The sequence below is a fragment of the Gymnogyps californianus genome, chromosome 12 (genome assembly GCF_018139145.2).
Source record: "Gymnogyps californianus isolate 813 chromosome 12, ASM1813914v2, whole genome shotgun sequence".
NCBI lineage: Eukaryota > Metazoa > Chordata > Aves > Accipitriformes > Cathartidae > Gymnogyps > Gymnogyps californianus.
The window spans coordinates 745,647-1,034,004 of NC_059482.1; the positions used below are offsets into that span (position 1 = coordinate 745,647).

Consider the following 288,358-nt stretch of genomic DNA (forward strand, 5'->3'; position numbering starts at 1 on the left):
TGAAGTTCCTATGGCACCTTTCTTGGAACTGCTGACACGAATCAAATCACATCTAGGGAATCACTTCATACAGAAGAGCCAAATTTCTCCATGATAAAGTAATATCAGATTTGTATACCAAGTGGATAGAGCAAGATCAGTTTTACAGTGTTTCCTCTAACTGGTGTTTTTCTCTTTCCCGGTGGAGGTTTGGACTAACTCTGAAAGCCAGGAGGCAACCCCAGAAGGTCTGTAGTTCTGAGATATGTCAAAAAAAAAGTCCATGCCCTAATACTGGGCCTTTTCCTACAGACCTTGCCAATAGTAATGATATGAAGTAGCACTGAATAACGAGATTCCCCCCTTCCCCGTTCCATCACAGCAGTGTCAGTCCTTTATAGAAGTGGATGTAGCACCCTCAGACAAATAGCACAGCACCCGCTATGCTTGGTTTAGATGTCATTGCATCTCTTGCAGCATTGTCCAGCTGAGTTTCATCCCAACTACCTAAAAGTTTCCCATACTGGGGAAACCGCCAGCACCGTGGGCCAATCCGCAGCAATTGTGACAACGAGGATGTGTTTGTAGTACAGGTACTCATCTCAGCACAGATGTAAAAATGAACTTGCTTTATAACCGCCACTAAACAGAAATTACGTGCACGGGACTTTCCAGTGTTGCTGACCTCCTGCCCTGGCAATGCAGCGCTCCATACGCCGCCGGATGGGGACTGAAGAACCGCCATGCTGGGTCCATCTGAAAGCCAGGGTCCTCTCTCCAGCCGCGGCCAGAAAACACGGGAACACGGGCAGGGCAGCACGACACAGCAGGCAGCTGCTCAGGGACTTCCCCAGCTAGATATTTCATTTGGGCTACTGTGTTCAATACCCACCAATGAACCTCTTCTCCATGAATTTGTCTAATCTATTTTGAACTCATTTATTCTTTTGTCCTCCACAATGTCCTGTGCAATAAATTCCCTGCGTTAATTATGTGCTCTGAGAAAAGGTACTGGCTTTTCTTTGTTTTAAACTTTCCCCATTTGGTGAATACCCCTTACTTCTTGTAATTATTCCCTAATCATTTTTCCTCTGCCACTCACAATTTACAAGCTGCTACTGCATTTCTCCATCATGTTTATTATCACAGATCATGAATTTTAGCCTTTTTAGTCCCTCTGCTTGTGGAAGGTGGCCCATATCTGTAAACAGTCTAACTATCTGATCAACTCAGTTCCCCATTTTGACATTTTCAAGTAAGGCCTAGCATCCTGATTATCCTTCCAAGGCTGCAACGCTTATTAATACAGAACCCACTCCTCATATCTCCACTGAAGAGTGCCAAAAAATGTTATACACCCTCAGCTTTTCACAAAGCCCCTATTTCATCCGTGGTGCTAAAAATTACTTGGCAAACTGAAGTTCCACCAAGACAAAGCTGCCTGATTGATTTTGTATTGAGAGAATTAGTGCGGCTGCAAGCTGCTTCGGAGCTCACCAGCCCAAAGTTGCAAGCGAGCAGACAGCAATCATTCCTAGACAGAGCATCTACCTGAATAATGGATTCACTGCAATACGATTTTGTGCTGGTTACATCTCTGTTTCCTCCAGTCAGTCAGATGCTGCTTTAACTGTACTCTGCTCTCCCCGTTGCAGTTGCAGAAAGCCATCTGTCAGATTCTCAGCCTTATTTCCCTTTTCCTGTCTTTCCCCAAAGTAGGAGCAAATGGGGCCAGATTCCAGCTGTATTTTTCATCCTCCAATTAGCAGGCTCCAATTCATCACTCTGAATATCTCCTGGCATCAGTGCTGAGATTCCCTCCTCACGCCTGGTAAATCGGTCTTCATTTAAAACCCTCTCTCTTAGCCCTAAATGGAAATCAATTCTGCAAGTTTAGCAAATAGTTAATTACTCCACAAAGAGGATTGATTGGCCTTTGATCACCAGAAAGCTCTGTAGTGCTATTAGTCTCTTTCATCTGTGATTAAACCACAGAGAAAAAGAAACAAAAACTAAATTAGGCTTCTTCTGTTATCCTACAAATATTTAATGACGGGATAATCTCCTAAAGGTGCGATCAGGGGATATACATTCTGCCAGGAAACGTCTCCAGCTCAACCTTGAACCCAAATTCTCTCCCTGCAAAGAGCCTGGCAACGAACTTTAGAGAGGAACGGAGCTGAGCTCAAAGGGACGCTTTGTAGTACACACTCCTCTTGGCCTTTTCTTCTTTTCTCTTCTTATGTACGTTCTAATGCAGATAAAGATTTTCCCAACGGAGTCCTGACATGAATAATAATAATAATAAAGGCTTTCTTTAAATTCAGTTTTGGCTCTGCTGACTTTCTCAGCAGGACAAGACTGTGTCCCGTTGATTTGCAGCATTGTACAGAGCTGTTTCCCCAAATGATGGGATCCTCCCACTTCAGACAAATTTCAAATATCGCAGTCTCCCACTGCTAACCCACTCAAAAATTCAGTCCCAAAGTAAAGCATAAAGCTTTCTACACAGCCACCTATCCGCACTGCAGCAGAAGCCACGACAGGAAGGTCAGAGGATGGAGAGCAAGGATCGAGTTGCATTTCTCACGTTCCGGGCAAATTTAAGGTCTAGGAATCTTCCTTTTGTGACATTAATGCAAACCTCATTAGAGGGTGGCTGGCGGATCCCAAGCGGCTAGCACAGTCTGTGTGTGCTCCTCACCATTACTCACTACAGCAGCAGCCACGGTAACGGTTATCAGATGCATTACAAGCCTCTCCAGAGGTCTCGGCAGCCAGGGCTGGGGCCCACGTTGTTAGGTGCTTTATCAACACGTACTCAGGAATTGCTCCTTCCCCAACACCGCCAGAATTTTAGGAGAACTGTGGAAACACACCTGCTCTTCTCTAGCAAATTTTCATCAGCTGCAAACGGTGCTCTTCCCAGCATACGCTCCCGGATGCAGCGAGGAAGGGCGAACCCGGCACCAGGCAAGGAGAGCTGCCCGAATTTCTGCAGCCTTTGCCTCTCTGGCCGGAGAGGGTAACCACCACGGCATTTGGCCACCCGCCAGCTGGGGAAAGTCCCTCAAAAGTCAGTGCACGATACCGATACAGCTGATGGGTGCGAACGGCCAACGTGAAATGATCGTTTCTGCCATCAAGCACGGTATGCAGAGACTCTGTTGTGTGGGTCCATAGGAAAGAAAAGCATACACACATATATCCAGGAGAAGGTTAGATTTCAGGAGGTGTATCTTGCCAGGTAGAAGGTGACCTGATTAGATACAAGACTGGGAAGCAAGGAATGGAGCTGGTAAGGCTGAACTTCAAGAAGTTTCACAACTTGCTATGAAAACTGAGAAAGTTATCATAACTTTTTTTAGCACTAAAATGTCATAATGTTCTTCATGCAAGAGAAAAGAGGAGCCTCCTGACATGTTTTCAACTCTCGAATGGCAAAGAGTCCTTGAGGGGCCATGCCACGCATCAGGCAACAGCAGGCGTTAATTAGCCTAGATTTTCTATTGAATTGTTTTGTGTGTGTGTGCGCGCGCGCGCGCATGTGTGTTTTTCTTTCCCTGGGTGTCTCATTTGCAGAATGTTCAATCACCCCCTCTCTCTTTCTGATTCTGCAGTCGTGTGTACTTCTGTGCGACTGTCGAGTCCTGACACCTGTCAAACAGTGCCACAGTAAATTGGACGTGTCAGCCCCAGTGTGCTGGTGCCAAGGTGTGAATTAGATAGAGTCTCTCACTGCTGTTCTTCTGACCTCTTTACTCCATCACTAGGACATCCCGAGACACACCAAGCCTCAGGGTATCAAAAAACAAAACACAACAAAAAGAACCCCACAAACCCATTGCAACCATAGCCGGGTGCTTAAGGATTTAAAGCAACACTTTCTTCTCTCTATGAAGTGAAGAATTTAAACAAACAGAATTTGTAAACATGCTGATTGCATTTGCACAACTGCTAGGAAATGGGCTTCACATTTTTGTTTCATGCCATACCAGGAGGCTCTAGGAGGCCAGAAAGAAAAGGGAAAGTGAGTGAGTAGTTAGCGGAGCTTTCAGATGAAAAGATGCATAAGTCATTCTGCACAAAGAAAAATATTTGTTTATATTGTGCCCATCACTGTAGAGGTGGTTACCAGAAAACTCTGCGCAAACAAAAAACCCCAAAACAATGCATATGACTGAAATCACCCCGATTCCAGTTCCTTACCTTGCACGGAGGTTGGGGGGGTCATTTTGTTTTTTAAAACAACAGCTCCAGAACAAAAGGCTGATTTGTGCAGCAGGCAGTTCTGGGGACCACCTATTGCACAGGGCTGTAGACACATATGGTGCTGCACAATAACAAATAAGAACAACAATAAAGAAAGCTGCACCCACTTTGCTCAGTACGGTGTTCTCAAAGTTACACAGTAAGAAGCAATTATCCCAAAGTGGCAATTTTATTTGAAAATAACATTTAAATTAAAATGGGCATTTCAGGGCCTCCTGCTGAAGAGTGACATGGGCTGTTCAGGGGCCCACTGTCACTTTGTCAGCTGTCACATGCTGCCTTCTGCTAAATGGGCGCAGTTTGCCTTTACCCTTTATCCAGACTCTTAAAAATGCCGCACGCATTTTATGAAGACCAACTAAGTGGGATTGCATCTCTGACAGCTGTTCCAGCTTGGATTCTGTGAAAGTGCTTTGCATACATCTATCTTTTCTGCTAACAATTTGGATAGATAACAAAAGCTGAGGGGAGAGCGGTGAGTGGGCTGGGGACAGGGATGGAACAAAGAGCTTTCGCACCCCAGTCACCTGTTAGCATCCAACTGAAGTGGATGTTTCAAGAGAAGTCAGCTCGGTGGCTTCTGTTAAATGAATTCTAGGTCTCAAGATTCCTTGCAGTAGGTTGCTGTACCTCTTGCAAAACCCCACCACAGTCAAGCATCCTTGTAGAGCTGGGGGGAAGAAGAGATGCTGTTCTGGTCTCCGGCACCAAGAACTATTGACCATCAGTACAAAGCTGACAGTGTGAGAGGGATGCAGGACTCCACTGGATTCCTTTACATTTGGTAGATTCTGAGCTGCTCCTTAGAATTTGGTGATTTTCCTTATTCTCTCCCCTCCTCTTTTTAACCAACACATTTGATTATTAAAAATTGCCATCTAACAAAACCTGTCCTTCAATCAATACATAGCCATGCTGAACCTTTAATGCTGTAAGTTACCAGTTTAACAGCTCTCACAACAACCTTCTCTTGAGTTCAGTGCTCCCCACAACCTAAAATACATTTTAAGTTTCAGATATTCACCGGTGCTCCTATGTACGCAGACATACATTCTTCAATATAGGCAGACATATTCAACAGCAGACCCACGTTTTCTCTAGTCTTCCTTTTGCTGCTGATATACCTGTAGAAACCCTTTTGGTTGTCCTTCACATCCCTTACTAGGTTCACCTCCAGGTGGGCTTTGGCTTTCCTAACCCTGTACTTGCATGCTTGGATAGTACCTCTGTAATCCTCCTGGGTCTCCTGTCTAGGAGGAGGCGATCCCTAAAACTAACATAGCTCTCCTGAACCCCTCTTCTCTCCAGGACCATATCCCATGGGATAAGGAAAAAAATGTTCTGATGAAACTGGCAATTCCTATTGTCACAGCAGAAGCAAGGTATAAATTCAACCTAATGCCAATACTGTCTGAATTGATTCACTAGAATCACTAGATACATGTACTGAGGACTTTGTAATTATAGAGTTAAATTGCTAAATATTTGAATATATAAATATTTTAAAAATAAAACCTTGTTCATAAAAAAATCCCAACGGATCAAATAGCTGAATGCTTTGACAAGAACATTACAATATGATGTATACAGTTATTATCACTCATTATTTGATTTCAACAGTGCTGGCGAACAACAGAAGCAGGGTCCCTTTGTGCTAGCAAGGCACCATCTGCAAAAAACCTCAAACCAAACATACCAAAATGAAATGAAAGACCAAGTGCGTATGAGAGAAGCACTGCTTTTCTACAGGGATTAGCAGAAGCCTTGGGGTAGCTACCCATCCCTTTTCCTTTCCAAGTGGTAGTGGTCCATTTTCTGCACCTCCTACACAATGTAGCTGAAGCAACTGGTGGTCACCAAAACTCTTTTTTTTTTGGAGGCTCAAGAAGAAGAAGGGTTTCCCACTAAGGCGGCCAGTGTCTTGGGTCAAAAGTTCTCCTGCTCCATTAGTCTCTCTGTGCCTTGATTCCCTTCTGCAACATGAGTGTATTTTCATGCTAGATTACATTACAGAGATTTACAGAGATTTTCAGAGCTGTGAGATTTTCACATCTATGGTAATGAGGACCACTTCAATACTTAGAGTAGATGGAACGTGTGCAGGAGATCTACTGATGGGAAGTAAATTCTAATTTCTTCCTGCTTTTATTGCTGATTAAAGTCAAGAAATGTCTGTAGTTTGCTCCACTCTGTGTTGTGAGATCTCACATAATCACTGACAATAGTTTAAAGTATTATCTGATCTGTGAAAGCACATGTATTTAAAAAGAGGTAAAAGTCTTAAACCCAACATATTAAACATGAAAGGGGTGTCTGGTTTACTTGTTCAAAGTAAGGGATTTGCTCCCAGGAGTGACACATCTATTACTAATTAAACAATTAATTTATTATGCAGCACTTGCAGAAAACAACATATTTGAAGTCTGAAAACGTCTGCTAAAGAATGGAAAATAATTTGGATACAAATAATTATCTTCAGGATTTTTCTTTACACTGGAATATGCTTAACACAATTCAAATGTTGTTTTCCCAAAGCTAAATAATAGTCACTGTGTCACTGGTAATGCATAGGCAAAGCAGAGCAATAACAGGTAGTCATTTTTCCTAAGCACGCCCGTTTCTGAGTCATTTTAGAGCATGTGTAGAAAGAGAGACAGACAGACATTTATCTACAGCTTTAACTTGTTAAGTCTGCGGGATTGGCCTTAACATAAGAGATTCTTTGTCAGAAAGTCATACAACAAACTGTCACTTGGCTCCCCAAGATCTTTGTACTGGGCGGGAAGGCGAGCTTCTCCATCCTTTCCCAGTGACCAAACATCAAGAGTGAAATCTTAGGCACATTAAAGTTAGACGAGGAATTGTCAAGATTTTAACCAAATGTTGCATAGAAGAGCTTATTGTACTGAATACAAAGGTTAAGTTTATTTCTATATACAATCAATAGCTGCGCTGAGAGCTAGAAGTCCAATTATTTCCTCAAAGTATTAAGTGCAACGTTGTTGAGTTTCATCTTCTGACATAGATTATGCAACACCCCATGCACAGCACAGTCCTTAGTAGCTCCCCGTTCAGCTTCAGCACCGAGGAAAGCTTGTCTATTGTGGTTTTCTCTGCCAAATCACCCAAATGCTGGAATTGGGTCAGTTTTTCTTTTCTCCATGATCCAAAATTCCTTGCAAGAAAACCCACTGCATATCATATATATGTATGTATCTCTGTTATTGAACAGGAGGAAATGGATATTCTCAACCACAAATAGAAACTCAGTTACCTCTGTGTTGAGGATTCAAAGGTCTCTCCCTCTATCTAAAGGTATAATTCAAAATGGCATGCAATATCTTGTCTATCACATCAAGAACTCCACTTAGCTAGAGCAGAGGTCCTAATCTGCCCTGCAAAGTCTCTTTCGCTACCAGCTTTCTCAAATATTTTAACACTGAAGTCCCTATCTCAGACATCATCTTTTACTCCAGCTTTTCTCTGTCATCATATTCAGATTTTTGTCTGTTTGGATTTCTTTCTCCATAACACCTCTAAAAATCTTTTACTAAACATCTTCATTGCTAAAATACTTGTCTAGACACCCATTGTTTGTCACATACAAAATGGAAACATCCTTTCTTTAGTCTTAACACCTTCATATTCCTCTGAGAGCTGGGACGAAGATAATCTTCCACGTTTATCACTGTGACATTGCAACCGTCTACAGGTACTTCCTTTTTTAGTGCATACATAATATATTTATCTCCCTCCTTTATAGCTCCTTATGATCTGTTCTCTACTACTTCTCTTTTGGTATCTAGAGGCTAATTCTGCCTTTGTACTTTCCTTTCTATCAGCCTCCATTACCATTTTTTTTAAAGTGTCTTCAAATTTTCTCCCGTGCTGCTTTTATAATTAGGCCTTCTCTAATAATTCATAAAATGAACACGCTATTTTAAAGTTGTTTATTAAAGCTCTCCTTTCCCGTGTTGGCTGCAGTTATGCTGATTGTGTATGGAGACCACTGCTGATCATGCCATCCAATATCACCACAATTTTTGTGTGTATCTCCTCTTGATTTCTGGAACACTTATCACTTATCTCAGACTTTACAAGAAAACCCCTTAGGCAGAGATTGGTTTTATCCCATTTGTACAGCACCAAGTGCAAAGAAGAGTCCTACTCAGGGGCAGGGATCTAACTACCAGAGCAGAAAGGAACAAATTATTAATGAAAACAGCCATACAGCTCCCTTGCTCTTGGCGACTTCTGATCAGCTGCCCCGCTGTACCTTCCTCTGGGCTTCCGAGTGCACGAGCGTAGTCACAGCTGGTAGCCCTGGGACCGGCTGGAGCAGACTTCACCCCAGCCTTCCCTTGGCACACCAGACGGGATCGTGCCGCTTCTCTGCCTCAAGCCAACACTTCGGGACTCCCCGGTCTCCAAGAGCTCCCCTCAGCCATGGGCGCTTGGAATAATGTGTCCAGAGAGCGCAAAACAAAGGTAGAGAAGAAGGACTTTCATCACAGTCCCTTTACTCTTTAAATGAGAGAAAGTTGCAGATCTTTGTGGAACAAAAAGTCCTGGAATACATTGCTTTACTCCTCAGTCTCACCTCCTCCGTCCGCCACCGCAGGGTTTGTTGTCAGCTCTGCTGGCCACCTCTCCTGGGGCAGCTAGACGGGGCGATGAACACACTCCCATCTCCAAAACAACCTTCCCTCTGAACTACAGCCTCTCTTCCTCCCGCAGCACATCTAGACTGAGAAACAGCAAATCCACGAGGGCTGGGGAGGGCACCAACAGGAGGAGACAGTCAGATGGCCAAGTAGGTTCGTCAGGAAAACGATCAGTGTAACAGAATCTGTGTTAATGTCTGAGATGTGCAGCACCAGACAGAAAACGGAGATACTGACGCAAAATGGAGTTCTCCTTTTGACCCAGTAGCATCCCATCCCATCTCAAATGATATTACTTACACAGTAAATTAAGCTGTGTGAGGTTTAACGAGCAAACATGACAGTTGTCAGGAGCTTATGGCACTGCAACACATCTTGCAAGAAAGGGGGCTAGAGAAGGAAAATATGATCGAGCAATGAAATTAACTCTTAATTCATCACATTTCTTCCAGCTTCGAAAGATTTGGTATATGTTTTATGAGAAATCAAACTGAGGGTATGACAATGGCCAAAAGCAGCAGGCTTAAAGATAAACACGTTGCAGCTTATTGAGCACATCAGAGCTCATTGAAGATGTAGGACAAAGCATGGCAAAAATACCACGCAGAATGTAGTGAAAACATGATGGAAATCAAGTAATAGATAAATAAATCTCAGCAACTGAGAGGAGGGGATGAAGCATGGGTAGAAGCAGAGCTACATAAACCCACAGAGGTGTTCACAGAGCATGCAAGTCCAATGAGCACATTCATGAGGAAGAAAACATAACTGTCAAGTGATTTGAGGAGGGAAGCAAAATGGACAGAATGCCATAAAATTAAGATACGTTTAGGAGAAGGAAGGAGAACAACAAAACTTTTTTCCCCCTGAAGATATTTACCCTATTAATAACTTGATAGCAGTAGCATATTGTTGACGGTTTGATCCCAGACAGCTCTGCACAGAACGGCATCAGCAGAGCTCAGCCCGTGGATGGTTGGACACACAATTATGCCAGAAGTCCAGAGGTGCTTGAGATCTGGAAACTATTGTGGCATAGCGGACCCTGAGAAGGGACGGGACGTGTGGGCACTCGCCTGGTTTCATACATAGGCTTCATGCGTACGGCAAAGCCGCTTTATTGCAGCTGTATCGCAGGAGGTAGCTTCAGTACTTTTGAATGTGATTAGAAAAGAGATTGGAAAATGGAATCCTCATGTTCATTATGAGAAAAGTAGTGCTTGAAATAAAGTCCCAAATATGTTTTGTAGCTGCCTTAGATATAACCATTATTAGCGGCCTTAAGAGGTGCAAGAAATTTCTATAACTGAAAATGTAACAAAGGAACAGAGTACTTGGGGAGAACAGTAGAAAAATCAAGCCTTTTTTTTTTAATATATTTTAAAGGTATACATTTCTTGCGATTTAAATTTACCACCAAACCTCCCAGCTTCTCCCCCAGTGTACCAATTCAGAGCTACTTAGAAGGAAAAAAAGAAGAGAAAAAGGAAAATCATTAAACAACCCCCCAAAAAGAGGGCTCAATGAGGTCTCATTTCGTCGTAATGAGCTCCAATTTAACATGATCATTATTTCTGACATTAAAGGCCTGTGAATAGTGTCACATGCCCAGAAGCTATTTTTTTTTACCCTCTAATGCCAGAAATAACAAGCTGCAGTTAAGGGACAGTGAATCAGGGTCTGTAAAATTACATTAAAATAGGAATTTCACTACTGATAGAATGACTCTTATCTAGGCAGCCCTTTCTGAAGGAGGTTTCTGAAGCGTATGGTTATTGGATATTGGGCTGGTACCTGCCATACCTTGCACAGCAAAGCACTGTTTCTGCAAAAAGAAGAAGAAAAACAGCAGAAGTCCTCCTGCCTTGGTGCAGAGCTGCCTTGAAGTGTCGCAATGCACGTGCAGAGGAACAGCCACATTAGGTTAGACCAAAGGCCCATCTAGCTCAGAAACCTCTCTGAAGGCTGACAGTAGTAGATGCTTAGGAAAATAATTGTAAGAACAAAAGAAACACCAGGTAATCCCTTTTTTTGGCTAAGAAGCATCTAGTTCCCAGCAACCTGAAAGTTATGGATTCCTAATCTGCAGTGAATACTTTATCAAGCTGTGAATTTATCAGGACAAAACAATTCAAGTCCAAAAGACTGAAAGAGCTCCCAAATTCTTGAGTTTGTTGACCTTCACTGTATTTTTTAAATTTCTACCATATCATTATTGAAACGAGTAACAAGAACCTGAAGGAGCAACAGAGATGTGGCCATCCTATGGCTATATACGATGGTGTGAAAATATTTCTGTATTGGTCTTTCTTCCCTGATAATTCCTAATGTTTTCAGCAATTTGTTCCTCGAACTTCTTTTTTTTGGTTTGTGTTATTATGAATTTATGTTTAATTGCCAAAGCTTATGCTTTTTCCTTTCCTTTAAATATGACTCTCACATTTTCTTTTTTTTTTTCCCCCCAAACTTTTTTGGGGGAATCTAATACATTCTGTCACTCAATCACTTCACACCCACGAGCTTATCAATTCCTTTAAACTAGTGCAATAGGTTTGTGATTATTAACTTCCATTTACAAAAGCTGTGCTGATTCTTTTCCATCATGTCAAACTTATTTGTGTGTCTGCAAATTCCATTTGTGATATCCCTATTTTACTGCTAAGTTATCCCTAAGTTTACTGCTCTGAAATTCCTTACATCACCCTAGAGCCTTTTTAAAGAACTGTAATCACAATCAATTCCTCCAGTGCTGGGCCAATTTAAACTACAGGTTACACAATACAGTAATTCGGCTATTTTGAATTTTAGTTCATTAACTCTCGGCATCTTGTCCTGACAATTTGTTGCAGTTGTTTTTATTGATTTGTTTTAAAGCCTTCTCCTGACATTTTAATTTGTGACAGTTTTTCATACCTATTCCCACTAAAAATAAAAGCTTCTAATGTGGTAACCTCTCAAAGCTCTTCCACGACACACACCAGTGTGGAGATCATAGTTAGCTTCTCTGCTATCGCTTTATTTTTTATAACTGCTCATTTTATAATTCAGTCTTCAGTCATCTAGCACCCTTCAGACTTGCTGGCAACCTTTGTAATGCTGATGTACTTCAGCAAGTATTTAGTGTTACCTTCAATGTTTTCAGCAATTTGTTCCTCACACATGTTGTTTTGGGGAGGACATGACAACACTTGTGTTACTATCATTTCATGTTTAATTGCCAAAGCTTATGTTTTTTCCTTTCTTTCCTTTTCTTTAAATATGACTCTCACTTTTGGGATTTTTTTTTAACAATTTCCTTTACTCTGATATTGTGCATTTGAATTGCCACCATTCCACTTAAAACATTTTAACCTTCTGGATGCTTTCTTTTCTAAAACAAAAGATAAAATAACCCCCCCTCATTTTCATGTAGTTCTCTTTTCAAAGTTAGACTTCACTGCAGTCAGTTTTTCGTGGCTTTTTTCTTACAAAATTGCTGTGCAATAGTTACCACCTGTACCGTGTCCTCTGCACTGCAAGAAAATAAAAATAATCAGAAATGGTCTCTCCTTTCTGGGTTTCTCTCTAAGATGTTGTGTCAAATGAAAGTCATTTAGAGTATCTAAAAAATTTAGCCTCTGCAATAGTCTGTTTCACAGCTTTTACATATGCAGTCATCTCCTTTACATCATAGGTCTAGAACTCAAGTACCGCTAGTTTGGCATGAATTGCTACCCGCAGGGACTCTCGTTAACTGTACTTACTGATAGTTACATTTTTACCTTAATTAATTCTACTATTTCATCTACGTATAGCTTTACACTTTATCAGCATGCCTTAATCCATCATTCCTATGTAATTTACACCCTTGGAAAAAACCCATGTGTTTACTGGTTATCTTCCTCCTATTCAGTTTCTGAGATCTGTTCTGACAATGATTTGAAGGCAATATTGCAGAATACTCGCCTCCACGTTTAGGTGTCCAGCATTCGTGTAATTATTTTATTACTTTTAAAAGGAGTTGGGAAAGATTCTGCAGAGTACGTCTCATCTCCTCAGAGCCCTTTTAAATCTGAGTTATACAGGGTGAGAAATGAAGGCTCTCTTGGCTGTTGGTCTTGTTGGGGGTAGCAACGCCACCCGCCAAGAGTCAGTTCCAGCAGCACAAACTTCACCGTCGCCCGCCGGCGCTGGGAGCTCCTGGGTGAGTCAGTAAGGTCCTCACAGAGAAGCCCTACGGTCAGCGGTGGAAGTGAGGGATGAACCAGCACGGCAGTCCAAAAGAATCTTTTCTCAAAGGAACGGACATGGTCTTAGAAAACACAGGTTGCCTAAGCGTAGGAACGATCTCCTTCTAAAGGGGGTGAGAGGCCTCAGGCTGGAGCGCAGCCCTGGGGAGCGAGGGGATGAGAGATGCCAGTGCCCGAGGAGCACTTCAAGCACATGCTACAAGGTCAGGGTTGGAAAAACATTGCTCTCAAACATTCGATACCTTGACAAAACACTGCAAATTTTAAAGCCTTTTCTTTTAGCTTTTTGTTTTCAGGAGGTTATTGGTGTGCTACAAGTAACCTCCCACTTTCTGCCATCTAATGCTTTCCAAGCTGATTTCATAGACTCATAGGCTTTTCATAAAGGTGCCAAGGGGTTGGTTAGTTTATTTAGGTGTATGGACAAGCTGTAATGCACTGAGGCGGTCAGCGCGATGTAAAGGGAAGCTCACCTACAGGTGCACTTTGGGAAGATTTGATCAATTTTACTTCCTTATATCAAATATACATGATGCTAAATTTCCACACACAAAGTATAGATCCAAATATTAGGGCATGGTTCCAGAATTGGACAAAGACTCCAGCTGATCACAGCTGTCATCTCACACTCCGCGTGAAATATTTAGTGTTACAAGAAGACGCTTTTTTTTTTAAGAAGACAAAGACACATATGCATCCTCAGAAAACTTACTTGCTTGCATGTGCCACATATAAATCAGCTGTGTTCAGTGGTATTAATTTCATTTTATGATCTCTGGTACATGAAGGCCTTGCTTATGTAAACTGGAGATGAACAGATTATTTTGGGGAGTATTTTTGTCCAAGACACATGCAGGTAAGGTGACCTCCAACTGAAACAAAGAAATTCTCAAATTAATGAATGACCCCAGCTCTCTTTCATGTTATAAGAGCACATGCACACAAGCACGTGCATGCGGATACTGATTTTTTTTGTGCAAGTCAATACCAGGTTTGGATACGAAGGTGTATGCTTAATTGTGAATCCGTAATTCGGCATGTGCACGACAGAGACAGAGTGGGAAGAGGCAGAAAGAAGTGCAGGTTGATGTGTGTCTGTGAAACCCGGGATAAGTGCAAGGCTGAAGGAGCTTTCAAGGAAAAAGGACCCAATTTGTATCTTCATCGATAATTGGTTTGTTTGTGTGGAGCGAGCAGGCGGCTCAGGCGGAAAAGGCAGTGGAAGAAAGTGATGGAGTGAAACAGCAAGGGCTGCGATTCCCTGCCTGATGAGTTGGAGAGAAATTGTTAGTAACTGAGGTAGGTCCCAGAGGGGTTCATTAAGTGACTGGCCCTTCACAGTACCCTGCCACATCTGACCTGGAAACATTAACATGAGGCCAGCGTTACAACACACAAGCATGAGTGTGTGCGGGAAGCAAGGAGCACACGCCAGTGAGCAAGTGTGCGCCTGCAAGCGTGCACCTGCATGCCTGTGAGCGCGTGTAAGAGCTGAAGTCCTGCGACACGTTACATGTGTCTGTCCTGCGTGTGAAAATACCCCCCTTCCGCTCGCAGGTGGCTGCACTCCAAGCATTTGTTGGCAAACCTGTCCCCGCTGCTGCGGGAGGAATCGTTTTGGCACGTACGACAGCACTGCGCAGCCGAGACAGGAGAACTGAGACGGGACATTAAACCATGGGAGGACAAAGTCAGAGCCCCAAAGTAAAGGACAGTGATGACTGAAGACAACAGGCAACAGAAAACTACCTTCTGCAAGAGATAATGAATATTTACCAGGAAACTAGGTGACCACTGGGACCAAGACGGGCAGGTAAAGGGGGAGCAGGGAAAACCAAAAGAAAGAAAGAAGGGAAACTTAGTGAAATGCCCCATTTTTTTTGTCATTTAAAATCTGAGTATTTAAAAAACATCTAGCAGGCTTCAATCTTGAGCTATACCTGGAATACAGAGTTTAGAAATATAGCTAAAAAGGGTCATTTCATCCCTCTAACAGAGTTATCCAGAAGAAACAAATGTTCAAGTCTGTGTCGATGATCTGAGTTTGTAGTGAGCGGCATTTGCACTGGCCGGTGGGAGAAGTGACAGTGGGAAGAGCATCAGGGGAATACAACATACCTGCCTCAATCACAGGTCACATTATACATGAGAAGGGAACAAAGAGACATCCCCAGAGCACTCAGTTTAACCTGTATTAACAAAATGATTCCTACAAATAAGACCAAGTCACCTCTCCAAAACTATGTTCACATTCTCCTTATACATATGACTACCTCAGTCCTTCTAAAATCCAAGTCTTTTCACATCCTTCATGTGCCTCCACTGGAATATAATCACAGGATTTTAAGCATTACCATTCAATCAAAAAGTATTTTAAAAGGCTTAACAGAAACTTAAAAGACAAAAGTAAAAAAAACCACAAACCAACCAGCTAAAGATACTCAAAGGCTGAGTGGCTAAAGGAAAATCTACTGGCAAGTTAGAAGCAAAGTATTCTAGGGAAGAGATGAAGCAAAAAGATACGGAATATAGTTTAAAAGCTGCAGAGGAGAATTCTCTCACATTAAATGTTACAAGACCGTCTAGGAGGGACAGCACTGGCGCTCAGATACTCCACAACCAGACTTCTGAAAGCTGAAGGGGTGAGAATATGGGAGCTAAACAAATTATATGAGGGAAGGGAAGCAGTGACTTTCATGTTACGAAACAGCAGAACAGAGTCAACAACATTAAAAAGCGAACTGAAATAAGGCACAAAAATTGCATGAAGGGAACATATCTGGACTTCTCCAATGGTACTTATCAGGATGTAGTCAATTACTCATAGCCAGGCCAAAGAAAATATTGGGGTCTAAATATAGGCAGGTCGAGTACGCAGTCGCAAAGTTTTGAGAACTTGTGAACAAGTATGTAGCTAAAAGCACTTACCTTTGCCTTGCTGTAGCTTTTTCAAATTTTCTCTTCAGGGCATGATTCATGGCTAACCTCTGCCTTTGCACAAGACATGAACAACATGGCCCTCTGCATCTGGCAAGTCCTACAGGCACTATAGGGTCTGCTGCCATCCCCAAACATCGTTTGAGAACAACTTAACTGGAGAACTCTGTGCTGTTTTATTGTTCATTTATTGGTTCACAACATCGCATTCATATAGGAAGATTTTGTCTTCAGCAGGGTCTTTCAAATGTGTTTTGGTTTTTTTCAGAAATAAAAAAAAAAGCCAGTACCCATACAGTAGATTTTTCCATGAGCCCACGGATAAATGGCCCCAACCTGCACAAACTGAAATCAATACAAGCGACATTCACCCTCCTCAGTACGCAGCGGTGTCTGTAAATACAGAGGTCCTAGCAACAACGCACCTTGTAACTCTTATTTTGTCTGTGGGAGCAAAAAATTCCCATGGGGCAGAACCATCTATTCTGGTCTCAGTCCAATAGTCTTCTAATTTAAGCATGTGCCAGGTCTAATATTATTTTCCTGAATTAACTTGCTTTTATGTTGCAAAAATCAAAAAGAAGCAAACTCTGCTTCAGGAAAATGCTCCTAACAAACAGCTTTTATTGTTTATGTATGACCTCTCTTCATCTACTCAGAGCTAAGCTTTCTGTAAGCATTGTCAATGGACTGCTCTATACCAGCACACAATTTACTAAAAGATACAGATCAGGAGAAGTAGGACTTGGTAATCATATATTAGTATTTTTTAAAATAAAAACTGACTCCAAGTTTTTTAGTCAATTAAACGCATCCGGCACATCATGTATGTGATGTAATGACAGCTCAAGACTAGAAATGCTTTTGATGCATTATTAACCATAAAAAAGGCATTAAATACCAAGCTTGAATGCCATAGGGATGCATATTTCAATAGAAATTATTTTTCAATATATGCTTAAAGTTTATTTTGGTAAACAGATGACTGTGGGCTGTCACAGATGGAGACAGATTTATGTTTAGTTGGAGTCTTTTTGAAATGAAGGGAAATAGCTGGACTTGTTGAACACACAGAAGGAACATAATTCTTTCTCCCAGCTAAGAGAAGGTTGAGTGGTAGCTTGAAAGCTGCCCCAGTTTGGAATATTAATTTCAGGGTGACAGTTGGGAATACCACCAAGTAAATAAAATCGGAAAAGGAAAAGGAAAAGGAAAAGGAAAAGGAAAAGGGTCTCTAAGCAGGAAGCAATGGTAGTGAAACATGAAATTTCACTACCTGATCTAAAGGTGTTATAGCCATGCATTTGTTTTCTGAATCTGCAAACAGAAGCCAGGCCCAAGTTCAGAAGTACAGCAAGTGAAACTAATCCTGTTGCTCGAACATCCAATAATCCCTGGCAGAAACGTGGAGTTTTTCATCCAGTATTGTATTACCAACATTATAACCTCCTATCAGCATGTATTAAAAAAACCAAAGCAAACCAAATCCAACCACTCTTCCACCCCTCACACCCCGAAAAAAGACAACCCACAGAAGAAGTCTGACAGTAAATTTCTGCTCTTGGTTCATGCGGATTCTTGACTCTGATTTGCAGAACCAGAGTGGCTAAAGAAAGAAGAACCTGATGGAGCAAACCCATGCTGTCCCTCTCCTGTTGTGTATCACTCTTTCCTCATTGTCCAGCATGCTCTTCAGATTAAACGTCCAGGCTGAAGGATTTGATATCTCCCATTTTAGGAGAATTCTAAAATTTCAGTATATCGGTGTTAGAAATTTCTTGCTGATATTCAGATTACTTCACCTGCTTCCCTATATATATGTATATATAAATATATATATTATCACAACCAATTTTAGTTTGGTGTTGGGGTTCAGTCCTGCAAACTTTATATCCATTGCCTACTGATTTTGCAGGGACATTATGAAAGTGAGGTCTGCAGGCTCAACCCCTTTATGTTTAGATCTTCAAACATTTGTAGGCCGTTATCAAGCCTTCTTGTACTCATCTCCTTGCCAAACTACACATATTTAGCTCTTTTAATCTTTTCTCATAAATCAATCCCCTCAGCCCCTTAATCCTTTTTGTTGCTCTTCTCTAATCTCCTTCTGGTTTGTCAATATCTTTCAGTACTGCGATGTCCAGCATGGAACTTGATACTCCAAGGTGCCGCTGCACCGCACGAGCACGGGGAGCCTGATGCTCCTAGCCCTGTGGTGGGAGGATGCTCTAAACCATTTGCTTTTGCTGATGTCTCACATGGCAAATACAAGCATGGGATTCCCACGCTGCAATCTGCTGCCTGGCTCCAAGGGAAGATTTGGCCTCAGCGATTCTCCGTTCCAGACAGCAGCTTCTGCTTCGGCATACTCCACCTCTTCTTGAGCTGTACTACTACCTGAAGACGCACCGTTCCATCTAGCACGACGACTGCCAGCCGGCGATGCTGCCTGCTCATTTTATACTTTCCTACTGCACCCAGCTTCCAATTCACACAAAACAAGCCTCAACGGCTAAATCGTCTAAATAGCTTTAACTTTTACCCTACCTTTACCTCACTCTGCCTCTGCCTTCTCCTATTGCGCTCGGCAAGATTCAAAATAAACAAAAGAAAAGAAATATTTTACCATTTCAGTACTCACTCTACAGTCAATGGAAAGGTATCGGAGAAGCTTCCAGAGCAAATTCTTCCACTGCGAAGCAATTTCCCCCTTAATGACACGCTGACTCCATTGCTTTGCAGCCATAGTGGAAACGGGGGTATTTCTCACCGCACCTCAAGAAGGGTGCCTCTACTTTCATTTCTCACCTGTGGAAGTGGCAGAACACAGGCAGCCACTCCCAAACACTGATTTTTAACGCGTAATGTGACTATGTATTTAGGTGCACAGGGCACCTGATCTGTCCCAGGAGAGAGTCAAAGCCGCACCGCCCCGCAGCACGCTTCCCTGGTGCAGCCGCGTGCTCTGCCCGACACCGATCTCCCCACGTGCAAAGCACTGAGAATCATAAACCAGCGTTAGATCCATGAGAAAAAGAGCCCCGTATAAATGCTAATAATTATTTTAGGCCTGCAAGGCCTTTTCCCATTGTACAGACATGGTGAGATGGCAGCTCTGATCTGGGAGGTGTGTCAACTGTCGGGTGTTTTCCCTACACGCTCACACCCACCCACCCCTTTTTTGATCAGCAATGCCGCTTCACCATTTCACTACCAAAGAATGCTGCAAAAAAAGAAAAATACAGGTTAAGTTGCCTTTAATCTTTAATTCATATACAAGAACATATTGCACATGGTAAAGTATAAAGGAAGATCCAAAGTCAGCGGGTTATGCAGACTCTGCCAGACCTTCACTTTCAAAGAGACACAGCCTGGGGAATTACACAAATGGCCTTCCATTGCCCTCTTAGTTTCTTTTTATGGCAAAATGCTTTGCTTTTATCAATTTCCCCCCCTTCTATGAGTCCCAGAGGCGTAGGCAAAACAAAAGGCAGATGCGCAAAATGCACCCTTCTCCTCTGAATGGAGTGGGAGACTCACTCCGCAGGAAAGGAACGGATGGATGGAAAATGCTCTCTCGAAAAGTAAAAGCCAGTAAGCACGGACAATCTTTCTGCCTGGGTGAAGGAATTTGGCCTTGGCCAAAAAAAAAAAGGGGGGGGGGAAAAAAGGAGGCTGCTCTTTTCAAGCCCCTGTAGGCACTGCTGCATTAAACTGTGTCAGGCTGGAACAGACAGAGGAGGAACACGAGTCTATTGTTGGAGATAACCGTCAAAAATAGAAGCAAAGAGAAAACGATCCTGCAGCAGGATTCTTACAGGGAAAGGACACTAAACCAAGTGCCAGCTTCAGTTGTGGGAAACGGCGCGTTTACAGCGGGGTTCACACCAGGTCCGACGAAGGACGGGGAGTAACCTCATCGGCAGCTTCCGAACGACGGCGGCAGAAGCAACGATCCCAGCCGCACACGTGTAAATAAAGGGAAGGAGCCGCAGCCCTGCAGCAGACCCCGCCTGGCAGGGCACAGGCCAGCGCGAAGCACCCGAGGGCAGGGGCCCTGCGCCACGCTCGGCATCCCGGGAAGCGGGAAGGAGACAGTGGGACAAACCCATACTGAGCGTATTCCCTGCCCTGGAGTAACTACTGTCTCAGATCCAGGAACCGCTGCCCAGCGTACAGCCATCGCGATGGACTAAGCAATCCAGCGGGATGCTGCGGGGAGGCGATTCGAAAGCTTTGGCAAAACAACTTTCCTTCTGAAAACAGAATTTTTCCATTTGAGAAATCTTACAAAAACTGCATTTTGGGGAAAAAATGCACACCAAAAAAAGAGGTCTCAATATAGAAACAAAATTTTCAACACTTTCTAGAGCAAGTATTTCAGTTTTAAATTTCAAAATTCTTTTTCCCTTTAAGTCCTTTCAGTAGAAAACATTACAATCTAAATTAAATACGTTAACTTGTTTTCCAACAACGGAAGCTTTTATTTATAGTGAAATAACATTTGTTTTGTGCCAATCTGAAATAAAGACAAATTTTTAACAGCCATTTTCACCTGATTAATTCTAGTGCTAAATATCCATGTTCCGATTAAACTTAAAGATTCTTGCACTGTTTTTAAAAGTTGAGACCAAGCTGAATGTTGGGGGGGGTGGGCAGAAATCCTTTGGCTGTATTTATTGTACATTTCTAGTTCAGGTTTGTATTTTTTTTTATTTAGATTTGAAGAAACACTGTGACTGCTCTTAGACTGAAAACTGAAGGAATGAAAATAGGTAGGATTTTCATACCTGAAGTATTTATTTCAAAATAAAATGGCTACATTTTGCCAGTGCTGACTAGCAGAGGTTAGCCACTTGGCTTTCTTCAAAATGATGTTGGATTATTTCTCAGAACAGCGGCAACCAAGGACACAGAAAGCACACAAGTGAGATTAGCCAGCATCTCAGTCTGGAAACTCAATTTTTGTTCACTGAGCCACGTTTTAGATAGTACACTAACTTACATTTTCCTAGTACTGGGAAAAAATAATAAATCCAGAAATTACTTAATTACCAAACAACAGCACCGAAACAAAATCAAAGCAATGACAACAACTCACACAAGCAGCAAGTCCAGAATCTGGGGAGCACGTGCCGTGCAGCCCCTGCTCCCGGGGACGTGCCCCCAGCTGCTGGCTCGTGCTTTCTAAACCCTGGGATTCCATATGCTGTAATTATTCCGGTGAAAATTTCAGTGGTATCATTAATTCCAGAGTATATCTGTAGAAGCCTCAAAACAGATTATCAAAAAGGCTCTGTGTCGCACTCTACATTAGGAGTGTTTATCTCCATGAGCAACTGGGGGTGAAAAAACAACAGAAAAATGGCTCTTGTGGGTCAGACCAGAGGTCAGCGGAGCCCTGTGTCTTGTCGGCTGACAAATAAGTTGTCATTTTCCCCCATATGTTTTCCTCTCTTTGTTACGCAGCTTTCACAAATACCACTCTGTTTCAGAGCTTAAAGAAAATTTTGCTGTGAAAATCTGTGGCTCCGAATCCTGCCGCTGTAAACGGAAAGCCCCGTTTGCTCAGCGACCTCCGGATCAGGCCACGGTGAGCTCTCTCGCAGGCTAACCACGCCGAGCGGTGCGAGCTGAGGCGTGTCAAGACGGTCATGTCCACCCGAGCAGAAACAAAGGACTGGCGCTGGCTGGGGGGCCGGTGCCACCTCCGAGGCGTGACACAGCCCGGGTGCCCGGGCCGGATGGGAGCATCGCCCTCAGCGGCCCGTTAGCAGAGGACACAATTAAACTCCTTTTGCAGTGCACGATGCCAGTGAAGTGGGAAGAGGGGCCGCTATCGTTAGACCAATTTCAGGTGAAGTTCTTTTAGAATCAAAGAAAATTGAACTGTTGCAAAATGAAATTAAGTAAGATTTTAGGAATGCCCATTTTCTTTTTTAGATCGCTAGATGCTCTTACTCATATAATTTTTGACAGCAGAGAATGAAAAATCTGTAATTGGCAGAGAAAGACATACAAACCGATTAAGAAACAACCAAAATTTTCCTGCCTGCCACCTTTCAATCTTAACATGTCACTGACTCACACACAAAGACCTGAATAAAGATTAAATCTGTAATAATTTACTCAAAATCAGATGCTTGCACGCTATGACTGAAGTACTACCTACATGCCTACATGCTAATTCAGCTTGAAACAACTAAAACCACAGCGTTAGCTCATGGTAACAACTAACATGTTGAGTTTTCTGCAAGGAGGAATGTTTAAACACTGGATTAAATTTGCACACAAAACCTGAAAGCCTCGTCGGTAGAAGTTCATATACAACGCATCAATCTATTGTGTAGACTCAGTTTAAATTGGAAATCTTCTCAGCTGCCATTAATCATCATGTTAGATTGTCACTCCTTGAAAGCCTCCTTTTACCAATACATGATGCTTGCAATCCTGGAGTAGCAAGCCTGGCTATCACCTACGAGGAGGCTGCCTAAAGCAAGGAGAAGCACTTGGCATCCTCGCTGCCAGCTACTTCACATGAAGTAATTTGCTAAACTGTGGGAAAAGTCTATTTTAAATTTTGGTTTCTGCTTTTTACAAACATAACCCATGGTCGTAGGTCAGCACATAATCTTCCCATTAAAATCTATTTATACTCTGGACTTAGTCTGTTTACAAGTTATATTGGTGAGACGTACATATGGAGTAATTCATCACGCTTCTGGTCTAATACTTATCATTCAGGGCCCAGTACAGGAAAGCAGTTGAACAAATGTTTAAGGACGTGCTGAACTTTGCACATATACTAAAGCCTTCTTGATCAGTCCAAAGGTAAGCACATACTTAAGTGCCTTCTTGAACGTGAATGTTTTCCTGAGCTGGTCCCGCTTTACAATCAGCTCCTGAGCCTGCTGGCACTCCCGTGCACGGGGGAACTTCGCCCAAGTCTGTGACACGACACAAGCGATGTAACGTAACGCCTGGGCGCGAGCGCTGGCGGAACAGGGCCTCGCGTGAATTGCCAAAGGCATCCGAGAATTAATGGTAACTCAGGACAAGTACCACTCTCTTCAGATTTTCAGTCCCACCGTACGACTCTCAGGCTGTACTCCTACCATTTCCTTCAAATAACTTAGAAAAACAAGTCAATACAAAAGTGGGATTTCTAACAAGTCATGTCTAGAAAATAGGGGTGGGAAAAAACCCCACCAAACCAACATGCCAAAACCCAAACCCTGCCCCCACCTTTAGGTGGCAAACATTGCCAGGATAAGGAACGGGCAGAAAATGCCATAGCCTCCAGCAGCGCTCCGAGGGCATTCCCAGGTCACGGCGTGCTCCGTCCGCTCCTACCGGCCCCTGAGCAGGCACAGCCCTGCTCAGCGTCTGCCTGTGCTCGCCGCTCTCACCCGCGCTCAGTACTTCATTTTTGTTTGGTTTGGACAACAGAAGGTAACTTAAGCCACAAATAAAAGCCCAGATTTATCACAGCTAGTGTAACATTTTGCTCAGCTCCACTGTCTTTCTACATTGCCGTTTTGCTCATAAGCATCATTCTGACACAAACTCGTCAGAGCAAACCATTAAGAACAAGCCAGCACATACACATGTCATTAATTTAGCTAATGAAACAGTAATGTAAACATTTTTCATTTAAAAAAGTATCTGTGGTAACAGTGCAAGATTGAATGGAGCAGAGAACAGCTTCTACCCAGAACGCAAGCGCAGAACACTAATGATACTGGAAAGCATCACTCTCGTTACCACACCGTGACCTGTTCCTGAAGTCAGTTTTGTATAGCAAATTGGTATTTTGACATGCTTTCTTTTAAAAGACATTTTAAACTGCTACTTGTATTTGCAAACATAAGATATTGACAGTTTTCATAGGCACGTATGATTAATAAAATGGAAGATGCTGCCTCTATCTTTAAATGTTTACATTTCTGAAAGTCTGGAGAACAGCTAGTTTAAACAACGTATGTATTCTGGATAACATTTCTTTGCAAATGTTCCCTCTTTCACTGCGATACCCATTGAAAAGTGTAAAACATTCCATGCTAATAAGAATCAACAGGGAAAAAAAATTCTAAGCACAAGAGCTTAAATAAATTATCATCTTTGTAACTCTGCCATAAATCCCCCAGTTGGGATATGATGATTTAGCGTTTGCTGCTCTGGCAGAAATCCAAATGCCTTGGGTTTCTTAATGGATAAAATATTGCCTTTTCACCTTTCTGACCTTACTTCAACTTCTGTCTGAGGTGACATGAGTCTCCTGGTCTCTGCTCAGTCCTTGATGGACAGTAGTGGACAAAATGCAAGAGCGTTTCTCACATTACTGCAGGCCTTCGAGTGCGACGGGGATGGCTGGGCACAAGAAGCGCGATGCCTTCTGCCAGCATCTGGGCCCCGAAGGAGGAACACTTGCATGCATTTTCTCATCTACTGAGCAAGACTTCAGCTCCCAGAACAGGCAAATAGGAAAGCTGCAAACAAATCCCCTGCAATCTATAAGGAGAACACCCTAAATCCAGAATGAAGAAAAACAAAAAATCCCCCCCCAAACAACACCCCAAAACCCAAACAGGAAGGGTCACATATGAATTAGCGCTTGGTTTTTCTTGTTGGAAAGAAGCACTTGCTACTCGCTTCGGAGAGAACAGTGCTCCCATTCTAGGTGAACACTGACACAGGTTATTCTTCTTCAAAATGTAAACATTTGCTTTATTCATTCAGGGCTAATGCCATGGGGGAAGAGAAAGAGGAGTGAAGGAGCAGGGGAGGAGAAGCTCCCAGGACCAAGCCTGCAGTGCTTCAGCTAACGAACCAGATCAGCATCACCTCTTCGGTCCCACTTCTGTGGCAGAATCCTAAAAACCACCTCAGGACCCGGGCTTTCTTCTTTGGTGTTACAAACAGAGTTTCCTCCAGTCATTAAATATTGAAACGTGCATTGTCTAGGACAACACTTCCCTGCAAGAGTTTACTAAGTTGCTTTTCAGGAATACTGCTCCAGATACATAAAAGCCTTGTCCACTCACTGCTTTTTCTTCAACATTTTAAATACCGCCTGGCTTTTCAAAAGGTGATTTCAAGGCCATTTAATTGAGGAAGTCAATTCCTCAGCTAAACCATTTTTATTAGAACATTTAAGGAGTAAATCCTGCAGCGCTTACATTTATCTGGTTTATCTAGCTTCCAGGGACCCAGGGAAATCTCATTTTAGGGGTTTGGTTGACTTCTCTCCCAGCTAAAATGACAAGTCTCAATGTCTTTACAAACCGTACGACTAACTTGAGACCCCTTTTACCAGGCATCATTCAGTTTCTACTTGCCAACAGAATCAGGAACTGCAAATTAAGTAAAGCTTCTACATTTCTCCTGAGCGTAGCGTGAGGTACCTACTTCACGGCTTCTGAAGGAAAATGGACAGCAAGCACCAGCTGGCTGTCGCTGTGGTGCCCATCGGTCCGGGGCAACCTGTTTTGGGGGGGTAAGAGCAAGCACGTGACGAATTGTACAACTCTGCCTGCAATCTGCCTGCTTCGATGAATCATATTTCAGCCTCTGCTCTGAATATGCATGTCGGGGGAGGTCATTGCTAACCTCTTCACACGACTAATGTACATAAACTTGCTTTGAACGCTTATGTTTTGAATACATGTTTAGAAAGGCAAGTTGTTAGAAGTTTATGGGTATATAACACACCAAAAAGATCACTGAGGTATAAATATTCTGAATAAAATGTGTTTTACACCAAGACGGAGAACTAGCACAGTACCTTCCAGGCTCAGCACCGCAGTCCTGAACAGACAAAATCCCTATCGACACTGAAGCGCAGGGCTGCCAAGCCAGTCGCAAAGGGAGTATGAATGCAACTATTAAGAGATATTTCTTTGTGTTATTGCCTTCTCTCCATTGTAACTCCACCCGCAAATAACATGTCCTTGCTCACATCTCCCTCACTCTCTTAATTCTGGTTATACATTGAGCTACAACTGAACACAGTGCTGGAATAACATACAAGCACACACATCTTTGCGGCACTGGTCAACGTGACCACACAGAGGTTTTGCTCGCCCTCGGTCTGCCTGCGGCACCTTCTCCACGGTGCTGCGTGGTGCCCCGCGGAGACTTTGAATTTCCAGGTGGGAAGACGGAAGTACCGCTTTCCTCTGGTCTCGGCTTTGCTGACATGACCCGACGGGTGCTGGCAGCAGCCGACACGTGCCAGGAGAGAATTGACCCCGAGGCCATGCTGAGAGGTGCGATGGAAGTTGCTCATTAGAACACAAAAGTGCCTAAATTGGGGGTTGGAAAGGCTGGTCACGCTAAGGCAGGGGAAGGACCGCCGCTGCTGGAGGTGCGGAGCTGGGCAGGGAGGCTGAGGGACACCGAGGGACACCGCTGGCGCTTCGTCCATCCCACGGGGACGGGCTTTGTCTCCCATGGCCAACGGACACCCGGTGCCTCTGCCCGCCGCCCCCCCCCCCACTGACCTGGGGTCGGAGGCACACATGCTGGCCTTGAACTCTCCGTCTGTCTCTCTGCTGTCTCCCTGCCATATTAATTACCATTCCCCTCTGCCAGGGCCAGAAAACAACCTTCACTGCATTAGTGCTAATTAAGAAGAGTGAGCTTCCTATTCTGGCTGCTTAAATCACACTCCTCTACTCATTCAGAGCAGAAAGGAGTGCTGACAATCTTATTAAAAGCAGAAGGAAACACCTCGGTCATGCTTCGAGCTGGCAAACGAGGCTGGCAAGCTTCTGTCCTTCTGCAGGGACAGCAAAGCTGCAAGTGTCAGGGGAGGAACAGAAGGGGAGGGCGAGAAAAACGACACATTTCCTAGGACTTGGAGATCTGTATCGCAGGGAGAGAGGGGAAGAGCACCCCCTTTGAAAATGTTTATATTTGAAAGCAGAACACCCAAAATGAGTATATTGAAAACACAGCCCTGTTTGCAGAGCGGCAGGGTAACTCTCCATTAAAACGTGAACCCAGAGCAGCCCCGGATGATGGCTTTCCAGAGATGACAGTATTTGGAAAACACTGATTCTGATTCTCTGATTCTCTCAGTATTGAGCAAGATTTTGATTTGCTTGAGCCATGTAAACAGATAATAAAGTCAATAACAAGGTACCATCACTTCCCACTGAGCTGCAGCCTGTGAAGGAAAGTCTTCCTCTTGGACATGGTGCCGATTACCCCGCTCATGCCCTTTAACCTATACAAACTCATTTGTGCATTTTTCAGTCTAACACACAAAGACTTTCCTGTCTTTAAAAGTGATCTTCTCGGTTACTGTGCTTGCCAATTTTAATTAGAGTGTAATAACAGACGGGGGGGGGATCATGAAGATAAGAGTCCAATACTGCAGATAAATTGATTTTTAATATATTAAATATAATTCTTCAGAATACCATTAGCTATCCATTTGGATACATAACATCCAATGGAACACAGAAATTTTTCTAAACCATCCAGGCTTGAGGGCTGGAAACTATCATGACTTCATGCAGCCAGGATGAGAGAGAAGTCTCATTCAGTCCTCCTGAAAGAGCTACGGAGTCCCGTACTGTCTCTCTCCCAAAAAATTCTTGACCAACCAAAATTCCCAAGACTTAGTCTTCTTTTACTGTCAGAAAATACAGAGAGATCCAGCAGAATAATATGTCTTGTTCTTCTCTAGTGGCTTGTCCATGAAGTGGGTGATCATTAACTAGTTCTATCATGTATTCTGTTAGTGCAAGCAGAAGCAGCTTAGGCTGTGAAGTGACAGGTTCCCACTCTGCTAGAATATGTACTATGAAATTCCTGGATTTGTTTGTTTATGTTTCTAAAAAGCTAGGAAAATTCACAGAGAAAAATATTTATTAAAAGAACATTATTCATATTGTAAAGCGAGGAAAAAAAAGAAAGTCTCATTGTTGCATATGCATTAAGACACCATCTCTTATTATCTCATGACGTTATTTTTCCATAGGACCCAAATCCCACTTGGTGCACAGGACAGACTACCCGCGAGCTGTTGCAGCTGCTGTTGCCCCGTCGTGCAAGGACACAAAGAGCAGCGTGGCTGTGCCTGCAGCCCCTGCAGCCCCAGCCCATGTTGCCAGCAGTCCTGAAAAGCAGACCCGGAGAGCAGACCTGACATCCACACTGACTATTACTTTTCAAGGAACAACAGTTTCTGCAAGACATGTGATTGTCCCTGCTTCGAGTACGCACCATACATGACTGGAGAAGACCTGGAGAGCGATCAGGAATTTCAGTTGTCTGAGTTCAGCAATATGTGAGCCTTCAGCATTTGGTTTATAGTCCTCTGGGAATGGTAGATGTGTGTTAATCACATGTTATTATTTTAATTTTTATTGCTGAACAACTTTCAGAATCAATAGAAGGCAATGTCCTGCTCTGAAAAGGATGCAGGTTAAGAGACAAGAGCAAACACTCCAAAGCGGTGGAAAGCCCAAGGTGCACAAAGCCAGACTGGTTCTGCCGAGAGCACGCGCTGGGAGCCGGCACCCAGTACTAGACGAGGCTGATTTCTCCTTGCACCAGAGGGCTAAATCACATTAAATCATCCACAGAAGCATTAAATAGTTTCCTGACATTACATTTCTATGTAAGCAGTTAAAGCTGTTGCCATAGGAACATTAACAAATATAGTGATGTGTATAATTGTGAATAAAATGGACTGGAAAAAAGAAAGAAGATGGCCTACACTATCAAAAAAGTTCAGACTCTCTACACTGCACCGCTTGTCTGAGTACCGAGACCTGGCAACACCCGCAGCACCCCGCAGCCCGTGGAGGAGCGGGCTCCGGGCGCGTCCTCTCGCCGGCCCTCGCACGAGGGCAGATCCTGCAGCGGCAGCCGTTTGCCGATGCAAGGCCGGACCCAGAATAACCGCGGCCCAGGAGAGCGGCCCCCGCCCGGGCCGGCAGCCGTCCCGCCGTGTTTCTGCCGACCGACTCTGCAGACAGAAAAAGACCCCGGGAAAGAGAGGCTACGTTTTAATCCCGATAGCTCAGGCCCTCCTTCCCCTTATTCCCCCAGCTTTATAAAAATAGAAAGAACACATGTTCCCATTAGTCACTTGCTAGAGGGAAGCTGTGGGGTACGTGCTGACAGTCTGAACGCTGAGATCTAATCTGAATACTATTTGCATATTCCAGGTAGACAAAGTGCAACTGTATTAGAAAGGCGCGCGCGTGAGGATGTACAAAGTGAGACAGCGGTCTGATGACATTTACCAGAAATCAAGCCTTTTTCCCAGCATGTTTCCTAGCACACTTGCTAGGGCCCCTCACGGCTACTCATGCCCAGCCTGGCTGGTTTCAGGGAGGCTCTTAATTAAACTTCCACTTGCCAAGAATGGTTTGTATTTGCAGGAGTGAGGACACAGCCGTCCTCATGGGAACATTAGACAGAGGGTTTTTCCCTCTGGATAATACCATTTGCTAGCCCCAGCAAGCAGGAGACATTTCAAGGTAATCCGAATGCAATAAATGTCTTTCACTGCTGTTGACTAAGCTGAAATTCTGCACGTTATTTTCAGGCATTCAGTTAGGACTAATGAGTGTCTAAAGCTTATCATAGGTCTGAATGCGAGCCATCCCTCCTCCCTGACAGCCTCTTGATCTTTAAAAGCTCAGTGATCTTTGGCTTGAGCATAACCCCTGGGAGTTCAGAGGTTAAGTTTTGGGGATGCAATCAGTGTCTGAGCGAGGCAGGACAGAACTGCACTGAGGTTATGTCAAGGCACCGCCGGGGGAGGAACAAAGCCCCGACTCGTACAGGTGTCTGGGTTATTTACGCACCAATTCACACGACAGGGAAGATGTTGCCTCAAGAGCAGGGCATCTCACCAGTGCTTCACCAAACCTTTGCAACTCTATCGAGACCAAAGGTCAACAAATATCAACTATCTGTATGCAGGAAAATATCGTATGTGTGGCATTTCTGTCTACCTGTTGGTCCACTATGAATTTTCACCACAAGAAAACAAAAAATTTATCATATCATCAGCATATCAACACTGTTGCATACATGAGGGCAAAAATAATGATCTAGCTATTATTTTCCCCATATAGTTAATGAAATATAGGGGAAAGAGGCTTTTTGTCTTCTTACATTCCCAAGTAAAGAGCTCAGAATATGATTTTTTTCCCCTTTAAATATCTATTCATTTACAGTTACTTAATAGACAGTACTATGGCTAGATTAGACTATAATCTATACATAAAATGATGGAACCTAGAAACAAAATACGGTAAGTTGCTAGCATTTTATCAAAATTGATCTAAAAATGGATACAATTTGAAAGAAAGGATCTGGAACTTTAACTCGTCAAGTCAGTTCTGGAAAAAGATTATAATTCAGCATTAATTCCTACAGAATGGCTCAAAAATACCCATGTTGGTTTGTAATACTTTATCAGATCCTAAAGGATAGCCATTATCTATAACATTAGGCCATACGCTTTTGCAATACAAGCATGCCAAATCTTGTATTTAATTCCTATTCCTGTTCAACTATGTGCAGAAGACATCCTCTTCTATTCCACTCTATTTAAATCAAACTCTGTCCACCAGCAGGATACCTGCGTGCTTTCTAGATGTTCATTAAGCAGGGTGACTTGCAGATGCCTTGTGTAGCTCCTACCTTCTTCCCCTTTCTGGGTAGGAAACTGTTTATAGATCGATTTTTTTTGTTAGAAATTTATTATGTGCCACCTCTGTCCATGTGGCTGCAGTGGGGACAAGGTGAACGCATGCCATGCCTTCCTGCTGGGGTGAAGCTCGGCGAGGTGTGGCACGGCTGAACTGCACAGGACGAATCCTTCTTCCTCTGAAGCTCAGCAGGTCGCGCATCCCAGAGCATATTAAAAACTTTTGCAACCTTCCCAAAAATGTTTTAGCTGCCGTTGCTGAAACTACACCCTGAATTGTATGGTATAAGTACACTGACGCAGAAGGATACATTCATCTGAATGGAAAAGCTTGTGACCTGGCAATATCTATTTAGAATTATCTTTCAAAGGATGTTTTTAGCAGAATTTGTCAAAAACTGTGTTTCTGCAAGTCACAGCAACTAACACGTGATGGCTTTGGCTTTAATTTTTTTTTTATAAGTGGTTTGCCAACCACAACAAAGAAAAAGAAAAAGAAAAGGATGCACACACAGTCATACAAAAAGCAACGGACACACAGGAAGCAAAACAGTTGGGAAGATCCTTCAAGCAAGCAGAAAAGTAAATCTCTGTCATTCTGTAACAGACCTTAGTGCTCTGAGATAAAGCTTATGAACTTCTGGCTTGGAATTACAGCATCATCAGCTAGAGATCAATTTATCACCGAGGAATAGGGGTAGGGATGTTTGCACTGGAAAACCAGCTGATCAATTGTAACAAAAGTAAGAACATTTGATACTGCTACGTTATTAAGAAAGTGTAAGGGGCTAGATGGACATTTGACCCTGTAGGGTTTGAGCCTTCTCCCATTCTCCCAGTAAGAAGGAGTTTCCTCCCTTTGTGGCTTTGTTCTACATCCATCCTCAAAGATAATATATGACATTTTTCCCACCCTAAGGATTTTTCCCTGTATCAGTTTCATTGAACACCATTCTTCCACTCCTGTTCAGTGACCCACTGGGAGCTCCAGGGAGAGCCAGTGCAGGAGTTCAGGCAGCCTGTGTTTTCAGTGTACTGATTACAATATATATAAAATAATATTTTGTACAAGTTCAGAGGGAGTAATTAAACATTGCTCTCAGCTCTTGGCAGTGACTTTTACAACACTGTGTAATGAGTTATCACATTTTGACCTTTACGTCTAACTCACCTTCTGCAATTTGCTGAAAAAACTTTGAACGCTATATAAGCAAAAATAACACGGAGAGTACCAGAAGATAGGCATGGGTTACGCTGTCGGGTACTGCAGATAAATGAACGCAAACATCAGGTATCCGTACAGGAAGCAACGGAACTACTTCCTAGTGTTGGATTTAATAGCAAATTACCAAAGAGACACTACACATTACTACAATCTGCACATCAAACCAGGCAGAAAGCAACCTGCAATTATACAATTAGATTGATACACAAGCTTCCCGCTAGTGTTTATTTCTGCTGCCAATCATGCTGCTTACTGGAAAACAAGGGCTCTTAACATCCATCGTGCCTCACACTTTTTCTCCTCTATGCTTTTCCATTTTGAGGGGCTTTACTGATCACATCTCATTCTTTTAACATCCTGATGAATCTGTCTTTAAGATTACACCTTGCCCAGGTATCTTTTGGCTGTACTGAAATCCATCTTTATGCGTGGTGCATAATCTACCCCAGCAGCAACTAGCTGTGTGGAACATGAGAATAAGAAAGAAGAGACAAATAAATGTTTATTATTAGCTGATGAAAGCAGCTGATTGAAACCTAACAAACCCCTTGATTTCAAATGAAAATTATTAAGTGAAAATCATTTAACTATGCCGTGCCCTGACAAAAACCATGAAAGGTGAATGCAACTAGGAGAAGTCTTTGTATTTGAGCTTGGTCTCCTCACAATATAGTGCCTCTAAATGACTAAATGTTGAGCACATCTCAGATACTTCAAATAGGTCTACTACCTCAGGTTCAATGCATGTGTGATCTCTCAGGTCCCTGTGATAATTTATTTTTCCCACCCTATCTTTAACCACCCCTGTTCAAACGGTTATACTTTCTGTGTCTCTTGAGCATCGTTCACTTACACGTACCTATTACAGCCTAAATGCTGTGAGCTGTACGCCTTTTCGTAAAGTAAGTCTGTGCACCAAATTGATTAGGTAAGTCTGTACAGCAGATGCTATTTATACAGTATAGCCAGTCAGCAGAGCTCACATACACAAACATACATTGATCTGCCTGGGTACAGGGTCATCTTGAAGAGCCATTGTATCACACTGCATCTGTGTGAGAAAGAAGTTTCTCATAGCCATCCAGCCTATCGGAACAGCGGCAAGAAAGTAAGCGAGGGTGCACACCCAGTTGCGAGAACACCGTTTCAAGTGGTGAAGGCAGAGGATGCAGAACCTCACAACAAACCTGGACACACACAGTCTGCCCCACGTGCTCGCAGCAAGGTAGCGGGCTAACTGGATATCGCGGAGTCAGTTCCATCAGTCAGAAATGCACGTGCCACAGCGATAGTTTTACATATTTCGTAAATATATCCAAATCAAATTTCTGACAATAATTATCTTTTCACAAACTATTTTGTTTAGATTTCTGGATTTCATTCAGTTTTCCTATGAAATCTTACCACAAAAGAGAGTCCTTCATTTCCGAATGAATGTTGAGAGATTTCTCTCAAAAACGTTTGCAGCATTTAGCAGCTCAAATCTCAGTGACTCATGCACACATTTTCTGGAGCCCACATTTCATGCTGGTGGTAAATGATTCAGATATGTGGAGGCACGATAGCTTAGAGACATGGAGTGGCATCTGCAAGAACTCATGTGGCATCGCCCCGGCGGCACAGACTGTGAGAACTGAAGGGACAAATCAAAGCATGAGTTACAAAATCTGTAACTCATCTACTTGCTCGGGTAGCCAATGCCATGGCTGTGAGATTCAGTTTGCCCCGATTCGCTCCCTCCCATCTCATGGGATCAGCTTTCTAACTCTTCCCTCTCGCACGTTGTAAACCCGAAGGTTACCTCGCTGGGCTGCGGGATCACCAGCTCCTGCAGACGCTCGCGGATCAGCAGACCTACTATTAGCAAATTGGAAATTTCTTCTGCTCCCTCTCCTCTGAGGAATGCATGCTTACTTTTACAGAGGAACTGGTCTTCCTTTCATACATGTGTCAGGATGCCATTTTTGACTGGTTTTTATGACAATTAAAACATTTTAAATTGTCACACAGTACTATAACTTTAGAAAAGCGTATTCATGGATTTCAATGAAACGGTTAAAAAGAGAATACAAGTCCCCAGATTCCCTTACTTGGAAGAGCTAGTCCATGTAAGAAAAGCCAAGTATCTGCTCGCAACAATGCACAAATGCAGCGTTCCTATCAGCCTCAAATCGGAGTTCAAATAACACACGTGCAGCCAGATTCAGACAGCACTGAGATACCCAGCAGTCATTTACAGGGCTTATGGACCAGCTTGGGGGGGAGTGGTTTTTTATTTCATTGAGATGAAAAATTAATGTTTGACTTACATCACAGAAAAAATTGTACAAAGTTATCAAAATAGAGGATCTTGGCACCAATGAGCAGTTGTTTCAGGAAAGATGACTTGGCACACAAAATTATTCAGCTTTATGCACTGATCTGAGCAGATTTGTTACCTAACAACTAAGAAGTCCTTAGTCTATAACCCACTTAGAAGTGGCAAACAGGCAATCTTCTCCTAATGAATAAAAGCCTTCTATAAACTTGTGTGAGAAGACACCGACTCTTTGCTGCTGATACCTGGTTTTGAGCTGTGCCACACAAGGCACTTCAGAATTTTTCTTTGGACTTGAGCTCGAGAGCTTTTCTCCAAAGTAAGGAGAACAGGAGGAATGTACCATGTCACCATTTCAGTATCAAAAAAAATTGTCTAGCTGCCATTGTACAAGGTTTAAGAAAAATTCAAATTCAAACCCAATCTAACAGGCAACGCTTTACAGCATTTTAGAGTCAAGATGGTAATTTGCAATGACACCTAACTTACTGACTCAGGAAACACTTCAATAAACAGAATAGGATTAGAGCAATATCCAGAGTCTCAAAACTTGGAGCACCTGCACAGTAAACGTTCACTTTTCTTTCCTGCTTTCCCAGAAACTCCACAAAGTTATAGGTAAAATGTAAAACATGTATTTTTCACTATGTGGACCTTTTACCTGAAACACCACAACAAAACTGTTCAAACAAGATTTTTCTTTTTTTGGCATTGCTGGTGAGACCGAGAGTCCTGATGGTCTCTCAGGACTATCCCCACAATGATCCCCAGAGAGCACATTAAGCATTTCTTGCACTCTGCATCTCGGCAGAAATTCTTTTATAATGCGATGCAACGTTTGGATTTACAAAGGAAGCTACGTTATATACCAGCTTGGTATTAAAATGAAGCCTTTTTCCTCAGGGCTCAGGAGGCCAGCAAGACCTCCATCTAAATTTTCAAAGTACGTGGGGATTCAGCTGTGCCTTTTGCTTGTCAAAATAAATACAGGATTAAAACTGAATGCAGTGTCCTGGAAATGCACGTAGCACTACGGTAACTCAAACACCAGGTCGCACAGTGGACAGGCTGCCAGGGTACCGCCACCAGCACGACCGGCATCCCTCCTTCCCAGGGTCCTGACCAGGGCCCGCACAGCTTCACGCTTCGAATCACAGCTCCTGCATTTTGAACCCTTCAAATGGTATTGCATCTTCTCACTGGGCAAAGACAATCTTCTGTATTTAAGAGACATTTAGGAGGCTGCAAACAAATGGATCAAATTGTGCTCTTCCATTTTTAACATAATCTAAGTAGAAAGCACTTACCATCAGTGCACAAAGAGCTCAGCCATGCTGGAGAAGAACAGCACAGCAATAAGAGCAAAGGTAGAAAATGGAGGACGCAGATTATAAAATTCAATCACATTTTAAAATTTTCTGCTACAATAATTCACTTTATGTAGAATTAATGTGGCTGATTGAACGTTTGTGCTGTAATTTACTTATAATTAACATTTTATGGTGAACAGATTTCACCATCTCCTTCATGCTGTGAACTCCAAGCCATAGGTCAAAAATAGAGATGAAACAGATAAGCACAAAATATTCTCACTGAAATATTAATGAGATTTTAATTTACTACTTTAAAAATACATCTTTCATCAATGCCTGTATATCAAATCATTATTTTAATTTTTTTACATTGTATTAAAAATATAATGAACTTTCCTAACTGGTTGAAAGACCCTGAAATATCTATTGTGAAGAGACAGCTCAGGGGAACAAAAAGGTCCAAACATTCTCAGTTATCAAAAATCTCACGCGGGGACTGGATGAGAGTCAGCTTAAAGTGAACATAATACCTTTACCATTAACCAACTAAAACTGTGGATCTCTAGTCTCACAGACCCTGCGGTCCAGCAAAGAGATGCTGTTTTTCCGCTACGATCTTGTTTAAAAGCATAAGGTTAGTCTCTAAAAAAATTCAACAGCCACAAACTTCTTAACGTGTTTCAACAGAAGTTGTTGCATTCACTGTTGAGATATAATATATACAAGGTGGCGCTTTGATCAGGCATTCTTATCATTTAAGCTAGTTCTGGCTAAATCTGAAACCCTCCAGACCAAGGCTCTGCCATTAAGAAAGACACCATGAGTCAGAGGAAAAATACGCTTCTTCATGGTCTAGGAAGAAAGCCAGAAGAAAACTTGTATAAAATCTCAAATCCACTCACAACGTGTATTTAAAGCTGTCTTTCCTATTACCTAAAGATGACAGACCACATCTGAATAAATTATCAAGTCATCTGCAATTCATACAGTTTCCTGTATTCCAATGTGCTATCAAACAGGCAACTGAGGACATTCCCGGAATGGTCTGGTGACAGAGAATGAAGATATGGGATGATAATGAAAAAGTCAGCAGAAAATCATAAGTCAATGGAACTATTTTATGCTCTTTACTTCCTAGCCTGCACCAGTCCATTCAAAAGGCTCATTGGAATTTCAAATGAAAAGCTGAATAATACAAGCATTATAAATCTGTTACAAACAAACCTAAAACGCATCAAGAAAAATATACATGGAATTTTCCTTCTTCAATTGCACTGTTTTTTCCTACAGGTTTGTTTGCTGGGAATCAGCAACTATTTGGTTTTAGGGTAAGGCTGTCTTTTTGTTTCTTTTTTAATTTACTTTACTTATTTAAATTGAAGGCCAGTGCCTGCCTGTCTCCTTGGTCCCTCTACAGCTTGAAGAATGGAATCCAGACACCTTTCAGGTTTCTCTACGCAGCCATAGGCTTTTTCTTTTTTTTCTTTAAAGACATTACGAGTCAAAAAATAAGTTATTTACCTGCGGGAGAAATCTCAAGAGAAATCAGAGCCTGAGCTTACTGCGGCATCCCACCACAGAATGACTCCTAATAGGAAGTTAAGTTCTTATCTGCAGAAAGTAAGACCTCTTGGTAGAATAGCAACAGGAGGGTGATTTCTGACGGGTGCTGATACCTCCACCCCTCCTGTGACATGGTGGCAGCACGTGGGTCTCTTTCCAAAGTTGTTCTGTAAGACCAGGGGCCTCGTTCATACAAACTTCTCTGCTGATGATTAGAACTATTCATTAGAAGTCCTTTAAAAAGAAAATAAACCCTTAATGTTTCCTTTGAAGTAAAGCAATTCAGACCATTTTTAGTAATAACAGAACAAAAAAATGTAACATACAAACTGCCACCAAAATCTGAGTGGGGTGAATGTTTTGCTTCTGAGAATAGCAAGAAAAAACCCAAACTTAGGAGAAAATACATAATATTATATTAATGGATAAGACTTACATAGCATTTTTGTTGTTTTTTGGGTTTTTTAACATTTTTCATTGTCAGAATGAAAAAAAAACCAAAACAAAACCAAACTCCAAACGACATGGCAGGAAAAAACCCCTGAAACACAGCAACTGAATACTGAACCAAGGATTCCAAGATAAAACGTTATAGCATATCAAACACAGAAATCCCGGTAAAACTTCTGGACTTCTCAGACACTGCCAGACAACAGGACCACGTACGTTAAGCCAGAACACTACGCTATGCTTTGGGAAGCCAAAGCGGTGGCAGCAAGAGGAAGGGATGACTGCCATGAGCTGTCCACATGGCCCGACCGAGCGCAGAGCGGCTCCGTACGCTGGCCGGGTGCACTGCAGGGGGACGGGGAGTCTCAGCAACAGAGCACGACAACACAGCTGCCTTGAGGCTGGAGAAAGAGCTGCCGAAGCGGACAAAGTCAATCAGTTCCTTAAAAAATAAAATTAAAAGATTGCGATGTGGTAGAGGTCTTCATCCCTTTGATCTCTTACCTAGTGCTGATACGCCACTGAAGCTATATGGACTCATCTTTAAGTGAAGTATTAATGAGGAGAAGCTATTCCAACAGATGTTACCTCTGTACTTTCTCATTCCCAGGACCTCTGTTACCATTTTCTAACACGTAAGATGTTTTTCCAGAACATCAACTAGGCTTCTACTCAAATATGGGGCTAAACCTTGAGAGACCAGCTTCCACAGGATCTGCTTGAAGAAAATCTTAATGCAACATCTGAATGAGAATCTTAAATTCTAACCACCAAATCCCAGAAACATTATTTACTAAGCACCAAGTTCACCTGGAAGAGATGTTAATTATGGCTGAAACCCTGGGACTCCCCCATAAAAAGGGCCAGCCAAAGCATACGCTGAGAAATTCAGACACAGTATATGATGCAACAACATCGCCTGTTCAGCTAGCGTGTGTCGTCCTCAGACGGGGTACACAGCATTCCTGCTCTTGGCTCAGTTGGGGAGCGGGGGAAGACATCCTATATATGTATTAAAAGAGCTTTCTGCGTCTCAAGGAAACAGAAATTACATAAATATACAAATAAACAAACACTTCAAAGATAACAATGAAATCTCACCAGTTGCAGCACATGTCCACTCAGTCTCTTTTTTTTTCCTAAGTGCCTTTCCTTAGTAAAAGCCATCAAATATCATTCTGAATTAGTAATAATTTTTTTAGCAGCATCGAAGAATTAAAGCAAGAGAGAAAGGGAAGGCATGCAAGAGAGAAAAGGAGGGAGAGAAAGAGAGAGGTTAAACTCAAAGGCAGAGAGAGCGAAATGGACCAGATTATACAAAATTAAAAAGCAAATACGCGCAGACAATTTGTGCCGAGTGATTGCAAGCAATTACAGTCCGGCTTTTCTGGAGGGAAAATTGGGGAGGGGGGGAAGGTTATTTCAGCTTAAAAGGAGACTTTATTCATTCCTGATCAGCTTCTCCTACTATTCTCTCTTTTATTCTTGGATATCAATTTAAAAAAAAATCACCCTTCAGATGTTACATGTCTAACCCTGGGAATCCCACCCCTGGGCAGAGAGGGAGGATTTCAGCTTCCAATCGGCTCTTTCTATAGCCCTGAAAAAGCAATTTGCTCATAAAGGATAAAAAAAAAAGGGGGGGGGGAGAGAAAGAAAGAAAAGGAGGGCAAAAAAGGAAAACCACAACAAGGGCACGTGTTTCTCTTGGAGGAGAGCTTCAATTTTACTGTAATTGTCTGAAGAAGAGCTGCTTTGATCTGCAGAATTATTATTATGCTTCAAATGCCTGCCTGCTAATGTCACAGCTGTGCTTTGGCACGAGCACACCGAGGGGGACCAGAGGCTAACCTGGGCCTTGCCCCGGCCGCGGGTCCCGCTCCCCCCTCTCCTTTGTGTCTCTGAACTTTATTTCAGGAGCACCTAAGGCAGCCACCCGGCACCGCGACTCTGCTCCCCGGGGACAGGGGCTCTGCGCTCTCGTGGGGCGGCTGCACGGCTCCTGCTCAACCCCCTTGGCCTGGGAGAGAGAGATTAAAATGCTGAGATCGCCTCCCTGTAAGGATCAGGAGAGAGGGTTTAAAGCAATATATTTTCTTGCTTTTTGGTCTCACTCAATCACTAGCTGAAGCAATGGGAAGAAGGCTTGAAGGCCTTGATTATCCTTCTTATGTCACTACTTGCTATTGTTGTGAAATTCTTTTATTTTTTTTAAATTACAACTAAATAATCTACACTGTTTGAAATGCATCTCCCTCCCCCACGCCCCGAAGTTGGACAAATTCTGCTGATAGCAGATAGAAAGAACCAGCCTCAGCTCACGCATCAGCCGGTGGCAGGAGGCCACGCCACGCGGGCGTCCCAGCACAAACCCAGGAGGCGCAGAAGCGCGGGGAGCAAAGAGGATCCTGGAATTTTCTATTCTGCAGCAAGATACAGACCCATGTTAGAAGGAATGCCGCCTCCTTCACATTCATTGTGGAAGTACAGGGAAGCTCCAGGTCTTCTGACTAAGTTTTAATGCGGTTCCCTGAAAATCAAAGAAGTCCCACTAATGCAGCAGAAGCATTTGCCACTGTGGACCCCCTTACTTCTGGGGACCTGCAGTCTGAAGTTGTTTGACTTTGTAAAGTCCAAATTGTTCTACAAAACACAGAGCAGCTTGGCTGCTTTCCTGTTTTCTTGCTCTTATGCACCATCTCTGTACTTGTATGAAAATACTTTCCATGAATACAGGTAGTCTATGATTTTTTTTTTTTTCCCATTTTTATAAGTCAGAGTTTAGGGTGACTAAAATATTCTGCACATCAGGGCAATGGCATCTTTTTTTTCAGTTCTTTCATGACTGGGGCCAGAACCTTAATACCATACCATACTGGTATCTGTTTCTCGTGAGCTACTTATATTCAGATAAAAACTTTTAGAAAATATGTCTATTTAAGAATATTCTCAGAAATTATTATTTCTAATCATTATTTGAAAATAACCATATTTAATGATGAAGTTTTTCAAATTCCTCATTATGCAAAGCCCTCTTCTAAAGTCTGTATTTGACTACCACCGCGTTGGGGAGGTCAGCTTCGAATACCCTGAGACTGACTCGGAGAAGCGCCTGTAACTCTGCGTGAGCCCACAGGAGCACAGGACTTCTGACAGACCGACCCAACACAACGCAGGCTGCACACAGAAGAGCGAAGCAAAGACTGATGCAGCTTTCAAACTTAGGCCGCACTCCTTCAGCTATACAAGATTCTTGAAGGACGTGGAAGCAAGTAACATCAAAAATACCTTTCCACGCATCCGAGTGTCAGCTATTTAAAGTTCAACTCTTTATGAACTATGCAGTCTAAAAGCAAGGTCAGTACCCCAGAAATTTAGGATTTTCTCTCATCAACTAATGTATAACTCTTCTTTCCAAAACTGCTGACACTAACGGGATGCTTTCTATGCCACCGATTGAGTCCTGAGTACCACTTATTGTCATCAGAGGGATCTGGTGTCCAGGGGGTCCCGCTGTGGAGAAAGCCTCCTTTGCACCCTCATCCTTCTCTATCCAGTTTCCTTCAAACGTCCCAAACTTCTGCTCTGTGAAGAGCTGGCATTTGTGTTTGAAGAAGGAATATTTTTTTTTAATCAAATAGTCAGAGGAGTTTTGCTTCAAATGTAAAATTTCTTTTCCACAAAGCACAATTTTGAGGTGTAGTACAGAACAGCATTCAGTCACTGGTGATGAGATATTGGTGACCAAGTATTTTTGCGACTCACTAAAAACAGAATAAGAATTTTGAGATTTTACAGCTTTCCCATGAATAAAGCACTCTACACCTAGGAAGTTTCCAAGATACATATGATCTTAAAATCTTCCCATTATTATATACAAAAATAATACTTTGTGTAAGTAAATGTTTCCAAAATTATATTTGTACAATTTTTCTCTGCTTGTATACACTGAGTCCTGGTAACTGGCAGTCTGCCTTCACATGAGGAAGTCTATGAAAAATGGTGCAAATAATTTCTTAAAAAGTCTCTAACATCTTTCTGAAATAGTTTGCCTGTAAAATATGTAGCATGCACAAAATACACCGAGACGTGGTGTGACACAAACAATTTATTGGCATTAGTCTGGGATGAGCCACATAAGTCTTGCATGGCTTCACTACTCGTAAGTATTGCCGTCATCTCAAACTCATCAATAACACCTTTACTCTATTGCATCCTAGCATGAACTGTGTATCTATCTAAACTATAAACATATACAATTTTTCAGTCAAAAGAGTAATAGGCAAATAGCTGGATTTCACTCATTTTGTGTTCTCCAGGTAGTAAAATAGACGCATATTTAATGTACATACCAAAAAGTGCAGTGCCAATAAGTAGAGAGAGTCATATTTCCGAGTTAGTTTATAGATGACTATATTTTATGGCTGTACTGCTAAAACCATATATGCATGCATATAAATATAGATAAATATCTGTAAAGTCAGAATCTGCACACATAAAATAGAGGACTGGATAAAAGCAAGACAAAGTACATGATAAAAATAATCCTAATTTCTATATCCAATTATGTACTCTTGACTAAAATTACTACTTAGAAATGAGATCTTGAGGTTATACAGTGTCCTCTCATACCGATCCTAGAGGTTGCTATTGGAGCTATTGCTCTTTTGCTTTAGAATTTTGCTAATTGATCATTAAGAAGTCTATAATTCTAATTCTGCCTTTGCTGGCAACACACTGTGGGTCAGCAAGTAAATTAATCTACCTCTACACCTCAGTTTCTCCAACTGCAATACAGGGAAACACATATCCATCACTAGGTCCTGTAGGAGTTAATCTGTTAATGTTTGTATCAATCAAGTTGTCAAGTGCTATTTAAGTGCTTATTATTACTCATACAATAATTCCCTCCTTCAGGGCTCCGTAGGTTTGTAAATGCCTCTTTCATCACATACGTGAAGTTCTTTTGGGGCAAGCGAGATGACCTGGATTACGGGCTGATCAAACACATCTCTTTGTAGGTGGCTTCAGAACACCAAGTGCTCCGGAGCAAGGCAGACCAAGTATTCCTGGTGTTTTGCTCCCATGCTGCAGAACACTTTGCCCTTTTTGTTTCACCACAACACTTTTGTCAGCTGCACTCTGCACTGGATCAGGGAACTGATGTGGCTTAAAGATATATTTGTATCTTATGACCAAGTACCGCCACACGCATAACCTCACGTGAGCATCTTTCCCACGAGACAAGTGTTAGGCAAGGGTCTTTGCCTCCCTTCGGTCTGTTCTTCCTGTGCGTGCACCCCTTTTTGGCCTGGAGATCATTAGGCACAAACTCTGAGGAGATGTTCAGTTTATCCAGAGCATCACTTGCTCTGACTGTTCCAGAGAGAAACTCTGTTTATTCAGGATGCCTGGCTCTGAAGCATCTTGGTGAGAGGTCCCACTCTGTAGCACATGTGCTCTACCCAGCTTCTGCATTGGGGCAGGAGGAGGGACAACCCTTTAGTCCACAGCTACGATACCCTCAGAAGCCCAGTGATTGCCCTCACAGGCACACTGTGACACCAGAACACGTAACGCGCTCAAAAATTTCCTGGAAACCTCAGACTCAGAGTCTGCACAGTCACGTTGTGCACATGCCATCCGCCTGACGCTTGCAGAGTCCTGCAGTTATTCCACAAAAGTTATACAGTTGCCCTACACAGCTACAAGAGCTTTTAGATTTCTCTTCAACTTATGGCCATGACACACTGCTGTTGTTAGAGTATGCCAATATAAATCAGTGTATCAACTCTTACACAATGAGTTAGTGCTCTCTATCTATACAACTCTTGTCGATACAAAAGGCGTGCAGCATTCAAGGCACATGTTAGCCGGGATTCCTGGAGCCTGCATGCACTGGGAGCTTCTTTAGAAAATATAGTAGCTACTCATCGAGTCTTCTCACAAAATGAATTCTCTCTACTGGCACCAGTGAAGCTAAATACAACTTATAAAAGATTGAGCAGATCTTCATAAGGAATGCAACTAAAAAAAGTGACTCTTTCATTATTATCTTTATGCTCTAGAAATATCCCATCAATATGAACAGATAATTCACAATACTGTTTCAACCACTCTGCAGCATCAGGAGATCCTGGTGCATCATCTATACCAGGCGTGCAAACATTAGTGCTATGTATCTATGTACATAGCCTGTAGTTATTTATCAATTGTTTATGCATGCACTTATTTATGAATTTAATTTATAAACATTTATATCGTAGAGCATGAGATGATAAATTCAGAAGCAAAATACCGACTCGTAGAGTATGACCCTCCTGCCTCGTTTATCTGAGAACTCCCTCCCTCGTAGAGGTGGCCTGACCTGGACCTTCCTGCCAGCCAGCGGCTGGTAGCAGCAGTCCAAAGAATTGAGACTTTGGGAAGAGAAGAGTTTTAAGCAAACCAGTTCTCCCTCCACAGGGGTCTTGAGCAAACCAGTTCTCCCAGCCTCTAGTTTAACGAGTCTTTTGCCCACAATTGATCCTTGGGAAATCAGTGAGAGTCTGTAGCTACTAATATGTCAGCAAATTATGTAACTTCCAAACTATTTTTGTATTTTCAAAATAAGCTGTGCCATGTGCAAAATTGCAAATCTCTCAGTAAATCGCATAATAAACAAATAAATGTCTCTGCATAATCACGTGTTAAATAGCTCCTTTTCCCACTGTTCCAGCATTGACAGTCAGCCGCCTAAACGCAAAGTCCATCAGTTTCAAATCAAGACATTTAGCAGGATTTTTTTTACCCTAGATTTCTTTTTGTCCTTACCCTTGAGTCTGTTTTCCCATAAGATTTTAAGTAAAACTCTGTTTTTCCTTTAAATATATATTTTAAAATGTTTTCTCAATGCACCAAGCATGAGAGAGGCAAATGGCATTAATTAAACACATGGCTGGACATGCTGACTATATATATTACTGACATTTCACTCTCTTACTATCTTCAAGTACCTCTTGCTATGTGCTACATGGGTAAAATAGCAGAACAAATGATACAGTATATTCTGCTGGGTCCAAATATATGTGTGAGCAAGTTGATATGGAAAGTAGCGTGGTAAGCGGCTCTAGAACGTCAGTGATTCATTGACAGGCATCTGTTAACGAAGAAGCAGAGAGGCTGTTTCATCCTTTGCGATATACTCCACTTTCCAAAGACTCCTGCCATTTGTAGGATGGTTTGTGTGTCAAAAGACACGACTTGGGAGCAATCCTCCAGTTAAACCTATGCAGAGGTTGTCCCTGGCTGACGGCGGCACGGGCGAGGAGGGTGGGCGCCGCAGGGATGGACGCAGCCTGGCGAGCAGCGCGCGTGCGGGTCCTCCTCCGGAGCCTGGCAGTGCAGACCGAGCCACGGATGAGCAACCTTCTCTGTCATTTATTTTCCTTATCTTTCCTTAAGACTAAGTACGCATTTTAAATAGCATCCTGACTACATTTGAAATCAACATTTGTAATAATTTTGATCTCTTTTTCATCCTCTGGAACAGTCTAGACCTGAAGCACCCCTTAGTTTGAGTCTGAGAGTTCTGCCCTCAACTTTCCAAAATTATTCAAGTTATTTCTTCTCTGCTAGAAGCTCTGCCAGCTCAGTGTTTGTTCTTCACTTTCAAGGGTATTTTATTTATTTTCTTCACTTTTAGCTATTGAAATCGGCAAGAACAAATTTATATAATGAGCCTTAATAACCGTTTCTCCCATAAAGTTACCTATTTATCTCCTATTGTAGTGGTTTAGAAAGCACGAAAATGATGGAAAAATATAGGTGTAGTGATAAATCTCTGGGACTGATAGTGAATAATTTAAAATAGTCTTTATCCATGGGGGTGATGCTTGGAACCCACCCACTCTGTGTGAACCTTTCCCAGTCACTCAGACTCCTCCTTTCATAATACTCACAGTAGTATCCTCTCCACACAGACAAATAAAACCCTGTTTATCTAAACCTTTTAATCCAAATCTGTTCTATCTCTCAGCCTGTATCACTTACCCAATAGCTACCACCTTTATCTGAATGTTTTTGATGTCCGGGATCATTCTGGATAAGCCAAGCTGCTGAAGGAGCACACGCACGACACACGCTGCCAGCCACGTTTCAGAAAAGCTCACTTACCCCACAGGAAAAAGGTTTTAAAGTTATCAGCAGCAAAGATTTTTCTGTCGGTATTTCCCTCGTAAACATTATGTAAGCAAATTAGAGACAGCGGAAGAGCAGACTAGGGTTTTTTTTTTTCTAACCAGCAGGAACGACACTGTTTTGAGACCTACCCTTAATTCTGCACACCGTGCTGTCAACAACAGTACTCCCCCCTTCCCCTCCAATGCAAACACAAAATGGGATACAACACTTCAAGCATAGCAAGACTCACCCTTAAAGCAAGCTCCTTGGGAAACAGCTAGAGATTGATTTTGTGTTTTGTACAGCACCAGGTACAGTCTCAACACCAACAAAAGCGATGTCAGCATTTTGTTCTTAATTATTTATCCATTTTTAATGGCGGTAAGCAACAAATATCACAAGTGCTTTCTTTGCTCAGAAGACCCTGATGCAGAAAAGGATGAAACCCACCCTTTATTTCCCCCTGGTTCTTTATTTACAGAACCATCTGCGTGCAGTTGCAGAGTCCAGTTGAGCCCTGCCTATATCCCCGTTTCCCTCCAGCACTAATTAGTAATGCAATCCCACAAAGAGTGAAGTTGCCCGAAACCTCCCCTCACTCACAATGATTTATGTTCAATTTGTACAAATGGAGAAAATGAGATTTCAAATTTCAATGCCATTTCTGCAATGAGGTGATTAAAAGAGAGAGAGGTATTGCGTTCTACTGTATAGAATATTGATCCCAGTGCTATTTTCTTTAGCAATAACCATTAGCTCAGTATTATTTGCAAACCTCTAATGTGAACCTGGAGATGTAATTTACATTTGTGCTTTACTTATTTGCTTTAACAAAACAACACAAAAGCTTTGGGTCTTTCAATCTATCCTTATTGTCAATAAAATTAGCAGTTCATAAAAAAATTAATGTATATGCAAAACCATCACTTCCTTGTAAACTACACAGAGACTGTAAATGTTGCTCAGAACAAAAGGGAGATAAACTATTAAAAGGCTCTGGCCATTTAACAAATTGAATACCAAACGAATTAAGATAGAGTTCCTTTTTGTCCCCTTCTTTAATTTCTGGGCCCCTGGGAGCCCGCAAAAGTTTCAGAAGTATCGGGAGGTTTCCCCCGAGGAGCATGGTGTTGACAGGGGGTGTCTGATGGGAACATAATGGGCACGGGGAAGCACATGCTTCTGCTCACAACCGGTGCCGCGGCTGTTGCCATCGCAGGAGTCACCCACTGCAGCCCTTACAGCAGAAAGCACAAAGCGCACACGCGTGCACAGGCACACACGTGCACGGGCACACGCGTCCTGCATGCAAATGCTTCTGGGGCGGACGCCAAGAAAGAAAAAATGAGAAGAAAGAGCGTAATCGTGGAATAAAGGAGGACGGCGCTCACGCCGCTCGGGCGGCTGTTTGTCAGCCCCCGACCCTTGAATAAGACAGGGCAGTTCCTCCCGTCGTGCTGCTGCTCCCTGCAAAAACATCAGCTGCTTCTGCTGCCTGGCAGAGTTTAGAAGATGAGAACAAGGAAAGAAGAGGAAGAAAGGGGGGAAAAAAGAAAAAGCTAATGACCCATAATTGCCATGATAGTGGAATAGGGCCCAGGCAGCTGTTTTACATTCCCGGTATGTATAGTATGCAAATATCTACAAAGGGCCGACACAGTTTCTCTATTGTGGATCCTGAGGGTAACCAAATTAGCCTTTGGCAACCATGGTAATTGGGAGGTGCTGTTCCCATTAGGAGTCCTGCAAATTATGAAGAAAAATGGACCAAAGGCTTTGTCACAAATAATAATACCGAGAAGAAAAGAGCAGGCGGCTGTCTTTGCTTTGCTTTGCTTTCTTTTTTTTATTTCTACATTGTGTTGTTAATATCTCTCTGTTTAGTAATAAGAAAACAGTCCTCGGTGCCCTGCTGGACCCTCCTGGGCTTTCCACAGCAATATTGAGTTCTGGGGAATACTAAATATGGGACAGCAACATCAGTTGCAAATTCCCCAAGCAGAAGCCTCACGACCAGACACCGTATTCAGTTAGACAATGCTGCCTCTGCTCTACGCTGGTTTTAGCTGCGTGAATCGGAATTAGGAAGAAAAAAAACCTTAGCTAGTACTTTTATTTGCATAGGACAGAATAGGACGTAGAGTGCCAGCTAAGTTTTTTCTCCCTAACTTTGATTCACGCAACTAAATAGAGATTTGTTCTATGAGTCACCCAACTTTGCTGCACAAGAGGCTACATTTTCCACTAATGATTGAATTTGTCTTTCACTCTTCCCACCTTCTTTGATCATCCCATATTTCTCAATTCCAGCATGCAGAATCCTGTTTGATTGTTATGATCTACTAAAAAATTCACAACTGCCAACTTTTTGAGCGGAGCTCTCAGCTGTGACATCATAAGTCAATGCCAAAACCATTAAATGCTTTTGCCTTTGACTCCCCCTAAGAACAGAGCTCGCCGTCTCCATGAACTCTCCTGGCTGAGATCACGGGTGAGCTTGCAACACCTAGTGACATGGCAATGAGACCAGACCTACGTGCGCTGGCAGTCAGGTTCAGGTAACTGTCCTGGGAACAGCCCTGCAAAAACCAAGTTTTTTTGAAAAAAACCACACTGACAAAAAAAATGAGGAAATGGTCTCATCTGCTTTTGTATTTCTTCCTGTAAACTTTGCGATTACATCTCCTGAATAAGACAAAAAAATCTTTCTTGGGTTCTTTTTGGTTCAGTACAAAAAGTAAAGCAAAGTGCCATCACAAGGGCTGAACAGTGCAACCTACAAAAGCTCATTACTACTGTTTCCCCAGTGCTAATTTTAGGCGAGACTCTTGTTTTAAATTTTATCTAGCTTTTTCCTGATATCATGATTTAGGAAAGGACAGCAATTACAGAGAGAAAAGAATGAATTAAATTTCTGATTTACAATCCAGGGGACAGAATAAACAGAAGCAGAGACAGAAAAAAATCAAAGTGTTTCACTACAATGGAAAAAATATAGAAGGAAAAAATAGATGAAGCAGGATGGCTGGTAAAGGAAGCCCTCCGTGGTACAGCAGGCCTTCTATAGATTTACCAAAGCAATTACTCTCATTCCTAGATACTGCTTCAAAGGACAAAACTAAACAAAACACAAAGGTAAGCAAACAACACTATTTTCGAGATTTATTTGAATTTTAGAAAATGGCATTTATCAGTGGAGAAGTTCACACTGTATAATGCACACAGACATGATGACCACGAAGGTAGGCAATGGGACCCCTATCAGGCCTTAAGGATCTGACCTGAGGCTGTGAAGTGCCTTTGTCTGTCATAAAAGTGAACATTTCTCAGAATTAAACTTTTTTTATTTTTTTAAATATAAATCTGAGTCAAGGCATGCACCTCTTCTAATAAAAGGAAGAGCTGAGAATACCCTCCTCTTTTAAATAACAGTCTAATTTTTATATACACAAAAAAGTCTCTGTGGCCCAGAAGAAAATCCAACTCTCACAACGCCCACGCTTAGCTCCTAGCCCACCTTTACGCAAAATGCTACGACTTCAGCAGCAGAGCTGGAAAGGCTCCCTGCCCGCAGCCTGGTTGCAAAGCACTCTTCCAGGAGAAGGAATGAAGGAACGGCCGGGCCGGGCAGGCAGGGACATCTCCAGGTGGGGCTCCAGCCTGCAGAGACGGTATCGCCCCCAACGCCTCTGCTCCCACATTTGGATAAAAGAGGCAACATCTGTTCGGTTAGTGCACTGGGCGATCCCGCGCCATGTGGCGGAGACATGCGGGATCTTTTGGAATGCAAATAGGGAACATCTACGTTGAGGACCCTGACCCGGCTTTTTGTGAAACAGATACTAATTTACTTGGCACTAGCACAATTAATACACTTTTAATACCAAAAGCAATACTTCAGGCACCTTCAGAATTTTTCTGGCAGGAAATGAAGCGCCTAAGGGATTAACCGGCGATTTTAAAAGACACATTTTAGATTGAATTAACTATTTCTGTATAAATCTTACTTTAAGAATCCTTTATTTCTTTATGTGCATCCAAACTACCCCGATGAGGCTTGCACAATCCTGATTTCCACACTGTCCGTTTTGGGCAGCTGTTCAGAGGTGCGCTCCCGGTACAGTCTGTACACCCGAATTTCCTTCCCATGGAAACTGGGATGCAAAGGGGGGGCTGGCGGGGGCTGAGCTGGTTCTGCTGCTGCGGTGAAGTTGTGATGCACACATGGAACCGGGGAACTGAAAGTCCTCCCGATTCAGTAAGGTGGAAGAAAGCTTTCTGGCTGCAACCTTGATTCTAATAAAAAGCAATACTTAAGGACTTAGTATTTGTACATAAAACAGTCTAATACCATTGCAACATGACACACAAACTTTCCAAATCATCGAAAAATATCTCCTAGAACAGGAAGTTCAAAAATCCACCACAGGAAAAGTTCTTATTGCATTGGTACTAATTAATGTAAAAGATTTTTCTGTTGGTGGGGGACACCTTGTTCTCAGTAACACACCTAGTCCGATTTTTTTTGCCCAACTGCTCCAGGCTGGCAGTGTAAACAGTCACTTTAAAGTGACTGCAAATGCCAGGAGAGCATCCAGGCCTTTTAATATAATTAAGATTCAGAACAACAACTTCAGGAATCTACAGTCATTGTAAAACCTGAATCAGTGAGTTTTATTAAAAAAAAAAAAAAAAGAATTATAAACCAAGTCTTACAAAGAACAGTCGTGTTTTAATTTTTCATGCTCAGACTAACTCTTCATCTTAAAACCACTATAGCAAAAGTCTTAACCCCAGATCTTTATTTTTTCATGGTTTCCCCTCAGGGCCTCTTTAAATAGCCGGCAGAAGAGTCACTTCCCCATCGGTGCAGTTGGCACGCCTGCAAGTGTACTTAAAGTTTGCGTCTGATCAAGTTATGTGTATTGGATCTGAAACCAGTTAGTCAATTCTTTCAGGTCCCTAAGTGGCGATTTGTGGTAATGTCTACATCAATACTAACAGAGCGGTTTGCTAGCTGGTTTACGTAAAGCAAATGTCTGAAGGATGGAGGGGCTGCCTCCAAGGGTTCTCTCAGTTAATGGAGATGTGGCTGGAAAAAGAAACACGCAGAGACAAAAGAAGTGCTGCTTTGAAAAGGACCAGCCTTCACCGAAACACACAGCCCAGAGGAGGTGACGGGCGGGCATCGCCCAGGCACGTGCGCCCTATTCCCGGCTGTCTTCTGGACAGGCTTCTGCCACGGAGCCTTCAGATCTCTGCCGTCCAGCCTGACTTGGCTCCCTCAGTCTTAGCACCAATAAGACAACTCTGCTGCATTCGTTAAAATGTGAGGGTTTTTTATTACTATTTTCTTTTCTTTTAAGCAACAATCCTGGTCCTTCCCTCCTGCATTATCTTACTCCCTGGGCTCCAAATGGTGGATACAGGCCACAAATTAGAAAAAGCAAAAGGTCAAGAAAACAAAACAACCAACAAATCAACCAAAAAACCCCACACTAAAGTAAAGTGCAACTAAAAATTAGAAAAAGGTAAAAGATGTTATATAAAACAAAATTATGATTAATGAAAAAAGCAGGAAGTGGCTACTGTTAAACAAAAGTTGCTGGTTCAAACTACAAATAATAGAGGGCAACTATAAGCAATAAACAATATTGCATTAAGCTTCTCCTTTCCAATAACAGCTTTTCTTTCTTTAATATTTTTCTTTTTAGTCCCAAATAGAACACAAACTTCTCAGAGCAAGAATTACCTTTTTGTTTGTGTTTGTAAAGTGCACAGCAAAACGGGCTGATCTCCGTAATGCCTTGGAGTGCCACTGAACTGCAAACAAACATATTATGGGCATGTTGCATCCAGTGTAGAACTTCTTTACACGTGTAATTTCTCTGTAAGATCTCATGCAGGCCTATTGCACTATGCAGAAAATATGATCCAGCTCTTGTCATATACCGCATCTCCTCCTCATACGTGATTTTTCTGTTTTCGTTCTAAGGTGGAACCTTTGAGCAAAGATGATGCATTTGTCTATATGGAGCTCTGGGGTTTTTAGGATTGTAACAGAATTAGCAGCTTACAGAAATAAAATAATCTAGAGAAAAAAATTGTCGTGTGTTCCCTGGAACAAAAGCGGCCAGGTTAGGTCTTAGAGAGGCTGGACTGTGCAGGACAGCTGTACGCACGTCGGGCTGGCCGACTGTTTCCTTACCCTTACAGCCCACTCCAGCCCTGTTACAACATACGCGGGCTGTAGCCGAGACCCTGCGGGAAGTCCCCGGGAATTCTGGTCATTGACTTAACCATTAGTCCTCACTGGATTTGGTACGCCACCCTCTGAAAACCAGAATACATGAATACACGAATACACTTGTTCTCTGAAGATTTTTGTGAACGTGCGTGATATTTAGCTTCTGCTATACGGCGAACAGAAGCTATGTAGTAAAGCAGTCATGTGAAAGCCCAACTTCTGCAGCCAGTGCCTACAGGCATGCCTCTTGTCCCCGGACGGGACCTCTCACCAGCCTCTTCTCCTCGGGTGGCGGAACTGCCGAGCCCTTGCAGCGGGTATTATTCAGAAAACCATGGAGTTAATTCCCATCGCTCGAGTGTGAAAACTGCCAAAGGTTTAATGAACCAGAATGCAAAAGGCAGGGAATACCTACACTGATGTGGTATTCAGGAATGCGTCACCTTCTAGGAAAGGATCCTGAACGGCAGAGGGGCAAACGGAGGCAGAAAGTATTCGTAAGTAAAGATGCAATTTGTAATTGATTAAAAAATTTTTGAATACTGTTTCTCTAAGTATGCTGTGAGAATGTTTTCCTTCCTAGATTTGTCATCACTTGTTAATTGGTCGTTTTGTAATTATTCATCGCTATCTCTGCAAGCATTTAGAATAAAACTTTTGGGAAATTCCCAGATATGATGCTACATGTTAGCTGAGGATTTGCAGACCATCAGGCAGCGAGCACACATCACTGATTTATGCAACTCCCGCAACCTGTAAATGCTAAGGTACAGTGCTGCACTCAAACGACAGACAAGCGGGAACAAGGGGCCTACACTCATGGCCTCTATCCGCACACTAACCAGAACACAAAAGCACCATTCCTCTCAAAGTTTCATCCCGTTGTTGCTGACGTTATTACCTGGTATAGCTGGGTACTTGCTGCCCGCAGAGGAGAGCGTAGCATGAATCTGCAATACCCAAACTCCGCTAACCCCGACCCTCCCGAGCGCCCTTCTGAGCTGCCTTTGGGTAGAAAGTACTTAAATGAGGGAACAGACCACAGATTGCACCACAGCTTAAAGACCTCAAGTTAACTAATACGACAGAGGAATTCACTGGACCAAATTCATGGTGAGGGATGAATAAAGTTTATATGGGGATTGTGAACACACGTACATGTGTACGTTACGCCCGTGGGAAAGTGAGCAACGTCAAAACCTGCACGTGGCTGGGAATGGGATACCAACGGAATAAAGGATCTATGCAGTCAGACGGAAGCTGAGGGGAGGCGAGACCATCCCTGGTTTGTCGTTGTCAGCCCCACAGACGGCACGCATGTGCAGGGATGAAGTGATACCCCGGTGGAACACACAGATGAGGAGAGCAGGTGAGAGGGGAGCAATCCATATGGGCGAGATATATGTAGAAGCGTAAGCAAATAGGACAGGAATCACAAGGTAAAAACACACACGTGGGCAATGCACACGAGCACGTGTTACAGCATGTAGCCCGTTAGTTTGATTTAGGACCACAATCCGCCCCTGTAAAAGTACATCCCAGAACTGGAATGACAATCTTCATAAAAGTGGAGGTGTCACTTCTGCGCCATTTGCCTCCAGCATAGCCAAGAATTTCAGAGATCATCAGTGATTTTGGAGATTATCCTATTATTTGGGATTATTATCCCAAATCTGCTAGGGTCATAGAGTGGAGTGTCCCTCGGCACAACGTTTCCTGGGGAAGATCTGTTGCATCCTGACCTATCTGCAACGGTAAAGTGTCCACAAAGGGTGACTTGGCTCCTGTCCCTGATGCTGCGCAGGGAAAAGATGGACTCGGTAGAATTGCTCCGTGCCCTTGGGCACACCACTGCTTCTGTGCTCTGCTTCAAACAGAGCAAAAAATCCACTATTTCCACAGCAGCTATGCACCAATTTACACTTTGTTAAGTCATTTAAATATACTGCCTGAAGTGTAAAATCCATGAATTGTCAGCAAACTTCAACTTTGCAAAAATTGTTGCTATTTATTATAATAAAGTGCTATATGTATACCAAGAGATGGCGTTGATAGAATAGATCGTATCTCAGACAAAAATATGGAATAAATGATCTCCCAAGGTTTCCTTCAACCCTGTTTTCCATGACTTTACAAAGAAAAAGAGCAGAGCACAAACCCTATGGACCAGCTCTTCTGCAGATACATAATTCCCAGCACTGCCATTCAAGGGCATCCACCCCTTTGGAAGCTGGCGTGCGCAGGCAGCTGGAGCACGTGAACCCCTCCTCTGCTCGAGCACTGCAACAAGCTCAGATACTGCAAGTTTTCAAGCTGCTGCCAGTGATGAAGATGCTTTTTCAGACCCTTATTCATACCATCTAAGACCTAATGATTTCAAATTAACAATAAAAAGCAGCAGAAAAAAGCCCAAACTTGTGTTGCCAAAGTGCAGCAAAGAAAACATGCCCAAATCTATCAAATCTCTGCAACCTCCGTTCTTCCACAGAAGGCAAAGAGGGTTTTAGCAGCGTTGTTCAAGGGATTTTCAAACTACAATTTCGTTTTCTCTTACTAACAGAGAGATCCTGCCCAACAACTGCAGGCAGAAGAATAAGTTATTTTGTGGGGAAAAGGAAGGCTAGAACAATTATTTATTTATTCAAATAGTTTTCCTTAAATAGGAAGACAGATTTTTTTCTTTTGCTTATAATTTGAATTTTTAATTTTAAAGCTTCAGTATACATACGAACATCGTAAACACCACCTTCCAATAAATTTTTGCTGTTGCTTTCAAACTTCATCAGGACTAGCACTGACACCCAGCCCTACACCCACGCCGTGCAGAGCAAGCCCTTGGGTGGGTGGGCTTAGCACCTCACAAGCACGAACGAGAAAAAGTCTCTTCCATAAACAGTTTACTGACCTTGTTTCTTTTGAAACTCCCATTGATTTCAGTGAGAGGGCAAGTCAGACTTAATAAGACTAGACTATAAGGAAGGATCTTAGAAGAGAAAGGGGCAAGAAGGAAAGAGATGTTTATTCAAGAGAAGGTAGTGAGAGTATTTGTTTATGGTAAATACATTTTAAAAACTATCAGTAGTTTTTTGCAGGCATTGTAACATGTAGTATGCATTATGTTTGTTATTGCTTTTGGGGTTAGTTATTATTTTTATATTCATTTTTGTTGTTCTTTTTAGATCAAATAGCAAATGATTGGCAGGAATCCCGTAAATCTGAGAGAACGCTCATTTATTTTCCACATTTTTCTCCTATATTTTCAGAGATTAGTGCATGTAATATTTTAATGCTATGGCATAAATATGCATGAGAGTGAGAGCTCTTATATTTATACACTTGTAGCGTATGTGATAGCAATATCCATGTGATCAGATACAAGGACATGTGGTAAAATGCATTTAACGTGCAAGCTTGTTTAGGGTGCAGGGCTGGCAGAGTGAGCTTCACACCAGTGAGACTGAACAGTCAAGTCTCTGTCACGGTGGCTGAGAGCTGAAGTTTTGACCAGTAAAGAGCGAAAGTCTATATTACCAACAGATGTGGTATTTTCTCTGCGTTATTGATGTCCCTGAGAAATAACATTAAGATTGAGGACTTTTTAGAATCAAAATATATTAATTTGTTTTAGAGATATTTTAAAATAAAAAAATTCAAATTTTTTTATCTGAGTTGGATTTATGGCAGGTTATGTAGTAGATTTATGGGACAAAAAGTTACTTTATAAAACACTTTAAATGTTTATTAAAAGAAGAAAAATCATTGAACTATAATATTCGAAAATGTGAAATCAAATCTAAAGACCCATCTCAATAATTATCTTCATAAAGACTATGCAGACATCTGTATTTCTGCTAATGACACGTATGCAGTTTAAAAAAAGACAAAAGATGGAAGCAAAAGTGGAATATATGGAATATTCTGGAAGAAAGGAAACAGAGATGTAGTTACTGCAAAAATTAATATATATTAATTCAATCAAGCCTGGAGTCCATCATTATGAAACACTGAACTAACTTAAAGACTCTCTGGGTCCAAGACAACCCTGCGGTCTCTCCCTGCCCAAAGGGGCGAGTTGTGCAGCAGATCCTCACCAGCGCTGGAGTTGAACAGACCTCCAGGACACGCAGCTACCGAATGGAAAAGCTCTTTTACTCCTGAACCAACAGAAGCATCTGCAAATATCGCGCTCCGAGTGCATGGCTCTGAATGCTTCCTCAGTTTGCTGGTTTGAACTCTTGAAAATGTGTCTAGTCTCAGGCACAGACAAATGCAATTTTTACTATCTGCTCATGACTGCAATCCAAGCGCACGCATGTGTGAATACAAGTGATCAAACCCATGTTAGCGTGCCTACCCACTCTGCCCCTGGTACCCCGGGAGCAGTCCCCAAGAGCCGGATTTCCCCGCTCCCCAGGGGACGTCAGTCTTATGGGTGCCACACACCATCCTGCCTCCCCATTCCCTCTTGCAGAAGGATGCATCAGTTTTCCTAATTCAGGCCTTCTATCCGTTCAAAAACACGGGCACGATTTATTTCAAGAGAGGAAATGACTGAAGATTATCCTAAGAGGAACAATAAAACATGCTATATACAAAAGTTAAAGGAAATGTGCTACCCAACAAAATAGTTCAGTACTTTAGACAACCATGAGAGAGGACTGATCAATTTTTTGTTTGTTTTTTTTACGTATATAGGCAACTGAATCAATTTGGGCCATTTCTTAGTGAAATTCTTGGGTTTTGCTACTGACAGGTTTACATCTGTTTACAGCAGTGTGCTTTTACCATGGTCATGATACTGTGCCTAAAGAAAAGTGATGGGCATGCTTCAGAAATGGGAAGGAGTTTAATGTCATCACAGTAATTACTGCCTGGGACCAAATATTTTGACAAATCAGTGGCTCAGATCTGGGCTGATGGGATGAACTTCAGTTCCTTCAAAATTTTAGCCCTTCCAGCCATCACTCAACACCTGGGCAAGAACCGAGTCAAAACAATGCGTCTGACAGGCTCTGACAAACGGCAGTGAGCAAGATCAGAGTAAAAACTCTGTTGAGACCTTGACGGCTTCTCTCTGTCCTTCTGCGTGAAGGAACGGTGTTGGAGGCAATGAACAAACACACAAGCTCATTCCCACGGACTGGGGAAAGGAAAAAGTCACTCATTTACCCATTCTGTGGTCAAAATCATTCTGTCTCCCAAATACCTCATTAGCAAAGAGGAAAAAAAAACCCCATAAGTATTCTTCAATTAAATTCAGGGATGGGTTAAAATGTAAACTGACAAACAAAAAAAAAAAAACAGGAAGAATTTTGGTTATGGAGATTTCAAGGGTCTCTTCCTCCTGATGTCCTTTCCTTCTCTGGAATAATGATTCCCTAATCCCTGATAACGTTCCTCTCTTTTCACTAGAGATGTGGACACTGGGGCAGCTGGGAAGAGGAGAGCACCAGCCTGACTTGCACCAGGTTAGTCCCATTAGTCACAGGACAATTCAAAAAAGTCTTTGAGCAAGGAAATGCCCTTTTTTTTTTTTAATAGTATGGCTAAGTCTGTCTGGGAGCATGTATACAGGTCATCTCCTTCCCCAAAACCAACCCAAAAGTGAAGGTGGTGTTGTGAAAAAAGGCAGCTATGATTAAAAAAAAAAAAACAACCCTAAAAAAAAAAATCAAGCCGAAAGCGCAAAATTAAATAGCTGAACAGGGGACCTGGGCCAAACGAAGACAAAGCAATGCACTTAACCCACCTGGAGAGCAAAACAGGCCGTCCAGCCCCGCCGGCCAATCGCCTGGGCTCGCGGCGGGAGGAAAATCCGCTCGGGCACGTGTGGCTGGAGAGCGTCTGGCGGCCGCGCCGGTGCCGCGCCAAGCGCTCCGAGTCTTCCCACGTCCCCGTCACGCGGTGGAGATTGGCTGCCGGAGCGCGGTGGGGAGGGGGGACGAACTGGTAGGTGGTGGGGGAATCTGGCTGGCTGGGGAGGGTGGCTCCGAATTTTTTTTATTTTTTTTTTTTTAAGCTACATACATCGAATGAAAAAACCCTCCGTTTATTCCTTTTGGGTCATATGAGGGAGCCACTGGCAAAGATAATATATGAAGCAAGAGAATGAGAGGGAGAAAGGGAGGGAGGGAGGGAGGGGAGGGAAGGAGGGAGGAAGGGAGAGAGAAGCAAAAGGCTTTCTATTATTCGGGACACTGGTGATGCACACTGAGGCAGTTGGAAGATTAAATTAAGTATTATATCTGCTGACCCCATTGCCATGGTTACCGGACAGCGGAAAATATTAATCAAGCCAAGCCCTTTCAGCTGAACATACCAGAAAAAAATGCTAAATATAAATATATATGTACATATTTGCTGCTCTGCCATGCTAATGTGGAGTGCCAGCAACCAAACCACCTGATATCATCAAGATAAACAAATTTAAAATATCCTTGCCGCACGAGAAGGCTGACGTCACCGTGGTGAGCGCAGCATGGGGAACGGGGGCTGCAGTGTGCTCGCTCTCCCTTCAGCCGATTAAAAAAGGAATTTGAATAAGGAATGGTAACGTCTTGCTGGGTGCCTGAGCTGAAGGGGTATTTAGGGCTCTCTTCCCTAAGGAACTAAAGCACCACCTCCCAGCCAGGGCAGCACCATCCAAAGGAAGGCAGAAGGGATCGGAAACCCTGCAAGGGTGACTCGGATGAGGTGCCAGTCTGTCGTTCAGCGCGAGTCCCAGCAACGCCGGCCCAGGAGCCGGCTCTCCCGCGCGGAGCCGACCTCGCCGCAGAGCTGCGACGCCACGTCCAGACAGCGCGCCTCCCGCGGGAAATTAAAACAATTCCCACCGACTTCGTCTTCACCTTCAAACTAGAATTAGTGCTCAGAGGAAACCTAGCTGAAGTCTTGATCTGTACATCAGGAAGTAGTCTTTGTTTGTAAATTCTGTATACGTGACTCTGCCTTCCTGTAAGTGTGCTACAGACCCTGTTTGCTGGGTACGTACACAACATACTCACACTAAAGGACAATATTCAGGTATCTAAGGCGATAGAGAACGAACACTGCTAAGCTGGAAAGAGAATATGACCATATTATTACAGAGTGTATCACAATGCCTAATAAACATCCGAGTAAGTCTGCATCTGCAGCCCTCGTCCACCACTGGCGCCCGGGTCTCACCTGGGACAGGTCTGGGACAGGAGATTTGCAAGGAATCTCTTAAGCTTTCGGAAAGGGAAAAATGCAACCAAAACAAAAACATGTCAATAATAATTATAATGCTGACATTAAACTTTTATCATTTTTTTAACGCTAAGCTTAAACCCAGAAATGGGAATAACAACACAAATTAATCTGTCCCTTTCCATGCAGTAAATCATTGGCATAACTAAAAAGGGAATCTAAACCCCTCATTCTCTGCGTTAACCACATATTAAAAAGGAGACATCCATATGAAAAGAGTATTTTCTCCCAGTCAGAATGTCCACTTCTGCTTTGTTGCCTGTTTTTGCCTTTGTTTTACAGGTAAGTTTGATGCAGCTGCTGCTGACTTGTGTCATTTTCCCTAAAGTATTCAAAATATGCAGAACACCGAGGTGACAACTGCACATCCTGTGCTGTGACCTATCCACATATTGAGGTGCTAGAGAAGAGATATTGGAACAAATTGAAAAATAAAGGAATAATAAGTCACTAGACTCAATGAAAAAGCCAAGCATTTTAAAGGAATTTGAGATGGAAGCAATTAATACATTAATAAACATGCTTTATAACAGCTTCTTATGGAGCAGTATACGTGGTATCTAGTAGATCAGCTCAAATGACAATTAAACTTGAATGATGAAACATTTGGGTAGGTCTGATGCAGCAGTACAAATCAGCCACTTAACAGGAAAATTGTGCATCTTGAGTCTGCCAATGTTTTTGGGTACATCAACAATTAAAAAAAAAAAGGTGGTCTGACAAGAGTAGTTTATAACAGGCAACTGTTACAGCCTTGTTTGTCCGCCTTGGTACTATACGTAAAACAAAATTAAGAAAAAGATATTCCATACAGTAAACAAAACGCACACAGCTGAAACTGAGAAAAACGCTTCGAGTGATGTGACCTGCCATTTGGAGGATGGGGAAGCCCTGCCTCCAGCGCAGGGCAGAGAGTGGCACGAAGAAACAGACGTTTCTGTAGCAGCATGCACGAGGAATTCCGGACAGAAATACAACCGCTCACTGCAATTGCCCCGGTTCACACCAAGAAAGGCACTCTGGATTTCCCGATACCTGTACACCGTTCAGCACGGACAGGAGCACAGGCCGGACCGCAAGGGCCGGGGCGAGTCCATCGGAGAGCCAAAGCCCCTCTCCCACGTGCGTACGCTCAAGCAATCCCAGCAGCCACGCTTCACATACAGACACACGCAGCCATACATAACCTCATGCTAGCGTTCTCAAAATACAGCAGATTGAGATCACAAATATAAATATGCATATAAAATATTTTAGAGATTATACAAAACAAATGTTCTGGTTCATTTACAGTTCTGTAAAAACAGAGCCAAATTTACTGAAGGCATAAACAAGTACATCTATTTCATTTTCAAAATGTTAATGAAGAATGAGATTGTTATTTGTTCTTGGTCTATTTTGTGATTTTAGCCAATAGTTCTAGTGATAATTATCAACTGTTTATATTTAGATAAAAGCAGTCCATATGGCAATAGCAGAACAATCTGATGTTTAGATCCTCAGCTACATGTTTTCTATAAATAATATGATTGAATAACTGTAACAAATTATTTCATCAGTCTAAAAGCAGATACCAATATATAACAACTAAGAAAGCCATTTACTCATTATCTGCAAATAATAAATACCTTCCCACGTACATTTAACACTTAGGAAAATACAAAAATATAAAAATACAGATATTAACCCATAAATGTTTACATGAACGTATCTTAAAATTTACTTCTTAATTTCCCCTGAACACACACAAAGTATCAGATGAGTTCTTATGATAATTAAAGGATCTGCCTAATTTTGCACACATAAATGCTTACTCTTATTTGATACATTTGTATCCAAATCTCACCCAAATATCATCCCTATTCAAACTGTCCTACCAATTTTGCAGATTCCAAACCTTACGAATGCCCCCCCTAAAAGGGACCTCGATTCTCGACTCGGGGACCCTCCTCAGTTTTGAAAATATTCGCAACAATCAAATTAATGCCATTCCCAACATTACGGCAACGTTGCATGCACCCGGAGAGAAAGGCTTCAGCAAAGCCTTCCCGGGATTTTCGGTCTCAGTACCCTTAAGCAGGATTTCCAGGTTGCACAGCCCTCCTCCTCACACAAAGGAACAAGCCCAAAACCAAACCAGGATGGGCGGCAGCGTGGGCAGCGTGGGCAGCCACCCCTTCCCGGCGGGGAAAATGATTGCGGCACAATGGCCGGCACGGACAGCTTAGGGCAGCTGTGTCATATAAATTGTCAGCAATGACCATAAGCACTCAGAGAAACAATTTAATTCCTCACTCCCGCCATCATGGGCTGATATATTCTTTCAAGGTCATTACCCAAGGCTAGGAGGGTCGCATGATTAACGAGTGACATGTCCAATGAGGGCGGCTGTGCCTGAGCAGGCCTTATATTAATTAGACAGAAGCGCTGAAAAATAAACGGTGCCTGGCAAGGAGGGGCCAAACTCAAACCTCGATGGCTGCTGCACCTCCCCAAACTCCAGAATCACCATTCTGCTCCTCCCCCTTAATAGTAAACTGCCACTTCATTACAGAAATTCACAAGTAAGATACACAAAAGATGCTTCTTTCCTGGTTTAAATGACTTGGGCTCTTGCCCCAAGTTTCCCTTGAGTCTGTGTTTTATGCTTTTCTTCCTCCTTGCCATAATTCATTGACTTAAACCGCATGGAAGCAGAAGAGACTACTATTCACAATTAATTGTGCAACTCAAGAGCAAATTTAAAAAAAAAAAAAGTCCCAATGCTTACAGGTTTGGGCCAGGCACTTTGAGAAACCTAGAGCAAACACTAGAACATATGCTGGCCCATCACTGAAACCTTTAGCAATCTAATCCCGTCCCCTGTCCCCCCAAATCCTTCATAACAGTTTTGCAAGTTGAATATTTTTCTAAAAACTAAAAGCCACTCTTCTGCCCTAGGTGCCAGGTGAGCAGTCCTGACCACATCTCTTGCCTCTCCACAAAGAAAAAAAAATTAAAAATCCCATCGATGAAACCTAGTTGATTTTCAGATACTTTCATCAATCAGAGAGGACACTCCTTGTGATCAGCCAGCAGAACGGACTATCGCCTTTAAATAGCAAAGACAACCAAAAAAAGCCTCAAACCCTGAAACTAGGGCTGCTGCTGCTGCTAACAATGCTAGAGATGAGATTCAGTTATCGCAAAACACTTGTTCAGGTCATCAGCAGATGAAATGCACCCATCTCTCTTCGTCATTGCCTCTCTAAAGGGATACAGAGAGAATAACCATGTATTGTGATTCTAGCAAAGGCTAAAAGTGTCAATACGCATTTTTAGAGCATTTCGAACGGTGAGCATGTGTGCAAATGTGTGAGGCATGGTAATCAAATACAAATAAGAATCCCTTCAAAAATTCAGTTCAGCTATTTTTTCTGCATCCATGATGTTCAGCGTTAATAGCGACCTTCAGGTGAATACACCTTGGCATAGCTCTCACCAGCTCAGCTAGAGCAACCCAAAAGCTGTCTTCCATCCCACACCTCAGCGCCAGTGGCAGAGAGCTGCACGCACCGCCCTGCATCTTCTGTTGCGGCCAGCGAACGCACGGGGTGGCTCAGAGGAAGCTGCAGACGTGGTTTAAGCCCTGCCTGAACACACATCTCAAGCCCGGGTCAGCTGTGCCTTCCAGGAGTCCTCCCAGAAAGGGTCAGAGAAGTCCAGGAGCAACTGCTAATTACAGCAGCTATCACAGCCTTCGTTAGGCAGCACACTGCTGCCAAGCAGCGGGCGTGCAAGAACCCACCCCAATGCCAAACGCCTGGTAACTCGCTACGCAGCACGGCTCTGCCGGCCGAACGCCGCTGGAAGGAACCTCTTGGCATGCGGCTTCCAGGCACGTCACCGGTAGGACTGTGTCGTCTGGGCCCACCACAGAGTGCCAGACCAGACAGGAGCGGGAAGCACTCATTCTCAGCCCAGCCGAGCCATCCCCAAAACACACGGGAGAGTCTGAGCACCCCAGGCCGTTCCGGTTTCAGGGATGATTGGGGGTTTTTTGAGTAAAACAACAGCTGCCCATGGAGGGACCCTAGACCTTCTCCATCTGCCTGTGCTACCAAGCTCTTTTTGAATGCCATCTCTCCCTTAGCTCTGCTGTTGGATGCTTACGTCCCCTTCCAGCTGCAAGTACCAAAGTGCGGGTGAGCCCTCACCCCGTCTCGTGAAGGAGCGTGCCACCCGGAATTCAAGAAGAGCATACTGTAGTACTATGCAACCTCGCTTCTTGGCACTTATGTGTTTTCTATAATAAAGGAAATAAAACCATTTTGAACATTTATCACACTTCTCTCGGGTTTTTAGACGTTCCATAAAGACAGACAAATATTATGCCATATTACAGAAGGAGAAATAGCCAACTGAAGATTAACTGACTTGCAAGGATAAGCAAAGAACAAACAATGCTAACAACAATAAATTAAGGCCACACAGCTAACCAGCTATATAAACTTTATATTTAAGAAATAAAGGCCCCTCTGACGGCTGCAGCTGTGACCTAACTGCTCTACCACGATGCCCCTCCGAGGAAACGCTGTAAATAGTACAGCTACCCACACAGCCTGCAATCCTCCCAATACCGTTTCTTCAGTTACCCGCCACATTTTATAATCCTGCTTATTCTCATAGCAAACTAGATGAATTTCTGCCATTTTGCTTCCCTGGTGGTGTGTCCTGCCAGCTCCTTTCCCATCTACCATTTCACAGGGTTTCATTGCTCCCCAACCATGCACTTGCACTTTTGCATGTTTATAGTGCTCCTGCCTCTGCCTCTCTTGTTTGTGAGCAATAACTGGGCTCCCAAGGACCTGCAAGAAGGTCGGACTTTCTAAAGCAGTAATCCACCCTCTGATTAATGCACCCACGACACACAGCTCCGTACACACCGGTCTCGATTGGTCTGGGGATATCAAGCCTGCTGTGCCATGCTGAACTGATTTGATGCTATTAAACCAAGAGAGATGCACTGTCAGCAAAGATGCAGCTCAGGACTATCTATACTTATTATTTAGAGAAAATGTCTTTGGACACCACCTCAATCTCAGATTTCCCCACAAAACCCTGGAAATCAGTCTGCTCACTTGAGACTACAGCACATTAAACTATGCTTGGTTTATCTGTTCAAACAGAAAGAGGGACAACTGCTTAATTTTCACTGTATTCAGGTGCTGCTAATAGGTCTATCTGATGTTTATGAGTTAGTATAAAAGTACTTTAAACAAAGACAATGTACTCAGGATCTGCCTGAGCAAGAAGGACCTAATTTTCCAAGATTCTCAGCACTCACAGCTTCACATGACCTAAATGAAGTCACCTCAACAGTTTTGCAAAATTACATTCAAGTGTTCTTGATATTCAACTGTGTCCAGCCCACAATATAGCGATGCCTTCCAACTGCTCAGGTGAAGTACTAGAAACCACGACACTCTCCTGTATTTTACCTTACAGTGTTTACTGGACAGCATCTTCTTCTCAGTCACAGCCAAATTCTTGGTGACGCAAACCACCCATCTACCTTACAGCAGAACTTGGGACCGCAGACAGTATGCAGCTGAAGAGGTCCACATGCTATGAGGAGCTCAGATCTCTGTGACACCCACCTACATACTCCAGACTGGAGTGGCTGCCCCCCCATATGCATCGGATAAGATCTTCACCCAGCAGACTACTCACGCCGTTCCTGAGGCAGAGGCACCTTTCTGGCTTCACTCCTTGTGCCGGCAGGTCCTTGGAGCCGAGCTGGAAGCTCTGCCTGGCGTGGGAGAGCAGCCAGCCCTCACGGCTACAGGCACAGGCGAGCGCGCTCTGAACTATCACTGGGAATGAACAATCCTTATTAACCCTCTGCAATTTGACTTGCTAATTTTTGCAGAACCCCCGTTTTCTACTTTCAATACGTATGACAAAAAGTAATCATAAAGAAGAGTAAAAGTGAAACCTGAGCAGCAGCTTTTTTAGGGTGTCACTGGCATAATTACGCTCATTAGCTTTCCTTTATTCTCACTACACAGACTAAAAAGGACAGCAGAAAACAAGCAAAGCTCTTTGCCCTAACCATAAACTTTTTATCCATTACCTGCTTCTTATAATCTACCATCAACAGTTCCAAGACAATTTTAAAATTCCCCCAGAACGTCCCAAAAAGCACCAAAAACTGGAAGATGGAATTTAGCCAAACAGCCAAATATAGTGGCTGGGATGTTAATTAGACTCAGAAATAATTTATTTTTTAATCCAAACCAAAGTTTCAACTTATTTTCTAGCGACATAATACAGACTAATTTTCTTCTTCCTTCTTAAAAAAACCGTGAACAAGAAATTTAAAAATTTAGCTCAAAAGGAAGGTTTGTCGGAAGTGGTGAGTAGGTTACAACAGCCCTAGTAGCATGTTCTCACCAACAGAGAAATCTGTGCCATCATTACACTTCTATTCTTCCATGCTAATTCTCTTCACTGATACTTCTAGGCTGCTTGCAGGCTAAAGGGAGTATTTTCCAGGTTGCCTCATCACAACACTCGTGCTGTCAATCCATACGCAACACGGCTAAGTGAGAGTCTCCCTGGCTTCCCAGATCACCTGTAAAAATCAAACCAAATTTATCCTTGGCCCAGACCACGGCATGATTACACAGCCCAACATCAGCATCGGCAAACAGGCTACCCATTCAAAAGCAGGCAGAAGAACAGGCGTATACTTTTAGGAAGACACAAAAGATTAGAGCATGTGGGAGGGTGAACAGGAGCTCGGTTCTTAGGGCACCTCTGAAACAAGAGGAGGAACAAAGGTGAACACCAGCCAATATTATTGTAAGCGAATGTCATTGAGAGAGTGTAATACCAGGAGAGAAAAACATAGGTACGTAAGCATGTACGCAGGGGTCGGGGCGGGAGGGAAATACGTCCAAAGAGCGAAATACGAATACTTATGGCAAGCCTGCATAACAGTAAAGAAGTGTGCACCCATCTTCAGAAATGCGTATGTTGTCACCACATGTACCTGGCTATGCACAGACAGGTCTCGGTTAAAAAGTCTATTTTAACTGTAAATAATTACTACTGTATAGTGATAAATAAGTAAAATACATAATCTATCATGCATAATAAATATATAGAATATCTATCAGGAATAAATAATAACTATCGATAAACCCATTTTATTACAAAAATAAAAACTGTGAACATTTCCCACTCCCCCCCTTCTTCCACTCCTACGGCCTCTGGCTCTACACTGCTGTTCATCACCTAAGGCAAACGCTCTCTCCCTTTCCCTCTCTGTTTCTTTAAAACTCTAAACCACAAGGCAGCATGCGAGCAACGCCACAGGTCACGATATCAAAAGCGGGAGCTTTTACAGGTGTCCTCGATAACACAGGCAATAAAAGGCGGCAGCGGCAGAAGCAGAATCACTGACCTTGTTTGATGCCGCACAGTAAAGGGAGACACAGGCACTGCCATGAGGAGCGAGATGCACCACGTAAACAGGCTGGGCTTTTCTGCTTTCTTATGCTGAATCTTTCAAAAGTCATTTCTGCAGTTAATACACGCAAAAAAATGATGTGGCTACTAACAACGTGAAACTTGGCCAAGCGAGACGCTTCTCAGCAACACTGATGATCGCCAAACCCCACTCATGACCCATATTCCTCCGTGAAAGCAGAGCACGTGCAGCACAAAGGGCGCACAAACACCAACCCTTCGCCATGGAACCCAGACAGCGCTGGCTGGCTGTGTGAGTGCAGGTGACCGTGTATCTCCAGGGCAGCAGCTCCAGCACGGGGGTACGGCTCCTGTGCAACAGCTGCCTCACGCAGAGGTGTGTGCATGCCCGTACACATGCACACACACGTGCACAGGCACACGTGCACGCACACATGCACACTCTCCACATGGCAACCAAGATCCCTTTGCGCACACAAACAACAGCCAAAATACACATTACCCACTGGACAGGGCAGCCTTTACTGATTTAATGGGTAACCGCGATTTTGACAGGTACGAAGGCACGCTCCGGCCCTTCACGATGGTCTTTTTCTCTTCCCCAAGAGTGACCATTAGGAATTTTCCTTTAAAAATTCTTGGTATTTCCTTTAAATAATTTTGGTTTACCCAGAAACATGAAAACTTTTCCATCATCTCATTCTCCAGTCCTGTATCTCTATGGTTACTGTCCCTGTGAAAATGTCTATCATGTATGAATGCTACATTAGCCCTAAACCCTTTTCATGAGGTTTTATGACTTTGAGCTGGTAATACTGTTTGATGCTTCTCTAGTCTGAAATTACTGCATTTTTGGCCCTTCCTAGGAAGACTCCTCTTCACGTCCATAAATTGCACCGCCTTGGAAATCCAGTGGGAAGAAGTGGGATTAAATCCCACTTGTTTTAGGTAGGTGCGTGTGTGAATAATGAGAGGGTAGAAAAGAGACTTCTGTCGCAGGGCTCAGTCTCACGCAGCGGGACAGACCTCTGGTAACCATGGGACAGGCGTCCTCGTACTGACGGCAGGCTGTTGGGGGAACTCTGGGTGTCTCTTCTTGCCTCTTGTTCTTTCCCCTAATCAAAGACTTTCATCATTGCTTTATTTTCTGGGACAATTTCTACCATCCTCAGGGAGGCCACATTTCCAAGGGTACTTAATTTTTCCCTCTCTGTCACCCAATCCATACGTAAGGCTTCAAGGCAAGCTCTTCTGTGTTAGCACTGCCTCTGTCCTGCCGGAACATTGCTGTCACATCTAGTCCTATTCTTTTAGAATTTCTCCCCTCAAACACTGAGATCAGCTTGGATCTAGAATGAGTTATGGTGAAAGCAGAGCAGTTTGCACTATTTTAAAGATCTACATATACTAAGTAACGTGTGTGCTACATGTGGGTGCACATACGTGATCCACAGATGCGATGCAGAGACCACATGCCTGCTGTACAGTCCCAACGCACACTGCAAACAGGCAGAGCTCACCCACGCACGGAGCAATTCCACGCGCACGCACACAGTATTTCTGTATCTGAATGCATCCGAATTGGTTTGGATTAATTTATCAGGTGCCTGTATGCTGAAGATCTGCAGATGCATTCTCTGCAAAGCCCTGCAAGCGAAGGTGGGATAGCCATTTGAACGGTGGCTTTTCAGCAGAAGCAGCAGCATCACAAGCAATATTCTCTGGCGTGACACGAAGCAAAGGCCAACATGAATTAGAGATGCCAGAAACGAAAGATCCCTCCCCTCCCGTTCCAGTCTTTCCCTCCCAGTAATATCCAGTTCCTGTACATTTAGGAAGGGTGGAAATATCACAGGGCACTGCCAGGGAGGCAGTTCACGTGAAAAGCTGACTCTCATGCTATTGTGTCCCCCATGTATTAGAGGACTATTTAAGTTACATCTATTTAAGTGCGTGTGAGTTTATGTGTTAATGCCTGCTCACATACAGGATAAAAAATACACAGCACAGTTAGTCAAATACATGTAAATACAGACAGAATCCTATTTATTTGGCAGACCACACAAAGGCTAAGAAATGAAAAATGCACTCACGCCCTCTGACACCCTGGCCGAGTGTATGCACGAGAGCTCTCGTGGTAGGGACTGAAGACTGGCTTCTGGCTCCCTCTCTCTCCCTTTCCCTTTTCTGTTAAGAAGGTACTTTGAGCGCAGGGATTGCTCACAATCTGGCTGTGTGATCCACATGCAGGACTTGTAATATGCCTGCTATTTCCCTCTCTCTCCCTCTCCCCCCCCATCAAGCCTCCCCCCACCCCATCCCTCTTGTTCTCCTGTTCAGTGGTTATTTTAGCTTAACGTGGTGACATCACAGCTCTCTTAGTGAGATAAAGCCCTCGCCGTGAATACAGAATACGGCTCCACTGATCACTTCCAAATGATGGGATTTAGCGAGGTCTGATATTTAGTGCTCATCCCTACAGCAGAAGACGCTGTGTTCTGGTGCAGCTCAGCGCAGGTTTCACTGCGAGTTTGCACAGCCCTGCTGCAGCGTGTGGGTGACGGCGTAGTGTCTTACTCTGTAAATGGGGAGTGAGACCTGGGAGAGACGCTTTTAATAAGTTCACTCATTTTTGAATAGCAGAGGAGAACAGCTAGACACCTGTCCGTTGCTATCACTTGAATTTGGTGGGGTTTGTATGCAAAGACTGGAAGGAGACGGTTCTTAGCTGAGGAGAGAGATGGAGTGCTGGAAGACATCTCATTTTTCAGCATCATAGAGTAGCCAAAACCCCGCTTTGTATTAAAATGAAAATACTCTGTGAATTTTTAAAGTTGCCCAAGAACACCTCTACAACTTTTCATTTCTCTGTAATTCCTCCACCCTTTTATATCAGATCTGCAATAGCCTCAACAGTTTTCATGATTTTGTTCTGCGTTCTTCTAAAATGGGAAACAAAGAAATAGCACATGATATTATAAAAACTTAACAGCGGACCAGATAAGAAATGCAGGAGGAGAATAATGCAGTCAAATAAGCTTTCCATTATTAACAACTGTGCCCTGAGGTCTACGGGCATAGTCCCAAAACCTAAATTATCTTAAATCATGAGGTTACCAATAAAGACAGCTTGGGACAGCAGAAGGGGTCTGTGATTTCAAGGGGTTTGTAGACCACATATAAATGATTAACATTTCCGTGCTAAGGTTTATTACTTCATTATAATATTTTCCATCATAAATGAATAGGTAAAACACCTGGCTATTAAATATAAACCTATCCCTCAGGATGATCAGATTATCACTTGAATTTAAAATCTTTCTGAATTTTTAATAATGCATAACAAATAAGATTATTTATGCACTTTCTTCGCTCCGCTTGCAGGGCCCACGATTACGCATAGCCTCCCCTCCTGAATCGCAAGGGCTGCAGGAGGGTGCACTGACTGCGCCCCCTCTCTGCTCTTTCTCCGCCCGGCTCTGCCCGACATCCCCGCGCGTTTTTGCGCGGAGGGGACGAGGGACCCGTCTGGGCAGCTCAGCCCCGCGGCAGGCACCGCCAGGCCTCGGCCGCTCCGTGTCGGAGCGCGGGGTAATGAGCACCGCGCGGGAGTCGTCAGCCGCGGCGGCGCGGAGGAAGCGGCTGAGGAATCAGGGGCTGGCTGATGGGAAAGTCAAGTGGAGGCCTGGCTGTCTGAAACCTCTTCAATAGATCTGTAGTCTTGGACTTGAACCCTGCCCTCTCACCTCGGGGTCCCATATTTCTTCCCCCCGCTCCCCCCCCCCCGCCGCCCGCTCCCTCCCGCGTCTCCATCGGCGGCGACGCGCGGGCTGGCGGCGAAGGGCCGCGAGTGACCCCCGTCCTCCCGCCCGCTCCCCCGGCCGCCGCAGCGAGAGGCAGGGGGAGGAAAGCCGTGAGGGAGAGGTGAGCGGGGGGGAGAAGGGTCCCCGACTTCCTCACAGGTAATTAAAGGGGCTGTTTTCAAGGTTGCATGGGCAAAAGACAATTCGGCCTAATGAAGCATCGATCGGCCGGCACTAGGGTAGACAGGAGCTGACATTCACTCAGAGGTACCTCCAGCCGATGTAAAACACTGCACCGGGAATCATCCTCACTGTTCGTCATTGCCCGTGACCTGCCTTGGGAAAGACGGAGTTTGCTTTAAATGGATATTCATTCCATCATTACGCAAACTTGTATGCTGAACGGTATAAAATTATTAATTAGAGAGGCAAATTATTTGGCGGGGGGCGGGGGGGGTTGTTTGTTTTTCTTTCTTGGGATAAATGTTCTTCGTCGTTCACATTATAACCCCGCCAATCAGCGCTGACGGTGCTGAATGCATGAGGTCAGTTATGGAGATGCAGGAAATTACTGGGGATTGGCAGGGACGTTTTTGTCAATTTGTAAGCAAAACCCTGTGTTATTGCCAGGTTTTCATCTTTTCATCACTGTCAGCCTGTGCCGGCACTAGATATCTAAAAGCAAAATCTTCTCAGAGGCTGCTGGAAAATTAACGGGGGAAGATTAAAAATATATTAAAAATATTTTCGTGTAAAATAGAAATAGGAAACAGGTACTTACATTAAAAAAATTAAGCCAATTAAGCCCCCTGGAAGTGCTGACATATAAAGCTCGCCGCTCACCCTAACCAGGCATCTGCTCTCTCGCTCGGAAGCCGAGCAGCTCGACAGCATCGCGCTCCCTGGGCTCCCAAACCTGCCCTCGCCTCACCCAGCCCCTTTCTTCTGTCCCAAATGTTTGCATTTGTAGGACGTCTGAATGGTAATAAAAGGGCCAGGAAATGATAGTTGTGCCAAGTAAATTGGGGTGAAAGCTGGGGGAGGGGAGCGCGGATCGATTGTGAAACAACTTGCGCATTATCTGGGAAGGATTTGCTCACGGTCCTGCGCTGCTCCGTGTTACAAGAGGCCCCGCACTCAACAATAGCGTGTCCCCTCGGAGCAGGAAACACAAAGGGAATTTGCTCTGATTCAATCCACACAGTGAGGCCCCTCTGGGGCTAAAGAGGGTCACTTTTACCCTGGCTAAAAATAAAGAAAAAAGATTTTTTTTTTCCCCTCACACACACACACACACACACGCATGCACACACACACACAATCTAGTTGGAGAAAGCAGCCCGCCTCCACTCGACGAGATGCTTAAAAATCACGAGCCTTCTCTCTCATTTTTTCCATTCAGACTTTAGAATTTATCAGAATTTACTTGGAAAAAAAAAAAAGTAGAACGTGATCAAAGAACAGCAAAACGGCCTCTTCTTTTTATTCCATTTACTTGTATAACAAGTGCCTTTACTAGGGGACTGCTGCAACGCTGGCCCCTAATAACAAAGGAGGTGACAGTTAGGGCACACAACTGTAAACTGAATTTTAAAGACACGCGAGAGCCTAGATATCAGGGTTCTGCTGTATTCAGATATATTTGTTTTCTAATACTTTGCCTTTTTTGTTCAAAACAGCAGTTAGCATTCTGCTTCTAATCCCAAATTCTTTCATCGAGAACAGGTCAGTAAAGAAAGGCAGTAATTGTGTGCAACACCTGCTGAAATAAAAAAAAAAAAAAAGTTTTTCCTAAAAATCGCTAAAATGTAGCTCAGCAGATTCTATCTGCATTAATTTGGCTGAACAACAAGATATTGCTGGGGACAAACTCTGAATAAAGCGGTCCCGAGTTCCCAGAATTGGCACAGCTCAGCCTAAACAATGGCTGCTTCCTATTCACCTTAACCCAGCTTTTCAAAAGAACATCCCCAGAAACACAAAGCATCAGCGGGAAATGGCAATTTTATGAATCCTAATCAATCAAAGGGCTTATTAACTCAATGTGAAGCCAGATTAAAATCTTTAATTATAAATCGTGCTAAAAGGAAAAACAAAATGTACTTATGGTACATTGAAAATTCCGGATATTAACATAGTTGCCATTATCTCTCTCAATATTAAATTTCCCCTCCCTGCCCTGCAACATGCTCACCTTTTTCTGTTCCTAAAGAACAGAACTGTAGAGCAAACTCATTTTTCTCCTTCCCAGGCTTATTAAAATGTATTCTTTCTCCCCGCACACTCGGGTTTGCAGGGGAGCGGGGTGGGGGGCGCGGGAAGCCCCATTCCAGCCGCGCAGGCGGCGGCGAGGGGGAGCGGTTGTTTATTAAGTGGGCCGAGTCGGAGTTACAGATTATTTTTTTTGGGCCACAATCAAATGTGAAGCATTTCTGCTAATGAAAACGGCATGCATGTCTGTGCAAGCGCGGGTGATTGGCAGGGCTGCAGATTGCTAGCCACAGGAAGGGCCCTCGCTGCAAGCGCCGGTGTGAGAGGGGCCATGGGTGCTTTTTTATCAGGCAGACATTTGGGAAATGACCACGGCAAATGTAATCACAGTTGGACGGGAGGGTGGGGGCGGGGGTGAGGGACAGCAGAGAATGAGATTCGCATGTTTTATTTATTTGTTCAAAGTCACGGTCATCCCATTGTGTGTCCCTCTCCGTGCCTGTCATCTCCGGCCCCTCCAGCCCACCCCCTGCCCCAGCCCCATTGTCAGCACCCGAGGCAGAATGCAGCTCGGGTTTATCACGGAACACACCTAACTTCTCCAAAGCACAGCGTTTGCCCAGAAAAGGGCTTATTTTCTGTTTGGAATATTAGCATTGTCAAAACAGGCTCTAACTATGTTGTTAAGAGAGATGTTTCCTGCGCAATCGCTGCGCTGCCTCCTTAGCAGGTTACTTGCCACACGTCCCTGGCCTCACACGCTTTCCCCTCCGTGGTATATTGGGTTTGCATTTGAAATTAAAGGTCTCTTTTTTTTGCACAAAATTAATTTTTCAAAGGCGAGTGAAATTTCCTTTGGAAAAAGATACTACAGGACACGCTCAGGTTGTGATTCTAGGTCGTTTCATTTTTTATACAGAATTCCTATTTTCCTTTCTACTCCTTTTCTCTTAATGCATTGCTTCCCTGGGATTTATTTCTTCAGCACTCCCAAAATGAAGAGCACCTTTTCTGATATGGGATTTTTCAGATTTGCTGCCAGTTTTGCGACTGCAATTGAAATCCTGAAACGTGTTTCCCTTCTGTAAAACTTAAGGAAAACACAGCTGGTTAATTTGAAATATAGTTTTAATTTTAAAAAATGGGAACTTAATTTTATATTTTACAAACGACTGGTTGGCTCCAAAATGCTCGCAAAAGCGAATTTCACACCTTAGAGAAGGGAATCACCTTCTCCGCTCTCTAATTGCCATCTGACAGTTCTGCACTCTGTCCTGAATTTCCACTGCCGTCCACAGACACCAGAGATTCCCTGCCCGGCTATTTTCAAACCCGCTCTGGAACGGGCAGGGACCGTGCCTGCGTGTGCTCACCGAGGTCCTCGCGTTCCTCGGGCAGGGTAAATAATTCGTAACACTGCTTTCCAAAACACAAACACCACCTGTCTGTAAATCGTGCCCAGCAACACATAAATGGAAGAGCTTGGGAACATGGAAAAAAGAATTTTAAAAATATAATCCATCTGGCACGGAATCTTTCTGTGCTGAATATGCGTTTCTCAGATTTTGGAGCTTTTCCCCACAAATACACCCTTGCACATACACTTTGCATATCTGTTCTTGAACTGAATATTTATGCTATATACTGTATACGCAGAATATAGAGTACCGGACTATTTTTTGCAGATAAATACTACATATGCTTCTTGGCTGAAAACACCAACGCACGAACATTTATAGAACTCCTTTAAAACCTTAAATGCCGCGTAACAGCGATATTCCTTTGAAGATGATCATTAGACCTAATAAACAGGATACTGGAGGCACAGATCCTGTCCTCTTCAGCTCTTGCAACTGCCTTTCAGTAAATTCAGAAAAGATCCTTTGTGCCTAACTCGGTTTTCATTTCATTGCTTTTAAATTTGTTCAGCTTGACTTTTGACACTTTAGAGGCTTAGCCTTTTTTAAGTACAATAATATAATAAATATTTGTGTTGCCAAAGAAAAAGTGAATCTGTTGTTAGTGTTATATAAAGCAGGATCTCTTTTTCATTCGTTTGTTATAAATAATTCACACAACTATGTGCATTTTATAAACATAATCTTTAGGAAACTGATACTATCAAACATTTTTGAGACAACACTCAGAAACATATACATATGCACAAAGTATTTACTACAGTGTATTTGAAGCTGTAAACAAAAAAATTGTTAATGAAAGCAGAAAAATAAAGATGTTTTATGTAAATAATTATGTTAATACAAAGTGTTTTCAGACTTATTTATACAAATTAGTCATCTGAATGACAAAAAGCTTTGACAAACTACAAACACCTACCAAAAATCATATTATTTGGCTCATTTTCCCTTGCAATTTCCATCTTTAGCTTGCCTTGGAAAAAGACAGATTCAGAAACTCCCCTGCTATCTGTCAATACAGTAGGAACAAGCCTACTCAAATGCATTTTTCTTTACTTATATGTTAAAAAGTACTTTTTCATGTTTTTTCTATAAAATATTTGAAGAAATTGGTTTTTTAAAAAGTTTAAAAATTAAACAAGATAAATCTATTTTAATCCAAAATTATTTTCCCTAAAATATTAGTGTGCAGCAAGTTTGGCTCGATTAGAAAAAAAATCGTATTTTCAAGTAACAATTTAATATGCAGAAAATATCTTCTTGTTTTCCAACAGAAAACACTTTAAAATCATTCAGCAAAGAAACGATATGTTTAAGATGAATATGAAAAACACTGTGCAGGAACTCCCTAAAGCTCCCCATCTGCATTTTTTGTCCTTTTCGCTATCGATCTAATTTCAGGATGTTAAGTATTCCTATTTTGTTACTGCTAATGAAACGAGATTTTCTTGCATTGTTAGAAATTACGATTTGGAAACACTTCACATTATTTATAAATTCAAACCACAAAATTTCAAACAAACTATTTTTACTATTTTAAATGCTCTTTTAAGTGTTTGGGACTTCCGTGCTGTTCAGCTTTGCAGTCCCACGGTGACTGTACGAATTCCATTATTCCCAAGAACAACACAACCCCATTTATATTAACAGATGCTTCTACACGCAGTAGCGTGGTCGGAGATAAAAAGGTGCCGCGGCGTAAGTAGTTCCAAATCATTTAATCTGGATTAATCTCGCTCTGCGTTTGCCCCGTAAACCTGACTTTTCAGGAGCGCGGCAGGCAAGGAGCGGCGTCCTAGGGCTCTCCAGATGCCCAATTAGACTCGTCTCCGGACCCCGGTTCAGCCTCAGCCTCTCTGTTGGGGTAAAACCATTTATCTTCCTCATTCCCAGGGCGGGCAGGCGGGAGGGGCTGGGGGGAGGCCCTCGTTTCGCCGGCTGTCAGCGGGCATTGATCAGCCCTTCCTGGCTGGTGGCGGAGGTGAGGGCAGCTCCCCCAGGAGCCCTTCGGGGCTGGGCCATGTCAGGGGAAGCTGTATTGAGTCATGATCCGAATGACGGCTCATTGAGGGAAACGGGTATTGGCGTCCCCATCAGCCGGAGACACCCTGGGTAACGCTTAAACAAGTCCACTCTGTTAATGTCAGGCCGCCGGGGACACGTTTAGCCTCTCTGCTGACCATTAGACCCTTTGATGGAGTGGACAATAAACTTGACGGGACAGGCTGGACACTGCGCCTGAGCGCGCCTGTGCTGACAGCGCGCCACGGCCTGCCCGCGGCCTGCCCGCGCGGGCAGCTCTCCTCGGGCCCGCGGCGGGCAGCTGCCTGTACCTGCGGCAGGCGAAAATAGGAAACCAGAGCCGCCCCAACCACCATCAGAGTAAGAGCAGCAGGGGCAACGTTTTCCTAAAAACACCTCAGCCATCGAGCCAAACCCAGGACGGGGAAGGGAAATTCTGTAATTTTCAGGTTTTGCTTTAATTTCCTTCCTCTAAGTGTCTTTGCTCCTGGCTGGACATTTTGGAACCCGTTTCTTAACTGCCTTCTACGAGAAAAAATTTGTTATTGCTCTAGAAAGAAGGGAATTTATGTAATTAACGACACTTTGGTTACAACACTTTGGAGGCAGTTTCTATGAGCGGTTTATTTCAGGCCACGTTCTTAGAAAAGAAAATAATCAAAATGGGAAACCAGTAAAATCAACTGCCCTTCTCCATCCAGAGAAGAATTCTTGGGGGGGAAAAATCAAGTTTCAAAGTATTGATTCTGTATTCATCAATCAAAAATAAAAAGTTAATAGGAAATTCAACCTTAGCTGTTTTCAGAGAAAGTGTTGATAATTGCATTTATATTATTTAAAGAAATTATATTTAAATTTTTTGTTACATATGAGCTTACTAGTATTTACTTTCTTAAGTTTCTGCCAGTAAAAAGGACCCTGGGTTTGACAGAGCAAATTTTCCAGCATTTGGAAGCTTTATCCCAGTTTTAACACCTTATCTCTTTTCCTCTAGAGAATTAACTGATATTGCATTAAAACAGAAAATGATATAGAATTTTAAAGAGTCCACACAACTGGAAAACTGGCAGGTCATTAAAAAGCTCTACTGGAAAGAAACTTCGTCCTAAAAATTTAGGGGTTTATGTATAATATATGCTCATATACACAGCAATTTTACAATAGCTAAATAATTTGTCTAAAATTAATTTAAAATAAAACCTATCTTTTAATATTAAGTACTTCATCAATAAAAAACATTAAAACCACTGAGATTTTCTTTTAACCTAATAGTCAACAAAAAGCAACACAGCTAAAGAATATGTAAGTATAATCCAGATTATTCAGATATGATTTGTATTTTCAGTCAAACCTTAAAAGCTCTTAACAAAAGAAATATTCGTTTTGTCACTAATGCATTTTCTAATCTGTATAACTTGCTGAAATTTAAAGATATTTTTAAAAAGCCATTTAAAAAGACACAGCAGTTTTGTGACACGTTTCTTACTAACTTAGGTAATGTTGCATTGATATGAATCTGAAAACAAAAGGATTTTTTCCTGCCACCCATGTGATGGTATTTGCTAAATGATTTCTGCGTTTGTTCAGACTGAGCCTGTCTCACACCTACAATCTGAAAGCTGCGTTCTTAGGAACACAGGTGACAATATTTCTGGATTATTATTTTTTTAATTTTTCATTGTGATTAAAATAATGTATAAAATTAAGGAGAATGCCAACTATTATTTTTCCCTGTAGGACCTGTTACTTTAAGATAATATAAATTGTCCGGTATTCTCCATGAGTGCATGCTCTCAGGGCACGAGGGCACACAGACTCTAGATAAGTAATAATTTAGTATATCAGAAGGTGAAAAGAAAAAGCAGAGCTTAAAAGAAAAAAAGTCCTATTTTTGCAGAAAGCCTTCTCCACCAATTAAATGTAACGGCTCTTGTTTATCATGGCTGGAACGCCGTGTTTTTCCCTGGGCCTGCGGATGCAGAATGCCAGTGTCAAAGGGGAGCCGGCATCATTGCTCGGAGCCTCACCTATAGCTCCTCTTTGTGCTCCGCTTCTCTCACATCTTTTCTCTCTGCATTTCCATTTCAAGCAACTGCACAGGGACAGCAGCACGGATCAATTTCGACATCGAATATTTAGTAATACAACCTATGTATAGGTTATATAAATATTTTCATTTAGTAGGAGCAGAACACAGCCTCTCTAAATGAGAAACAGAAAAGCTCCTCAATATCTGACTCACAGCCAGTCACCTTACCCTTTGGTTCACAAAGTTTCCCCAAAGCTTTTGTGAAAATTTCTGACTATGCATTATTCACGTAGTTCATTGCCTTCTTCATAAAGTAGTTCTTGACCTGCCAGTCATCCGTGGGCACCGAAAGGTGTCACAGTGCACGAAATTATTGCTTTCTGGACAGCTTACAACACTGAGCAGGGCCCTGTTCTTCCACCTGGTCCAATATTGCAGATATTGCCCCGTGCAAAGTCTCACTGAACTTACAGAGCGCTGATTAGCAGAGGTGTCTGGAAAACTTGCAGAAAAAAGTCTGAACCCAGCACTGATTGCCAATCATGAATTTTATGAAAGAATTTTGTGTAATTAGGAAAATGTCTGGGGCAGAATCATCCCCTTTGTGGGCACGCATGGATTACGCAGCCACTGAATTCTTTGGAAAAACGCCTGGGTTCCCGTTGCCCGCCCAGCACTCGGCACAATGGGGCCCCAGTTTCGGAGCAGAGCCCGTCCCTGCTACGTAACACAAACTGCAATATTTACACGCTTTCAGAGCTTAGTGACCACAGATATCTGCCTCAAAGGGTCTGAAATGCTGCAGAGTCAAAATCCAATTTTGTATTTGAATAAACACTAGCCCTAAATGATCTCCATTATACCTACCACAAAATGATGAAGATAAAATTTGCAAATTTAACTTCACATAACTGAACTTTCACCTTTGAATCTACACAGAAATTATATTACAACAATCATTTAGGTCTCCCTGTGATAGTCATTTTATTTATTATAAAATATCTACAACCTTGGAAAAAGAGATACTGTGAAAAAAGCAGGAATTAAAAAAAAACTCTAACCACTTCATTTAGAAGGAGCACAAAGGAAAAATGTTTTTAAATACATAATAAAATCCTAAAAGTTGCATCAACATCATCACTATTTTTATGTCCACCTGATTATTATGCATCTTCCAGAGGAAAACCTTTCCTCGCACACTGCAAAGCTACTTGTCACGTCCAGAAGCAGGACTCATAAGAAATAAACCTTAAAGGATGAAACATTTGATGATGGCTAAGGGGCACAACTTCCCAACCTCCCACCACGCCACTCGGATCCAGAGGAGCTCGCAGCACAGCAAAGTTCAGCACTCATAAAACACCCTCCGACCAGTTCTGCTCCATGCACCAGTCCCACATACGTATCACCCGTATATCGCATCTCGTGTGAATCTCACCATGACTCTGTACTAAAATGGGAATTTCCCTAAGTTGCTAATGCCTCAAAGTATTCTTTTTCCCCCCTTTCCTATCTTTTCACATGGCGTCTAAAATCATATATAACCACTCCATTGTTTTTAATTGCAAATTTCCTTAAACATTCTGAACTTGCCCATTTCTTTTTCATTTTATCTTTTGCAAATCACCTGCATGGTCATCTGTTATCGTTTTTGCCAGACACTTTCATGCTAACCAGCAAGGTCATTGCAAAACCTGTATTGATTTTCTTCCTAAATATCCAACTGTACAAATACATATTTTACCAACGGTTCTGAAGTCGTCCCTGAGAGCTAATGTAAACACAAACCAATACAGCTGCGAAAGCCTTTGGAACATGGAGTCATAAATGGACTTCTACAGATTCCCGTTGGAAAAAACATGGCTGGTTAACCCTTTTTTCGCTGAGTGGGGAGGTCAATTTTGCAACGAAGCAGCTGTGGCTATGAACTGGGCACCAAACGCTCTCATACTCGGGGTAAGAGACTGGCCACCCGGGAGAGCGGTCACCGCAGCCCGAGCAGCAGTATGACATTTATCTCACAAGCATGTTCAAATACAGTGTATTTTGCTTGGTTGATTGATTTTAGCATTCAAACGTACCTGCCACTATTTCAACCCAGAGATATTCAATATCCTTACTTTGAAATATATCAAATGTAAATTTTCCAAACTTATCACCCAAAACTAGAATCTTTTAGCAATCAGGATAAATATCTGTAACCTCCCCTCCATTGACAGGGAGCCTGGTGGGGCTCCTAGCCTGGCCTAATATCTCTTATATTCACCACGGAGTTTATTTGCCAGGCCTGGAGCTCACCAGAAGAATGCCCTGCTAGGTCAAGAATTTCATGTTGTTAAATTTTTTAAATTTTTTTTTTTTCCCCCAAGAATGACAGAGTCCTTTTTGCTGCTGAATAAGGACCAGCTCTCTCCTTGAGACCACGAGCAACAGAGATTCTCAGGTAAAACCAGATCTTCTTTTTTCTTAGCTTGGTCACCATCTAAGTACTGAAACATTTAAATCGGGATTACAAGAAAAACAAACAAACAAACAGTGTGGATGGCTAGAAAAAGGAATTCAATGTGGGACTGTGCTTCAGACATACATTTATAAGAAATCAACTTTGAATCATTGTACCAGATGCAGTCCCAGGGAAAAATGTATGCAGGCAACAGGGAGTTAAGTAAATAAATTTTTTCTTTTCTTTGTCGATGTGTTTAGTTCTCTTCCTGCCAAGACTCATTTCACTCTGCTATCTTGTGAGAGACACATATGGTGCAGTGAAATTGCCATCCAAGAAAGCATGTCCCAGCCTGTTGAGACATCATCAAATAAGATTAAAGCAAAGTAAAAATAAAAAGATAGAACGATTTTTTTTTTCTTTTTCTTGTACAGAGAACATCTGATGAAAGTCACTGAGGTACTTGAATGCTTCTAAAGGTTTTGCAACCATTTCTTTACTTTGCCTGGTTAAGAAAAAGGCAGAAATAACAAGCCAATATCTCCTTTTTCTTCTTCAAGTTAGTGAAAAAATGTGTTTCATAATGAACCTGATGTATATGAATAAAATACAATATTGCCTTCTGTGCTTCTGTGGAAACAGCACTTAAATGCACAAAAATACCATTGACTTTCTGCGCTGGTTGCCTCTCCACCAGCATCTCTGACTTCTGCATGCAAAAAATCTTTTGGGGCCAGGACAAAATAATTAGTCCACTAATCTAGTCCAAAAAAAGGTCCAAGTTGCCTCCCAAACAGTATATTCAGGTGTCTCTCTGGCTACCAACTGCTACACCAAAAATTAAAATTCATCGCCTGAGAAATACAGTCCAAGCTGCAGTATTTAAATAAACGTGAAACTGTTGCCCGTTTTCCTTACACACACAAAGGCCTCGGGATGCTGGTTAGGATGAAGACGACTTTCCAGGTTCTTTCCCTACAAGGTCTCTTCAGTTTCCACATTTTAAAAGAAGGACTGGGTAAAGAAATCCCAGCTGATCGCCACTCGCTCTTGCACATGGTACTTACAACAAGATGTAGGACCAGAGTGGAACTGCCGGGATGGTTTATGCTGTTATATCAACAGGAATTGCTGAGAAGCAACTTGCCAGCTACTCTTTACTGCTTTGAAATCAGGCTCTAGAAATATTTCAGAATTATTGTACACCTACCACCAGGAAAGCACCAGCGAATACAACACATACAGTATGTTCTATACTTTAAGTAAATAAACAGTAAACAGAAGCCTGCTCAAGGCCAAAAAGAAATCAGAAGGGATAGGAGGAAGCCAAAATCAAATTAGCATTGTTGCTCATGATGGAAGTTGAGGGGGAGCTTCTTAACCATACCAAATAATCTGCAAAATGGGGTTCAACTTCAGAAACAGGAATATATTTTGTGTATTTCTTTGCTAACCTCTCCAGTTACAGACTGCATTTCCAGATCTTGTTTCCAACGCATAGCCTTAACTGGACTGCAGGAAAGCAACAATGCATCGGTAGCAGAGATTATCCCTGGCCTTAATAAGCTGTTGTTGGCTTTCATAACAACTGCAGCCTAGGACGAGTCACACCGAGCTCAAAGACAATCTTACCAATAGCCTGGAGCAAGGATTATAGAAACAAGAATCCAAGGGGGGGTGGGAGGGAGCAAAAATCCCAAGAAACAGGGGCTAATGTAAAATCGTTTACATATTAACCTTCTTCCCTTCTGACAGTGGTCAAGTTCTGATTCAAAATACAAATTATCTCCAATTACTTCAAACGAGGCAGTCACAGAGCTGTCACTTAACCTTCACCATCTGTTTGGCTCAAAAGAAAGCTGTACAGCCTGCCACTTTGACCTCATCTTTCTCTTTCCACACTGGACAGGCACCAAAAGAAGAGAAGATGGCTTATTGTTCTCCAGAGAAAACCTCGGCCCTTGGGGAGCTGGGGGGCTGAGGGTGCTGGGAGGGGAGGGCAGAGCTTCAGGAGGTGACTTAATTTAACTCTTCGGGGGAGGGGGGATTTGTTTTGGGAGGATGAGTTTGCAGACCTTCCTCACTCCTTCTGCCAGCCGTCTCCAGAGATGAGGTTTGTTTAAAAGCGGAGCCTCTCTGCAAAAAGCAGTCACTGGCTAAACAACAGGGGCGGGTGAAAAAAGCAGAAGCTGATTCACAATGGATTCTGGCTCAGAGATTTTTGCAAATCTAGTAGCCAGATGTACACCGAAAAACATCAGCTATTTGAGATGTCAAAGGGAAAATAAATCTTGGAAATGAAATAGCTTTCCAGGAAAGACAGTAGCACAAAATGATTGGGAAAAAAGAACAACCACAAACTAAAACAAACAAACAAAAAACCCCAAACAAACCAACCAAAAACCCAAACACCAGAACACAAGAAGGTGCACACTCTGGGAAAGCACAACTTAAAAGCTATAAATATGACCTCACTGTAAGATAAATCAGAGTTCACCACTACTTTCAGCTGTACAGGTTAGACCAAGGCTTCTCCCAAACTGCTCACTAACCGTTGCATATTCCAGCCTTTCCCGTGGCTCCAGGGGAAGGCAAGGAGTTTGCGGTTCAATCTCACCCTCCAGAAGTGGCAGCAGTGAGGACCACGTACCAATCCCCCCCAGCCGCCAGTGGAGGACAAGCAGGGTGTCAGGGAATCAGGGCTCAGAAGCACAACCTACAAGTGCAGAGGTGTTGGGAATAAAAAAAAATCTGTTCGAGAAAAAAGATTCCAGAGGGGCTGGAGGGCACAGTAATAGGGTGCAAATTTTTGAATGCCTCATGGTTTATGGGCAGTTTCTAATGCTTCTGCCGAGAAACATTACAGCATTTCCATTGGCTCTGATCTTTATTTTTAGTTTTATTACCCACTGCATAACAGGTTTCTTCAAGAGAGAAAGAAAGAAAGCAGATCCCTCTGTAAACAGGAGCAACTCCAACTCCTGAACGTTTCACATAGCCGTGGCGTAGCATGAGGATAATTTCATATGTGAAAGCAGCTCCGAAAACAAACATCTCTGTAGCCGCGCACGCTACATGACACTTTTGGCATCATTTGGCAGGGGGATGCAAACCCCTTGTCTTGTCACACAGTATTTAATCCAAGAAATGCACACCACGATGCACATAGCTGGATGACAAGAGCCGCAAACTTTCCATTTCCATAGCAGATGGGAACAAGTCAATTAAACACACAGAGCTACAGTACTGCTAATAGCAGCATATAGTACTGAGCGTTTTGCTTGCTGGGAGAAAGGAAAGCCTGCTGCCAAAGGTGCTGAATCAAATAATAATCTCAAGCAAATAGCCCTTTACTTTGTAGAATCCAAATTCCTTTGCTACCTTTTTTAAAAACGCAAACAGAATATTGAACTCAATTTGCAGTTCAGAGGGGGCAAAAAACCTCCCTGCGCTCCTGTGCTGGAATAGCCTGACAAAACAGCTGCAGCCACACTGAAATGTTTAATTTTACTTAAAACATTCTCTCAGGCCTATGTATTATTTGAAGTATAATGTACAGAATTATCTAATGAATTCCCAAATCAAATACTCTCATTTTGCTGCAGGCCATTTCCCGAGAACAAACTAAAGGCACATAGGCTTCTTTCTGTGTCTGACTGTTGAATTTAAACAGATGTCCAGTGGACATCAGGTTCTTTCAGATTACCTCTCCCATTCACTCTTCTGTATCTCCGGCCAGTGCAAACCCCCTTAAATTAAAAACAAACAGAGAATCAAGATAACAAAAAATATGGCAAGACTACCAGGCACAAAAAGGTCTGTCGTGAATTCTGGCTGTCCCCTCACTGCGGTAAGGGATGTGGTGACAGTGAGAACGTCGCCGAGGAACAGCATCTGGCTCCGATTAGGTAACAAGCTGTAGCATCTGCAAACTTGTCAGTTCTCAGCCCACAACAAAGTCCAGCCAGCAGATCTGTGTTTAAAATGGGAACTAGCTGTTACATTTTATAAGACAAACATTATCTGTTCCCATTGCAGGGTGCCTTTTTATTAAAAGCCAGCTATAAGAGGAGAAATTAAATGTGCTTGTTACATTTTACTTTTCATCTCAAGGAAAAAAACTGTTCGGTTTTGAGTTTGTCTGTCAGAAACCTTTTTACTTGTCTTTCTTCTGTGAAAAGGTTGTAAGATAACAGTAGTGATTGCACAGCCCACAGTAAGCACTCACTGTGAACCTTGGGTGCTCTTGTAACATTGCTTTTTCCTCTAAACAAGAAAAATAAAATAAAACTTCCATGCAGCGAATCCATGGGCAGCGAGAAATCCAGCCTGCAGCTATACCCCCCTGGGACGTGCAGCAGGGTACACAGCGCCCTGCTCGGGGGGGTCGCACACCCCCCTTCTCCGCAGTGCATCCAGGCTGGCGTCCGAGCTGGCCGGTGCCGCAGCGGGGCTGCACCCAGCCAGCCGCCTGCAGCACCCGCCTGCTGCCGGGCAGCGAGGCTTCCGTTCACACGTACCTGCTTTGTTCGACTGCACAACATCTGAATTAAAATTCTCTCATCTCCAAGTTTTTACTTATGTACTTCGGCAGTGTATCTGACTGAGAAAGCTTCCATATTTCACTATTTTTTTCTTCCTTTTTTTTCTTGGTATGTTGGAGTTGCTCTTTTTCTCTGCTCTCTGTATTACTGAATGACAGCTACAGTCCTCAACGCCTCTTCTATAACCTGAAATGTATTTATACTTCTCTTTTGAAAAATGAAGGGAATACTCTGTGTGCCCCCTATAAGGCCAAAGTCCAACATAACTGAGGAAGAACTGAAGAATTATTAAACTTGAAAAGTTAAATTTCTGTCCAACCTCACAGTTATTTTTGAACATCTAAGGGAAACCACCTATGAGCACCTCCACAAAATACGTTCCCGTAAAACTGAGCATTAGTCAAATCAGTAGTAGAGACTGAGCATATATCCCTCTCTGTGGTTTTGGGAGCCTGTCAGAAATTCATATAATTTAAAAATTTCTCAGTCTGAGCAGTTTGCTTCTGCAAATACTTACCTTGGTGCCCTAGTCTGTCTGGGGACCAACCTGCGTGAACTTCAAACATGGCTTCAAGTCTGGTGGTACTTACCACAGCAAGCATAAAAATACATGAATGGGCAGAAATGAAAAAAACCCAGTCACAGTCCCATCACAAAATCCAAGCAGAAGGAGAAAGCACTATTTTTCCAAAACCCAGGATACTGCAGAACTCCAAAATAAGGACTTTAGGGGAAAAAATGTAGGCATTACAAGAACTTGGGTGAAGGGGTTTTGGTTGGCTTTTTTTTTTTAAACCTTGCTAAGAAATCTGGCCTATTTATGAGTTGTGAAATACAAACCACGTTATCAACAATCTTAAGGAAATGGATTGATGTTAAGTGATACTTCAGAATCCGCCCCGTAGCAAAGCTACTGCACCATTACAGAAAGATAAGCAGAAAATCCTTCCTGCAAATAAAGGAGACCTCCATGATATTCTATAAACCATGCAGCTGAGTTTTAAAAGCCACTGACATAACTTATGGGTCTGGAACATTTCTGCTATACAGTAGCATGCAGCACCTCCTATAAAATGAGATTTATTGAAAAAAGAACAATTCCTAATTAAGATAATTATCCTGAAATGTTGTTACATAAGCTGCAACTCGTACTCTTTTTATTAATAATACAAATGAATCGCCAGATTGCACGAGCCTGAATGGATGCCATGCGCTGCCATGGGAAAAGCTGTTTGTCTGTTTTCCAAGATAAGCCTTTTCTAAATTTAATAAATCAAGTAGAGAAGAGACCCCCTTGTGACCGTAAGAGACAAGAGATCCACTTCCATTCGGGTAGTATAAACTGCACGGAAAACGCCTCCTCACAGAAATCAAGCTTTTGGGCAACTGGGAAGAAGAACGGTGACGGCGAGCCCACGGGCGGAGGCTGCGGCGTCAGGCCAGCCCGGTGGGATCACCGCCCGCAGCGGGAGCGTAACGCCGGGCGCCGGGATAACGGAGTCCCACCGGCAGCACGCCCAGCGACCGGCCGCGGCGTGGGCTCCTGCCGCGTGACGTGACGTGACGCGCCGGCCCCCGCCGCCTTGCCCGCAGGGGACCCGCGGCACCGCGGAGCCGCACGGCGGAGCCGCCCCGCGCCCCCGGCCCCCGCCCCGCGCCCCCGGCCCCGCCGCGGAGCGGAGCGGCAGCGCAGCCCGGCGCGGTGCGGTGCGGTGCGGTGCGCCCCGTCCCTACGGCTCTCTACCCTACAGCAGCTGCTAACGGCACCTCAGCTCAAGGGGCAGGCAGCGTGGGGAGGAAAAAAAACCAAACCCCACCCCAAAACCAAACCCCATTCGGCAACAGTCCATAAAATCCCTTGCTGGCACAATTAGGAATTTCTTCCTTCTTCTGAAAAATTGTATGTGATACAAAAAGTAGGGCTTGTTGTTTGTTTTTTTTTTTCTTGAGCAATTCTTGCTGCTGTGTGATCGCTGAAATGAAGGCGCGATGAGAACTGGAATGTACTGAAGAAAAAACACTAGGAAATGAATCTGATGAGAGAGGTAAGGCCACGCTTCAGAAGCGCTGCCACTTCAGGACATTATCCTGTGTCACCTCCACCCACATCAGGGCATTTTCTTGCCATAAAGAGGCCTTTTCACTCTTCAGAAGTTGTAAGGAATCTTACAGGTTTGTATTTGTTGTCTTCTTTCCGATTTCAGAGCTTTTAAAACGCTGACAATCTTTCGGTCAGCCAGTACCGTGTCACACTAAGCTGTACCCCACTGCAGACCGTCTACTTCCGTACGCGGCGGCTTGTGTAATTATACAGGAGACCAACGGGTAAATCTTAGTTATTTAATTTTGTTACCCACATCGTTTCTGCTATCATGCTTCTCTGTTGAAAACAAAACAGTGGCTCTCAAATGCTTAAGTTCTCTCAATGTTACCGCTTTTTTAGAAACTGCTGTGATTGCCATTATAAAACTGATAGAGCCAGCATTCCCCTAAAACCATTTTAAGTCCTCAACAAAAGGCCACGCATTCTAAAAGCAACATGGTTTGTCCATTATTATGATTTATTATTATTATTTGCATTACAGTAGTACCCAGAGGCCCCTGCCAGGGTTCCTTTGTGCTGGGCATTGTACAGAATACACAGCAACACACTGATCTAAAAAACTTAAATTCAGCCTAAAAGGTTCCAGACCCCTTCTCTCTAGGTATTTCCTCACTCGATGCGTTCATCATTTTTATCATTCTAAGGGGCATTTCCCAAACTCTAGTAATTTTTTTCACAGCAATACAGATTTGGAAGTTTCCCAGCGGCTCTACTTCCACTTCCAGGTACAACCCTATGATTAACACAGCAACAGGCTCCGAGGTCATCTGTGCAAAACTTACAGCCAGGTTTTAAAAAGCCCTTTGGATCCAAGGACATGCAAGGTAATTATAAGCAGCAAGATGATATTAACTGGACTGCACCAAACAAATCAATCAAGCAAAGACGACTTGATTTTCTGTGATTCTCTCTCCTTTAGCTGAAAAAGAAAGCCCAAAGCAGCTGCTCTAAATGAGAAAAAACATTCAGAAATACAGTAAACAAAAACAGCAGTGTGGCTATGGATGCACAATGTTAGTATGGAAACAAAGGAAAGGTGTAGAGATTGCATATATCACCCTTGAAAGCAAGAGTGAAAATAGCCTCTCCTATCTCTAAAAGCAGCTGGGGATGATTCGCAGGAGATTTTTCTGTAATAAAATTCCCCTACGTTTCTTTACTTGGAAAACTCAGTTTATAGGTCAGTTAACAAGTATTAAAACCACAAGAGAACATGAAACGCACCACCTTTTCCTTTTGATCCTTTTCCCTTTTGGATGAAAGTTTTGAAGTTCGGAATATAAAATCCCTGAATTTTTGTTATGTTTTATGCCTCCATGAAGGCATTAAAACAAAAGTTTGTGGGCTGCAGAAATATCCCTTAACTAGCGGGGAATTAAAGCAAGCTGTCCTGCAGCAGGACACCTGTTAGCCAGGTGTGCTGCCGGCCCAGCTCCCCAAATGGAACACCTCATTTACAAAACAAATCTGTCCAGAAAATTACCTGCCCCTCTTGATTGCTGCAAATGGTTTTCATCAACCTGCACTGAACTGTACTCTGTTCTCCCCAAATTTACAGCATCGGGTATGAGAGTCATTGTAGGAGGAAAAGGAATAGAAGCAATGTTTAAAAGCCATTAAATAAATAGAGGGTCCCCAGTGAGAACGGTCAGTGCCTTGGGTGTCCATTCGTTAAGGTAGCTTCCCGCTGAGCACACTACACAACCCACCACCAAGCACAGAATTGGCTTGGCTTAGAGGTTTTAAAGGCCCTGTTCTCTTGCAGGATGCTTCGGTTTTGAAATCTATCAAAGGAATCTCAAAACAAATTACATGGTAAATTATTATCTCTGTTCTGGCCTCCTCTCTACACCCCACTGTTCAGCATGAATGACGATGGGAGAGCCGCTTGTGAAAGCCTGCAAGATAAGCAGATTACAGAATGTCAGGTGCCTCGGGCTACTCTAAATTTCACAGCCAAACTTCGCTGGCCGAATCAGTTCATCTCACTAATATGGGTCACAGGCTATTTCAATTAATGCACCTCTAATGACTAACATTTGTTCCTTAATGTGAAAGGAATAAATACAGAGATACATAAAGCAGCACTATAAAGCAAAATGCTCTCCCCTTGCTTCTCATCAGTATCACTGCATTTAGTTTCTCTAACCAACTAACAGAGATGGGGAAAATAGGCTTGCAAGGAATATAGAATTTCTTTCAGAAAGAAACCTTTTATGTAGCTTTCCTATCATTACCAACGCATTTCTGGCAGCTTTCAGTGTCCTCTAGATCCCAGTGTACTGAATAACAAGACCTGATATGAAAACAGAATGCAGAAAACAAATTAGCATTTTGAAAATAAAAAGCATGGCTTTTAATCCTATTAAGATCATGGCTTTTTTTTTTTTTTAAGTTCTCTGAAAGATATACTGATGTTTCCATTAACATAAATGCTGAAATCAGCATTTCCTTTGAAAGAAGTTGTTAATATTTGGAAATGGTAGGATTTCCAATCCTAGATTTGATTGTTATTCTATGCTACCCTGCAAGTGCCAAGGTCATGGGGAGATTCACCTGCACACTGAGCTAAATGAATGCACTCGGCCACAATACATGTATAATTTAACATTCTCCTCTCAAGTACCACCATGCATTCCTAAAAATATTTTATTACAATAACAAATTGGTTTCAAAATCATGCATTATGTATTCTGAAATTAGGTCTGCCAATGAAACCTGTATATACAAACATACAAGCAAGCATGCAGGACAGCGTGAACACAGAAATTATAGGTTCTAGAGGAGCTGAAAGGAACAATTAATTCTTCCTGTAACTCCAAAAAGTCCCTTTTTATTACTTTAATCTGCATAGTTAAAAAGAACAAAACAATCAATTGCTGTGAAATGCATTTAGAAATCAAATAGCATGTCTTTTCCTAGATGTCTTTACAGAAAGAAAATGTTTAACTGCAAAGTGCACAGTATATTAAACATACACTGGGGAGTTCATTTCTCAAGGGTAGGGTTGGGAAAAATAATACAAAGCTTCTCAAATATTTAAAAGAGTATTAGTTACATTTCAAAACTTTACCATTATAACATTTTAAATGCTTTTTTCTTCAGATCAAGCTCCTCCAAATATTTAAGATGAATTTATCAAAAAATTCCTGCTAAATTCTTGATAAATAAAACTAGTCCTTTGCCATTTCTTTTTCAGTTAGTTAGCCAAAGAGTTAAAAATTTCGTAATATTGCTGAATTTTCAGTAGCAAATGCTGTACCGTTAATGCACTTTCATGATAGATGGTTGTTTCTGATTTGCAAGTTTCATTTTAAGTTAAATATACATTGATGAAGTGTCCTTTTACAGCCCAAATATTCTTTTTTCTCATGCAAAATAAGCATGTTTCTTGGTCAACTGACATTTTGTTAAAAAGGACTTGAGGTAGCTATTTATGAATAATTAAGATTAAAATGTTTCTGTGATTCCCTCAATGCTTTTTTATTTTAAAACATTTATATCATGTCAAAATGGACTTATTCTTCCAAAGGTAACTTTCCATTAAAATAATGGAGAAAATGACATTTCTAATTTTGATAACAGCCCTGAGTTCTTAACTAAAGTCAAAGCCTTCTGCTGCAGAAGCACGACATTTTTTAGGATTGATACCATTATGTGAATTCTTTGTAATGGTGTTAAAATACTTGATTTGAAGTATTTACAACATGACAAATAAGATCAACTAAATTTCCCTTTTAAAACAGCAGCCCTGACTAAAGCTTTATTTTGGACTATGTGTTTCCCTCTGTTAAAACTATTTGCTCTTGTGTTATTTATGACAAGAAAGGGAGTCTGGCAGATATTACTATTCATTAGACTTCGTTCAATTTTAAACTTTAGGAAATGTTCTCAAGAATAGCTTGCAAATGTATGTTCAAACTGGACATTTGTTATTTCATTTTTATTCCAAGAAGCAAAAATGCAAAATATTCTAAAAGACTGTTTTGCCACAGGAAAGCCAGGTTAGATTGAGGACTTTACATTTCTAAGAGATTTTAATTCAGTAAATATTGCATAAAATTAGAACCTTTATACTCTCCTTTTTGAATACAAGTGCAAACGTTGCACTCAGAAACTGTTTCTCTGTAATTTCGTTTAGATGTTCTGATATGACTAGACATACAGCTTTTTCAGTAGCGAAATCATGAGAAATAATTATCTCTAATCTAATCAGTAGTATCTGAAAATGGTAAATGTTAGCAGCTTAATTTGTGATTTCTTAAAAAGCCTTTTGTATCACTGTTTAGACTGACACATTGAAGCTTTGCTTTTAAAGCAATAATTAAGAAATTGTTGACAGAAATTAAATGTCACTGACTATTTTAAACAATTGTAAGTGTTCTTCCCCCTTTCTTTCCTGAGGTTGAGCCTGACAAAAAGGGAAATCTAAACTACCATTAGAGAGGGGAACACGAGTTTCCGGAGTGGTTTTTTTCAGTAAAGAGATGTGATTCATACAAGTAATAAGCAAACCCCACGCTATGGATTTTTAAATGCCCTGGCTTGTAATCCAGAGGTTAAATGATTAAACCCATTCCTGCACTTTTCAGTTGAGCTGCAGATACGTTTCCTTGAATTTAGCTGTGGGCAATTTTAGGCTGTATAGGAACTGCTCTTTTATTTGTTATTAAAGTCCATTGCTATCTTTCAAAACTGTTTGTTACACATATCTGAACACATACATGTATTAAGAAAATATACTGAAATAAACACAAGATTATAAAATCTGGATAAAAATCACTCGGTGGTCATTTTTGCATGGCTATTTACTTAACGAAAATTATAAATGGCAATACATTAAATCATTAAATACAACCATTATCTTTCTTGTACAAATTTAAGTACAAAACAAAACTATTTTCCAAACATTGCACGTAATCCTTAAAAAAAAGGACCTTCAAAGGCGGAGGCTGGGGGTGCCTGAGCTCAGGGTAACAAGATGAACACAAGCAAGTGCTCCCTGATGAGATGCAGCCAAGTGGTCAGTGACGGTGAATGTGTCTCAGCCAGAAGCAGAAGCTTCGGATTTGGAGAAGCCCTTTCAAATGACACTTACATAAGAATGTATATACGTGGGAAGTTTGAAAAGCACGTAGGAGAAAACAGATATGGTAAAGCTTTCCTTCTTGATCGCTAATTATTCCTCATGAAAAAGGCAGGAATATCATAATGGTGCACTGTTGCACTGTTCGCTGTGACTGTTTTGTTGTTTTGAATTCAATAATTTAAGTTAAAAGACAGCAGATACTGTAGCAGCTTGCAGACCCTCTTGCACAGCTTTCTGGCTGGCAAGAAAAAGATCTGAAAGCTAAAATGGAAGAAGGTTTCTGCATATTTTTCCCATTCAGGATACTGCAACTGGCTGGTGAGCTGCATGACACTGAAAAAACATGCAGTCTCCTAACAGGATTAAAGGCAGAGGAAGAAAATACAAATCAAAAGCACACTGGTGTTTTTCAGTACAGTTTTGTTTTGTTCACGAAATAACTCCACCCGATATGATTTAATGCTGTAAGCACAAAGAGCGTGTGTTGAGCCCTAAGTTCAGGGAGCTGCCCACGGCGGGGAGGCGGGCTGCGGGGAGGGAACGTCCCCCCTGCTTTGTGTCCTGGTGTGAAACCCAGCCGAGGGGTCCGACACGCACGTGGGAATCGGTTTTTAGTGTGAACATTACTTCTGGGGGTGGATACATTCCTCAGTTTCTCCTTTAAACTAGCTTTCTGTTAAATGCACGTATATTAATTAATTATTCCTTTGGGGTGTTGGAAGTAAACCGACCAATATTTGTGATTTTAATGGAAAAGTTACAAACCCTGAGAACTTCATTTTACCATTATTATTAGAAACTCAGTCCCATGGAAGTTTTTACTGGGCAGAGACTCTCCAAGCTGGCTTATTTCACATCACCAGCTTATATGACAAAGTGTTTCCTTAAGCTATCCTAAAATTCATGACCGCATTTTTCTGCTACATGATGTCACAGGGCAGAGAGTGAAACCTGTACTTAGTGCATTCAGGAAGCCAAATCCACTTCCCCTGAAACAAACCTACAATAACACACCCACTAATAAGCTATGAGACTGTTCACAAAACAACATATAGCCAGCAGCACGAGCACAAGCATCTTGCACGCACATACACGCTCCTTCGTGAAAAGACCCAAATTTGACCAAAAGGAAATCAGATGAAGATCCCCACCGAGGAAGAGCACCCAATATATAACCGAGACAGTTCGTGTAGGATGTCAGCTTTCGCTACGGACCATGCCCACCAGACAGTCTGGACAACGACGCGCCTTCAGTCCGCAGAGGCCCGATCAGCGGGGTCTGCGCCGCGGTCCCGGCGGTGCTGCACGGCCGGCCGCGTGTCCTGCAGCGTGCTCTGGGCACCGCTGGCACGCTCCTCGCCGTGCCCGCGGCACAGGGGGAAGCTGAGGGGAAGTCTGCACAGGCCGTGACGGTTAGGATGGTAGTTCACCTGATAGTTTAAGGAAAGCTTCTTTTGGTAGCAGTTGTCTCCCAAGCTGAATCCAGACTAAGAATAATTTAGGTTTGGGGATTTTAAGAGTAGTAGGAAGGTACCATTCTATCCACAAGGCTAACTGCCCCAAGTACGTTACCAGAAATAATCTTAAGTAGTACTTTCATAGGCAGAGCTCTAAAACAAAATGAAAAAAGCAAATCCGTTCATTTGATACCAATCTATTTTTTGTAGCAGCATGTGAAAATAAATTAAAAAAGATTGAAAGCATGTTCTCAAGAAATAAGACACACTAAGATAACAGTGTGACAATTTGCTACCTGAAGAAGTTACAGGAAGATGGTGTCCATAAAAAAAAGGCTTCACCCTATGTTCCGAACACAGTTGTTTTTAATTTCCTTGAAAAGTAAATCATGTTTTCCTTCTCCCTCCCCTTTCTGCCTTACCTTTCCCCCTCCTCTACCACTAGAAAACAATCTTTTGTTTAAGACTTAGCAATCATCTATACTTTAATTTTTATTCAGAGCTATATGATTTTTGTAAAAGTTTTCTTTCCACAAATGTTGTTCTTCCAGCAAGCAAATCAGGAAAGTGAGATTTATTATTTGTTTACTAACAGTAATGAGCAAGCAGAAAGGTTTCTTGCTATACAACATTTTTACACAAAGTTTGCACAATGACATTTAAGAAAAACTAAACCTAGGAGCAGAAGGAGTCCCTTCCAGTCAAACTGAAGGAGGTGCAGAAATTATCTGTCGCTTGATATGGTTTTTATCTCCAGATCATCTCTGGAAACTTCTTTCTCAGGATATTAGTTGAGGAAAGTTTGCTTCCCTCTTTTCATTTCAGAATCACTAGCTCTTGTGTTTGATGTGTTTTGGGTGAAATGTCAGGCAATTATGGTGATGTACTCGCTTTTATATTACCTTCTCTCTTCCCTCGGTGGCTTTTAAAATCACACGTAGCCCCTCTCTCCTCCCCTGCCCTTGCGTGAGCGGGAGATCCCCCCTGGCCCAGGTGAAGAGAGGGCAGCCCCAGCCATATCCTGGTGCTCCCATCGAGGCTCCGTGGCTACAGTAAACCCAAAGCGCACTAATTCTGAAAATGATCGCATGCATTTTAAATAGCAATTTAGAGTGATTCTGCTACACATCCCTCAGTAGGGCCCACACCAAATTACTTCCATTTTACTGTTTCTATGTTTATTGGGGCTGATTCATTACATAGCATACATAGGAGTCTATAGGAACAAGCCATTTTTCAGCGTAACAGGTTTACAGTAAAATTAGATTATAGTTTTATAAATCCCTAGGATAAAACCCCCATATATCCCATAGGCGCAGAAAGGGACATATTGCCCACAGTGTCCTTCTTCATAAGGAAGAGCTACTCTTTGGATTTCCCCCTTCTTAAACAGTACAGTTAAAGAGCTTTTTTTCTGTCAAAGTATTGGCATGTGATTGCCACTACATCTTCCTTTATCCTCTTTAGTGTATTTATTTAGTCCCTTGAGGTCCTTTCCTCTTCTAAAAAGGAAGGCCTAAGAGACTTGATAGATGTTATTGCTATTGTCCAGGAGAATCTATGGGCTAGCATGGAGATCTCCATCTGTGATCTCCATCATCTCTGAGCCTGGAACCCAGATATCCCGTTTCCTATGGCCAAGACGCAGGACAGCATAGCTGGAGGAGAAGGAAAGCACTAATCTAGCCTGAAAAGAATATTTTTAGACTGAATGAAATACACCACCCACAAAGACAGAGAGAGCAAGACCTTGGGAAACCATGGGACTTCTTTCTTTCTTTCTCTGTTTTAAAGAAAAACACTGTTTTCTCTTGGCGTTGTTAAAAAACAATTCCCATTTAAGCACTGACAGGCAGGACTCTGTAATCTGTACATACAATTTAATCCTTTAAAGAATCAGCAGAACCCACATCAATCAAGCCTTCATCAACTTGTAAAAACAATATTTTGATTCAATCAGATTCAAAGCCCTGAAATTCCCAACTAATTAATGCAGGGTCACTCAGAGGCTGTGAAGCAATGGCTAGCAGAGTGGTCAAATATTTACCCCTCAACACATGAGACATTAGGACGACCAAAGGACCTGAAGAGTGGGCAAGAATAGATAATGCGACTCTCACTGCAGCAGGATTCATTCACTAGAAGTATTTGGATAAAGAATTATTACAAAGGAGAGAAAAAAAGAAACTGAAGCCTCTGCCATAAGCAGCATTCTCACATCCTGCTCAAGGGCTGTTAAATGGTCAGTGACCCAGGCAACATCCTTCTCATTTTTTGGTTTTTAACATGCATGTCTCCAGACAGTTGAGTTGTTTTGGTTGTAGTCCTTCCTTATAACATTCACAACAAATTACATTATAAGAATGTAGACAGCAAAAAATTACTGAAGAGTCCAAACCACTAAGACCTTCTGGCCTGCTTTGTATTCCTAGAAATGAGTCTTGAATTCAGCTTTCTCCTTTAAATATTCTTAAAATATAAGCCCAGCATTCAGTATATTCTGTGCACGGAGGAAATTTTCACGGTGTGGAGGGAGTGTCTGTGTGTACTGCAGGCACACGTCTGCCAAGCCTCACGTCTCGAGGTGTTTCTGTGGAGTTCATTTGATGCAGCTTTAAACTCTGCCTCGTGAGAAAATATTTTTTCTATGTTCCACTCTGAAGCTAAAAACTCACTGATTCTTTTAAAGTGCAGTAATTAAAACAGTCATAACTTGTTAACGCATAATATATATAATCATATATATATGTGTACATGGGACCTATATGCAGCTGAGTGCTTTCTTTGACCTCATGTATGTGTAAAGACACACAATATACACCTGCTGTGTGTGTGCATGTGAGTGTGTGTGTGTGTGACAGAAGTGGAAAGACTGTATGTCAGAGAAAAATAAGAATACATCTGGAGTGCTGGTCTCCATGACACCTGATCACTAAAAACCCAGATCTTTCTTGAGAGATATTTTTCCCTTTCTTGGCAGAGGGGGATTCTGGAAGTGCTGCACCCACTCACACCCATTTATCCTTTGCTAATGGCAGCTTCACTGAAAATACTTTCTGTCCTAGACCATATCATATCTCTCCAGGACACAACCACTGCAACAGATACTCCAAAAATGTACAAGGAAACGACTTGCTGCAAAAAAACAATGGAGCAGTTTTCACTTTTCCTTTCAAGATTCCTTTGGGGTTATTGTGCTTTTTTCATATTTATGTATTTTTGCATTTGCACTCTAGAGCTACACAAGGGACAGAAATGGAATATATTTTGCATTATGTTGCTTCTGTGTTCAAATTCATCATACTGCGAGATGTGCTCTGGATAGACAGACTTTAGATTAACGATTATGCAATTAATATGTGGTCTTCCTTCCACAAGAAAGTTTTCAAAAAGTTTAAGAGCAACCATTTAATAATTCACAATTTTTACATTGCCTATATTTTGAGACAGCTTGAGAAAGAATTATACACTCAGAGGAATTTTTAAAAAGCCATTTTGTAGAACCCATGCTGATGGTATTTCGCTGGAACAACCGTCAGTGCCTGGTTACACCAAAATGTATTTTAGAAGGATGCCCTCTCCCAGACTACTATAATAGTAGTAGCAGTAATAATAGTGAAAATGAAGAAAGAGATCCAGATAATGCCACCTGAAAAAAATATATTTCAAGAAATCATCACTAATCTTCTCCTAATCTTACTCTCATCTGCAGAGGAAAGACCAGACAAATAACCTGGGGTTGAAGGAGTAGTTATCTATTTTCAGATGTATGTCTTAACAATGGAGAGACAAAAATTATTGCACCTACTTAAAATGTTTGGCGTAAAAACCTGGATTAAAGCATCTCCTCTTTAACTTACATTATTACTGCTACTCAGCATCATAAAACAATACATGAAATCCTGTTTCCTTTCCCAGGCTACTGTGATTTCCTTGTATTTTGCACTTCACAAACTCCCAGCAAAGAAGTTGGCTTGGTCGATTTTGAGACAGCTTCCCATTCTGACTCCAAGCGCTAGTATAGTCCTGAAGTGTGTGGGATCCTAAAATTATTCAAACCTTAAAAATTGTGACCACATATGTCATTTTTGCACTGGGTTGACCTTTTCAGCAGCCAGGTCATTCTGACACATAAAAGGAAAAAGAAACAGAGCCACCTGCTCCATACTAGGAACCGGGGCTACGTGTGCTCTGTTGGAATTGCTAAAAGAATGTATAAATGAATTCATTGCTACAAAACTGCACCATTTCCAGTTTCCCTCTATACTCCAGTTACTACAGACTGAGAAATTCTGGGATCGAAGCAGCATCCCTTCTATTTTTTAAGAACGAACAAATACACTGTGGAATACCTCCTATTCCCGGCGGTTGCACTGACTGATATTTGCAGGCTGAAGGGTCACTCTGCAGGCCCTAAGGCAGGGTACAGCTTTTATTCCCTGTCCTGCTTTACAGGGATGTGGCTGACATGAATTTTCAGAGGAGATGCCACAACTCTAAATTCAGTTGTTGATAGGCAAGCATGAGAGGAACGCTCTTTCCGTGCATCCATCTTTATAATTTATATCCTACAGGTTTCCATTCAGTCAGGCATTTGAATAGGTAAATTACAAAATATTTTCAAAATCTCTATGCCATTGAGGAAAGGTAAGAAACTAACCAAAACCATCTGAAAAATTTCCATACAACAGTGGAGACCTTTCTTTCTTCTCCTCTAATTTGCCAAATTGCAGCTGGTAAAGGAAAAAGCACTGGTCAACATTATAAGCTCCGTTCCCATGTTACTGACTCATTTTTATTTGGACAAAGAACAGATAAACATACTGATGCATAGAAAACCTGATGTAGGGACAGAAAAATAAATTATTTCATCTGCTGGTATCCACAACATGCACCCACCTACAAAACTGTTCAGGTCACTGGAAAAGCTCTGCACACAATGCATTCCCATGCACAGAGTTACTTTGAAACAGCTTATAAAATGTCTGGAATATTGCATATATTTTACTTTTATCATTCTTCTCTTTGGATTTCTCTTACTTTCCCTTTTGCTATCAGACTGAGGGTGATAAATTGAAGACGAAAAAGTGCACATTTCTCCATGTCTTTTAAAAAGCACTTGAATAAATATTATCCATGCAGCCAAGTGTGTCCTGCATTTGAATAGGTGCAAAGCAGCAGGGATGCCACTGCAAAGAAGCATCTGCCCTGCAGCTCTTAGTGCCAGTGCAGTCAATATACTAAACAATGATTTATATTAGCAAATTTTCATGTTGAAATTAATAGCTCTTTTTGAAAGCGTTAACTGTTTCGGTTTCACCTTAGATATTAATCTAGCATCTAATCCATAATTGTTTTTAAACATGCACATTTGGGGAATTATTCTCAGATACATCCAAAGATCCTTCTTTCCCTTGGAGCATTCCTTCAGTAATTCTGCGAACCAACATGAACTGCTCCATGAGGTAGTGCAATGGGATGAGGCTATTTTTAAGCTTTAAAATACAATAGAAAGCCAAACTTTAACAATAAATCACGGATAAATGTACTAAGCGCCCTGGATATTAACAGAAATATTAACTTACAAACAGAAGTTCTATCTTCTAACACTTTTGCCACTAGTATTTCAACACAGTAAGTAACAGAAATTAAGGAAGTCTGAAACCTCCGCTGGTAAAATACATTCCCAGGAGGAAAAGCTTTTTACATCGTATTTCAATGCAAAGTGAGCCCCTAATGTCAAACTCTCCCCATTTTTTCTTTCCCAGAGCTTCTCCCGAAGAACAGGACGACTGACACAGTACCAGAAAAATCTCTCATCACGATGTCTCTGAACTGTATCAGCTCGTGATCTTTCCTGCACCATCGTACAACAGCCTGTGTCCCATCTCAGCCACCAGAACTGTCACCTGGCTTTCGATCTCTCCAGTTACTGTTTTCTCCCCCTGGATCCTCAGGTCACCGAATCGGTCACCCCGCCTTGCATTTGGACACGAAGACATTACACTGACACACTGCCCTCCTTCCCCTAGCCAGAAGATGTGTCGCCTTGCACTTCTACCTATGGTCAAGATTTCTGTCACCTTGCTTTGTGCCACTGCTACCAGAGTTGTCACCTTGCCCTCTAAGCTTGTCCTTGTACATCTCCACACTGCTTATGTCTCCACTCATTGCACCTCTCACTTCATCCTGCCTCTACAATCAGCATTTCACTTCATCTTTACTCCCAGTGACATCCATCATGGGTTTAGTATCGGAAATTCTTCTGGAAATTAATTTTTGTCTCACTGTCTAAAAGAACTGATTTTTTTTTTCCCCCACCAGAATTAAGGAGCTTAAATAGAACAGCAAGATAGGCACATGCCAAGACCAAGTCAGTGTCGCTGCTATATGGGCTAGCTCATTTTTCTCTTTATGATCCTCCCTATATATCTAAAACTAGACTGTAAGCCCTCTGAAGTAGGGCTTGGCTTTTCTATACGCTCCAGTAAAACAAATTACATAATAAAAATAACTGATGTTTGAAATGTAATTGGTCACTAGAATTTGCAACACAGTAAGATAAAACTAGAACAGCTCTGTAAATCAGTAGGTGATGAATTGGCCCAGAGTAAAATAAGCTGAGCAGTCCCTGTCAGTATGTCACACAGTACGTATATTTACAGTTCAGAGGCGCTCTGCTTTCTTAGTAGAATTTGCAGATTTCTGATTCTAATCTCCAAAAGCAAAAGACTCCGCATAGAACAACAGATGGATTATCAGCACAGGGTGTCTAGGAAGTGCTCACACCCCTGCTCGGAGGTTAACATTTGATTTCTCTATTGTATGGTCATCTTTGACTGAAAGAATCGATACACAAAATTAACTCCTAGTTCTCAACATTACCTTTTCAGTTGCAGCTACAAAAAATAATTTGTTGTTCAAAGCAAATAAGAAACAAGCTAAATACTACTATTGCCATGAATAAATTTGAAAACAAAATCAAATAACTGCAGTAAAATAACCCCCCCAAAATAAAAACAAAAAAACCTCATGTAAAATTAGCCTTTCCTCTACTGCAATGAACCCTTCATTAAATATAAGGTTTAAAGATTTCATAGTATACCAGACGTCTGTGACACCTTTGGTCACAAGAAGCTGATGATTCCATAACCTAAAGGACTGGACTGAAACAGCTCTACTTAGGCCTTCAGGATGTAAGCCAGTTGGTAGGGATACACCGTCCCTTTTTTTCGTCCCTTCCATCCGAGAGCAGTCAGGTTTTACAACCAGAGTGCTGTGCTGAATATAGGAATATGAGAAGAGAGCACGGCCTGACTCATAACTCGCCTCTTTCACACTGACTCGTTACCCACTTCAGTGGTCTCTGAATGTGGTCTTTTGATCACTGTTAGTCCACGTGGTCAAAAAATTGTTTCAATATTGAGAAGTGTAATGTTTTTAATTAAATGCATGGTGACAGTGCTTGTAGTGGTCTGTGAAAAATGCTGAAGGACAACCATGGTACAGAGAGTCCAAACCCCTGTCCCAATAACCTGTCCCATAACGTGTCGGGGCAGCAGCACAGGCAGAGAACAAAGTCTCTACCAGGTAAGACAAACACGTAACTCGCCAGAGTGACCATCTGCCAGACCCCCATTGCCCACCACTGCCATAGCTGTTACAAAGGCCTGTGCCTATCAGATTAAGAAATCAAAATATTCAAGCTATTTCTACCTATATTTTGGAGGCCCACTGAGAAGATACAAATTCCATTCGACGCTGGGAACGGGAGCCAAGAGACATCCCCTGAAATGCTGGTTAGCTCTCTGGCTACAGCTACATCCAGCTACAGCTGGATGACAAACTTCTTTCTGTGCCTTGATTCCCCAATAAATAGACTTGGATTTCGTAATACTTAACTCCCCCTGCAAAGCACTCTAAGACCTAGAGATGAAGATTATTACGAAGAATTATATCAGACAGTAGTTAAAAGCAGTTTAAAATCTTGCTTCCAGGTGTTCTCTCTTCCTCTTTTTTCGTGGTATTGGGCAAATTACTTAACCTATTTCTTGCTGCCTTCTGCATCTATTCTTAGTAACAATGATAAAAGTCTGTATCTAAATTTAAACATTTATGAAGAATTTTCACAACTTCCTTGTGAAATCCTTTAAAGAGGGCAAAGGGTCACTACTTTCAGTGGTCATTTGGAGTGGCTTTTTAACCTCTGAAACATTTGATTTTTACTCGTGGGCTACTGGAACCAAGTGATTTTGCTGTGTCTGCCCAGAGCTAGTTCAGTGGAATCTCATGGCATTGCCTGGGATTCTGTTTGTAGGATGGCAAATGGTGGTGTGTCAGGTCAAGGCTCTTCAACATGCTGATGATGCTTAAATTCAGAGATGGGTATTTATCAGAGAGGTTATTTTAAGCTTTAATTAAAACGGGCAGTTTTACCATGGAATCCAACTTTTCTGTCTTGGACGTAACGGTATCAAAACCATTTGTATAGTAATGGCAGTAGTACCAAAACCATTCGCTATTCTAATGTACAGTATACAGAAAAACGGTGTTCTGGAGACTGGAGTTCTTCCTTTGAATGTGTTATTTTGGATATCTCCAGTGTATACCGATATACGCATTGTTGTTGCACTCAAAGAGAGGCTTCAAACTGTTTGGTCACTCTTTACATTTGTCTGAGTTCTCCTTCAGCTTCTCTTTCCTGCTTTTCAATATAGACTTTGAACAAACATATACAGAACTGTTCTCAGGCCATTTTTTAGAGAGATCAGCAAAACCCTTTAATTATTCTAACACAAATTAAAGCTAACCAACAAATGCAACCAAACCATTCTTTGTTCTCATTCAACAACAACAGCCCCCTACCCCCCCTTTGTTCTTTATGGACAGAAATGAGCAGAAAGTATTTTTTTTTGCTCTAGAAATCTCTATCAACCTATACTGAGGAAAGCGAAAGGACAGATCACTAATATCAACTTCTATCCAACTCAAGACCATCAGAACCTTGGGAGCAGCATGAAAACGAGACGCAGACTTGCACCGACTCTCAGCCTGAAGGCACATGGCAGGCACGTGGCACATCCTAGTTTGCAGGTTTTTCCAGAACTTTAAGCAATATGGGTTACTGTGTGCTGGAGCTGCTCTCTGTGAAGACAGACATAAAGGCAGCTGCAAGCTGTGAAGAAATCAACACTTCACACTGCTTTCAGCAGTGTTAATGTGCAGCCCATGGTCTTCCATGGAGCTAAAAAGAAACTATTCTCTCTTTGCATCTCATCTATGAGTACAAGGTGAACGAGAAATCTATAAAGGATTAATTAAGACAAAATGCGTTAAATAAAACATCTCCTTCAACAGTCAAGGATTATATCTCAGCATTTTGTAACAGTCTTAGGAAGTACAGATTTATATAGTGGGGAGGGGAAGAAATGGAGGGAGGATGCAACATTAAGGTGGCTTTAGCCACCACAGCACTGTGAACAGCATCGTGTGGTTGTCATCACGTGGGAGTACTGCCTTCCTTACCTTCTGCTCAGGTCCGCTGCCAACCATACTTACTGTATCTTAAACAATTTTTGTTCTATTGTTTCATGTATCTACGCCTATATCTGAAATTGAGAAAAATAAGTATTTTCTCCAGTAAGCTGTCAACCCAACTACCATAGAGAGACCCAAAACTCTAATCCTATCTACATTACTGTCTACTGTGCAAAGAAAAGCGAGCCCGTTTCCAAGATGCTTATTTACCTAATAGACTATAAAAGGTATCGAGGGAGTCATTCCATTCAATTGGGTCAATCTTACGTATGTAAATATGTATTTAAATTTGGTAAATATGTACAGTATTTAGAGTATGTGGAGAATGATTCTTCTGTGGAATGGGGCACCTCTTTCAAAAAGGTTTACACTACTCCAGGTAAATTAAACTCCTTTACACACCAATAATGAAAGCTGAAATCTGCTGGAAGAGAGATGCCCTCTTTTGTTAACTGATGTGAGTAAACATTGCTGAGCTTTGCAGCATTCTAATTGCAGTTATTAATTAAACGTATTTCAATAAGATTAACTTAGTGGATTTGATATAATATCTAATTTTAAGGGTAGAAATAAACATTCCATTTCACATGGGAAAAGATTCATTCATTAAAACGATTCCATTATTTAAGGACTGTGTGTGTATATATATATATATATGTTTGCCTACATGCATGAACCCCAACTATGGAAAAAAGCATTACATACACGTGCATGTGTTTCTCTTCCCTGCCCTTAAAATGCAAAAATTTCATAAAAATAAAATTCTTGGTAACATTTTTCTGTTCATCCACTAGAAAAAACAAAATCTTGGTACCTTCAGCCTTCTAGCTGGAATACCTCATAGGAGAATAAATCTGTTGATCCTAAATTACTAATCCCACTGCTCTACAACCCTGACTTTATTGTGCAACTAGGCTAAGCAGACCTTTGTTAAAGACATAGTTTTATTAAAGAGTTCTCCAAGTAAAAACATCAGACTGCTTGATACATACTTGTTAGAACTCTTAAAAGAACAGTTCTGAAATAAATATATTTTTGAGGTACTGCTGTGGTTTAACCCCAGCTGTCAACTAAGCACCACTATACCCCCGGTGGGATGGGGGAGAGGATCAGAAGAGTAAAAGTGAGAAAACTCGTGGGTTGAGATAAAGACAGTTTAATAAGTAAAGCAAAAGCTGCACGCACAAGCAAAGCAAAACAAGGAATTCATTCACCACTTCCCATTGGCAGGCAGGTGTTCAGCCATCTCCAGGAAAGCCGGGCTCCATCACATGTAATGGTTACTTGGGAAGACAAACGCCATCAGTCCGAACGTTCCCCCCCTTCCTTCTTCTTCCCCCAGCTTTATATACTGAGCATGACATCATATGGTCTGGAATGTCCCTTTGGGCAGTTGGGGTCAGCTGTCCCGGCTGTGTCCCCTCCCAGCTCCTTGTGCAGCCCCAGCTTCCTCGCTGGTGGGGTGGGGTGAGGAGCAGAAAAGGCCTTGACTCTGTGTAAGCACTGCTCAGCAATAAGGAAAACATCCCTGTATTATCAGCGCTGTTTCCAGCACAAATCCAAAACATGGCCCCATACCAGCTACTATGGAAAAAATTAACTCTATCCCAGTCAAAACCGGCACAGTACTCATTTTTGTAGGAGAAGCTCTTCCACCATCCAATGGCTTATTAAGGAATAATGGAGGGTGGGAAGGGGGGACAGACAGGAAATCTGCATATTTCAAGGCTTAGAGTGAAGAGGTTTTCAGCCATGGCGAAAGCTCTGGAGGTTTCATTTAACAGAAAATTCCTCTCTAGTCCAAGTTCACACCTCGCATAGTCACTATCAAAGTGCTATGCAATGAGAAACACATTAGACTACACTTATTTATATTACACCCTAAACAGCAAGTCTAAATAATTTAGGATTTCTACAGCTTGAAGGGAGAAAAAAAAAAACCAGTTGCCATTTTTAAAGTCTTAAAGTGTGTGCTGTTGGGCCTCTTAGGGACATCAGCTTCCCTTGGATGAATGACACGGTATGCATAAGAAAATACAAAACCTTTCGATCACCCTAATACTCAAAGTTACTTCAGGGGGAGGCAAGCAAGGGAGGAAGGGAAAACAGTTCGGCTCTTGGCTCAACTTTCCTTAGTAAAAATACAAAAAAAGAAGATAAAACTGAGGCTTGGACACAACTCAGTGACAACCAGAAAGTCAAGAACTCGGACTGGTGCTCTGTGCCCTGCAGCGCCTGTGCAGGCACCGTTCGGTGCACGCAAGGGCAGGAGCCGCTCGCCCGGGCAGAGGCTGACGGCGGCCGAAACAGGGGCTCCTGCAGCCGGGCCAGTCCCGCTGCTCAGAGCAGCACCCCGAATTGTGAGTTACCCTAGCTGGAGCAAAGCTTCTGCATGCTGCTTATGAGGGTCCATTTATTGCATCAAATTTATGAACATGTAAGTGTCATTTCATAATTTCCCATTCTAAAAAGAGAAAGCAGTATGCCAGAAATGTCCACCCTTTTCGGAATTTCCAGATACACAGTATTTCAGAGACGGAGTATTTAGTATTTATATATGTATGTATAGTATATATACACAGTGTGTGTATATATGCACACTCATTCATTGATAAAAGGAGGTAATTAAAAACACGCAAAAATCAAATAGCATGTTTACATTTTATTAAATGTAAACAGTGCTGATACATTTCTAAATATAGTAATTGAAATATCTTAATTTCTGTCTTCAAATAGGCTTGTGAAAACTAAGTAACAGTATAACCTGGATTTCCATATGGCTGAACCAAACAACTACATTCAGCATTCCTGTTAATATTCAAGTAACTTACAGCGGATGTAAGGAAACATAGGGAAGGTGAGATAGTCCGTATGAATTACGGAATTGACCTAACAACTGAAACTGTCCAAAAGTATGAATAATTTTCTCATCATTACCTTTTTTTCCCTTAATATAACAATGCAAAACATAGTGATCATAGCAAAACCTAGAGAGGGTTGCAGAACTTTTTCCTAGGTTCTTGTGCTAACTGTGACTTACTCCAAAGCAAACTGAGAAGCAGCTTAGGAGAAACCCATTCTCTATCTGATGTCTACTGTTGTGGATTCAAGAGGTTCAGATGATACATGGAGAAGCAGCTGAACTTTCCCATAACACATATTGGTTCTTTTCCCCTCTGAGGTGATTATTCTTGACAAGTGAGGTTCTGCAAGAACCAACGTATTGGAGTATTTTGGGGTCTAGGTCCAGCTCTCATAACTGGACCCCGTGTTTACTCAGCTTGTGTAAGCAATACTGCTAATTCATTTCAGAGGACTGTGCTAGTCAGTGTGGAGAGAATGTGGGTTGTCTAATATTAGTATCATAATAAAATCAGCTTTTGCAATCAGTCCCGACACCTTCAGCTGACTGCTGTTTTCCATTAAAATCTTCTCTTAGATCAAGTTATACAATGAAATTCAACTTTCTGCTGCCTCCATTTTCAACAGATTATAATGAACAACATCTTACGTTTGCATAATACCTTTAGTAGTGTGTCAGAAAAGAATAAAGTACTCTTTCTAACAAAAGCCTGGTTAGAGTAGAAGACAGAGAAATCAAGCAAAAAAAAAATCTTATGAACTAGTATTGAATTTCAACATTCTACTTGCTTATCATATAGTATAAATAATTCACACTTGAAAATCTTATTTTCAGAAATGTTTACTGACACAGCAAAAATCCATGTGAGAGGTTACTGACATGGCATGTAAATACACACCTAAAAAGAGTAGACTGATCACCAAAAGGATGAGAAAAGAATTAATCTAAGGAGAATATCAGCTAAGAAAATACATTGTCCTAAATAAACTAGCTGGTAATTAACAGCTCAGGTACCAAAGTCTCCTTCATTTCAGATCTCTCCAATGGCAGATGTGCTCCAAAATACCAGCTTGTAGTATAGACTTCTTCTGCTACTACTTCAGTCTTTGATCTAGTTTATATTTTGATTTGAAAGATATGAAGAGAAAATTACTAGGAAAAATGTACCAGGATAGGGAAACAAAATTTTGTTCAAGTCTTTTTACTTTATTCTATTGAAATGAGCTTTGTGGCTTTGAAAACGTTAAATAACCCAACGTACTGGAGGAGCACTGAATAGAGCGGGCAGAGGCAGGGCCGTTGGTGCTGGGTGCCCAGAACAACACTCCGGCAGGGAGGACCATGAGGGCAGCCGGGGCTGGGAACAGGAGAAGCTGCTGCAGTGGGGGCTGCACACAAAGACGTGAGGCCAACAGCTGGAAATACTAACAGCAGCAATGTGTATTTGTCACCTGCATTAACCAGCTCATTCTTTCATGAAACAAAAAATTCCCCAGTTAAAGATCTGAAAATACTAATTCCTGTAACTTTCCTTGGGTAAAACAAACCTCACAAGGAGAAAAATAAAAAAAAAATTTAAAAATTATGTTAAATCCGTTCTGCTTAATTTTGCATGCTGAAATGGCTGTTCTAGTGCACAAATGTTAAAAATGACCCCTCTGAAATGGAGTGGCATTATCTCACAGCTCGCTCTCAACTATACACCCCAAAAAGGGCCTTTTGCTGGAATACTTAGCCAAAATGGAAAGACGAGTAATCGGAGGACACGCGGAGGCTATGATGGCAGGGGGTGGCAGTGGGGTGGGGTGTTAAGTTGTGGTAGGAGAACACAGGCAATCATAAAATCCAAAAGACTGCACCTACAGTGCTGCACGGGAACCGAGAGAGAACCGAGGCACAGCCGAACCAGCGCCTCAGCAGCACCGGGCAGACATCCTGGGCTCTCCTTCCTGCATTCCACTCACCACAGCCACTGCACATTTTTAGTAATCATTACACCTTTTAAAGTGGAAAAAGCGTGGAGTGAAAAGGTTTGTTACTTAATACAAAAAATGGTTCAGGGAAAGGCATAAAAGCTACACGAAATTTTAAATGCAATTATCTTAGATTACAATATTTGGCTTGAAAGATCTGGAGGGTATTGTTTTTGATAAGACAGAGCCACTTGACAAGGCCTGTCACCACTCCAGGTCTCTCTGTTGTCAACTAAAGATGAAAGGACATCACAAAGAATTAACTTCAGCTTTTAAACATTTTGAAAATGTCAAAGAGGTCATAGCTGATCTATTTCCTCATACAGCATATTCACTTGATGAAATTTGTGGTAACAATGTGTTTTTACTTTTCATTCAAATTGGTCTAAAATCCTGGTAATTGATCACAGACTAATGAGAGCTGACACGGGACCGGTGCGATTGGCTGAGCTTTGTATCAATCACAGCTGCTGCCGGTCCACGCTGTGCGTATTAGACTTTCTAATGGCACTAATTGGTGACTACAGAAAAAACCTGCTAAATCTCCTAGTGTAGTTTCCAGAACCATTTATTTGGTTTCCAGTTACACTAAAGCCAATTTAAGCCCTTTTATAACTAACACCTTCCTACATATAGGACCTATTGTTCATGCCTTCTCACAAGCCGTCTAAATAGTCCTTAAAATATTCAGTGAGATGACTCTAAATTAAAAATGGGTCCAATCTGTGAAACAGCAGAAGTAAAAGTAGAAGCTAAATATTTGTATTGACCTTTTAGGAGCATTAGCCAAGTCAGTAAAATATCTTAAAGGCATCTTATTATGCATATAGAGGCTAAATTTTTAAATCTCATTTAAAATAACAGGTGACCACATTTGCTAGAAAGTGATTTTATATTTCCAGAACATATTAGCATCTCTAAATATGAAAGTTATCAGTTAAAACAAGTTGAAATGCTGTTGTATCATGCTAATTCTTCCCCCACCCCTTCCATATGATTTGGAGAGAAAGGTCAAGTCTGCTGTCACTTCCCTCTAACTGATGCTCAGAGACCGTGTGCACTGAGCATGATACATTTAAAAGAAGCCAAGCAATCGGCCATTTTCTGCATCAACAGTATTAATCATAAACCCTCCATCTTGAGCTAAAACAAGAGATTAGGTGCACAGGAATAAAGGCAGAAAGTTTTCTCTCTGCTCAAAACTGAAGAATCCTTTTCCATTTTGGACATGTTCCTTACACTGTGCAAAAGGGTAATAATACTAACTGTAATTTATAAGATAGACTACCAAGGAAACCGGCATTTAGCTACAGATAAAACTGTACAACTGAAACCTGTGTTCATGATAAACAACAGGATGACACATATAGAAAAAGCAGGTGCAGTGAACACCAGTGTAAAGATATGGACTGGGAATGCTGCTGCACACCTCATTTTTTCCTACATACTTGCACAGTTTTTCTACACACACGCATACATATGTAAGAACACATATTTATATAAATCTCCTGTTAACCACAACATAGACTTATGTATACATATGTGTTTTATACACACACACACGCACACACACATGCGCGCACACACACGTGTGTGTTTATATACACAGAGAGAGAGAGAGAGAATACCTGAGATGAAAATGTAAGGGACGGAAAGTGGCACTAAGCAATCTGAAATATTTTGTATTTCAAGCCATAATAACAAAAAGAACAAGACAGAGAGACAGAGGTAAAGTTTAGAACAAGCAAGTGCTAAGGTTTAGAACAAACAGACCTAATTATGCTGTTTGTTCTCCAACTTGAGATAAAAATAATCCTTAACATATTAACAGGACTGTTCAGCAATACTTCATATATTCCACTAAGCAATTTGTATTTGCTTAGTGGAAATAGCTTAGGAGAAACAACTATCACCCATATTTCTCTCATACATTTAAAATGGAGGGTATATGCAGGAAAACATATTTTAATAAAGCTACAGTCTGCATTTACAATTATATGCTAAAAAAGAAATAATTTACTGTACAATTACTTAAATATATTTCTTTAAAATATTGGGCAAACTGAATAAGGTCACATCTTCTGCACAGTCATGGCTCGCTTAATCTTTATTAAGCTACCTATCATCAGAAGGTAAGACAACTGCAATACTGGCTGTAGGTTTTCTGAATGAGAAAAGGAACAATTCCCAGCAAGATCTACAGACGTCACCCAAGGTGATTGTTCTAAAGTCTTTCCATTCAAAACTGTCTCGCTTGTATTTTAAAATGTTTCACTTATGTGAGCCACTGTTACGCCACAGGTAAATTTGATCCCAATTCAATTAGTCATTGGCATCACTAGCACTTAAGCATATAATTACACGCAAGTATCGTCTCAATGCTTTGTCAGACACAGACATCTGAAGCACACATTTTATCACTTTGGTCACTGTTAACCAACAAGTTCCTTATACAAATTACAAAGTAATCTATCTAACTATATTTTCATAACCTGTTTGTGAGGTACACGTTCCCCATTCTCACTCTTATTTAACTGATATGTAAATGCAGATCTGAGAAGTAATGCAATCGAGTCCACAAGGAGCACATGGTAGAGCAGCAGATGGGAGAGGTGTGGTATAAGGTTTTCGATGCACCAAAATCAGATTGTGCCAATACACTGACCCCCTTCAACAACAGTCTGTCCAACACAAGAAGAGAAACCATAAATGAAATATTTATCTTAAAGATGCTCATATGTATTTTATTGAAAGTTAACATACAAAAGCCTTAATTTGCCACTTTACATGTACTGAGAGCTTAGCTCGACGGGCAATGCAACAATCCCTCCCCCCTCAAATGCATTAGTGCTCGAATATATAAAACAAAACAGAAGGTGGAGAGGCTGCCCACCTTTCTCTTTCTCTCTCTCTTGGCAGGTTTTATAGTTTTGCTTTGCTTATTACAACCATTGGAACTTTGTTGGTTGTTGCCTGCTTAGAGCTTACTTGGACTGTGAAGTTACTCTGCATGTGCATGTAGAAAGGAGATTTTATGAAAAGAGGAGAAACGAGGAGCCGTTTTTCAAGGCAGTCTCATTGAGGAGTGAGGAACTCATCACAAATCTTATCAGAAACATTTTAAACTGATCCTTCCAAAATTTCTACCAGGCTCTCAAAAAAAGAGCAAAACTCTCTTAAAATTCAATGCATATTGAAAAAACCAAGCCTCTGCAAGAAGCAGCAAGGTCCCCTTAGCTTTCTCACTTTCTTTTTAGGCCAACGTATATTGCACTGACATTGCAAGCATTTTGGCATAGCACCTTCTAAGAAAGGAGGAGGAAAGTCCTTGAAGAATAGAATTTCCTCATCAAATTATATTTAATGGCAATAATACGCATTTTCTATTTTCAGTCCTAGGATACAAAGTCAGGCAAAATAATGTAAAGGCATTTCACATACTACAGGTGAACTCAGAAGCCCCTGTTTTCTAATTAAGAGGGTTTGAGGTTAATCAGTTTAAAAATGCATTGATTTATATAATCATTTTGATTCAGTGAGGGAATAAATTGAAACAAATTATGAGGTACATCTTAAGTATATGTTCTATTTTGCTGCTTGTTCAAGATTTGGATATAATACAAGGAAAAGTAACACTCATCCAGTGGAATTCTCATGGATCTATGGCAGTCCCAGTGCCAAACAGGCAAAGCAGAGTCTCTGAAATAATACTTTGAGCAAGGAAAGATGTGAAAGAAAAATTTAGTTTATCAACAGTTAATAAACAGAAACTGAAAAAAATTAAGAATTTATATAATTCGTGTTAGTATGTTGCTTAATCCTGTCATATTCATTATTGGAACAGAATTACTCTAGCACTAAAGCAACCAAGAATGAGATTGCTCCCTAAAGGAATCATGGCACTGTTCCTTGTCCTTGGCTCTTCTCACATTTGCTCTTCTTTACTTATATTTCATCAAAACACAAACTGGGATCCAGGTCCCTTTTGCAGTTGTACATGAATGCACACACACAAAAACCTCGTTAAATTACAAGCTCCTTGGAGCAGAGATTGTGTGCTTTTAGACTATATGGGCCTGCATGCAAATACTTCGCAGAAAGTACAGCAGGGGTCCAGTCCCTGACTGTAACCTTTGGGTTTGGGGCTATCAATACAATCAAAAACAGCAGCAAAGTACCAGTGGGATAATCTAGCCATTTAAACATAAAGTAGAGATTCTGGTTCTAATTATGTTTCTACCATCATCTTCCTTCCACAATCTTGCTATTCAGAGATCCTCCCTTTCTCTTTTTAGAGCACAAGTTATCTTGAGGTAACTAAAGTCCCATTTAAAAGCTGATTTTAATCAACTGCTTTGCTAAATTGAGAGGAATTTGATTAAAGCATTCTAATCTACTCTGCGTTAGCAACCTTCATAACTGATTTTCACCTCCTCAAGTTTTCTGGACATACCAACTCCCAGAAATTTGATGCTCCAGCACTAGAAATCCCAACTGCTGGAAGCTTGACACAGAATTTATTACTATCAACACGATCCTTTCTTGTTTACAATGTATAACACCCAAAGGGCTATAACAGAATCTGGTCCACAAGGCAGTGAATGATACACAAATAAATAAAGCCACAGGGCAGATTATTTGCTACTATACAGCACTACTGCTTCACTGGCTTCAATAGAGTTGTTTGTACCAGTTTACTAGCAAAGAATCTCTCCCAGAACAATAATATGATAATGATTGTGCTCATACAGCTCTGTCCATGTGAATTCTCACATACGTTTCGAGGCATTCGTTAATTAGAGCTTCTAAAACTTTGAGTTAGTGATGTGGAGTTGCGACATCCCCTCGTGTCCAATAAAATGCAGACACCTCCAATACCGGCGATCAATATTTTAAGGAAGAAAATACTGTACTATTCTATAGGCAATATTATTTGCTGAAGCACCAAAGTATTCCCCAGAAATCTTTGACCAGCACTGAACTAGCAGAATCTCGCTTCTTTTCAAGATCTGAGCAGATTACAACATAAGATGGTACACTGCTGCTAGTACATCAATCATGCCAGAAGATTAAAGCACCGCGAGTCCCTTCCTTAAAATGAAACCCTGCATTCCTGTACTCAACAGGAGGAACTTGGACTGCAAAGGCTTCACTTTCAAAAAGCAGAATATTTTTGTGGACTTAAACAAACATTACTGCAGCACAGTGAATCCAGAAACACTCATTTATTTGGAATTAACACTAATTGCATTTGAAGACAAAGACTTTAAGGATTAAAAAAAGGCAGGCAAGTAAACCTCACTCCCAGACATGCTGTGACTGCTCTAAAAGGCCCACATTATTTTCCATATGCCTCATAGTTGTATTTCCTTATGCAATTGTAACGGAGATTTAAAGTCCTGTAGTTGACTTTAGCTCTCAGTCTGACTCTTTTTTCCATCTGCTTTTATTTTGGCATCAGACTGGAAAGGATTCTTGAATAGACACAAACACAAGTAGAATCTCATCATTTCCCAAACCCAAGATGTACAAGACAACGGATGTTTAAGTCCCTCTTCTTGGGTGTCAGCTCCTGGTGAACACCTTTATGTTGACAAACCAGTACCTCCTTTGAGCATACTGCACTTATAACTAGGTTTGCTCTCTAAAAAAAGAGACAGTAGACATTAAAATGACTTGTCAGAAAAGCATATTATATTTTTAAAGTGCAACATATTTTTTTCCCTAATTCAAAACAGCAAATGTTAAACTTAAAGACTCTTCCTAGTGCATGTTAGTGACAGGCAAAGCTCCCAGAGGGGTGACTGCCTTCAAAGACAGGTAAATGAGGGCCCATATAAAACAGCCAAGTATTGATGTTGTAGTAAAATTCAAGAAAAACACATTGGCAGACAAGTAAATTTGTCACTAATAATTTAATGTAATTTCCCTAAAATGGAGGTAATAGGTACTCAGGGAATACACCTCCAGGGTTTACATCAAATGTGCATGTGGAAAATTGTGAAATAATATTTTTTTTAAATGCAGATGCTTTGGCTGACATGTTAGTTTATGATGAAAATCGTTCTCCTGAAATGATAAAGGGGAGGGAAAAATATAAGCTTCCGAACATACACAACTTGTATCTTCTAAAACCATCCCCAAAATGACAACTCAGGTACAGAGACTGCTGAATGCCGAGATCATTTGTTTGTGTTTTAGTTTCCCCTTTAAAATGATGGACTGCAATTACCAAATAGTAATGAACCAATCATGTTGCAAACGTTATTTCCTGTGTCATTCTGAGTTATAGAATCTAATATCAAGCTCATTTAAAATATTCCAAAATTGCATATTTTTCTCTGCAGTGAAGTGACAGCTCAAATTGTGTTTAGTTGCAACCATATGACCATGAGCAAATCAAGTATAAAAATTTCATTTTCTCTAAGTGTTAATGCAATATTTTTAGCTCAAATCCTACAATGGTTCACTCTGCACCACACAGGATGGTGCTGGATGCTGCTCAAGTACCGTTATCAATTACAATGTGGTTTCTATAAATTTTAAACAATACTTGTACATGACTCATGGAGGTAAGAATCAGAGAAAGAAAAAACAGAGAAAAAAAACCCTCTATGTCTTCAAACAGATAGGGCTACTTTCAGCTATAAATTGAAATTTCACTGTGCAGGCTTAATTTTTTTTTTCCAGGGCAGTAAGAAAATAGACAATTAAAAAAAAAAAAAAGAAGAAAAGAAAACATAAAAAAGGAAAAATGCAGCTGCCACAAGCTCAGATACTGAACAGAGGAGGAAAGGGAACCCAGAAAAAGAAGTATGAATTGATATGAAAACTAAAACTATAGAATCTCCATCATATTATATAAAATTGATTAAGATAAACAGTCCACAATAAAGAATGTGTTATCTGCAAATACTACAGTCTGATATCACACTTGCATGTGCACATACATTTCACCACTACTGGGGGAAAACCTGATCCAAGTTTGCAGCCGGGCATGGTGAGCCATCTCTGGCTATAAACGCACGTCAGGTTTTCTTATGAACTTGCTGTTTCTTAACACCAATGTGTTGTACATTCATGCTCTCCGCTCCTATTTTCATGTGTTTGTTGCACAAGCGTACACACTCTGAGATGTTACTCTGGGTATATATTCGTGGAAGAGATAATTATTCATCAAACCTCACTTGTATTGGTTGATCCATATACAGAACATTACGCTAAGAGAAGACTGCAAAAGACTATGCTGTTAATCACCAAAACCTCAGCATCATTGGGACCGAATCCTATAAACTGAGACACATGCATCTCCCACTGAATAAAGTACTTGGATGCAAACCGGAGAAATTCAGCAACTTGTTGGAATAGGACTTCTTATGTACACTGCACGCCTGGCAATTTTTAACCTCAAAGGAGTACAAAAATGCAATGGGCTTAGAGTTACAAAGTCACCTCTCACTTCTTTGTACTGAAGTTTCTCTGCAGTCTTTCCAAAGGTTTTAAAAAAAGGCTGACTTAAAAAAGCCACCTACATTTTCTCGCCGTTGCATGGTGAGGCCTGAGCGGTTTGTCACACCCCGCTAAGGAATTTTACATTGCACAGGCTCTTTTGGGGGAAAGCATGCTGTCAGTAATTAAAAATAATACTATCCTCTGAAATGGACTCCACATTTTGTTACTTTATATATGATTGGCATGATTCACATTCATTGAAAATACAAGGGGCTTTGAAAGATCACACTTCTGAGTAAAAGGTGGGGGAGACGGCACGGTGTTTACCTATTCACTTGGTAATGTCCACACGTTCAGGGGAGGGCAAGACCATGTCACACTTAACATTCAAACATAACCTCTATACAGCTTTTTGCAAAAGCAGACCACGAAATGCTTCACAAAGGACATTAGTATGTAAGGTGGTAAAATCATTTGTCCGAGGTAACAAGGCTGGCCAACAGCAGAGGCAGAGGCAGAACTTGTATCCCTTCAGCCTACACCCAATGCTATCTACAAGTACATATATCGGCTATTATTTTAGCAAACAGTGACGAAATTTCAATGTTTACTTTAGTGTTTTTTCTTAGATGGATCTTCACAAACCTTTTTTTTGCTGTTGTTAATTAACGTATTTCCTTGTTCTGGATCTCAACAGTTGGGCTGCATACAGAATTAATACCTAAAGTTACATACAAACTATTCTAATCGAAGTTAAAATAGTAAATGGATATTTAACTTCTGAACTTAGGCTTTGATAGAAAATGAAAGAATACGAATTATGTCCTCAGCTACTTGCTAATGTTTGGATCTTATTTGCCGCCTTCTGAAACACAGGCTGATTTGAAACTTTTCCTAACTAAACAGAGTGGTATTTGATCCTAAACTTTGGCAAATGCAGAAAAAAGCAATAGAAAAGATAAGGTAGGACATGTCTTAGTGTTTGAAGGGACAGAAAAATTAGGCTGTGAATTGCTTAGACTGTTTTTTTCCAGTGGGATTACTATAAAATAACTGGGGAGGGGTTCAAATTCTGGAGTAAAATCTGTGAATATAATCTGAAAGAGCAGATTTATAGCCATAGAAAGTTATAAAAAACTAAGCAAAAAAAACCAATTCCCCCCAAACTGTAGCTTTTTCTCAACATTAAAAAGAACACAAAAAAGGTCACAAAGTTATCCCTCCCAAGAGCCGTTTATAGTCAGTAAAAATACCATTAGAATGAATAGCAATGGCTATTGCTGTCATTACCAAAAATATAGACATGTATTTGCTACCTGTATTTTACAGATAGCATACATACCACAAAAGAAAAATTAGTGTCATGAAAAATCAATATATATTTAAATCTTTCTATCCCATCTGCTGTCACTGACTGTGATGTTAGTTGTGTTTATCTGTGCATGTGTCTGTAAGTACACAAGGTACTCAGGCACCTATACAAACACAAAACACCCACAAATAAGTAAACATCCAGAAAAAAAAAATCTTAAGAGTTTTCTCTTCTCTGTTCCTGCCTGTCTTTGTACTGTTAAAACAACAAACAGGATATAGGAAAGATATTACCAGCACCTTTGGTCAGAGCAGGTAAGCTAGATACCCAGATTCAAGGATTTTTCTTCTTATATGAGAAAACGTCTCTTTAAAATTGTATTACTGGCATTTATGATTCATTCTGCAAATAGTGAGACTTCCACATATAAATCTGAAATTCATTTAAGATATTTTGAGTTTAATAAGAATAAAGGCACCCCATTTTTCAAAGCAATAAAGAAAGATGCACCTGCCACAAGCCTGACCACTGAACAGACTGGGAAGATACTAACTCAGTAAAGGTAAAAACCAGGAAAAAAATATGAATTGATATAAAAAAAAAGATAGCTCATCTATCACTTCTTCCTGAAAGATGCACATAATAAGATGAATTTAAAACAATGAAAAAAAGCTGTCATTTTTTCTCCTCCAGATTGGGAGAATCTGTGAAACAGTAATAGAGGAGAGAGATTTTGTAGAGTGTAATAGGCAACAAGGTGTGCAGCTGAAGTGTAAATTAGCCCTACCAAGGCTATGTTGGCCAACAACCTTTATCCAGTCAGAAAGTGAAATTTAAGTGTTTTGTAAGCTTTCATAAAATATTTTAATTACATTTTTGCAGCAACAGATTAATTAGTCTTAAATCTGACCTGTACTTTTGTGCCTTTCACCTGCTAATTTTCTCTGCTACTCCAGTCTCTCTTTTGAGAAACTACCTTGAGCATATCTCTAGCACTAACATCCTTCCCAGCACTCGGAATCTCGCCTCTGCCATTCCCCCTGCACCGTTAGGGCCAGGCAAGCACTGTAAAAGTCAGAATAAGTCAGGTCCATTCTTCAAGGAGAGTGAAAGGGGAACACATCATGATGATACAACTCCTCAACTACTAAAAGGCAAAGCTATCAAGATAGAAGAAAGTATAAGCTATAATTTTAAGTAATCCCTTTGCAAATGATGAGCATTTTACTAATAATACTTTAAAATCAAAATTTCGTCACTTACTCAACAAAACACTGAGGTAATGTAGGTTAACATGAACCTTTGCAGAATATTTAATTTCTGCCTCTGGCTATTCTCTAGTTTTCTGTAATATATTGTGTATGAATCCTTTCCAGAAATGAAATTTGTATAATGGCGGCATTGTGATACAAACTGACAACAGCCAGGAAATTGAAAGTTCAGGCTGAGGCTTCATCCTTCATTTACACCACTGTTGAGAAGGGGAAAGCAGAGACACCGAGTTATGGACACTGAAGGGCTTAACTTTTAATTTCCTGGATGTTATCATTTTAAATAGGAGCCTTGCTGTTATTTAAATCTATCTGGGGAGGCAAAGGGGAGGTAAGAAAAAGGAAATAATATTATTTCTTTGAGCAACAGGAGCTGAATGGTATAAGTCATTTGCTCCAGAAGATAAAAGAAGAAAAAAAAAAAAAAACAACCCAACAAACCACAAAACAAGCAAAGCACCCAAGGTGCACTAGTTTTCTAGAATTTTGCTGGATGATGTCAGATGATGTCAAACAGCAACTGCAGCCAGTCAGAAATGAAGCTATGCACCAGGTTACTCGTACCGGGACATTCATAGACTTTAATACTCAGACCCTGGTCTTCATGTCATCAAGAGTTTGCTAAAAACAAAACCAAGAAGCAGCAATTATTTGTGAATCCAGCTGAAGTTCCCTGAGGACAAGTACAAACCCAGCTTTGTGTAATCTGGTGCACATTCTCATGCCAGCTCTGACAACGGACATGTGTTGCTGGTCTCCCAGTTGAGGTAGTTTTCCTCACGATCTCAGTTGAACCCTTTCATTCTAGTAGCGTGCCAGACTGCAACGTGAAAATCCACAACTGGATTTTGTCACCAGATGTAAATTGTTGCTCATCTTGGCAGATGTTTTGCAAAGAGAAGTGGAAAAAATTCACAAAGAATATTGCATTACTGTCCAGCAAGTTCTCTACTGTATACTTTGGAAGTCTAAGGGTAACGACCTGGGTGAGCAGGACAGATTCTGAAGCTTGCGTAACCGCTGCTACTCTATTGCTGTGCATCAGTGCTGTGATCCTGTATCAGGTGGCTGAGGACCCAGCGAACAGACCACGTCCCCTGAGCCCTAGTCGCAGCCACCAGTCACAACCATCCACAGCCACTCTACGGCTTTTAGTCAGCGTCCCAGCACTTGCAATATTTTGTAAGCCATCAATCAGTGTTTAAAAATCGTCCTTGTTCATGGCTGGCATACCACACAACGGACAGAAATCATACACTGAACCTAAAGCTTCTGTATGTATCTTTCAGATTGCCATAACGTTTTAGCCATAGTATCTATACCGTACTGAGTATGGTATCTGGATTTTGAATCCTGTTCAGACAGGTGACAGCCCGTGATTCTGGAATCAGCACACTGAACATCTCCATTTCAAATTTTTAAGCAATGTAGAAGCTAAATACTGTGAAAATGTTACAGATAGCAACTGGACCTTCATAACACTAAAGTCTTGCCATAACCCAGCAGATTCTCACGCTCTCATAAGAAAAAATACAGAAATATTGATGTCTGCTTGGTATTTCATCTCCAGCTAAGATACTCCGTGTGTCTAGTAAAAGTCACTTGATGCCCAGCAACTTATAGTGTTATGGTCTGGAACAGAGCAAAAAGCACTCGCAATTAATAGAAGTTATATTTTAAAACTTTGAACAGTTATTATTCACTGAGTATTTCAATACCTAGGTCTTACGCGAGAATGAATGACATTTCACACAAAAATGTTACGAAAATTGAGTCTGAAAAAAGTATAGAAGATTTTAAAGGGAAAATTTTGCATTTGATTACTTCATTTAAAAAGTTAAATAACAAAAACAGAAAAAAAGGAGAAGAAAGCCCTAACAAAAGGAGAAGAAAGCCCTAACAGTTTTTCACGGACTTCATAGTAACTGCAGCAGATGAAATGGGACTTCAGAAGTGCCAGCACAGAGAGAATAGTTCAGGCATGCCTCTGATTTATTTCCCTCTTCTGCACAAAAGTGCTGACATACATCTTGAAGCGCATTTTGACATATGAATGTATACTAGACCATTTACTCCATAGGTAATTGTACAATTTCCACTGGAAGACAATTCTCGGGTCTTGTTGAAAGAATACTTTTAGAAATGGATGACACCTGAATAATTAATTATTCCTCACCATTCTACCAGTCTCAGATTCAGGAGTTAGTTTCTGTTCTCCTCCAAACACTGCCTGGTATTTTTCAGAGCTCATCCTTGTTATAAAGTTGAATTTCTGGGTCCTAAAGCTTAAATTTCATCTTTCAAAGGCCAAGAACATTTCATGTCCTAAATCATGGGAACGTGGAACAGCCTGTAGTTTCTACATTGAATCAACTTTTAGAAATGTCACTGCTTTGTGATTTGAATGCTGAAGTGACCCAAGATTCATCAAGGCTGAAGGCTGCTTATATGAACTTGTCAATAAGGCTCCAATTCCTATTTAATTTCTAATATACTAATCAATAATACACAATCAATAAGATAATAAACTATTTAATCAATAATATAATCAACACCTAAGCTTTTATCTATATGTTCGTGGATCCTAAATAGGCGTCGCCTGTGAAGAAGTCTCAGAAATTAATGTTTTTACATATGTCATTGCTAATTTAGTGGGACCAACTGGGCCATCAGTTAAAACACTATCAGCATGGTGGGCCGCTTAATTAATGAAGATACTTTATTCAGGCATCTTCCCACTACTCAGATTTCAAGGTGAGAAACCTATTCTTTTCTTCACACTGGTGACATAAAAAGTAGTTACTTAGGGAAGCAGTATTAAACCCTGTAAAACAATGCACAAAACGTATCTTAATGAAGAAGATTGTCAAACCCTGGAAACAATGACTGGCAAAAGCAAGAGAATCCTATTGAATGGTCTCACGGAAACACAAGATTGCATAGCTTCACAGCAGAGGCAACTCCAACAACTTCAACAGTAAACAACTGTTTACTCCCTACATTGAGATCTCACTCCTAAAACTTATACTTGCCAGTAGCCCAATGGTGAGAAAACTGTGTTGCTAACAAGTAGGTGTCAGGTAGTTAGTACAGGCTGGTACACGTTCAATAAAATGGACAGTGAGGATACCATAATCTTTTGGCAATATAAGCTCTTCAGTATGGCTGTAAACTTGCCACACTACATTAGCCAAATGAGAATTTTATCAGGAAGTTTTATAATCAGGAAAATTTAGCAAAGAAATTGTCATCCCAGTTTGGCATGTGGTCCTTGATATTGTATTTTATTATTTATTTATCATCAGCAATGGGCTTATATAAAGATTGACTGTGGAAAGAAATACAGTGTGTTATGTTGGAAAAAAACCTAGGTACTCTGGTTACACTATCATGTTGCCATCATTACTGAAAAAATTCCACAAGCGGATATAGGAAAAATGTATGTCCTTCCTTGCTTTGCATGTACAGAGAAGAGACAGGGACAGAAAGGATGAGAAAAGATAACAGGCAGATATGTACGAGCATTTGACATAACATATGCTGAGAGCACTGATCACTTTAGGATCACAGCAAGTTAAAATCTATTAGCAGCCACACTGGAAACCAAAGCTAGGCGCAGTTATAACATAACATGCTTACAGAAAGTCCTGACATCATGCTCTGCAGGAGTTCACCAGCAATCTCCTAAAATACGAATTGCTGCCGACTGTATTCCAGCCTTCTTTGAACAATTGACTACAGGTGGGATGCTTAAAATTTCCCTCTGGAGTTAGAACAATAACTCCTTGAAACACATGAGGCCATTTCCCTCTAACTCTGGTGGTTAGGACATTTCTCTACTGATAAGTCTAAATCTCTTCTGGGTGAGGAAACATTAAAAAACAACTTCCCCCCCGAAAACCACTGAAAAACAAACAACCAACAAAACCAGGTCTGCAGCCCTCTGGGAAAATACTCTGAACTCTGGGCTGTCTTTAAAAGTTTGGCACTGATGTTTTGAAACAGCAAGCCAAGCACCCATGTACAGAGATGTGAGCAGAGTTGCATTTTATCTAGTGTCACTTAGCCTGGAGATACAGGTAAATACCTACGGCCTGGTTTTCAGACATACCCTTTACTGCACAGCATGCTGGTGATGGTAAGTCACATTATAAGATACCCATCTCTCATTCCAACTGTGCAGGGAACAGAGGTGCTCTGCTTAGGTACATGGAATCAAATCTGGCTGCTTGGCACATAGCATAACGATGCCTAAGCCATTCCGTAGATCACTTAAAAATCCCATGCTACCACTCTCTTCCTGAATATAGAAAAAATTGTTTATTTGTCATCTACAAGGAAGAAGGTGCCATCAAAACCTTCTATGCCCACTTTCCAAACTACCCTGGTGCTACTAGGTCTTTAGTAGAGAGAGTTGCTAATCATTGGTGAAAAAATAACTGAAGTACCACTTGTTGAAAGTGACACCTATGAGGACAATGTAGATAGGAAAGAAAGAGGGACCAAGGGGAGAGGCTAAGGATGGGGTGATGGAAGAGTCACTGAGAATGGACCAGCAGCTTATTCCAATCATTGCATTGCAGGTAACACCAGCTAATGAGCAGAAGACTCACGACACAGATATTACACGTATGGCCCTTAAAGTTGTATTTGCACAGATGTGTGTGATGCAATCTAACTACTGATCTGGATGATTGCCCTTTTGGCTTCCGCTGGCTACTTCCACATGGTGTAAGGCTAAAAGGACAGTAGGTATCCACTATGCATTTTTCTTCCTCTTAATGCATCGGTGCTTATTCCTGACCAATACTGCCTTTATTCATTCACAGGTCTTGGCTACCCTTCACAATGCAAACCACTTCCTTTTTCTTACTAGACCCAGCACTGATACCTGTTGTCCTCACTATGCATGATATTTTTGGCATGTTGGGTTCTGACATGAAATCATGGAAGCTTTTCTGGTGACAGCCTCAAGGTAGCTGTTGCGCAAGTACAGAGACCCACCAGTGCTGTTACCTACACCCAGCTCATACCAGTGCTCTACGTGCTTCCAGGAAGCTGACATTAAGTAACAGTTTCATCAATGTGCTATTATGATCTAAATCAATTAGAAACAGAAGTACGATTTCTGACTGACCAAGATGACAAATATGGGAACAAGGATGCAGGAGCTTATTTCAGATGAAGAATGTATATTAGTCTGCTAACAGAAGGCAACCCCCCCACACACCTCCCCAACACATGATTATTTCTACCAAGGTAATTATAACTGGCATTTCAAGTAGCATAATCATATTTAGTTTCTGGCTTTGCACTAAGAAACATACTGTAAAAAGTAATTGGCTTCTATATTCAGCCAGAGAGCAAAGACAAACCGTAGAGTACGTTTGGAAAACCTCAACATCTGGTTATAGTAATAACCTAATCGAGAGAATTTTAACTGACTGATTTCCTTCTGTCATTCCAAACATCAAGAGAAGAGAGATGTCATCAAACTTTTTTTAGTCCTTTAACATCCAAGGGATTAACTTAACAGATCAATTTACAATGAGGTTGTTAAAGTGAGAAGGTCTGTGTCCTAGGATGTTCAGTGGAAAGGGGAGGAAGAACATAGGAAAGGGGCTTTATAAGTCTCCATTAATGTCTGCTGAAACTGGGAAATGTCGACCCTGTCCTGATAATCTGCAACGTTTTGAGGCAAATCTTGTAAACAAACAGGCTGCAGCATTCAGCATCAGCTTGGGATAATTACATGTAAATGGAAAAACAGTAGAAAATCGGAGCCAACCCTGTTTCAGCGACATAGTACAAGACCAGTGACAAGTGTCTTCCAAATGACAAAGCTCAAAAGCACTGGGCTACACCAGACTGCCTAGAGCTTGCACATCAAACACTCATCTACAGAATTCTTTTTTTAAAAATACCATATAAAATGATTTTTAAACACCCTGATCCATAGAAATTATAGCAACAAAATAACCTGTGCAATTTTTGCTTTCAATTCACTAATCATTTCTTTAAGAAACTTTGGGTACTTTTCCCAGTTAGGGAGCAGCTTAACTCTAAAAGGAATAATTGTTTTTCTGACATAACAGAAAAGCAGCTAACTGCCAGTATTTTCCTGCTTAACTTCCGCAAAGTTTCTTTCTACAGAAGTTATAGAAACTGAGATAAGATCTTCAGAAAGATTTGTTAGTAAAATGAGAGACACTACGTGTCCGTGGAAGAGAAGAAGCAACATCATAAGAAGGACTAAGCAAGTAAAATTTTCTGACATTCCTTTGTCTTGAAACAATGAGACAGGGAAAGGTGAACAGTTTCATTGCTGCATCCACACAGCTGTTTTCATCCTTTTCTCTGTGGACCCAAGCAGGAGTACAGATTATTACTAGTAGGAGTATGAAAAGCAGTTTAGGAAAAAAGCAAGCTTCTTGTCAGGGGTCTGAGATTTGCAATGCTGGGGTTCACACCTCTGTTGTAAACTGCTAGAGAATTCACCAACTCAGAAAAATTTTCCAACAATAAGCAAAACTGCTTGTCTAGCTCTTGCCATTACACTGCATTATCTCCTATGCTGTAATTTTAGCAACCTCTTAGCATTTTAGTGATAAAATGCCCAAGTAAAATAGCACTACACTTGCAAGAAGAGGCTATCAACTCCACAGTCTGAATGAGATCTTAGAAGAATCCTGAAGTACATGGACATGGGGGAGAAGGTTTCTCCTATCAGGCACAGAACAATCAAATCAGTACTTTTTTTTTTTTTTTTTAAATAAGTCATCCTCTATATTTTTCAGCACCGATTTTACAATAAGCAACTATATATTATTTGCTAAGAGATACACTGTGCACTTATTAGGAAGCACAACTACTACCCTGCTGTTACTAACTTTCCTATAAATTTGCCTTTTTTGGGGGGGGTGGTGGGGGTGTGTGGGGGGGTGTCTTTCTATCTGCAGTAACCCAATGCTTCACCAGCAGAGTTCTCTGTATTTACTGCTGTCACTTTAAAAGACACAAGAAATTAAAGACTGCTAGCTTCTAGGAAAAGAGTCAACTATTGTAATATTCTCTTCCACATAATTTTTGGACAAAGAAACTCATGTAATAATCTCTGCATCAAGCCCATATTTCTACTTTAGCTATTACAGTTACAGGGGAAAAAGCCTTAAAAATACCAGACTTGAAATTCAAGGCATTCAGTGACAGGGAATCCATAAGATCTCTAGCTACGCTGTTTTAACAGAGGACTACACATGCTGCTAAAAACGTACGTCTTGTATTTATTTATATTATACACAGATAAGGCTCTTTCTCTTTTCCTACTTTCCTATTTTCCTGGATGTTAGCCTTTTTATATTATATAACCATGGATTACATTTGCTCCCTTGGCTAAAGCGCAAGACTGGATTCTCTTGTTCAACTATTAATCTACCCTAATCACTAAGACTTTTTCAATTGCTTGTTTTGATGCTTTTCTGGCTGTAGTCCTACATCTCGCAATCACAACTTATGGTTTTTCTTTTATTTATTTATTTAAATGAAGGCATGACTTCACATTATCCAATATTAAAATGTACATTAATGATAAAAGATGACCTTAAAAATTATTTGGGTTTGTCATTAAAGTGGACCTGTACCCATCATTACTTATACAATGTGAATTTTTTTATTCTCTGCAAATTTGCACAATTGTTTTATACCTTCATGATTAACATGTTAACCCTTAGGTGATTCCAACGAGACCATGAATGTGAGTTATGCTTCTTTTTTTTCTAGCTAGATGTGTTTTCTATATCATCTGTGAATTTTGGAAAAAAAGAATTAGTTCCAAAATTAAAATTAAGAATTTAGAGTTTACTAAGGAAAGTAATCCTAATTGGGGAATGATCAAATAAAGAAAAGATCACAGGACAAAATTTTGATCCTATCAAAATCAAGCATAAAACTTCTGCTCGCTCCGTTAAGGTCACAGAATCACCCCAGGATTCATTCACTCCATTTCTTTCCGTTTTATGACGTCACTGGCAAAGCCTAAAGGACAGTGCTTCTGACCCTGCTAACTCACTGCTCATTCTGATCAGGACCAGCCAGCGTATATTGTGGAGGCAGAAAGGCAGGACAGTCACTCTAAGGCTTCGCTAAAATCTGCTCAGATGGTACCCTGAATGTTAAAGTGATTTTCAAGTCTTTAATTTAAGTATTTCCATTTTTTCACCCATATCAACCAAATAAATTACTTCTCACTCAGGACTCTGTACAAGCCAACGCTCAAGTGTAAAAGTTGAGCTCTTTCTGCCTGCCTCAGTCCTTTAAATTGATTTCTATATTTTAGTGAAAAAAAATCCCTCTCCATGTTCACTTTTGGATGAAAGTTTTGCTCCAACATGCAAGAAGTATTCTGGTGCACCCAATAAGGGTACATTTCACCCTCAGAGAAAAATGCTAGGACAACGAGGATAAAACATTTCTGATATACTATGAATCTGCAAAAGCAGGATCACAAAGGAAATTCTTTTGCAACTGTAAATTAACAGATACCACCTTTTTTTGCTCTACAAAAGAACAATGTTAATTTTCTCAGATTATCTGTGGGCAAAATAATACCTTCTTATGAAATAATATAAATTCTCAAGATCATTCTTGTACACTTGTTTGCAGTACAGAAAATATAAGAATCTGCACATTCTCGATATTGGTCACTGACAAATTCTCAAGAGACCTAACCAGGTTTTCCAGAAATGATAAATATATATGTTTTTTTATAGGACTCTATATATGCATGTATATCAAAGAGCACATCCACCTACAAGTGCTCTCTGTATGTATAAAAGAAGAACGGCTTAAAAAAAAAAAAAAAAGAAGCCGTTTTTTCTTTCTGACAAACGGGCATGAAATAACAGGCTGACATCTGCCTCTGCAGGTCATTCCAGTCAGGCTGCTGCATGTCAGAATTCAAACTGCTCCATCCATCAATGGCAGACCAAAAATTAACGTAGCTTGGAAACTCTGCAGCAAGACAGTAACAGCCCAATTTAAAGTCTGACCTTCGGAGAACGGTGGGGTAAGATGGAAAAATTATTTCATGCCCTGTACCAAAGCCAACAACACAGTTCAGAGGGATTTTCAGTTAATTTTTTTTTATATATAAAATAAAGTTCGCTAGTATACAGCTGTTAAACCGTTATGTCAGATAAGAAAACTGTTACAAAGGCTTTTAATTTATAAGGCGTTATCAATTACATTCACAGAGATGCACTTTCATGGCATTGAGAATTTTAATTTCTCTGAATTACTGATTAATATTTTTTTAAAAAGCATAATGTATTCAAGGTTATAAGTAACATTATTTTCTTAGTGATTGACTGGGTAAAAACTAGAGTTGATCAGCCTGAAAAATTTGATTGAAATAGGCTGCAATTTTTGTCAAATATAGACTTTCTAGTCCAATTAAACAAACAGGATAATCTATTAAAAAATACTTTCTCAACATTCCAATATTAAATTATTTTATGAAGGAGTTGATCAAAGAAGTTATTTAATCATCATAGAGACATACACATTAGCAACGTACACCAGCACAAATCACACAGGTGCCTTTAGCCTTCTCGACTCTATACCAGCAGATAACAGTGATTAATCCATTTGTTAAATCACCTACTAACACAATTGTTAATTGCTCAATAAGCTAATGTAAGTGGAAGCTTAATAACACATAATTCAAACTTCCATCTCCTGTTGTAAATAGCAGAAATACCATATAGTCTAAAACTTCAAGTAGTTCAATAAAATTGAACTGATTAAAAATAAAATTCAACTAATTCAATAAAATTGCCAGATCACATTTTAAATGTATATCCAAAACTTGAGCAAGTAATTTATTTTTCCCAAGCCTTTCTCTGGAGGTCATCTAAAAAGCTCACTTAGTGTTTTCTTCCCTTACAAAGTATTTTTTCTGATGTTGCAAAACATTTTCCTTTGTTAAACAGCTAGTTAACTTTGCAACAGAATCAAAGACACTAAGTAATCTGGAAGATGTTATTAAATAATTGTAAGAGAATACAAGTAGAATACACTAAGCTTTAGTGTAAGAGTTTGCCAAAACAATAACACATGGATATTTACTATTTTGTTTTTATAAAAAAATAGAAGCAAATATGATCGTGCTGCACTGGACACCTTTTCAAACATACAAGTCAGCTTTCCCTATCACGTATTTTAAAATTCAGTCTAACCAGAGAATTTCACACAGGCCACTAATTTATAGTGTTTCTCAAAAGCATATAGAATTGGATGCTTTGGGCAACAAAAACATTCCCTTTATACTTTTTATTGCATGACTTCAGAGCCACTGAAATAGCAAAGTTGTCTCTCACACAACTGATACCACCTCTTTTTGAAAATCTGACAACTGTCAGAAAGGAAAACAGAAAAATTAGTTTAGATCTAAATATGCTTTAACGGTAAACTTAAAGCCATCAAAGAATTAATGGAGATAATTTCTTTCATCATGGTACAACGATACAGAGAGGATCAGCAAAATTCCAAGTTCTTGAGAGACAACAACCACCCAGATTTTATTTTTCATGAGATAACAAGTTTGGTTGACAGCGATGGGAAAGATAAAAGTTCTATCTTCTTTTTTAGTACTATAAAAATGCAAATTAACAAATTTGCACAGTAATCTACCAATAAGCCATGGGTAGAATCTATCCAGACCTAGCTGATTGACAAGTCTAAAAAAGTGTTGGTCTGAGTAATGACCATATGGGTATTTTTGGTTGGGAGCCAATAAGGATCAGCTTTGCAGTGTCTGTGAAGGACTGCTGATAAAGCTTGTGGGTGACACAAAAGCGGGGGGAATGGTAAAAGCTGTGAGGAAACAACCGTCTCGTTCAGCATGGTATGAACTACTACTATCCTCTAAACAGGACCAATTCAAATATTACAGATTTTAAATATTCCAATACAAAATAATTACACCTAGGAATAAAAAGACAGAGTATTTCAGAACTATAAAGCCAAAACAATTCAGAAGAAGATCTCTGTGTAAGGTACTGGTAAAAAACCCTAATGTTATTTGCTGGAAAACTGAATAGGAAAGAGATTTCATGTCTGTATATGGTGTTGTTGAGACCAATACAGGAATATTGCACACAATTCTGGTGTCCAGCATCAAAAGCCTATTGAAAAACTGAAGAAAAAACTTATACTGAAAGAAGTAAGAGCCGAAGCACATTTAACTTATCAAAAAGAAAATATAAAGGTATAAATGTACCTCTGTGTACAGTAAGTACTGGACAGTAAAAGGCTCTATCTCCTCAAAAAATCCAGAACAAGGACCAACATCCAGAAGTTGAAGCTGAGGAAATTCAAACAAAAAGGTATACATTTTAATGTTTGACTGAATAGTAAGGAAATGACAGATTCTTCCTGCCTTGAAATATCAAGACAAGTTGAAACAGCACAATATATACTCTATTTAAACACAAGTTTATAGGCTTAATACAGAATTAACTAGGCTAATTTTAATGGCATATATTATACAGGATGTCAGATTAGATGATTTAACACTCCCTTCTGGCTTTAAAATCCATAATCAATGAAATAATCCATTAGTTGCACTTTATAGAGTTTCTTACATGTTCTTGTGCAGTATCTGGGGTAGCCCACTGCCAAAGACAAGCTAGCAGACTGCTGTTTCTTGGTTTGATGTAGTAGGGAACTGAAATACTTGCACTCTGATTATCACTGAGAGAATATATTAGGTTGCAGAGTTGAACTGTAGTAATTTTATGACCAAATATGCATGTTAGCAAAGTTATTGCACGCTACTAAGAAATCTGAAAAGTTCAAGTTATTATAGGCCATCTGACCAGGATAAGCAATTATTTTCCACATTTTGTCTTCGGCTACAAATTATTGGTTTAAGTTAAAAAAAAAATAAAATTAAAAAATCAGATGTCTCGTGCAAGAGTTTTAACAATTACTGGTGACTATTTAGATCTGAAAAAAACTTTAATAAACATGATTGTTTACACTAGTAGTAACCATATGTAGTTCTTTACAGTATCCTAGTATTTTATTCTTCAAATAAAACACGTAATTATTACACACCAGAGAAACTGTGCCATTATCTCATTATTTCCATTAAACTAATGGAAATTATTTACTCTTTTTTTGTTTTCCACAGAATTAATGCACTTGGCACACACAATGAATTATTTTTAACTAGTCCCAAGACTTAACAGTTTATAATCAGTTCACAGCTTTCTTGCCAATGAATTGGACTTAATGAATTGCAGTTATTTTAAGGGGGAAAAAGTCTTTATCTATTAACATTAATCATTACACTAAATGAAGTTATGTGGCATATCCTCCACTTATTTTGAAGTAATCAAAGCTGCAGTCAGTGTCCTTTTAAAGCAAACTCTCAAAACTTTAACTAATCTGTAACTGAGTAGAACTATTCTGAAAAAAATAAACTGTTTTACTTTTGTCTGTTGCACTCTGTTGCAAAAGGGTGACGCGTGAGAAGAGTGTTTAATCGGGAGAGTAGTAAGAACTTACAGTTACAAGATTTGCTTTATTTTACTTATAGAGCTGCTTGGACAGTAACAGAGACTCAACCGGCAAATCCAAACTCCAGATTTTATTCTTCTTTTCTTATGCGTTTCCAAAGGACAGATGACAGCTGCTTCGTAAAAATTTCTCTAATGCTGTCCAATCCTTTGGCAGCTGTTAACACTATAGTGCTCAAGACTGCTGAGTGTGTTTTTAGAAATACTATGGGACAACCTGCAGTACCAAGATTTCTGCTTTTGGAGAGTCCCATCTAAAGTAACTGAGAGAAGCAGCACTGATTCCTAGACAAAGGAAAGTCAGAAGTTTGCTGTATGATCAACATTTGTTTGATTCAGGGTAAAGCAGGATGTTAACCTATTACGCTGATATGGTAGATGTAACTAAGTGCAACCTTCAGAAAACGTTATTTCTAGATACAAAGATGAACTGATTTATTTTAAAGAGCAGCAACACAGCCACTACCCACAGCCTTCCCCTACACACAGTCTCTTTGCCCTTCATCTTAGACTTGCATTCCACTGTAGGAATGCCACAAGTCGACACCTTGCTGCTGGTCTTTCAGCTGACATACAGTATTAGTATCTTCTTTTAATTTTGTTTAAATGCGGGAATATTCAAAACAGTTTCCTGAGCATCTTGACAAATGTTAGGGTTTCAAACATCCTCCCCTCTTTCAAAGGGTTGCTTTGTTTTTTTCACTGGCCTCCAGCTTTGTCTTCACTGGACACTCATTTCCCAAATACTGCTGCTTTGTGTTCTTCCTCTTTACAGAGTTCTTTTTACTCTTCATATTTTTGTTTCTTGTTCCACATTTATTTCTCTCTCCCAGTCAAATAGCTGTACTATGCAACAAGACTTTGTGATGGCAAATTGAACTGCCTTACATTCTTTGCATCTCCTATGGGTGGCCATTTTATTATGTGTTCTTTTTGAGAAGTTGGCTATCAACCAAATTTGCTACAATACAAAGACGACTAGGTAGTATTTGAAGAATCGGCAGTTTAGAAGTTTCTGCCTCTAGGAGGACAAACTAAAGTCGAACAAGTAATACGCAGAACATGGTATTAACCGTTACCAGGAAGCAGGTCTCCGAACAGCCAAAACATTCATTTACTTTCCCTCTTTCAGTATTCCTTCTCTCTGCGTGTGCTACAACTATAACAAAGGACACATTTTTTCCTGTTTCCAAAGTTTACAGGCTCATGAACTCTGGGAGGGAGATACCAGAGAGAAAAGAATGGCTGTGAGGAGAAGACAACTGCTATGAGATAACCTCACCCTTCCCCAGCATCTCTCCGTGCCTACTCACCACTATTCACAAATGGCTTATCAAGGGCAATTTCAAATGTAAGCTGCTCTTACAGACATTTACAAACACATTGCATTTATTTATAAAAGAACATTTCCTAACGTAATTAACAAATTAACATATTATAAATATTATGATTGCGAATATTTAGAAGTGATCCTAAATTCACACATATGTAAAACACAAAAGGCAGGTGCCTGAAAACAACCTCCAATGCTGTGTGACTCTTTAGTGTGTCTCAACACCTCCACATATGCTGACAGCAGAGAACAATTCTGGATACTACATAAAAGGATTCATATTTGAAAATATGTTGTTTGCTCTATCTGAATTATTTCAACTCTCATCCATTAAATTATTAATGTAATATCAATGTTTTATTTTTAAGAGCAAGTCCATTCTAGAGCAACAAATGGAAAATTAACCATAGCAGGTAACAATAAGAAAATTATTAAATAAAACCATATATACGCTAGCCTAAATTTATATTCATCTTCTATAATAATTATGATTACCTACACTGTAAGAGTTAGCAGTATTGTCACTAGAAATATGTTTCCAATTTTTTTTTTTTTTTTTTTTTTTTTTTTTTTAATTTGAAGCTTGGAAATTGGGTGGGGGGAAATGAGGATTAAGGAAGAGAGGCTATTTTTCACTAAATATCAGATAGGAGATTTCCAACACTGCATTACGGTGAAAAACGGTGACAGCACAAAAGTACCGCAGAGATGGAAAGGACAGAAAACGTGCAAAGATATAAAAGAACAGAAAGAGAAAGATCTGATAGTTATCTTTACACAGTTACTCCGTTTCTGGGATACTAATTAAGATCACAAGTATCTTGTTTGGGATCAGCAGCAGCAGTTTTGTGTCAAAAGTGAAGGGGGAGCAGAATGATCAGATCTTGTTTAGAAGGAAACTGTCAGAACGGTAGCATGCCGGGTGGAGTTGGGCAAGTTGCATTAATGGGTAGAAATGCACAAAATTCCATTTCTGATACAGAAACTCATGCATGCCTGTAACAGAGTCCCTTTTTTCTCTCTTCCCACGTCTCTGTCCCAATCACACATTTATTTCATTTTATAAGAGAGAGGGAGTAGCCTACTCTGTTGAATCAGCAAATTATTTTATTAACACACAGTAACCGATACAATTACACTAGAATGGCTGAGAACATGATTTGATTACTTCTTGGAGAATATCAGAAGAACAAGAGTATATGATCAGGTTAGGAGAACCAAGACCATTCCAGACTAGTGTTACAAGAGGAAGCCCAGTTTTCCTTAGAACGTACCGTTCAGGAACTATACCCAACTTCCCAATGGAACTATACCCAACTTCCCAATGGAAAGGGGCTTCAGGACCTACTCCACTGTAGCAAATTCTTCCACTGCACTGAGGATGGCATTAGAAAACTGTTGCGGTTCCAATCAACCATGTGTACATGTAGAGACAACCAAAGATAAGGGGAAGTTACATGTATTTACTATGTACAGGCACATTTTTTCAGCTGCTACATTTAATACCTGTGTGAAATGGCTGTGCTTGTGCATGGTTGCATGTCTGTTACGGATGTGTATGCATTCCTCTTGAGATGGAGCAGCCATGCATGATGCATGTGATGTGCAAACTGGATTTATGCACGTTGAAATATTTCAGTATTTGATTCTTCTTCTTGACAGAGAGCAGGGCTTCCACTGAAAGCTCATTTAATAAAAATAATGCAATGCAAATGAACCTGAATCAGAAAAATTAGATTGATGGAAGTAGCTCGGTCGCTGTAATTACACAAGGTGTATTATTTCCTAAATTCTCTTTGCATTAAATATATACCATACATTTATCAAACATAATTAGCAGTTTAGGTGACAAGGATTTGATTTTTCTCCTGCAATAAAAATCCCTCTACACTGGTATGTACATCTAAAATGTAATATGAACATTTTCTTACTATCATTGTTTACTCCTCTAAGAAAAATTTCATAAGATCAAAGAATCAGAGGGGGAATACCATTTGGGACTTACAAAGTAGAAGATGAGGAAGACGGCTAGGTCAGCCTTCTGTGGATTTCATGAGCATAAAAAAAATTAAATCAGTCAAAGCTTTTAAGGTTGTTAGTCAAATAAATCATATTTGAAAGCAAAATAATTGATGATACCCCAGTACAGCTTTATTTCCCTTATAATCAGCATTTCATTTTTTCAAATATAGAAATAAATTGATGAACAAACAGCAACAGAAACAGATGTTACAAAAGAAGCTGTGACAAAGTCAAATGTGGTCAATAGGCATTCTACTAAAAGAAATGGGTTTTCAGAAAAAGACAAAGTATATTCAACAAAAATCTTATTTTTATGTAGCACTACCTTTCTTTGCTTTTCTTTGCCTTTTGCTAATTTCCCTCTGTCTAAACCTAATTTAAAGAATAGCCTGGAGAATCTATTTTAAACCACAAAAAAATTAAGGTGATACTACACTGAGTTGAAGCAGAAGACTAATATTAATGCACTATTCTCAGATCTCTACTAATGCTCTTCAGGCTGACTTTCTGATTGACGGTCTTAAATTTGAGTTTCCCGTCTTCAATTTCCATTTCAACTCAGTATTATTGCAACATGTTTTCTAAGTGATCCTTGTGCTTTATAATAGAGGTTGCTCCCTTTTTTGCCCAAGATTCTAACCATCAATACTGTGGGGTACATCTTCAAAAATATTCCAAAGATGAGTTAAACATTTGAGACTTCTTATACAAGCTGTGTTTGTTTTTAAATTGAGTGAACATTAAGATCAAAGTTGTGATGACTGAAAATGTCCTGTTTATTGTAAAATGTGCAAAAGCAGTACCTTAGGAAAGTCCCTTGGAAAAGAGGCAAAATATTTGAAATGGGATGCATGCTTATGTACTTCTATAAATAATATTTACAATAACATTAAATTACTGAACAAACTACACTTTTCAGGACTAACTAAAATATCTAATTGTAGCGTATCTCACACCTTCTGTGGAACCTCTATAGCAAGCAGCAGCCAATAAACCCCCGTTTTTGCAGTACACACAGTTCTTCCTGCTGTAACACTGTCAATTCCTTTCCACTTCTTTCCCCACTGGCTGTTTTTAGCAGACTCAAGCTGCAAGTGCACTGCTGCAAAAACAACTGTTTTACCTTTAAACAAAAAACTACCCATCTCTCTATTAGTGCTTTGATTTAACTTAATCTCTGCTGCATGCCACAGGGCACCTTCAGTGTTTCTGTTTTATACATTCAAATCTTGATGTTCAAACTTACTTCACTTACTGAAAAGAAACTCAGCTAGAAATGTATTTATTTGCTTGTTTTTAAAGACATTTCAAAAAGCAAAACATGTTAACAAAATATTAGCCAGTTGTAAACTCTGTGCCTGTAAGAAGCTTGAAATTTTAACTCATTTGTTCCAGGATGGTTTGCATCATGTCCCGTTTGATTCAGAAGGGGAGAGAGAAAAGACTGCTTGCTGATTATACATCTACTATATATATATATATATATTTACTCTATATGCCTCACTGTATATCATTCTTACAAAAATGTAATTTGCTTCCCACAAATGCCATCAACCAACAGGACAAGGGCCAGTTTTGTTTATGCTGAATTTTCATCTATGTTTCATGAACATACAAGTGCTATTTTTCACAAGGCTTTACAGCAAAATACTGAATACGTGAACTACAAAACCTGCCTGGTTCCACTGGAACGTAGCTGCCCATATCCTCTGCCTTCAGTAAGATTTAAGGGTGTTTCTAGTCTCATAGCAACTAGCCCCAGATAGCTAACATTTACAGGTTGTGATGCAATTTACTAAACACAGGGACATTAAAAGCTATTAGACATGTTTAAGAAATATCATTAGCACATATGGACAATTATGAAACTGAAATTCACACTGAAACTAAATGCAATGACATCAGCCTCACTGACCTTCTCACAACAAAATGAGAACATTTCCAACACAACCAAGATAATGAAGTTTTTTCTTCTCTCAATAGCTGAATGTTTCTTTGGGATTTTGGACACATGGGGTTTTTGTTTAGGTTTTGGGTGGTGTGGGTTTTTTTTAAATAGTTTCACAGAAAACAACTATATCAAAATAATGGCAGAAAGCACTTTCAGTTTTTCTCTTAAAATCCCCTAGGATCATATGAGGACCTCAAGTCAAAAACCTTCACTTTAGAACAATAAATAAATAAACCCGCTAAAGCCTTCCCAAGGCTGGCCAACTGTAGCATAAGTAATGCAAGAGGCTGAGAGATGCCAGATAAATTTGATTACTATAAAAGATGGGAATATGTTTCTTTCCTCAGAGAATTCACAAAAAGGGGTCAAAAACAAAGCAGCACTGAAAGCGAACAACTTCATTTCGCCAGCAACTCAAGGCGAAAATACAATACAATTTCGCGGGAACATTTTATCACATTGGTGCAGACACCTCCTAATCTTCTATTTCTGAAAAAGGAAAATAGGAAAGATAGAGTCCAAGCAAAATGGGACTCTTCTTTCTTTTCTGGAAAAGTCATTCTGATTAGTATATCAATTTAGTAAAGAGTTCAAGAACTGTTTTCTTCTTCCACCTGCTACCAGTGTCATAGTATCTCTAACACATTTCGTTAGGGAAAAAAAAAAGTAATCTTACACTTCATGTTATTCTTTCTATTTGTCAGATTACCAAATCATTTATATCGAACACATTCAGAGAGCATCATTAGGAGAAATGACCTACCGTACTTTCCTTGTTAAAGAAAAACAAAGTCTTGACTCAATGTTAATTGTTACAGCCCTGAGTAATGATTAGATATAGAGATCCCCTGTGCACTATTCTCCAACTAAAAGATAGTCTTGATTTCACATTGCTACATTTTTCCTCTGTAAATAGATGAGCTCTTGCCAGTTGCTATTACAATGGCACTAGTATTTTGCTAACCTCTCTGGAATTACTTTTTCCTTCATGTGTCCTAGGGTTGCACTTGGCTTTTTCACTAACACATCATGTTGGTGGCACAGCCATACTGTTGTCAGCTAACACACCCTCATCCCTAGCAAATGCTATATTTTCAGCTAACAGCAAAAGCTGTTCTTACTAGAATCTATTAGTTTTCACCTTATTTTCATTACTTCTTCAAAGTCATCCAGTTCTTCCTATTTAATGTCCCAAACTTTCACTCTATGAACAGCATCTCTCAGCATTGGGTCTTCAGCCCAATTTCAGTAAACCATGTGTGATTTTTATAGAAGAGTTACAAATAAGAAGTATAAAAAAGGTTGATCTTTGAGGAACAAGTAATTTCCATCCAGCCTGATAAATTCATTTTCAGCATACAAAACCTCTTTTTTTGCACTACACTTCTTACAAACAATCTTCTACTTTTGCAAAAAATATTTTCCATGGTGTCATTGTATCAGTTGCTCTACAGGACTCAAGAAAGGATAGGCTTGCAGCACTTCTTACAAATAATATTTTTTAGTATTAAAGGAAGAAACTCAATGTTTCTGGAACAGTCAATCTTTGGCAAGTTCATTTTATTCCTTTTTCCCTTAAGTTTCCTGTCTTTAATTCTTTCCTTCATGTTGCCACAGTATTCTTCTTTCTTATATTAAAGAAGATCAGTCTGTAATACAGAACATACAGCTCTATGTGGCAGTCCTTTCAAAATTTTTGGATGGAGACTACCATCTCCCTAACTTAAAGCACATTAACCCTTTTAGTACTGAAGAAGTTTTGAACAAGCCTGAGCTATCCTTAAGCCCATCCTAACACTCTGCTAGTTCTTCTCTTTTCAGTTATGAGACTGTGGAATCTTTGACTACTTACTTTTTCTTTTTTTTTTTTGTAAGTAGTACACTACTTTTATTCTTCCATTTCATTTAAAACAAATGTAAGGATTTGGGTTTTGCCATAAGCAGCTCTGAAGCTCAGCTAAATGACAGTAAGATGAAGCAATCTATTGGCTATCACAGAGAATAAATACTTTTTCCTTTATAAGTAGTATTTTGTTTTCATGCTAGAAATTTAAGTCACAATTCCTAGTGCTATTTCTCTTGGGTTTTCAGAGACTAATATCCACACCCAAATTTGGTCAAAACCAGTTCAGGATTCAGTATTAAATGCTTTGCAGTAACCAAGCAGAACCTTTTTTTGTGTCAAACAATTTTAGTAAAAAAACGGTTGATTATCTGTTTTATTCATGCTATTGCTTCTTATTTTATCACAGTCTACTAAATCATTGCCCTGCAACTATCACTTTACCCCTTATTACTTTTTTCCGCAGTATATGCATTCCAAAATCATCCATTCCCAGTAAAGCAAAGTCTAATTAGTATTTGTAATAACACATAAAAAATGTTTTCTACACTAAATCAACATAAAGGTAACACCTTCATTTTCAGCTTTCAAGGCCAAAAGACAACTATAATCTGGAATGAAGAACAGTTTCCTCATAAGAACAAAACATGTTTTAGTACGCTAACAAATACTTGCAACAATAATCAATACTTTAAAAAAAGAGTAATTGCCCTCTACAGATTTAAAAACATTTTAAAACAAAGAGTAAGACCAAGATACAAAGAAATTCAGTAATTTGACCCAAGACAACTTGAAGAAAAGAGAACAAGAGGATAACAAAAATGTTCTCTGTCTGATGCTCTGGTTTTTCCTCACTGTATAAACAGAGCCAGCTTTACTGAGAAGCTGAAGGATGACTACAGCGGCTTACAACCGCCCATCTTGGCCACTCGCGCAATGGGCTACCTACAGGGCTCTGGGTACAAGAACCTTTTTTCAGGTGATGACCAAAGGAGTTTGGGAAAAGGCAGGTCCGAGGAGAAGAGCATTATAAGAATGAAAGAGTTGTAAACTACTGCAATAGAGGAAGAAGGGGAAAGAGCTGGAGAGACTGAAGATAGCGGCAACACTGAGCAGACCAGCTCTTGCTCCCCCCTGTTACTAAGCTATGTGCAGTGCCCACTTCTCTGTGACTGCTTGCTCTGAGCTAAGCAGACACTGCGAAGAAGTACTCACCGAGAATCAGCTGTCAGAAACTGACTGCTATGCCCCAGCCAAATGGCAAGTATGTGACCACGACCAAACATACAGTAACTGCAGTTTGTAAAAGCCGATTCCTGGTAAACAGTTACCGCGACCAGCTACAGCAGCGGTATTCACCACGTAGCAGGTGGCCAGCAGCCAGCTCTCTGAACAACCCGCTCCCGCTGACACAGCGACAACAGGCTACCTAACAGCAGTGGGTTGTTCCACAGTGCCTACAAAAGTTTCTGAACCTGATCCTCAGCAAAGAAGGACACCTGAACAACACAGAGAGCTGGAGAGCCAGAGCACAGGCTTGCACACATGGGAACTGCAGCAGGGAGTTCGGCTGCATGTGACAGAAGAGAATGAAATACCAGAAGCGCAGACTGGGACCCTGGTTTGGGAGACCTGGAGAAAGGAGGGCATAAAAAGCATCGGTAATATGAAAGTACAATCCGACATTAGTGAATTTAGGTTCTTGTTCATCACTTCATTGAGTTTTGCAGTCCTGTTCCGACAGCATAGCAGAAAAGATGGGAAACTCAACTAGATGGATCAGACAGGCAATTCTGAAGTCCCAGATATTGAATGAAGGAAACAATATTGAGAAACTAAGAAAAGGGCAATACTGACTATCATGAAAACAAACAAATTAGATGCTGGCTTTAAAAGCCATCTATATGCTGTCCCCTTCTTATAATCTCTTTTCTTTCTAACCACTTAAAAGGTTGCTTGCATGAGCATAGCTGAACAGCAAAGCTGTAAGGAAGTACATGTTTTCAGAGAACAGAAACACAATGTGAAAATACTAAAAAAAATTTAAAATAAATAATGAAGCAAGATTTATGAAAGTGCTTTCAATTTCTTCAGGCACTATTTTCTCCTTTCTAAGAAACCTGATAGCACAATACAAAACCTGTTTTCCTTCCAGTATTAATTGTTTTCAATATTAACATAAAAAATCCTGACCACTAGCAATTTAAAAACACAACAAAATTATATAATAAGAGGCTTGGAGACATACATATGCAAAGACTCTATGCAGAAAGGGTACTGTAACTTGCTTCCTGTGCTTGAGAGATCACTTCTGGTACATCTATAAAACTAAGATGAAAAAAATCTTCTGGAGTTAATAATCTTTGTACTGCAGTGGCATAATTAGTTGATTTTTTTACACCAAGGAGTTATTGAAAAAACAGTTGAAACCTGCAGAAGGATGCTCCTGCATAGAACAGTGACTGATGGGCAGCTCTTTGACTGACTAAATGAACAAAGGGCTCCTGTGGATTTTAATAACACTGATCCACTTATGAATCATAAATGATACAGAAACCCTTTTGCATCTTTGAGATTTTCAAGATTTCGTCGGGGGGGGAGTGTTTTCATCCAATAAAATGTTATTCATCATGATTTTTTTTTTTCTTTAAGAAAACAACTGCATTTGAGATGTGTTTGACATGGGTGTCCTATCAGAGCCAATTTTTTAGATTTTCTGTCATGGGTAAGCTTTGTGAAAGAGAAAACTATAGCAGGTTTTTCATACCCTTTCACAATTATCTGAAATATTGCACTGGAAAGATGAGAACAAACAGACTTAGTAGTAGGGCAGTAAGGCCACTAGAGAAAAGACCCTGAAACTAACTGACACCACTAGATAATAATTTCTCATGGTTTTAAACAATTTTATTGGACTTTTAAAATTTAGATTAAAAAATAGTTAATATATAGTTTCTACTGTAACCATAAGTCTATCACAAAGTGTAAATAGATGTACCTGGGAGGTAAGATTAACATATATTTTAAAAAGCAGCAGCTAATGTTTTCAGAAGAAAAAGCCTAGGCAGCATTTGCTTTTCTGACTCTAGGAAGTCATAAGAAAACATCTCTTCAAGCTAAGTAACTCCAAGCTTTCTCTTTCCGAAAATAAAAATACCTTTATCAGCGACAATGCCCTCTTATCTAGACACATTTCTTACACTGTGTTCTTATACTATATACATATAATTCTGTATATTTTACATGTATGTAGTTACCTATGCATACATTCCTTAAATAAACTTTCAAAGCTACATTTTCAGAACGACATAGACGTATCAAACTCAAACGTTAGGAAATACAAATGTTTAACTAACCAGGACAATGTTACTTTGGATCCTTATATGGGTGCTTTAATTGAAATAATCTCATTTTTCCCCACCGGAGCCATATGTCATTAAGTGCAGGAAAAAAGTGGGGGTGACTAAGACGGAAAACTGCAAAAGAAGGTTCTGTCTCTACCACTGCCCAAGAGTTCCTACTCTGTATCAACCATGCAAATATATGATGCACCCCACAAAACTTGAACTCCTGATTCCCTGTTGGATATCACTCTTAGCTCCACTCTAGTTCCTAAACCCACTAAATCTCTCAAACAAACTACTTCACTGGACTCCTGATCTTGAATTCTATCATTCAGCTTTTAAAATTTTCACTTTAGGAAAGGTCAAAGCATTCTCACCACCATCATCATATCCACATGTCATACTGTAAAGTATTGCTGCTTAGGCTCAAACAAAAACATACAAAAACGTAGAAAACTTCCTTAGGATATTTATTGATGCAGCATCTTAAAAGATTTTTTCTAACAAATTTTTGTTTCTGTGAAAGACTTATGTCTTTCACATAAAAGCATAAGAGTTTTTTAAAAAATTAAAAGTTGGCATGTCTGAAATAGTATTAGAACAAATAGCCTCTTGCAGCAGCGATTTCACAGACAGCAATGGCTGTATTCACTCTGTGCATCAGACAGGAATTTTTCATTTCATACATCATTTAAAAGTTGCTGCAGTGATTCCACAGACCTGTCTATACTATTAGCACAAAGTGAAGAGAAGCCTTCTTTCCCACTCCCCCTCCAATTCATTTTGGCCAAAATTCAACTGCGCAAGTAGACCACCATAGAACTGATGACAGAGAAGCAAAGCATACTCAGTACTAGATAATGAAGGAAAAAAATCTTATATTCTCATAAATAATATTGCATATTGTATTTGAATACATCAAAATAAAATTATACTCTCTACATCATCAGCAAACTTACTGCGGAAACAATATACCGTAAGCAAGCAACCAGCTAATGCACACAGTTGTTTCAATATTTTTAAACACAGATTTGCATTTATATCATATTTTCAGAAATTACTCTCCCAGGACAGTGTAAGAGTCTGGAACAAAGCTTCTTCTTAAAAAAGATGCATATTTAGGCAGAGATCACCTACATATTCTGTGGCCATTAACACAGGCAGATCACTTACTGCTGCAACTGCCCCAGAAAAAATTATGAAGATTATCATTATTGTTAAAGTTATTATTATTGGTATGGTCTTTAAATGCTCAAATATAGAGCTATGTTCTGAAAATACATAATTCACTAACCTACGTGCTAAAGCCTTAAACTCACACTGTGGCCACAACTCACACACCTTCAGACTGCGTTAGACTGAAAGCTGAAAAATGCACAGCTTTTACAAAAAACTCATTTAAATAATAATAAATACTTGCACTTGGAACTCAGCTTGGAAATACAAAGGAAGAGGTTTTCTCACCATATATGAAGGACTTCTGGACTGTAGCATGTAACACAGGATACTCACTTCCTGGGCATTAATTCAGTAATTCCACTTCTCGTTCAGGATAAATCCAGAAAGTAGCTAGCATAAATAAATGAAAAACACAAACTTAGTAGGGGTTGGATGTGAACAAACAGAATTTTTTCTTGTCCATCTGACTGACAAAAAAAATCCCCGATGGTCTTCCTTTCTAGTCTAAAAGTAAAGGTATGTTACGAGAGAGGTTGCAACAGTACTAGTGTGATTCCACACTAGTATATATTGGCATCATGCTAATACCGGCATCTCAGATGTTGTGTTCTGATACAGTATCAGAATTTTTGGGTGGCAATAATATTGTATGCACACAGTGTTAACCTGCTGTCACCTCCTGCACCCCTCTGCACAGCCAGGTCCCCCACTTGACGGAACCCGTGCAAAGCAGGCCATCACCCCCAGCCCACCCTTCCCGCTCCTCCAGCACACAGCCACTGGCTGGGGGACGTGGTGGGCAGGCGTCTGCATGGCAGCGCAGCCAGAGCCGGCAGCTCAGCTGTCTTCAGCCACCTCACGGCTCTTTGGCACGCGAATTCCCCACGCCGTAGGGTAGAGCACAGCGACCCGTTCTGCTCAATGCCAGGAAGGTGACATTGCTACAAAGCAATCTGTGATATGGGACGGCAGACCTGGCTGGAGAAGCAGCGCCATGGTCACGGCCAGGCAGTCTAAAGGGATGTGAGGGCTGACTTCAGCCTTGCAGACTCAGGTTTCCCCTCCTGTCGTATGACCAAAGCCAAACTCAACTCAGATTAGACTATGAACACAAGGGGGGGTTGTGCTAGCCATAGTTTTGAGTTTACGCTCAAAAGACTGTGGGCATGGCCATACAGAGTGCTGGTCTCCAAACACCTTGTGTTCCGGCCCTCAGATAAAAGCCAAATCAGCCCAAGTTACTTCTGTAATCTATATTTCTGCATGGAAGAAACAACGGAAAGCTACCAAACAAACAGACCCCTTCTTTCTACTCCTTAATACATTGATACAGAGACTGAAAAATACAAACCAAATTGTAACAAAAGCTGCAGATGGAAGAACACTTTTGAAGAAAGCACACGTTAATATTTTCAGAAAGATAAGGCCCAAGAGTCAGTCATTATAAACCATATGAAAGAGGCACTAAATATAGATTATATGACTCTCCTCCTTTTATGTGTCAAAACAGTGTTTTAATTTTATTTTTCAATCTGCCAATCAGGGCAAAACTAATCACCAAAAAAAAGTGTTTTACCTTTCAAACATCTGTCATGTATTAAAATTGCCTGTGTCAAATAGACAGAATAGGGGTACATGGACAGTTTTCACAGATTCCTCAGATTTCTGGGCTTGAAAATTAAAATATACAGATATTAATAAGAATTGAAACATCCAGTCAGTAAATTTCTTCTCTCTGGAAAAGACTTTGCAGAGGAAAAGAAGCTTCAAGCAGTAAGCAGACACATTATATTTTCTTTTTAAAAAGTTGAGAACAGATTGCGGGGTTTGCAAGATAAGAGAGTCTAAAACAGGTACTGCAATTTTAAACAGTCCAAACACGTCTTGTCATCTCCAAACATTGAACTATATTAGATTACAATCTCAATTAATATCTGGCATTATTTCTAACAGTGAAAAGTGACGTCATTTGCAAGTGACATAATAGCATGCAGCTCCAGAGTGAGGAGCTCTCTGCGCTGGGCTAGATGCCTAGAATTCCCCTACTCCTCTGACCTTAGCTGTAAAAAACATCGTTATTCTTCTCTGATGTTTCCTGAACTGAAGGAGAGAAAAATGTAGCAGAAGGAGGTCACTTATAATGAGAGGCGTTATACTGGGCAGATACCAACACAAAAAAGGAGCAGGGAGCTGCACACAACAGAAAATGAGTCTTAAAATACAAACAAACCAAAATCCAACAGGATATAGGATCCGAGAAGTATAAATAGATTAGGCACCCACAGCACAAGTGAAAATCTAATCCCCAAAAGTGGTAGAGGGTAAAGGAGACAGGAAAAAAACTTAAATATGGAAGGCAAGACTGGAAAGTCAAGAGGTAGTCTCTATGGAGCTAGATACCAGATCCAGGAAGCAAAGGGAAATGAATCAAGAGAAAAGCAGAAAATCTAGGGCAGTGATTTTGAATAAGATACATCTGGATTAGAGAAACAAATGAATGTGATGGAAGATAAGCATGCTATAGTTCCACTTAGTGGGGACACCTGACTTTAGCATGGCTTATCACCCCCTACAACAGTACCCAGTGCAACCACTAGTGCCCCAAGCAATGTCACCCTCCGGCTGTGTACCTGAAAGGAAGAATACCTTCCGGAGTGTGAACCACTATTCGATTTTCCACCCATTAATGTGTATTAAAATGAATATTGATCAAGAACTTTCCTCCACTTCGACAGCCATATCACTGTAATGATGTGGAAAATACCTTCAACAATAATTTCTTAGATATAATAAGGAAAACCACTAGATAATGCTCCACACTATTAACACTCATAGTTAAATACAAAGATACATAACGCTGCCCCAAGTTCATTATCGATTTGCTGGTTCTGCAGCAAAAAAAGTCTTATTGCTACTGAATTGTTCTTTCAAAAATTTTCAGTAACTGCTAAGATTACACACTGGCTCACCCTTCTTTTCAGTCAACACCAAAATATTTCTGTAAGCGTTGTGACCCTGAAAAACTTTGATTTTAAGTAAATTAAAGGACAACCTACAACTATAACTTGAATATTCCTATTATTTTTAACATGCTGGAAGACATGTAAGTTATCAAAATGTGGTAAGTCATATGAATCAAACGTTTGTGAGTTATGAGTATTTTTGTGAGTAGCATAGTACGGGAACACAAGAAAGGTTATAAAATCTAAAACCATTCAATGACAGCTTGTGGAAAGCTTCCCAAATTACTTGTCCATGTGCAATGAAACAACCAGCCACATGATGAAAGATTTTACTAAACATGAAATAAATACAAATGGTTATCTAGTTACATTTATGCAGCAAGTATGTAAATCTGCTTGTCTACATTCACAGCACAGTTTCTTGAAAATACCAGTCTCAGATACAAGCCACTGACATGACAGTATCATTAGCTGAAAACTTAAAGGGAACTTACATGTACTGACTAATACTGCATAATTAAAAAAGATAAGAGTCAGAAAAAAGGAGACAACCATTTCTATAGATTCCTCTGTTAGAGGCTCCACAGGTTCTCCTACATCAGAGAGGTAAAGGCTCCACTCCCAATGCCATTATGCTTCACGAAATAAGTACACCCAAAGAACACCTCAATATCAACAATTCACACGGAAGTCTGAGCGCCTAGGCTTCCAGGATCCCTGCCTTGCGCTTCTCCCTCCAACACTGCTTCACTGTAGGCACTAGCATACGGAGAGGTGCAAACACGATTTGGTGTTAACAAATAAGCACTAATAAACCAGCAGACATCTGATATAACGGTGCATCTACGACAAGAATTCTGCAGCCACCTGTATTATTTCTGCCATAGTATTTGCGTAACCTTGAATTGCGAATGCTTACCTGAATGTAGCAAGTAAGCATGTCAATGCAGACCATGCAGTAAAGATCTATAGCTCTAAACTGTTCCACCTTCATTGTGAACTTCTCAACTCACAAATCAATAAAATATTGAGTAATAAACAATGAGCCAGAAATATTCTTGAAAAAAAAAAAAACTTATTCAGAATTGTGAATGATGGAGCCTACACATTTTCCAACATAAGTTCAGGAAATAAAAATCTGATTAAAGCTTTAGCCAAAATTTCTAATTCATCAAAGGACCATGTTCTGAATACCAATGAATTTCATGAAAAAGCAGCGTTTCTTTCTTGTCTGCATGTCTGTAAAATGTCTCTTAGGTTACAAAACCAAATCTGATGACACTGAAAAGTCTTTCAGGAACAAAGACGAGTAAAACAACCACCAGATCTCTTTAATTCCATGCAAAAGTGTCAACAGCAAAATCACTGCATCTCTTCCATAGCAGAATATTAAATAGTTCATTAATATCCATTTTCCCTTCTTCTCTTTTCAGAGGCTACTAAAATTGTTTCTGTTTGATTTTACATGAGTGAAACTCCTCCCAAATGAAACAGGTACAAGTATCTTGAAAGAACATTCAAGTGTACATCATTCAAGACCTTGGCAGTCCCTCTCTCTGTGAAACAACAATAGCATCCCACTAATAACAATGACTTGCTTAACTATTCATTTTTGTAAATAATGGAACTGAAAATTATCTAGTGATGGATTTACACTTCTACAATGCATCTCAGGGATGAAAATGAATAGGGACGAAGAAATTATGTATATTACAATGGGTGACACACAGAACTTAAGATTCTAGCTAGCTCCACAGAAGAACACAAGCTGGAAAATGTGGCACTACAATTTTTAGCATTTTGCCTTTGTCTAATACTACTGTGAGACATCCTATATGTATTATTTGTATTATAGTAGCACTTAAAGACTCCAATTAAAATCCAAACACCATTATATTAGGCAGAAATAGTATGAAAATTACAATAGGTGTCATAGCCATTTTAATTCCAAACAACCACAATAAATTACCTATTTCTCAGATATGCCTTCCTTTTTATTGTACTTACCCACAGAATTTAACATATTAGTTCTTATATTCAGGGGGAGCATTAAAAGGATTGCCTAGGCAGTCTTTTCAGCCTTTTTTAATTTGAAAACCATATTAATATTTCCAGTGGAGGCACACAGCCTAGAGAGTGAAAGCCTACTGACACAAGGCTTGCTTTCCTTAATCACCTTTCCTGAGAAGAAGCCCATGGAACCACAAGACCCTGTGGACCATGAGCTGAAAAAGCCTGCTCCCCTGAGGTATAAGACTGCAATTTTACAGAAAATACATGCTTTTAGATTTTCTTCTCATTGCTCCTCCTTTTTAGTGAATTCCTTCTTTTATTTTAGCTTAAGTACTGACATACTAAACATACCAATTTACTCTAGTCTAGGCTATCATTTTACTATTAATATATTTGCACACTGAACAAGTCAAGCCTGAGAACTAGGTATGATCTGTTAGAAAGTTATTTTGAGATAGAGATGCATCTTGCATACATGTCTAGCCAGTTGGATAATTCAGTATCAGTTTGTTTTGACTTAAAGAAGAGGACGCCACAAATCAGTGTAGATATTGAAAAATAAGATTGTTTGGAGGCAGGAAACTGGCCAAGGTGACAACTTTTCTGGTAACAATGGAAAACACTACGTTTCTATACAAAAAAGTTAATAAAGATTACTTTGTGTTTAAGCAACAAATGGCAAGTGTTTACACTGTGACTATTAGTTCTCTAGTAGGGAGTTTATTATAAACAGTATTTCAAACACAGGACTTTAAGAGACAATGTATAAATATTTTAAATGGTAAAATATAGGTGTTGGCTTTTTTTGTACTGTGTCCAGAAAATTTGCACAAACACATCAAATTCTCCACCTAGGGAATTTACTTTATTGTTAAGTTTGCATTTAAAACAAATGTACGTGACCTATTTTGGGGCTAATATAACTAAAAGGAACCTATTTGTTGTTTATTATTTATAGAAGATTCACTTCAGATTAGACCTTTTGCAGATGTGTGTATCTGTGTGGCACCATAAAGCATCTCCAGATATCCCCCAGCACTAAAACAGACAAGAAAATGACAAGTTAGGATGTATCCCAGTACACACAGTATTTTATAAAAGCTAAGATTAAAAGCTGTTTTTTTCCTCTTCAGAAAGGCCACATGAAAGAGTAGTACCATGGCTAATGCATTGACCTTCTGTGTCTGATAATGACAAGTTCAAGTTCCTAGAGTTGGATAAGATGTGGAACTAAAGTAAGTGCACTCAAGCAACGAGTTCTCCTGCTCTGTTAGAATCCTACTCACAAAACTAGCCCTATAGGAAGAAAGAAGAAAACAGTTTAATTTTTTTTTTTATATATAACCAAGGAGTCTTTCTACACCATCAGCAGGTCTCGTAACTACTTTCTTCAGAGTCTTTAATCTAAGGCACTGGTGGTTTCTTTCACTTTTTAATAGCAAACTTGAAATTATTTCATGTGAGTAAATGATGTCAAATTTATGAAAAACAGAGATGTACAATTGCTGCTTGTGTCTAAAATTTCACATCTTCAGCCTTTTTCTTGTAAACAGAGAAAGAGTAAAACATAGTAAAATCGTGTATGTGACATAAGAGATACAATATCTCTTTACAAACCTCGTCTTTCAAACTTCCAGGAAATCTGAAATGCATTTTTATACAACAAGCGGACTTCTTAAAGTTAACTCCTCTGGAAATCTAGCATCTGCCTTTTGTTTTCAAAGGAGGACAGCAAAAGTACATCAAGCATTTCTTCCTATCATCAACTAAGAAAAACCACAGTTGACCTAAAGCCTTTACTCCTCTCAGTCATTAGTTCTGTACAATTTTGCAGGTTACAGTGTCTGAAGCTCTTCAGGGGCAGAAAAAAACTCCTTCACAATGCTGCTGGCATGACTGAGGGACAGAAAAGAAAGCTGCTGCCATCAAACTAGGCACCAACAGCAATAGGTTAGATAGATAAGGCAAATGGAGTTTGACTAAGGAAACTAGCTAATAAAGCTGCTTTTTTTCTAAATTACTAGCACTACTAATAATAATACATATTAGGATGTACTGCTAATACATACATATGACTGTTTTAGCACATTTTATATTTTCAAATATTTATATTTCAAATTAGACAGAGATATTACAACCTTTACATCTTTAGGTTATATAAGACAAATAATAAAGGCTAAAAAAATGCTACGACTGAAGTTGGTGTAAATCATCGTGTAAACATGTGCATAATCAGTTTTTAATCATCAGATCATACCCAATGTTTTACACTGAAAGATTCCTGACAGGACAGACTGTGATAACAAAGGGAACAATACCATTCCAAAAAAGATTCCCTTTTAAATTTGGCTCTTGAAACAGTATTTCTAATTTCCTCCTTCTCACCCCCAATTCAAGCTCATCTCAGAAACAATAATTTATTTAGAAAGAGAAATTAATCTTAAGCATCTCCAAAGTCTTGGGTTATTCCACTCCAGTAAATTTTCGTAGATGGAAATTTTTGCTTTTCCTCAGAAAACACAGTGATATTAAATACAAAAAACCACACATTAAAAGAACACTAACATTTCTAAAACAAGAGCTCGAGCTGAAGTTAAGAAATTGCCATAATTAAACTTGTCCAGGAAGACAGATTAAGGTCAAATGTGTCTATTAATTTTGGGCATCCACTCTAAGCCACCTTAAACTTGATTTTTATTTTTTTTTGAAGCACTGCATTTCATAGCATTTAATACATTCCTAGAATGGTTTTTACTAGTTCCCATTGCAGCTGTGGTTTTTCACCACTTCTGCAAACCGAACACCACACATCAAAGCTGAGCACCCGGAGTGCCGAGTGGGCACAGTTAGCAGTGTCTGCGCGAGGGTTAAGTGACTTGACCAGCACCACGTCAGCAGTTTCTTGCAGAGGCAGAAAAAAATCCTATTTTTTAAAGAGGCGTTTATCTGCTTTACTCATGGAGGCCACACTCCTTTTCCTGTGCGCTGTATTAATTTCAGCTTCTACCACTCGCATAGCAGGAGCCCTCCACAGCAGTAAACTCCTTCTTTATAAAACTGAATCACCCCTATGACTTTCTCTGTGAAGAGATTGGGTGTAAATGCTTTTGACTCTGATATTAATCAAGTTTTCCATGAGGTGAGCAGGGGCAGGCTGGAGCATGGGCTCCGCAGCAGCCCTCCCCAGCACTCCCACAGCTGGCAACCACCCCCAGAACCCCAGGGAGCCATTTCCCTCCCTCCCCCAGGGAGCCATTTGCCTTCCTCTGTGGCCCTTTGTCCCCGAGGCCCACCCAACCTTCCCCCTGGGGGCTCTGGCAAGCCAGGCCCCCCAGTCAGAGGAGCCGGGGACCCAGCCAAGGCCCACAACAGCGCAGAGACTCACCTGCGAGCCAGGTGTCGCACATACGCGTGCCTTTAACTGTCATGGCTGGGGGTCACAAGAAAATGGGGGCAGTAAAACTGGCATCAAAATGGCCTCATTTGGTGGTGTAAGTTACGGAGGCCAAAATAAAAATGCATGGCATCAGTTTCTGGCTGAAGTGCCCAGGGCAGGGCACCGTGATAGCCCACGGCCTGCCACAGGGGCCACAGCCTCTCACAGGCCCACGGCCTGTCAGGAGCCCTCGGCCTGGCACAGGGACCACAGCCTGTCACAAGCCCTCGGCCTGCCACAGCGCCGATGGCCGCCGCACCACACAGTGAGGGGAGACGGGGCAAAGCTTGGTGGGCCGCCGGTCACAGCCTCACTTGGGGATTTTACCGTGTGGGAAGTGGCACTCTGTTGAAATAAAAGATGCATTCACACTTTGTAACACATTTTCTTGGGGTTTTGTTACATCCCTCACTACTTCTAATTATCAAAGAGACTTTCTTTCTAAACAAAGGCTGCTGCTTCTTCATCCAAGAACGATGTTAAGATGCTAAATGAGGTATACGATCACAGCGCCTTGCCAAACAAAAGGATAAGTCAAACACAGGCACTTGTGATTTCTCCACTGGATCAAGGAGAGGGAAAGGAGTTACAGAGAAGAAAGCCTAGATTTCAAACTAATGTTTCCATAATCAACAGTTACTGCAAGCAAGGTTCAGAAAATTACAGGAAAAAAATCTTTTTTATATAAATATCCTTTTTTTTCTTCTTTGTTTAAGATGAAATATCTTTTTTCAAGTATCAGTCTTAACCTTTTCTTTTTCAGGTTAGCTTGGAAAAAGGAAAAGAAAAAGCTAACCTGGATTTTTTTTTAATTTGACACAATAAACTATGAATAGTTCCTCTGAAAATGCTAGAGCCTGTGATGTAACTTATTTATTTAGATAAATTCTAAAGTATCTGTTATTTACACAGAAGCCAGAGAATAATTTGTACTATTAAGAAAAGATTTTTTTTTCCAAGACATACATTATTTGTTAACATTCCTAAATACTCATTATGTCAACACACAGTCTTTAAAAAGCTTATTGTTTTCTCATTACATTTGGATATTTTGGGAAGAATCTGTGCACTATGTTAAATAAATAGATATCTGGGTAATTTTTAAGTTAATGTTTAAAATACACATAGTATCAATCTTTAGAAAAGTAGTTACTTCCTATCTCCAGCACTGCCTTCTATTCAACCCCCTCAGCTTTTTTCTTTCCACCGAACTAATACACCTTTTCCATCGCATCGTCCATTCTGATACGTGTAGTGAGTTCCTGAATCCTCAGCAACCCTGTTAGAGGGAAGAAAAGAGAATTTTGCTAATTCAGTATCTTCCTGTTCTTCCCTCTTTCATTTCCAAGGCAATGTTTGCCACACATCATAATATTTTTCTTTCTGTCCTCCTCTCTTTATATGCCCTGCTCTTTGTGACATAACACTTCTTTGGAAGCTATTTGCTATTTCAGTACAAAAAACCTCTGATGTTTAATGATTATAACTTCAGTTTACAAATCAGCATCTGCAGTACAGGAAGCTTAAGCCACGCTAGTTGAACATGGTTAAAGCAGAATTATTTCAGCTGGATAACATGGAAAAGATGCAAATATATTATTTGTCCTTTTTATTTATTGTTATTTTCCCTTTCAGTGGAAGAGGGTTACCTTTATTAATTCCTCTTACCTTTTTATATGGTAATGTTGGACAAAGTCACCGTGTATTTTTAAGTTCCCTACAGTGTATTTTTAAGTTGCATACACCTTCCCATCTTTCTGTGATATGGAAAATGTCACGTTTTGCTTAGACACAATTTCAATAGTTTTACTTATTTCAGAGGGCACTTAAGTACATTTATTTTAATCAGCTTCTTATTTGCATTCAAAGTTACTACAAAAAATTTAAGTATCAGAAGGCTTGATACAGTGCCTTAATCTGAGTGTAGTAAAATCCAGGTGGTGATCTTCAAACCCGCACACTAAACTTGCATATGGACTTTCTATGACTATACAAAATTCAAGTAATTGCAGAAAAAAAAAAAAAGCATTTTTTTATGACTCGGGCCAGTGAATAAGCAATTTGTAGGAACAGTTGCTGAATTTGCACAAGCAAATCATGTTTAAAAGGCAATGTCTGAACCCACATCCCTTTCTTAAAGTCATTTTTAATGCAAATTAGTTCTTCCTAACCTGAAAGGTGGCTTTAAACCACCTATGAGCTGTTAGCCATCTGTATAAACTAGTTCAACAGAGTTTTACTGCCAGAGGATATCAGGTCAGAGACGGCTTCTGTTGTCAGATCCGTCACTGACTACCTCAATTGCCTTTGGCAAGTCATTTAACCTTTCTGTATTAATGTTTTCCTGCCAGTAGAATAGTTCTTCATCATGGTAGGGAGGACTTTAGCCTATTAATTAATAAAAATAACTATAAAAATGCTCCTTCTTTAATTCCAATGTCTGTCTGCTCTACAGAATAATACTAAGAAACTCAAAACCACTCTGCACATTAGATAGAAATGAACTGTTTCTGTATAAGCGGGTGCTATTTCAGAGCAGATTTCTACCGTACATACTTTAATGACTTCACAAATTACGAAGAACAAGGCTTACAGTTTTCTTGCAACTCGTGAATAATAACAACAAAAAGAGAAGCAGCAGTCTTTGTCTTGAACTGACAACTTGTATGTTTTAGAATACTTCCGTAAGTTTTAATGAGCTAAATGATTTAAAAATATATATATATTATGAAAATTCTCTTGATCTGAAAGCTTACATGCCATGTTTCAGCCTAAAACAAACTTTTACTGCCTAGATATAAAAACCTGGAAAACGGAGTTTATAAGGGAAATACTGACAGAACATTAGCTACACTGTAGCATGCTAACGGGTACCACTATAATACAGTCTATTCCAGAATCATTTTTCTTTTTATTATTTCATTAAGTTGTATCTCACTAAAGTTCCTCCTAGGATCTCTCTACAGCACCAAATTTTTCATTGAGAAAACTATAAATCATAGGCCTAAATTACAATTTAATTATAAACGCCTTCCCTTCTAATGCTGCCTGGGACCTTTTACCCTCCTACATAATTCTAAAAAATGACCCCTGTCATAATTTCCTTCACTAGAATAATATGCAGAGATCTAATCCTGAATCCTGCTGTCTTATAATTTAATATAAGAGGTAATTATTATTCAAAAGATAATGTTGCAGATATTGAAAATATTCTGAAGTTTAAGTCTAAAAAAACCTTGACTTGGTATGTAAAAGCCTCTTATTTGACTCTTGCAGAAAAGGAAATAAATAAAAAGGTTTTAAGACTTTATGCAAAACGCTAGAAGTATTATTTGTAGCTGGAATTTGTCTACTATAATTTCTATAACCTTTGAACTACACAGAAAACACACTTACACACAGAGCAAAACCAGGAAGACACCAGATCATTTATTATTGATTTCTGCTTTTTGCCATAGGTTAGACAGAAAGTTCTAGATTGCTACTATCTAGCTGCAAAATATGTTTTAGGCGGCTCCACGTTTCTGAATGCAAGGAAGTATACGTAAGCCAAAGTCAAAAGAAAACAAAAACAAAACCAAAATCCCCACCTTCATAAAACCTTCTTCTCACACCTCAAATTTTATTTTAAATTTATCACATCAAAGACACTGTTATGTTTATCCAAAGCATTCCTGTAAAGGAGAAGTTAAATAATATTAAAACTTCAAGGAATTAGTACATTTTTTCCTAAGTCAGAAAAGCAAGGAATAACACCATTATGTCAGTTCATCTTGCACAAGAGACAGTGAATTTAATCTCGTACCAAGAACACAGCTATTATTGCCTGTCTCTATTCACTTTACAAAAAAGACTTTGACCTTAAAGCCCTTTTTTCTAAAACTGGGATTTCATCAATTAAAAGCTGTTTTCTTTTTAGTTAACTCTTATGGTATGCAACAATATCTGCCAGAGAAGTGAACTGATAGTACAGATGGAGCAAAAGAAGGTTAGGATGAACATAAGGAGAGAGAATTAACGGAAAGAATTTCCGAAGTACAGCAGAATAAAATTCACAGAACAACTGGAATGTTTTTTCTGTTTCAAATTCAGGGAGCATGCCCCATTTTTTCAAGTAAATGAGAGATCAAATGAGCTTCATTGCTTCTAACCATATACAGCTCCATCAGTAAGAACAAATAAAATACCATAACTGACAGATTCAACATCCTGAAGAGGTAGAGGCCAGTGAGGTTATCAGAAAATGGGGTTCACAAGAGGTAATTATAGCCCACGCTCACCCTTCTTAGGTGAGGCAGAACATCACTATACAGCTCAATAAAAATCAAACTATATAGTGCAGAGGCACCAGTTTACTACCCTCTTTGTTTTTGCTTTGGGAGCAGTTCATTTAAGATGTAATAAATTTAAGTTTTTTTCCTGTCCTTCCATAAATCTAGAGACAGTGCAAATGAGGTGTTCCTCATTATGAACAAAAGAAAAGGGGCTCCCTAGATAGTGACATGAACTGGTAGCATTAAAGCACTCATTAAAAGGAGCCCTGTTCTTTTTTGTAATAAGGAATATTACTTAATAACACTCGAAGCATGGTTCACTTCATATTGCTGAAGTGAGCTTTTGGGGGGCAGTGAAGAGGAAAAAAGGGAAGTCCATGGTACCACAAACATAATAAAAAAGAGAGATGGAATTTTGCCTGTAACAAATTAATAATAAGTAAGAAAGTGTCATTGACTGCCTCTGTCTAACTGAATTGCTTCGTGCAACAGAAAGATTTAAGGATCTCAGGGGTTTCATGGAAGATGTTAGACTATACTTTTAAATGAACAAACAAAACCAAACTAGATGGGCACAGGTAGACTGAAAAAGATCGCCAGTAGATGATTTCCTAACTTGAGGATTCAATAAAACACAAAGCTTACACAATTTTGAAGGAATCCTATTATTAGCAAATCAGAATGTCTTATTGTGATGGGGAATGTACAGCACCAAAAAGGACAGAGCAGAGCAATAATTTTACATTAGCGTTTCCAACAAAAATCTCTCCACCACTGCAGCGGTGAAGGTTTGCACATTTAGACAATCTGAATTTCTGAATTTAGACAATCTGAAGTACTACATATAAGATATGAAGCACACTGAGAAAGAGTAGTGGCTCCACCCTGCTGGCATCCTGTCTCACATGGGTCCATCCCAGACACTTTTGAAGAAGCCAAGAAATGTTTTGGTGGTTATCTCTGCATCTTCATTCTACTCTCTGTCATCAAATGCCACCCCGCTTCAGAACCTACAAGATGACTATGCCTGAGAGTAAGCACATCGGGGCTTCTTGTTGGAGCCAGTGTTCAGTGGGAAGATTTTCCAGGGCTTCGTGGTTTGAACTGCATCAGATCCTCCTGACTGACCTCAGAATTCAATGGGGAAAAAAAACCTCTGAAGAAGAGCTGACGGTCAGAAAATAATGTGACTATGCAGAAGCAACAATTGGACATCTCTAACAAACAAGCTTTTTTAATTCCTTTTGCACTGCTAGTGAAACCATGCACTCATGCCCCATTCAGAAAGGAGAACACGGAGGATTAATTGAACAGGTATTAAAGCTGTTGAGAGTGCTTTTGTTACAAGTCAATCACATAGTCAAAACCTTGATTAACCTGAATAAGAGCTTTGCCTGAGTCAGAAGTGAAAAACCGAGTTTACACGAGTGTTACATTTACATGTACATTATGTTTACTTTAGAAATTATATTTTTAAAGAGCTATTGAAATAAGCAGAAAAACCACAGATTGTGTTTCTGACAAAACTAATCTTTTTGCTGTTTCTGCTTGACATAGTTAGCCTGGCATGGTTATCGGTGTGTGCGTAATGTCCAGGCTGGGGTACCACAACACGGTTACTATTTGGCAATGACTTCTGAAACTCTGTTTTGTTTTGCTTTTGTTGTTAGCACATCTGTACAGTAGAGACAATGCTAGTAAAACACTGCAAAGTATCTAGACATGAATTCTTCACAAGGCAAACTTATTTCATGCAAATAAATTTTCTTATTTATGCTTTCGGCAATTTTTTCTTCTTTTTCACCAAGTCCACTTTATTATTCATTTATAGTTTTATACACTTTAAAATAATTTCAGTTCTCAAAGCAGAAGGATGACATAAGGTTTGAAGCCATCATCAGGGCAGTTGGCCAAGAAACTACTAGTAGTTAACACATTGCATTTTTTGTGCACATCACAAACTTTCCATAAGAAGATCTTGTAGTTGTCCCTACAGAATTTCATTTGGTTTTTGCCAAGCCATCACCCCCACTTGTCAGATTACTTTGAATTGTACTGCTATCATTGAAGGTACTCAATATCTCAGTTTTCTGTTGTCTGAAAGCTCAGTAAATATATTTCCTACTTTGTGATTCAGCTCATTAAAGCAAACACTGCAATGACCGGGGGTCAGGGCAGACCCCTGCCAAAACTCGTTTTATACCTCTTTCCATTTGATAAGTATGCCCTAAATATGATTCTTCAGCCAGTTGTACACCTACACTCATCAAACCCACATTTCCTTAGCTTGCTTATAAATAAAGAAGTCATGTGAGGCAGTGTCAAAAACCTCCCTAAATGCAATATCTATGACATCTATTGCTCCTTCCCTGTCCACACCTGTTACTCTGTCGTACAAGTTGTTGTGTTGGTTAGACAATATTTTTTCTGACAAATCTGTGTTTGTTATTCATTTCTTTGTCATCTTCGAAGTGCTGACAAATAGCTTGATTATTTTTTCCAGAATTTTTGCACAAACTGGAGTTTAGCTGACTGGTCTATAACTCCTGTCTAAACGCCTGTTTAAACTAAGGACACTACACTGTCTCCCAATATTTCACCTTCCCTGCACAGGCTTTCAAAAACACCCACTGCTAGTTCTGAGTTTATTTTGGCTCTACATGTTCTTGTAATGAGTTTTGAAAACCACGGTTCTGACAGCAGCTATCTTACACACTTTAACCTGTTTCTTCTCTGTTCAGGACTAAGATCTTATCCATTTGGCAACGGCATCAATTATGATAGCTGCTGTCCTATAGATGACCTTTAATAGAGAAGGATACAAAAACATTTGGCTGTCTCAAAATTATCTTTTGCTCTCCACTGAATGGTGATCCTACACTTTTCTTTATTTTCCTACTCCTTCTATTGTTCTTAGTATTGTTATTTTTGCTATTGTGATACATCTGGCTAGCTACTTCTTATTTCATGATTTGGCCTCTCTCATTTTATCACAACATGCTTCTGCTGTATTTTTATACTCATTTTCAGCAGTCTGCAAGGTGGTTTCTTATACCTTGCATCCATCCTCTGCACTAGGATAGTTTGCACTTTATAAAAAGATTCCACTTATGTAATTATTCAGACTTCAGGTCTGAATAATTCCCAATAATTGTCACATTAGGTGTCTGAGATATTCACTGTCACTGATTATTCTTAGCTTTTAATTGCACACTGAACTCAAAAACTTGCTACCCTTTTGCCTATGATGTCCCAAGTAGTTATGGCTTAGCCTTCTGCGTTCCTTTTACGTACTTATTCTACAAACACAGTAGCATATATTGCAGCAAGAATTTAGTTTTTTACACTATTAGTACATGGGGGACTAACAATATTTTCACTTTTCTCCTGCCTATAACTACAGGCCGCAATGAAAAAGAGGGGAGAAAAATCAGGCAAAAGCTTGTATTCTTTGCTGATAGTAGTGCTCCTTTATTCATGCGTCCAAGAACATCCATCCTTCCAACTTTGCAAAAATACTTTTGCAGAGGGAACCCAGCCCCTGCACATTTTCTCTCACATTTAATAGGCCACTTTAAGAGCACGTTTACTTAGTCCTCATCAAACAAGGATAATTGACAGCTTTCCACCCCTAGCATCCCCACTCTGAGAAGGCAGTTTCCCCAGGAGCTGCCTTGTACAACCTCAAACACTTTATTACTGGTCAATTTGGGTTTCCTGCCCACTGTAAGTGGCAGTGCTGAGGGTCTCTAACTCTCTCGTCTCGCTAATCAATATAAGCAGTCACTTCCACGGCATTTCCCTGCTACTCAGCAAGAAGGACGATAGAGAGTGCCGTTGGTTGTAAATAACTGTATAGCTTTAGTGTGACATCGGAAAGGAAGTTAAACTTCAGAAATAGGAGGAGCCTTTTATTTTGGACTTTTGGGCTTCTTTTGAGATTTTATTTTAATTCTTTCCAGTGAGAGCACAGAAATGCAGTTGGTCCGATGCCACTCCTGATAACTGCCTCCTCGGCAGAGAGGCTAACCCGTCCCCCATGCGTGGGGGCTCGCAAACGTCCCCATTAGCAGCGCACGTGGCACTGCGCTCGCTGAAGGGAGCAACAGAAAAATTCTATAAAGTGCCAACCACAGCTTTACAGTCACAGTATTATGGGTATGAGAAAGTCGGGATTAAACAATTATTGCCTTGAACTCACGCAGTAAAATTTGTTTATGAGGTAAATTTTAACAAGAAACAAACAGTTAGTGTTGTTTATAAGCAAACTCAAGCTGTAAAAACCAGGGAATGCTTTGTAAATACCAGTCCATGGGCCAGATGAGGTCCTGGAGGGAAGCTCCCCGCTGTTTGCAGCTGGCTCTCACACGCACGCAGAATGCGACCAGCTCCAGCGGCCAGGTGGAATCAAAGCCAGTGGTTTTGCCCAAGGATGGCACAGTGGCAAAAGCTTAATTCGTTCGTAGAGATAGTTATTCTCACAGGTCTTCCCTTCCACTGCATGGAGTCATCTCCTTGTGATGGCCACATGAAAAATGGCCACAATGACTACTAAAAAGATAAATCTATAATCTAACAGCAAATAATGTCAAAAAGACTATGCTAAACACAATACTGGTGTACAACAGAGTATTTTGATCTAAACGATCCCCAAATTCAATTCAGATTGGTTTCCCGCTGCCATCTTGTTTAATAGGAAATACCCATATTCTTACTCAGCACTGCAACATACCCTCTCTTTTAATGAAATTAATTCATTAGGTAGAGCCCCAGGAAGGTCCGAGACTTTGTGGTCTCCCTACAGTGCAGTATGATCGCACCATTAAGACAAATGCCAGCGCAACAACGGGGAGCAGTGACTCAAAGCTAATTTCCACTGGCAGGGTGGCGTGAAATAGAGTATTTACCCTTCTGGACTCTCAGGACTGAATAATCCAGGGATGCTTGCAGGTGTCGGCTGGGCTCCGCTGGCTGAACTACGTGGAGACTAAAGACCAGCCCCTGAAAAGCCACAGTCAAAGACTGATGTGTATTAGAGGGCCCACGCTGGAACATCAGGGACACGGATGCAAGGCCAAACGAGTCCATGCCTGGCACTGTACCTGCGGCTGGCTCTTTGCAGGATAGCCATCCTTTCACCTTTATGATCACCGAAGTGTGCACACTAGTTGAGGAGTATCGATGAATGCTATTACTTTCATTAAAATCCTACGTACTATCACTTGGCATACTGTGAGGAAGGAAATACACCTTAGCTGATCCAGCTTTACTAATCTATAACAACAAAGAAATAAAAAACCTGAGGAAAAAAATGTAACTATTCTTTTTACTGCACACACACACACAAAAACCCTTTAAAAGTGAATATATGCCTACTGCAAAGTATTGAGGTGAAAAGAGAGGTCTTATCATCCCTGCTCCCCCAGGATCTCTTAGAGCGTGTGTGTTTCTGTGGTGGTTGGCTTGTGGTTTCGTTGTTCACTACAGTTTCCCAGAGCCCTATATTTTACTGAAACATAAGTACAGGCCCACCAATTTGCTGACAAGCTGATCTATTGGCTCTAGGACACTGAGGGGAATTATGCTCCTGCCGCCCTGATGCTCTCCTTTGTTTAGAAAAAGAAGAGAGAAAGAGAGAGAGTGAAAAAAAAATCCTCAATCGTTTAGTACAAGTCATTTTACATGCTGGGATAATGAAGTATAAAAATGCCTTCAAAGGACTGATTTCCTACTTTTAACTCACTACCAGCCGAGCTCTTTGTGAGGCCCTCTGGAACATGCATTCCCAGCCCCACTCAAACAAAAGAGCTGCGAATTCATTAAACTATTTAATTATGCCTTTTTATTTTTCTCCATTAGCAAGCCCTGCCAGTACAAAGTAAATAAAGCCACCATGGTCTTTCCCCAGCAGACACACTGACTGTTTTTATTCTTTATTCAGTTTACAATATAAAGGGCTATTTTTTCCCCCTCCTCCTATTCTTGGCTAGTTTCCTAATACAAGCCCTACAAACAGAAGCATCCAACTGTACATGCAATGCATGGAAGTAGAGAGCAGCAGCAGCACTCAGCATTGCAAGCACATACCCTAGACAGCTTTCAAAGTACCAGCAGCCAACGGCAGCCAAACAGCACTTTACAGCCAGGCGCAGAAAAGATATTAGCTTTTTTTTTTTTATACTCTAGTAAATTTGCTTTTTACATCTATTTCTTTTCAGAAGGGCTTGTTATTGAGCTTACTGTCCACAAATTCCATTGATCTCAGGCTGTGACTCAATCCATATGCTCACGCTTTGACACCAGCACAGCAAGCAAGCGATACAAATCCTGTTCAGGCTACAAACTTATTGATTTTATAGATTTCCCCCAAAGTTGTGATAATGATATATCATTGTTAAATTTGGTAGAACAAACTGCTTTCCCAATCTGTCAATGCAAGCATGAAAACCAATTCACAGCCTTGTTTAGAAGGCTTTCCCTTCAGAAGAATAACTACTGCTAGCGGAAGCAGATCACCAATACCCAGCCGCTGGCACAGGTTTGATGGATGTTACCTTTCCAGTTGCCCTTTCTTGACCCGTAGCATGCTGGGTTCCCAGACTTGCCTCCTGGTTATGAGAACCACCCTTATTTTTCAGAAGCATTTTTCAAATTCATTATTTAAAACTTGCAGTATGTGTAAACCATAATAATAGCTTTTAAACATATTTCCTTTAAATATTTTAGATGCATTAAGACAACATGAAAATTATTGATTTTAGCAAATCATTTTTCCTTGTTCTATTCTTGTGCTTACACAAATGGCAAAGCTATGCTTTTCCCTTCCATGAGAGGGAGACAGAATACTGGTTTAAGGAGGAGTGTCCTCACTTCCTGCTCCCTCACATTTTCTCAACCTAACAACAGTGGGAACAACAAAATACGCCACCTCAGAATAACGACTGGCTTCCACTGTGAAACACACTTGGGCGTTTTCCTCATGGCTTCTTACAGCCAGAGTAGAAACTTGATCTGACACTCATCTCCTAACCAGCCAAAGAGGGTTCCATTCCAGAGGTATTAGAAAGAAGAAACTCAAGCTGTTTCTCAGGTTATGAGAACACGACATAAGAAGGTCATCAGTCCTTATGTGCTTATCATAGGACAAAAAGGCACTCATCAAAAAAAAGTCTGCATGGTGCAGAAGATGTACAAAAACTGTAAACAGCTGTTGTGTTTTTAACAAACCATGAAATAGCTCTAACAAAATGGTTTGCTGGAATTACAATGTATGCTTTCATTCACACATTCCCCTCAAACTCTGAAGACATTATTAGCACTCCAAAAAGAGACTTAGAATTCATGAACAAAAAGCTTGCCAAAGAAACTGAAACCAAATCAAGAGGCAAGAATTACAATGTTAGAAAACAAAATTTAGGAAATCCATGTGAATAAATAATACCTCTCTTGAACACCTTCTCTTTTCAAACATGGCCTTTCTTTCTGTTATTTATCCATCTTCGCTCAACATACATCTCTTTAGCACTGGAAAAGCAGCTTAACTCATCCGACACTATGCCACTAGTTCAACATACGCCACACGGTGAGAGCTTTACTATGTTCTCCCAAGTCTTGCTATTGATATGTCCCCACATCTAGCAATACATCCCTAAGCATTTTGCCATGTTCCTGGGACAACAGCTCTAAGACAGATTTTGAAGGGCTGAATGTCTCCCACCAGTGCCTCTCCTTTCACTTTTGATTTAATTCAAGGTGATAGATGCTGAACTCTTTTACCTACCGTTGCTTTTTTTGAACTTGCTGAATGCCCTTTCCAAATATGTCTTTCTGAAAAGTCTTTCTGAACTTCAGGGCACTTTAAATTTGAGTACCTGCCTGCAGTATCTCTTGTCTATCTTCCAACTATGCTAAGGAACAACAACTCTAATATACTTCTCATTCATCTATGGTATTTGCACTGTTTTTCTCACTGAAACAGAAATGCCAGGCTAAGAGAAAGGTGATAGAACAGCCCATTGTCAAATTTTTTATCGTCACATTGCTGAGGAGATGTGCTTCTCTTCCAGTGCGTAGGCAGGAAGGGGACTCACAACACGTCTTCACAAAAACAAATTGTCTATTTGCTGGACAGAGGAAGTACTATCAATAACATACTAAGCGTTCAACTACTTTTTGTTTGAAGAAAGTGAAGACCTTAACAAAGACAAGTGTCATTACTGATCTCGCTTCCATGATGGGAGAGCCGAGACTTGGTGAAATTGCAGGACTTGCCAAAGGCCTCATATGAAACCAGTGATAAGGTAACGCCCAGTAATTAAGATCCTCATTCCCAATGTATATTATATCCATATCCATTCTGGATAATGTCGGCTTGTATCTTCTTTAAGAAAAGATATTCATGAAGGGAATGTCCTTACGATGAAAGGCAAATGCGCTGCAGGACCTACTATTGGTCATCTGACATATTTCAGAGGAAGTACAAGCCCTTAAAAGCAACCCATCGTACCCAGTTATGCTCTTACTTCCTCACCATCGCTTCTGTTCAAGCTCTGCACCTTTGCTGAGTGTCTGTGACTCTCATATTCCCTGTTATTCCTTGTTTACCAGACAAATAATGACTTTACCCCAGTCAGTCTGAGCAGTAGTAAAGGCGTCACGTGCTCCTCTACTCGGTTTCGGATTACCTTTCATACCACATGACGTATAATTTATATGACTCCACAATAGGAAAAATCTGTTCTTGGTGTTCTGTGGAATTCCCACTCAGGGTAACAGAACGCGTGGGAGGATTAACAGAACCTCGTGGTTCTAGATGATTAGAGGAGAGAACTGCTGTCTGTCAGAAAAAATTAAACAGGCAAGTCTGAATGCATAATCAGAATGTAAAGACATCCAAAGGGTAGGAGTACTTCCGAAAATGATCTTAAGTCCTTCCTTGCCCCCCAAAAGCAATATATCTGGACAATTCACAGAATCTTAACCTTCAATTAACATTTCTTGAAAAATAAGTCTTTTCTTTCTTGCATCCCACTCTTTCTCACTTTCGTCTCCACCCCCCCCCAAAAAAAGAGAGAGAAAAGAAAAGCAAAAAAAAGCCCTTCCTGATAATTGCACTGGTCCAAATGTGCAGGGGCTTTCATACAGAATGATGGCTTCCCTTGTCTCCTGCATTTGTTCATCTCCTTTGGGAGGAGCAATTTACAGAAAGCATTATCGATTTTTGCCATAATAGGTACAGAGATGCCTCACTGTCCCTGCTCAGCCAGCTCACTCTCTGCATCACAACTGTCAGGCCAGTTTGTGAAGCCCGTCATTATTTTTTTTCAAGTAAATCCATCACGGGAGTGGGGGAAAAGTGATGAAAATAAAATTATTTTCACCTTGCCATAAAAAAGAATGGCCATGTTCCCTAACAGAAATAAGTGCAAATGCTGTCAACTAAGAGAGCAGAAGGGAAATTCAAAGCAAATAAAAGCGGGCTGGGGGGGAGGAAGGAAAGGGAGGAGGGAGTGCGAGGAGGCATGGCAGTACCTAATTTACTTTGAAGACATTCTGGAATTTTCCTGTTAAAGGCGCTATTTACAACTCTTCCAGTTGTTCTCCATGTTCTCATTTTTCTGGAAGCACTGAAATCTATACTTTATACAGGTATTTTCTTTGGCTTTCAGGGTGTTGAGGAGATTGCGGGTTTTGTAATGCAATTATTAAATATTATTGGTCTGCGGGATGAAATCTGCCTTTAAACCTCCCTCTGAATACAGACCACCCACCCACCGCCAAGATTACCGATTGCACTCCGCTCCTTTGTGCGCAGAACGGGTTGGGGGTTTTCGCCCACCCCCTGTTCACCAGGGGCAGGCTGAGGCCACTAAACTCATTCTGTCCCTGATCAGCATGTGAATGTTGAGGGATACTTACTTCAAATATTTCTGAGACCAAAAAAGCCTTTTAGAAATGACATCTAAAAACAAACAATTCCCCCCTGCCCCTCAATTGCATTACTGACTCTCAGACAGGTCCTTTGGTATTCATCCCTCCTCCTTGATTAGTTTTTGCTGTACCCTTCATGTTGGTCACTTATCTCACATCTTGAAGGTCACAGTCTGTAGTACCCTATTCCAGCGGCCCTGGGTTGTTTTTTATTCCTGAAGACAGCCTTGTTTTGGGCTCAGAAGGTTTAATCCAAGAATTGGCTCTGGATCTAATTCCCAGATCCTCAGTTCATTAGCCATGAAAAGTGATAGCTGCTTAAGATTTTTATGAGACATTGTTCCAAAAGCGGACCACAGAAACTGCACAATTACCCAGCACATTGTACAAAGCCCTGGCTGCCTTTGGCACTGACACAAGGAGCTTGATAGCAATCAAACAGCTTAATGAAAAGCAGCAAGTTTGCTCTTGGTAAGGAGCAAGGAATCCGTGAAGTTTGTTTCCAAGTGGTGCTTTCTGTAAGGACACTTGTTAGGATAAAATTTAAATCATCGTACCCCTACTTCAGGAGCGCTGGCACTAAAGGATACACAACTTGTCTTCTTGACCCTTTCACACAAGCACTTGCAAACATCCAGCATTTAAAGCTCATCTGTCTTGTCCCTCTGGACTCTCAAGCAGATCTAGATATTAATGTTGAAGCTGGCCATTCATTGCAATTAGGCCAGGCAAATGGTGAGAAAAACAGCCAGGCAGCTGGACAGAAATATCAGAGGATTTCTTGCAGTCAGGGTGTAGCGAAACCACAATAACCAGTCCCATGTCCAAGTAATTACAAGGATGTGACACAGGCCAGCAAAATACAAGAGGTTTAGAAGTAAAGTGGATACTCTGTTGGGTGGTGGATTAAGACTAAACGTAGCCAGATCCAGCCCAGCTGAAGTGCTTTCAACAACTCCCGGGCTCCTCCAACTGCCACCCAGCCGACAGAAATACCACTTGCCCTCCCCGCAGTGCTCCCCCCTCCTGCCCGTCCCCGGCGGGGCTCGGGCCCCTGCCCGTCCTCCTGCTGCCGACGCCAGCCCAGAATGAACTGGGGTGACGGGCTCCCTCCAGGATCCGGTCCCAGGTCTTTAAAGCCTGCCTTAATCCACTTCTCGGTCCATCCCGGAGCCGGCTGCATTGTGTCTAAGCACGGCAGCACGTCCTGGAACAAAAGGTTGTCCGTGCGCCGTGAGCTCGGTGCAGACTCGCAGTGCCTGGGATCTGCTGCCCCAGTTCCCCAAGGACGTTCCCAGGGCGTTAAGCAGATCTCACCACACTGGGAAACGGAGTGAGCTGCCTCTCTCAGAGGAAATCTCCCTGCCCCGAGAGACTGTCCACACAGAGAATTAGCACAGAGCTAGCTAAAATTCTCACCTCAAATTACTCCGCAGCAATTTCCCCAGGCAAGTTTTTCGGAAGTCCCCAAGGCTGGGAGCAATCGCAGGGCTAGCAGCAGAGGCTTGGCACCGCGTTGCTCGCTGGTTTGTGTCTTTGGACCCAGAGTCATTGCACCGATAGCTTTCTGCGTGCTGCAAATATCTCTAACCTGTTCCTCATCGGATGCATTTATATAAAAAGCTATACATTAAAATTATACATAAAGCAACCAGCCAGGTCTTTCTAGGTATGCGTATATTACCATGAGATAACGTTGCTGCTTACAGTAAACAGGCAGCACCTTTCATTGGAACGTTTTCAAAGGAAAGAAAGTCAGACCTCGGAGACAGGGAAGGGGCAGCAGCAGACGTGGCACAGGCTCGGAGGTGCCGTGCTCTCGTCCCTCAGTCCGCCGCCGCCCCTGGATGCCCGTTGCTGACTGACACCCAGCCCGCTTCAGATGGTACACGAGCTTTTTATATGCCTGAAGTAGCTATAGAAAATCAAAGACATCCTTGGTTTCTCACACTAGAAAGCAAAAAATAAACTTTGTCATATAGATCAAGCATATCAAGAAATTTCAGCTAGTTTATTAAATGTAGAGAACGGCTATTACTGCTATTTATCTAATACGCTCTGCTGTGCAAACAACAGGCCCAATTTCAGCAGCAGGGTAATTCTGTCAATGAATTACCATCCTAAGGGAAAAATTAGTTTAAATTAGTTTAGTTTGTTCTTTTGCTCTAACAAGTACATTCTAGATTGTAATTGTTTCTAAATCTCTTCTCTTTGGTACGTACGCACTAAGCATTGTGTCAGAGCAGGTGGCTACCTTATGTCTCTCTCATTTAGCCAATATTGCACTCCACTTAATTCATACATATGTTCAGACACATGCATACACACCCAGAACAGATGTATGCACAAAAACACACAGACACATATGTGGCTGCTGTTTAATAGAACGAGTACAATAAAAACATTAGGACTGGGAAAAATTGGAAAACAGCCTGCAGAAAAAGAACTTTCATTTAACTTTTTAATTTTAAACTATATTAAATTAACCATGATCACAAGAGGAGCATGTGCTGAAACCAGACAAGTTCAAGTGTTTGACGCCCCGATGTTTACATTTTGGAACAAATGGGTTTTCATTTCGTATGTGTAATGCATGGGGACCATCCCTCTTCCTTTGAGTTTGAAAAAGGCTGATAACATTAAGTGTGGCTTCACTCTGACAAATCATTACAGAAATGGCAACTTCTTACTCAAAGATTCTCTCCCCGTGTGTAAACAGGGTCAAGTATGTTGACTTTAGTGACAAAACAGCTATTTACCAATTTTTAGCGATTCCATGTCAATACAGATAATAGTAAGTGTGCAGTGTTGTATTACTTCACATCAAATACTGCATAGTTTACTGAGCTCTAATCAGTTTTAACCAGTGTAAATCCACTGAAAATAGTAGAGGGTCTGTGGAAATCAGCAAGTGCCCGATTAACCTTTACAAGGCTAACAACCCTTGAACTGCGGCGGAAGAGGGGGAAGAAGAGGGCTCCAATTCTAAGGACATGCTTCTGCAAGAGAATTGACATGGATCTCACCAGAGGTGATCTGTCTGCACCGATGCAAACTTCTGCTAGAGACACACTGAAACTGGTTTGCATCGGTCAAATACGGCTTACTATATTCCGACAATGCTCACAGGAAAACTGGCTAAAGCATGTTTTTATTAAGTTCTTGCAGTTGTCTGATGAGACTGATTCTTGTAGCTGAGGTCCCACACCAGCCTCCCGGCCCGCATCCCTCGGAGGCAGCGCCTCAGAACTTCTCCCCTTCGTTTCCTAAGGGTTAAATTTGCTTTGACCAGACAGTATTTGCTGGGCTTACCCATAGCTTTTTCTTTTTTTTCTTTTGTTGTTGTGTTTTGTTTTTTAAAAAAGAGGTGGCAGAATTAGCTTCCTGCACGTCCTTCTACACTCCTTGGGTCTGTCAGAAATGCGAATCCAACTGTTGGTCAAACCTGTATTTTAACAGCTTCGTTTATTTTCATGTTTGTTAAAGCCTGACAACTTCATGCCACAGTTCTCACCTACATTTTAAGCACACTGTTAACGTTAAACAAATATAATAAGAAATGAAGAGAACTGCTCATCTCAGAAGAGTTAAATAGAACTGGAAGCGTAATTTAAATGGATATTTAAATGTGCATATAGGGCGAGTGACGCACCCTCCTCAGATAAAAATCCCTGTATTGAATTTCCTTGGTTTTGGTGGCCCACGGAGTAGAAGTTAGAGAAAAGAAATATCTCTGTTTTTTGGGAGGAATTAAAATAGGAAGGGAGTATATAAGAAAGCGGGTTATTTGTGGAAAAACACACTCTGGCTTGAACACTAGAGTAGAAATGAAGTCTGCTGTGCTTTCTTTGTGTTCAGCCTCTGGCTGTCCAGCTGGTAACCAGATCATGTGGAATGCAGGCCTCCGAAAGGTGGAAAAAGATCTGAAATATGAAGCACTGCTGTTTTACTGCTAATTCAATAGGAAAAAAACCCTATAAAATATTAAAGAAAGTATTTAAAAATATATTAAACACAATTTGTACCATAATAGCTTAACCTGACATCAAAATGCAGCTTACAGCTTGTTTGTCCCGAGTTTCATAGTGTGGATAACAGAATAACGGGCAGAATGTTCCATACAGCCTCCAGCGTTTGACAAAATAGGATTTGGGCTTCGTTAAAACAAATTCCAGGTGGAAAATTGGGCATGCTGATAAAAGCAGTGCAGGAAAGAGTGTTAGCTCTGATAGGGTAGGATGGGTATTGAATTCACTCTTAACATTACAAGACTTAATTAAAGAGGTTGACCTGGGGACCCCAAACAGTGACAAGCTAAGATAGCCGTTCCTGGTACAATGTGGTGTTACTAAAGTTAATTCTTTTTAATATGACTCAAACTGGAATGTATATAGAATATCCTAATTCAGGGGAGAAGCATGGAGTCCATACTGCATCGCGGCTTACAGAATAAAACAAAGAATATACATATGCAGATAATGCATAAACATTAGTATATTTGAATATAGACTAGTTATCTCATCCAATGAAGACCAATTTTTATTTATGAATCAGAATGTTTTTATGTAATTTCCTATGGTCATAACCATCATCATCTCTCTGATGTCCCTTCTTAATCAGAAGCAGCAGCCAAAAGGACAGCATAAGGGCTTAGGAACACCCTTAGTTCTTGAATCTGTGTGCACGGTGGTCCATGGTTCGGTGCTAACAACTCCCAGCCAGCAGTTACACTTGCAACCATCGCATAAATATTATACTTGAAACAGAGAAAGGCTTAAATTAATAGATATTTTAAAGACAGATTCTTCTCTGATTCATTTTTTTGGCCTGAATTTCAGTCATGCGCACACTCTGATGCCTGTGTTCAAAGTCAGTACCCATTGTCCCTTACCTGCTTTCTACCTGCTATTGCCTATCGCATTTTTCATGTAAACTAACAAGAAGCTGCACAAAGAAAGTCAATCCTAAATTAAAGATGGAACGTTCCTTAAGTAAGATTTTATGGAGAGGAAGTGACTTGTCTGAGGGGGGGAAACCATGGAGGACGTAGGGCATCGCTGGCAGTGCCTGACCTTAATCCCCATAGAAGATTAACTGTTAAAATTCTGTGTTCAAATGCCACCAGCGTTATATTGCCACGGGTTCCTAATTCCCTTCCAAATAGGATGCTTTGCTTTTGCTTGCATATCGCTTACCTAGAGACCGGACAGGAGGAGATGGGACCAGAGCCCACCCATAGCTGTGACTTGGACCCTTTCCTACCACTATGGATGAGGTTTCCTGTAAGGCAGGAGATGCTCTGCCGAGAACGCGCAGCTTGCCGCCCTTCATCCCCGCAGACCTAACCCTTTGGCTGCTCTCCACCCACAACAACATCCCACAGAAAGTGCTGGGCCCATATGCAGCAAAGGAATGCATTCACTACGCTTCCCATTTTGTTTATTCACCCTTCCCTTTCCAGGGAGGCAGAGAATAAAAAGGTAACCCAGCACTACAGCAGGGTAAAACTAAGTGCTGCAGTTGAGGACGCCAGTGAAGGTGCCCAGGGAAGTGTCTGGTGGACAATTCCTGAAAGAAATATAGGCAGCAATGTGACAGGAAGGACGCGGGAGCACTGTGCCCTGGTAGCCGTTATGCCAGTGGGGCACGTTGCGTTTGTGTTCGGTTCCCACAGGTTGGGGACGTGCTGCATCTCTTCTGAGGTGTAAATACGAACGTCATTTTCAAAACAAGCTGCAATGTGTCCCCTCGTCCTTACCACTACCTTCTATATCCCTCATTTAAATAGCTCCACGATGGAGCTGGTCATGCCTCAGGAAATTTTACTTCACCAAAATAAAGCAAAGATATGCTGAAAACTTTGGAAATCATAGAACTTAACATCTGCAAAAGTTAAGGTGTAAAAAAAAAAAAAAAAAAAAAATCATTTTCCCCCTTTGATAGCTTCCTTGTTCACCAAAACAGGCCCCAGTCAAAATCTACAAAAAGATTTTTTGAACAAAAACATAGTAAGCCTAAAAAACATCTGGCCAATCAAATTTACAACAATAGAAAAAGTCTAATAAAAGTTTACTTCTTTTGAAGAATAAAGATGTATTTTTAAAAGCTTTAAATACAACACTGAAATTAAGGTACAATTCGAAACTAAACCTCACTTCAGCTGCAAGACTGAATGGAGACAAGCAGCAAATGAAAATCAGCTTCTTAACTGTATACTGCCCTCATCATGAAAAAGATCCTCTGATAACCCTTGAAAAGACCAAAATGAACAATTCTATAGGTGAATTCAACGCAATTTCTTATCACGTGACTATCCCTGCTGCTGCATTGAAAATATCCTGAATTGCCGCCTTCGCTCTGATGGGCCACCTTAAAACCTGTGTTTTTGGAGTAGAGCGTAAGAATAAGGCATCGTCGTATAAGCTTAATAGCGTGACCAGATCTCTCCTGTGATCGTTCCGGTATATAAGACAAATACTACCGAAGCTGTATTTCTCTGCTCTCTCTAAATTACTGTAGCAAATAAGAAGGGAACATACAAATGGTTGTGCTGGGTCCGACCAAATGTCCACTTAGTCCCATGTTCAGCATCCAACAGTCATCAAAAACAGGTACCCAGGGAGGAGTGTAAAAATAGAGCAGGCATATAGCGATACTTCCCTCAAATACTCTCCCAGGCTCCGACAGCTTGTTGCTCAGGGACCTCCCAAGCAGAAGGGTACATTTGTGTTTAATATCTCTTGATAGATTTCTCTTTCCGTGCACTTGTCCAGTCTCCCCTTGCACCTATGTACACTTACAGTATCCATCATATCTGAGGGGCGCAGAGAGGAAACTTTTACCATACTTTCTATACTTCTCCATTTGCAGCATGATTGAACAGGTTGTTGCTTTAAAAGGACAGAGCATGTCTTATTGATGATGACTAATCAATGCTATAGCTCTAAGTGCCAACGAATCTTAAACCCAGACTCACATTTTCATTTCAGTGAGAATCACTCATTTGCGGTACACTTTGTCATTCCTGAAGTGACTGTCTTTTGTGGTCTCACTTTCCAAGGGCTTGTTCTCTGTTTAGTGAATTTTGTGCATAGTTTAACACTTTATGAGTTTTCCAGTGCCTTTCTTCAGGCAGCCCGTGTGATGCCAGCCAGAATTCCTATTTAACTCTATGATTTCCCTTCTTTGCTATTAGAGAAATTATTGGAAACTTGTTTTTTGAAAAAGCTAGATAAATAGCAAGGAGGCAAGTGCTGTCAGGGTCTTCACATGGGAAAGAAGTAATTCCCACAAAAAAAGAAAAAGAAATCCAATCTAATATCTCCACTAATTTGCAGTTGTGCCCTTGGATACGGGTCGGGCTCTCCGTGATACAGGTTTCGCTATTACCATCATGTATATGTGTGCTGCTCCTTTACAGAACCTAACAAATGCTGTACCTCGCTTGCCTTTTAACTTTCTATTCCTAAGCACTATGTGCTTACACTTACTTACTATATTTTAAAATCGTGTTTTCTTGTTATATTTTTAAAAATCTATTTCAGTGTAGCTACCTCAGAGACCCCTTCCCTTCAGCACACATACCAGGTAAGACTCGCGGCTTCATTTGCTCCCATTACATGAGATCCCATGATAGCCACTGCTTCATGCCACTTTAACAATGAAATGAAGTGCTCTTCAGCACTATGGTTTTTTGGCTAAAAAATCCATAGCAATTCCTGTATTTGCCTTCCGTAACAATGAATAGAACCAAAGATCTGATTATGCAAAGAATCCAACTAAAAACAGTTAAAAAAAAAAAACAACCACCCTTGCAATCTGTATCGGTTGACCTCTGTTGACAAAGGATAGCAGCATTTTTCAGAAATAGAGTGACTTCTGTTCCATCTGTAATACTACCAAAGCTTATCATGTTTGATATTGCATGTTTACTATTATTTCATATTTATATTGTGGCATCATCTTTGAGTTCTGTACCAATGGAAGAAATGACAGCAACTGCCTTAGAGAACTAACAAGTTAAATGTCAGGCTGTAGAAGTGGATAAAATTAGTAAGTGGGGCGGGATAGGTGACAGGGGAGAGCGTGCACTAACCATAACTGGATATGAACAGCTCACTGTTCGCTCTGCCATTACCAGGCTGCAGTCTTTAGTAGGCAGAGATGGTTTTTTAGATGTGAAAGAAGGGAGGGCAGTGGCTTTGGGGACTTTGAGTGCTTTTCTCACTCTTTAGTGACAGTATGGGAGAAAGTGCAAAAATACTCATCAGAAAAGCAAGTAATCGGAGAGGATGAGAATGAGGGCAGGCATCCAAACAAAACCATGACGGAGAACTAAGCTTGGCAAAACTCTAAGGGGATTGAAATAAAGACAGAGATTTTGTTGGATGCAATGGAGCCAACGAAGGGCCTTAAACAGAGCTGTGATGTAGTCGGAGCAGTGAAATCATCTCAGTGAACATATTTGCAGCAGATCTGAGAGGAGCAAGGCTGCTGGAGTGAAGGCTGCAGGAGCAGGGGCAGGGTGATCATTGCCGAGACGGAGCCGAGGCTCCGGGAGCAGACAGCAGATCCTGGCTGAGACAAAGTTTACAGCCTTGACACAAATCAAAGGAGGCTGGCATATCAAAGTTAAAGCCAGGCTTATGAGACAGAGCCTGTGGGTGTCTTGAGAGCAGAAACAACAAAATAACAGTAACAGTGCATGAAGCTCGATTTGGTATAAAATTACTACCTCTGCTTTAGCAGGAACACATCACTTCCCCGTCTCTTGTGCACTGGTCACCTGCTGGTTTCCATTTGTCCCCGAGTCTAAACGTACAGAAATTTTCTGCCCTTACAGAGTCCTTGATCACTCCGTTATCGGTAGAAACACGGCTATTAACCACACACACTTTAACTAAGGTATCAGATCGTATATTTTCCATACAGATTTGGGTCTTCTTTTGTGGCTTGGATGCATACGTATAAGTTTAGGCACCAAGATTACTCAAAAAAATTTTCACTAGCAGCTTAATTCTGAGATGCAAGTCCCACTAGAAAAGATGTTAAATTTTGTACCTTCAGTTCAGTTGGATTTGCAGGAGGTTCAACACCATAAATTCTATAATCCACAGGTTTGGTCTTCTGTTTCTTCTATCAGTCCTTTCTTCTGCTACTGTCTGACTGCCCGTCCAGGATTTTCTAAACAATACAGCTGATAGTCTGATAATCCTTCTCTCCAACCTATGTGAAAATGTCTACAGACCCCAAATTCCTCCGTGGAACCTGCACGACACACAGTATATCAGTCCACTTCTTGTAAAAGTCTGAACTGTCTGCCTTAGGGCATTATAGATTCTCCTAATCTCATCTGAGGCAAGTACAAAATATATATCTGACTTTTCCCTCTTTTAAATTAACCAACTGATGAAAAGAGAAGGTTTCACAGTGTTGGTCTAACCATCAAAACTGCTGTTTCATGTCCTGCTAGGTTTCACTCCTGCTCTTCAAACAGATGGGATGAGATTAAGATCGGGCTATTTCCTGTTGCTTGTGTATCTGATGTTCAAACCCCTGACGTCAGAGGGTATAAACTTCTATTTAATGCTACTTTGAAACTGATTCCTTTTCCAGAAATAACAAATATTTTCTGAGACCACGTAGGCAGAGTTACTGGTTGCATTGCGTAACAAAGAACGCGGGTACGTTACAGTTCCCACTCTTGGCTGCCCCAGCGCTCCTCTTTCTCTTGCTCCTGGACGGGCTACGTCAGCCATAATAAAGGGGCTTCCAGACTCCGCAGCCTCCACAGCAGTAGGACAGCTATCGTTATTGTGATATGGCCATCTCAGTCAAAGGAACCATACAAAGCATGACCTGCTGTCTTCAGTCGCTGTTCATTTATATTTAAATCTTTTTATTCTCATCCAGTGGCAATGACGGCGCAGGCCTCATCGCTGTCCATGGACAAACAGCTGATATTTTGTGCTACACGGATTTCCCTCTATGTGCTCTGCACAGAACAACTGACAACACGCAGGAAAGTTTGTAAAAATGCTCAGCTTATCCTTCCGCAAAGATAATGGAGTAAGAGGACTCTTCCACTTGGTATTTCACTGTTCTGATGGGAAATGCTGGGGACAGCCATGTGATAAAGAGCAGTGAATGCTGCTGTTACCCAAGAACCACCAACCTCCACAGTAGCAAAGCAGGGGAAACAGGCAGGCAAACATACTCCACGGTTACAGATATTTACACAATTGCTTCAGAAAGTAACTTGGAAAAAAAATTGAGCAACGTGGCCTTTTCAGCCTTTGGAGGCTTTGGTACGAGAAGCCAGAAAGAACTTCAAGTTCTCGGAAAAGCTTTGCAGCAGATCAGGGTGCCGCAGGGACCACGATCCCACTTCACACTGCAAACCGACCCAAAGAGAGAGCACGCTTGCCATCAGTACCACCAGACCTTCTTTCTTCTTCAACAGCAAAGAAAGCCCAACCCAAACCAACATGCCCCAGACGGGTCCCCAGGGAAGAGGAAGAGCAGGTCTCCCACCCGTGAGCCAACCTACCCCTCCACCACCTCAGCCAAGGCAAAATCCACCTCTCGCTATAGGTGTCGCTGTGGACCTGTGCAGAGCACCTGGAACATCGCACATCTGTGTGAGAGGCAGCAGGGGAAGAAGAATGAATACTTGAAAATTAATGATGTCAGCCTGTCTTCATATATCAAGCTAATTTGAAAGGGCTTTAATTTTCTTAAAGGATAAAAAAAGGTTTCTTTGCTAGATTAAACTTGCAATTGTCATTCATATATTGTTTATAAGGTACTCATCTCCTCGCTCTGTATTTTTTTGTTTTTGATTTTGTATACTAGTTAGCAGTGAAGACTTGTCTGCGTGTATCAGAAGGAATAAAGAGAGAAATGTCCTTAACTGTCAGTTTTAATAAGAGGAGTCAACATGCCTCTATTCAGGTTAAATATTGCCCTGTCACATTTCAATAGAGTCAACAGATTTTTTTTTAAAGAAAAGTCAAAAGCACTGTGTTTGCAAAAAATAATAATAAAAAGCCCTACCCCCACCTCCTTGTCATAGAGTGTCAAAGCCCTTCTTTATTTGGGGGGCGTGGAGGCAGGACAGAAAATTCTTCTGTAAAGTGTGAAAAATTACTACTCATAATTGGCACTGACATGAAAAAGGTTGGGTTTTTTTGTTAGAAAAACAAAGAAAATCTCTAATTTAATAATCACCTGCAAAGTGTTATTGTGATGGGAACAAAAAACACACAATCAAAGTCATCTCTTTTAAGTAACTATAGTGTTTTTAAGCAATCACTGCACTTTACTGCAGCTCATACACATAAACCGATGATGTGCAAAGTATAACAAGACACTCCAAATTCCTGAAGTAAAGTTTCTCAAATAACAAGTGACAAGCTACACAGAAGAAGAGCAAGAAAGAATCTGTCAGGCAAAAAGCAATCACCAAAATGAAGTAAAAGTAGGAGATTCCACAGTGATTGATACCGTACGAAAATTTGCAAAAGTTGACTTAACCTACTGGACAGAGTCTGATCGTGCTTACAGCCTGGTAAGGAAGACCTTCCTGACCTTCACATGCAAACTCACGTAGGGTTTGTCCTGCCTAGTCGAGACTGGTCTAGTTCTACGGAGAAAGATGAGATACAAAGCAGATGTCTCGTAGAATAAAACACAATTTAAGAGTTCCTAATTTACTTCCAGTGACAGTGTTCAAAGTCCAAGACCATTATTTGGAATTACTTGTGCTTTACTTTCGTTGTTGAGGAGAAACACCGTTCAGAAGCTAGTTCTTGGTCCATGCTGCCTCAATCACAATGTAACAATATTTAATAAATAAGAAGGGAATACAGACCTCGGGAATTCATACACGGTTCCAGAACTGGACAAGAGGAGGATGAGAACAGAACCACTTCTCAGGAGAGCAGTGTGAACCAATGCATAATCCAGCAATTGCATCTGTCCTTGCGGTCATCCTCAGTCCAGGGGACGCAGAGGGATGGACGGCTGCAGTTTCAAGCAGCCCCTCTGCAGACCCGCTCCTCGCCTCCCCTCGGAGCCCCTGCTGCCGACGCTGTCCCGAAAAGGACAGCTGTTTGGATGAACTACGAGAGCCCCGTAAATCCTCAAGCTAGATGTGAGCCTTCCTTTTCATGGGGCAATCACCAGGGGTGACACTATGTCCTGCATTTGGGGAACATGCAGTATTTCACAGAAATCCCAACATCTGTAAAACTGGTTTCATGCAAAGTTTCCAAAGCAAAGCTCGCACAGGTCAGCGATGCCAAAAAAGCTCGTCTCAGCTCAGGTAACTCAGATCCCTAAAATCCAGGTGGTTCCCGAGATTTTGTTTTACAAGCCATCTGCCAGATGCTTACATTTCATTTCACAGACGGTCTAATTTTCATGAAATGGCCCTAAGATTTATTCAGTGAAACCGAATCCTGCCGCGTGTAAAGCCGGGAGAGGCTGAGCGGAAAAGCAGAGCGCCACTGCTCTGTTTGCCTCCCCTGCAAAGGCACGCGGGCCGGCAGGACGTGCTCGGGATGGTTTTTCCATCCTGCTCGGAATACGCCTCCTTTGGTGCCTGCTCCGTTATTTACAAATTCAATAACCAGCGCGCTCCCCTCCGACTCGCCCCTGTGCCGGCTGCTGCCAAGAGAAACCTCTGCCGGAACCCGGCTGCTCCCGCGGCTGGCACTGGGGACAAAAGGCTCGTCCCTTCCACGGGCGTCCCAGCCCTGCGCGGCTTCGGCAATCGGGGACCATGGTCCCGCGTTGCGGGGTGCTCGGAAATACCCATCCCAGCTGCCAAGATCAAAATAGGAAGGGGCAAAATGGAGTTGTAACAGACTTCTGCAAAAAAAAACCTGATACTGGTAAAAATAAGTATTTAATTCAAAAAAAATGCAAGAGTAAGCAGGTACTTTGTTAGGGCAAGGCAGCAACTCCAGATGACAGCAGCTCTCAACTTCCCCGAAGAACACACAAACCTTACCACGCTTCCTCGGCACCCAGACTTCTCACTTCAAAAGTGGAAATTGATAAATCAATGTCATGCATAAAGATCATCAATGAAATGCTCTGCCAGATTATTTAACAGTAGAATTGTTTTCTCATGACAATGACTTTTTTGAACTGTCCCTAAACTTACAGAAACACGCACTAAAAAAGAGGAACTGTAATTTTCTGTGAAAACAGGAGTTTACCTGAAAATGGTACACAGTTCAAATAAAAGCCACCTTCAAGTTAAAAGATCTATCTAGCTACATATAGATATCAGATTAAGTTGGTTGTCCCAATATTCAAAAAGAGTGCTTTATTAGAATATTAATTGAAATTACATTTTCTTGCTTTACAGCATGCAATTTGTGAAGAAATCAAAACCAGAGTGATTTTGTCGTGAAACAGGGAGTTCTTTGCTCCTGCTACTTTCTCGGTAAATATTTATCTTTTAAATAGCTCGTGAGCTTTAACGACTGCAACAAATTCTTTCACTCTGCCCCGGCTGCAACACTGTGTACTAAAATAGGACAGGAAGCAAACCCTGGAAGACCCATACTAAAACATACTAAGACATGCTGGAGGTCTGGATCTGTTTTGGAATTCAGGAAGTGATATTTTCTAATATCTTTAATTTTTTTCTCTTGCCCTTTTTTTTTTCTCCCCTTTTTGCACAGGTTTGTATGATAACATCTTCTTTGCCCAAGCAGCCAGGGCCTCGGTAAGGTCCTTCTCTGTGGCAGGGTAAATGCTCATTAGGTCTATAGTATGTTCAACCCAATCCTGTTTATTTACAACGTCTTCTACTCGCTATCAAGCTCTTCCTATAAGATGCTTTCAGCTTTGCATTTTCTGTAAATGAAGTAAATTTGGTAGAAGTGGAAACGGTTCCATCCCTCCCGCTCATTATCTAACGTCTCACAGCAGCGGGGGATGTCTCACATCCGAACGTTCCCCAGTCCTGCAGAATGCACTGTCATTCCTGAAATTATGACCTGATGTCACAGGAAGTTAATTTTCCTTGACGTTTCACTTTTAAATTTAGCCCTCCATATGCATACTTTTCTGAAGCAGACGTTGCTAGTGTGACTTCATATAAACAGACAACAAATATTTCATAAATTAATCTTTGTAAGACAGGGTTCATTAATCTGTAAAAGACTCTAGTTGTATGTTAACCCAAAGGGCATAACACTGAAATTCAGTGATGTCTTCTGACGTACAAAAGTAGTTCCAAATTTGCAGTCATTATCCAAATAACCCTCTTGATAAGTCAAAAGCAATCATATACTTGGTTTGTCAAAAAAAATGCAAAGAAATTTCACTAAATCCTTATCTTCGCCGGTAACACGCGTTTAATTGTACAGCTTCGTATAAAGTGGTGTTTAATCTCAGTTTTAGATATTTTTGCTCAATATACATAGGCATTATAACGTATCTAGCAAAGCCCACAATGACAACTGCAGGACCTAAAAAATATTTAGCCTTTGCTCAGAAAATCTTCCAAAACTACAACTTTGGCAATTAAAAGACGACATCATGCTCACCACTCGCAAAGGACATCTCCTGAGTCCTTCCCCATTTTATCATGCTTATTTGGGGTTTTTTTGTTTGGTTTGGGTTTTGGTTTTGTGTTTTAACTTAAGCAATTTGTATCTTTCTCACCCCGATACATACAGGGAACTTTCTGGGGCTTGCATAGAGATGAGTTGTTGGGGCTTGGGGGTATTTTTTCAGTACTAAAATGAAAAACGGCAGAAAACAGGCTAGAATTTATCTTAGTATTTATTAAACCTCTTATTTGCAGAGGAGCATGTTTGAGCATGCCCACAGACTAACTATGTTTACAAGCAAAGGTATGTGCATAAGCAATTTCTTAATTTGCATCTGCAGGCATAACATTTTGGCATGCAGGCGAGTACTTCCATTCTTCTCTAGGTGCCCTTATGAAAGTCCCATGAAAATCTGGACCTGTATATCTAAGAAACTTCACTGTCTAGCAAAGCTTGGAGCCTTTTTTCTTTCCGTGCCAGCATTGTTTTCATTAAGATTAGCCATTTTTCCTTTTTCCTTTTTTTCTCCCCACATATATAGTATTTTCAACTTCAGAACAGTATATTTGACTCTAGCAGGAATCTAAAATGCTTTAGCAGGAACAAAACTCTTAAGAGATTACTGCCTAGCACACCCTGGATTAAATCTCACAATTAGGAACTCAATTTGCATTCTCAAAGTGAAATTCATTGTTATAACTGCAACTGTAGCTGACACAGTAGAATAAGCTATTGTTGAAGTAATTCCTGCAAAAGGTCATATACTTAAAGCCTTCAATTTTTCTTGACAACCTCTCAGAAATGAACAGCACGGTTGCTCTGTGTCCAAATAAGCCGTACTGACCACCCCGCTTACTTCAGTGTGGGCTGTTATCACCCATCACAGACCCTCCTGGCTGTAAAATATGCTTTGGGATATTTGAGAGACCTCAACGTTCCCAATCCCGAGAAGACTTCGCTCTCGCCAGCCGAGGGCCGGCGTTGAGCAGTCCGGCCCGTACGCTGCTGGAGAGCAGCTGGGGGGTTGCGATGGGGAAGGGGTGCAGCCGGGCGACAAGGGCGCTGGGGCTGCCGAGGGTGCAGGAGGGGCTGCAGGTGCTGCCGTGCAACGCTGACTGCCAGCCCGCGCGCACAGCGAGTTCCCGTCTCTGCGCTAGAGCAGCATCACGGCTGGACTCGATGATCTCAAAGGTCCTTTCCAACCTAAATGATTCTATGATCTTCTGGGTGGAAAAATAAAAGGTTGCTTGCCAAAACCAGGAATTTTGCCAGGCTGAGTAGACGTTGTGACCGTCATTTTTTTCCTATGTGGATTGTCTCTGCTTACATTTAGGAGTTAACCCATTTGAGGGGTTCTCCTTGCACACATCCCCGTATCCTGTCTCTGTCTGGAAGGGGTGAGCCATCCTCAGTGAGGATTCCCAACATTGTCTTGTAGCGGATGCGTGATAAGACATCCTACCTCCAAAGTGACTATGTGTGTCGTTTCACTATACCAACCCTGCTGCTGTTGTTACACACTCTGATAAACTTTAGGAGTGCAGAGTTACTCGACTGAACATTATGTTAGTCTTAACATTATCCAGGGGTAGGATTGTCAGATTCATAAATTATTCTCTCATTGAACAGTGAAAGAGAGGGGAACCTCCTAGTTATGATTTTACTACAAATATGTCTCTAGTGGAGAAGATGCAGGCTCAACAGAATTCAGCTTTTAAATTGCTCCTAAGAATTACCTATAATTCTTCCCCCTGCCCTTTTTAATCATACTAAATATGGCCATGCACCAGAGAGGGAAGTGTGTCGCCCATCCAGCGCACACAATAATTCCTGTCTTTTCTGTTGGGCTTTGTGTCACGCAGAAGGCATAATGTCTTATTGATGAGCTGATATTAAGCTATTTTTACAGTGTCAGAACACAGGAACTCCTTTTCAGAGACTTTTCTATGCAATTTTGTCCAAGAAAAATCTCCGAGAGAGGAAGCTAGCTGTGTAACACGATGTCGCTGCGAGTACGTTGGTAATACACGACAGGCTAACTTTGCACGGAGCATTCAGACTCTGCATTTAAATTCCTTCAAAAACAAGAAAGCATTGTATGTGCTGGACACTTGTCCTAAATCCTAGCCAAAACTTCTCTCTCAGTAAAAGGCTTATTTTTTTAACATTTGTAAAATGATATGTACTGCGTTTTACACACATTTAAAACCTACCATTTAAAGATTGCTTGTTTGGTTTTTGCTGATAGGTTAATATAAAATTCACTTTGGCAGCAAACGTGTGATATATTTGTGGATATTGTTGTGATTGATACAACTAATCTTTTTATTTAATGTAGTTGCTGAGTATCTTTAGCGCTGTTACCATATGAGTAAGTGATCATTTCAATATCTTTTGGCCCTGGAACGTAAAAGCATTTTTGTGTAATGAATATTCCCTCTTCCACCCCCCAAAAGCGTGGCTAACCTTGTGAATACAGTTACTTGATGAAGATCTAGTCAGATGTTTATTCTTCGCAGGTAAGATGAGATTTCCTCCAGAACCCTCGATATTTTGCACATCACAGAACGCTGCAGCATTATTCAGCACCTCCCCTGCCCAGGCGCTGCTGCGGCATCAGGAACAGCCCCGCGTGTTCTAGCGCGCTCCTTCCGTGGCAGGTAAAAGGCGGCATTGAAGACCGACACACGACTGACACGTGACAGGTCTGAGACAGGTCACCCGCTCTAACCAGACTCTCTGTTTAGACTGGACTTTTCGTTAATGATCCCATTGGTTTAAAAACGACTTCCCAGTATCTCCCTGGGGAACGTACAGGGAATTTGGCTGCGGTCTACGGACTGTTCTGAACCCCTCCTTCAGCCTGCCCAGAGACCCAAGACAAAGCCCAAGAGCGCAAGGCGGTATGCTGGTGTTACCCCTACATTGCCCTACACCACACTTGGGATTCTGTCAGTCCCCTGCTTGCACCTTGGGGTGGCTTTACTATTGAGCTAGGAATCGGAAGGATTTATAGTCACACTCAGGTCTAATAAGACACAACCACCGTCGCACACTCGTGTGCAAATCAAACTAGAGAAAAGGTTTAAGAACAAAACGTAGCCAGGCCTCGGTGGTATGAGCCAGTTCATAATAGAGTTAAATTCGAGGATGGGGTGGTCGCAAGAGACAGAAAACTCCCTCATGACTTCAGAAAACTCTATAATCCACCCAACTAATCCAATTTTAATTATATCAATAAGCAGATAGGAGACCAGACTATTTTTCAGGATAGAATCTAATGTATGAATAATTTTTCATGCTATTTCTATTCTGCTTTTAAAGAACATCCAGAAATTATCAGTGTGAGCAAATCTATGAGGAAAAATTTTAATAATGTAGCATCATCATATAATAAGATTTAATGTTTGTTCCCCCTGTGAGAAGAACAGTGGCCAAACGTCGTGCGTTGCTCCATGCAGCAGCACCAAATCACTCAGCCCAGTAAAAAACTAAAGGTGTTTTTCTCCTTAGTTCCTTGCTTGAAAGTGAAAACTTATCCTGAACTGCAAAGTATTTCCCACCAGAGAGAATGAAAACAGTAAAGGAAGAAAAAAGTGCTCCTCATAGGTATAAGCACATCCAAGAGGTAAGAGCGGATTTTCAGCACAGGAGAGCACAAGCGGGCCTTGCCACACGAGGGAACCCGTCAGGCTACGATGTAGTGGATGATACCGAAGTTTGTGATTGCACAGTAATATAAATAAAGCAGCCTGTGTTACGTGAAATCAAAAAAGCAAGACAGCAGTAGTCACAGTTCTTAAAGATACCTGTAAAGCCAAATTTTCCTTTTAACAAAATATTAATGGGATAAAGGAGAGAGATTCAAATCAAACCCAGCGATGTCAGCAAGTCCTCCACTAACTTTATCGACCATTTTACATCTTGTTGCATCCTATTCATCATTCTTCACACCTATATATAATCTTCAAGTCTAAACTATCTGATACAGAGAAATTGCTTTCATGCAGACCTACGAAGCAATCATTTCTCTTTTGCAATTATGTAATAAATGTGACCAATACAAAGGCTGGAAAATAATTTCTTGAGACAAAATAAAAGCGGAGAGCGATCTGCAGTGATTGTTGACCTCTGGGTCCTTTATACTCCATGAAGCGATAGGAAATACTGTTCATTTAGTTCTGAACATCTCCCAGAAAGTCCAAACATTTTCACATATGCTGGTTCCTCGTAAAACCCATAGACATCAGTGCAGAAGATAGCATTAACCAGCATAAAATAAATCTTGGTTCCTTCTTGTGTCGCTCAAACTATGCAGCACAGAAGCTTCTTTCACCATCAGAATCATACACCCAAAACAGACTAAACAGTAACTCCGTATCTCTTGTCTCCTAACCTAGACCCGGGTTTCCCAGCACCGCCGCCAAGCCGGCCCGGCCAGCCGGAGGTTCCTTTCGCAGGGACAGCTTTCAGCAGCAGCCGCACCGCTTGGCTGCTGCTTGTCCCTGTGCTCCGGCCGACACCTCTGTCTTGGGCTTTAACAGAAATGGACGGAGGCAGAACCCAAACGCCTTTGCAGCGTCGCCCAGCCCAGCTGTCCAGGCTGCTGCCCTTTTGTCCGGAGACGATGGTCAAGGTCATTCCAAGCCAGACTATGACTTCGAGGCTAAATCCCTCCTGCGCGTAATTAAATCGGTGAACGCACGACAGTTTCCACTGACACCCACCAGCACTGGGGTACCCGCTGGTGGCACAGTCCCCAGTGTTTCGGGTCTCCGAAGCCTACCTCCTCTCTCGGCTCTGCAGAGCCCCCCTCAGACAGCACCCTCCGAGAACTGGCCTCGAGAGCGCTTACAATTTTATGAATCACTGGACTGGTATTTTATTTATGAAATAAAACAAATCATGTCACAGGCACAGATTGCATTTTATAATGATACATGTATTTTAATCCCAAAGAAGGCAGTCGTACGTCAGCTGCGAGAGCAACCCAGCTCGGGCTGGCTGGTACCTTCGACGGGCAGGGGACGAGCACGGCGGGCTCAGCTGCATCCCCCAGCCCAGAGCAAGCAGCCTGCGCAGCAGCCCGCAGCGGCACAACCCCAGCGCGGACGGTTCCCTAAGGATTTTTCCCCGAAGAACCCTCTCCTAACTCTCAGAAACGGTTTACATGCCTTCCAAATCAGCTTTAAGCCCATTTTCAGAAGTTATAAGTAAAGCACGTTCTAGAAACGAAGAAACAACTTTCCCATAGAAGGCTGCGGATTAATGGAAATTGAAATGCTTTACAAATTTTGAAGTTTTCACCTTCATTTGTAAAACAAAGTCTGCAAAAAAATGTTTTAACAACACTGAACTACCATATTATTCCCCGTTTGCTATCTGTTGTTTTTGGAAAAAATATTTATAGTCTCTATTTGAATTTTTTTTCTAGAGCTTCTACTGTATACTTAATATTAAATTTCAAGAAGTGAAAATCTAAACAAAATTTGATAGATCCATAATTTTTTAAAGCATTTTTTTCTGTTTCAGGGGTTTGTTGCAATTTGGAACAAAATCAAATTTTGAAATACAAAAATTCTTAGAAACTGTGTCTATACAATCCCTTGTATAACTTTACCATTTGCACATACAAAAATAAAAACAAAAAATAAAGGCGAGAGAGAGATGGCAATCTAGAAATAAATTCCTATACTTATTTTCCTTTTTTCAGGCTTTTACGTATACCTTAAGTTCTATCCCAGGGCTTCAGTCTATAAGTATCTAAAGCACAGAGTGCTTCATTCTTCAAAATGTAGTTTCCCAGTTGCAAAAAATTACCCCATTTGGATTTAACATGTGTTTCTAGGTATAAACTTCACAGAATGTTTAAATTAAATGCTCTCATATTTTTAAAAGTCTGAAGAAATTCACAAAATGAAAGCAATTAAAAACAGATAGTGTAACTAATAGGTTCAAGTTAGGTGTGTAATTATAAATAAATTCTAATTAATTTCCTACCGCATCTTGGTTATTATCCATGTTTCACATGAACCCATTTATGTTCATTTGCAAATGAGTAAGGTAAAATAGACGATGCTCTATAAAGTATATTTGTTTTATTGTCTCGTTAACTCTGCCTTACGAAGCAAGCGCAGCCCGCTCTGCCAGGCTGCGGCTCCATCCGCTCCCGTCAGCGCCGAGACATCTGCCAGGGACCCGCGCCGAGGGAGCGGAGGTGCTGATACTCCGTACCAAAATTCACTTTCTCTGCCAAACTGAAAATAACAAAAAACCAAACAAAGAATAGCCCAGCTCCCTGAGCCATAGATGTTCCCATTGTTCTTGCGCTGAGTCTTCCTAAAAATTCAAAGCAAAGTTCCTTTGGCGATTCTGCCCCATGAGTCTTTCACTTTAAAAATAATGAGCCATATAAATATCTCTGCCTCAAAGACTTAAAGCAACTAAAACTCTACCGAATCCTCAGATATGACATACACTAAGTAGCAACGGAAACTTTGCTGCTTCTCCACAGAAGAGAGGAGGACGCATGGTGCTCTACAGACTGCGCAGACCGCAGAGGCAGCACCAGGAGAGGCACCCGACGCCTCCGCTATGGTTAATTCTTCACACGCCTGAGAAAAACAAAAGCAAATCCTCCCGCCCGCGATCCGCCAGGAGAAAATTAGAAGCAGAATTACTAACTTATTACAGGAGTAAAAGTGCCATCAATCTGCGGCCGCTGGAAAAAACTAGGCAGGAGGGATGTCACCAAAAAGTTTGGAGAGTTTTGGAAGCCGGTGGCAGGATCCCGGCCCCGACTCCCGCAGCTCGGCAGGCAGCCCCCCATGCCGCTGGGCCGGCGGCACTGCGGGAACCACGGGAATGGACGGGGAGCAGTTGCCGTATGACCGACCTGGTGGCCCCACCAACTTTTAGCAACTCTCTCACTTCTATTTATTATACAGAAAACTTTTTTTCTAAAGCCTCTGTGGGTGAGGGCACAGTATTTATTTTCATTTACCTTTTCAGGTGATCAAAAAGTAACAGAAATTATTCACACGCTGCACGCGGTGAATATATTTTCTGGTGGATTAAACGAATCCATAAAATTTATTAACCATTTCTTAGCCGCCACACATCTCAGACAGTTGAGGCAAAGCGCGCACCACTGCCAGCATGGCCGAGGCACGGCGGCAGCCCGCAGGGACGGCGAGGAAAGCCGCCCCAGAGCCGCAGGCCGGCACAGCAGTGCGGCAGCCAGCCGTTCTGGCCTGAGCATCCGCGGCTGGGGGCGTACAGCTGAGCAGTGACTCGGGAACAGCTCGGCCTCTCCCCACCCGCCCCTGGTTCCTCGTGGGCCGCGATCCAAGGCAACGGCAAACGTGAACAAAAGCCTTCCTCGCTGCTACCAAACAGGGAGTTTTTCCATCGTCTATTCAACCGGTGACTTCAGAACAGGGCACCTTTACACCCCCCGCTCCAGTCGTGCAGGTGTGCCCAGAGACCTGGCTACACACTAATGGAGACATTGCAGTTGATAAAAAAATGGCTGAATAAATAAGCTTTCAATTTTTTTTGGTTTTTCTGCTATTACTACTGCATGAAAACCATTGACGGTTTTATAAAATTACTGCTAATAATCAGAAGGAAAAGTTGCTTTTCTCAGTGGTTGCTCAAGGCGGCCGCCTTTTCCACTCTCCTCGAGGAAAGCTCAGCGCTTCCCAGAACTCTCACGCAGGGAGGAATCTCTCATGCGCTGCCTTGTACTCGGGAATTTCTCCACATCCTCTCCAAAAAGCATCAGGCAGAAACACAGTGCTCTAGACATGGGTGCACAAGCTGAGTAGATCATACTATCGAACCTCCTAACTTTAAAAGTAATCCCACTGCATATTCACATATGAAAAAATAGACATTTTTATTGCAATGTGATGTTTTGATTGAAATCCATGACAGATCTTTTTCTGACTCAGTCTCTTTAAATCTTTACTTCAGATCTGTGCTACTTTTCCATGTGTCTGGGTGCTAGGCTACATTCCTTTGGGATGAATATCATTTTGATACCTGAAGTACATATTTCTAATTTCTCCAGCTTCCTAAAGTCGGCTTCTGTCCCACCAGCATTTGCTACTTCTGATTTTGAGGTTAGCCTCAATTAGTCACATTTGATTTTGTACCTTTTGCTAGATCCTTAATGAAAACTCTAAATCATTAATTATAGGTCTCATACTGATTTTTATAGACTAATTCAGTTGGAAGGGACCTACAACGATCATCTAGTCCAGCTATAGACAATACTTAATATTGGTATCCTACTAGTCTTAATGATTATTATTATCCATTCTCTATCAACTAAAAACATATCAAAGTATGTTTAACCTGTTTTATTTATTAGCATTGACTTAGTAGCCACCACTGTAACAATATCTTCACCAGTTAATAAGGACTTTCTTTACAGAGTGTATATAGTCCTTTCTTTTTTACATACATCTATTTTAAACATACACAAGCATGTAGCACCCCACCATATCTCTATGGGTCAGTAAAGGAAGGGAATGGTCAGTGACATCATGGAGAGGCACTCATTAACGAGCGGCAGCAATATTAAGATGAGAGGGGGTTGCCCCAAGGGCCACGCTGCTGGGCTGCCACGCGGAGAGCAGCAGCTCGTGGACATCGTGGGGCTGGTGACGCTGCTCGAACACGTGGTCCGCGGGAGCCCAGCCATACGGCACGTCCTTCCCTCCGCAGCAGCCAGAGCTCACCGCACAACATGACTTCAAATTACAGAACTGCCCAACGTCTGGTTCCTCCATCCCGATGCCCCGGTGCCGAGGGTCCGGTGGCTCCCCGAGCCCGGGGGTCCGGAGCTGGCTCCCACCCCTGCGGCAGCGGGCTCGGCAGCGACCGGCAGCAGCCCAAGCCCAGGAACCCCAAAGGCAGAGTGCGAGCTTTCCTTTTGCCTTTCCGCGTGTGGTACCTTTATTTTTATTTTGTCTTTTTCCCATGGACTTTTAAAAACGTACCTGGTCGCTGCGAGGAAAACTGCTGCCGAAATTGTTCTTCACCTTATAGATCAAAACCTGAGCCAGCTACTTGACGATCTGTGAACTAATTTCTTTTCACCCCTGATACTCAGAACAGGAAAATAAATAAAAAATCAGGACTGACCAGTTTGTCTAGGATATTAACAACAAAATGAAAGTTTATCATCTATTTACATTTTAGCTTATTCTGTTTCCATTACACAATAGGAAACACCAAACGCAGTTATTTCAAAACAATGCTTGGTCCTGCTGTACATCCAGCATCTCTACTGCTGCTCCCTTTCCCTGGGAGCAGGATAGATTTACATCAGGATTGACAAACTGATCCCATTTCTCAGCTCAGGAAAATCAGATCCTCTGCCTCCAACCAAAATAATTGCACTGCAAGCAGCACTACCGTTCCTGTGTAACCAGGAGTTTTAAGATAAAAGCACTCAGCTTAAAAAAAAAAAAGGCGGGGGGGAATAAAAAAGGTAAGCATTCCTATCAAGGACACCCTTACCCAGTTCTGGATCTTCAGGGGGAAAAAAATAAAAATCCATAAGTACAACTGAGGTTTCTTTATTGCTGTCAAGAGCCAGGAAGGAGGCTTTTTGGACTGGAATATCATCAAGATAAAGAGCACCTTAGAACAAAAGCTTTCTGCAGCAAAGGGCAGTGTTTACTTTTCCAGTTCGAGAGCATGTTGTTTGAGGCAATCTCCCCTTTCACATTAACACTTGTTTGCACCACAGAAAGGTGTTTTTAAGGATGCTGAAACCAGGCTGCCTTTTTCTCCACTCTATTAGACACTTGGGCACCGCTGGGACAGGCGCCTCACAAACCCCGGCGAGACAGGATGAGCCGAGACGCAGAACAGAAGTACGTCTTTAGCGCAACGCTCCTGCAGCCCGGTGTTGCCCGCACTCTACGCCCACCCACTTCTGCGCCATATTCAGTCTTTGTCTTTTTTACCAAGATAAAACAAGAACTGCTCCGCAGCGGCCCCAGCTCCATGTGCCACCGGGATGAGCTGCGGCCGGGGCCATTCCTACCCCAGGCTGGGGACATTCGTTAGAGACGCTTTAATCTGGACTCACTGGAGATGGTGTTGCTGCCTCGGCTACCTGGGTTGACTCCGTGCTAAGCCCCTATTGTGTTCAGGCAGCAGAGGAGAAAAATAGGGATATTAACCTCTAACACTGATGAAAATAATAGCCACAATAAAACAGGGATGAAAACCACGGTGGCAGTAATTATTCTGCTCTAGTTTACCTAGGAGTAAGCAAAGCCCGGAGGAATTTCCCAAGTCCCTTTGGCCGGTGCGTTGTCACGCCGCAGGTGCACGGGGCGCAGCGGGGCCGGGGGCCGCCGGGCCGGGGCAGCGGGTGAGCAGCCCCCGGCCGCAGGAGGGACCCCGCTCCGCCGGGTTAACGCCTCCGGCACAGGCGCACGCTCCTCTGATCTGTCTGGCAGGAGCCTACTGTGGAAAATATACTGGGCTATATGTCAAATAACCTAAACCAACTGGCCAAGCACACTAAATTCTTGCTTTTGTGTCTGGCTCTTAAATTCCTACAGACCTGACTTAACAGACAAGAGAGGGCCATAAAAGCGAACCTGTGAAACAAAAATAGACCTTTAGGGATTTCTCGTACGCACGCAGCAGGGATACCAAAGCTACTTTCATTTGTTCATGCCGTATTCCTTGGTGTGCGTATGTGGGCACGTACGGTGTATCCGCATCTGGCTGATGTATAAGTGTATATAACCAAACATCAAGGCTAAATTGTGCAAGTGCAAGGACGGGTGTTGGTATACGGGCTTTATGTGTGGAAGAACAATGATCATTGCCATTTAAAAAGCAACTGTTTCTTCTTCTCCCCCCGCCTTTTTTTTTTTTGAGATTCTCCATGTCTGTAATTAATTTTTGACATATATAGCACAATTCCCTTCCATGAGTTATCTTAGTTCTTCTCAGGTTTAAATGTCACTCTTCTTTGAAATCTTCTCATTCAAAAATCAAGTTGGATCTAATAAAAAATTCAAAGGTGCATCTAATAATAATGAAATAATAGCAGCAAAAAACATGCACCCGCATTTATGCCAAAGAACAAGGGATATAAGAGACAAAAACGTAGGGAAAAAAGGAATTAGAGGGAAAATCATGATATTGCTGAAGTGCTGCTCTCACAGTAAGACCAGGGGGATTGGGATAAGGCTAAAGTTAATTGCATTTCCAGATGACAAACCTCTCACCTCTGAACTGAATGGCTCTTTATAAAAGCTATCAGTAATAAACTGTAAATCTCAGCTATGATTGCAAATAAAGGTCATCCCTTTCATGCTGCCACTTTCCCGGGCCTTATTATATTCCTGTCTGAACCTTTCTTACTTCTTAAGGTGTGCTAGCTGCCCATATAAGCAATCAGTAAGGCTTTTTGATTTTATTTTGAAAGACACAAGGCGATCAGATTTACATTCTGGCACCGCACTGATCCAAAATGGAAAATCACTGAATTCTGACAAGACGACAGAATCCTGCTAGCAGAATTAATCTTCATCTTATATTAATGCAAAGAAAGGCAATCCCTTCCCTCTCCTTCCCTCCACTCCTGAAAATTATATTTTCTTCATCACCAGTACAAATGGGCATCTCCAATTTTCTTCTATCCAAATGTAAAGAGAGTATTGTGATAGTACTCGGGGGGCTGCAGCTGGTGAAGCGACCAGGCACCCTGTCCCCATCGGGTCCTTTGCAAATCGCTCAGCCCCCCCGTGACAACGTGCTACGCCAGCGGGCACTGCTCTGCTGTCCTGGGCTCTCTGTGGGCAGGAGAAGGTACGTGTCCTCCAAAGCCTTTGCCCAAATACCGGTGACCGCCATTACCGACAACCTGGATTAACGCAGTCCTGCCCGGGTGCCCCAGGCGGCGCTTGGGACCCTCTGTACAAAGCAAATTGTTGGGAGTTGGACAGAGCGCAGCAGGGAAGCAAAGCCTGAACCCAGCACCCTGTCCAGCCTTCCTGAAGCCGGTCCAGCACTTGGGGGTACGGACTTGCTAGAGCAGGACAACCTGCCAGTATAGCTTCTTTGCTAACAAAGGGCCCAAACAAGACCCAGCCGGGACCAGATGTGCAAGGCCCGGCAAGCAAGACATGCCAGTTTGATAGGAAGCGGCAGCCAGTATTAGGACGGGTGGTCGGTCCTCTGCCTCTCACCCTGACCTCACATCAACTGATCAGAAGACCTGCTACAATTCAGATTAGCCAGATGTTCTCAGGGTTATCTTACCAGACTCTGCAGGGGACATGCGGGATGCTGGGACCTGCCTGTCCATTCAGAAAGAAAGTTCTCCATCAGAGAAAAAATTTGCATCAGCTCAAATGCTTAGGAGCGATTTTTGTTTCTCTGCAGAATACTTCAGATTTGTGAGTGTCAAGATTTTTGACACAAAGAATCCACCCCTCTAAGCTGACGCTGTGAGAAAACAGACTGTTCATTACAAAGGCTTTAACCTGGGTAAACAGAACATTAAATAAAAAGCTTAATGAATTTTGGGGAAATCCATTTTCATTGCTGTACCATCAAGTCACCACGCAACAGTTTACTTTTCAGGAAATCCTTTGCAATGGGTTGGTGCTGACACAAGTCCAAACACCAGGTAACAGCAGAAAGGAGGGAAGGCGGCGCATGGAACGGTGAAGACTGTCTATTTTCACAGCGCCACAAAGTAAGCCAGAATCGGAATTTAGGACCCAGTCCTAAATTTAGTCCCCCCAGCCCGATGGTCGGGGTGTGCAGGTGCTGTACGACACGGGGTAAGCCTCCACCGAAACACACGTGGACAGCCCAGTGGCCCCAAGTGACATAACGAAGCCCATGCCGTTCTCGTCATGCCCGTCCTTCTGAGCACGAGCTAGAACAGAACCAAAGCTAAACAGCATCTGTCCGATGAAGCACCTAAGGTGCGACCACACTTAAGAGACATTTGCCACGTCTGTCAAGCGAGAGGGGAGCCAGGAGATGGCCAGGGTCACAGCCCAGCACGGCAGGTTTACTGGCTACCCACCGGCTCGCTGGGACGTGGAACGCCTCCGAACTGCTGTCACCTCTGGTGTGGGGCTGAGGCACTTCTACACTCACACCCATCACCAGGGGCCAGGCCTGCTGCAACATCGGCAAAAGCCCCAGAAGATTTGCCTTCACCGGGTGGGGTGAAATCTCCTTAAAGGCTGTGACTAGTGTCACAAACCTGTTAATTTAAGAGGCATAATGAAATATGTAATCCGCAGATTTATAAGGTGATCTGGGACTAGGGGAATCCAGACAAACTTAACTTTACAAAATGTTAGTTTGCAGCATATGCAAACAGGAAACTTAAGGAGAGCAGCAGCCTGGTAAGTCTGTTGTACCCTTTAAATGAGGAGGAAAAAAAAAGAGAGACTCAAATTGCACAGCCATAGAAGTGACTGGTGTAAGGAACAAATAGACTTGTCTATAGGATAATTATCTTCCACATCTTCAGGCTCTTGGAAAATGTGACAATGGCATATCTGAATGAGGCTTCTGACAAGTCCCAGATGCAGCCAGGTTTCTTTTAGTTTAGCTTTTAATTTAAACTGCTCATTTTGAAAGTGATATACTGATAGCTCTAGTTAGAGGCAGGAAGTAAGCACTTTCGTACAGCGCTTGAACAATGTCCCTCACTCACAAATTACATTAGCCCCAATATATCATTCCTCCAGCCCTGCGTGATCCTGCCAACATACCACACTCCTCATCTACTCCATCCCTGAACTCCAGTCTTGGGAAGACTGTAAAGAGAGACTTGTGGTCAAAGGAGTGCTGCAGGGTACACCGATTTTTTAAGTGCTTTGTTTCCTTAGCCATTTCGCTTGCCCTTACACATAAAATTAGCAGATACTTCGAACAGTCTCTGTGAACACCTGTGGAAAGGAGATGACAATGCCGCAGCAGTAATAACACTGCACACGTTCAGGCTTCCTTCATCTAGGCTTTTAAAGCAGTTTTACAAAGCTGAGTAAACCTCATCATTCTGCCATACAGGAATCACGAATTGGCCAATGATGAAATTAAACCCCCACTTTCAAAATAACAACTGATTTTAGACATCTTGCTCAGAACCGAGACACTGCAAACCTGAAGATTATCAGAGTATTTCTCAGGTACTTTGTCTGGAGAGAAGCACGCTCAAGGACTCATCCCTGGTGCACGCTCCCTCTGAGCCCACGGGGCCGATGCCTTGCCGAGATCACCGAGCCAGTCGCCCCAAGATACAGCCGTGTCCTGGCTCCGGCGCCATGCCTGCTCAGTGGGTCGCGGTCCACCTCCCCGCTGCCGCCCGGCCAGTTCTCCGACAGCTTTGCTTGCTCTAAGCGAGGCTTGTGACAGCGCAGGGCTCAGAGCATGCGCTGTGCACAGCCCTGTGCCCCATCCGGGTGCACATCTGGCCCCAGCTGCAGCCCGGGGGGACAGCACCGTCCCCCAGCCAGGCAAGCAGGACCGGCTGTTGGTGCACGAGCTGGAGGAGACAGACCCGTGGTGCTGCTGGGGGACTCAGTGCTGTTCATCATTTTCACTTTTTCTTCGATCTTGAAGACAAAGCCCTTGATTTTAACAGAGGGTGGTCAGTGAAGAAACCTGAAGTCTTGCTGTGTGATACAGAAGGCCTCGTGCCGCTGGAAGCAAATGCCTTCCCCTTATCTCTGCACACCCAGAGCACGTTCATCCACATTTCACCTCTTATGTCTTCTCACAGCTGGGAAGTCACATCTTGTTCCACACTTCCCCCTCAACCTTCTGTTTAGATGCCCAGAAAAATCAAGCAAACCTTGTGAAAATAATTCCAGGCATTAACTGCCTGTAGCACATGACAATTAACAGCCTTATTCATGCCAGAACATCCCTACTCTGGGTGTGCTCACCAGATGTAACCTTGAAAAAGTAATCTGCGTTGTACGGAATGCATTCATTAGTTGTTCTTTCCATAATGTATCTATATCACTGTGTCTATAGTAGATCTCATTTAGCACTCATGCAGGTATTTGTTCATTCCTGGGGAACAAGAGGAATGTTTTCGGTATCTCCACACTGGTAAATATGAAGGATTACAGTTTCATGGAGTTTTTAGGGGGAACTGGACTGACAGAGGAGGGATCTCCTCCCGGCTCATCTTCTGGACACATCTTTGCACATGCCAATTGACCCTGCCGTGTACTCCCGTTTCCTTTTTCACTTCAGCACAGCACGCGCGCTGTGCCAAGGGTTGCCTACTGGAAGCATCCATGGGCAGAGGGTCAGGCAGTGATGGCTGAGATCAGGCCTCCAGGCTCTGGGGAGCGCTCAGCGCAAGCATGCAAGGGTTTATTTCTGTTTTGCACTGTACAGACAGAGTTGCCTGAGGTTCTTCTACCGAGGACAACTGAATGAGCACCTGGGCAAACAGGCTTTGAAACCTGACTTTGCAATGAAATGTGACTGTCTCTGTTGTGTCTAAGGCCAAACGCTCTTGACATGGAGGAGAATTAATTTGAGGTCTTACTGTAAGAGCCACAGCCTGAGAGGCTTCTCCTGACAATCCTTGTCTTTCTGCGAGTTTCCGTCTCTGGGATTAGCGCAGCTCCCAGTTAACACATTAGCTGCAGGACCAAGAACAAAGTCTTCTTGGTGACGGGCTGGTATGGTTTCGTGATCACCACACAGTGCAAAGAGTCCGTGCATAATGTCGTTTAGTTGTGAGAGTCATGTCCACGAGTCTCTTAATGAGACGAACATAATGTTTTACCCTGGACTGCATCAAAGGTTGCAGTACATATGTCAAACAAAAATTGTTGCACGTGACAAGACTGGGTTTGACTCCAGCAACAGCCTCAGAGAAGGGTCCTGCCTGCCAGGTCCATCTCCCTCCCTCTCCTTAGGAGAGCCTCACCTGGATGGGGACCACAGAGGCAGGAGAAGGTCCAGCACAAGCAGCACCCCTGGCTCTGCGCTTCCCACAGCTCCGACAAACAGGCTGCAACTCCGATTGCTAAAAAAGCCTTGCTGGGCAGAAAGGACCAGTGGGCTGGGCGGCTCTACACACGGGCAGCCCCTGAGGAAGCTCTCCAAGCAGGAGCAGGGCAGATGTTCCTGCCCTGGGCATCTGCAGGGGACGGCCTCGGGGAGCACCAGGAGCTGGAGAGACGTAGCCTGTCACCTCATGTCAGTCTCCAACAACCAAAGGGCAGCTCTGATAAGCCGTGCTAGCTGGACCCATACATCACACACATGTGCTTGCAACTGGATTTATGGAGTGAACGGATTCACCTTTAAAAACAACTACAGGTAGCGTACACCAAGCTTGTAAAATTAAACTAATTGCTTGAAATAGAATAAAAATTATATTGTACATACAACATATAGGAGTTACTGAACCTTTTCGATTCACAGGATCACAAAGAATTATTTTTAAATCTCTGCTATAAGTATATTTCAAGGTAGCAGCATCCAACTAAAATGCTGAAACATAATCAGTCAACAGAATATTTTTTTTAAGCTTAAAAATACTTCCTTTCTTGAAAATGGACACTAAAGCCCTAGGCAACATAACCACTGAGGTTTTATTATAAAATACATTTCAAAATAATGGCTGAAAGTCTTAGGAGCACAGAAGATGAAAAAGAAGTAAACAAGCCTTTTTCTACCACTAAATGATAAATTAAAAGCAGTATTTTGCTGTTCTGCCTCATTTTTTAATCACACTGCATTCACACCACTATGGCTATGGTTGTGTAGGTATTCCCATTAAAAAGCACCTATTACTAAAGGTTTACAATTTTGAAGTAGCAGTCATCTGTGCCAGCCAAAACATAGCAGGTAAAAATCTCATTCCAAATCAAAATTTTCATTAAATTTTGAGAAAAAGCACTACCTGCTTGACATTACAGGCATAGCTGCAAAGAAGTACACCCCTCACACATGCCCTTTAAAAAATTTGAGTAATTTCAGAATGTAGTCTTTTGGGATTTTAAGAATAATAGTGAAGATACTGTATGTGCTGTTGTTGCCATCAGATAAAGAGCTAAATCTTAATCCTGCTATGCTATCTTGCCTCAGTCCAGATTATGTCTCAACATATCTGTGTAAAAATGCTAGAACAAATAACAAATAGATGCTTGCCTGTGAAAAAGGAGATTTACAGACTGTGAAGGGAAATGGTATCAGTTTTATAGTCTCTTGCTCAAGAATTTTCTACTAATTAACATGCAATTTGGTTTTGTTCCTACTGTCAAATCTGTAATACAGAAATATCAACGCAAAAACATATGCAGCTGTTAATCCATTCTTAACTTTTTCTAAACAGACATAATTTTCAGTTTGAGTTTTCTCAGTTTACCTCCTAAACATATTTTCAAATGTGGTTCAGATAATGCAAGTAGTATATGATTCCCAGGCTCTGCAACCAATGGACTTGCTTGCAGAGTTTTTACATGCTTGCTATATTAGAGAATACATTTAAAAAGCCAAAAAATCCTATTTCCTCACCTCCAAAAGGGCTGTGCTATGAAAGCCTACAGTGAGTACATCAGCTGGAAAGTTAAACAAGGCAGCTGGTACCCGCATTCAAATTCCCTTCTCTTAAAGCAAGGCTCACTGGCCACCAACACCCAAAACGGGAGCAAAGCGGCACTGGTGACAGCCAGAGGCATTTCCAACCGCCAGCAGCCTGGGCGATGAGAGGACCCGATTCTCCTGCCCACCCCAACCCACCACGCGGCTCCCAGTGAAACTCGTTCTCTATGGCTCATCCCGCTTCCTTCTGGAAACAGTCACACCTCCCGGCAGCGCCCATGAGCTACGCTGGTAGTGCCACGGTTAGCATGTAATTAAATTAGAGGACATTCTTGTTAGCAAAACGTATGGTATGGTGCAATAAAACACACTCGTATCATCACAAGTCTGCCTGGACTAATGTGTTTAAATACTGTTTGAAGCCAACTAACCGTAATGAAGATCTGATGCATTAACTAATATGTTATAAAACATCTCTGTACTACATTGTGTAATCGATGCATAGGGAGTTTTTCATTCTTTTTCATGATGCTTGTTCATATAAGAAATTGCATTTTTAACCAGGAGCCAAATTCACCCCAACCTTACCATGATCACAAAATGCCCTTTCACCCTTACCTCCCCCAAAAGAAATCAGCAATATTAAATCAACAGAATAATGTGAGGTGGAAAAGGAAAAGACAACCGTGGACAAAATAAAAAGGAAAGCTTTATTAATGCTAAATACACTTTCCCTTTTGGGTTTACACTACTGTTCCCATAACTGTTTCCAGATGGTTCAGCCATCATCTGAGCAGCTAGCTGGGAATGGAACGGCAGCTCGCTGCCTCTTTTACACTAAGGGGGCAAAATCCTGGGCATAAACGTGATTTATGGGTTTGATAAGCTAAAAACAAAGGTAAAGACACATTGAGAAGAGCAGGAAGTGAAAGTAAAACTGAATTAAAAAAAAGCTGGCAGCTGAAGAGTTAACCACAACCTTCTTCCCTTTAACACAGCCTTCTGTAGTAGCTAATGAAGGTAATGAAATATGACATGTAGTTTGGCCCTTGACCACAGAGCGCACCTCCCTCCCCTCTGCCTTGCGAACAAAGCCAAAACAGATGTAGCTGCTTCGGTAGGGTTTGGGGTTGACGGCTGTTACACAGAGCAGGTCAGCGGGCGCGTTCCCAGGGCGCAGGCTTCTGGCACACCGCAGCGCCGGGGAAGGTCCCGGCTCCACTCCGGAGGAGACGGGAGTGGACAAGCCAGTGCACGTGCAAATGGAGCCAAAGCCACCCTCCCCATCAGCGGCACTGAGAACTACACCCCTTTCCAGCCTCTTTTACAGACCTAATTCCATAAAAACCCCATTGCTTCCATTTAAGTAAACATGAATATAGGTTTTACGTGCCCAACTAGTTTATCTACTGTTAGCCTAAATATAATTTAACAAAAAATCCTACACACACACACAAAAAAAAAAGACAGCATTGCCTGGGTGGGGGAGAGGCTTCACATTGAGAATTATTGCCCTTACAGCTCAGGGAAGCCACTCACTGCAGACACGGCAGTGTTTCATTAGTGGAAAGCCAGAGATGGAAAAAGCTTTCTTAAAATAAATTCTTCTAAAAAAAGCTTTCAAATTCAGAAAATACTACCGAATTTATTAACGTTTTTAAGTTCTTTCAAAAGTTCCTCACACATCCCTTGCTATCAGGGCAACGGACTCAACTTTGCTGCACTCTGGTCTGATGTGGCTGCCAGGCTGACAACCTTGAGTAGGCACCATGTGAACACATGTGCCAAGAGATACCACACAGACACTTCAGAATACTCGATTCATCATCTAAACACAGCAAAGCTCCATCATAGCTGCTGGTTAATACTGAATACGTGGATAATGATCCCTGTTGGTCCGGTGGCATCAGCTCCATCCCTCCCTTGGTTAAGCAACAGCAGCATCGGGGGATGTCTCATTTCTTAGGGTAGAGGTCACCCATCCATCTCCCCCAAAGACCTGGCTGGTTTTGTGGGGACAGAGGGGTGCAGGCAGCCCTGGGCATCAGAGAAGCTCTAGGGTGGGATTCGTTTCCCCCGCTGGGACATCCAACTCGTTGGTAAGTCTGATCTAATCAGCTCGTGCTCCCTTCGCTGTCGCTGGGGAGAGAATGACATGGCAGAGGGCGGCCAAGGCAGGCCAGACAAATAGCTCTCCAGAGAGGAGTAGGCAGCTCCCCAACCTGTCCTAGCTGGTCTCTGAAAGGGTTTAGCAGTCTCCACCGGCTCTAGAGAGCCATGATGTCTCGCTCAAACGTCTGCGCCTACCTCCGAGGGCATGGGGATGCCAGCCTGGGTGACATCTGCCTCCTGCCATGGCCCTCCTTCACGGGAAGGACCACTGACCCCCTCAATCACTCAAACTGCCAAAGATCCAAGATAATAAAACTCAAAATATGGACTACGCCTGGAAAACAAAGGTGGTCTCTGGAAACTGTTAAACCTGTAGATGCAGCAAATGAGCAAAAAGTGTCCTCCAGCCTCACGGCTGCTGGAAGCCATTTGACCAAGCCGGTCGAGTGAACCACCCTCCCGGGGTCCACACGTGCTCCAGAAACCACTGGCTTTCATGGCTGCCTTCTGAGGACCATGTGTGGTTTTTATTAAAAAAGCTATGTATAAAATGCTAAAGTTGCAAAAAGCTAGAAAATACTATCATTAAATTTACCTATTCAACCTTAATTTGTCCCTCTGTTGCATATGCATTGTTACACATGCTTGAATTATATGCTAATTTGCTATCGTTCTACAGGAGCCTGACCTCATTTACTGAGCACAGCAGAGCATGCTATGGGTTGGTGCTGAATAACGAAATTATCTGTTGGTTATAGATGCACAGCCTCATTTAAACCAAATTCAGATACGTAACTTATGTACGTGACCTTAACCACAGCGACTTTGTTGCCTGTGTGTAAAAAGGGGTTAACAGTGATTTATTTTGGCTTTAAGCCATATGAGCAACATGGTATTTCACAAGGAAATTTTGAGGGTATTTTCCCAACTGCTTACTAAGTACCAATGCACCTCCACAGACGCACGAGGAATCGAGGAAGAAAGGATGAACTTTGCAGTCAGTGTGTTGTTCGGCTGCTGTACAGCAAGCAACGCACAGAGCTAGGAACAGGGAAGGCAAGAGGGAACGTGGGCTGTCACCTGCACCGTGAGCACCTCTGCCCCTGCGCTCAGATCAGCCACAAGCCCTCTAAAATAAGCACTAGGAGCCGATGCGACTTAAGGCCGGACCAGACACATTCATCCAGAGAGGGTGAGCTCGGGTTGTACGTGCAAACACTTCCAAAATTTTTTGGTTTGTTGCTTGATTTTGCAACCTTGATGACCTACGTGCGTAGAAAGCTTTAAACACTTAAACGTGTGAAATTAGGTATCTAAATGACTTTGCTGGGTTAAGGGCGGTGACATTGACAGGCTTCCCTAGCCCAGTGCCCCAGCAGATGCTGGGAGAGCCCCCACCGGGGTCCAAGGGGCCAGGCTGCCCGCGGCCGGAGCACGAGCCGGCACTGCCGAAATCGCCGTGAGTCCTCACCCGCCGCGAAGCCGCAGCCCAGTATCTGCTCCCCTCCCCAGGCCCAGGCCGTCGGCAAAGTTCGGCACAACAGAAAAGGGGGGCAGGGCCCTTGGAAATTGATAGCCTGTTTCAAGCGTTATTTATCATTCCCAGCACAGACACTGACATGTGCCTTTTGAAAGGGAATACTGTACCTTTAACCTTGACTCCGAGCACGTTGGTAATTTGGGATGCGAGCCCGGGTTCAAGCGGGGTGACCTTTCGGGGGGAGGGGCGGGACTGCATTTATTTATGAGGCGGTTGGAAATTTTTGACATCACATGCTAGTCCCATTATTCACATGTTACATGACACAAGATTGGCCCTTTTAATGCAACAACATCACATCAAAAAATTTGATTTTCTGCTCTGACAGCAGGCTTGTCCTCTGTAGTTCCCCAAAATGTAATCTGTTCAGGTTAAAGGCCGCAGGAAAGCGATTTAAAAAGCGTACGGCTTTCACCAAACATGGAAAAACAGGTCCTGGACCAGGAGCAAGAGCAGGGATGCTTCAGGGCTGGAAAGAAGTGGTCTTTTAAGTCCAAAAGCGCGGCTGTATTCCCAGTGAGGGGAATCCCTCTGCCTGACCCCGGGGGATGCGGTGCCCGGGGGTGCCCGCCGCCCGTCCCCAGCCCCGGGGGGTCCAGCATCACTCCAACCCGCCCGGGTTTGCCCGCACTGCGGCCAGGCAGAGGCTGCAGGGATGGATGCCACCTTTCCACACTCTGCCCTCCCACTCCTGAAATTTAGGATGTGAAATATTCCCCCCCCGCCCCGTACACACACGTAACACATGCAGCTTCCTCAACAGCAATAAAAGCTTTTTTGAGCCTTCGCTGCACAGTAACACAGTGTATGTGCCTACGTTTAGCATGAAATGTTTTTTTCCTACGTAAAAAAATACACCACAAAAATTATTTCAGGTTTACCCTGATAATTCTATCTGGAAATAATAGTGTTTTCTATGCACAAACTTAAAAACTTCTATTCCAGAGCTGTGCTATATATACACCACAAAAGAAGATATGTTATTTGCTTACACAGCCCCAACAGCAGTACGTGCATTAGCTCAGTAACTACAGGCCCACACTATGCAGAAAGCTGGTTCATGGAACTACACTCTCTCATTTTCATAGAATTTAAAATATCAGCTAATGCACTTAAAGATAAGGAAATATATTTCACAATAATGCACCACAAAGCATATATTAAATTACTCATCAGCTAATTCCACAGAGAGAAGAAGATAGTTTATATGTTTAACTTTTCTAAATATCCTTGGTTAAGGGCAGGCAAAAGAGGAATTTTAAGGTGGTTGATTTATATCTGGAAAAGCATTTCTAAGATTGCTACAATTTCTCTACAGAACTATCACGACGTTGATGAGGCTGATACTAAAATAACATTACAAGTAAATAAAATGGGCTAATTTTATCAATATTTTTTATCAGTTTAAACACAGTGTTTTCTAAATACATTGCCACGAGTACATGCAATAAGAGAGAAACAAAAACCAACATATTAGGAATGAGTAGCTTTCTCTTACAGGTCCAAAGGATGTTTATTCTATTCTTACTGCAGAATTTTAGGTGTGTTATTTACTATTTCACCCAGGGAATCAAATCTATAAAAGCATTTCTATATTCACTACTAGTTAATACAAAAATACAAAATTAAATAAAAAAAATCTGCGTCCTGCCAGCCCTGTTTCATTTCCACTCGGGTTTTCTCTCCGCTGGGCGCCGCAGGACCTGAGCCCTTGCCCTGCCTGCATTAGGCTGCCTGCCGGTGATGGTGCGGATCGGAAAGTTTTCATTGCAATCGCCCTCCAAGCCACGAGGCACATCACCAGGCCGCGGGGAAAGCCCGTGCAGGCCAGGGAAGCCCAGCCAGGCAGACGCAGGCAGCCAAGACCCCCGGGCTGGGCTTCCCCGGCCTGCACGGGCTTTTTTTGGGAGGCAGGGCATAAATCCAACAAAGAACAAAGTTGCTGTTGTGGCAGGAGAAGGACGAGGGAAATTGTAGCATCTCCAGTAGTCATGCCCACGTTTCACATCTCACTCCAAATCTCTTTCCCCTGATGTCAGCCGCCTCTGACCTCTTGCTGCCCCTCACCACGGAGGTGGTCACATCGCACGAACACTTTGCTTATGGAGCACCACGAGATCCTCGCTGACAAACGACACTCCCTTGGCATTATTTATATTTCAGTATCATTACTATTACATTAAAAAGTTATAAACATTTGCGCTTCTCACCCTTCGCTGGCTATTTATCAAAGAGTTTGCCCTGCCTTTTTTGCAAAGCTAGCCCCTCTCCAGCACCCACTCCTTCAGCAGGCGCCCCACCACCCGTCCCAGCCGCAGGCGACAGCAGGACGACGGGCAATCACTGGCTGAATTAGCAGGAGCAGGACGGGGAGGGGAAGGTGGGTTAGAGCAGCCAGGTTTATGAGCCAAAGCCCAGAGACAAACGTCTTCAGGAAAACCCTCCTCCAGGAGCAGGAGGAAGACGATCCTAAGGCAGTACTGCATTTTTACAGATTTATATGGGTTTTGAAGCCAAGTCCCAAGACTGGCAGAACACAGAGGGGGAATTATTTTCTTCTTATTAAAAGAATGAAAAGACCCAACATTGATTTTGTCCTTCATCACCACACAAAAACCTCCCAACTACTGAGAGGATGACGGTATGGATTATCACAACACCGTAAATCAAAGTGAATGTATTTATTAGGGTGACTCTGTTGCACGTGTGTGCTGTTTGTTGGCCCATACTGTTATTATTTTAATTTATGGTTTGCTTTTTCAACTCTTTCCTCCCCCTCACAAGACTGGAGCCTGTCCACAAGTTTTACTCACGCCAGTTAAAATCAGCATAATGAAATGTCACGGCCAGATCCCATCGCTCCGCAAGGACGTCAGGGCAGCGCGTCTGGGACGCGTCCGCGGAGTCCTGCAAAACTTCGCTCCGACGGGCAGCGCTGCTGGGTGGGACAGGGCGACGGGCACCCTGACAAAGCCGGCTAACAAAATCAGCAGCACACGGGCAGGGAGGGTTTCCTAGCTGCTTAACAGGTCTAGCTATAATTAAGTGCAATAATTTTAAGCAATTTGCAAATCCCACCTCATCTCATTCTGTTGTAATCACGATCTCATTATTAATAAAGCGTATTTCTGTAGAGTCGGTGTTACGCCAGGCTGCTGCGATGCGGGACAAGGGGAGCGAGGAGCTGCACAGAGGAGTTCTGCTCAACTCTCCATCTGCCCCGGCTTAATTTAAACCAGACTTGACAACCTCATCTGTGGCAGCTAATGACAGCACCCACTCCCGGGAATTGCCAGGCACAGAGATCCAGTTCTAGGCATGCAAATTCATGACTTGGGTGCTCAGAAAGCGTGACATCTCCCCCCAAAATACCCACTCTGGGGTTCTCTATTTGCTCTCTGGTTTCTGAAATTTTGGGGTTGTTTTAATCCTCTCTTTGAAACCATGACTTTTGGGTGGTTTGTTTTCCTTTTTAAAGATTCACTGTAGAATCACAGGAGTGGACACAGCAGAGGCTGAGCCAGCTTCCAGCTGTATGAGCCGTGGCGGCACAGCAGAAGGGCTGGACAGGAAGAAAGACCCTGTCCCTCCCCATTTAAGTGATCTAAAGACTCTGCAACTGTAATATACCAGGCAAATCTGCAATACACGTCTGATATTTAATAATCCAGCTGTGCAGCACATTGTATTTAATACAAACAAAATATTTGATATAACATCTGTATTTCAGAAGTGCAGTACTACCCTGAACTATGAGATTAACTTGTTGGGGTTGAGTCTGGTGGCCAAGCCATGACCATTTACAACTCCTCTGAGAAACACCACGCACAAGAGACAGCAGCAGCGTGCCTACGTAACAGCCTAGCCTTCCACAGGAGAGGAAGGCAAGCGGCACTCGGTCCTCCTACGATACTAATGTCAGTGGAGCCAAACACGGGGAAGGTGAACCGTGGGGACCACCACCAGTGACTGAAACCCACCCCGATTTCTTAAATTTTTATTTTCTGAAGTTCTGCATTGTGTACCAGCTGCAAACTGCATACAGCCTCTGCAACACCCTGTCAGAAAGTTAAGTACTAGGAGCAGCGCTGGTTACCTTTGCACTGAAGTAATGACCTGTCGGTTTGCTGTCCCCTGCTCTTTTTTTGAGAGGAGAGAAGAAAAGGAGATGAACTAGGGAACAAGAGTTTGCAACCCTGATGTGAGCTAACTTAATCTGAAAAAAATCAAATACCTCTCTGACAAGGGAGAGCCCTTGACACATGGCTAAAACCAAAGGAAAGATTCAGCGCCTACTTTGGGAGCAGGGGAACACAATAGTAAAGAAATGACATTGGAAAACAGCATTTTTTTTAGCTAACATTTGATGTTCTGTGGATGAGCAAGCCATTGCGCTCCCACAGCCACGGCAGCGTGGATCAGCACAAACATTTTCTGGTTGCACATTTTAGAAAACGTGCCTGAGCAGCAGCAGCAAGGCAGACGCGTGGAGGGCTCCCGTTCCCCAGGGAGGAGAGCAGGATGCCAGCGCCGGATCCAACCCTGCTCCTCTCTGCGCATCGCAACCATGCGGCGTTTTCCCTTGTGTGAAATCACAGTTGGCTTCCAGGGAGTGCTGGTTCACTTCGTGATGAGCATCCTTCTCCAAAGCCGGATAGAACAGCACCTGCATCTGCTCCTTCCTCCCCACCATTTCTTGACCCTCACTCCTCCATTTCTCCCCCAAGGCACTCCTGCATGTCTGACCTTCGCACCCTCCGGCTTCGGCTCTGCCTCCTCTGCCCTTACCACCTCCTCCTCACCTCCTCTGCTATTACTGTCCAGCTCCACTCCTGCCTCCCCCCGTCCATTTAAATACTGTTTTCCTTCCCTTCTCCCTCACACTGATTTGGCATCTGAGCCAGGAACAATAAGATCACAGGGAAGTGTCCAAGCTCTCCGTGCTGATGCCCAGATGAACCGCTGCTCCGGCCGCTCCAAGGCAATTACAGGACAGCTTCGCTCGGCTGCTGCCAGCCGGAGCAAACCCTTTGAAGGTGGAGGCTGCGGAGACTTGGCCAGGCTTTAAAATCCAGTTGAGCCTGAGACAATTTTCTATGAGGTGGCAGGAGACATGACCTGACACCAGGCAGGAGAGCCCGGCTGCGGGGCAGGAAAACCGGGGAGAATCTGGGGATTGGCAAGATGCGACACGCATGGGAAGATGCGGTTTCTATCAGCCTTGGCCTGGCAAGATGTGACTGCAGCACTACTGTTCAGGAAACGAGCTAAGGAATCCTGAGCGAGACAGCACAATGAGAAACATCTGCTCAGCGCACAGTCCTGCTAAAAATGTCAACAAAATAGTTGATTCTACCAAGGCTGTTACTAAATGTATTGGGAATATCCTTATAGAAACCAGTACAACAGGCTTTTTTTTTTTTAAATAATTACCTCAGTTTTGGCTACTATGTGGAAAAGGATTTTGCAGCAAGAATCCACAGAAAAGCAATAAAAGTGTACAAAAATGAGTAAAGAAAACTTATGTAAGTGGGCTTTAAAAGATTACAAGTACATGTCTGGACAAAAAAAGCAGGGGAGGCAGGGAAATCGAGAGATCCTATTCATCATCTTTTAATACCAAATATAAAGGACACCTAAAGAAACTGCTATGCAACTGTCTTAAAAAGGTAAATGGAAATAACAGCACTGAGTATAAAAATAATTTTTGGAAGACATACAAGTTGTCATTTTCATTTCAATGACAATATACTCTTTAAATAGGCTTTTTATTATTACTAAAACCCGTCAGCTGAATTAGGTGCTAAAGGATTACAACGGACACAAGCCTTCCCACCAGGGAGCACAGTCCCACAGAGAGATGGTGGATGGTCCCACCGAGACGAAGTGGGTGACCCCGAGGCAGGCAGTGCGGAACGGGATGGGACAGAAGTCAAAGCCGGCAGCATTACACCCACGCGACTCCGCAGAGACGGCGTTGGTTTGGGACGTGCCCACAGCAGAGTTTACGTTCCGCTCCCTCGCATCACTTCTTCGCCAAACCCATCGCACCTACAACAGCGCCCATTTCCAGCCACTTGAGATCGCATTTCTGTAACATCATCTCTGACCAAGTCTCCTTGTCCACTCAGTCCTTCCCCAAGGAGGAATAACCCATTCCCGTTCCATCGCACCAGCGTTCCCACCACATTTCCATAATACCACACCAGTTATGCCCATTAATGAGAATTCACAATTCTCCTGGTCTGTGATTCACCTCCTAACACTCATACAGAGGCAATTAAAGGATCTGGTTTTTTGCTGCCTGGTGCCTCTTAATTCCGGCCTCAACATCTTGGTGTTGCACTAAATAAGTACCAATCCTTTTTCCCTCTTCATCAAACATATATGAAGCTGGTCAGGGTTATTAGGAGAGGCCAGCTGGGGCACGTGGAAAGATTAAGGATGTTTTATAGAGTATGCAGGGAAATACACGTAGTTGTGAGAACTGAGTTCAGGAGTTCCTGGCTCTGCCCAGACTTCAGTCAAACTTTTCTAATTTAGAAACTGGGGATTGTACCAATTTGACTTTAGTGTGTCAGTTCACGTGAGCTGAAAGACTTGCCCCATCCCTGCGCCCCACAGCTACACTGAATACAGAACAGAATAAAGAGGGACCTATGGGTGAATACAAAAAGAGCATCTTTGAGGAAGCGAGAATTTTCTCAAAACAGCAGATTCAAAACAGAACTGAAAGCACAACGCAGAGAGGAAAAGTTTTCAGCTTCATTTCTAGTGTTACTGAGTTTACTTTGTTGCTGGTTTTGTCAGGGTTTTTTTCCCTCCCAAATGAAGAGGAGAGATCAAAGGTTTGCATTGCGGAGCTCCTCGGCCTGCCTGGTGGCAGCGTGTGCCTCCACCCGCAGCAGGCTCTCTCCCGTAGCTGCTAATCCACTCGGATGCTCAACAGCAGAGCCTTGAGTTTTCACGGATTTATGCCCTACACTGCACACAGTTCCATCTGTTTCACGGTTATTGTTCTCACTGAGTCTACTTCATCATTTAAATTATTAACAGCAGAATTACACTGACTGAGATCTCCTAGAACAGGCAGCTTTAAAATACAAAGGCTTGTATTGTAACATACTGATACACATTGACTGGAACAGATAAACTGGGAGAAATTTACATTTAAGGGTCATTGCTTCATTTCAGTGCTGGTTGGGGTTTATTTGGTATGAGACTAACACAAGAAAAAGCTGGAAAAGCTCCTTCAGATGGTCACCTGCAGATTGCCACTCACGTTCAAGTGCCTCCATGTAATCAGTAGCCTGAAGCCGCCCGACTGATGTGCCACACATCAGAGCAGGCAGCATCTTCAACGCTTCTTGGACCTGCCCCAGCATCAGCTCTGTGCTCCGTGGCAGGGCAGGAGCCCGAGAGATCCCGGAGCCGCACAAATCTCCCGTGAACCTCAGTGGGACAGAGACGTGGGTTCTTCCACCAACTATGACAATGTTTGCAGAGCACAGACCTTGTACAACCACATGCAGCAAAGATGTAAATGACACACTGGTGTAAATCAAACCCCCGCTGAGAAAAACACAGTGACTCCAGTGGGTGGAGGAGGAAAAGCAGGACAGGAGGATCAAGAAACTTCTGGGTTCTAGCTCATTGATTTCTTCTCTGTCATCTTCTCATTAGGAAGACAAAATAGTTTCCCACCAGCCTGTTATACCCCTGTTGCTGTCATTAACTACTCAGAGAAGAAAAATCAAGTGTTATAATTGCATGAAGTCTCGGGAAATCACAAAATCCCAAGCAAATTCATCTCTCTACTTTGACTACATTTTTAAAAATGTAGCACATGAGAAACGGCGATTGCGAAAAGCCACTTATGTGCAAAAAACCAACAAACCCCCACACCTGCTGTCTGCCACAACCCTTCGGTTACCTCAAGCAGTTCGTCCTGGCCACCAGATACTGCAGTCAGAGGCGACTCCAAATTGATCTCAGACTTAACAATATTCATTAATAACAGACTAGACAGTGCCCATGTTCAGACTAGGCATCTGGTTTGAATACAGGGAATTTGCTTTTCCCATGCACTGCATTACATATTTATACTGAAATAAAAGCTTTTTTTTCCTCCCCACTTCTTCTAAGGTAATTGACAGATGGATCCGATTCAGAAAAAAAGTAATAAATGCATTCAAATAGTTTCTACCCATGCTGCTTTGCCTAGGCTTCAAATATTTTATTACACAAGGTTCTATGTACATTTTTTTTAAATTAGTTAAAGTTCATGCAGCTTTTCATGTGAGATTTTCTTTTAAAAAACTCTAGCCTTCTGAAGCAATAGTTTCTCTGCAATCAAGTCAAAAACCCAACATAGCTTTCACTGTACTAATAATGAAAGTCTTATGTGCAAAGACAAGTTCCTTTCAAGTAAAAATAAAGTGTGTTTTCATTACATCATATATCCAAAACCATAATACTCTGTTGGTCACCCAGGCAGGAGCTGCCTGAGTTAGAAGTTGGTTCAAGGCAGGTTTTCATAGCCACCAGGTGTGAGTGATATCTGAGCATCCAAGGTTCATTTCTGAGAGCAACAGTGAAAACAATGCTCGGAAAAAAAATAAACTTCCTACTTGCACGGTGGGGAGGAGGAGACAAAACAGTTTTAGGGGGACTTCGCGTCAGTATTTGCCAATATATGCTCTTTCACCAGTACAAGGCTCAAGAAATCTCAAGTCACAGCCGCCATCAGCTCCACCACACAAATCTACCAAAGCTTCCTGAAGACACTGACTGCTTGTAAAGCAACACCTCCAGCCCTACAGACCACGGGTCCCAGAGGCAGTCCGGCTAAGAACAGAAAACTTCAGCAAAGCCGTTACTGCTGAAATTACTTACATTGCACAAGGTCATTTCATTAAAGACACATGGAATTAAAGTTATCCTTTGATTCCTACAACTGCAGAGAAGCTTAACCAGGTAACCATAGCTGGAAACCCAAACATACCTTACTCCGATTAGAGCAGCTCCTTCTCTCCACCATTCCAGTGCCATTCATACTAAGCAGCCTCAGCTGCTCTACCCTTACATATATACACTCCCTCCTACCCATAAGACATCTCACATAAATTGCCTGATGCCTTACTCCTGTGTAGTGTTTGGTAATGCAGATCCCACCAACGAGTTGTGCTCCAACAGCTGATGCTTGTATCGCCAGCCAGCAGGCACGAAGAGCAGCTAGGTCTAGGTTACCGTCCTCACCTCTGAAGCAGGCCTTTGCTATGAAAGACCTCCTAGAAGAAGCAGCAATAAGACTAGAGGAATCCCTACATCCCAGAAGTGCAAAATCCAAAATGAGTTCCTTTATGCATCAGGCTCAAACATCAGAAGTGCACCAGAGAAACTTAAAGCATGAGTCTTCTTTACTTCCTGAAAAATAGCTAGCTATTCTTGTCTTTACCGCTTTTCTCTTTCCTCATCGTTCATCATTAGACATCTTACAGCAATGGCCAACCCTCAGCTCTCAGAAGATCTAGCAGAGAGTGGGCTGCTCGCTGCGTCACTTAGCTGCAGCTGAATAAAGCATTCTTCCTCCTCAAGTCTGTACAAGTCCTAATGACGCTTCCAGTTGGAAATAGCTAGATTTTCTCCTTGGAATAACTCAACCCACAGAAAACTTGCTGCAAAGGATCGATTACAGAATCACAGAACTGAGGCTGGAAGGCATGTCTGGAGATCATCCAGTCCAACCCCCCTGCTCAAGCAGGGTCACCTAGAGCAGAGGGTCCAGGACCATGTCCAGCTGAAAATCTCCAATCTCTCTGGGCAACCTGTGCCCGTGTCTGACCGCCCTCACAGTGGAAAAAGATTTTTCTTGTGTTTAAGCAGAATTTCCTGGATTTCAGGTTGTGCCCATTGCCTCACATTCAAGGGCTCACCGAGAAGACAGAACGCACGTGTGTAAGCAGATCTCACCGCTTTCATGGGGCGAGCTCTCCCTTACAGGCAAGCGTGCTCCCGGGTTTGGTTATATTTGCTATTAATTGTGAAGAGCTGAATTTGAACAATTCATTTATGTTAATGTTATCTGCTCAGGGGTGCAGAGGCTGTTTTGTACGTGCATTTTTTTATTCAGACGAGCATCACCACACAACTCTTCCCCAAACATGTGGTTATTGTATGGAAAAGGTTCTGGAGATGTTGGTAAGCAGTCACGCAAATGCTGACTGGGCATCCTAGCAGCGTTGTCGTGAGGGCTACAATGAGCAACAAGGACTCACTGTGAAAAGTATTTTGAGGTTTATCTGTATATTGTTCTCTTTTACATGAATTTTTTTCAACAATACCTATAATCAGAGGGGTGATAATTAGTTCACACACTCTAATCTAGTTAATGTTCCCTATACTCCCCACGCCTTTACGGTAAGCTAGCAACAAAAGCCGTGCATGAGATGTGGAGGGGAAGTCACTCAAATTGACTGCCACGGCCACCTCCCTCCTGCCTGGCGGGGCTCTTCCAGCCGGGAGTAAGCACAGTATCACAACATAAAGCATTAGACATGCTCTGGAAACCCTTTGCCCAGCTGCTCATTAGTACTGCATTAGTCTGTAAACTCAAGCGCAAAACGCCTAGTTCAAGTTGCTCTTTCTTGATGTACTTGAAAGGTCCTGTGAATTTATGGCAGGATAATGCGGAGCACAGCACCTATTTATGAGTTGATCATTTGTACAAAACCCCCCTCAAAGCACCGAAGGTTACCATTCGACCAAGAGCTGCACTTAGCTGCTCAGAGGGCAAGAAAGCCAAGTATATGAAAGTTAAAAGCATTAATAAAAGTGTGACTTATAAATTACTTCATCTTTGTCACCCTTTTTGAAATGGGGTGAGAGAGGCCAGGGTAAATTTATTTTTTAAGTGCTTTCTGAGACCTGCAAGGGTCAGCCCTGAAATGCTGTACTCTATAAATCATTCCATGCGTATCTGATAGATGCGAGTGCATCATAACATTAACAAATATTGATTTGTTTATCATTTGCAACTGTTTATAGCTAAACAGCAGACTTTATAACATTTGTAGGGAGAAAGAAACTTTAATCTGTGACAATGCAGAAGAGAAGCTGCCTCGGCTGCGGGAGAAAAGAGCAACCAATGTTATTCTGTCACCCGACTGCCAGCTCAGTGTACGTGTTACAGTCATATTATGAAACCAGTTATTTCACAAAATGACTAGAATTTCCAGGCGTTTCTTGAAACAACTTGTATCGCTGCTAAGAACCACAGCGAAACCTTGCATTACGGGTGCTCGGTTGAATCACGGCCAACGAGAAGGCGAAAGCAGAGCCTGCAGCGGGTAACCGGCGCGCAGATGTAAATGCCGCAGGACAAAACTTTGGTCGGAGAACCAAGGATGGCTGTTCTTCCCCCTCCCAGGGCAGCCTCCCCGTCCTGGCGTGGCTCCAGTCTGCCGCGGCACGCAGAGCCCGGCACCGGGGACGGGCGCCATCGCCCTTCCCGGACTGCCGTGGGGCAGGCACCGCCCAGAGCCATCCCCCCCAGACCTGCCCAGCACGACGGGCGGGTGTTACCGAACACAGCGGTCCACACCACCCATGCCTCTAGTGCCAAGGTAATTACGGGTCCTGTGACATCACCCTGTGACATTACACAGTCTGGAATGAAACACGAGATGGCTTGCAGTGGTATGTATCCATGTATACCTGCATCTCTCTGTGTATGTCTCTCTTAGTCAAGAGTGTCCAATAGCCATCTATAGGCACTTCAGGTAACGTTGCCCTATGGTTTCCATACGTTTTATGGAGTTACCAAAATCAGTCATTTCACAGAATGACTGAAGGTAGACCTCAATCCGTGGAACATTTTATATAAAAGACCCTGGCGACGTAACAAGGACACATTTTACAGTCCCTCTGGCCTGCTAACACTGATCAGGGCCACCAACACATCTGACCCCAGGTTTCTGGCCGAAATCAGTGACACAGGAATAAGAATCAGCCCCTGGAGCCCTCCGAGCTGTCCGGCGGGCACGGAGCATCGTTATCGTCACCGGCCCACCACCGAGCACCAGAGCCCAGGAACTGATCTTACATCATCGCACCCTGCAAGGTTACAGACCTGACAAAACGTGGCAACATCAACTGCTCTGTATTTTCCTTAGTTTAACATCATACAGCAGGTTGTAAGTGCAGGGAAGACACGTGGAGCAACAGGAGCAGGTTTGAAAAAACTACAATAAAAATCTCATTAACCTAATGAGGGAGACAAACTATCTGGCAAATCTCTTCCTGATGCTTTAAATCATTAGATATTAGGGTAAAAACCAAACTTTTTCATTAAGCAACTACAATAAAAACTGGGTTGTTTTCTCTCCCCACCTTCTTTTTTTAAATAGCACGACTCTTTGCTTCTATTTATTTTTGGAATTTGACAGGCTCGATAACCGATTTCTATGCAGAACCACCCACCATTCACACCTCAGAAAGCTAATGAAGTATAATAAAATTGCCCCAGGAGACACGTATATGGAGACAGGCACAAACTTTTCAGGAGAATACTAGGTATGATTTCTTCAGGTGGGAAAGTGAAATTATGTAAGATAAATGAAAACAAAATCAAATAAACACCACCCATTAGTAGTGAAACTCAGTCTGCAAAGGACATGCACCTTCTTTCCTGTGCAGCAGTCAGCATCAGCTTCTACTATGGGTTAAAAAAAACTTCTCAGCTTCCCATGCAGGAAAAAAGATGAAGAGTAACAATACCAGATTAAATGGAACTGTACCAAACAGTAACCAACAGCCTGTAACGTGCATGGAAATAGAAATAACCATTCAGACAGAGGGCATGAATGCAACATCTCTTATCCTGAGGGTTCCCCGAGTGCTTTTCGGGGGCTGCATTCCCACTGATAGAGAGATTTTTCTCCTGGCTGCGTTATCACACCGTGATACTTTCCATCGCAAAATGCTGGAGAGTGGGTCTCTCAAACAGAAGGGTTTGAGACCAACGTCGTCCTCTCAGAATAACAAACTCTATTAAATTGAAACTCACGGAGATGTCAGTGTGCACACACCCTCACTCACCAAAGCTTTAGGTAGCTCCAAACTAAGTATTTGGTTATTTCCCTGGGAGAAGGTTATGCTGTATTCGCAGTGGTACCTATTTGCAAATAAACACTGGTAAATTTGCTAAATCCAGGTGTTTTAGGAATCTATTCTTCAAGCTTAGTGGAACTGAGCCCTCAAAACCTAAGCAATTCTTGTAGTAAAACAGCTAAATCAAGACCTTCTGAAACCCAAAGAGCAAAATCTGGAAATGCAGAAATAGCAACAAGTCCCCTATCCAGCTGGCGTCTCTGGTAAGAGCACCCATGGGCTTCCAAGGAGCAGAATTAAAGCCTCGTTTACATTTGAATAGCAAAGTTAGATCGTATTGTACCTGGTAGTGCTGAAGTCCTACATCTCTTACGTAATGCCCTATCCGCTCGTGAAAAGGCTTCATTCTTCTTGGGGAAAACGGCAGCACAAGCCCCAAAATAACCACTGCCGTTTCAGGCAACGGGAGTTTGGCTGCGCTGCCTTGCAACTGGCCATGGCCATCCTCGGGATTTGCACTGGTTGATTTACAGGCAGCACATTGAAAACCACAGGGTTCCGGGCTGGAAAGTGATAATGCTCGAATTGGCTTAATATCCCGGAATTATGGCACCGTCGCTCGGCGTGTGTTTGTTCAGAAAAGCTGCTCCTCGCTTAAACCCTTTGCTTCCCAGGAAAAATCTGTACCCGCTATAAGCTCAGCACTTTGTCTTAGGCAGCTCCTGTTCGTTTTAAAGCTTCTCCTTCCCAACCCGCGCGAGACACGGTCACCATAAAAACACATTTACCAAATGGCCGCACGTGGAGCGGGCAGCACGAAGCGACGGCTCTGCGTCCGAGCTGAACCCCAGGCAAAGCTGAGATTAGCTTTTTCCTTGGAGGCAAAGGAATTATTAATGGCCCAGCACGTGCTGGTGGTGAAGGGGTCAGGAGCAGGCACCGGCTCCAGCCTGCGCCGGACCTGGGGCTGATGGAGCCATGCTCGGCCGGGCAGGGTTCAGCCCGGCAGCCGCAGCACCGCTGCCGTGCACAGAGTATCGCTCCAGCACAGGGGAGAAAACTCAGCAAGACCCTCTCTTACCAATTACAGGTCGTCAATATTGACTATCTGAGGGATTTCCATGCTCAGGAAGCAAATTAGAAACTCAATACCTGAACTATTCCTAAATGCAGTTATCAACTTCAGAGTTTTATCTCATAAAACCAATTCAGCTTAGAGTTTAATTCTATTAAATTAGGGCTTAGAAATAAGATTTGCTCTGAGAATGAATGCATCATTAGTTTTAAAATGCAATACAGTGAAACCCAAAATGTGCAGCATTACAGTTTGAAGAATAAATGAGTAGAGATGGCACCCAAATGTACTTCTCCCTAAATATATTTACCAGCCTTGGAAAAATCCATCGGCTCATTAGGACAGCAAGTCTTTTGGTGTGCGGGACGTCCCCCTTCTTTAGGGAATGATAATCCTCTTGTGTCTCTCCTTGGCACAAGTTTTTCCTTTGTTCTTAAAACCTTCTTATTTCAGCAGCTGACAGAGAAAAAAGAATCAGCATCCTCTTTCTTAATAAAAATGCCACAATGAGATCCTGTCGGGCTTGTGCCAGGCATGTCAAAGGAGCAGGGACTAATACAGGAAACCTCAAGAACTCCCCGTTTTGTGCAAGTTACAGTATATGGAAGAGTCACGTAGGGCTGTTTTTTTAAATCAGGCTTCCAATACATGAAAAGCACCCTTCCATGGGGTGCATGTAATCTCTGAATAGGGCCCTTAGTTTCCTGTGGTATTGTATTAAAACTGATGTTTGATACAATAATGCAGGGATAGAATATGCTCAGAAGAGGACAAGGTAGCCCAACGGTGTCTGTCCCCTTGCATTACAAACCGCTGCGTGCTCTTTCATGCCGTACTGGCCGAACTGATGCAAGTCCAAGGCATACCTGCAGTATTAGGATTATACGATTGAAAGTTAGGGAAAAATAGAAGGAAAAAGGCAAACGCCACACCAAAGACACTAGAAGTCTTCAACAGAAATAAGATATTCTGGTGATACACGTTTCACCGTCGTTTTTTATTCCAGATGCGGTATTTCAGATGGTCCAATGAAAACAACGGGCTCCTCTTCAGGCCCGGCCACAAATTTTGCATTTAAAAAAGCTCCTTTTTCAAAAGAAAATAATGCTGTCTCCAAACAGTATTGCAGAGCAAGTTAGCAAACTGTGTGGTGCTGCTATACCATCATAAAATAATTAGTAGTCCATTGTCTCTCACACCAAAAGACTAGGTTAAAGCTTTTAAAGATGTATTATGATATGTGTTAATTTGCTATTTTTACTCAAGTAGACTATAACGGTTTTGTTCTTATTAGAAGTACAAAAATAAAACCAATTCGAATGAGCTAATTATAATTTTTGGTAGCGGAAGAGTCATATGGAACAACACAATTGACTCTATAGAGCCTAAAATACTTACCAGCAAGTATTCTAATGTAACAATTTGTTTGAAAATGCATGCAAAGCTGTGAAAGTAAAGAGAAAAGGACAAAATTATATCTGTCCATCTCATTAGCTATGCAGCAGCTCTGTGGGGTGTTGCCCACACCATCGCCCTCCCTTCAATCAGGATCTGATTTTACAATACTGAGCAAATTCTCATGTTCAAAATTAGACAGGGAAGTACAATGCGGTCAGATGTTTGTGTTTTGCCATATGATTTCCTCTTCCTTAATTTTTAAATTATATTTAGATCAAAACAGTCCTTGTATTTTACATGAATAAAAGTCTCAAGCTTTCCCTTTTATATTCCATCTTCAAAAGCAGCAAGCAGCCGTCCTGTGTGCCAGGCAATGCACTACAAAATATTTTATAGTTTTGCTCCAATTCATGTTTGCTTTTACTTGGTTTTCATTGAGTAGAATGACTATATCTGTTCCAAACAGTGAAACAGAGCAGTTCAGCTGAGATGCTACAGGGCTGCTGACATTTGGAATACTATTTTCAGTCCTACTTTACATATGCTTTCAAAATTTATCTTATGAAAAATAAAAATCAGTTAGAAGATGGGCTTATCGGTGTCTCTGGCAATGCAGATGACCTACTTTCAGCCATAAAGAACGGGAAAATCGAACGGCTATTGGCAGCAAAGTTACAGGAAGGAAAGAGGCAACACCAATACCTGTGCAAATGCCCAGGGAAGAAAAACTTAACCTGGAATGGCGCACTGGAGAGAGGGGTCGTGTCAACCCAACGCCTCTGCAACACTGCGTCACCGGCTGGACTGGGGTAACGGACAAGCCACCTTGGGTTCCCCCTCTCCGGCAGACTCCCAATCTTTTTTCCTGACTACTTGGAACATGCAGAAAACCAGCTGGGAAACAAAACGGTTTAATAAGTGTAGCCTAAGAGTGACTATTACCTCACGCATCTTTTAATGAGGCACTTCACAAAAATCCAGAATGAGAGAAAAGGAAACAGAGGGGGGAACACAGGGCCAAAATTTTTCAAAAAAGGAACTGATTCTTTGAAAAGAAAACTCATTAGAATGAATCAAGGCATTACCTAAGAAGAGAGATTAAAGGAAAACCGAAAAAAAAAAGCTGTAAGGTTATTAAAAATGACTATATTTGTGGATAAAGCAACAACTATAAAGTTCTCATTCATACTTTATATTTTGTGTGGCTCTTTCTGCCTATAAACAAATTGTAAAAGATGGCAACAGCTAATTTAAAAAATAAAAAGCGAAGTGTTGCGGCAGAGTCTAAATTGAGTCTGACAGTCAAGGTCACATAACTTTTCACTTTTCTTTAAAGACATTGCCTTGATTACTGAAAAATATTGCAAGATATACACACACGAATCTGGAGTCAGGATAGCCAGCCTTTGAGGACAATATTGATGGCTTCTTGTCCATTGCTTTAAAAGGAACAACAGCAATAATTTTTTAAATTGCCAAATGTTGTGTAATTATCAAATTATAGAAAATTGTCAGAAATCATCGATATAATTTTTTTAATTATGTTTTCAGTGTAAGCAATATGTCCTAACCAGTCCTGTTATGCCTAAATAAATTTAAATTATTTCTGGAAATTTTAAAAAATGTTTGCCGCTTTAGTTCACATAAATGCGAAAGCTGTCATTATACTTTTGATTTATTTTAATTGTATTTATATTGTTCTAGTCCTTTTACTGCAAACTTTGAGAAAAAATGTTAAGCCTAGTTCTAAAATTCATTATCTGCAAAGAAAATGAGTTGAGCCTGCACTACGTTTCTAGCACTGCAGGATCAGACGAAGCGTACAAGATCTCACGTCTAATGCAACCGTTCTCATGGGCCCATTAGAGTCTTTATAGGTGGATCTCACTTATAGCTTTGTTTAAAAGAAAAAAATACAGATTCTGAAGAGAACCGGAGCCTATTTGATGTTCAGCCTCTATTGTCTCCCAGGCAGACCTGAATGAAAGCCTGGAATTAAATAGCCTTTGAATATAGTTTTCACGGTGATCATTGCAAGTGATATAAAATAAAACAACCTGGTTCGCACTTCCAGGCTGTCAGAGCCAGCTGCCACATTTCCCCTCATTCACACACTTTCAAAGTTTATAAAATTGTGATGTAATTTTGTCACAGAATTTTTTTAAATGAAAGGCAATAATCAGCCATTTTCTTTTCCTTTGTAAAAATTCCTTTCCGGGACCTGCAGCTTTTCCTCGTTTCTCCCTGACTGCAGTGCACAAGCACCTCCAAATATTCACATCTGCCCTGGTCTTTGAGAAATTACTTCTGGAGCCACCAATATATACTTTAATTAGGAAACAAATAGAAGATCACCAATACGTTCATCATAGATCGACGTTACCAGTGAAATAATGGCTGTGGAAAACAACGGGAGGTTTGGCCTGGCTCCTGGGGAGCAGGGGGCATCTCCCCCAGCTGCCTGCCCCGCAGACGGCGTTCCTTGGGACCCTCTGCACGAGGCGGCTGGTGGCAGCTCCTGCCCAAGGCGGGGCGAGGAACGGTGGCTTCCCCCGTGCTACAAGTAAGAAACCAAAGTGCGAAGGCACAAAAAAGCTTTTTCAAACACACAGGTGACCTGAAGTGGACTTAGACCAGTTGATTATTAAGTTAGGAGCGTTAATTCAGACTCCTCCATCAGCACAACCTGCGGGTCCTCGCCATACTTCCTCACCATTAGCTTCATGCAAGGCTGTCATCGTCCCCATCCACGAGTCCCCGTGCCGCGCTGCGCAAATCACTTTGCCTCAGCGCCCCACTTACACGAGGGGGAAAATAGTCTGAATCCTAAAGGTACGGGAGGATTAGCCATGGAATGGGTGAGAATTCTGTGGGATCCTCAGCGGACAGATGCTAGAGAAGTGCTAGATATCACTATCATCAGAATTATCAATCTGTTTCCTATCGCCCGTATGATCTGTCTTTGGAACCCACATTTTATCCTTTCCCATGATTTTTGCAATCCCCTACATACAATTTTCTTGAGATAAAATTCGTACCTTATATAAATTATGAACACGATCTTTCATTTTAAAATTACACCAACATACTGACCCGTAACAGGAAGTAGTATTATTACCAATAATAATTGTTGTCCTTACTGCTAAAAAGTAAACATAGTTTCGAAGGCACCGGAAGTAAATACCCTGCAAACACTGCAGCTGCAGTCTTCCTCTTTCAAACTGCCGCTGCATCGTTTTTCTTGTCATTTGAAGTGGTACCCTTTGACGAGGTGCATTTAGCATTTTTTGTAACTGTATTTAGGTAGTGCTTTTTGGCATTTGAAAAGATTATTTTAAAACAGGATCATGAAAAAAACACTCAGGTAAAATAACATGTCATGCCAGGCTCATTATACTAAATATATTGCACAGCCTTAGTACTTTAACTCTGCTATTTTTTGTACCAAGGTACATTGACTCATTCTTACTCAGTGGCATTTCCACGTTAAGCTAAAACTAATTGCAACAAGTTTCAGAAGACAAATCCTTTGTAGATGGGGTAAGCAGCTTCGGAGCAGACCCGGGCGCAGGAGACGAAGATGCGGAAGCATGGAAGGGGAGGGAAGACGAGTCGCCCGGGCTCGCTGCCCCAGCCCGTCCCGCTGTGCAGAGGGACCCCGGGAGGCAGAAGGGCTCTGGGTTGGAGCCACCGCTCGCTCGGGTGCCCCCACGCCTCCAGCCAGGCCCTGCCTTTCCAGGCTTTCGGGCAGGGACACGCTCCCCGCAGCCGCAGGGGCCGTGCCCAGTCCCTCCCGGCCAGGGCCGCCATCCCCCCGCACCCTCTGCGAGCTCCGCACCGGCTGCACGCCAAGACGCAGTGCACCAGCACGCCGTCCCCTTGCACGCTCGCCTATTCCGCCTCAGAGGGAATGGCAACAGTTTTCCCTATTCCTGCAGTTTACCTTTATTCCCCATTAGGTCGGGGAATGCCTAAAATCCTGTGGACATATTGCAAAACATGAGGTGAAGCCACTTCACCTGCTATGGTGACTATTTGTTTTTAAATGGCCACCGTTGCACCTGAAATACAAGCCTATGTACGTATGTACGGTGTGAAACGTGGCGCGGGAGGTTACATCCCCAGGGAACGCAGAAAAAGCGAGTGCAGGAGCAGGCTGGAGATGCAGGAGGCTCCGAAGTGTCCCCCGGCCCGGTGGGCACCGAGCGACGGCCACGGCGGGGCTCGGGGAGCCGCCGCCAACAAAGCACTGCCTGCAGCCAGCCCGCGGAGCCATCAGAGCGGGCTGCTCACCACCTTGTTCGGATGAAGGCAAGATGCATAAAGAGGAATGAAAGAGGAAAGGAGTCGAGTTATAAAAAGAAAAGGAGAAATCATAAATTAAAACAGAGAGACAAAAAGCTCTGCTGAAAATCTTTTTTCTGTGCAAAGCAATAGTGGGAAAAGCATTAAGCGTTACTCTGTTTCTTCATCTAATGACACAGAAAAAAGTCTTTTCTGCAAATAATTCAAGTAAACAATCTCCCGAAAGCATGAACAACAATACCAAATTTCTTGAAATTAGCCAAGCTCACAGAATCAGCAGGCTATTATTGCTGCTTGGAGGCTGCGTCTCCAAAACCGTGGATGAGGCAATTTGAGGGAGGGGGGGTGGAAAGGAGAAAAGGGCAGGAAAAACAGCCCCTTCTTTCTCCATTATCATTTACCTGGAATTTAGTTCACTGCAAATTTCATTCTGAAGGGAAAAAACCCTATGACAAACTCACCTTGGCTAAATATCGTTTACTGATTTATAACAAAGCTCTGATCCACTTTAACTTGCTAAACACTTTGTCACTGTTTTATATGCACCACTTCCAAAGAAGGGAAAAATAAAGGAGAGATTTTTAGGTCAAATGATTAAAGAGAAAAGGGATTTAAACCAACAATTTTTTTAAAGTTCTAATTGTTTGCTTATTGACACCAATTTACATGGAGCCACTTAGTGAATAAAGGTTTTCACAGTACATGGCACTTCTTTATGTCAGTTTTTAGCCATCATGTCACAGCCTGGCTTGAAAAGAAGAAATGCTGAAAACTCGTAGGCCAGAAATGAACAGCCTATTAAGATCTGAAAAGCTGTCATCCCCACTGAAAAGACTTGCGTCAGCCACTGAGGATATATTTTAAACCGCCTGTCCGCAAGAAAACTTTAATAATGCAGCCTTGCTCTAATGTCTTGTGAGAGGAGAGGCAATTTTACTTCTTCTATTAACCCAACGTGATTACAATGGCTTATTTCATGGAATATTAAGTTCAAATTCTGCTCCCTGGGAGGACAATAAAAAAAAGAGTGTGCTTATGACATTGCCCGAAATAGCCACAAGGACCGCAACTCCTTGGTGCTTTTAATGCATCCAAGCAGTAATCCACCTTAATTTGCTAATGGTTAAGTAAATTAGCAACAAAATAATAAAATACAAAAAGGTATCAACACAGGAGTAAAATGCTTTCCTCTAAAAAATATTAAAATAACAAAATGATGTTTTCATAAGGATTGCGGTGGCCTTTCAATCCTCTCCCTCCCCCCCAGCCACCCCCCCGCCAATTCACGGGAAAAATAAACTCCTTGTGTCGGACGGGCTTTCGCCATGAGGCAATCATAAGCAAAGCGGTTTGTGCCGAGACCACAGCTGGGACGGCTTTGTGCAAATGGAACCGTTAATAACTGCCTGGGAGCGACAAACACTTTCAAAACTACCTGAACTATCCCTGCACGGACACCGGGAAAATGGTTTCCCCAAAGAGGCGGGCGCCCGGCCGGGGAGCACGACGCTGCTGGCACCCAGCACCTCCGGCCAGACCCTGCGCCCTGAGCTGGACCAAACGGTGCTGCCGATGCAGGAGCATCCCTGCTGGGATGCATCCCTCATCCCGGGTGGGATGCATCCCCCATCCCTGGGACCGAGCACCCCCGCCCAGGATACTCCAGGCGGAGGGTGTTTTGAAACATGTTGGGTTTAAACACCATTTGCAAGTAAATCCAGCGACATAAAGTCAGGTGGGTCAAGTCTGCGGGGAACCCCTTGAAAACCCAGGGCCGGGGGACAAACGCGCGGCCCCGGGCGGCTGGTCTGCCGGGGGCTCCTCTGCTCCAGCCGCCCCAGGGAGGACCGGGAGGGATGCTCATTCCCAGACCCGGTGGGCAGAAACCTGCCCTCTTCTTGGATACACATATACAGGCCTGATGCTGCACTTACAAACTAGGATCGGGTCGCCGGCGTTAATAATTTCAGTCTTGACAGAGCATAAAAATTAAAGCCAGCGAAGAAGGCTGCCCGGCCATCTGCTCTGCCCACCCGGTCCCGGGCAGGGACACGTTAACCACATCTCACTGAATTCCTCTGCGCTTGGCACCGGGCGCTGCAGCCAAATTACCCGTCCTGCCGGGAACGGAGGGAAACGTGCTCGGTGGAGAACGGCCGCCGGGCGCCCAAAATCCCGGCAGTAAGCGCAGGCAGAAGAAAACTATCACAAACAAGACGTTTTGTTTCCAAACTGATGTAGGATGCAGAGGAAAACTCCATTACCCGTTCCTCCTTTCTGGCACTGCCTTCCTACAACTTTTTCCTTTCTTTTTTCCCCCAATGTGGAAAAGGAAATAATTTTTTCATTTAAAAAAATTAACGTATGCAAATAGCCGGTGAAATTATAAATAGCCACCATTAATTTATTCTACCTAGTTCAACAATTCCAAAGCTAAAAGGCGAACTTAAATAAATACATTTAAAATCGCCTGCTGTGTAATAGTAAAGAGACTCCATAAAACTAGGACAATATTTATTTCTTCTTTTCGTAACAGCTCCCTGTTTTATTAGGCCCGTGTTCCACAGCGATCTGATAAGAAGGAGCGAGGCTAAATGGCAAATGGCAAACATCCCAAATCGCAACCTGATGTATTTCCACAGCCCTGACCTTCAGATAAAAATCGTGCAGAAATCTGCAAACCCACCAAATATGCAGCACCACATGCTTCAAGCATTTTCAGACACAACAGTCGGGGGCAAAAAAAAAAAAAAAAAGAAAGAAGGGCGTTGCTATTTAAAGCCTTTAGCCTTCCCCTCCCTTAGAATTTAAGGATTATGCTCCTATACGGCACGTACGAGGGTGCATACAGACAGACACCATCAAACCTAAAGGTTTCTCACATCCACAGAGGGTACTGTGGGCTTATAGCTGCCTATCTGCAAATATCAGGGAAACATATTATATATAAAGAATATATCCCACTGCTATATTATATGTATATTTAGGAAAATACTTCAAACAGCAAAAAATTTTGCACTGTGAAATTAGCTAAAATTATGACAACTGTAAGAAAAAAATTATACGGGCAAAATTTGGGTCTGGTGGAAGAATTCTTTGATGTCTGGATTCCAATTTAACCCCGACTGAGTTCTAAGAATCAAATGAACAAAGTATATCATACACCCCAAGTCTGCTTGTCAGTGCTAGTCATCATTTTTATTTTATTCTTTCCAGCCCCATGTATTTACAAGACCCTGTTCTGACATTTCCTCCCTCCGCACTGGATACGGCTAGTTGCCAAACACATTTGCGACACAGTCCAACTCTGTATTTATTTATTCATTAAAACACATGCATTAGTATCAATAAATATGCATAACAATATTTTCTTCACGTTGCCATATAGATTCCTTCCACAGTCATGTCTCTAGGTTGGGTGCCGTGTGGGAAACATATAGAAATATGTGCACATCTAATTTTTTTTAAATATTTTTAGTCAAAAGACCGTGCCATAAACACTGCATCTGTACCTATATAAAAATACACTCTGGCTGGGGATAGCAGTACATTTACTAAGTAAGACTATAGGTGAATAATAAACCCCTGCTTAAATACACATTAATATTTTCAGTATTAGTGCACCAAGGTGCTATCGATGGCATGCATTAGGGAACATCACCTTTATTTTATACAGGGGCGTCAGCATGAAGTCTCTATGAACTGTACATACTACAGGCTGAATAACCAGCATAATCCCTATCATTTGTGTGTTTTCCGTATAAAAATCACTTTTTCTTCAGGTACTGAACCACTTTATCCTATAAACCTGAACCGAGCTTCAGGATTTTTGAAGCAGTTGTAAAACATTAATAATATATCTAGGTTGTTTAAAGAATATTTCCAAATAACATGAAATATTTAGTCCATCCCCCCCCCATCCCCACTCTCAACACTACCACCACCATAAAAAGATAAGATTTATCATGAAATGTTTGAGGGGTAATCAGCCATTTTTGGCCAATATATTTTAATATTTATATACCTGACATAGCTGAATATAAATGATACATCATGATTTTCCATAGTGCATGGAATTTATACAATTAACTGAGTGATCCAATGGCTTTAGGGCACACAAGGTGCAAACAATGTTACAGTGGTTTGCTGATTATTGTTATAAATCTTATAAACTGTAAAGACATTAAGGTGCATTTTGTTTACACCATTTATTTTCAAATATTATATACAACAATATTATTTATCATTAAAAGAGTTACACTTTCCCAGCGTATTTATTTCATGAGCTACATTTATATAACTATTTAAAAAATACAGCTTGCAAAATACATGTCTGAAACAGGCAGTAAAACCTTACCATTTTCAAGTTATTTCTAAAGATTATGTTTTTTCATTCCGAAATCGAGAAAACATTTAAACATTACCTATATCTGAAATGCCTAATTTAAAAAACCACCTAGACTAAGAAACCCATTTTATGCAGGTACCCCCTGCACCCCCATAACCACACGTGTGTGCTTTCACCGAGAGGCGCATCCCTCCCTCCATCTCCCCTCAGCAGCGCAGGAGGTGCAGCCTGCTCCCCCGCAGCACGCTGCTGTGACACCGTTTCTTAGCCACATTTTAAAAATCCAAACCACGTAGTTTGAAAAGCTTAATCTACAGTTTCAGAGCGAAAAACATTTACAAATACGCAGCCCTGGATCTTACAATGTGAATACGTATTTTTCCTGGAAAGAGCTACATCCTCTGCCTCTCTATTCCTATTACACATAGATGCAGGAGTACTGAGCGTATATACTTACAAATAAAAATTCCCCCAAATGTTCCCAAACGGTTATAATGTCCTAGTATTGTTTCAATTATTTTCATTTGGGTTTGCATGGTTTTTGAAAGGCCGTAGCCCCAGTATGTGAAATCTGAACCACCAACGGTCCTGAGCGAGCCCTGGCAGCGGTGGGGTTGTCCACCCGTCAGCAAAGGGGACCCGAGCGCTGCAGCTGCTTATCAAATCAGTTTTATGTTTCTGAAATGAGTTCCTGCTGCTGAGCCTGAATTCATAGACAGTCCGGGGAAAAAAAAATAGATGGATATAGCCCAAAACAAAACCTCTGAAAACACATCTAGGGTACTGTCTCTTTGTGCACGCACAGAGACAGATGGGTATATTTGTTTTATACCTATGGAAACACGACATGCCGATTACACGTGTGTGTGTGTGTGTGTACTGTATAGAAAATCCCTGCCAAAAAGCATGTTATAAAGCCATACGTTCTTGCTGCAGTTTTGTTTGCTTTACCAGAAGTAAACGAGTACTTTCCCTTTTTGCTGTCCTTTTTGCAGCACTGGCAATCAGGTTTCTTGCTGATATTTTTCCATTCAGGAGGCGCACGCATCGCTTGCTGAACGCAATCCCATTTTTTCTTAAATTTACATTTTTTTCTTCAGCTAAACCCATCGGGAGAAATAAAAAAAGAAAGCACAATTTTGCTGTTTACTGTCCTTTTCCAACATGAATATAACACCAGCCCAGTGAGTTACCCAGAATTTGCTTTTCTCTTTAGTACTGACTGGCCTGCTTAATGGTTTCTTTCTAATGTACATAAAATATAGAAGTAGAGAACAGAAATGTGGAAACGTACAGAATTGTCTGTTGACTTCAGGCATCGGAAGTGTTTTGTTGCAAACTCGAAGGTGCTAAAATCTCATCAATGAGTGGGAAATAGTGCTAAATACAAGCTCTGCTAACTTTATTTTTAATGATGACTTTAAAAAACAGGGATCAGCGAGGTGAATGTAAAAACTGTTAATCTTAAATTTCTACAAACCCAAGTGTCAGGGCAAGCATGTATGGTGCATCAAGCATAACAAGATGAAAACGAGGAGGTGTGGGTGAGGAGGGGGTCCGAGACACTTGCTTTTCTTGAATCCCTCTGAATACATTTCACAATTCATCAGTTTTTGTCTTTCCTGCCACGAGTGAGGACAATCAGACCAGACACCCATTAGATTTTTCATGCAATTTTTTTTTTTCTTGTTCATGACATGTTGGCAGGGAGGATGGCAATTCTGAAATCTTACCAAATGAGAAAAATGTCAGAAACTGAACTGACAGCTAGTGGTTACTATGGTGATAGGTGATATTGAAAAAAAAATAAAATAAGACTCAGTTAATTCAAAAGGAATCAAGTTCGGTATTTTTAAGCCAGTTGATATAGATGAAAACTTAATCCCGACGCTGGGATGTTATCTTGTTTTAGCTAAGAGCCAAAGAAACCATTTGCTTGATTAGATAATTAACTAGATACAACCAAATAGACAATGAAAATGATAGTTAAAACAAAAATTAAAAAATATTAATAATATGTTTATTAAAAAACCCCAGTCATATTAGAAAAAAGCAGATTAGGAAAAATATTCTGCCTGTATGAGTAATCCAGAATTTTCCTCCCCATAATCACAATTACCTACACAGGTCCAGTTTTCTACCATCAGTTTTGAGAGAGAAAGAGTAGTTTCATTCAGTGACAAAGACAAATCAGCTGGAAGGTAAGGAAAGCTGCTGACTGATGTCTTCAATAGAAAGAAGGCTGCGCATGCAAGTTCTGCAGGAACCTGAATATGTCCATATTTGTGTTTATGTATTTTATGGGCTTTTTAAAAATTCCCAAGGGAGCTATTTATGAGGCCAAAATAACGCGAGATCTGGTGTTCTCATGGTATTTCCATCGAGGAATTGAAATACTAAAATACCATGAGAACATCAGATCTCATGTTATTTCGGCTGCATTAATGGTTCCCTTAGGTATTAACAAAGCCCATGAAAAACAAACACAAATATTTGAGGCAGAAATATAAATGCTGGAATATCCACCGCCCCCCAACAGAAACCCAGTACACCACACACAAAAAAATCTGCCTTTCTCTTTTCTGATCTCGCATCTTCAAGAAAAATTTGTACAGCTATACACGTTTAAAATTAATATTATGTTAAAATTATTTGGCAACCACCTCTATCTTTCTGGTAGGAATTTAGTTTGTTTCCTAACAACGCTTGAGGAAGATTATCTTAATATAAGTGCACGTGAGGTTTTAGGGATATTGTTACGAAAAACAGCTTTTGAATGCAAAAATCTCCAAGATAATTTGAATTTTGAACGTGCTCCCTAGGTGGAAATGTGAGAAGTGACGAATGGAAGCGCACTTAAACAAAACAAAAGGTAGCCCTTACGTTTTGGAAGTTCGACACATTTCCATATATGTTTATTTAAGCTGAATCACAATACAGTTGGGAAGAGATATGGAAAGGAAAACATTAAAAGAGATCGGGCCCTTCCAGAACCGCGAGTTAGAAGGCAGACGCAGGATTCTTATTTATAACAACCAGTTGGTATTTAATGAGGAGGAGGAGGAGGAGGCGGCGGCGGCGGAGGAGGAGGGGGGGGGGACGGGCGCGCAGCCCGCGCCGCGCTCCGGCAGGCGACATTGCCATCTGCCGGGGGAGGAAGGCTCGCACCGCGCTGCACAGCGGCTCGCCTTGCAGAAGGCTGGAAAATTAACGGGGAGAATGCCCAACCCCGCATTCGGCACCGAACAAAAAGGGGAAAAAAAGAAAAAAAGAAAAAAAAAAATGCCCCTGAAACAGCAGCTCCTCTCACCGCTCATCCTGTGCCGCTCCCCAGCATCTTCCTCCCGCCTTCCCCGCCGCAGCCTGCCCGCCCGCCCCCCGGCCGCTGCCGGAGCAAGGGACGGGCGCCCGGGGAAGCACCGCGCCGGCGGCCGGGGGCCGGGGATGCACCGCCTCCCCCGGGGCAGAGCGCAGGTCCTGCACCCGAACGAGGGACACCCCCCCCCCCCCCCGGGGCATCCCCCGGGCCGGGCTGGCCTCCCGGGGTCTCCCCTGCCACCCCGAGGTGCCCCGAGGGCTGCGGGAGGAGCTTCCACGGGCACCGACCCGCGGCCCGTTGAAACCCGCTCCTCCATCCCTTCGGTGCCGCTTACCGCGGCCGGTACCGCTGGCGCTCCAGCCGCACAGGGCAGCCCGGGCCCACGCCAGCCCCGGCCGCGCTGGGCCCCGCACACTCGCGTGGGAGCCACGGCACCTCCTGAGCACAGCAGACGAGACAAAGAATAACCAGGGGGGGAAAAAACATCTATCACTCTTTTACAGATGGGGAAGCAACCTCTCCCAAATCCAGCATCAGCGACTCACCCGGGCTCGGCCCGTCCCTGGCTTTGCCAGGCCATAAGGCCGCGGGTACATGGGACGAGCAGCTGAGTGCCACCCCCCAGGCTAAGAGCCAAGCCTACCCCATTTTTCTGCACCAGGAACACCACCACCGGCATCCACGGCCTCAGCCGACCTCAGCTTTCCCACTTGCCGCCTCCCCACCTCCTCCAGCCAGACGTCCACCGAGGCCGGGGTCAGGGCAGAGCCACTACAGCCAGTGCAGGAGGAGAGGGGTGCAGGCAAGAGAGGGCATGTGAGGACCTCCCCACAGTGGGCTCACAGGGCTGGAGGTGGGCTAGGCTGGGCTGGAGGTAGGCTGGGCTTGGCTGGGCTGGAGGTGAGCCAGGTTGGGCTAGAGGTGGGCTAGGCTGGGCTGGAGGTGGGCTAGGCTGGGCTGGAGGTGGGCTACGTTGGGCTGGAGGTGGGTTCTCTTGGCTGGAGGTGGGTTCCCCGGGCTGGAGGTGGGCTCCCCAGGCTGGAGGTGGGTTCCCCGGGCTGGAGGTGGGCTCCCCGGGCTGCTCCATCCATGTCTGCAGCGCTGATGGTCCCTTGTTACCAGCACAGCCCAGCAGGTAAAAGCGGGTCAAGCAGCTGCAAGCAGCTTTGCTGTGCATGGCAGGGGGAGGCGGAAGGCAGCAAGCCGGAGATGGAACAGAAACACAGTATTCTGTGCGTTATCCCCGAGTTGGAATGTGGCCCCTGCCAGACCCAGCACACCCCATACTCAACGATCACGTTTCTCGTGCAGTGAACCTGCTTTTGCCTCAAAAACACACACACACTTACACAAAAGTGAAGGCCTATAAATAAAAAATGTTTCTGAAATAGTTTCAACTTAGATCCACAATGCCAAACTTTCACTGCTCATTATAGGGAACGCAGACGATGCCTGCTTGTTCCCATCCCGAACACGGGAACAGAAAATTTGGGAATCTTCACTGTCCTGGATGAGCCCCGCTGTGCTGTGACGGCCGCACTACCGGGGTGGCAAAAGCCAAAGGCTTTAAGGTCAGGCAATACTGAGGATGCATTTCTGTCCCTATAGGTAAGTTCACTGGAGTCAGGATTTTAATGAGAGTCCTGTGTTTCCAATGCAAATAGGATTGCTATCAGGATACATTTTCATCCCGGGTCTCTGTAGACAAAACATCTCCCCTAATATCAGTGATGGCTCCTACATTTGATTGCATGTATTACTGCATTAAACTGCTTTGGGGAGAACATCAAAACAAGTTCTTTATATACTTGCATGAAAAAACTCTTGTCTAAACAACAGAATTATACTAAAAGTAAAAAATTGCCATTTTAAAATAAATGCAATTGCAAAAAGGGCTCTGGGTGATAAGGGAACGATAAGGTAAATAAACCAAAACCAAAAGATATAACAAACCTCATTTCAAGATAAAAAACAGTATAAATAACTGTTTTGGACCGTTTAAAACTATAACTATAAAGGATACTTTCATTATACATGAAAAATAGACTGTTTAAAATCGAAGCCTATAGAAAAAATGAAGTAAGTACTGCACCCCTGTAAAACTACTTAAAAATCTATATTATGTATAACTTTGAATGGGGTAAATTCAGTGAAATCCTGAATACTAGCAAAGAGGTTTGTCTTCCAACCACCACACCAGGAAATCTGTAAAATGGCCATATGTAAATACACACTGAAATTGAATCTATTTTTCTATATATTTCAGTAAAAATCAAAAGTGCCTTTTTTTTTTAATGTGGTCTACAGTATCCTTTTTACTGGACACAGAGGTGGAGATGATAGTAGATAGCTAATGTTAACTAATAACAAAAGACGATTAAGAATAACACACTTTATTCTTGCCCTCTTTTTCCTTTTAAAAATGTTGATAAAGAATTAAATTGTGATAAAATTTCCACTGGTATATGGGATTATTGTTTCTTCCTTAATATTTTATATTGGAAGCCAGATGGTGCCTTTTTGATACAGTACAAAATGCAACGTAGAATTCCGGAGAAACCGGAGTCACCGCAATCTGTTATTTTTATGTATACATATATATACGTATGTACATCTGCATGTACGCGTTAAAATGCAAAGCGCTGGTGAGGTCTGGGCACTGCTCAAGCAAACAGAAAGTCATCCTGCCCCAAAGAGCTGACACGGTGACTTAACCCGAGATAGAACGGAAGGTCAGAGGAAAAGTGGGAGATAATAAGGAAAGAATAAAAACATGCTTAGAAACATGTAATCGCATAAACTAACTGCACGCATCAAATAATGCTTTCAAATTGTTTTCATATATGCTTGAAGCAAATAAAAATGCAAACCTTGACTGACCCACCGCTGCCTTTCTGACACCTCAGCCCTGGTACCACGCCATGGGATGCAATTCTCGTACCTTTGTTTCACCACACACGCACCCCTTAAAATACAGGGGGGTTCTGTAATTGAGCCGGACCACACATACTCACTCATTCCGAATAAATCTATATGAACTACCTCCAGCATTTTTAAAGTAACACTGCTTGTGGGGTCTGCTGATATCTCAAAGAAACAAGAAACTATTTTCACATCTCATTCCCGTAACGGATGAGCTGCGGAGCAGGGGAACACTCTGGAAACTGTTCAGTTTGTCACAGGGACATGGAAATTCTCTGATACTTCCACATCAGCCTTTCTAAGCTGAGCTGTTTTGCCGGTCTACTTGTATACATTAGGGACCGTGATGGTCACAGAAGGTTTTTTTTTTTTAATGGAAAAAAGCATACATAAATAATCCCTAACGACCAGGTCAATGGTCTTTGGGTTAAAGCAGGGCTTCCCATTGCTTTTTCGTAACCCTCTGCTTTGTAATTCTGCAACAGCATTTCAAACACACAAACCCAGAAGTTCGCAGGAGCCCAGGAGCCCGGTGGCACTCGGTGCCCGTCCTCACCGGAGCGGAGCCGGCGGCCGGCGAGGACCTTCCATCAAGGTCCATCTGGCTCCTTCTCTGTTAGCTACCGGTGTCGTTAAACAATCTCTCCAGAAATGCCACACTTTGGGGTCCAGCTCTTATCTTGTTTATCCCATTTCACTACATCTGAGTTCAATGAAATTAATCCTGATTTACAGCAGCAAGCGAGCAAAATAACGGTTCTAAGTGGCCAAGCCTTTTACCAGCCCCCCGGTGCCAAAGCCTACCAGCTGTTAAGTCTATCAGTTCTGCTCTTTTCAATTTTTTCAGGCACGTTCTACCTCCCATTTCTGCTCAAAAGTCAATTGCCTTCCACGGAATTTCTGCGTGAGGAGCAAGGCTCGGCCGCAGTCGCGGCGACCGACCTGCCCCGGGTTTCGGCAGAGGCCGAGACGCAGATGCCCTTGCCGGGGAGGGACGCCGACGGGGAGGGGGTCTCTGTGCCAAGGGCGCTGGGCGGGATTGGCACACGAGCGAGGTTTGATTTGTAACGATTTAAAAAATGCAAAGCACAGTTCTTGATCTGTTCTCGTGCCGTTTGGTTCCAATAGTCATCGCAAACTAATCTGAGTTATTCGTGCTGCCGAGGTTAGCTGTGCTCAAAAACCTGCGTCGCCTCGGCTCCGAAGGGCTTGGCTAAGTAGGGGTAAGTTAGTGGTGGCATCACGGGAAAACACGGTATTGTTTTCGCTGTCAAAGACGCTTTGAAAAGTTGTTTAAACAAAGCAAAGTAAACCACCTAACTATGAAAGCTATATAGAAACACAATCACTGAACTTTACATTTAGGAAGAATTAAGCTTTTAAAGAGTTTTTTCCACTGAAAAAAGCCTTTAATGGTAGTTATCCAGGTGGCCCCTGGATTTATTGTTGGATTTCACTTTGACTGCTATGGGGTTCCCAAGGGGACTATTACGTCAATAATTTCTACGGCAACATTTTATTCCAGGTAACTGAAATTCCTTAGAAGATGAGAGCTTCAGCTTGGAGATTCTCAGATCCCATTTGAAATCACTCATACTGACTACAGAAGAATTTTTAAAATAAATTATTGTATAGCCTTCTGCTTTCAGCTATATATAAAATCTACCTATATATATTTATAAACATTCTTTATATAACAATTCAGAACTTAATTCCCCCTGAAGCTATTAAAACTATATATTTAATTACATTCATAAAGGAGTTGCCTGGCATACAGTTAAAACCTACCACTAATTCAACATGTATTATATATTAACACACTTCGCAATTCTGAAAAATTAGTAATATGGGCCATACACTGTTTTCGTTCTGCGCATGGAACTCCCATCAGAGTCAGTCAACAGCCGTTATTTATAAAGTCTGGGCTTTTATGAAGAAGTCTATAATGACTATTTTTGGTCAAGCTTAAAAGAAAAAGAAAAGACACAAAGGTCTTCTAGTTTCCCATGTACAAAGCATATATGGCTAGTAGGAAAAGTAGAGTAGGGCTTCTATCTAGACTAAACAAATTTCAGCATAAAATGATAAATGAATCGAGGAATTTACACTCTCAGATCCTAAATTATATTAAGTCACTGATTTTATGAAGCCAGAAAAAGGTCACTGCATGATACTTATAAACTATAGTAAATAACTAAAATTTATGCAGTAGGATGATTTTAACCATTAGTATTCTTAAAACCTTGAAAATTGATACGACTTGTAACAAATCAGAAAAGTTAAACAGAAAATATAATCGTTCCTTTTAAGACCTATTATGTTTAATATCCATTGGCCATATTTGTTCCACAGGTCACGTATAAAAATAAATTTACTATATTTCTTGCATTTAATTAACAGAAAGAGCCTAACGATACGTGTCCAAATTCCCAGAACGGTTGTCTCTGCGCTGGTGTCTATATGGGCTTTCTTGCATAAACTGAAAACCATCTGTCATAAATACATAATCGCTTTTAAATCCACCACACCCATTCCTCCTGCTCCCCAAAAAGGATGCATGTCAAGCATGGTCTGCTCCTGAAATATTCCTTGCAAGTTGCTAAGTGGATATAAAAGAACACAGACCTAAAATAATCTGCAAATAACTGTAACACAAGCCCTGAAAAATGCTTTTGGATCTGGCGAGAGGGGGGAGAAACGCGTCCATCGCCCGAGCCAACGCCGAATGTGGGCGAACCGTGTGGGAGGACAGTGTTTGTCACTGGTTTATTTTGTAAATGGGAAAGATTATTACAAATCTTATTTAAATCAAGTTTCCTTTTGACTATTTTCTTATAATTGAACAAGTGGTGAGCTGCACCGGGCTGTCACAGCTGTTACAATACATGAACCACACTTACAGTAACAGCTTTCGTTCCACATTTTTGTGGAGTAGTTTCCATAGCACTGTGATCAGGGTTTGCATATTTTTATACCACTTGCATATTGAAAATAAACTCTGATGTTTAGATTGCTTTCTCCAAGTGCATCTGGTACCTAAATTTCCTGAAAAACAAGCAGGCAACTATGATGTAAGACCAAACAGTCAGGGTGTAACACCTTGTTTTACTTTTTATAAAGTTATTCTTAGCCTTCCTTTCCCTTAAAAGTGTAACTTAATAGTACACGGGATGAGAGAGCTTGGAAATAGGCATTTATCTTAATCGTCATCCCTGAATCAAACATTAGGGCAAACTTTTCCATTCACAACAATATACAATATAATCGGATATTCTGCATGTAGTAATAGGCTTTGCGCCATTACCTATGCCTCAATTAGATGATTCGACCGGATCAAAAGCAAAGCGCTCGGGAGCTGGAATGGAACGGCAGCTCCGGCGCCAGGCACCTGTTTCCCAGCCAGCCCCGGGCGGCCGCGGCGGTGCCCGAGGAGGGGACCCCCGCCCCGGCCCACGCCGGGCTCTTGGCTCGCAAGCGTCCCTCAACGGTGGCAGGGCAACGAGGTGCAACCTAAGCACTGGCCGGGCAGAGCACGGGCCCCATCGCAAAGTCTACTCTTGCTACCCGAGTCACTTTTTTATTAGAAAAATAAACACGATTTTACAAACTTCTGATTTAAAAGAAGTCCGATTAGCGCGAGCTCTTCTTCCGAAAGCAAAGCAAAGTCAGGACGGGGGTGGCCGTGACTTGCTGCCGTCCCCTCCGAGGTGGATCTGAATCGCCTGCAAAGGTTTATCACGCAAAACCGCCCAACGCACGCTGCCGAACCCCGCTTCCCCACGGCGCCGCTTCTCCCTGCTAAACGCCTTCCGAATTAGCAGATTGAAAATTAGCAAAATGCAGCACTGCTTTTCACTTTAAATCTTAATAAGAAACAGAGACATCTTCCCTCTCTTTCTTCTGCTGTTCCTCCCTCTCCTCTAAGAACAGAAGGCTGCTGGTGAAAGGAATGAAAATCTGGAAAGAATTTGGGGTGGACTGGCCAACCCCCTTTCATTTCCTTCAGATGTTTACAATCTAGCACCTTTCTGAAGACAAAGATGGGAAAAAAGCTATTTTTTCTTTTGACTGAAGGGTGAGACAGGGGGGTATTAAAAACTGATCAATGTAATTTTTTTCACAGAAGTATTTGCACATCTGTGAAATAATGTAATTTATGAAAAAAATCTTTTTATATGACATTCATGATTATAGCCTGATCTGGAGAATTATTCAAATATAAAATTAAATACTCAAAAACTAGCTGTGCTGTGGATGACTGAGCTTTTACCAGCTGTGCATCACACTTCTATAATTCTATTAAAAGTATATAAGTGAGGCTTTCCAAGTATGTCTGAGTCTCTTTTAAAAGGAACGTTACATTTCTAAATGGCTTTATGATCAGTTGCTTTTTGTTTTTTCTTGATTATCATCCCAGTTGTTGGATATGTTTTATCTGACTGTACAAAAAAAAAAAAAAAAAAAGAAAAAGAAGAGGAATGCATACCCATGGAAAGCGCTCTATAAATTATAGGGTATTTTATTATCACAGGGCTTAAGGAAAAATTGGCTCTTAAGAAAGGTTAAAAACCTTTAAAGTGAATTCTTCTGTTTGGTTAAAAGTACTTTTGATTTAATATGATCCATCTGCAATCCGTACCTGGCCTACCCCCCGCCAGGGCAGGCAGTGCTCCGGGGAACGGGGCGATGCCCAAGGGACCAGGGCATGGGGCAGCTTTTGCTGCCCCAAGAGAACAAGTTTGGGTCGCCTGTAACGCTGCCTCTGCGCTAACTTCCCTCCCAGCAAGAAACCTCGCTTACTCTCTGCTCAGACAGCAATTCCCAGATTTTTAAACAATTAATCCGGTGGAAGAGCGTGCGCTCCCAGGTGTTATTTCACACCCCCAGCATCGCTCCCCGGAGCTGGATCCGGAGGAGAAGGCGCGGGGCTCTCCTCCCCGGGGTGAAGGCAGCCTGCTCGAGGCAGCCGCAGCGGGCAGGGCTGCGCTGCCAGACCGGCTGCTTCTCGCAGGCACAGCCTCCGAAGAAAAGTTCAATCCTATTTTCTAAGCTTAAACATAACGCTTGGTATGGATCTTCCGCGGCTTTGTTATTATCTACAGGTTACAGATAGCATACTCTTGAAATTAGGTGTTCCTTCCCATGCCACAAGCCAATATTTTGACTAAAAGGGAAAATACAATCCCCAAACCCACCTAAATGCCGTCGTATAAACTAGCCATTAAAAGAAGAGCACCAACAAAAGGCCACATTAGTAAAAGACAGGGGCTGCAGTTACAGTTTAGCAAAGAGAGAGGCAAAATAAGGGATAAGATATTGTTTCTGCTGCCTAAGACAGACGGACTTTAATAACACTTAACAGAATGATGCACATTAACGATCTCAGAAAGCACTTCTTATGCCTCATCCATCATGCGGAGGAGAAAATGAAGCCTTCGACAGCATTAGGAATTATTCTAGATCTTGTCAGTAATTCGCAGCTTCTCGGTAGTATCGTAACACAAATTTGTGTGTATGAGACACTGACCATTAATCTAAGCGCTTTTTTTCCCTCGCCGCAGCGTGCTGAGAATGTATCAATTGTTTCATGGAGAAATTTCACAGATGAAACCTTACTAAATAAAACAGGGGAGAGGAAAGAGATATAGACAGAAACATAAACAACTGGAACTCGGAAACAAATTATTATCTTAAAAACAAAAAACACAATAAAATGTCCATATGTGTGTTTTCTGAATGGGCAACAACAAGCCTCCTTCACTGAAAATAGTCAGAATATGCCGTGATTATAAAGTTACGTTCATACCTACAAACATACTTATATTTAATTTTCAGGGAGGCTTTTTCCCTCCTTTTTTTTTTCCCAGAGTATAGGAAAAAATCCTGACTTCTCCTCCCAAGAGAGTCGTGTATTTTTACAAATAGTAGCAAAACAAATTTCAATACAAAATGCCACGCGACTGAATAAACAATAGCTTTTGGCAACCTCTTCCTTAAGTCGCAGTCTGCTGTTAATCGCATGATAGCTATTGCCACTGGAATCCGTACTACAAAGGAAAAGGTCCATAAATATTTGTACAGCAAACTCCTCAGAAAAAAGCCTCTCGGAGTACACTCCAAATTCATTTCTATACATGCAATGTAAAGATGAAAGCTAATGAGTTATATGAAGTTTATGATAAATTAAAAGTGTTCTGCTTCCAACCCCATCCGCCAGCAGATGCGTGTTTACACAGATATGATCGACTGCTCCACAACAAAACACTTGTCAGACAGAATGAGGCGAATTCGCCTCTGGATGTGGAGGAGCTGAATTGTCTCAGGGACAAAAAAAAGATAGAATTTGATCAAATACTAATCAGGCAGCAATAATCAGCCTTGCAGTATTCTAAAGCATACACTATTTTATCTCCATTGAAATAATGACATATATCCAAAAAGTCCTCAAAGAAACTTGGGTTTAGGTAATATATTGTGATTGCAGCAGATACGCAGGATTAAAATCAGTCTTGATCTTCAAACAGAATAAGAATGTATAGTTCTGTTTACTGCACATGTATTTGTATATAAAAGATATGACAAATATTTTAGGTTATTTAGAAACCCGCATTTCTTTATTTCGAATTTCTACAGACCAAGAACTGGGGAAGTGATTTGACAGTCACAGGTAATAGAGGCAAATTACAGATTAAACTCATTAGAAATTATAAACACTCATATAGTCTGTTAAACCCCCTGACAAAACCTGAAAATTAGAAATCCAATAACCAAGCATCAATAGGGTCTTTAACGGCTGGACAGATGTTTAAGCTGCACGGTGCTCGTGTCAGGAGTGAGACGAAACAGTTGAAAATCAAGGTTTGCATTAAATAACAAGGCACTGATGTCAGATCAGATCATTCGTATGAACTGTTTTAATCCGTCTTTTGCCATTAATTTACATTCTCCTATTATGGTATAATTTTGTTGTTCATTCATTTTGCATAGTATTAAAAAATACAAAATAAGAACATATGCAGATGAGACAGACTGTTCGCAAACATGCAGTACAGCCGCCCTCAGAACAGGACCGCTATCCAATGGGTATCTGCAAAAAGCTGGGGCTACCGTTTCAGAACAGAAATGTAAATAACGCTTTCAAATAAAATATTGTCCACAAGCTTTAATTTTTGGCTAGTTCAATTAAATCACAGAGGGAGATATTGCAAGAACGGTCACCTCACCGACAGCAACTAAATAAATCCCTAGGAACGGGCACTGGGATAGCAAAAGAAAAATTGTTTGCGTTCCTAATGTTCGGTCTGACCTGGAAAGGATAACAAAGGAATCTGGCATGAATATGTATTTTTATAGGGAGTGCTGCTGGTAAACATACCGAATAAAAGAGAGGGGATTATTTTAAAATAGTTTCTCCTTAACTCTCAATATGTTTAATACGATGATATGAAAAACCATATATAAAGCAGAAACATATTCAGCCCATACAAAATTCTTTACAGAGCAGTAAAAAGGCAGCCGGATTTCAGCAAAAGAAAACAAACAAACACCAGAAATCCTGTAAAGCTCCAGCGTCTCCCCGCGAGCCTGCCTGCTCTCCAGCGCCGAGATAAAGACCCAATCTGCTCATCAAACACCTCCGGGCTCGGCCATCTAATAGGAACAAATTGGCAATGACTGCCCAAGCAAGTAACACAGGCCCACTGATTTGTAGATTGATACTGATGCCTAATGATCCCCTTGGGCAGATCAATAGCAACAATCCTCATCCCTGCCTTTCTTCTTTATTGGCACAGAGGAGCGAGGCGCGGGGAAGCCGTGCACGCACACGCGCCGTGCTTCAGGTGCACGGGGAGCACCCGGCGCAGGTGCTCACGGGCGACGGCCGGGGCCCGATGCACCCGGAGCGCCTCCGAAATGGTGGCCGAGGCGCCGCCGTCTTGTTTCGTCCCAAGAGGTACAACGCTGCTCCCGCTTTCCCTTCACGTGAACATTACCAGTGGCTCTGGGTGCGGGGTCCTTTAGCACGGGGCCCACGCTGGGTGCGGGGAGCTGCTCCCGCTGCACCCCTGTCCGCAGCGCAGATGGCCGGCGTGCACCTCAGGACGGGCCTGCGTCCATGCCCGAGGTGAGGGAAAGCTCAGAAACACAGATAATGAGATGAAAAAACAACATTTACAAGTTGGGATTTCTGAGAGGCGAAGGCAAGCGTGGCATTCAGGTGGCAGAGAAATGAGGGAGGTGGTGACGCCGGGCATCGTTTCGGAAAGCAGGGCCCACAGGCTGGTGGGTTCATCCTGCGCGTGGCTGTAATGGGGTTACACTGCACTCCTTCTCTTGATGCTCTTGCCTTTTCCCTCCTCTCCTTTCAGTTGTCTTCTTGTCTCTTAGTGCACTACAGTATGATCAATCAGGCAATTTCAGCGCAGGATTTTTATTTAGTTAACCGCAAGTCACTTTCATCTGCTTCCTCCAGCCCCACCCCTCGCAGGAATTAGGGATTTTCTATTTATTTATTAATCTAGTGAATACAGTTATCCCATTAGTATATCCTTTTAAAGTCCCTGGTAATACCTAAGAAAAACTAGTAGAGTTGCTGTGCATTTATTTTTTTTCCCCAGTGAATTGATGTTAGTGATGTTCTGCAGACTTGCAAGTGGTCATTTCCACATCGGGGTGCTGGCAGGCATCACCAGCAGCGCTAAACTTCTCTGGCAATTGTTCTCTCTCCCTAGAATAACCGCGTATAAACGTAAGACTTTATCAGGTATACTCGAATTATCAGGTAGGCAAACGTGGGGGGAAAAAAAATTTATCAGAAAGTTTGTGTCTACTGAATATGCAATATTAATCTTGCCATTAATTTGTGTGTAGTGTCGTCTGCGACGTCTCCCCCGGCCAGCCCCTTTGTACGCACGCTGAGGGTGCTGCCTAAAGCACGAGCGAGGAGCAGAGCGCGCAGGCACGATTTTTAAATCCTATTCAGACTCGCACCCAACCGCCCGAGATCTGCTTTGTTCAGCAATCACTGTGGTACTTTCATTCTTTATGGCTGTTTTATTAAAATGTGGATACAGCAAAAGGCAAAGGGTAAAATTAAATTTCACTGACTGTAAGTTTCTAAAACATCCCTCCAACAAAAGATTATCCTTTAATAACAAAAACGTCTTCCCCTTCTTTTCGCCTATCTCGTCGTGTACTCGCAATAAAAACGGGACTGCGTTACAATCTTTGCAACTCGACCCCTGTATTTCCCAAATTAATACTTTTTTCTCAGTCCTGCGTGCTGGTTTGTTTTTTTTTTTTTTTTTTACACATAAAAAGTTCTGCCGGCGCTGGGGGGATCTGCAGCACCGCCCGGCCCGCCCGCGCACCCGCTACCCAGCGCTGACCGCTTTAAAATTTAAATTTCGCACTAACGATAAGCATAATCATCGCAATCATCATCAGCACCACCGCGAGGAAAAAGACGCGTTCTGTTAGCCTCCGACACCAATCAGCCGTGCGGGGAAAAATCAGGAGAGCCCCCCCACCCCCCTCCGCCCCCCCCGGGGCCGCTGCCACCAGCGACCGCATTTAATTCCCCGCGTTATTCTGCCACGCTCCGCGCTAATCCCGGCCCTCGCACCTCCGGCACTTTTCCCCACGCAAATCCGCCCGGCGAGAGCGGGGCCGCTGCGGGAGGGGAACGGCGGCGGCGGCGCCCAGCCTGCGCCCCCGCGCCCAGCCCCGCGCAGCCCCCGCGCAGCCCCCGCGCAGCGCAGCGCACCGGCCCGGCCCGGCCCGGCCTGGCGCGGCGGGCGGCGGCGGGGGGTGGCGGCGGCGGCGGCGGCGGCACGTGTGACGGCGCGGCCCCGCCGCCCATTTGCATATTCACATCAGCGCCGCCGCTCCCAGATTGCTTAAGCGGCGGCGCAGGGAAGGTGCCGCCTCCACCCACCTTCCCTCCCTGCTCCGCGGAGGATCCGCAGTTTCTAAGCCGAACGCGAGGGAGAGGGAGCGGGGGGGGACGGGGACCGGGGGGGGGGGGGAGATGGTCGGCGCACGCTGCCTTACCTCCGCGGCTGGCTCCCGCTCTCCGAGGAATTCCCCGTGGTTCCGCCAGAATTTTTTGAGACCCATCCTTCAGGGTTTTTAGTTCTCCCTTCCTCTCTCTTCCTCCTCCTCCTCCTCCTCCTCGTTCCGTGTTGTGACTGGGTTTATAAAAAAAATAAAAAAGACAACTCCATGTTAAGCTAGCAGTCAGGGCATGGTGAAGTCTAGGGCTACAGGGGGAGGGAGGAGAGGAGGGGAGGGTCACAGCTTAATGCCTTACAAAAGGGAACCAAAAGCCTGTATATTTTTTTAATATCCTACACAAAATGCTGGCGCGCATATACATGTAATGCACGGGCGCGCGGGGCGGCGTACGTGTCGCTAATTAGATTTTCACCAAAACCCGTCAAGGTTCAGCCTATGACGCAAATAAACGCAATGGCGTTCTGAGTTAACGTGCAAACTCCAGCCTCGACCTGCGCCGTGGTTCCCCGGCACGGCCGGCCGCCCAAGGAGGGCTAGGGTTTATGGGGCGTGCAGCTCTATTTGCAAGAGCTCCCACAATGGTGGACTGTCCAGGTTCAGCCCTAACCACACGTTGCTGACTTGGACTATTTCATCGCAACCCGAGTGGTATTCGAGGTGTATTTTTGCACAAATCAATTGTACTATTTCATAGCTCTAGTGACAGTAGGAAAAAGGGGGGGGGGGGAGATCAGAATTGTGTATCCCCTTGCAAATGTCACAGACGTAGCGTCCCGGTGTTTCGGGACTGGGTATCCAGGAGCGCAGGCCTATTGTTCTAAAAAGACACAGCTTTTGTGAGCTGGTGTAGCGCAGACAGGCTGCCAACAGACTGCATGGGCTCCTCCGAGGGGGAAAATCCCTTGCACCAAACACACCGTCGCCGCATGCATCGCATCCACTTTTTAACGGCCTCGCATTAAATGTTTGCTGAAAATATGTGGTGCGTACATGTGGCACTTTTTTACAAACATGTCATTACCGTGAATGATTAAGGGCTTCATTGCTTCCCAGTACAAGGTCTCAGATCAGGTTGCTGACTGATTGCTGAATTCCACTGTACACCTCACAACGTGATTTTAGTGAGAGGATCGGGGAAAAAAACGTACTTTATTAAACATATTTTTGCATGCAGAATATTTCGGAAGGGTCAAATTTATTTTTGCAATTGGCAAAAGCAAATTTGCTCCTAAGCTGAACCGTCGCGAGTCGTGTTTCATCCCAGAGTACATTTTTATGGAGAAGTTATAAACCCCTGAAATATGTGTTGTCTATCAGAAATGCTGGGATGCTATATCAAACGTTAGAGCAGCACGGACTGCGCTGCTCTGATGCCGGGGCGACACAAGCAAGCACAGAAGCGGTGGTTGCGGGTGGGTTTGTACAGTAAATACGTGTGTATTTGGTAGCGGAGGGGCTGCGGCGGTGGCGAGGCAGACAATGGGAGCTGGAGGCGAGGAAGGAGGTAAAGGGGGGTCTGCCCGCGCCCCCCCAGCCAGGTTGCGCGGGGAGCGGGGGAAAGCAGGTCACTCCTTATCAACTGGTTCAGCAAACGCCAAAACAAAGAGTGGTTCTGTATTTTGACGAGCTCTTGGCGGACACGCTTTCTTATAAAAAATAATTTCTCTGCCTTTGTTTCTCCTCTTCTCCTTCAAAGATAGTGGGAAGAGCGGCCTTTTGTATTCACGCCTGCTTTCCAAAGGAAGAAAGGTGATTTTTAAGAATCTGACCACCGAGCATGAGTTACTTGTCCTCCCCCCAAACCAGATTTAAAAAAAAAAGAAAAAAAATCTTTGACAAGACTCAAAGGGTCCCTGAAATAAAGAAGAAAGAAAAAACATCCAAAACATTAGACACAGAAACATTATATTTCAATATTATCATATGAATTAAATGTAATCCTTGAAGCGACTAGTCCCAGGGGTCACATATTAGGCCATTTTTTTCTTTTTTTTTTATTTAATAGAGGTCATCCAGGCTGAAAAGCAGAACCCAAATGAAAAGCATCTTCAATGTGGTTATAACATGAGCTGCACGAGGTCAGGCAGTGTCTTGTATGGCCTCATAAAAAATACATAACCAGACAGCCTAATAGTATTTCTTTGCATTCATTTTTGGATGGGAACTGGCGGGTGGGGGAGGGGGCTGATGGAGATAGGAACATATAAAAACCCCACATGTACATTTCCATAATGTGCAGCTTTTCATACATTTCAGTTAAGAAAAAATGAACACTCATTTTAAAAGATACTTCGGTTAGCTTGCTTTAAAGGAACCATCCTGAATACAATTTCTGTGGCCCCTAAAAATGGAGGGAGGGTTTTAGCGTTGCCCACCTCACACACACAGACAGACAGACAGGCAGGCGTTTTATTTCGGACAGTCAGGCTACAGTCATGCTTAATTGGGAGTGCAACCATGTTGGGCTTGCTTTCATTAAAAATTTCTAATGCACTTTGTTATTTGTCCATACACAAACACAGCCTGATTAATCTGAATTATTTCTCTTCCGAAAAGAAATACAGATGAAACCCCCCAGTAACAGGGCTTCTGCTTTCGTCTGCTCTCGCAGGGGAGGGGTTTACCCACCACGCGGGATTTATGCAGGTTGCAAAGATACACTGGGTGGGAGAGAGGGCAAGAGAAAGGCAAGGAATAAAAGGGAAGGGGGGGTAAATAAAAATAAACAGTGCTAAAAATGCCGGGCGATAAGAGAATCTCTAAATATCGTCTCCCTTCCCCCTCTCCCCAAATATAGCCTGGAGACGGGTGACCCTGCTGGGGAGCGGAGCCGCAGAGGTGACCCGATGCTAACCAGCCTGTTAGAACTAATAAGGTGTGCTCCTAAGCCAGGGGCTGACACTGGGGCATTGTGGAAATAACTCTCCTTGTTATTGCCCATCCTCAGCTTGAAATTTACTGCTCCTTTGCATTATTAAAGAGACAGCTTGCGTGCACTATGGGGGAGAGGCGCTGGGCAGGAGAAATAACTGTGCACGCTTTTTTTAATGTTATGTTTGTGCTCTCTGTAGTCTTTACATTAAGATTCGGAGCATTAAAGCATGCTGGGTTAATAGGTTGTTATTTATTATTTGAACTGTTTTCAAAAATAAAATCTGGTTTAGAAAAATAAAAATTATTTTTTCCCCCGTGGCAAATGGTCAGAAAATAGGAAATGCGTGAAACATCTTGGAGAAGGTCAGACTGTGGCCGGTGGCAGGCCTGGTGGGACAGAACCCTTCCCCAAACGTTTTCCAGTAGCACTGCTTCTCATTTACATCAGATGTTGAGCAGAGCTTAAAAAAAATACCCAACATGGTGGATAACAGGGATTACAAGATGGAAACAAAAAAGGACCCGCTGCAACGTGGGTCCATCCTCACAAGGGCAATGTGAAAGGGTGTCAAAATGCGGAGCTGTTTTGCCTCTCTGGGTTCTCATTAGCTTTTCAAGCAGTTGTGGGGAAAGGCAAAACTCCAAGACAGATGTGGGTGGAAAAATCTAGTGTTTGTCTCCATCTCTGTTCCCACAAACTCACCTTCCCGTTCCTCCCAACAACCCACCCCCTTCCCACACGAGCTGACTGCCACAACAAAATCAGAATAACTGGTGCGGCTCCTCAGGAGCTGGCATCCCTGCCGAGGGGCAGGCTGCGAGGGCGGCACAGCAACCCCAACATGTACATTTGCACGTGACAGATCGAATTTTACAGAAAATGAGCTGAGCCGCTCCTTCAGAGGATTTTGCCATCTCTGAATCAGTTTTTATGGGCAGGCGTTTTAAACTTGATCTTCGTAGGGGCTGGAGAGTCCGTATCACACACACTCGGGTCATGGGGCAGAGCCCTGCAGCCGCTGCTTCCAGGGGAGTACCTACAATAATTAGGACTCAAGCATTATTAATTTTCTGCAGCAAAGCAGCTGACTGCACGTTGGAGACATCACTGGGAATGGTTATCAATGATAAATAAAATCACCTCAAGGTAAATACAGAATACAATTTAGCAGTCCATGGTGGACTGGCAGAACCGAGGGCTGCTTCTGATGGGACTGAGCCAAGGGGGTTGGTTGGTTTCTTGGTGGTTTATTGTCAGGGGTTCCAAGAAGTCAGCTACCGGAGGGATTTGAGAGAATTCTTCAGAGAACATGAGAGCAACAGCAATACTTTTGCTGTCCAAGCCAAGGGGTTTTTCCTGCATCTTCAGAGACAGCCCATTCTTCTAAAAGGTTAATGTGGTCAGCTGCTGGGAGGACTTGGGATGACAGCAGGAATCAATGCATAGTAATGTGATGAAATACATGTAACTGCCATCATATACTGAAAGAGTATATCGCATCGGTCCTGCACATTCAGGGACCAAAGAGCAGCTCTGAAAGCAGGTGCAGTTTGAAATGAGAACAAAACACATGGAGGGAGCAAAGGGCCTCTGGACATGCGGTGGAGATGGGTCAGAGGCGGGGCGGGACGCAGTGTCTTCCTTGGCTCGTGCTCTTGGTGGTTTTCACAGGACACGTGCCACAGAGCGGCCTGCGTACCCCGTAGCACCTCCAGCGGCAGCAGGACCCCAGGCTGAGGTGTTTGCCCGTCAGCCCCGGGACGCTGCTGCCGGCACTGCGGGAACTGGAGCAGTGCTTGCTGTGCCTCCTCCTCCTCCGAAGGCTGGGTGGCACGCCGCAGACTGAAACCTTGGGGCGACCCGCGGGCAGAGATCAGCTGGATTCGCTGGTGTGATCCAAAGCTTTGAAAGGGGTCTGTCGAGTGCTGCTTCTCACAGGAGGTATCGAAAACCTTCAGGTCCCTGAAAGTGCTTCACGTGTGCATAGGATGATCGTTCTGGAATCGCAGTCCAAACAATGTCTGAACACGTTTATAACTTCGGTTTCAAACCACTCTTATCCTGATCACAAAACTAGCAAGAGTGAATGTTGAGCATCGGTGTACAAAGTAGGTTTAAATACAAAATGTCGCCGTACATTTGTGGTAACAAATTACAAATAAAAAGCATTGCTTCAGAGCACAGGGAAAACTGCCAGTTAAGACAGGGAAATGAAATCCAGACTTTTGATAGTGCCAAATATAAACAAGGAATTAAAATTGGTACCTGGACAAAGAGGCAAACCAGAAGCCTCCCTGACCCCTCCCAGTTATTCCCTTTCTGGCATTCTGATTTTGTGAATCATCAAAAGCAGCCAAACTAGTCCCATCGGCATCTGAACTTACAGATATTCATGACTCCTCTGTGCCCAAAGTATAAAGTTACTTTTATCAAAACACTCTGTTATGTGGCTGGACTTGCCTACACTGTATTTGACCATTTTTGCATATACATCTTTTTAATCATATCCCTCCTGTAAGTAATAATAACAGCAACAAATGTGATGCTTCGCATTTTGGTTGGAATATCCAAACGTTTTAGGGTAAAATCAAAGGTGTGGAGACCCAGAGGACTGTGTTAAGCAGCTCTTGTGCTCAGCCTTCAGGTGGTAAAGCTTAAGTAACGAGAGTGTTAGAACCGTGACAACACTCTACTGGATTTAAAAATACAATTTTCAAAACTGATTGCCAAACTCTGATCTCAATAGCATGCCAATTTTTTTCAGCTCTACCAGCTGATCCCATAAAAAGTATTATTTCTCCTTATAAACCCAGGCAAAGTTAGGCATCCAGAGAGGAGTGGTTTGATCTGAGGGTTTCTAATCCCCCGCAGCTCTTACAGTAACACTTAACGTCCTCTTGAACTGACATCAAAAACACAATTATAAAAACAACAACCAAAATTATTTCTTATGTAACCGGATTGTATCCATTCCATATCTCCCACATAAAGCACAGCGGTGTTTACCCTGCCTCGCGTTTCATTCTGTACCTCTTCTTTAAACTGCTTAAAGGATTCTCTTGCCATTTTGGCTTTTCTGGATATCACATTTTATTCATCTAAAATGTGCTTCTCCGGCCTTTCTGATATCTCACACACTTCAGAGTTGTTGGCTGTGAGGTTGTATTGTCCATATAGCTTTTGTACTGGACAGACAGAGGTGGAGAAGGTGCTGGTTGTCAGCTGCGATTGAATTCTGCCTGGGTTATGAGCACATTCAGAATAAGCACGTTCTCGTTTCTCAATATATAATTCCATGGATATGCCCATCTGCAGATCACAATCAAGCAAACGACCATACCAAAACATGAAGTAGTGAGCCTGCAACAGAACACGCCGTGGTCTTCATCTTCAACGGGAGGGCCACGGTGAGGACCAGGAAGGGTTAGGGAACTGCCAGGCTGACTTGTTCACCTGCAGGTGGTAAGTGGCCCAAACAGAAGATGACACCCCGGTAAGGATGGAGGAGGGCAAAGGTTAACAATCTGCCAGGTAGGAAGCCGTATTCCTCCGCTCCCATGGAACTAAGTCCTCTCCGTAGAGACCAAGAGACCAACACAGGGCATTAAGATTAAATGAACGAAAGACTGAAGATCTGGCAAGGCTGAGACGGGTGAAGGCTGGAGACAGGCACCTCTCACCCGGGAAACAAGGGCAGGAGGAGAGGACAAGAGAAGCATGAAGCGGCGGTTGTGGTAACACAGTCTTCCAGTCTCGGCAGGACCAATTTCCATACCTCAGAACCACTGTACCTGCATATTGCAGGGAGCCAACATGCCTGTAGCTACTCTGCACCTCTGCGGTATCATTCTCAGTTATTAGAAAACAGCTCACAAAGCTTTTAGCATCCAAAACCTAATACCTAACTATATGAAGCCTCTGCATGTGTCCTATTAAAAGTTATGAAGAGGTTTTGGATTTTTGTTAGTTCTCCGTTTTTAGCGTAGAACTGTTAGAGAAGACCAGTGTCCCCATGGTGAAGATGCTGGGCTTGGTCCAACCTCTGGGCATGCCACCAGCTGCCTCCTGAGCTGTGGATGGTTGCTTAATACTTCTGTAGAATGAGGACGGTAATTCACCTCTCCCATGACTCATCTGTTGTAGCTATTTAAACTAAAACTCCACAAGATAGGGAGTGAAATTTTAGCTCCTCTCAACCCAGTGAGTTTTGGCACACACTTCAATAGACGAAAATTGTAGGTTAAACAAGTTCAGGTGTCTATATAGTGAAACACTGATCTTGCCTGTAGTCTCTCAATGCTCTTAGAGTGCTAATAATAAGAATGTGGTGGCATATCCAAGACTACACTGCAGCCACAGAAATGTAAGGTCTTCATTTTCAATCAGCTGAACGCTGCCAAAACCATCTACGCAGAAAAATACACACAAGTAGCGGCCCAGCAGTCCAGGTCTGGTAATAGTGGAAATGCTACCTCCTCTTCACTTGCAACCAGAGGTACTCCGTCGTTGTAGAGAACGAAGAGGAGGAAAGTAGAGATCACAACTGGGATTTCAGCCCCACAGAGAACTGAATTAGAAGTGAGAGCTGCAGAGGAGTCCAAATGTAGCTGTCCCAGAGGAAAACTGTGGTACGTAACTCTGGAAGGTGAAAACTGGGAAGCCTCAGGGTATTTAAGGATCTGCGCAACCTGGTTAGGGAGAATCATCTTGCTTACAAGAGACTCCTACACGAGCAACTGGCAGTTCTGTGTAGCATAGAGAAGGTCCTGGAGAAGACCCCAGGTTTCAGCCAGAGGACACATGAGGCAGCCTACAGATCGTTAAATAAATAGCCAAATTGCCGCTGGTTACAACTGAGAGTGATATGGAGGAAGACATTTGATTTATCTCAGTGATGAGACTTGCTCCTTTTTAGGCCTTTTCAGGGACAATTATTTCACAATCGAAAAGACTTTGTTGTTAGGGAAAAATGAACGATATTCAAATTTTTGCTAAAGATCATCCTATAACTCTGCACTGCCATAAGCATGAAAATTTGGTTTCTGAACATGAAAAAAAAAACCCTCAAGCCCCATAAACGGTCAGTTGTGTGCAGAATAATGGCATCAATTTCTTTGTTGCTGTTGCTTAAAAACTTTAGAATCATATAGTCAATATTGCAATTTAACAATTAAGAGGGAGTCAGCGTGCTCATCTTTCAAAATCACTTTAAGATCTAAAATATTCTACATCATCTAGATATTAGTGTTAGTCTTCTGTTTTCATAGAGGATTTAGGTGTAGTTCTGCGCTGTAAATGGTGCAGAGTAATTCTGATTGGATTTCCTTAGCGAGTTGGGGGCTACATTAATAAAAACGAAGGTATGAACTTAAAACATACACAGTTGTAGCTCCCCAAATGACCTTAATTTGAAATAAGGACGTCTTTATTTTATTTAGCTTAGTGGTTCTTAAAGTTAGGACCAAGAGACCGCTACCAAGTAGTGGAATTTCTTTGAGTCACCTTGCATAACCACACAGAACTGACTCATTCATAAATTTTACTGTTTAATGTAATTCTATAGACTACAGTTAAGGAGCCAGTGGTTTAGTTTACAGTATTTTGGAGAAGTTAAACTAACCCAAAAAAGCCAATTATTCCAGATGGAGTGATCCATCAGTAGAACTAGACCCGGTGTAGGAGGTGTAACTTTCCTGTGTAAACAAGTCCTGAACAGCTCAAGCCCTCCTGAAGCTCAATGGCACTTGTGTTCATAAGTCACTGAGATGCTTTTGAAAACACATGCGTCCATTTTATCCTTGCAACTTCTGACGCTGTCGAAAGATACAGAGAAATAAAAAATTGTAGAAATATCTGGATGACTGCTTTTGCGTCCTGACTGTGTTTTGAACCACCCTGCAGCTGGTCCCCTCCGGCTCTTTCTCTGCCGCTGAGCCTTGTGCTGCCACCCAGAAGCAGCAGGCAAAGCCGGAGTGAATGGCTCTGTAGGAGGTGGCTTAAAAAACCTGGAATAAGAAACAACTTTTGCTCGGAAGACTGTCTTGTGGCGCTATGTCCCAAACCAAATATAACCACAATAAAAGTCAACCAAAAAACCCGTCGCTTTCAACTGAAACACCAACAGGGAGGGTAATGCCACCAGCCACAAACTGCTCCCGTGTCTGCACTCATGGCAGTCAACGACCAGCAAGAATTGCACTGTTCAGTATTTGGCGTATGAAACCATGCAATTCAACCTCCTTCTTTCTGTCCACAGCTTGCTCCCCCGCTTCCCTCCGCCTGTCCAGTGAGTTGATATATATCATATAAGGAATAAACATAAAATCTCTCAAAGGGGAATCAAGAAGGGCATTTTAAGAACAGATAGTCAATTAAGCATTATCTGCAACTCTTGTGCTTACATCTTTAAACAAGAAAGCACAAAAAACATTCCCTTTAAACAGCAGCTTACTTGTATAGGTGCTAGTTGACAAGTCTCATGCACTACTAAATAGATGTTCTCACAAACTAGATGATTATTGCTGGAATTGTAAATACAGAAGGGTGTTGGCACCGTGTCTTTAAAGAAAAATACAAAATATACACACAGCACATACATTCTACTGCATAGTTTATATTTAAGCTAGAAAGTCATGGCATATGGTGAAGTCAGTTTTTATACAAAGACATGGAAATGTATACAAAGAAAAATAGTCTCGAAAATAATGCAAAGCTAGATGTACTAAAAAACTCCGATATGTCTAAAAAAGCTTACTGTACAATTGCATTAAGTAATAATCTTGCAGACCATTTAAAACTCAACTATCCTTTCTAGATGATGGGAGGTAATAGCGTAAGTTCTGCAACATCCACTTCCATCACACAGCTCAATCTTAGCAAGCTTCTTTTACCTTCTGAATGGACCAAAGTAACAAAAGAAAGTTGACCTTATAAAAAAGACACTCTGTTTAAAAATGATTGTGTAAATAATTAATAAATACATGTATGCAGTTCTTTCAACTTGATATCAAATAAGATTGTGCTTGCTTTCCATATCTTTTTTTTTTTTTTAAATGCCCAGGGAGCAGAAGAGCATGCTGGATAAGAATTCCCTATCAATGGCAAATGTTTTATGTTCATTGAATTGAAATAGAATCAGCACAGCTCGGCTGCACTTTGGTGAACTCCTGCTTCCATAAAACTGAGAACTGCAAATAGCTCAAATGGGGTTCCCAGCAATGCGTCCCCCTGGATTGTTGACTGCCATGTCTAAATACGGCATCCGTGACTTCGATTTAGAAGTGGTGATCTTGGGGGAAGAACGACTCAGCTGGCTCCGGCTAATTATAACCATAAGCTTAAGAGATGTTTTTCTTTCAGAAGAATTAAAAACCTCCATTGGTTTTCACTGAAACTAAGAATTTTGCCAGGTGACCTGAACTCATCTCATTCAGTCGATCATAAACCCTGTTTGTGATTCTGACTCCACCACCACCGCTGTCTTTACTCTCTGCAATGCCCCTGGGAAGGAATTATCCCAAATGTTACCATTGCTCTACTTTATATCATCAGCTAGAGTGCCTCTGCAAGAGTCAAAAATAGCTGGACTCTCAAATAAGATTTTGAATTAAAAATTTTTAATTATTTGAATTAAAATTATTCTCTTCACATTTTTCTACTTCAGCATTTCATTGTTAAATTCAGATTTGAAATTCTATATCTATCTTTGAGATAATTAATCTGAATTGGTTTGTTAGATACAATATTTACATTTTAAAATATTATATACCTCTTACTCAAGATTCAAAATACTCCTCCTCTCCGCCCAGACTGTCCAAGACACTTCTCATACAAATGTGGTAAGAGGCCAGGGAATACGAACGTTACAGCTCCCACTTCACTGAATCTGAACAGAAACAATCCCGAGACCGTAAGTCAATCCATTTGTACGCTGTCGGGACGAGGAATGCCCGTACCTCTGGCATCTCAGAAAGAACAAGTATAGCAAACGCACGTCGCAACCATAGGTGTTATTTTGAAAGCAACTGAAGACCAATTTGCTTTATTGTTTCTCTCTGTCCATGCTTAAATTATTAGCATATGTAAGCTGAAATGGTAAACCAAATATGAGTTTTATTATCTTTGACAAACATCTTCTCCAATTAATTTGTTGTGGAAAGCAGAAAAGATTACCAAGAGCCAAACTTTGCTTTATATTTTAAAGAAAGGCTTGCCGTGACTTCATCAAAAGTAATATACATAGAAGTTTTTCATCGGCATTTATTTTTTCCATTTTGACAAGCTACAGAAAAGAAACAAACTCCTGGGTATGCATTGTTTATTTTTTTCTAATGGTAATAACATACTGTAAGAGTCACTTCATGCTGAGACCTGCTAGTTATCACCTCTCTTTCTTTTATTCTATTAAACAAACCCTGTGATTCAGCAGAAGGCTATTCCCATCAGCCAAAAAGATTAACTAATTAACAGTTTCCTTTGCTAGTTTTATACTCCCCTTTTCTACTCTAAATTTGGGATAGGCCATTCAGAAGGGAGAACAAGTTTTTACTGAAGGCACTGAAAGTAAAGGATATATGGTTTTAGCACCAAATAATTCACATCTGGAAATCTGAAGCCAGGGCTTCAGGAACTTTGACTTATATTTAACCTGCTTATGCAGATCACAGTTCCAAAGTGTGTGTACGTGGTATTTCCTAAAGCTACAAAAAGCATTGAAAACTGATCAGAAGAAAGGATTTAGGAGGAAATCAACCAAAACCACAGAAGAAACATATTAAATGGCCAAAAAAGACAATTGGACAATGAAGAAAGGTGACAACTTCAGCTAAAAGGCGTCTCGGTTTATTAGCAATATAAAGTCAGGAACTGAAATAGAAAACCAAGATGACAAATGGAAACAAGGGCAATAGGTAACAAGTAAAATAAACTCGAAGCTGTGGGCAGCAGAACATGGGTGAGGAAAGCTAAAGATAGCAGAAAAATGGTTACAGAGTTGGGGATATACAGGTTTTAAAGTGTAATAGAAAACATAGAAATCTTAGCAATCCCGTGAGACCACAATGAGATGAAGATGGTGAAGCAGAAAATATAACGTAGAAAACACAGAAGTCTTCACAGTTCTTATTTCAAAAGAGGGGTTTTGACAAACTTACCCAAGAAGAACCATGAAGCGCTTAACAGTTTGGTAGTGATGACCCGAAGTGAAATTAAACAACGATTCAGAGCAGGTATGTTCTCCTAAGGCAGCAGCCTCCCGGGACACCAGCGCTGCTGATGTCCATCCTTAGCAGGTCTCTGGGCACGTCCAGAAACGAGACCTCATCTCGATTTCTGCTAGTATTCAAAAGCAGATGCAAGTAACCGTATAGCGAGAAGATGTTGGTAATAATATTCAGGTTAAATTAGGAAAGCTAACACGGGATTCAGCTTATTTTAGCAACTGGGAGGGGTGTGCGCATACTGGTGCCAGTCGGTTGGTTTTGTGCGAAACAGATGTTCTCACACACCGGCGGCTGGTTGAGGAGTTGGGAGGCTGTGGAGGGTTAACCCAGGAGCGGCGGCTGGCGGAGAAGCCAAGGCCGGTGGAGGGAGAACTGGTCCCGCAGTGGAAGAGCACAGACCCAGTGTCTGCAGGACTGGCGCTGGACCCAGCGTTGGGCAACAGCTTAAGAATCTTGAAGTTAATAATAACAATAACTGAAAAACCATCACTGATGATAGAGATGACACAGGCATGTGTCCTTTACCTTGGGAAAACAAAGATCTGGTGGTGAAGCTGAAGTCAGACAACTCAAACGAGAATCCAAGGACATGTTTCTTACCACGAGGGTGGTTAATCTCTGGGAAATGTTAGGGAAGGAGGGGCTGATTCTCCATGTGACATTTTTAATCCCAAATTCAGTGCCTTTCTTGAGCAGAAGCCTCAGTCAAGCTCTAGTTTTGGACTAGAAAAATCAGTAACTGAGAAAAACTCAGTGGCTAGAGAGGACGTACAGCCCAGGACCCCTCTGGCCTTCAATTCTATGGGGGGAAAAAGAAAAGAAAGAAAAAGAACAACCCCAAAAATACCCTCAGAGCGGCTTCATCAAGTTGAAAACAACTGTTACACTGACAACACGCTCTCTTGCACTCGGGGTACTTCTTTTCCCTGCGCTTGCTTGGCAATAAAGTACCACCAGATAAAAATGCAGGTTCTGGAGTGTTTACCTGCTTTCTGAAGGACGAAGTAAGACTTCTAAAATGTTTGTTTTGAAGCACAATTTACAGCGAGGATTTGGGCTGAAACTGCATCCGTACACTGAAGAGGGGATAAAAGGCCCAGTGGGGAAGAAAGCAATAAAAATATCATTGTAATATCCCTAACTCAATAATCAGCTCTCTCCGTAAGGGAGTGGGGCTCAGGGAAAGGGAGCGCAAAGCACGTTTCCCTGACACGGGCACGGGTTGCACGCCAAAGCTCGTTAGAAAAAAATCAAGCAACACAATACGCACAGCTACCTCGCTGCAGGTTTTCCGCCTTGCTCAGAAGACCCAGCTCAGCCCGGACGTTATCCCTGCCCGTATCCCCGCTGGCGCCCGCACAAGTCCCTCCCGGCGGGGCTGGCACCCTGCGGCATCCCGTGGCCGTAGCGCCCAGCACCATCCCCACCGAACCCCGCACAGCGCCGCAGCACTGGCGTCCACGACACCGCCGGCTCCTCGGCCGCCGTGGGGGCTCGGGGTGGGGTGGGAGGGTACCCTCGCCCGGTGAGCGCCTGCCACCAGGCAGCTTTGTCATCCGCTGCACCTTAAAACGCCATGACTGAATGCGCCCAGATTTGAATTCATTTTCATCCTTATCAGCGATGTAAGAAACAGAAAAAAGAGAATAGCTTAGGAGCTTTGTGCTCACAGACATCTTTCAGGTGGGGTAAGGACACAGACTATTAATGTGTGCTGAAATATCTCTTTTTAAATGAGGAAAAAAAGGGCGGGGGGCTTTAAAAACAGATTTTAGTGTCCCAATGAAAGCATGACAGCAACCATTTATAATTTTCTGCTGTCCAGTTCCCTCAATATTTCTCCCTCGCTGTGCATCCCTCCTCTCCCTCTCCCCCCACATCCATCCTCCATTTCCCGATAACTTCTCATCACGCTGGCTCGAGCCTCATGTGAAATGGTGGTGTGCGGAGGGAAGAGAGGAAGAAAGGGAGGAAGAAAGGCGCTATGATTGGGAGGGCAGGGGAAAGAGAAAGATTGAGAGAGACAGAGAGAATGTCAAAGCTCAAGTCTGGCATTTGCCTATTTAAATTCAATCATGCAGCCCTCGCAGAGCTGGAAATGGATGGCCTGCGTTATGAATTTCTGATCAGACGGCTGATAGGTTATGAGCGGGGACGTAATCCCATTGAGAAAGCCTTTTTTCCCAAGCAAGGGCAAGCAATAACTGCCCTTCAGAGATGGCTCTTTGCTTTGCCCTTTTTATAATTTTTTCCTTTTCTTTAAAAAAAAAAAGTCCAAATAAGCATTTTTATGATGATAAATGTGTAATAATGATTCATTCTGCCTGCATCTGAAATGGGATATGCCTTTGCAAAGCAGACATGCGCTCAAAATAAACTGCCATATTTTTTCTTTTTTAAACCTAATTAGAATTCTCTCCTTCTCTCAGCTCATTTTGTACCAACACTAGTGATCTAAAAAGAAAGTGAAAGGAATGAACACATGCATTGAGACCGGTATTTTTAATACCCTGCAGGGTTTTTAACATTTTATAGTTTGCCTTTTTTAACATGATGTGTTTACATAAAAGGATACAAAAAAAATTTTTCTTCAAATGGCAAGAACTACTGGCATACAGGAGGGGCAAGCCAGAAATTATTTTAAAAGCTGATGTTTCCTTACTTGTGCCCATGTGACATCATTCAGTGTTGCTTCGTGTTATAGTGAATTAATCAAAATAGCTGAGGACACTGGAAGATTTACAGTAGCCAAATTCACCAGTGAGGGAAAGCGCATACAGCAACATGTTGGTAGCGTATGCCAGCACTGGGGCCTCAAAGAGCACTCATAACTTTTGTAGTCTTAAAAAGTAAAAAACAAGGAGTTTGCTATTTAAAGTTCAGGACATATGTGCTGAAACAACACCCGTCCCAGTTTGCGAGGACTGGAAGCAGTCACAGGGGAGAAGGACACATCCCAGCACTGCATTGACAGGGAAGACGCCTGACGTGACTGAAGCTTCTGTAAATAATCAAAAGGGAAAAAATAATGTCTGTAGGCATGGGGGGAGGGAGAGAAGAGCGGAGAAGCATCTCAGTGTTGGTGCTAAGCAGGAACTTGCTCTTGGAGCTGCATCTCTGACGTATTTGAAACAGCAAGGAACATCAGTGAAATACTGTGCATGTGCGAGTACTTTGGAAAAGAAAGTATTGGAGGCCATGGCTGTCCTCACCAGCAGGTATCGTTCATGTAATGGAAACCTAACAGTGGGGGAACCCAGTTACCAATGCGTGCATATTGTTTAATTGCAACAGAAGCCCAGGAAAGATTTAAAACGTAAAGCTAAGTCCTTGTCACATTGGTTCAGCTCAGTACCAGCTATGAGCGGACTTAGGTTTGCCACTAAGCTCTGGCTCGCTCCACTCTCTTGTTGCTGGCGCCCGAGCAATGCCTGTCCTCGTCCATGAAGAACTCATAGCCACTATGTTCAAATCCTCCAGGATCTGAGCAGGGGAAGCCTTCGCGTTTCAAAGCCGTCAGCTCGATGTCTGTGCTCAGCAAACGGCTAGAAACCTCCTAAAACCGGGATCAGAGGTGTGCCGGTGAAACGGCTGGCTGGGGAAACACCACCTTGTCGTACCCGTGGGGAAAGCTGAGCTGTGAGCTAAGGGAGACAGGAGAGCAGCAATCACCTTCTGCCTGCAGCTCGTAGCTCATCTTCCTGCGGCTGCACCTTTTCGTTTATAGACGCACATTTCAGTCCCGGCAGTATTTTCAAAAAAGATGGTAAAAACATGAGTTACTATTATGCCTCTTTTGATACGAGAGATTTGCTGTAATTTGATGAGTCTGTGCTGTTCTGCGTGATTCCATAAGAGAAAGAAAGTCCAGTTAGGTGAGAAGATGGCAAAACCGCATAGTCACAAGTTACCACCTCTGCGGAGGGCACCACGTCCGTAGGCAAACTGTGGCTGCAGAAATGCTGTGCACAACCTTCCCACTTCAACTCCTGTTTCATTCATATTTTTCCCTACTAATGTACTCACGTATCAACAAATCACCTTAAGTAAGCAAAGAGATTTTTTAATTGCCAAGCTGTTCCCAAATGAGAGCTTCAGGGCTGACGGCAGTCAGGCTGAAGCAGTTTCAGGCGGGTCTGGGGGAGGCTGATGCACAGTCACCACTGACAGAAAACCCAACACATGGCAGAAAGAACATGAGACAAATTGCATGCCACATCACTGCGTTTCCGATTTGATTTAAGCCAAAGGTGGCTCTTAACATAAAACAAAATTTGCTGCCTGTTGGTTCGTACGGTGCCACGAGTGCCTTGGAAATAGAGATGGAAACTGAAACCCAGGCTGCGATGTCTGTATGGCATTTCTGCGAGTTCTTCTAGGTTTGTTGGATTCATTCCCAGATGGGGCTTTTGCTTTTTTAAAGTTGTAATATGCCGGAATTCGTTGAGACAAGTGAGCACCTAAGGCTATTGGTGTCTTAAAGGAGATTGTAGTTTGCAACTGGGGCTCTGTGAAATTCAAGTGCTCGGTTTGTGGAAAGCATGAGAGCAAAGAGAGTACCCTGTGAGCTCTAATTTAGCAACCACCTCCCATCAGTCAGGACCTGAAGCCAACTTTATTCTTATAAATGCAAGGCTATCAAAAAAAGTACAGACTTTTCATGTTTTTCCTCGTTTTGCTCAAACCATGGATCATCAGCAAAAAAATGGAGCATTGCGGAGAGCCCCTCAGATGGGCTCGGCCAAAGCACCATGTCCTCCCTGCGGTCCAGCCGCACCCCACGTAACACCGCATCTCTCCTGCACTGCCCTGCCGGCAGCCTGCAAGGGACAGCGCGGACCGACACGGGAGAGGCTACAACATCTCCTTACCCAACGGCCTTTTTTTTTTCTCTTTTAATATATTAAATTGCTTTAAATTTGCCTGTGTTAAATTTCCAAAGCTATATGCACGACGGGAAACCTGGAAAAAGATATAAAGTGATTTTCTACCCTTCTGACAACATCACAACTGCAAACATTTCTGAAATTTTGCATACACAAAATGAGGGTCCCACGAAACCCCTGCACTGCAAACGGGTATTTTTCCTGAGGAACACAAAAAGCTGATGAACCAAGAGGTATCCTACTCTCACACGCTCCAAACGGTTAATTTTGTTCAGTATCCTTGCACTGAAACGGGCAAGAAACCTCACAGCTGATAATTATGAAATAACGTGGCCACAGGGGAGTTCCCTCCCCATTACCATTGCTTAGGGATTGTCTTATGTCCTGGAGCAGTAGAATTTTGATTATTTAATTGAAATTATATATATTAGCATGGATGTTCTCGTTAGCCATAAAATAAAACATCTAATATTTTCAATCTTGTTGCATCAACATCTTGTGGCAATGAATTCCAAGGGCTAAAAGCACATTATGTGAAAACATCGTTGTTTAAATTTGCCACCTTTCAGTGTCACTGCCTGGATTCTTGCATTAGGAAAAAAGAAGACAAAAAGGAAGGGGTGGGAACAGATAACTGCCTATTTGCCTTCTTTATCTCTTTTGATGTCATACGCAGAATAAAAAATTTGCTTTAACTGAGGTAGAAAAGTATTGTCAATTATCCAGCATATCACATAATTTCTTTTCAATTAAAGTTTCTAAAAAACTCTGTCTTCCATTACCAGATCTTAAACCCAAGTGTTGATATTCTCCTTTAGTTCACAGGACTGATCAGTTCCCAATGACCAAGTAAAATTCCGGAAAGGTATTTTTTTTATTATCTGGGTTCTAATCAAATACGGGAGTTCCTAACATAGTGATTACAACTGCTGCCACTTGTGTTTGCAATATCTGCTTTACATATTTATTTGGTAAATCAAAAATAGAGGTTTGCTAAAGAAGCACACCTACAATAATAAAGCATCTTCTCACAAAAAGCTTTTAGTGGTTTCTTTGACTTATCATTAAATTTAAACTCATTTTTCCTAGTTTTCACTTCTGCAGTTAATAACTTTTATATAGCAATCCTATAATTACATTAACAAAAAAGTAAATTTCCCCCATTTCTCACAGCATTACTAGTATTACAGCATTAATGGTATATTAACCAGTAAAACCGCAAATTAAGTCAACTCATCTTCCACTGATAGGGCATGAATTTGTAATTTAGGCGGGCTTGAAGTTTTCAGTGGTTTTTTAACTATTATCAAGCTTCTCCTTTTCCCAGTGTAACAGTAAAACCCACACAGGAGTCATTTTCACATTCTAATCACCACACAGCACTTTGTATTTGTTTCCTGAAATACAGCAAACATGGGAAGCGTTCCAGCGGAGAGCGAACCAAGACGTTCAGCTCTCGACACCGGGAGGCATCAGGGCAAAGCGGTGACACACCAGGAGGCGGTCGATGACCAGAGCCAGTGGAGCACGTAGGCTTCTCCAGAAAAGATTTCTGATAAGCGTTTTTCTCTAAGCACGTCCATCTTAGCCCATGCACACCCTTGATATTTCGGTCACGTCCATCATACGTTACCCTCAAACTCGCGTGCTGTGGAACATGTCACTGGAAGCACTGCCTCCGCCAGCAAGTTCAGTCCTGGGCAACCAAGTCAAAGCTATTAGTGCAGAAGAGCGTGTGGGACATCTATTTCAGCCCCACCTATGCACACACCACAACACACCCACACCAACAGCCTCAATCACACACAGAGCTACAAAATTAAGTCAATAAACTCCTAACGAAGGGGCAGGGGAAGCGTTTGTGAGCATCGGCCTTGGCTCCAGTGCCCCTGGACCCAGCACCCGCAGCTGCAGCCCTCGCATCCCACGGTGCGGTGGGATCCTCGCTCAACCTTCAGGGCTTCCGAGCCAAGGAGGAGAGGGACAACACAAACTCAGGATAAAATGAACAGAATTTCAATAATAACTTTAACAGTCAAAAACATATCTTTGGAATATTAGATTTATGCAGTGGGAAGGAACCATCAAAAATGTTCCGTTTCAGAAATATAAAGGCTTACTGAGCTAGTGAAGCACAACAGAAACACTCAGTGATAAAGGACATCACAGCCCTGTATAAACTGAACTGGTGGTTTCCCAAATTTAATATGCATGAACAGTGCATGTGAGTCCTCTTAAATCCAAGTACCAAACCCTGCCTGTTTAATAAATCTCACCAGTACTCCACTATTAGACAGGGGATTAAAACTAATCTATCAATCCCAAAACCAAGCACAGAGTGGATTAAAATGCAAAACACATGAGAGTATGAAGATGCTTAATGCTAAATAACAAACATTTCAATCACAGAAATCATTTTTATCTTCTTGTTTATGCTAAGTAGATACTATTAGGCTTAATATCTGTATTAACACAAGTGGGGGAAGAAACAGTTTTAAGGAGACCTAAATACTTGAATGCTACTGTATTGCTTGCAAGCAGAAGCTCTCTTGTTGAAAGTGAGTACACCATGGCGTTTAAAATAATTGTTTACTCTCTGAGGCCAGCTCAATGGTGCTTGACCTTTTTCTATTTTTTCAACCCAAAGCAATGCACCCATAGGGTCTTGAGAAAGACAGAACTTAAACCTGTTATTTGCATCGTAATATCTGAATATCACATTACCCCCAACTCTGGTGTTGTCACAAATGTTAGTCTCATACCCTGATGTTCAGTGCAGCTTGACAATGAACTGCTGTTTGGGGTGGGTTTTGTTGCTTTTTTAAAAGAGCAAATGAAAAAGAGCTCATCCCACCATGCTATAAATATAATAAGCAAAGATGTGGAGAGAAGTGTGGAACTGTGTTTGCCTATATGAAACAGGGGAATGACCGATTGTGACTCACACAATGGCTCCTAGTTCACCCAATAATTCACTTTATCATTGTCACTCCAAATTCATAGCAATGGGATGATCCCCTTTTCTGGCTTTGTACGTGAGCAGCATGAAGTTCTACATCCACATCTGCATCTGTCCATCTGCCTTGCAGAGATAAGGATTTGGGAGTGTTGCACCCAGCTGCGGTAGGAGAAGGCACTCTGTGTGTTCCTTCATGACTTTCTGAGTGCTGGGAAATGCCCAATGTTTGCCTGAATTCACCTGAGAGCATCCAAAACCTGCAGAACTGGACCTTATTCCTCGGTATCCGAGCAAAAACTACCCACTGAATCAATGAGTAATCATATGATTTGATATGAAATAATATCCAGGGATCTGTTTGAGGTCACCATCACCCTCATTTCACTTGTAGGCGTATCAGGGTGTGAACTGATGTCTGCAGACGTGAAAGCTGGTGCATTAACCCAGTGGTATTATCACCAGCGGAATGTATAATGAGGAGAGCGAGAGCGGCTGGTCTGCGTGTGAGGATGGATAATGTCACCCAAGTTCAGGCTGTCTAGCTGGAGAGGGAAATTTGGCGACAGGAAAGAAAAAAGAAAAGCCAGCCCCCGCCCTCACCTCCACAACATTGAGTTACGATGATGGTTATTTGTCCGTGGGGTCTTGCTTTTGGTGTGGCAAGAGGCTGTGGTGCTATTTCAGCTGAAAAATGCAGTAAAGTTGCGCTATTCTTGTTTATCTTTGCATTGGCAGCTAAACATTTTTTCTGAAGTGTCGTCATTCACTAGTTACCGAAGTCCTTCCACAGCAGTGTACATCCTTAATGTAAAGCATGAAATAGAGGGAAGCATACTATTTTTTCTGATGGTTGAGACAGTTAAATAACAGATTTATGCTGTCCTAATCTCTTAATTTTAGCAGAAGTCACAAATTCAGGAAAAGATAAAGGGAAGGGAGCAGCAGTTTGATAGTTTCTACATGAATTGAAAAATCGGTATTTTATTTCACAATAAAGTAACAAACACAAAACAGCAAGCACACCCTCTCAGCTCATCTGTCTGACAGTTGCATTGCATCTCTGACTACAGCTCAATTTTTACCTGCCGTTACCCTCCATACTGCCTGTGTCTGTGTCATCGTAACACGAAGCATAAGCATACCATTTCTGTGTATCGAGAAGCTAACAGAAAAAAGCATGACCGTCTAATTTCACAAATGAAGGAATGTACATAAGCAGCTCTTATCTGTCTCCCTCTCCCCTAAAGAAACTGCTGTGCCTCTCAGCTGGGCTCGGGAGTTGACTGTACGGGCAAGGCTGTGCTCGGTGTCCTCCCTGTCCCCCTCCAGATACACCCCAAGCCTTTACTCTGCCCCTTTTTCCCCGGTTTGTGGTCAGCATCGCTCCCTGGTGATTATCACTCTCCAAATGCCCAGGGTGGTTCAGTTCTGTTATTTAAAGGCATTTTCATTTTCCCCACTTAATATAACACTCAACACCAAAGATGCTGAGAAGGAGGTGAGAAGTCAGGATCATTACAAGTAAACAGCTCACAGTTGCTAGCAAAAGCTGTACAAAATAAATTAATGACATTATCATCAGTAATTGTGGAAGCACTCATTAAAATGCCATTTGGAGAGAGGAAATACCTTTGACAATGGTAAAATACCTAGAAAAAAAATTAGTCCGTGGCACCATAGGGCTCAAGGAAGAAACACGTGGGCAGAAGGAGGGGAAGGAAAAAAGTGCAAACGCTTCCGAGTGCAGAAACTATTTGAACCTACATAGCAGCTCTGTATCAACTGGAGTTATCTAAAGCTCCATTCAGCTTCTCCCAGTCAGTTCCCAGTGGTAAACTGGGCAGTAGCTGTTGTTGTTATTTCCTCTTTTAGTGCCTTTCCTCAGAAGAAAAGCCCTGCAGCTGGTGAGCTTAGAATAGAATAGAATAGAATAGAATAGAATAGAATAGAACAGACAGACCAGACCAGACCAGACCAGAACAGTTGGAAGGGACCTACAACGATCATCTGGTCCAAGCTCCCAGGCGCAGCCTGAATGACCAGGGCAGATACGCCCATGTGCAAGTCAGGTCCAGTACCGAGACGTTAGTTACTCTAAGAGAGAAAAAAAGTCTGTAGCATAAGTACTTGTGTCTGTTAAAACAGTCATATACCTCTTTCAGTCTCCAACTTTCATCCTTACGCTCCCTATGCACTCGTGCGGTGCTGTGCGAGGCCAGGCAGACATTGCACAGCCTTTGCACCCACGTTGTTCGGGGACCAGCTGCACCATCTGTGCGTTTTGGGTACCGCCGTCATTAAAAGACATCGCCGTTCAGAAATCCTCTGTAGCGTTCGCGTGAACTGGATCAGCCCTCCCCGAACTGGGGTCCCTCTCCCCAGCCAGGGCTGCCCTAGAACAAAGCGGGGCTAACGGGACCCCGCGCTGTTGTTCGGCGGATCAGAGCGGGTGGAAGTGTGGAGAGGTTTATAAGATTAATTCTTATCTCTCTGGGCAGTGGGTCAAGTCAGAACCGTCATTCAACGAACTCTATGGATAATCTCCCTTTATTACTTTCAATCAAACTAAGTGTCTGCAATCTGCAGTATGGTTACTGATTTATTGAAAGAAATTACTTGTAGAGCTTGATTATATAATAGACGAAATATAAAATAGTCTGGGTAAGCATCCATTAAGTTTTTACATATCTCATTGCATAGCAAAGCTTCTTCAGCCTCGCTGCATTAGCACCCGGCAGCTGTTCAGTGGGTGAAAATTCACAGAAAGAAGTGGACATTATGCTTGTCCACTTCCTAATTAAAATAAGAGAAAAAGAAATGCGATTAGGGTTATATTTGGTATCAAATCTAAAAATTTGCCGTTTGCGAATATTTAACAAACGCGTTTTGTGAGAAATCAAATTTCTAGTGTATTCTGGTTAATGGAATTCTGCTGCAGCCCCTGGACAAAACAATGTAAAGCTGCCTGGATTGTGGAAATCATTCTCCTCCAGTGATGGATAATATAGCATGAGGTTTTGCTTGGTTTGATTAATTTCAGAATATTGCAGAGAAGCTGCATAATCCCTGAGATAGCACAGAAAAGAAGGAAGACATGATGAAGTAGGATAAAAGCGCGTAGTAATGAAGCACAGGCTGTTTCATATATTATAGAAAAGCTCACAAACTCATGTTTTTTGGCAAGTAGCAACCACAATAAGGGGCAACACTGGAATGCGCTTTTGCTTATGCAATTATATTATATGATCCGAACAGGGGTATTTTGAAAGCAAAAACCTGCTAAACATTTCCACGGCTATGACTGGAGACAGAACAGAAATAGAAAATGCACGTTTCCTTTTTTCTGTTCACAACAGCCATTATTTATACAAGTACTGAATATGGAAAAGGCTCTGACAAATTTACAGTGGTGTTTGGATGGATGAGGATGACGAATGATGGATGAGGCAGGCAGAGGATTCCCTTATTAAAGCATCAAATCTTTCCCTAAATATCAAACAGACATCTTAGCCTCGATTGCTCCACTCATACCAAAAATTACGCAAACCAATGAGGTCAAATTTTGCTCCTTGATAAAAACTGGAAATTTGTCTTCTATTATACACACTATATTATATATATTATTCCACTACATAACTTAGCATTTTTTTATTCTGTGCTTTATACCTATTTGAAATATTCATTTATTAAAAAAAAAAAGAGAAATGTGACAACACACACACACACACACAAAAAGGATTTCAGTACAAATGAGGCAATCGGCGTAATTACAAAATTGTTCTGCTTGGCAACCTTGGGAAATAGATCCAGCATGACAGTCCATGGCACCCTTTCCCGGTGCCCCCCAAGCAGGGCCGTAGCTGCAGGGGAGCCCCCACTCCCGTGCCCGAGCCCTGCAGCCCCACGGGGATGCAGCCGCGCTCGTGCCGGCCCTGAGCGTGCAGGCGTGGAGAAGATGTGGAGGGGGGGGACAAAAAAATACACCTTTCCTCCAGAGGTGATTTTATTTTCTGTACGGGCTTTACTGGGAGTTCAGCTGTTTGCGCTTTTCTCTCTCAAACCCCTTCTTCTCTCGTCTGATCATTGAATAGAGTCGGGAGAAGCTGCTAATACAAAAAACGCATGTGATGGCACACGTGGAGGCCAGCGGCTGCGGGCGTTCCCGAGGCAGGAGGCAGCAGCGGCACGGGTCCAGGCTTAAGCCCTACCTCAGCAGGCAGAAAACGAGAACAACCGAAAACGTGCGGGGGGAACCGGTTGCCCATCTGCAGCCTGATGCCTTTGCAAGTCCCCCCCAGACAGAAACGCTCCCCGTATCGCGCTGCTGGCTGCTCTCAGGCCAGAGCAGCACAAAACAAAATCCTCTTGGCCAGCTGGATGTGACAGGCCAAGTGACGGGTGCCCTGAGCGCCAGGAGGTACCTGCCTGACGCCGGGAGCGATGGTCCCCACGTCGGGCTGATATGTCCTCCCTGCCTGCCGGCCTGGGACTGACCAGGGGCCAAACTTAGCAGTTTGGTTCCTAAAAGAATCTTTGCGTTTTCTTTGATATCCAAAAATCAGCAGTGACTCACTTTAAATGAAGACAGATGACAATAAATACACTTCTGCTGCTTGCTCATCCTCGCATACCCACGTCCCTCGCCTGCTGTCTAACCGGGACAGGCTCTCCCTCCCCACCGCAGACACGGGCTCGCTCCGACTGCTTGCATCAGGACTGGCAGTATTTAGCATTTAGAAGTAGTTCGGAGAGACAGGTAGGCATCTATCTAAATTTAAAGCATCTAAGTAACCCTTCGAATTGTAATGAGCAGTTATTTATTGAGGCACAAAATTCTGTTCTGTGCTACTAACAAAGAAAAAAAACCAAACCCAAAACCTAAGGAATTTTCATTACTGAAAATATCTTAATACCTGACTTTACTCATGTGAGCAGTTCTTTTGAAGTCAACAAGACGACTCGCACGTGTAACTGTTTGTGGGATCAGACACTTGGTTTATCATTTTTAAGTTCTGCTTCAGCACTGAAGGATGATAAAAGTATTTCAGTGGCACGGATCAGAGCCTGCGCAGCCCACCGAAGAACTAACTTTTTTAGAAGAGACTTAATGAAGAACGGAGAAGCAACCTGAGAACTGGAGTGAGAAGAAGCTTCCAGGACTGGAGGAAATGCCGGGGAAGGCACAGAGAGATGTCGGGAGACGACGGCAGCTCCGAGCTGGCAGCTGCTGGCAGCGGGAGCGGAGTGGTTGGGACCACATTGTGTGGAGCAGAGCAGCAAACCCAAGCTTCACGACGGTGCAAGAGGAAACGGGTGAAGAAACTTGAAGGGTAGGAATGACAGGACTGAGTAACAGGGCAGGCAGGGATGGTAGCTGCTGCGTTTTGGCTAGGCTTGAAGGCAAGAAGTTACCAGGATGGGATGCTAGGATCAATAAGGCTGAAATATCGTGGTCAGAAAAGCCAGTACGTTAGGATGCTGCATAATAAGGGAAAATAATGTGTAACACATGTAAATCAAGTATTCTCAGCTGTAATGTATAGTAGTGACCATCCTATTTCAAAAATAATATTGCATAACTAGAGGTGATTTAGAACAAAGCATCAGGAATGATTAGGCATATGGAAAATCTCTCATATGACCAGAGACTGAAAGACTTTTTTTAACCTTAACTAGGCAATAAATAAGAGGAGACATGATAACAGCATATAAGATAATGAATAACCTACAGGGGGTAGATCAGCTGCTTCTGGGCTATCTCATAACACGAGTACCTGGGCATTCTCCATGAAATTAAAAGGTGATGCATTTGAAACCAATAAGGGGAATTTCTTTCCACAAATGCAAATTAAACTTGGGAACTGCCTGACACTGAACACACTGAGCAAAGGAACAGAGACAGATGCAAAAATGGAGTAGACATTTATGCTAATATAAAAAAAATCCAGAATTATAGTAGTTAATGGTAACAATTTAAAAAACCAAAACAAAACAAAACAAAACACTACCTCATACAAGTTGTGGTTTAATTCACTTTCTAATTATAGGGAACCAAGAGGAAGAATAGAACATGGGCAGATGGTTGCACATGTCTAACTCGACATTTCTCACTGCCTTTTCTGAAGCATTTGGTCTGTTAACACAGGACAGAATACTGGGTTAGGAGAAGAGGCAGATGCTGTCAGCTCCCCAGTCGTGGTTTTCTCTACCAGAGGGCACACACACACACCAAAAACAAGAAGAAAAAATAAGAATCCTCATTCTCACTCCCAGATCTGTGTGCAGAGCTGACGACGCTCAGCCATCGCCTAAGGCAGCAGTTCCAGGCTCGGTGCTGGGCAGCGCGTGATGCCCTGCGGCCGTGGTGCCAGGGTGCCCAGGAGCAGCAGCACACTCGCACTCCTGTTTTTCCAAAGATTTAATGTTGCTCCTGCCTCATCCCACATCCAAATTCCAGGAAAAGGAGACAACAGCCTACGCCGGTGGGCAACAACTCGTCCACCCCGGCTGTGGTGCCCGTTCCCTGTCGGGAGGTGGTGAGTTTGCTGTTGGAGGAGGGTCACCCGCGGGGCTGTGGGCTCCCCGGGGACCGCGCTGCCGTCCCCCAGCCACACTGCGGCGTGCAGCAGGGCAGGCACAAACCTGCCACCAGCCGCAACCACAGCATCACCTTGTCTGGCCGAGCAGGGACAGCTGAAAGGCTTTTCAGCGCAGCTCAGTGTGTCCCATCTTCAGAAACTGGTTTTATTTAACACTTCCCACAAAGTGAGCCAGCAGGTTGTTCCTGCTCCTCTTCGCCCATCGCTGCCCATCCTCTCTGGTTAGGCAGCTGCTTTGCAAACCTCCGTGAACGAAAGGCGTGGGGGAGCAACGAGCACACCGGCACTGCTGCCCTCCCCGCATCCCACCTCTTGCTCCAGCGCCTTTCATCCCAGGTACTCCGGGAGCCCTCAAATACCTCATGCCCAGAGCAGCCTGCAGGTGCCAGATCCCACCCCAGAGCCTCAATCCCTCCTGGCAATAGTGTGCCACGAAGCCACGGCGCAGGAGGGGGCAGCCGGCGATGAACCCAGGCGGCCCCAAGCAACTCAGCAGCACCCCTGCACTGTGCCCTTCTCCAGAGCACTTGCAGCTAGCTGGAAGCTGTGAGAGAGTACAAAAAAGTCTATATTTATTATATATATAATTATATATTTATTATATTTGTATTTATTATATATGTATGTAAAGTCAGGCTCTCCTTCTGCAGCCCCCTTTTTCTGTAAGCACAACACTGTGTGGAAGATGCAGAGACCACAGCTCAGCTTTACGCCTGGGACAAAGGACAAATCCTGCCAAGCCCCATGTCTTTGCAACGCCATCAACACACCGGAGTCGGTAATGGGAAGGGTCATTCAGTGGACACGTGGACACGTGCCCCTGGCCATAGTCCCACCTCAGCTGCCATATCCTATACAAAAGCAAGCGCATCCTGAGCTGGTACAGGAGGCGGCTGCAGAGCCATCCCGTTTCCCATCACGGCGGCTTGCTTTGCCACTCGGCCTCGCCTGCCAGCTCGGATCCCCGGACAAACCCAAGCGTTGGGCTCACCAGCCTCCCCAGCAGCCTGGGTCCACCAGCAAGCACCTCTCGATGCCCAGCTCCCTGCACCGTCTCCTCGCCCCCAGCCTGGCACCTTCCAGGCAGAAGCCTGCAGCTCTGTCACATATTTATTATTCCAAATGCCAGTGAGGACGTAGAAGGGTTACTTTGCACCAACATCCTCGCAGAAATTATTTCAGAGCCTTGCCTTTTTTCCAGATGACAGCTAAGCATTGCACCACACTTCCACCATCAAACCCCCAAAATGCTAAATGTATAATTTATGCGCTCCTTTCTCTCCAAAGCCCCATTAGCTCTCCATTAAGTTTCACACGCGCACCGACTTTACCTTCAGACCACTAAGCTGTTTGTAGATTTTACTCTTCAAAACACTCCCGTGTTTTCCTCTTAGCTACAGAGCTACACGTGCAAACCCTCCAGATGAAAAGCCCGCAGACAGCACAGGTTCTGCGCTTCTGGGCTCAGCATCCCAGGAAATGGAATCCACATGAGAAAACATCCCCTTAACTGCCTTTTTATTAAAGCTTGTCAGAAAGCGTTTTCTCCCTTTTTTGTGTGGAAAAAAAACCCCACTCCATTTACAAAAATAATTGTTTGGCTCAGTTTAATCAAAAATGCAAAAAAAAAAATCCGCTTTCAAAAATTAGTTGTTGTTTTTCATGTTAAAGGTCAAAGATTTTCAATCAAGACAGATATTTAGGTGAAAAATTCCATTTCCTCACGGCACCATTTTTAGCTGGGAAAAAAGTGTGAGTGAAGCTTTTTTTTTCCAAACACCTCTTGCTCCTCAGCTTAATTAGCTCTACGTGCTTTCCTCCCGTCCCCGGCGCGCAGTGCGGGATGCTGCCAGCCTCTCCCATCATCCTACAGGCAACGCCAACATGGCCGCCGCGGTCACTGCCCGCCAACACGCACACTGGGAAGAGGAATAACGTGCATTAATGGCGATGTGAAACTTTTAGAAGCGCCTTCGTGTTGGAAGTCAGTCATACTTTCGCTCTCCTGGGAAATATATACCTTATCTGGGTCTCGGTAAGGGAGATAATGGTATTTTCAAGTTGTCACAGTTGCATATTGCTTCTCGGTACCTGCCCATACGTTTGATGTGCTCCTGTATACCTGCCGCATGCCTGTAAAGTACTATGAGCAAATATACGCAACAGCAGGGAGATGGATGACACGTGACTAAACAAAAAAATGATGGGCAAACAACATGATGATTCACACAACAGCTTGGAGGGGTCAGGGGAATCACCTGTAGGTGGATGTTGATTTGCTTGGTTTTGCATTTGTTGTGAGTGCTCTCAACCCACAAAATGAACCTCTGCAAAAATAAATATGTAAGAAAAGCTAGGTAAGATATTAAAACATACTCCCATCAGTTTCTTGATGGTCTGCAGTTATATTTTTGCATGGAAGTCAATAAAATTCCATGCACTGTGTGGTTTTTTTCCGGTGGATGCAATTTTTACAAAAAAAAGTTATAAATAAATTATTAGTTGGGTAAAGCTGCATTTGTTCTTAAAGGAGAAGAGGATCAAAGTAAGGCAGTGTGAGAGAGAAAGTAATAGATACAACTAGATTAGGCTGCAAACACCTTTAACTCTCCTTTTATTACTGCACCTGTTAGATTCATTTTTAATGATTTTTAACCTTATAATTTTATATTTTAAGTCTCTAATAAATCACATCTGCCTCCCTTGGGTGATGTGTTTTGATATCTGTTTATTTATTCACTTTAGTACCTGAATGCTTGTGGTACAAAAATCTTTCCGTAGTTTATTTACCATGGCAGAGTCTAGAAGGAAACCTGCAGTTCTCATAATATTTCTGAGAAGAAAATAAAATATCTCCTCTTTTATTTGTCTCCGAAGCAGTCAGTAGCTGTGGCTGTTTGGCTCCCGCTGCACACCTCACACCGCATGCAGGTGAGCAGGCATTACCCCACTCGCACCCCAACACCCCACTCCCACGGGTGGAAAGTGGCACTGCTCCTGCAAAGAGGAGACCTCCGAGACTCAGCCACGCGGGAGACCAGGGCTGTGGGTGCACGAGCCCTGTGCAATACATATAGACTGCATTAACTATGCATTAAAACATACTTGTAACCTCATTTAAAACATCTAAATTACAATTTGTGCAGCAACAGGACAAACCATAACAGCAAGAACAACCACCTGCGACAACATAAGGACTAGGAAGCGCCTCCGTCGCTTCGGGCAGTGACCTGTCTGGTTTGTACTTCTAGCCATGGAGAGCACCAGCAGCTGCCAAGAGAGAAGTGCCGCGATTTCACCCATCCCCAATTTCTAGCTTTGTGTCTACAAGGCATGGAGACTTGGGAGAAGCTGGTTGCTTCTACCCAGTCTTGCTGCCGATTCAGAAAACACCGCTTCTTCACCCCTTGAGCTTTTGCCGCTGCTCGCAGCCTCCACCCAAGGGACCTGCCTGGACCATCCCTTATCTTGTATATCCCAATTGGCCAAAGTAATAGTGATATAAGGAGTTTAGCAAAGGAATTTCCTCACCAGTCATTTTCTATTTAAAAGGCAGTAGAGACTTACACACACTTGTGAAATTATAAAAGCCCTGAGAGATACTGTCCTCACAGCAGACTCCAGCTCTTCGGCGATCCCGAAGCTCACGGCTTCCCAGCCGAGCAAGAGCCTCCTCCTTCCCCCGCGCCGCCTGGACCAGTGCCATCTCCCACATATGCTCAAAGAGCGCAAAACCCACCTTCGGTTTAACCTCCTCCTTGTGTTACAGACTGAGGGAAAACAGATGTCTTGGCCACGTCGGTGTTGCTCACAGAAAGGCCGTTGTGCCGCAGCAGCCCTGCATCGCACTTCCATGCCTTCGCAGGGATGGTTTCCCAAGGAGGCGCGTTCCCCCTTTATTCGATGGGGGAGCATCCCAGAAGATGCCATCGTTGCCTTTTCTTGGGCAAGGTTAGGTGCATTTGGCACACAGCCTCCAACGAAGTTTACTAGATAAAAGTGGAGCTCTTGCTTGAATGCAGATAAATGCATTTTATCATATCAGATAACAATGTTCTGTAAAGAAGATGTTGCACATATCTAAAGAATTAAGGAAGAAACCGCTTTGCCTGTGAGCAGCACTGTAACCAGCAGGCAGCCCACCATCTTTTAACATAAGGAGGTGCAAAACCAGTAATCGATGCACAGTCATCTTTTTGGTGGTATTTGCCCAAGGACCTGGTGTACAGAGATTTCTCCTCATGACAGGGAAGGTGGACCTAACTGTGGCTGGCCAGGTTAATACTGCTGCACCAAGCAAACTGCAAAATAAACTGTAAAGTGATGAAGTGAGAAGAAGGGGCCAGAAACACCGAGCAACCATGACAAAGGCTGGAGAAGCCCTGAAGCAGTGAGCAGAAGGGAGCAACTTTAGTTCTGTTTTTAGGATGTACAGTAATTTCGTTGTCTGCTAATAAACGTGTTACGCCACACATGAAGGCCACAGCCACAAGAAGATTACCGTTTCAGGATCACACGTGGGATCCCTGAGTGTCTGGAGGAAGGCACAGCAGATCAAGCGCTGGATGTTTTGCTAAGGAGATGCAGGTGGAGGAAGTTTGGACGGGACAGCCAAGGATCGAGACATCCGACCGACGGCGAGCGCGGCTGCGGCATGCCCAGGCCTTCAGCGGCCGGACGAGGGAGGAGCTGGCTGGAGGCACCAGCGCTGACACAGTAGCAGCTGGCACAAGATAACAGGAGCCCGTAGACTCCTGGCCACTAAATTCCACTTTTTTTTTTTTTTTTTCCCTTTTTAGAAGTGGTGAGAGATCAGTTGATGCCTCCTAGTCCCTTCCAATCACGTTGTCTGTGATTTCCGTGATCTCCTAAAGCTGAGGAGTTTAGTCCTCATTCAAACAGAAGGTCTACAAGACCACAGAGCGAAAATCACGGGCTGATGTCATGTTTGAGGTCTGGGAAAAAAAACCTCACGGGCTTATGGGGCTGCCCTAAAAAAAGGAGCACGCCTCAACGCAAGCTCTTCAAGACAGCAAAACTCTCGACTGCAGTTATGCGTTTTGTTCTGGATATGCTCCGAGAACACAGAAAAGTAATCCATCTCAAGTATTACGGCTTTTCTACAGACAACGCATCCAAAAAGGTTTCTAAATGTAGGAAAACAAGTATATAATTATGTAATTAAGCAGATGCACTGCAATTTTTCTTTTATGTTACTCTTTATATTTTTAAAAGGCAACAGGACAGAGCTGTGCTAAAAAGCAATAAAGCACGGGTAATTTAATACTAAATTACATCCATATTGAAAAGTTTACATGAAGTTGAGAGCAGACAGAGGTCAGGTTTTCAACAGGACTGTCTTTAATTGTGGCCATCAGTTTTAGCAATCCAAATCTCTGGATCAAAGACAAATATAATGCGTTTCCTCAACACTGAATAGTGAAAGCAGACAGTAAGCATGGCACTATCTTGCACCAAAAGGTCATAAAAATGATTATCAGAGAGGGAATATGTCTTGCTGTTCAACACACACCTTCACATAACACACTGTATATTTTCAATAGTTACATTTTTCTAGCAGATTTTTCAGCAATCAGGAATGTAAATTTAAAATTTTACTATTAGTTGTCAGATGCAAAGGGGTTTTCTTGTCCTCTAATAAATGTGCCATCTTTCTGTAGGTCTTTTTTAATTTTTTCAGTTGCTTTCAATCATACTCTCAGCCCAGTGAAACAATTCCGCCCTCCTTAGGGAAGAGATGTGAGCTGAGACACTGTTTTCTTTCTGAGGCGGGGGGGGGGAAGAAAAGAAAAAAAAATCAAATGAGGAGTAAATTATCAGCAAATCAGATAGAAACAAGCTTCCTAGATCTGCAGATCCATTGTACAAATGAAGCAATTTCATCTCTGCTTGCTCTGGGGGGGTGGGATTTTAAGTGGCCAAGGGGGACCGGAGCGGGATGCTAGCAGACGAAGCATCACAACATTTGCATGCATAGACCACTCAAATCTGCACCAGGAGACTACTTGTGAGAATCCATCTTTTTTCACTTAACAAGATACAAAATATAAAACACATTTGCCTCTTATTAAGCCTCTCTTGTAAGTGGTTCCAGGTCCACCATTTTTAAAGAGGGGGAGAGGAGAGCCTGGATGCTCTCTTGGGAATTTCACAGGAGTGACTGGAGATGAGGTACAGGCTGGGAGCCTTTATTACTTTTCCCCCCCCCCCTCTTTTTTTTCCCCCTTCTCTCTAAAAGCACAGAAGGAATAACATTTTAAATCATTAGCGTTTACTTTAAGTAGCACTTTCTTCAACTAAGCTTCCCTTCCTGGCCCTCACCCCGTTAGCGCTGCACCCCATGCTCACGTGGAGGAGCTGCCCTGATGGAATTGCATTCTGGTTTTTGAATGCAGAAGGTGCTTTTTTAAAACTCTGGCCTCCAAACTGAGGCGGCTGTGAAAGAAACTGTAATCTTGTTTTTCTTTAAAGTGTACTGAGAATAGGGTTCTTGTGTTTATTAGCACCTAGACCTGCAAAGCATATAGCCTCTTAAAGTTCCTTTAGTGCTGTTGGAGTGCTTTCTGTTTTGGTTTAAAAACAAAACAACACGACACCAAACCACCACCAATCTCTGTTAAAAACAAGGATTCTTAGCAGCTTAAATTCAACTCACAGTCCTGTGTCACACATTCAGTAGCATTTTCATAATTTCTATGCTTGTTAAATATTAGATGCAATATTAAAATATTGAAGAGAAAGAAGGAGGCTGATAGCAACTGCTTGAATTTACAATGTAGACAAAGAGATAGGTGGAGGTGAGTTATGAAAGAAGTCATGGATCCTGCAGGTTCAAGCATGTTACAGAAAATAGTTATGAAATACCCCTCATTTAGTGTTCAAAAAGGAAGGAAAAACACGTTGCTCCTTTACTTGGAAATTAGGTGTTAATGAGACCTCTTCAGAAATAAAAATCATGTAATTTTCACTGCAAAACAGAAAGTGTGTTCTCCCTTTCAGTTTGCCCAAAAGGAAACCTGGGGCACAGGTGCTTTGTCTTGAATATCTAGTATTTCTAAGAAAATGGACTGCATTTCTGGAACAGAGCAAGCATTGTCTTTCATTTCCACATAAAGAAAGAGGCAGAAGAAATTCTTTCAGAAAACGGTGAAAGGGATGGAAAATAGAGCGTCTGTCAGAGGAGAAAAAGAAAAAACCCCATCATCTCTGCTACATTTGGCACCAGAAACTTTTGGATATTTCCAGTGCATCTTTCACAAGTCAGACAGTTGCCACATTTCCCCTAAATCTCCTGGAGACACTGATTTGCTAACTAAAGCGTATGTCGAACAACCCCTTTTGCGGTGTAATAAGTTCAACAAGAAAGTTCACTTCCTCGGAGCAGCTGTGCAGAAGGTTAAATGTTGGACCCAGAGGTAGTTTGTCACAGCTCAGGAGGTGAGAGGTGTCTCTAATTGGATGCATGCAGCTCAGGGCAGGAGGTGCATCATCACCAGAAGGTCTCCTTTGGGGCGAGGGACGCAGCAGGGCTCTCTGGTCACAGCTGAGTCCCAGGGTGGTGGCACCAGCCCGGCTCCAGCCGCCGAGCGGCGGCTGCAGAGCCACAGACTCCTACGGCGGCAAGCAGAGATGCACAACATCTATTTGTCATGGGTTACAGCAGGAGAAGACCCAGGCTGCACAGGGATCTTGTCTCTCACCCCACCTCAGAAAACACGTTCACCACCTCACTGCCCAACACTTGGCCATCTTGACCGTCCTGCAGCCGGAGGGACACCCACTTTTGGACCCCTCACCTCTCAAACACGCTCTCCACTATCTCTTGCCACCACCAATTCTCTTCCAACCGCTGTCCCTGGGCTGACGCTTTGGGGTAGGGTGGGACGAAAGCACAGCTCTGAGCTTCCCAGCAGCAGGCATCTGCTCCTCCCCAGGCACCAACCGCAGCTGGAGAGGTCACTGCTGAAAGGCGGCACGGGCACCTTCTGCTCGGTGAAGTGGACGTCCCAGGTGCTCCCAAGGAAGCGCTGGTTTCCTTCCACGGTTACACCACGTCACAGGAATTAAGAAAGGTGAAGACAGTTGCTAATCATGGTGGAACATTTCACAGCCGCTTCTTGTAGGTTTTGTGGTCTAAATGTGACAGCAGCTTGTATTTCTCCAGCCAGCATGTGGGCTGAGTTGGGCATGGATTCATTTGTAAGAAGAGAGATTTTGTGGAGGTCCTACATCTCAAGCTTTAGAGAAGCCACATGTAAAGCACCGTTTCCCTGAAGCGCTCCCCGCTCCATGTGCACTGACTGAGGAAAGCAGCAGCGATGGTATTATTGTTGACTCTTAACCGAATCTTCAGCTACATCGTTATTTTCTGGAGAAGTATACTCTCTTCGTCTGTTAAATGGGCCTCAGCATCGCAGCAAAGGTTCCCAAACACCATATGTAATCTCCAACTTTCTCCTTTCAGTATCGTAGTAATAGCATTACGTTTTTAAATACGACTTCAAAACTGGGATTGGCTGCAACCGTCCTGAGAAATCAGGTTAAACCAGGCGAAGGTATTAACTAACAGATAAAAGAGCAGACTCCAAACAGCCAGGTTTCCCTCCGACACTCTCCCATGTTGTCAGCCTAAAAAGTGCTTCAGAACCTGCTCCTGTGACTTGTTGCGTGCTGGCACTTACACCAGTGTAAGAGGGTTTGGGGCAGGAGGGCTGACCCGGGCAGAAGGTACAGGGCTGAGAATTTAATCCCTTTGTACCTCAGTCACTTAATCCATAAAACAGGGATAATAATGCTCACTAATCTCAGGAGGCTTTAATTGATTATTTGTTAAGATCATCGAGAACTTAGCAGGAAGGCTTTAAAGACCTGCAAAGTCTATTAATTATTTTATCATTATCATTGCTGAAAAATTATATGACTTTCCTCCTTGTCCTTTGTGCCGTTTAGACCGGGAAGGTTTCGAGGCAAACTTTCTGTCTTCCTGCTTGATCACGTAGCACACAACACCCCGAGGCCACATTTCAGCTGAAGTCTTGTGGTATTATTACAATAAATAAGGATAGTTTTAATAGTAAACTCTTCAGACCAAGGCTTATGTCTTTCTGTTTATCTCATTGTTACATAGACAAAACAATGAAAACAATATGGCAGAATCCAATGCTGTGGCTAATGACGAGGAGTGAGGAAGTGCTGTATTAAAATGAATACAGCAAGGAGAACGCAATAACATTTCTAATAGGGGAACTTTAGCTGCAGCTTTTCATCATCAGATCTCAGAGCACTTTGCAGTGGAGCGCAAGCTTCTCTGCATCCACTTTAACGCACAGGTAAAGAGCAATCGTGCAAAGTCACGTGGCGGAGATCCAACCAAGTCCCCAAGTCAATCTTAATGAGGCATTACTATAAAAAACTAAGGTTGTTTATCACTGCTAACACAATGACAACTGCATGTTTATTAATGTAATATATATAATCATATTAAAACCATATGTTTGTCTACACATGGATTCATAGATTTTTTCTTTAAATCACTTGACCCAAACTTCAGTGTAACCGCACTATAATAATTTTCATCCTTTAAGCTCAAAGGCTTGTTAAAGCACTGACCAGGAAAGTTGCCTGTCCAAGTTACAGATAGCCTGAGACAGAGTTCACCAGCTTCCTTGGTAACTTCTTCCAGTGGTTAATTACTACCGTTAACATATCTGTGCCATATTCCCTGTTTGAATTTTGGTGATTAGAAGCTGAGCCCACTGCCATTTGCAACAGCTTTCTCCGTGCAGACACACACACACACACACACAGAGACACATATACACAGGGAAGAGTTTCCTGTCAACTTAAGCAAAAAAAAAAAAGGGCTGACCTCTCTAAAGTGCTTCAGGCAGCTACTTGTGTTCCAAATTTTTGCGTTTTTAGACCCAAAGAATGAGCAAATGTTGCTTGTCACCAAAGCCCACCTAGTGCAGGACTATTCTGATGCTCTAGAGTGAAGATTTTTGCATTATTCTGGCAATATTTGGTCACACCTGAAAGATTAGCTTGTCTAATATCAGTAAGGAAAGATATTTCATGGCTGGTGTATTAGGAGGAAGCATGTCCTAAATTACTTCAATTCACATTTAATCTTTTCACCTCAGGGATCCAAACTTCTCAGAGCGATGGCCAGTGTGAGCTCAGGCGGCCGAGTGCAATAATGCCGGAGAATCTGTGCACAGCAGGAACATGCCGTAACGGTTACCTGCAGTTTGCGTGTACATCTACACCACGCACGGACGAGGGCGGTCGGTGGAAGATCTCATTTTATTATGGCCTCAGGACACCGAGCTAGAATTGGTCTAACAGGAAGGGGAAAGTTATTGAGCCACAAGCTTTCTCTCAGATGGTTTTCTCTTCAGAAGTTTACTTTACCTCCCAAATTAAATTTTTTGGTAATATTCAATACCTTTTTTTAAAAAAAAAACTTAAGTTGTAGCAGTGTGTCCACAGTTATTTATTACCTGCCTTGTGGACTGAACAAATATGATTTTGTTATTCTACGTTGTCAATAGGAAAAGCACATATGGTTTTGGTTGACAAAATTATGATAAAATTCACTGTATCCTAAAAAATGATTGAAAAGTTTGCAGATGGTTTCTGGGCATAGTAGGGTGGGGGAGGATTGAATTTCAACAAAAGACGTGCCAAATTTTTTTCTCTTCTTACTGTTCACCCTGTTTCCACATCCCAGCTTTTTTCTTATTAGATACTAGGGTAAAGCAGGTATTCAGCCCAGAAGTCATATGTTTCTTTTTAGCTTTTGGCATTCCATCACACTTTGTCATGTTCGCATTATGTTGTACCCAGGTTCATTCACAGATAAACATGAAATGACATCATAGGCCTCAAGTCACAAACAGCAAAACACAATTAACAGTAATCTAGAGAGCGTCACATTTGCACCCCAAAAATTTCGTGTTTGAGGAATGTTGGTCTTACATTCTGAAGGTTTTCAGTCAATCCAAATCTTTTCTTCTTTTTTTTTTCTTAAAAACTAAGTTCTGTTCTTCTCAGTTCTTTTAGTTCCCAAGGGACAAAAAAGTGGGGAGAGGGCCAGGAACTGCCAGCCCAGATCTGACGTTATCATTTCTTGTTTGAATTGATAACCCCCTTTTCCTCAGCACTGTTCACATACTCAAGATAATCACTTCCGTGGGCTTTGCTGTAGCTGCTCGCTGTGCTTTTGTAAATTCTGAAAAACAAAAGACGCATGCAGGCCCTGCTTTTTGCGTTTCATCTCCAAAGCATCTTTACAAAGAGGTTTCACCTGCCATTTGGTGAAACACATTTTTCTTCTACTTTGTCCTTCTGGGGAAAATATTTATTGAACTTTCTGCTTGTACCGGAACACTGCAGTGACCAGTGCCCCGTTAAAATGACGGTTGGGTGGGCTGGCAGATGGGACGGACCCTCGGACGCTGATGAGGCCAGGGGGCTGGGAGCTGCAGGCTGGAGCCTCGCAGCCGTGTGAGACCACGGCGATTTTGAATTCACCACTGCACACTGGGACCGACCTGCATTGCTAAAATAACTCGTGGGGAGCGCCTCTCACCTTCTCATGCTTTCCATTAATTTGGTAACAGACTTCAACCTGTCATAGACTTTTTTCTCTCCGTGACACTCATGGTAGTTGACGATCTGCTACATCACCACCTCTAACAGTTGTTCGTACCTTGGTGTACATGTGTGCGTGTAGGTCCACACTCCACATGGTGATCAGCATGGGCTGGAAGAACAGAAACCTGGGCAGGAGGTTTTGCTTCCCCAGGAGAGGGTGGAGGGATGGCATCCTCTCTGCATTTGAACAAGAGGCGAGCTCTGAACTCTGTCCCTACTCTTTCATTTTAGCCATGTTAATGATGGATAACACAAAACACTCAGAATTTATTCAACCTGCTAGAATATTCCCACCTCTGCCAAACCTGTCAGTGGCCTTTGGCAGCTGTCATCCCGCCTGCCCGGGGATGTCCATGGAGCAACAAGCCAGCCTGGAGAAGGCGGATAATTGTTGAGGGGAGAACATCTGGAAGGTGTCATTGGAGTGTTAGTAGCTCTCCCCGTCTATGAGCTATGCCCCAACACGTCGATAAGTTTCCCAACATGGAATTCATTTTTTATAACAGGATACATGTGGAAGTTCATGTTTCAGCAGTGGCCAGAAGTGGCTCTTTTCTTCTTCAAAAAGATTTGTGACCTCTTCTCCAGGCTACTGTAATGTGATTTATTTGGGTCTCCTTTCACAGAGCACTCACGGGCCACGGTATTACAGAATACAAGAGCACAGGCTTTCAGCTACGAGTTAATGAGAGTTATGCTCCGTGACCTGCACCATCTGCCCGTTAGCCAGCGAGCACAGCGTAATGCCTGCCACGGCACAGAGCAGCTCAACACGAGGGTCCGTCTGTCCCGTGCCGCCAGGACGGGCAGCGTGGGCTGGGCTGGGTAAGGATGGCAAAACTCCATGTGCGCAGAGCAAGTGTCAGAGTGCAGGACACACCGGAGGGACATTTCCCATCCCACGTCTGCACCCAGCAGCAGCAGCCATCTCTGGGCATTCTCTGTGCTCCGTACACATCCTAGATGCAAAGGAAAACGGGATGTGTGCCCGGGACGCATGAGCAACCACGGAAAGACAAGAGCAGAACAGTGACCGCGCCTCCTTCCTAGAGCTGCTTCAATCCTCCTGGAGACAGAAGAGTGCCTGGGACATGGAGGTTTACAGCCCAACTCAAACACGTCTAGAAGCTTTTACATGCATCTCAGAAACGTTCAAGGTTCACGCAGCCGTATCTGTGGAGTCGAAAGGATACCTGTCCTACAGCAGTGACACACTTTCTGTAGGCAATTATTTGATTGTGCAAAGGAGAAATTTTGCAAAGTCTTTGCAGTGCGAAACCCTGAACTGACCGAGGAGCGAGACGCTCTCCATACCCATGCCTATTTCCAGCAGAGAACGTAGCCTCTTTGAATTTTATCTAAAACTATTTTCTTTTTCAAGGTCTCTCCAAGCACTTATTAAAATAATCAGTTTAACTATCACAATGACCCTAGACACATGCAGCAGCTGGAAGATCTTTAGCAACAACTCAAAAAACATCCTTGCAGAATACCACACATCACATATATCTCAAAATACCACACCTACGAAGAGGTCCCCTTTACTGAGGCTCTGAGCGGTGCCTTTTCAAAGGGACCATGGGAACGCTACCTCCGGCTTGGACAGAGAGCAACGTGCTTTTACGCCTTGTCTGAACTGCCACCCTCTCTGAGGCACCGAGAGGCAGGATCAGCACTCTGCATTAGTACAAATCCTTGATATGATGCTTAAACCTCTAACCCACCAGTTCAGAGGGAAGAATTCTACCCAATAAACCTTCCTGACATGCAATAAAATAACACATTTATTTACTTGCTTGAACCCACCAATGTGCTGTTCATTTCAGTGATTGATAGAATTGGGTTATAATAAGCATACTTTATTATTGAAAAATTTAATTTAAGGTTTAAACATAAAACAAATGGTATTTTCAAATCTATTTTAATGAAGACTATCAAAACCATTCCATTGCCGTAAGAGAAAAATTCTGTCTCCATATCTGTTATGTATATATGCATAAAATCTTCAGCCTACCAGTATAAGTCGCCTGTCCTTCTATCAATCCATCATTCTGAAAATAGAATACAGAAAGCCTTATTTTTTCACTTAATTTTCATTAGATTCTTGAGGGAATTAAAATAACACAATAATGGGCAAATTCTGCCACTACAAATCCAAATGACAGCAATGAATCTACTTACGGGCGGAATTTGGCCAAAACTCCAGCTAGGAGTGCCAAATACAGAGCAGATACCCATAAAAGTATACTTAGAGCTCAAGTATGTCAGGTAGGTAAATAATATACTTTAAATTCATACAAGAATATGAATGCCTTTAATGTGCCACAGGGAGTAATGGATTGGCTAGCGGGACGGCGGTGCAGCTCCTGGTGTGCGCTGTAGCCGTGGGCAAACCACTTTTGCATTGGTGCAGAGCACCAGCAAAGCTCTTTGCCTCTTGGGGCAAATCCCATGCTTGGCACCGTCCGTCGCAGCTGCACTCCTACCCACGTTTCTAAAGAGGTTTTTCTTGTACGGGGAAATGCAGGATTTCTGGTGTGCCTCCAACGAGGCTGCTGGACATCCACACACCCAGCCTTGGAGAACTCTAGTGATGTGATGTATTGCCTGGTGCCCACGGTAGTGGACTCGGCACGTCCATCTTCATCCAGGGGTTCCCTGCATAGATGTTAGCCGGCCAATCCTTGAAGCACGGTGCCAGAAAGCGCAATCCAGTAACCCGCCGGGACACCTCTGGTCTTCCAGCAGAACTGGAGAGAGTCACCAGCTTGTGTGTATTGGCTCTCCCTTTTTCCATGCATGTTGTGCCATTCACCTCTGCCCCGTATACACACTCAGAAAGATTTTGGAGGATATACTGAGAAAAGAACTTTATAAAGCTTTTCCCTGGCGCTTTTCAGAGACCTCCCCACAGTCAGCGTGGACATCACCTTTCTCATCTTTAAATAAAAGATTGCAAAAAGATACCTGTCATGCCAGAAGAAACTCCTGCTCCTCCGTGCCTTTCCCTCACCCCTCTTTCCCCACGGCTGGGAGGAGCGAAAGGCTGCGGGGGGCTGCTGTAGGACAGAGGTTTTAGGGAACGGACTCCCAGCCCCATCCTCTCAGTTGAGTGGGTGGAAGACGCCTCTACCCTGATGGTGGCACGGGGGTCACCACCCAACCTGAAAGGCTTGTCTGCAGACCCCCAGCCGGTGCCACATCTGGCATTAAGTCCTCGCTGAGAAAAAACAGGCAGAGTGCCATCCGCTCAGCAAAGCACCGACCCTGGGCAGCCAAACCCCGGGTTAGGTGAAAACATCTGCCCACAGCTGGCTGAGCTGGCCCCACTCTCCTCAAACCCCTTCTCTATTCTTGTCCCATTGCCATTTATTTGCGGACATAGGCAAAACATTTTTTTAATTTGAATGCATTTAAAAAAATAATTTGTGGCTGCTTGCTTGTTATAATTGAGTGCGTAAGTTAAGCTTTAGCCATGCACTGAAGTTCAGGAAGCAGGAATAATAGAATCGCATTAAAGATGCCGGGAATGTTCTCATTCACATTTTCCTTAAATTTTTTTAAATCACCTCAAACCATAGCAGTACATTAAAAGCGCAAGGTGTTGGCTGGATTCTTGTTTGATAATTTTTAAATGATCGTCTATATTCTAATTTGGTTTGCACACTGCCCTGATAAGTCAACAGATTCGTTTCTTCAGCGGGTCAGACCCTTAGTACATTTTGCCTTTTTGCAGAAAAGAAATTTACCTTTTGAAATGACTTATTCTTTCCCTGGATGTTCCTTTGATGCAGGTCTATTGTTTCAGTGTAAAGAAAATGTATTCTTTTAACAGGTTTATGCCTTCAATGGAATTTGTGTAAGTAGGTTCCACTGCACAAACACAAAAAGCCCTAATACATGCAGGCTGGGTCTACATCACGCCGTCAGATGTCAAGTTTGATGACTGATGGTACTTACACAGATTTACACAACAAAAAGTACATTAAAAGGACGTTAAGATTGTGAGTCAATGTCACAAAAGCATGGAAATTCACATTTCAGGATTTAAACATCCAATATTGACATGGAATGCTGAATATTAAAATGGTATCCCATTAGAGTTAAGGTACTGAATAGTTTTTAATCTAGACTATTAATTTCCTGAAATTTGTTGTTCTCTCTGCCTCTTATGGCTTTCACATTTTTAATTAAGTTTTTGTTGTGTATGTGTCCTTGTCTTGTAATTTCTAAGTTGTTCCTTCTGTGTCTAGTATAATTACATAATATATGCAGCATATATGATAGCTTAATTGGAAATGTTACCCACGATATGTATGGCAATCATAAAAAGCTTCATGAAACTTTGAGAGTAAATGTTTCTACAGATTTACCGAGGTTTATAAATGGTTGTTTCCAGTATTATTCTCTAATAAAAATAATTACACCTAACACCAGCCCAACTTGGAGTAAAATTATGAATAATAAGAAGAATAATTAGTACTTACAGAATCCTTATCACCACAGTGTTATTGGTTTCAGATGGAAAACCAGATTTAGGGGTTAAGTGACTTGCCAAAGGGCGGACTTCGAGTCAGTGTAAAAGGAAAAAAACCAAAAAAGCCATGCTTAGAAAACATGCGCCTCGAACCAGGCTCAGGCAACAATATTAAACTCCCTCTCTTTGATCGTTTGACCCCCTCCCCCACGTGTCTGGCATTATCCTTACAAAACCCTTTTGGATCCAAACCTTTCAGATGTTGAATTGCTCTTAGGAGATGGTGAGCACTAAAATAAATGGGAATTGAAGGTGCTTAGAAACGTGCACAGCCAGAATGATGTAAAGTTAAAAATAGTAAAGTAAATTGTATTTTGAAATTTTTTTGTACATTCAAAAAAAATTATTCCCAAGTTTACACATCTTATGCCAGGCCTTACTCTGGCGTGAATTCTCCTAGGCAATTTTATAAGCCTTCCGAGTAAAAGTGTGTAGCAAAACCAACGGCGTGCTGTAACTTTAACTAGCAGCCTTACAGCCTCACTGCAAGAGAAGCAGAAATATGCAAGTTAAACCAGTGGATAAAAAAATCTCCACTGTAATGACTATTTGCTACGCTCTCAAAAGGGGCTGGGACAGCTTATGAGGAAAGGAGAGGAGTACCGGGAGGAAGGCAAAGTGCAATGAGATAAAACAGGAACCGCTACTTTGAATACAATTTACATTTGCTAATTCCATTTCTATCTATACAGAAGTGAGGCTCCATCTTACAGCACAGTGCAGCCATTTTAAGTTCACCAAGAACCAACTAAACAGAAAATAGTATTCTTCCTCGAATAAACCATAATATTGGGTTTAATAATGCTGACGGGAGCTAAGTAATGGCTAATGGATGATTAAGGCCAATATCAATTAAAAAAGTGAAATTTTCTTAGTACCTTAAGACTACTCCGTAATTCCAGGACCAGAGGAATTGCCTGTCTCTGGAAGCACGCCCACGTTAACATTTTGGTGTTACATGGGTATTAAAATCCACCGGCTGTGTATAGGCACGTTATTTGCAAAATACAATCATTTGTCGGTTTCCATTTTTGCTGAATTTGCTTTCCTGCCGGCAGCGGCTTCACTTTGGAGGAGCAAGAGCAATCTCTCCCATTCCCCTCTGTAAGCCAGTGCCTGGGAGCCTGCCATCCCATCAGGGCACCGAGCGGCGACACCAAACCCGGGCTCTGGCATCGGCGAGGGGATGGGACAGCAGCAGATGAAAGAGAACGAACCACAGAGGAAGCACCTTGGTAGTCAAGGGTGGAGCGGCAAAGATGGAGACAACGGGCAGAAGTATTAAACACATCTTGGTGAGAAACATATACTGGACGCAGCAGATGCCAGAGGCTCGCTCTCTAGCATGCGGAAGAAGGGAACCCGTACCCAGGCGCGTGGTTATCGCCTCCCGCCACAGCAAAGGACTGGAGGCACGTGGCGAAGGGCATCGCCGGCACAGGGCCCCTCCAGATGTCGGGTCGGGGCTTGCCATGGAGTTTTTCCAGAGTCTGAGGAAAAGCGCGTATACTTATTTATCTGCTCCCTGTGTCGATAGTGAATGGACAGGTCTGATGTGCTCTGGAAAGAGTATCAGGTTCTGAGAGGCAGGGAGTGCATCAGAGATAAGGTCTGTTTGTGAAACAATGGGCTTTTGTGGCGATATTTCATGTCCCTAGACCAAAGTCCACTATTCCTCTTCAGTCACTTCTAAAATAAGGTTTTGAGAATTGAGGGGAAGCCAATTTATACTGAGGGGAGTTGTCTAAGGGGTATCTCAGGTGGTTTCGCCTTTTTCTCCCTACCAGAAAGCAAAGAGAACACAAGTTACTACAAGAGGGTTTTTTCTCACCACAGCCAAAATCCCACGCATTCGAAATTTGGACACAAGATAATCCAAAATGTGAAAGAAAAGAGTTGAACAGACTATACTCTAACTAGACTGTCACAACACCGTACCTGGTGTTCATCTGCAGGGTTCCTGGGAATCCCCTGCCCCGAGCAGCTCTTGGGGCTAATCCGTTTTCTGCTGAAGTGGTTGAGGGGGTTGAAATTTGGGTTTATATTGAGAAATAGGTTTCAGCCTCTGTTCTGACTAAAGACAGTGCTATCGGAATAGCAGCAAGTGCTCTTTCATCTGGACTTCAGCAAAATACTAATATCAGTAACTTTAAAAAGCTGTGTTTCAGCAGACAAATTGTTATGAAAGAAAACAATTGCGAGCATCTCCTCGCTGGTCCAGCCCTCAGCCCGGGCTCCTTTTCCCACACCGCCTCCGTGTACCAACCAGGCAGACACTGATTCCTCCTCCCCTGCAAGGCTGAGAAGGGCACTTTATTCTTTCCAGGTGTCCTGCACTGGTTTATTTATGGTCTCACTTTCTTTCTTAGTGCGAGAAATCCTAGCTTTTAGCCAGCTGTAAAGGATTGGCAAGACGCATTTGTAAGGGGAAAAAAATTAGTGATGTTTTTTTCTTACCAACCTTTGCCCACCATATCATGTGGGGAATTTTCCAGTGTACTTAAATAAGCCCCACAGCAGCCTCGGCGTCTGACCCGTGAGCGGTGACGTAGGAGGGCACTCGGTGTGTTACTCCAGAAACCAGCTGAAACATGGTCACATCTGATAAACCTGGGCTCTGGCCTTAGGAAAAACTTCCCGTGAGGAATGAAAAGGAAGACAGACTCGTATTCCTGCTCTGAAGGACTTTGCCAAAATCACAGCGACCCCACCTAAAAAAACCAGGAGCCACCGCTTCTCTCACAGTCCCTGATGAAGTCACCTTCTCCCATGCCAAAGCGGGTGTCGCGGTGGCAGGGACGGAGAGGAGAAGTCCCCAGCAGTGCCCACCCGTGCAGCATCAGATCAACCTGAAATGACATTCAACAGCTACTGCTTCTGCACCGGAGCCCATTAACCCTCTAGCTGGGTGCACCTCACTTTTTAAAAATGTAAATGGCACACGCAGAAAGAAACAGTTGTGCATCACTAGTCAGTCCTCTACCTGTAAATTCGCACCCAGAAGTAGGGTGTCATTTTTTTGCTGGAAAAGCAAACTCAGGGCACAGGGAATGTGTTGCAGCAGCTTCAGGAAGCCCAGGATCCCTGTGGGACCAAAACCAGGCGAAGTTCAGCAGCATCGGATGGAGCCCCCGGGGTCTGTCCTCACAGCAGAGCTCCTGCCCGGAGCCTGTCCTGCAGCGGACTGGGCTCTTGGTCATCAGAAAGGTGACGTGGGAAATGTGCCGAGAGCTCAGTTTCAAAACAGAGAAGCTCGAAGGCCCTGGAAAAGTTGTTGCTTGAGAGAAGATTAATCTTGGGTTCATCAAAATGAAGTGTCAGATACCTTTATGCATATGCTAGAGAGACCCTACCCTACTTGGTTAATGGCAGGTTATTCCTTTTCTTATGCTGTCAACTATTGTTACTGATTGTTAATAGCATTAATATTTCCATCACTTAATTTATTTTATTAATCCCATTCAGGTTTACCATTACCAGCATATGAACTGTAAATAGCAATAATAATGCCATCAAGGTTAATATCAGTGATGCTGAAGGGTATTATGTAAAACACAGCCTGTGAGCGGCAGCGAGACAGGCGCCTATAAAACCTCGCCTGCAATAGCGGGGGGTGGGTTAAACAAAGGTCTCGCACAGATTTACGGAATTGCGTTATCTTCTGGAAGAGGTGAAGATTTAATACCAAAAGCCTCCTTTAAATTTCCTGTAATGTTCCTTTCTATCCTCCGACTGTAAAAATGCAGCCACAGAACATTCTTAACGAACGGCATTTTTATCTTAAATTATTAAAAGTCTAATAGTGGTTTCAGTTTTCTTCTAAAAGCAAAGGCAATGGAAACAGACAATTTGTCAACTTTTAAATCACAATATGCAGGTGTTAAGGTGCTTGCAAACAGTGCAAGGAAAAGGTCTGTGTAAGAAGGCACAGGACAAACAAAATTACGGATGTTCCCCTGAAAGCCCGATGCCACATGCCGGGGTGGGAAGGGGGAGGCGGCCGAGCAGGGGCCTCGCACCCACGGTCCTGTGCAGACGGCAAACTCTGCTCACTCGGGGTTTTGCAAATATTTCAGCTGGCGGGGGCAGAGCTGCCGTCTGGTACGCCCGAGGGGGCTGCGCTGCCGACCGGCCAGCGACGGGAGGACCGGGGGATCAATC

The 288,358-nt window shown here is 42.3% G+C and overlaps 1 long non-coding RNA gene across 2 annotated transcripts; it reads right to left on the reverse strand.

Moving 5' to 3' along the window:
* Positions 1-87,889: 87,889 nt before the first annotated feature.
* Positions 87,890-209,997, reverse strand: LOC127021133 (uncharacterized). 2 transcript variants are annotated; one of them, XR_007767171.1, is made up of 5 exons: positions 209,952-209,997; positions 142,809-142,913; positions 129,549-129,632; positions 89,528-89,612; positions 87,890-89,214 (listed from the first exon to the last, which is right to left on the reverse strand). It is a non-coding gene; the product is annotated as an uncharacterized LOC127021133 (long non-coding RNA). The 2 variants fall into 2 exon arrangements; XR_007767170.1 differs by lacking the exons at positions 87,890-89,214; positions 89,528-89,612 and adding an exon at positions 113,525-113,879.
* Between the last annotated feature and the right edge of the window lie 78,361 nt (positions 209,998-288,358).